Here is a 288,358-nt window from a genome sequence, read left to right as displayed (position 1 = left end):
ACAAGATTCTTTTCAAAATCAAGGATCTTAGATACAGATACTAGTATCTTATTAAAAATGTCAATAAGATACTGAGTACAAGATACAAAAGGATCTTGTATCTTGTATCTTAGATACAAGTATTTGCGGTACTGCCCAACTCTGCATATCTCCCAAGCTCAGCTAGGCCAAACTTAAAATTTTGCATATTTATTTAGTCCATATCTATTTATATAAAAAAAATTGAGTTGAAAAAATTGAATAATCATTTATAATTTTCTATTTCCGGTTTTTGACATTTATTTTTTATACAATCTACATTTTAAAGCTTTAAAGACCTACCATTAGGCTATATAAAGCACTATCTGGCTCTTCTAGCTCAATTATATCCAAAGATATCTAAATCTAAATGGAGAGCACAATGCCCTATTTTTTTGACCTATAGAAGCCCGTATATCAGCCGTTGTTTGGAGTTGGAGCTTAAAATTTTTATTTTATTTCTTAATTATAATGTATGTAAACTCTAGTAAACATTTTAGAAAACTTTAAGTGGGTCGGAAAATCGTGTTGATTTGTAGGGGAATTCACCCTATACTTAAATTCAAATTTTTATAATGGCCTAAAATTCAAATTTTACAAAAAAAGGTATCAACTTATATATTTTGTTATAAAGGGATTTTATTAAAGGGGGAGGGAATTTAGGTGGGGGTTTTCCTCATCAATTTTATTATATGTCTTTAAATCCACTTATTAGAGGCCTTTGGTTATGGTTATATGGATATAAAAAATTTAGTTATTATAAATAAAACTTAATTAAAAAAAGTATTTTATATTTATTGTTAAATTCCTTTTCGGTCGCGGTATTGCAAATATAAAACCACCTTTCAATCTTTATATCTTCTAAAGGAGTTGATCATATAAAATGAAACCACCATGAATATATTATTAAGGTACTTTTTTATGTGTGTATGGAAGTCGTATTTTTTAAAATTTTATTTTCACGCATTTATTTAAAATATGGTGTCATATTAATTTTATGAGAAAACCGAAAGGGTTTTAACTTCAAAATCAGTATAATTCCGTTAGATAGGACTTATTCGGGATATCATAATATCCTCAAGGAAAGGAAAATAAATACACTACATTTTATTTATTTATTTATGCCAGGCGTATATAAAAATTCCTTACGTTGGGACCCATCTTCGTATAGGAGTATGTACCAGGACTCAGCTATATTTTAATGTAACCCAACCAACAAAATTCGGCGCTTTTGACCTCATTCAAATTGTGATTTTTCCAATTATCATTATTTTTTATTTATCCTTTTTAAAATTATTCTATACGACTCTTGATAAGAAAACAATCTTTTTATTGGAGTAAAATAATTAGTGGTAAAAAAAATAGATAAAAAATTTTTTTTTTAAATTATGGAGGAGAAATAAAGAAATCTATATATTGTGATCTGCATCAGGCCTAATTTTTCAAACCCGGCCCGGCTAGAAATTTTTTAAAAATAATTTGTCCTGGCCGGCCCGATTTTGAACGAATTTTTTTTCTATATGTGCTTTCAAAGGATGACCCGAAATTTTAAATATTTGTCCTCCCGACCTGGTCTGAATTATAATTTAAATTTTTTTTTTTGATTAAGAAAAAAATATTCTACAAATAAAAAAATATTAACGCCTTGTTTCACACAAGATTTGACAAAATATCTTCTTCTTCTCCGTTTTATGGCGATTTCCAGGTTTACCCTGGTAGACCAGTTTTCTCTCTCATTTTTCCTTTCTATCTATGACCGTCCTGAGCATCAATGTTTGTAAGATTCATTTTTGTAATATCCACTGCTATCACATTTTTCCACGTCATCTTGGGCCTTCCTCTAGGTCTTGATCCTCTAACACCATAAGGTGCATAAGCCCAAACCATCTTAGTCCATCTATTCGTATTACCACTCCAATCATATCTATAACCAATCTTGCTCGCAATTTCTTGCTGCTAGTTTTTCTCTCTCTCAGAGACACCCCACACATTCATCTCTTCATCCTCATCTCTGATTCTTTCTAATTTGGCTTTTCGGGTCCACTTTCATTGCCCATGTTTTACCGCAATAAACTAAATAACTGCTCATACAGCTTACTTAAACTTTCCCCTTTCAGAGAGACTTTTTTATGTTAGAATAGACGACATCTCTCTGAACTTCTTCCATGCGTGTCTGTATCAAACAAAGGCAGAATCTACACCTCCATCTGTGTTTAGCATATCACCCAAATAACAAAATTTATTCACTTTTCCCAGGGTTAACCCATGGACAATATCCAGACAATCATTTTCTACGTTATCATTATTAGGTAATTTTTTATGCACTTTCTACAAATAAAGGTCATTCTTGTTAATATCAAACTTCGTTTTTTCACGCTACATCTATTATGCACCCATTTCTGGTATGACATCTGGTGCATTGGATTGAATTTCTAGCAACACCTTCCCCACAAGGCCACTTGCCGGATTCCTGCATCTTTAGATTTTCCCCACCAATCATCATCTTTGTCTTTGCTGCATTTATTTTGAAGTCCTTTGCTTCCATAGCCATCTGCCATCTATTAATTTTATCCCTCAATTCTTCCTCACAGCTTGCCATTTATTAATTTTATCCCTCAATTCTTCCTCACAGCTTGCCATTAACACAAAGTCATCTGCATATAATAGCTCCCAGGGAAGCCCTTCAAGAATTTCTCTAGCCACCATATCCATTACTAAGATAAATAATAATGGACTCAGCACGGATTCATGAAGAAGTCCTACCTTCATTTAAAGCTTTCACTATCTCCATCATCCGTCCATAACGCATTGTGCTCTCACATACAATGCCATCACCAACCATTCTTCCACGCCTGATTTTCTCAAGGCCCATCTAGTAACCTTGCACGGTACCCTATCAAATCTCCAAATCAACAAACGCATAATACAGTTTCTTTTTCATCGCAAGATACTTATCCTGTATTTGTCTCATCACAAAAATTGCACCTGTCGTGCCTTTCCCAGCTATAAAACCAAACTGCATTTCATCGATTTTATTTTACCCTTATCCGTTTCTATAAATCCCTTTCAAACTTCATTGAATGTTGCAAGAGTTTAATAGCTCTCTAAGACCCGCAATCTAAAGAATCACCTTTCCCCTTATATACTGGAATAATTATACTTCTTTGCCAATTCTCAGGGATAGTTCCTTCTGTAACAATTTATTTGACTAAATTCAATAACCATTCAATCCCTAAGTCATCAGAATCTTTAAACATCTCTGTTACCACCCTCGTTAAACCGCTGCTTCCCTTTTTCATCCTTTTCACTGCTCTCTTTATTTTGTCCTTGCCATATTTACACCCTGGACCTTCTATCTTTGCACAACCAAAATCGTCATCCCATTCATTTTCTTCGTTCAAAATCTTTTCCAGGTGGCTTTAATGCTACTACTATCAATAACCATTTTTCCTTCCATATTTTTCAAACATTTAACACCTATAACATCCTGCCTCCTTTTTGCCATCTGCTTTGACATTCGAACCACATCTCCCATTCCTTCCGCTCATTCCATTTCTTTAGCAAACTCTGCCCTTTTCTTATTGCACTTTCGCTATTAATTTCTTAGCCTTTCTTTTCGCATTTTGTAAATATCGTTATCACTATTTTCTTTACTATCATACCATTCTTTTTCTTTGAAGCACCTCCGCTGTTCATTCACAGCTTTAGCTACCTCCGAATTCCACCACCATGTCTCCTTGTCTTAGCGGCCCTTTTACTTCCTCAGTTGTCATCACCTAGGCCATCATGGCTTCCCACTTGTCATTTACCTCAAATGCTTGTGATATCTCCGTCTTCCTTATCTTCAATTTATATTAAATTGACAACTAGCACTCTCCTCCTTCAACTTCTAAACCTTCAGTAACTTTCTTTTAGTGATCCTAGCTTCATTAAAAGTGAGATCTCCTATAATTAGTTGAATCTGATTAATACATTCTTCTCCCGGTATCACTTTCACATTTTTACTATACATCTATCACATGTCCTTAATAACAAATAATCTTTTGCACTTACATCATCTCTGACTATTTCTTAAACATTTCATTACAGACAATCATATCCATGGCATCACTAAAATCTAAAATCCTCTTCCCTTCCAGATAAATCCTCCATGCACTCCTTCATAATCCTCACTACTTGCCCCCATATGGGCAATCTGATCACCCGCCAGGATAATCCTCTTTTCATTTGCCAGTCTCGATTTCACCCCCAATAGACAGTCCCAAAATATATCTCTCTCTTCATCACTTCTTCTAACCTGAGGAACATATGCCGAGATAAAATTATATAGCTTTCTAGCAAAAATCATCTTGATAATCATTATCTGGTCATCTAGCTTTCTCACTTCGACTACTTTGTCCACCAATTTTTTCGCAACCAATAACCCAAAGCTAGCCTCACCATCATTACTTCTTTACTAGAAGAATTTATACTTTTCATTTGTCTTGCCCATCGTTATCGCCATTACCTTTCCATCTGGTCTCTTGTAAACAACACACATCTATATACCTTATGCAATATATCGACCACTTCTCCCGCTCTCCCCGTCATATTCCCAACATTCCATATCATGACCCTTACACTATCTCCCGCTTTCTCCACTTACTATCAGATCTTTTATTCATAAGTTTCATTTTCACGAATCGTGGTTCCACCAGGTTTCCCATCCTTCTTTTGCCGTAGGTGATGAGAAGGCCTACGGGGTACTTTAGGCTGTACCCCGCCCACGGTTTGTTGTATCAATATGAAATTTTGTAGCAAGGTTTTTATATCAGATGCTATTTCTGACATCAACTTATTGAGGTGGTTTTTACACCTCGTCGATGAGATGATGATCCTATTCTAGATCCAGACCACAGGGAACCTTTTAGATCTACATTAGCCTACAAAAGACCTTGTCACTCCTCTATCACGATTATGGTGACGGTAGAATTTTGGGAGAGTTATTTTACAAAATATAATAAAATCATTTAACATTTTAAGCCCGACCAGGCCCGGTTCGAAATTTTTAAAAAAATATTAGGCCGACCAGGACCGGATTTTGTTCAGGCCGGGCCGATTGCAGATCCCTAGTATATATTCTTTTTATTAATTAAAGGATAAATATTTCACAGTCAAATAGTTTTGAAACATTATTTTAAAAAAATGGGGAGCGAAATATTATCATAATATACAAGGAAACATAAAATAAGCACTATTTTGGATGCAAGGCAAAGATTTAGTATAATAGTAAAATTTGGAATGAAATTAATGTTTAGATATTTAAATCTGTCGTCATCCAAATATTAAGAACAGAATGGAATGGGTTTAAGACATTGAAACAAATGAGAAAGTTGTGGCTAAAATTTTAGCCAATTTTTATATATGATGCTTTAAAAATCAAAATATTTAAAATAAGTATATTATCTAAAATTCTAGAATTTATTTACTCAAGGCATCAGAGGTTGGTTTAGGATCGAAAAAATCTTTCAAAACAAGGAAAACCCATCCATTAATTTTACTATAGTGGAATCAATTAAAATAGATTGTTCTCCTGATGGACTTGTGTTTATAGAGCCTCATTCTATTGATCAACTACATTACAGCTTGGTTCTAAAGGATATTATAAGTATATGACTATGTTTTATATTTATTATCCAGAGCCCTGCATCGGAATGGACCTTCATTTTTGGAGGTTGAGCTCACCAGGACCTTAAAAATTATATATTTTTATTGTCCATCTAGTCATCTGATCTATAAATATTTAGTCCAAGTGTAACTATCCCTATCCCGAGAATCATTGATCGAATATGTCCGATCACAATTCGATCATATGATTAGGTCGTTAATTATTCGGGTCAAATAGAAAATACAGTTGTAAAAAATCTAGCCCATACTAGGGGAGGCCAAGAAAAAAGATAAGTATTTTGCAATTTTTACTATAAAAAAAATTGAAAATAAAAGCAAAACAGAATAAATTATAGTCCAATCCATTATTCCAAATAAAAAAGTGTGACTCTCTACCTATGATTATTTAGGAGTTGTGATTAATTCTGTTAAGTGCCGCATTGGCCCCAGGGAAAAGTGATTAAAATATAATTTTTATAACAATTTTATCGATTCATTAAACTAAATGTTGCAATTTTAATATAAATTTAAATTAGTATGATCATTTGACCTCGAATAATTACTGCCTAGACTGATGATTTAATTATTTAAATGTGTATTAATGCAAAAGTGTTAACATGCCTTATTGATTTCCCGTATAAATAATTTAGATCAAAATTATATGTAAACTTTTTAATTTAAAAAAAAATTAAGAGTTTTATTTGTATATAATATATAAAATATGGGAAATCAAAATGGCGTATCTCCAGCTGATTTGAATTCAGTGACAAAAGGTATTTTAATAAATAAATCGTCAGTGGGTAAATTATTATTATATCCCTTTGTTGTAATTACAATATAATATTTTTCTGTAATTTAACAAAAAAAAAACAAGACATATCAAACTTTGCTGACAATGACCAACGCAAGAAACATGATGGAACAGGTATATTATGATAATAATCCAAAGCAAAATGTTTAAATTGGTTGAAATATATTTAAATTAAACAAGTATTGTGGGAGTAAAGGTTAGAGATATGGCTTAGGGTTAATTAGTGGTTTAGGAAATATGGGTTAGATTAAATATATATAACTAAATGGTTTTTAGTAAAATTTAATCATTTTTATCTAATAACTTGTCAAATCTGGCAGGTCATGTGATAGAAAATAATTCCCTTAAGTTGAACCATATGGAAAATATGATCGTTAAAAAGTATTTACACTTGCAAATCAGATTTCAAAATTTTTATCCTTACATATTGGCAATAAGTAACCATAAAATAGAATTAAAATATTTAAGGCAGATTTTTAAAAAAATATATATTTTATAAGGATATATAAATTTTTTTCTTGTTCAAAGAATGTTTTAGAGCTCAAAATTTAAATTGAGATTTCCACTCAAATTATTATATAGTAAAATTATAGCTAGTGACCTTAATACTGCCATAAACTACAACTCATATTAAAAGCGTGCACATATAATTAAGCTGTTAGTTAAATTGCCTTGTCTATAGTAGGAATTATAGAGGGAGTTCATCTAATTTAAAAGGCGATGAATTTCACCATTTTTTAATGCATTTTAATGAATGAATAGAAAGTTCTGTGTTCTTATTAATGTCATTGGTTAAAAACAATTATACTTTTTTATAAAATTTATTTACTTCTTAAAGACTTGTTATTAAATGATCCTTTTTTAAAAAAAATATTACTAATAATATTTTGTGAGCCTCTCAATCGTGAATGCAATGACAAATAAGCGGAATTAATTTTATTTATTAAAAAGAAATATAGTGATTAATACTATATTTTTCTCAAATATAATATTTATATCCTTACTAATATTTTTCTAAATAAATGAAACAGATTATTACGTAGAGTTACAATCAGCGTGCCGCATAATTAGACAGCTTGGTATCTACAATTTGATTTCGGGAAATATAAAATTTAAGTATAAAAAATGATGCCAATAATTAAAATACTTCTTTCTAAGGGTTGAAGGGGAAGGAGTAAATATATTTAATCAAATGCTTAATCAATTTCATGTGACCATTCAATTTTAATTTTATATAATGAAGGCTCATAAATATTTGGGCTAAAGATAAAAGTCAATCCAATCTTTCTTGCATTTTTAAATTCAGTAATACGACATTGAGGTTCTCAAACATTTTCCTTTTGACATAACTACTCTAAAATAAATTTAGACAAATGGGAAACTAAAGTCAATCAAAAGAGGAATAACATTTGTTATTACTACCAGCGTCTACATAACATAGTATTTACTGGAGGCTTACCCCTCCCCCTCAAAAACCTATAACTAACCCCCCCCCCCTCTCAATTCCATATTAACTATACGTTTTAAATTATAATCTTCAATATTTAAAATAAAAAAATTATCAATAATCTACTTCAAACTATAAAAAAAATTATGAATGTAAAAGAATTATTTTTTATAATATAACAACCTTTCAATCATTTACTATGTATTCATTAGAATTATGTTTGGCTTGCATATATGTTTACTAATAGAATGTCTGTCCCTTTTAATTTAGATTTAAAAAAATTTCAGAATTTTTTCTAGAATTTAGTTTTATTTGAAAATTAAGGATCTTTATCTACAATATATTTTTGATCGATGTTTAGCAAAATATGTATATTATAATAGGTTTATGATAAAAATATTAAATAAATTCTTACAGTAATATATCTTGCTATTTTTCTTCTAAAATTTAATTGATAACACCCCCTCCCCCACCTCCCGGATATTAACGTTCACCAAGAATTAAACAATAAACGTTTCCATGAATATATTATTTTATTGAAAGAAGAGAGAGAAAATAAAGTTAAATTATCAGTTTACATCTTGTATAAGTATACCTCTTAAACTGAAACAGAAACTTGATTAAACTAGAATGCGATTTTGAATATTTTGAAATAGGTTTCGGTTCTGGTTCAGATATACAGAGTCTTCTCTAGTCAAAATTTTTATTTGGTTTTCTTGCCACTATGCTACTATTTTATTTTAAACGATATTTCCGCTTATCTTATAATTTTTTTAAGATATTAATATTACATTTTTATAAAAAAGTATTCTCGTTAGATATTAATTTAAAATTATATCGTCAAATGTTATTATTAATTTATAATTAATTTGAGTTTAATATAAATTTGGCTAGGGGATTCTCTACTCAACTACTTACCAAATTAATTCCATAACAGTTATAACAAGCACTAATTAAAATTAATTGAGGTAAAATTAGAAAGTGCATTTATTAGGTCTAATGGCACTATAGCAAAAAAATATATATTTTCTAATTTTTTGAAAGGAATTTAAATATTAGCCCCAATGGGATAATTAGCAGTAATAAGGAGTTGTTATCAGTGAATTTCTTATCTATAGTATTTAACCTCACCAACGATAAATCAACCAGCACGCTCAAAATATTATACACATTGAAGGATCTACGATTGATTAAAAAATTGATAGCAGCTAATGGAAATATTTATAAAATGTCCTCCGAAAATATAGTTAGTCTTTGATAATATTTTAACACTAAATATATTTTTTTATTGATAATCGAATTAAATATTTGAAAGTAACGATATATAATTATATTTTCTAAATTATGGTGAGAAAGAATATTCGTTAAGACGTGGTTTGCATAACGAACTAGTTTCTAGCTAGTCCGCTTATGCCTATCTATTTTTAAGTGAGCATGGTAGGAAGGACGGATTAAAAACAATTAAATAAAGGAAATGTGAAATATAATTTTTTAAGGAGTTCAACCAGGCACGCTTATATTGATTAACAATAAATTCATAATAATTCTTTAAACATAGAGAGGGTGCGACCCATTGGTTTTAACGGGACAAATATTTTTTTTAAACATTGAGTATATGGGTTGTATATATATTGAATTAAAGAGTATTTGCTGGCTAATTTGTTGATTTTATATCGTAATCAAATTATTCAATATAATTTGCACAACATATTTATTAGTCCATATCAATGACTTTAAAACTAACTTAGAACCTTGACTAACGATTCATTCATAAGTATTTAAAATTGAACATGTATTAAAGTTTGCAACTGGTAGGCATTTAGACGGTAAGTGAATGACAAACAAAATGTCCTCAATGAAATCTAACCTCAGTCGACCTCAAAGTATGCATACTTTTAATAATTGAATCATCAATCTAAGTTAGTATCCATGAAGAATGGAAATATCTTTTATCGCATAACGTATATGATTAAAATTACAAGAAACTTAAAATTATATCATTATTTCCCAGATAAATATCGAATCCAGTGTACTGGAAATGAAAGATTATTACGTATCTGCAAACATAACAAATCTTAAGACCGGAGAATCAAGTGTCATAGAGATGAAAAATTTCATGAAGGTAAATATTGTATTAACCAATGCAATTTTTCAGAATCGATTATTATGTATTCCAAAGTTGATTTGGCCAATATCGAAAATGTCCTAAATTTGTAGGGTGGCTATTTTACACGTGCTTAAATATATTTCAAATAAAATTGGATTTTTTTTTCTTTAAATTTAAAGTTTAAAAAAACTACTATAACCATTTATTAAGCACTTGGTTTTTTAAATAAAAAAAAAATGATTGTGGTGGAAATGTTTAGTTAAATGTAGATTACTTCCTATCTTAATATTTCAATTTGCAGTGAATCTCTCAGACATTTTTAAATGATATATTGTCAAAACTCTGATCCACTAAGATAACGCAAGCATCGTTCAAGTAACATCTTAGGTGATAAATGAATCCACACACTCCCAGGTATACAATGTCCTCTGTAACCAGTTTATGAGGGAAAATATTTTGGAGAATACGTCTAGATTTACTCTTTCTCTTACTTACCCGATATATTTATTACTCCTTACAATCTTAGAAGAAAGATATAATAATAATTTCGAAGGTATGAACATTGCTTTTTCTAGATTCTTTGGGGATATACAGTTGAAACCGTTTAAATGCGAATTTATTTGATGCAATATTCTTAAATGCAAAAAAAATGCATCATTTTTATATACTAATAAGAAATGTTAAGTTATCTCTTATATATATAAATCGGTTATCTTAGAATTATCGGATAAATGTGGAGGTTTTAAAATCCTTCTATAATGGTATAATATTAATGTTAATTATTTATCGAGAGATTTATTTAATCCAACTTCCTAATTATTTATAATGTTTAATAGCTGAGAGATTTGTTATAAAGGCCTATAATTAAAAAGGAAAGATCAAAGAAGGAAATTTAAATATGAATATAATAAAGTATAAAAATTTTTTAAAAAAATGTGAAAATGATTTACCTGAATATATTATAGGTTTAACCATTAATAAATTTAAAATATCGCATAAATGCGGAAACAATTGAGCTTTATTCATAACGATTTGTATTTAATAGTTCTTAACTGTTTTAAGTTTCTGATTTATATATTCTTTTAGTTTTCTTCTCTATTAAAAAAAATATGCTCGTTATAATGTCAGAGTAACTAATGATTGAATAAAAACTTTATTAAATATACCTTCCAGGGATTTAACAAAGAATAATGTCAAACCAGAGATACAAGATGTTTCCATTACAGCATTTATAAAACCTTCTCTCTAAGTAGTTAATTCTGCCTTTCTGAACAGAGATTCTATTCACGATGCTTATAAACAATTGTATTCCCTAACGTTTATTATCAATTAAATATAATTGATTGCTGAAATAACCAAACTCAGTTACTGCTTAATATATATTTTTTAAATTTAATATAAAATAGTTTAAAGAATGTTATATAATACACAAATGTTCTTTTTTTAAATGTATGTCAAAAGCATCAAAAAATTTAATCCAATAACTTTCAAAACTAATATTCTTTTTAATATAAATGTATAAATATATACAAAAAATATTTATGCAACATATCTTTTAGGGTCAAATAATCTTCAATCAAACATTTTTGATAAACTACACTGATTACAAAGGCAATAATTATACGGAGGCTCTGCAACCATTTGACGTTATACAGAGTTTGAAGATAGACAAGTCTCTTATTCTCACGCAAACTGATCCAACATGTGAACTAATAAAACAATGCGAAAATTAAATAATTTTTTGTTTTAAATTTATAAATATATTAACAAATAATTAATATTTTTCATTTCATTTAAAATTACAATATTATATATGGGGTTTCCATGATTGCTCACTTTTCTCAACAAGGTTTTTAAAATATTTTTGGGTTTCATTATAATTCAATAAATTTGGTTTTTGATTAAGTTAACAGTTTTAATTTTTCTCTATCCTATACTATTTTTCTTATCCTTTTTATAAATATATTTATGTGACTTATTTTTATTAGAATTTTTAAGATATTTTGAAATCTTTGCGCATCCCAGCAATATCTCTTTTATATAATCTACAAATTTATAAAAAATTTGTTAATTATTGCCCATTTTTAAGTAACCTAATTAATATTTCTTTTATTCTATTAACTAAAATCAATTTTACAGAAAGAGATTTAAAAAAAAACACTATTTACTCTTTCACAAGACCCATAATTTATAGTTAGTCAATTTTATGTTAATAAAGGTTTCAGAAAAGGTTATCATTTATTCCATGGAATGGTTAGCTATGCGAAGAGGTCGTACTCGGTTTTATTGTTGTAAGTCTATTCGTCTGCACCAAAGATTTATTATAATTTGACCCTCCTAGACTCTCAGTTGCTAAGATCTTTTATAGGTATGAGATGACATTATTTATATTTATTATATTTCGAAGAAATGTAAAGCAAAATTGTTTTAGTTTACTCATCGGCGTAGTCAAGGGGAGTGCAAGGAGAAATTATTTTCCCTTTGAAAATTAGCTTGTTCTCACATTCCTTCTTACACCCCTTTCCCCTCCTCCACAAATGTAAACAATATATATAGAAAACAAGAATACAGAGAAAAAAATAAAATAATTTTTTTAAAATAATATATCCCTAATTTAAAATTTTTAGTAAATATAGAAAATAGAAGTGAAAAACCACAATTATTTTTATAAAATATAACATGGTCAAAGGCTTATGAAAGGTTTCAAAAAAAGAAAGATTATTTATTAAAATTTAAAATTTATAAAAAATATTATAAAACTTCAAATGAAGGATTGTATTGATCGAAAATAACATCAACAACAATAACATTCAATTAATATCTAAAATATCAAACAAAGTCATCACTAGCCTTTACAACAGGAGTATCAACTATAAAAAATTATTGGGCATTCGCCCCCTGTTTTTTTAGTTACAAATTCTTAACTAGTATTCAAAATTTCATATTTTGTCATTTATTAAGCATGCATACTGATACTAGCAAATAAATAATAAGTAAAACAATACAAGACATTTGGTAAATAATTATCTATTTATTCAGTATTAAATATTTGTAGTTGCAGAGATATTATAATTTATAATATCAAAGAGCATTAAATATTTGTGATTTTTAATATAAATTTTTTTTTGCAAGTACAGAATTCAAAAAGTGATTAAAAAAATACTTTTTTTTTCAGTATCCAATATACCCATCAGATTCCATGACTATATTTAATTTTATCAGAAATTAATACTATTACATACCTTCAGATTAAGTCTCACATAGAACTTATGTTTAATATCTTATATATAAATTTACCTATTTTCTTTCTCTTAATTATTTTATTTTCAATATTTTTATCTCTCAGAACAGAACTACAATTTATCTTCTTTATTATCTAAAGCATAGTTTAAAATTACCGTATTTTAAATGTACTTTGTCAACTCCTTTCACTGCCTAATCTACTTTTGTCTAACATATCAATAACATCAACATTACTTCCATTTTAATCATTTAAAGTCTCAAAATCAATATCTCTTGTTTATTCATTATCTAATAAATATAAAATGAATGAGTAAAAGATGTTTTAATTAAAGATATTTTATTTAACTCCAACTCTTTCATTGGCAACCCTTATTTTGTCTAAATATCATCAACATCAATATTGCTTCCATTTCCATTATTTAAAGCATTTAGCTCAAAATCAGTCATATCTTTCACCATTATCTAATAAATATAAAATAAATGAGTAAGAGATTTTTTTTATAAATATACTTAGAGTTTTAACAAAGAAATTTCGTAAGGTCCGTGAAGTTGGCCGAACAATTGGAAGCACTAACGATGAATTATATATCATTTTTTAGTGCTTCGTTAGTGCTTGTTAGTGCTTCAATCCGTTTAGTAGCCGAATTTAAGGAAAAAAAGTTATAACCAAAAATAAAAATTTGTGCCAACTTCACGCTTAAAAGTCGATTGGAAGCACTAACGATGAAATATATATCATTCTTTAGTGCTTCGTAAGTAGAGGTTAGTGCTTCAATCCGGATAGTAGCCGAATTTAAGGGAAAAGAGTTATTCGCGAAAAAATTAAAAATAAACAAATATTGGCGACTTGCCAAAACAAAAACTATAATAGTACAAAACATCCGGTTTTCGCCATTATTTAGTGCTTAATTAGTAAATTTTAATTCCGTAATTTTTATGGTTAACCGCCTTATAAAAAAAAAGATATTAGGTATATAAAAATTATGACGTCACAATTTAAGCGTGAAGTTGGCCGAACTTTTGGAAGCACTAACAATGAAACTTTTATCATTCTTTAGTGCTTCGTTAGTAGAGGTTAGTGCTTCAATCAGTTCCGTAGCCGAATTTAAGAATAAAAAGTAATTCACGAAAAAAACAAAAATAAACAAATAATGGCGACGTGCCAAAACAAAAACTATAGGAGTTCTAAACATCCGGTTTTCGCCATTATTTAGTGCTTAATTAGTATTTTTAAATTCCGTAATTTATTTTGTTAACCGTCATATGAAAAAATTGTAACACGCAAAAGAAATTTTTAGAGGTCAAATTTCGGCTGGAAAATTATGAAAGTATTAACGATGAAACTTATATCATTCTTTAGTGCTTCGTTAGTAGAGGTTAGTGCTTCAATCAGTTTTGTAGCCGAATTTAAGAATAAAAAGTTATTTGCGAAAAAAAGAAATAATGGTGACGTGCTTAAACAAAAACTATAATAGTACTAAACATCCGGGTTTCGCCATTATTTAGTGCTTAATTAGTGTATTTATATTCCGAAATTTATTTTGTTAACCGTCATATGAAAAAATTGTAACACGCTAAAGAAATTTTTAGAGGTCAAATTTCCGCTGGAAAATTATGAAAGCACTAACGATGAAAAATATATCATTCTTTAGTGCTTCGTTAGTAGAGGTTAGTGCTTTAATCAGTTCCGTAGCCGAATTTAAGAATAAAAAGTTATTAGCAAAATAAACAAAATACAAATTGTTCCTTTTACAAATTTTTATTTTATTCGAAAAAATTTTAATATTTTTATCAAAAATTTCAGTTATATTTAGATCTCATTATTCATAATATAATTATGCAGGAATTCAGTTACCCTGATTCAATATAGCAGTGCCATATCAATACTTAATAGCAACAACCCAATAAAAAAATTTAGTTTACAAATCCCAAACCAATTAATAAAGTTTTTTTTTTTTTAATTTAGAAAATATAAATTAAAAATTTTTTTTTCTTCAAATATAGTTGAATATTTTATTTTGTGTATATAATAATCTATAATGACAAGTAAAAACACAATACATATAATAATAATTATAACATACATAATGTTAATTTTGTGAGAAAATATTATATTTTAAAATTGTATTCTCGTTTTAGTTTTGAATATGTGTTCGGAAATTGGCATCTTTTATTTTTATATAAATAGAGAAAAGATAAAAATGTATTGAAATTAATAGGTATAAATTTATATTAATTTTAATTGATTGGTTGTCCCTGACAACCAAGTTCCAAAAAATCATGCATATGATTATAAAAGTTTGTAAAATTGTACGTATGTACCGATTTAATATCGAAGCAGTGGCGTATCAAGGATTTTCCTGTAGGGGGGGGGGGAATTTTTTCCTAATCTCTCTTAGCTGTACCTAGACCAGCTTTAACCCGGCCTTCGGCCGGGTCATATGTTTTAGCTATTTTATTAAATGATTTATAATTGTTTTACCTTTTTATTTATAATTTAAAGCCATGGGACAATTCCGTTGTCCCAAACACTCCTCGACCCTCCTCCTGTTTACAGAGAGACTGGGATACTCCACTCAATGAAGGCTCCGTCGCTTACCTAAAATCGAGCCTTCATGACGACGATCTCACAGTCTTTCACCAATTAAACCAAGGATCGGGTTACGAGTTTCTGGAAACTATCCTCGACTTGTTGCTGACCGCTGACGAGCTAAGATTTGCCATTGGATTACGGCTCAATTGCGAAATTGTTCTACCGTACCAATGCAAACATTGCGAAACCAGCGTCGATCGCAAGGGCAGACATTGCCTCCATTGCCGCTTTTGCCGAGGCCGTTTTCCACGGCACACCAATTGCAATGACATCATATTGCGCGCTCTCAAATCCGCAAGCATTCCATCAAGACTTGAACCGACCGGCATTTTTAGATCCGACGGAAAACGTCCTGATGGAATGTCCTTGATTCCTTGGTCAAGGGGCCAGCTACTAGTCTGGGACTTCACCTGCATTGACCCAAATGCACCATCCAACCACAACGTTGATGCCCTCGCTCTAGCAGAAACTCGTAAAACTATCAAATATAGTTCCATAGACCCCTCTTTCTTATTCATACCTATCGCCTGCTCTACTCTTACCACCTTCGGTAGCAAAGCTCTAAGTTTTTTTAAAGAATTAGGCAAACGGATTCGGGAAAAACCGATCAGCCTAAAGAGTCCCTTTTTTACGACAAAGACTTGCTACCGCCATCATTCGCTCTAACTACCTAAGTTTCATCTCTTCCATTGAATAATCTCCTATGTCTATGCTCTCTCTCTCCCTTCTCTTTCCTAGTTTCCATTCTTTTATCCCTTACCCTTTCGCAAATTATATTTTTATATTTTTTTACCTTTATTAATTTTACCATATAAAAAAATTTATTATTTGCTATAAACTTTTGATAACATATTATATCAGCAACTATTGAAATAAAGAGAGAATTTACCCGTCAAAAAAAAAAAAAAAAAAAAAATTAAGTTATTATTGTTAGATGAGAGTTTTTAATACCGACCTTATTTACCACATTAACTAATCACATTCACTCCCCATATTTATTACACATGTGTCAGAATATTTGAAGTATTGATATGGCACTGCTATATTGAATCAGGGTAACTGAATTACTGCATAATTATATTATGAATAATGAGATCTAAATATAACTAAATTTTTGATAAAAATATTAAAATTTTTTCGAATAAAATAAAAATTTGTAAAAGGAACAATTTGTAATTTGTTTATTTTGCTAATAACTTTTTATTCTTAAATTCGGCTACAAAACTGATTGAAGCACTAACCTCTACTAACGAAGCATAAAAGAATGATATAAGTTTCATCGTTAGTGCTTCCAAAAGTTCGGCCAACTTCACGCCTAAATCGTGACGTCATAGTTTTTATTTTGCTAATAACTTTTTATTCTTAAATTCGGCTTCAAAACTGATTAAAGCACTAACCTCTACTAACGAAGCACTAAAGAATGATATATTTTTCATCGTTAGTGCTTTCATAATTTTCCAGCCGAAATTTGACCTCTAAAAATTTCTTTAGCGTGTTACAATTTTTTCATATGACGGTTAACAAAATAAATTACGGAATTTAAATACACTAATTAAGCACTAAATAATGGCGAAAACCGGATGTTTTGTACTATTATAGTTTTTGTTTTGGCATGTCGCCATTATTTCTTTTTTTCGTAAATAACTTTTTATTCTTAAATTCGGCTACAAAACTGATTGAAGCACTAACCTCTACTAACGAAGCACTAAAGAATGATATATGTTTCATCGTTAGTGCTTTCATAAATTTCTAGCCGAAATTTGACCTCTTAAAATTTCTTTTGCGTGTTACAATTTTTTCATATGACGGTTAACAAAATAAATTACGGAATTTAAAAATACTAATTAAGCACTAAATAATGGCGAAAACCGGATGTTTAGAACTCCTATAGTTTTTGTTTTGGCACGTCGCCATTATTTGTTTATTTTTGTTTTTTTCGTGAATATCTTTTTATTCTTAAATTCGGCTACGGAACTGATTGAAGCACTAACCTCTACTAACGAAGCACTAAAGAATGATATAAGTTTCATCGTTAGTGCTTCCAAAAGTTCGGCCAACTTCACGCCTAAATCGTGACGTCTTAGTTTGTATTTTGCTAATAAATTTTTATTCTTAAATTCGGCTACACAACTGACAAAAAAGTGACAATTGTGATAATCGTTATTTTTAACTTATTTGATTTATTGTGTCGTAAATAGGTTATAATTTTTATTATTAAGATGTAAAAATAAAATTTCAATGAAAATGTACCGCTTCGCAGCTACATCCTTTCAACATTTTGCTATTGTCATAATCGTTATTTTTGAAAAAATTTTTAAAGCATAGATATTGTTAACATTTAAATTAAAATATCAGTGAAGATGTATCACAGGAAAGTGACAATTGTCATAATCGTTATTTTTGAACTTTTTTTGATTTTTTTAAGGCAAATGGGTAAAATAGATATTGTTTACCTGTTAGATTAAAATTTCAGTGAAGTTGTACCACAGGAAATGACAATTGTCATAATCGTTATTTTTAAACTTTTTTTGATTTTTTTAAGGCAAATGGATAAAAATAGTTATTATTGTTAACATGTTAAATTAAAATTTTAGTGAAGATGTACCACAGGAAAGTGACAATTATCGTTATGATTGAACTTTTTAAAATATTTTTAAAGCAAATGGTTAAAAATAGATATTGTTAATATGTTAAATTAAAATTTCAGTGAAGATGTACCACAGGAAAGACAATTGTCATAATCGTTATTTTTGAACTTTTTTGATTTTTTTTTATATATAACAGAAAACTGACATTGTTATATGTAATATTTTTAAACTTTTTTAAAATTTAAACAAGGATAAAATAAAGATATTTTGATAATTATTTTTTATTCAAAATTATTGAAAAAATATATTGTTAACCAAATTTGTTGCTAGACAGGTCCTACCCCATTTAATTTTAAAAAATAACCGTCCCCAATCTAAATTTTTTAATAAAAAATATTGGATCAGCATGTTTCTTAAATCTTTGATGGCTTTAGATTATATAATATAAAAAAGTGGTGCCTTCTAACTTCTATAATAAAAAGTTAGAAAATAACGATTATGACAATTGTCACTTTCCTGTGGTACATCTTCACTGAAATTTTAATTTAACATATTAACAATATATATTTTTACCCATTTTAAAAAATTCAAAAAAGTTCAATAATAACGATTATGACAATTGTCACTTTCCTTGGTACATCTTCACAGAAATTTTAAGTCAACATATTAACAATATCTATTTTAACCATTTGCTTTAAAAAAATTCAAAAAAGTAAAAAAATAACGATTATGACAATTGTCACATTCCTGTGGTACATCTTCACTAAAATTTTAATTTTAACATGTTAACAAAATCTATTTTTACCCATTTTCTTTAAAAAAATTCAAAAAAGTTCAATAATAACTATTTTGACAATTGTCACTTTCCAGTAGTAGATCTTCACTAAAATTTTAATTTAACATGTTAAAAATATTTATTTTTACCCTTTTGCTTTAAAAAAATTAAAAAAGTTCAAAAATAACGATTATGACAATTGCACTTTCCTGTTGTACATCTTCACTGAAGTTTTAATTTAACATATTAACAATATCTATTTTTATCCATTTGCCTTATAAATTCAAAAAAGTTCAAAAATAACGATTATGAACAATTGTCACTTTCCTGTGATACATCTTCACTGAAATTTTAATTTAACATATTAACAATATCTATGCTTAAAAAATAATTTTCAAAAATAAATATGACAATTGTCACTTTTCTATGGTATATCTTCGTTGAAATACATCTTAATAATAAAAATTATAACCTATGCGACACAATAAATCAAATAATTTAAAAATAACGATTATTACAATTGCCACTTTTTTGTGTTTTACTTACATTATATCTTCATTGAAATTTTAATATAAATTTTTTTTTACCCATATATGTTAAAAAAAGTTTTAAAAAAATAACGATTATGAAAATTGTCGGTACATCTTTATTGAATTTTTATTTTAATTTAACATGCTTACTAACCCATTTAATTCAAAAAATAATATCAAAAAAATAATAATTTATAACATTATAAAATAGGAAGATCTTTGAAGATCGTTGATCTAAAATATTTTTAAATAAAAGATCTAGATCTTTGAAGATCGCTGCTCAAAATTTTTTAAAAGTAAAAGATCTTCAAATTTTACGATCTTCAAAGATCTATCTTTTTATTTTGAGCAAATGTACAACTGATGGATGGATGAATAGATGGATGGATGGATAGATAAATGGATGGATGGATAGATGGATGGATGGATGGATGGATGGATGGATGGATGGATGGATGGATGGATGGATAGATGGATGGATGGATGGATGGATGGATGGATGGATGGATGGATGGATGGATGGATGGATGGATAGATGGATGGGTGGATGGATGGATGGATGGATGGATGGATGGATGGATGGATGGATGGATGGATGGATGGATGATGGAAGGAAGGAAGAAAGAAATTAAATTAAATACGAAAGTTGAAATGAAATATTTAAATAATTATTTTTTTTATAATCAAACATAGCTTTCATTAAGAATTAACAATCATATGATATCGTTGACATTAATGTATTGGAATTCCATAAGTTATTACACATACCACAATTATATATTGTACCGCTTATCATGGAACTTACCAAGAGGAAATTATTATCAATATCATTATACTGGCTCAGATATCAATATATCTTGCATTCTCAAAAACTGCATTTAAGTCTGTCAATCATTTCAATATATTTTTAAATTCGCATATTATATTTTATCGTTATTGGTTAAGGGTACACATATATATATATACCACTTCTTATATAACATTTTTAAAACAGTAGTTTTTATTTTAAATAATAATAAAAAGGAACTTTATATAGTTCAGACACTTTTCTAATGTCCCTAAAAAGCTCTCAAACATGGCGAATTGAGATCTAAAATGCAGTGTCTTATAGGTAATCTCACGAGTATATTATGAAATTATTTCGATGAAAACCACTATGCATAATATTTTTAGATATTCCAATAACAATCATTTTTGAATTTGTAAATAATTAAATTTTAATAATAATCACATAAAGTTTACTGGCGCATATATGCAATGATAACCATATTGAATATTAGCTAAAGGTCTTTTGAAAATAATTTTGAAAAAGATGTTTTGAGCCTCCTGAGATTAAGTCAGATATTTATTTTATGGTCAAATTATATGAAATTATTAGCAAATATTCGTTTCATAAATAATTTAAAATTATTCATAAATTAAAATTTTGTAACCTCTTCCTTGCTGAACATTTTATTTTATTTTCAAATTTATTTAATTTTGCCTTATTATGAACCTATTCATTCAAAATTATGAAAATAATAGATGACTAGTTAAAAAAATAAAAATTCCACTAAATTATTTAATTATTTAATTTTTAATTAAAATTTTTAAATTAATCGTATTCTAACAAGAACAAGTGCTAACTTTTTGAAGAGGAGCCAATTGAAGAAAGAGATATAGTTATAATTCCCCCAAACCCCTTTACAATTAGTAATTTAGAAGATTTCGACGAAAAAGATTTAATAGATGATATTTGTTTTGTCTTCAGATACCGCTGGTAAATTAAAGATTCATAATTTAATTGATTACGACACAGAACCATCTTCTACAAGAGGTTATTATGTAATTCTCGCAATTTAAAATGGAGAAAAAGAGGTGAATTATATTCTACAAGCCCATTCAATGGTGAAGATGAGGATATACTAAAACTTGAAAACGATGTGCATAGTAAAAGTCGATCAGATATATTTTCTTTAATTTTCAATGAAGATTTATATTCCCTAATTGTAGAACAAAATAATATTTATGCAAAACAAATGAATCGGCTTAATATACATAAACATCCAAGATATTATGAGATTTATTAATTTCTTTTATTTACTAGTATCATTCCCATAAGAAAAGATGTATATTGGTCTAATGATAGTTATATTTCTATTCCAATAATCCGAAATACAATGGCCCATTTGTAAAGTTAGGCCTTATATTAATATTGAATAATATTTCAACAATTGGAAATTTTCAAACATCATTTAACAATTGATGAACAGATAATATCATACCGAAGAAGACATTCTTGCAAAATTAAAGGAAAATCAATTAGATTCGGATGAACTTGGATACTGGCTACTTCCGACGGTTACGTATTTTTATTTGATATAATCAAGGAAAAAGAGATAATTAATATGAATATGGTTTAGGTGGAAATGTAATCATAAAATTATTAAAGGTTACAAAAAGCAAATTATCATAAAAAATCTGGTCTAGTAAAAAAAAAAAACCAATCGCCGAGCCGATAAAAAAAATTTTTATAATTATTTTTACCTCTTCTTGTATCTGAAAAAAATTTCATAATAAGATAAAATTGATACCACTATCAGAACTTCGATCTTTAGAAATGAATTGTATTAAAATATATATAACATAAATTAATCTTAATATTACTATAAATTATCATTAATATTGAATAAATTATGATCAATCAGAAACTTTATTATTACCTATAGTCATATAGTAATTGTCTATATTTTTATATTCACAACTATTATGGGAAAGCTGAAAATTTTTTATATAGTAGAAGAAATCTTTAAATACAATCTGCCAATATAAAATAATTTCCTCACCTTTAAAAAGGGGGGTTATCATAAGTTAATATTCATTTTTATTCTTCATGAAACCGGATGCAACAGCATATTTGCGTTCCTGTTGTATTTTGGATTTCAAAACATTCCTGAATGTTGCTAGAAAATAAATCAACGTACTTTATTCATCAATCTTTATCAACTATTAACATTAATAAATTATATCGAAGCACTAAGATAAATTTAGATTTTTATTCTTAAAAAAATTTTTTCCTTAATTTAACGGTAATTATAATTATTAAAGAATACTTAATAAAATAGTGAAATAAAAATTTATTCATTTTTATATTAAAACTTTAATATATTTTATGGAAAGTTCTGGACCATTCTTCTTTCTTTTTCTTTTTTTTCTTTCTTTCTTTCTTTCTTTCTTTCTTTCTTTCTTTCTTTCTTTCTTTCTTTCTTTCTTTCTTTCTTTCTTTCTTTCTTTCTTTCTTTCTTTCTTTCTTTCTTTCTTTCTTTCTTTCTTTCTTTCTTTCTTTCTTTCTTTCTTTCTTTCTTTCTTTCTTTCTTTCTTTCTTTCTTTCTTGTTATGTAATTAAGAAAAATGTTTAATTTATTTATGATAGTAGTAAAAGATAAGGGTGCACAGAAAATATTAAATTATAAGAATTTTATCAATAATATCTTTTAGATATGAAATTTAACCTTGAATAATGTAAAAAGTAATGATAAACAACCAATTTTGAAAGATATATGACACTTTTATCTTATATCGATCACTATGGATATTAACATAATTTAGTCTCATAGGAATAATATTTTTATATATTTATATATAATTAATGTTAAGCAATTTTCTGCTGGAATGGCTTTAAGATTTGCTAAGATTCATATGATATTTCATTTTCTTAAATATATCTCTATTTACTATTTAAATAGAACTCACTAATCTATTATTATTAAAAAGAGTTTAAATTTAAAATATTAATTTTAGTTTTTTAACCATATTAGATCAGAAACGGTTTTAAGATAAACCAAGATGCGTATGAATGATTCAAAACTTGGTCTGACCTACCTTTTTAAGAATTTTTCACAATTTTCTCGCAGTGTTAAAATTTTTACTCAATTCATTATAATTAAATTTTTTCGGCCTGGTTAAGCCAAACAAAATTTTAAAGAGAAATTAGGTTTTGCCCTAAAAAAATTGTAAAAAGTTTACCCCGCCCGTTAAATTTCTTTTTAATTTTTCGAATCACGTTTTTAATGTCTCTTTCTAATTTTTTTCCAAAAGTTTCCTTATCTATTTCTACAATAAACAATATACATTTGCTAAATCAATTCTGTAGATATCTTTATAATAAATAAATTGTTTAATTTATGATGAATTTACTATATTAATAATGTATTTAATTCTTTATTTAGAACCGCTTTTAAAATACAAATAAATAGGCATAATACAATTTATTTTCAAAATAGTTAAATCAAAACATACGCTATATAAATATATATCAAAATGCCCAGGATGGCCTATTATAATTTTTTTCAAAATATTAGAACTCGCGAATCTGCCTGATTTCTTATGTATAATTTTTCCAGTTATCACAAAATTTTACATTCTTGCCTGTTTAGTTAAATTTTTTAATCGGCGCATCACCATACAGTTTTTTATAAATTTTTCCACTGAGCAAGGCTTTGCGGATCTCTGGTATGAATATAATAAATATACTATTTTTGAAAATCTTTCTACTTAATCTTATGATAATAAATTAATAAACAAGCTTTTTATCACATTTTACAGACCTTAGACAATCATTAAATAATATTTTTGGACATTTCATTAATAGTTCTTTACCCGGAGTGTTAATTTGAATACACAGGGCAATTAAAACTAGAAAAGTTTATTATACAAATTATATTTTGTATATAAATGTATTTGAAAACTTTTAAAAAAATTATTAGAGAATGTTTAAATTAACCCACATGTCTCTAATCTCTAATCATATTCCTTAACCTTTAAGTTAGTTGTTAAAAATTTTAACACATAATATTTCTTATAATTAGAAAATTTCTTCAGATCAGCATTACTTGAGAACTATTATTTTATTATCAAGAATGAATAAGAATTGACGCATATATATAAAACAAAACATATTTACAATTTGCAATCAAGGAGAAAAATATTTTAGTAAAATATAAAAAAAATTATTATGATTTGATCAATCGCACATTATAAAAATTGTAAAAATTATAGGTCCCCTGTGTTAATCCTAGGACAAATAAAATATTTCAAATTTAAAAATTGCTTTTATAATTGTGAGATAATGAATTCATATCTCATTGCGAAACAATTGTACAATTATACTTGTTTTATTATACATAAAAATGATCATAAGCAGATTTAATTGCAAATTGTAATAATGCAAGATACCTTGATAATTCCACCTACAAAACTGTATTGATAAAAATTGTTTTTGGGTAAACTCCAAGATAAACTATATAAGATATAATTTAAATATTCTCCTGAACCTGTATTGCCCAATTGTTTCATTTGTACCGATACCAAGTTATTGGTAACATTAATTGTAATCTGTAGATGATATTTAAAATACATAATATTTTTTAAACAAATATTCATTCAATTTCTTATAATAACTTTTCTTCCCTCCCCTTCCCTACCTTCCAAATCTTGTGCCATAAAAATATTTGACTCACATTTGCGTTAGTAAATTCCAAACAATTGTAAGGCCTGTTGTATAACGGCAACAAACATATTTCAATCCATGAACCAATACTATTCAATTGAAACTCAACCTAAGATAAGTTAATACAAATATTGAGTAATAACTACTCACGTTAGCTTCAACTTTTAGTGTTCGACGTAAATTTTTTAACTCTATTATGTTCAACAAATCATTAGTTTCAAATATCCACAACTTTTTGTTAACCGTGTCATTTACTGAATCTGTACTTGGAGATCCATCACCCCCTTGGATATAAGATATTATTGAATTATTCTCGTTATGAAGATCCAGTTGAAAGAATCTTTTTTTAAATATGCATTCATAATAAAAATTTAAATTTTATAATTTTTGTCAAAATAATATTTAAAATATTGAAAAACAAATATAATGAAAAGAGAAAAAATATGATATTATAATTTTGGAATACTTTTAAGCAAGAAACAACTGGAAAAATGTTTGATTTAAGGAAAATAGCAAATTTGAGGGCAATGATAAAAATGTGGATCACAATTAGATATAATCCTGACATCTTTGAGGTTTTGCCATTATAGCTAGGGGGCAAACTATATAAAGTTTTTTTTCTAAAATTTTAATTTAGATCAGCCTAGATTATACATATTATATTTTAAAGAAAAATTTGTATTATTTTCAAAATATAAACATTATTAATCTATATTATAATTTATCTTAATGATATCAGGATGGTCAAAACATTTTTTCATTGTGGAAACATATTATAATTATTATGGATATTGCAAATAGTATAGGAAATGGGAAAGAAAATTTGATTGAGGCTGCAGTATAAAATGTAACAATAATAAAGAGGAAAGATATTAAACTGATATATAAAAGGATTTATAAGAGGATTCCATATGTTGTAAAGTTTTATCAAATATCTATTTATTTATATAATATTATGCTTTAAAGAAATCTTATTTAATTTGAGTGTAATTACATATATAAACAGTAATATAAAAAAGTCGTAATATTTGAGTATTAGGAATAGACAATATAGGAATGACCAAAGCTTGCGACTCGCAATTTGTCAAAAAATCTTAAGTCGAAATTAATTATCATTTCTGATATATAAAATAACATGAGATAACCAAAATTATACCTCGAATTACTTGTAAAAGTACAATTAAAACATAACAATTCCAATGGGGTTTATAAAGTCTCCTATAAATAATCAATGCATCCATTCCTTTATTTTAACAATGTTTTATTGTTACACTATCATTTACATATAAAAATTATAATCCTCACTTTTTTCTTTCCTCTGTAACATGTACATTGAATATATCTGGATAATCTGTCAATGAGCATAGCCCGCTATAATTGGCAACTAAAGCTATTAAATAATAAAATATCAATTTAGATTTTTTTTCATGGGTTTTAATATATCGTGATATTTTTTATAGATATTTACTTATGACTATAAATTTTATTTTTTTGTATTATATTTTATAAAATTGATTTTATATTACAATTCAATCTAATCTTAGCATTTTTTTATAAATTTTTATTTTGGTATTACAGATTTATTTGGTTTTTCTCAATGATTAAATTAAATATAAGCACTATAAAATGAAAAAATCTATATAAATAAATATACAAAAATATAATTTAGTTCCCAAAATGGAACTATAATTGTATCAAAATTTATTTTAAAATGGCCATGGAAATAACTATTGGATTGAATTTGAAGTTGTTATAATTTTTATATTGTTAATATTTTTAGTTTCTGCCTGTAGTCATAAATTATGTTTTAATTAAGTTTGAAAGTATGGTATATATAGTCCCATATTAGTAATTTTACGAGATATGGTTGTCATAGCGCGAGGTCTAAAGCTATCTACTTGAAATAAAGTGGAGAAATGTGGGCGGCTGTTAAACGTAGATTTATTATTTGGTTTTTTTTAGCTAGGTGTCCCCTTAACTAAATATACAATTAAGATCTTATCTACTCTTTGAATGAATATGTGATTTAAATTTGTTTCAAGCATGAGGCTTTACGATATTACAACCTAGACGTAAAAATATTTCATCATATTTTTTTATATATAGAAATATTTATATTTAGCAAAAAAACATTTATCGTTTTCTAAAATTATTGACATTATATGGTTATAAAAGATATCATTTCTTTAACTATTGTAAAATTAGTTTAAATACTAATATGCCTTTGGAGAAAATTTCTCCAACTGAAATGTAAAATTTATTAATTATTATTTTATATCCTATTTGCAAATTAAAGTTGTTAATTATTTCATGAATATAAATTCACATGTTTTTATATCTCCCGGATGTGAGTTAAGCCTCGATTTAAGTTATCGTCTAAGCGATGCCTATATCATCACTAAACTTGACCATAGCTTTATAATTTAACATAATGTATTTTGATTTATGAATCGTTTGAGCTATCATGATATAACAAGTTTACTATAAACGGGATACATTAGATATTGATATTAATTTTGAATTAATGCTATTATATTATTGTAATAAATGTTAAACCTGTTCTAGTAAGAATGGCTCTAATATAAGCTAAGTTGCATATGAATAAAATTATTTTCATTTTCTTAAAAATATTTTGATTACTATTTAAATTAAGTTATGATTACAAAAAGGGGACTATTAATTTAATAATTTCAAATCATATTAATATAATTTTTTTAAGCAAATGCTTGCAAAAATATCTTATTTAAATATAAAAGTACAAATAAACATTTTTATTCTTAACCCTACTCGGGTAAACATGCCTCATTATTAAATAAAATACATATTTTTAATTTTTTTTTATATTTTATAAAAATAACTCTAAATCATAAAAATATTTAAAATATATCTTATTTAAGTATATAAGGATAAATAAACATTTTTATTCTTAACCCTACTCGGGTAAATATGCCTGATTGTTAACTAAAATATATTCTTTTTTTTTTTCATAATTTTTAAAAATAGCATTATATCATAAAAATTTATTATTTACTACTAATTAGAATATATAAATAGGTATTTTTTTGTAAATATAGGGTAAGGCTACTAAATATTTTTTCTAAACAAGTATTAAAGCCATAAAATTTTGTTCATAAACAAAACCTATAAACTGAGACAATATTTTTCAGGCTAAAATATTGAGTTAGCCGACTTAAAGAGATGCCCATATCGAGATGTTTAACACACTCCTGAATAGAAGATGCGCATGAATCTCTTATTCAATATAATATTTCTACTATTATTTTAAAACTATAAATATAGAAATTTAATATGATTATTGATAAGATTTTAATAATTAATGCCCCTTTTTTTTGTAGGTGGGGTCACTCAGTAAATTTTTTTAAATATTATATTGTTCATACTATGAATATTAGTATATTTATATTCTATATATTGACTCTTACCTTATAATTCCATTAGTGCCCTTTTCCTTTTACGCATTACTTCTAAACCCTTTGTTCTTTTATCGTATGTATGTCCAATCCAAGTTAGTCTGTTCGCAATTATAATTGGGTAATAGTTAGTTTTTTAGCCAATTATTTATGGCTGAAGCTAAGCCTGTGCCGATTTATTATGGCTAGCTAGATAAAACCAATTACCCAATTATATTTTATATTTATTTTAGGTGTACAACCTTTGATTTCAAGTATATTCATACTTAGTATTGTTTTTTGGTTGGATACCCCAGCTCTCATCCTAAACCATTGCCTCCTTTATTGTAACGTTTGATTTTATCCAGAAAATTAATAGAGCTATTTAATAAAAATCTAGGGCGAAACGGCGGGGTTAAATACCAAATAAGCACAGCATCTTAATATAATTTTTAAAATGGTTAAAATAAGAAATTGGAATTGTTTAACGTATCAGCACATAGTAAAAAAAATACTCGAAGATTTGATAAAGGGTAGAATATATACAGAATGAGATGATCAAGTTGATGATATATTATGAGGGTACATATTGTGAAGATTATTTTTTTTAAATATAAATCATGTAAACAATATATGATCATTATAATAATTGTTATGTTTCTTTAATTTTATATTTGCTATTTTAACTCAATGGTCTTAAAATCTTTAATAAGGGTAATCGTTAAATAGCACAACTAATTATACCTTAATGATCTTAATACTATAATCCAATCTATTAGAATGGACAATATTGGATACCAGGACAGGTCGACGCAATTTATGTCAAAATCATTAAGTTCAAAAATAGGGGTCCTATCTGATTTTACAAATTACCATAGCGATATAGTTAAAAAAACTCATAATATATTATTCATTAATAAATAATAATTTAATTTAATGAAAAAGTAACTTATAAGATAATGAATAATTTTTATTTCCTTTTTTAAAAATTTAAATATTAGTATAAGTTTTGATAAACTTTCTCCCAATAATTTTAAAAAAATTAAAGTTTATAATAATTCGTTACAAATTTACATTTTTTTAATATCTCTAACAAATACTTCACACCTGGATGTCTCTACTCCTTAGTTGTAGGCTTATTGCTATTATATTAATCAATGAATAAACAATCTTTACCAGGAACAAATCTACTATAAAAATGCTTATAACTATAATTACTTTCATTTTCTTAGAAATATTTTGATTTACTATTAAATAGAAATACAAGCTATGATTATAAGAATGAGTTTAATAATTTGATAATTTAAAACATTCAACATATTAATATCTACTTTTTGCAAATACTTGCAAATTATATTATATTTAATTGTGTAAAAAATATCTAAATATCTAGTACATTTACCTATAACAAATAAAAAAAAAATTCTTAACCCATAGTACATTTACCTATAACAAATAAAAAAAAAATTCTTAACCCACCTTTCATTACAAATATTTTTATAAAAAATATGTTTTAAACTTTGACTTATAATTATTTACCTTCTTAAAAAGTATTAAAAATTTTATTATTAATCTACCAAGCAATGTAAATAAATATCATTTTTTTACATGCTATTTTATATTATTTAAATATAATCTACTTTGGAATTGTAATAGCAAATAATAGAAAGCCCTGACGAAGAGGACTTAATAAAAATAGATTGGGAAAACTTAGACCCCCAAACTAATTATTCTATATTTAAGAGAAAACCTTTTCTGTGATAGTAGCATTTGATGGTTTAATAATTAACAAAGAAAAGGATATTGTAAAGCCCAGAAGAGAGCGTGCAGAACAATATCATTGGTTAAGATAAAATGAGACTACATTGTATTTACTTTAAGAGAGCAAAGAATATATTTTATCAAAATTACTTGTTTGCGTCTTTTATCTGGCATTTTATTTCTTCTGCTAAAGGATCGAAATTTTAAGTTTATGAAATTTTTATATGTTTAATTATTGGATAATTTATTAATATGGGTATTTAGTTTATGATCAAATAATAATTTTCCTTATTGAATCAAATAAAGGTTTAATAGAATATTTAGCTCAAGTAAGATAGTTGCTTTTATTAATAAATAAATTTTCTTCTTATTATGCCGTTCTCTTTTTCCCAAGTATTGATCAACATTCCACCGTTTCTGATATTCAACTACAACCATAGGATATATAAATCGGTATTTTTCAAGTTTGCAAGTTAACTTAATAAATATTATTATAAAGATGGAATTTTTTTTTATAGGACCCGAAACATTTCTAATATAAATCAAGATGCGACTGAATAGAATCAAACTAATATTATTGAAATATTTCTACCAAATAATTTTTTGTAAAACTATAAAATTGTCATTCCTATAAAATATTTTTTTTAACAGACTATTAATCATAAACAATATTATGCTCAGCGAGTTCGGTAGGCAACTTTAATGAAACTATTGCATTTTTATCTCAGTTGTATTTCCTTAATAGTTGATAATAATGGTTTAGAGACATTTTTCAAGCGGCACTTTCTCATGAATATATATTTTCAATCGTTTATATTTAATATTTTAATTTTCATATGTATATATTTTTAAAATTAATTATCATCTTATCTAGGAAACAGAAAACCTAAGCAACAAGAATGACTCTTTATATTTGTAAGTAATCATAAATCAATATATCAAAAGTAAAAAAATATAAATTATATATAAAATATTCAATTGCAGAATTATGAACAACAGCTTTTTAAAATGTTTGAGAATCTGATGGTCCGTATTCTAAAGACATATATGAAAAATCTTTGAAAAACAATTAAGTTAAAAAAAATTAATAGATAAATACATTTTTTCAAGAATTTTAAGAAATTCTTTTTACTTTTAATAATAAAGATAATGAAAACATTACTTAAAAATTTATATTTAAAATTATCAAGGGTCGCATGATAAAGTGTCTATATTACTCATACATAATTATGTGACATGAGTGGGATTAACTTGAGTCCATAGAGGATCGGAAAAAATCGCTGGTGACTCTGGGAGAGCCGTCCCGGGAATAACATGCAGAAATGAGCAAATTTGGCTATCTTAAGCGGCTTCAATTACACCAGCTACCAAGAGTTGCTGGATAATTGGCAAATAACTTGCACCAGGGCTCACGTGCGTAGACGTAGCATAAGTATCTTCCTTCATTGTTACGAATTCGAAGATGGTTGAACCTGTGTCTCAACCCCCGTCTGCCGATCCCCTCAGTGAAGGGAGACATCAGAGAGGCTACCGCGAGCTTGGCATCCTCTATATTTAGACTGGACTCTCTGCTGAAGTTTCCATCTGCATGGAATCTATTATTATCAACATTGACAATACATTTGAGGATGTTGTTAATGGGTGGAATGACCGTGGATCCTGCTTGGGGCGCACCAAAATCATTGTCAACTCCAGAAAGCGAGCCTCTAGAGAATTTATGATAGACGTAACTCTTCTCCCAGACTGTTGATGTCCGAAGAAGCCCAAGATGGAGTGATGGTCAATTCTCTATTCCTGGATTTCCGAATCTATCACATCAGACGGAAATTTAGGTTGGTGATTGACTACGCTTAATTTTATGCTCCAGATCCATGAGAGTCATTGTGAGTGAACAACTGGGGCCTCAGTTCTCTTCTTCACTTTTCAAGGGAGATCCCGGGAAAATGGCTGTTGAGAAATTGGCCCTGAAGCCTTTGGTTATTAGGAGAAGGAGAAAAAATAGGCAAAGAAGTAGTAGGGAAGAAGGGAGTTAACATGCATCACATAAATATAGAGCTTATTATTGAATGAACAAAATGACTATTATTATATCATGATAGATTAAATATACTATTTAAAAAATGGTTCTTGAATTATTATTTTAATTAGATATATTAATAATATAATATAATAACCAATTTATTTAAAAATTACTTGTAAAATTTTTGATAAACAACTTTGTTTATAATCAAATAAAATGGTTTATATATTTTATTTGGCTGTAAAAATTTAAGGGGCATAAAAGTGGTTTAAAAGTGTAATATGGTTGGCGATCAGATATAAAATTTTAATTATTAAAAAACTTGTTATGAAATCTTCAGGGGAATGGTAATAATATAGTTAAAATTGAAAAAATGAAATCTTTAAGATAATTGAAATTTTAGAAATATTTTTAAAATAAAAATAATATAAGTTTTTATACTTTATTATTATGTATTGTTTTATAATTGAATTGTATGTTCAAATTTTATCCCTCATAACATGTATTTGAAATTAATATTAAAATAATTCAAAAAAGCATTTCTTAAATGAAATACTGGTTCTATAAATCATAATAAAAATCAAATTTTCATTCAATGGTTAATTTTATGATTGAATATCTCGAACTGTCATTGAAGAAGAGGAAATACCAAAAATAAAATTAATATTCGTATATTTTACATTGCACAATTATTGAAATATAAATACAATATCTAGCTCCGCTATGAATTAAAACAAATTAAGATTGATTAAAGTCCGTTTATCTTTATATGATAATAAAACTTTTTATATTATAAATATAAAATTAACTTCTCTATATAAACCAGACCAATCTTATTAATAGAACAAGTTAAAATAGTATGAAAAACTATCAATGATTCATCAAATTTTAGATGAAGGACACAAATGAAAATATGAATATGAAAGCTAGGGCGTTCCCTCCATGCGACGCGCAGGGTGTAGACCTCCATCCTGTGAAAAATAAAGTAAAGGTCAAAGCAAAGAAGACAAGACTGGCAAGTTTGAATATTGGGACGCTTAAAGGTAAGACGAGAGAATTGGCATCAATGTTGAACAAGAGAAAAGTTGATATAGCGTGTATACAAGAGACGAAATGGAAAGGACAGAAAACTTTGATGATTGGAGATGGGTATAAATTGTACTATAATGGACTTGTTAGCAATAGGAACGGTGTCGGCATCATCCTCAGCCAAGACCTAACCTCTTCAGTAGTAGAAGTCAACAGGATCTCTGATAGACTAATGAAGATAAAACTCTGCATTGGTCAATCAATACTACACATCCTATCAGTATATGCTCCTCAAACGGGTTGTAAGGAAGAAGAGAAAGATGACTTTAGAGCTATCCTTGATGAAGCTGTAATGGAAATCCCTAAGGATGACCTAGTCATAATTGGAGGTGACTTAAATGCGCATGTGGGGAAAGCAAGAGATAGCTATAAAAGGCATCATGGTGGTTTTGGATACGGAGAAAGAAATGATGAAGGAGAGCACGTACTGAAATTTGCCCAAGCCTTCGAAATTGCCTTAACTAACACCTACTATAGGAAAAAAGACAGTCATTTAATAACATATGAAAGTGGTACTAAGAAAACACAGATAGATTACATGCTAATCTCTCGCAGAAGATTAAAAGATGTAATAGACTGCAAAGTCATCCCAGGAGAAGATATCGCCGCACAACACAAGCTACTAATCATGGATTTACAAATCTCAAATATATCCACTCAAAATAAGATAAAACTGGAACCCTGCATCAAATGGGGCAAATTAAAAACAATGACAGATGCCTTTGCAATCAATGCAAACATTGAAACAATAAATTGCTCACAAGTCAGTGAAAAAATCTGGACAGACCTTTCACCCAGATTAATAGACACTGCAAAATCGACGCTAGGCTTGACAAGAAGAGGCAACAAATCACACAAAGAACTATGGTGGTGGAATCAAGAGGTACAAACCACTATACAGGAGAAAAAAGCCCTTTATAAAATATGGTACAAATCCAAAAATGCAGATGACAAGTCAAGATACAAAAAATCCAAGAGATTAGCTACAAAGGCGGTGGCTAGGGCCAAATCTATGGCATACGATGACATGTACGAAGATCTACATACCAAAGAAGGGCAAAATAAAATATACAGATTAGCCAAACAGCGAGAAAAGAACTCTAGGGATATAAACGGAGCTCCGAAAGTAATCAAAAATAAAGATGGGAAATTGATAATAAAGGAAAAAGAAATAATGAATAGATGGAAAGAATATTTTCAGGAGCTTCTCAACTTTAATTCCCACATATTGCATCTCGATGAACACTCCCCTTGTCAAAACCTTGTACAACCTATAACGGAACAAGAAATAATCACATGCCTCAAGCATATGAAAAACAACAAAGCTAGGGGTTCAGACGATATTCCAATAGAAAGCCTTAAGGCACTAGGAGATGATGGAATACATCTCCTCACAAATCTGTACAATAAAATACTTGAAAATGAAGAGGTTCCCCAAAAATGGAGGCAGAGCTATGTAGTTCCTATCTTCAAAAATAAAGGGGATCCACACAATTGTCAAAAAGGGGCATAAAACTAATGTCACACTGTCTAAAACTATACGAAAAAATAATAGAAAAAAGATTAAGAGATATAATCGAAATAAGAGAGACACAGTTTGGCTTTATGCCTGGAAGATCAACAACCGATGCTATCCATGCAATTAGGCAAATGAGTGAAAAATACAGAGAAAAGAACAAAAAGCTACACATGGTCTTTCTCGATCTAGAAAAGGCCTTCGATAGAATCACAAGAAAACTTATCTGGTGGGCGCTACGCCATAAAAAAGTTCCCGAAAAATATATAAGAATAATACAGGATATATATATGGGACATACAACAATGGTCCGTAGCACAACAGGTATTTCAGCAGGCTTCACAATAGCCGAAGGAGTTCATCAAGGGTCGGCTCTCAGCCCACTTCTCTTCATTACAGTAATAGATGTATTAGCACAGTCTATACCTCAAACAGTCCCGTGGAATATGATATTTGCAGATATTGTGATACTTGCCGAATCCAAGGATGAAATGAAAGAAAGGTTAGTGAATTGGATAAATATCCTAGAAACGCACGGATTAAAAGTAAATAGAGAAAATACGGAGTATATGGTGATAGGAGGAGATGAAACGGAGAGTATTGATATAAATGATTGGCAGATATCCGCAATTAAAAGCTGCAAATATTTGGGCTCCACTATACAAACAAACGGCACAATAGAAAAAGAGATAAAGAATAAGATTAATCAAGGGTGGTTAAAGTGGAGATCTTTATCTGGAATGCTATTTGACAAAAGAATCCCACACAAATTAAAGGGAAAAATCTACAGTTCCATAGTACAACCAACTATTCTATATAGTTCGGAAACATGGCCAACCAAAGAATCAGACGAGAGAAGTCTACAAACTATGGAGATGAGAATGCTGAAGATGATTGCTGGGGTAACAAGAAAGGATAAGGTGCGCAGTACAAGAATACTAAATAGTTTAAAGGTAGTGCCCATTAAGACTATGTTAATGGTAAACAGACTTAGGTGGTATGGGCACACAATGAGAAGGCCTATGAACTACATAGGAAATAAAGTTGAAAGTTTGGAAGTGATGGGCAAACGTAAAAGAGGAAGGCCAAAACTTCAATGGGGCCATAAAGTTAGAGCCAATATAAAGAAGTATAAAATAGATAAAAGAGATTGTATGAATAACATAAAGTGGAGAGAGATGTTGAAGGAGCTTACCACCAGAAAAGGTGAAAGCTAAAGAGAAAAAAAAAATATAATAATAATAATAATAAATAAACCTTTTTACTCTAATAAAAATAAAATTATTTCATCGATTTTTTTTACCAGGTTATAGTATTTAATTCTATTTCTAGTAGTCATTTGAGCTTGCTTAATGCTGGGAATTGGTGTAATTGAATAAGATTTGTTTAAGTAGTTTGTTATAAAACAAATAGTTATAATAAAGGAAGGCAACCCTCAAAAAAAATATAATATTTCATTTAATTAGTCTTAGACTTAAATTTTAAATTAAATTAACCTGCTTTTATTCAAATTTTATACATGGAAACCGATAATTTTTATCCTGGGAAAGTGTGAATCTACGCATTGGGGTTGTTGGAAACCAAAATTGATTATATTTATAAATAAAATCATACCCTTATTTTAGTCATATAATGCCATCTTTTAATATACCTTTGATTTGATTGCGAAAGGACACAAATTTATTTTAAAAAAAAATTATTATGGACAATATTAGACTAAAAAAAAACTTTATATTATTTATAAAATATTAATTTATTTTTAAAAAAAATCATAATTTCTGTTCAATATACAAATTTAAGAATTAGAGCATGGTTTGAAAATAATAGTTCTACATAAAAGCCAAAGTCAACATATTCTGAATTTACCTATTTTAGGTGAAATTAATATTCCACATAAAAGGGGGGATGTATTTACTTGGTATAAAATATTATTTGGGTCGTAAAAAGCAATTTAAAATAATTTTTATTTTTGAGAAATCATAAAAATTCCAAAAAGTTACTTGCGTAGATATTGTCCACTATAAGTAAAAATATAGCCTCCATATGCCTTTTAGTAGTTTTATAATTTTGGTTAAAAAAATTTGACCATTAGTAGAGTTTAGTTCCTGCGAAAAAATGCGCGCTTCCTCTAATTAGCATTTATTATTTTTCACAATAATTTTAGATTATAGATTAATAAATAGCCACCTTCAACATTATTATACATCATTAAAGGTTGTAATATTCACTCATTTGATTCGTTAATTTACGAATTTTCAAAAATTCAAATAGATGGGGGGGTGGGGAGGTGAAACGTAAAAATAATTTGGAGAAAATTTGAAACTCATGCATAAATTTTATATTTGTTCAAACAAAAAAAACAAAATTTTGCCAAAAAATAAAATTTCTCCCTTTTTTTTAACGTATATAAAAATCGTAAAAATATAAAAAATTTAAATTATTTTATTAGTAAAATTTCTTTAAAAAAAGTTAAAAAAAATAGTTAAAATAAACGAATTAATACATGTATATAAATAAAAAATAATTCCTTATGTTATAAACTGGGTAGAATAATTCGAACATCATTTAAATTCTTTAATTCAGAATTGGTAAAAATAAAAATCTTCTGATTTTCTTTCAATTGTTCTTGTTTCTCATCTGTTATATTGGTAAGTTAATATATACCATTTAATTCCATATAATTATTTATTTATTTGAATAAATATTACGAATATGTTGTATGCATTTTAAATAATAATAGGTTTTGTTAAACATTAGTTTAAACTGATTTTACAATTAAAATTGGATAATAGTTTAGCAATTAATAAAAGAAAACATTTTTTTGGTTAATTACGATAAATTTATGGTATATCCGCTCTTAACAACGGTAGATTTTTATCTAATAATTTTCTGAATATTTTAATCTGGTTTAACCAAGTTAAATGATAATAATTATATTATTTTTTTATTTTTTTTTAGACGCAAAATTATGAGTGTTAAAATTTTCAAATAGATATATGGTTAAATTTACTAAGGATATTTATTATCAATTCCAATATTTATAATATAAGAAATATATTTTTATTTGCATTCCGCGACGGTCAATAGTAAATATGTATAATTTAAACGTTTGTAAAGTTTATTTTGCAAATGACAACCAAATATGATTTATTACTGTTAAGACGGCTTTAAACAGTAAATTTGTTAATATAGATTACTTAAAGCACAACGTATGGGCATTTTATTTAATGCCACGTAATTTGAAGAGAAGATTTTAAACAAAGTGTTAAATAAATAACAGCATTGTCCACCCCAACCCCACCTCTCAAATACTTAAAAAAAAATAAAATAAAGTAAGGATCTTTTATTTAGACATTATTTTTTAATCGGATCGCCATACAGTCATTTTTAGCCAAACAAAGGGTCATAACTCCTAGACCCACATTAAACTCAGTCTAGTATTTTTACACAAATATAAAGCAGTCTACCGAAAGAAAAGTTTGAAAATTAAATAATTTTTTTTAGATGACCATTCCCGGTTTTTGGTATTAATCGGGTTTCTATCACATTTATTTCTATGTCATATTAAAGGTATATTCTTAAGAAATTAAAATTTTAATTATTGCTCTAACTTAATTTATTCTCGAGATATTTGAAAATTAATGAAGTGCATTTTGTCAAAAATGTACCGTTTTCCCTCTCTTTAAATATCCATGGATGTAAAATTTTATTTTTTTTCTTAGTTATAGTATATTTTTAATACACAAAATTTTTAAAAATTCTGAGAAGGTCGGGTTTAAAATCGGGTTATTTTGTTGATTTAAGATGGAAATCACATATATTATTTATTTCTTTTTAAAATATTGTTTTTTTTAAAATATATTTTATGTATTTTATAGAAATGATAGTTTAAATAAAATATTTACTTTTTTAAAAAATAAATATCTGTTTTTTAAATTAATTGATATTATTTCAAATTAATTTTCTTAAGTTGTTTGCTATATTCATCCACAATGTATTTGATGAAATTTGCTAACTAACGTATACCTCGTTCTTTTTCTTTGGAAATGATGATGACTATTCACCATTCTATTTTTTGTTCATGAATATCCAAAGTTTGGCGGAATTTTATAAATAGCCTTATATGCGGTGGATGGTAAATTACTATATAATAGAATCTATTGCATCAACCCTCTTAAAATTTATTTGATGAGGTCTAAATTTAAACTAGTGTTATTAGCGTAATATTTTTGAATATACGGTTTCGATCTACGAATTTTTAGATGGAGTTGTTGACGTATCTTTGCCCAGATTTATTTCATAGTTGTAACAAATTTCTATTTTTTTGGAAAATGCTAAAGTTTTTATGAGCCAATTTTTAAAAAAATGGTTAACTCAATATTTTATACAGAAAAATTTTACGCAAGTTTAAAGATTTTGGGATATTGAGTTAGCCGTTTTTAAAAATCGGCTCAAATCGACAACAGCATTATATCGAAATTTTCATATGTAGACCGTATTCTTACTACTTTTAAATCTAAAGTAGTTTAACATAAATTTTGATTCAATCTATTATAGATAGAAGACTTGCTAGAATCCCTGACATTAATTTTAGAGAGTGTTGCTAAAATTATTAATTTAAGGGGATGGGATATACAGAATTTAGAACATATTCTGGGCAATTTAATTTAAAATTTCATTTAAAATTCCTGGGTGTAACTTTTTCATCTGTTTTAGTATTAATGTATTAAGTATAAATGAACGCTTTTTTATATGCATTATCCTTATTAATTAAAAATTATATTATATTAATATAACCTTAGAAATATACATTTTCACGTCGTCAGTTCTATTTATACTTTTCTTAAAATATCATATTGGGACATTTTAAAATAATTTGTCACTATTATGACTCTCTTGGTAAAAGTTGTCATAAATTTCAGAATAAATAAATCCTTAATTAACACTTAAAGTCACTAATATGGAAGTTACAAGTAAATTTAATTCTAAGATATAGCAAATCTAAATTTAGGTACCAGGTAAATACACCTATATTCTCATGTTTTTTATCACCTGTGTTATGTAGGGTTAAATAGACAGAAAAATTTATTTTGATTATTGACAAATAAATGATATTTTACATTTGTAATTAATTAAAATTATGAATTTTCATTCGTTATGATCCATCAAATTGCCATTGATAATATCTTCAATGGTCTTGACTCTTGAATTCCAAGCCTTGAAAAAAAAATTAAACCTATTGAAAAAGATGATATCAACATGACTACCTTCGTAATCTCTCTTATGCGAGATCTCACTATTTAAAATACATAAGTAATTAATATTTTGATGTACATTTTTCTAGGAATTCCTGGCCTTAAACTTTAAATGTTCCTTGCACAAGTTACATAATTGAATTTATCACAAAAAAATTAAATTTTCTTAAAAATTTTAAACTATAAAATTTATCTAAATATATATTATTTAAATATTTATAGCAAGACGCACATATCCTAAAATCCCCCCCCCACCCCAAAAAATAGGTATTAAAAAAGCGATTAATTAACCCATTACCTTTTTTTTTAACTGGACAATCTTCTTTCCATATAACCCAATCAATTAAATCGGCAAAGGGGCAGTGTAATAAAAATAAGTTTATATATTAATGCTAAGGAACGTCTACGACTCCAGATTATTCGTGTACTGGTGCTCTTTAACCGCTATAATAATATTTTACATGACTAGCGTAATTATTATATGCGTATTAGAAAATAAACATCCTGAATCCAGTTTTTCGAATCTTAATCAAGAGGAAAAATTTACTGGCAATGGTTTCATGGCGATAGCACAAAAGATTTCCTACTACTATCCCTTATCTTTCTCCAAGCTACCTTGGCCTCAAAAACCGAATAATTTTGTTAAGAAACCGAATATCTCTCCTTCATATGAATTGTCATTGGCAAAGCTAGAAATGAAACGAATATCGAACACCGAACATTCCGATATGAACAACTACATCGAACTCTTAAATACTCTTATACATAGGAATAATTCTCCAAATCTTGAGAGATCATACATAAACCAGGATTCTGAGTATGATTCTCTTCCGCGTCGTGATAATATTGAAGTTAATGAATTAGATGATCTACCTGTGAATGAAAAACAGTTTATTGCACATGAAGATGATAACCAAAAATCTTCATTTAATTCCAGATTAAGACTGAATAAAAATTCATTCAAACCCAGCAAACACCCTATATCTTCCCAAGCTTCTAAAACTCGAATTATTACTTCATCTATAGAATATATGTCATCTACGACTTATCTAGAGGCTATAATTGATCAGCGTAAAAGTTTAGAAAATTTGATACAACGCTTTTCCGTATTATCAAAATTTTCAAGATTGTTAGAAACTTTAAAATATTCCTCGGAAGAGAATGCTTTGCATATATTATCAATATCAAACAAATTAGACAAAGCCACAACAATTAAAAATCGTATTAAACATAAAAACACGGCTAAACTGTTGCTCCCATTGTGGCCAGAAGATTCTAATACCACTGACAGAATCATGGAACAATTATCTCTGGCCCCCAAAATGTTAAACTTTAAATCATCTTCCAAACGATCTTGCCATCCTGATAATATTTTTCCCGATTTCTTCCACTATACACTAAACAATTCCACTTATAATGCTAGTACACACAAGAAATTGTCTACTAAAGTTATATACGTGGCTACTCATTTACATCCATCCTGGAATGACATTCCTTATGGCTGTAGGGGTCTGCATAAGTCTAAATGCGCTTTCACCAATTGTTACCTAACCGATTCCGCGGATCCTGCTGGTATACCACGTCAGAAAGCCCATGCGGTCTTATATAGAAACGCTTTCCCCACAAAATCGGAAAGAAACATAGAAAGAAATCCTGCTCAGATCTGGATATTTCACTCCTTGGAAAGCCCTATGAATATGCACACTGGGGGTAGGCTCTACTCCATGTTCAATTGGACTGCTACTTATAGACATGATTCGGATATAGTCACACCTTATGCTAAATATATAACAAGCCAGTATTCTCGATCAAGAGAATCCAAAGAGTCAAAAATAAATGCTAAACGTGTTAATGTGTCTCTCACATTAAATAAGACAGTTGAAAAATATTTAAAACTGACCATTGCTTTAAAGTCTCACCTTAAATCCCACGATACTCTCTTAGACGATGAAATAGTTAATCGTTTATTAATCCATTCTTACCACCCAAAGACTCCCAAAATTTCGTCGTTAAATCTTTCTCACCTTTACGACAATTTGAACTCTCTTCTATTTAACCTCCGGTCATTATCATTCCCGCCAAAATATTCCTTACCTCCCTCATTGATCTTATACTTGAAAAACTAAGTTGCGATCAAAACGAGTACCAAAAATTATGCATCCGGAAAGACCAAAATGATCGCTTGGTTTGTTTCCAATTGTGGAAGCCAATTGAGACTAGATTACGCCAATACACTGAATAAATATATGCCCGTGGATATATATGGAAATTGTGGGGATTCCCCGCTGAGTTGTGCGAGAGATGAAGGTACCAAATGCTTTGAAATGCTTGATAAGGATTACAAGTTTTATCTCTCTTTCGAAAACTCACGGTGCAAAGGCTACGTAACGGAGAAATTTTTCGAAAACGGATTAAAGTAATGTGTATAAACTTAATTTTTTAGTAATAAGTCTTCATTTAAGACATCCTCGTATAACATTTATTTGATTTATTTAATCGCTTTAATGTTTTTTTTTAAAAAAAACAGAAACTTTATTATAATGTGCACAAATTTAGCGTTTCCAAAACGCAAATAAGGTCTTTCAAATGGAATCTTGCAAATTGATAAAATTATCGATTGGCGTTAACAACCATCACGAAAAACGCAAACAGATTTGCCTTTTTTCAATACTTTTTAATTTAGCTTTTTGTTATATTATATAAAATATTTAAATATAGCTTACTCATCTTTTAAAATGGAAAAAGACAGTCGATAATATTATTTTCAAGAACAAACATTTTTTTTTTGATTTGGTTATAATTTTGAATCTACGATAATAATAAAAAGGCAACCTTAATTTAAATAAGGTATGCATTTCGTGTTTGTTTTATTAAAAAAGTATGACAAAACGCGAATGCTCAATTTGTGCGCATGTTAAATGATAACGACTGACTATACTATGTAAATGTAATATTAGCCCTTTATATCCATGACCTAAAAAAAAACTATCATATGAAACAAATTTTTACTCCTCTAGGAATTCCATAATTCCTATAGTAATGGGCCCATCTAAATCCGAATATATAAGGATAGCTCCTAGTCAATCTTTCATTCACGTAGACGATTTTCCTAGTCCTGCTCATCTTGCTCTTTACTTGTACATATTAGACTCGGACGATCAACTTTACAATTCGTACCTCGCTTGGAAAAATGAAGGGGGGAAATTTGTGGATACTAAGTTTTGGTGCCGAATCTGCGCTATGATAAATTATTCCCACCTAAATTTTGGTTTCTCGTCTAATTCAACATATAGTAACGAAAAAACAAGGACTTACAAAGATTTCAGTGGGTGGTGGGAAGGCGATGGTATTTGTAAACCTAGTCATACACTTAATTTTAAGATGGAATAAAAAGTTATTATATAATTTTGAAAAATAATTCTGGTTATAGTATTCTAATTTACATGCCAAAGCTAATATTGGTATATAAAAAAAATTTATTACGAGATACATTAACATTTGTACAAAATTTTATTAAATAGGTCGATAGAAAATATATATTGCCCATAGCTTATTTAAACCTACTATTATTTAAAAATTACTAGAAAAAATGTGTATTATAAACAAATGGCGTAGCCACAAGTAGATGAGGAGGTAGGGTTTGAATACCCTCTCCCCACCTCCCAGACCAAAAAGTGTAAATGGTACCTAAAATAGTGTCAAAAATTATTTTATGTTCAAATAAATACTTTAAAATTATAGTATTTTTAATTCTGAACATTAAAATTATCTTTTGTGGGATATTTTATTAACATAAAATTTATATCAATTATTCAGTATAAACATTCTGATGTTTATATTTTTGTACAATCACTATGGCCCTAGCCCCGATTTCGGCCGGAGGGGGGGATACTGGGAATTACAAATGGTGCGGAATCAGAAATGACCATGAATCACAAATACTGGTGAGTAACAAATCGCTATGGATCACAAAATCATGAGATATCAGAGTGTAAACAATAATATAATATAGGGAAAACCAGGGCTAGTCGGTACAATTTTTGTCAAATCATCATAGCTCCGAAAATAATGATCGCATAAGATCTTGCAAAATACCAATCGATAACTTAAACACTTAGCTATAAATACACTGTTATATTTATAAATATTTAATAATTTTTTCTCTAATAAAAGTAACCCCAAACCCTTTGTTAGTTGGAAGATCATTGATGGGGCTAGTCGAATCAAATGGTTTATTAGGATTCCTGAGACGCATAAAAATTTTGTTCCGATTTTCATATATGCTTTATTTATATATTATTATTTACAATTATAAAAAATATAATAGAAATCTTTTTTTGGCATAGGTCCTATGCACCCAACTTTTACATACTCTGCATTTAAACCAATCTTCAAAATGGAAATATATAGTACTGTTTATTGTGTTGTTAATCCACTAAGTAAAGTCGACTTAATCAAAAACTGAGCCAATATATAGGCTTAAGTTCACAACTCAAGTCGACTCGAGTGGTGAAATTAGGTTTATATACTTGAGTCATCTAGAGGACGAATATTTCAAATTAGTTATTATCAGGGTTGTGCATTTGACCGGTCAAATACAATTCGGTCAATTGACCGATATTTAACCGGTCAAATATGGTCAAATTCAAATAAATGTTTTTTACACCAATATTAACTTTATTTTGCATTTATATAATATTATAATAAATCTATGTATAATAATAAATATCATAATATTTTTTAATTCATTCTATAGTCAATGTTTCACCCTCCGTGGCAGAGTCTTGTTCCGATTCATATTCAATATCATTATTTTCTTTAATATTTTTAATCAACCTTAAATTATGATACACTCTTACTAATTTTCCTGCTGTAGAAGCCTTTAATCTATTTCTGTTTTTCGTGTGAATATAGCCCTAAACCGACCAATTTCTTTCAGAAGAAGAAGTCAAACTAGGAAATGTTAGTAAAATATTAGCCACTTCTCTTAATGGGCAAGGTGGGCAAAATGCATTCCACCAACTTGAGGCCGAAATTTGATTGTTTCTTATGGAAGTTACAACTTTCCACATATTATGGCTATTAAATATACCGCTTTTGCTTCGGAAATTTACTATATTACTCAAAATATTTTGATTATCACCACCTTGTAAAATACCCAATTCTTGTATTATATTACATGCTTCATCAAATTCAGTATTAGTAAGATGCTCCCCTTGATATTGGGGGTCCAATAAATAAGCAGCATTGTGAGCACATGTATTTAGATCAGTTTTTCTCTTTTCATACATAACCTTAATTTTTTTTTCTTGAGATGGAGAAAATATAGAATCATGGCATGATTGTATTATGTGTTTTTCCAAATTAAGCATCTCGTTTTTTACTTGGGCCAAAGTACATTTATCCCCTTGCACTTTCAACAATGAGGTTATAGCTAAAAATTTTAAATTTTTCGTCCAAAATTCTTCGTTTAATATATTATTGGTAATTTCTATGGGACAAATATCACAAACAGCTTCTTCAACAACTGATGCTTTTAGAGCTTTCTTGCATATTTGAATTTGCTCCATACATTTTATTGACGATGCCCATCTTGTTTGGCTAATTGTACTTAATGTAGATGGTATGCCATGAAGATTCTTATTACGGGAAAATACTGCAGCTGGTATGTGTTTATTCTTGAAAAATTTAACAATTTTTTTAATTATTGAAATATGGTCACTGAAGGCGTTCAATCGTTCAAAATCGTGAAAGAATAACTGCAATGTATGCGCTGCACAACCATAACATTGCATATGATTATAAATAGATTCAGATTTTAGAATTCTCCAGGCTGCTTTCATGTTAGCGGCATTATCAGTAACTAAAGAATATACTTTTACCGGATTCAATTCATGAATTACATTTTTAAATTCCTGGGCAATATAATCTGCCGTATGGCGATTTTCCTCAGTATTTAGAAATTTGTAGAACACTGGAACAGGCGTCATCACCATAAAATTAATAATACTCTCGTTTCTAATGGTTGCTCCAGCCATCTGATACAATTGATAAGTAAGGAGCTTTATCTATTATATCTGCAATTCTCACCTCCATATCACCTGATGCTTTGTCTAGAAGATATCCAGCCAGCTGCCTTCTCCTGGGTAATGTGTAAATAGGACGTATTTTTTTAAAAAATTCTTAGATGTAGGGATTTTCAGTGATGTGGAAAGGTAAATTTCTCGCATATACAGCCTTTGCAAACAATTGATCCAGCTCATTTTTTTCTTTGGGATTAATTCTATCTATGAAACCGGTTATACAAGATTGAGATTTATATTTAATCGCCTTCCTTGTAGATTGATTAGAAATAATGGAATCAAATTCTCCTGAGTCACAAGACAAAATATTGTTCATTTGATAATTGATAATCATTCTCACTAATTTCACCCAATTCTTCATTAGAGTTCTTAGAAGTATTACAAATTACATTTGTGATATTTTTTGTAGAGGTTGATATTTTGGAATTTGAATAAAATTTTTCCTTAATTATAACAGGGCACATAGTACAGCTGCTTAATAAATGTTTGACCATTCTATCAACGTGGGTGATATAGGACATCTTGCAAAACTTGCACACCGCTTTAACTGATTTACCATCGCGTACTTCTTGAAAATGTTTCCAAACATGATGCTTTGGTTTGACCATAATCCCTAATATATTAAAATTTAACAAAAAATGATTTTGATTATTGTAAAGTTAATCAATCTTAACTATTTTATAATTATCGACCAATTATTCCAATAATTTCTTAATATTATAAATATAATATAATATATATAACTTTTTACCAGAATTGAATAATATTCCGTAAATCTGACCAGAACAATTAAAATGAAAATTAATTTTAAAAACCAAATATAGCAAGTGTAAGTAAAACAAATGAGAGTTAATATAATTTATACTCGGCTAAATATTAAATAAAATTTAAATTTATTAAAAAATAAGAATGAAAAAATTATATTATGATTATAATAAATCGGGTATTTTTATTTTTTTTAAGAAAAATGAATTGAAAAAAATAAAGAAGGCGAGAAACGGTAATGATTAGGCAAAAAAATAACTAAAAATATTACTATATTTAGAAAAATTACATATTTATATTTTAACAATAAAAAAATTCTTTTGTTTTTAACAATTCATGATACAAATAATTTTTTAAATAATTGTAACCTAATAAGATTGATAAACATGCTTTTAATGCATACTAGTTAATTATATCAAAATATTTATTCGCCATTAATATTTTAGAGTATTTGACCGTATTTGACCGGTCAAATACTCCTCCGGTCAATTGACCGACATGCCAACCCTGGTTATTATTGATTAAAATATTTGATCTGTTTTTTACATTTTTTTACTTTAGACTTCCAACTTGAGTCGTGAATACGAATTATATGTTTAAGTCGACTAGAGGACAAATAATTCGATGAACTTGAGTCAACTAGAGGACGAATATTTCAAATTAATTATTCTTAATTAAGATATTTGTTCTGTTTTTTACAATTTTTTACTTTAGACTTCCAACTTGAGTCGTGAATACAAATTATATACTTGAGTCGACTATAGGACAAAAATTAATTATTATTAATTAAGATATTTGCTCTATTTTTTACATTTTTTACTTTAGACTAACTTGATCTGATGATTCATTATCATCTTAATGCATAGCGTGTAGTTTATGTCTCTTATAGTATTTTGCATAATGCTCTACCTTTTGGCAATTGTAACATGGTACCCTTGATGCAAAATATTGGAATGAGGTGTGAGTTACCACATTATGAACAGTCATTGTTCTTAAACATATCAATAGTGTTGTTAAACGGTTCGATTTGAGCCGATTTTTAAAAACGGCTAGTTCAATATATTAGCCAGAAAAATATTGTATAAGCCTCGAGATTTACCTAATAGATGTTCAAACCTTTGTGTCAATTATAAGTAAAATCTTTAGGTTTGCATAGTATTTTTCTAAATAAAACAATTAGTTAGCGTTTTTAAAATTCGGCTCCTTCAAGTCGTTTAAAAACACTATCAATCATTATTGTTCAATTTACTAATATCTCTGTACTTAAAATGTTATTATTATTATTGTAATAATTATAATTTTTCTTTAATATTATGTGGGTCATTTATTAAAAGGATTTCCTTAATTATTCTCTAATTTCTGCCTAGGTTTATTAACTTTTATCATCATATTTGAAACTTCATTCTCAGCTCTTTCCATTGCCAAAGCCATATTTAAAACTTGTTAAAAGCTAGTCCTTTTTACCAAGTCATTTATTTCATCTAGAAATCTGGTGCGATTATCTTTTTTAAAGCTGCCATTATTATTCCTGCCACCATTATTATTCCTGCCACCATTTGATTTCTTTATCTCTCATCCTGGTCTGATTCAAATTTACACTTTTGTGCCAATTTTTTTAAAAGCAATATTCCTCTTATCTGCAAAATCTATATATTTAATATAGTTTTAAAATTATTTTGTTTATCATAATTATCAAATTTTAATTGAGTTATACAGAGGCATCGCTAGCCTCGGGACTTCAGCCCCCTTTTATCAGGCCATATTATACTTTTTGAAATTTTGCTAACTCTAAAAAATTATTCTGAAATTAATATTTTGCCATTTATTATATTTTGCATACAAAATAAACTAACATATAAATAATTAAAACAATATAAGACATATCTAAAAATAATATTTTTTAATACAAAATCTATTTATTATAGCATAAAATATTTTCGATGGTTGATATAAAAAGATTTTGCGTCTAAAGAATTACAAGTGATAAAAAAAGATTAATTAATTCATACATATGCCTCAATAGATTTTAAAAACCACATAAGGCTATATAATTCTTAGCAACTTACATTTACAAAAGGTCATGTAACTAATATAAGTCTCTGTTACCATTTTAGACAATGTTTTATAGAATGGACTAATAAAAAAAAATTTATAGGCCTTACCAAATTAACAATTCTTGAAGAAGAGAATATAAATGATCAATCCAAATCATAAAATTATATGGTAGTTAGAGTTTCCTCTTAGATGACATGATGGAAGCTAGATAAGTAATCGAGAAAATTATTGTGAGATATTAAATTTCTAAAAGATTATCTTCCATTTTTAATGATATATAAACGACTACACAGTTGACCATTATTGCATATCTAAAATATGCAATCATATGATCTCAGCAGCTGTAGTAATAATCTTAAATTACATAACCACACAAATAATAGATGCTGGTTAATTTACAGTCATAGCCATGACACTCATGATGGTAACCCATATCAGAATTTATTATGTTAGATAAATTGATGAAACAAAACACTAAAAATCTTTAGAAGAAATTATGCAAATATAGAGGCCTTGAGTTATTTACACGGCAAGAATGACATATTAGAAATGAAACATTTTGTAACTATAAAATAAGAACCAGAGTAATATCATGAAAGCAATTAAAATTTTATATATTATTGTCGCACCATCTCTAGGTGGTATATTATATCTTAAAATAATATCAGTTTGTAATAATATCTAAAATATATTCGTATTAAAAATTTAACTCAAAACTGTTTTTCAAAGAAGAAAAAAATAGCTATTCTAAAAACACGTAAAAAAAAGAGAAGAAAAGATATCTAATTTATTACATCCATTGTGGGATGAATAATAAGATGTTTAATTATAATAATATTTTAAATAAATAGATGGCGTTAAATAGTTGCAAATTGTTACTTTATTAAAAGCATTAATTAGTAAAATTTTAAAAATATTAACTGTAATATATTATATAAACTGTCAAATACAGCGTCTACATGAGAAGATTTTAACTGGATGCAAACCCCCTTCAAAAACCTTTATTTACCCCCCTACAAAATTACAGCCGCCTTCGGCGGCGTTGTCTCTTTATTATTATTTTCATCTATTTATTTATTGATACTCTTATCAAAGAATTTATAAAGAATAACTTAAATTAATATATCTCTACTACCAATTATCGATATTTCGTGAATATAAAGAATTTATAAAGGATAACTTAAATTAATATATCTCTACTACCAACTATCGATATTTCGTGAATATAAAGAATTTATTTGTTAGATAATAAATTCAATTAAGACCTCCATTATATACAATGAATTAATTATTATGGCATTATGAGCTTGATAGAAATATCTAAACCTTTTAAATTACATTTAAAAGGATAGTTTATTTGGAAAACAATGTGTATAATTGTTTGCAATATATAGATTTGGTCGATGAATTGTATTATAATAATACTATAATAAAAGTATTAATTTTTACAGCATTAAATTTTGTCTTATTTCATCTCAAAATTTAATAGATAACCTGCCAAAAAATTTATCCTACCCCCATTAAAGCAGCCTACCCCCAACCCCCTTAAAAAAATAGGATTCAAACTGTTCCTATTCCTCCCGCTCATGTAGACGCTGGTCAAATACGTCTGCAAAGTGGCATTTTACATAATATTTTATAAATAATTATATATAATAGAGGATTATAAACTATATGTCTACTTACTTTTTATAAATAAATCTCTTATAATTATTTGAATTTGAACCTTGAAGATAATTTTAGAAAGGGACATGATAATTAAATTTAAAAATCAATAATATAGTTGATTAGTGATGTTAACTCGGCTAATTACAATTAAATTTGTTAATTTTCAATTAATAAATGATTATATTAATTTAATTAGGTATATTTAATAATTTAAATAATAAAAGTCAAATTAAGATTCAACTGTTAATGTTAAATTAATATTTAGTGAGTGATATTGATATTTTTTTAACATAGAACTTGATCGCAAGCTGATATAGTGAAAATATGATTTGTATGTATTAATCTAATCTAATAATTAAAATAGTATTCATTTAATAAAAATGATAATCTTATTAATTTTTAAATAATAAAATTAAATCTATATATTACTCAATAGAATTATAAAAGAAATTGTTCAGAGAGCAATTAAAAAAATTTATTTTTATTTCAAAGGGATATTAAGGAGTCATTAAAAAAAAATAATTTGCTTGAGGGGGCTATTCAAATTTTTCAGAGGGCTCAAGCCCCTTCGCTTCTCCCACCCAGCGACGCCACTGGAGTTGTATTTATTGCTTCAAATTTGTTTTTACTAGATTACCAATGTTTGTTTCTAACATATTAATATCACCATTCTTATTAATTGGAATGTTTGATTCATCACTTTTATCAACTACAGTAGTTGGGTTTTCCTCTTTATTCATAATAAGAGAATCCTATCTATCCTCGAAGACGCCAATATAACATAGACTAAAGCATAGTCACTTTATTTTTTGCATCATCACAAATAACATCATAAACATCAATCATATATATAATATTTATGATAATATGATCCAAATAAATTGTTATAATGTATGAAATAACACAATTTTCATACAATTTTATTGCATCTTCATAATTCTTAATGGTGAACACTTTCCTATTTCTAATTTTTATATATTTGAGTACAATAATAATATTATAAAAATTAATTGATTGATTACACCGACAAGACACGATTCCACTAACCCCTATGGTACTAATATTACTAATACGATCTTAACATATATTTAAGCCTTACATATAAATTTGAAACTTTCCTAAATATTAAAATAGAATGTTAATATATATTGTTCATTTGTTCATGTTTAAACTTTTAATTTTTTAATACAACTTAATAATGCAAATTTATATTATAGTTTTCATGTCAAAAAATATGTCATAACAAACAAAAATTTAAATAGCTAAATAATATAGATTATTTTCTTCCCCAAATATGGATATCATAGAATTCTATATTAGAACAAAATTTTACTTTATAATCATTACTAATAAAAATTATACAAATATATCTAATATTATGCAAAATAATAAGTGTATGAGATTGCTTGGAGATCTATTTTTGCTAAATTTCTATAATGTAGGATCTAGAATATTATTTAAATAATAAATATAGCATACCACGTATAGTCAATTTGGGATTAGTTGCGAAATAAAATAAAGGAGAATATTGTAAATAATTGTATAGGATAACAAATGATCTAGTGAAGATTTAAACCTAAAATATTGGCAATAAATTATATTTGATTCTACCATAAAAAATTTTTTTTGTAATATTTAGATTTTAAAAATGTAAAAGAAGTAATAGGAATGGGGAAAGGAATATAGAAAGACAAAGGAAAATGGAAAGAAAAAGTAAAAGGTATAGAAAGAAAGAAAAGAGAAAATGGAAAAGGGGGAAAGGAAAAAGGAGAACTTAAGGAGATAGGGGAAGGAAAAAAGAAAGGGGGGGGGTGGAAGAGAAAGAAAAGCTGGAAAGGGAAAGAAAATGTTAAAGATAAAGAGTAAAAAAAGTAAAATAAGAAGATAAGAGTAAATAAAAGGGGATAAGGAAAGGGAAAGAAAAAATAATAACATAAGAGAAAGAAAAAGAAATTGGGAAACGAAGGTAAAAAAAAAGATGAAAGAAGATATATATATATAATAGATGTTTTAAAAAATATTACCATAGATCTTTCATAAATCAATGTTTATTTTTCATATATATATTGTAAAACTTCATCATGTCAAATTTATATATGAACATCAATTTTGAATTTGATAATAATATTTGTGAGTATTTAATAATAACTTAAAAATATTAGCCTAGGTTTATTTTAAATTATCTTTATATAGATTTTTTGTTATATTTAATCTAGGTTTATTTAAAATTATATATAATAATATTAACTAATTTGTTTAGAGGGAAAATTGCTGAAGGGCGAAGTTAGAATATGAAGTAAAAGCTATGCTAGGGGAAGAATTATTGAGAGATATTCTGTAGTATTATTCCTCTTGTCTTAATAAAAAATTGTGTATATTATGATATATTTATAGAATATTTTAAAAATATTAACATAAATCTTTTCATAATACATTGTAGTTTTTTATTTATATTTGCGTAATACTTTATCAATAAATCTAAAAAAGAGTTAATAAATAATATAAAAATAATAAATACTTTTTTGGGTCCATATAATTTTGTAAAAATAAAAAGTGAGGACATGACTTAGCGAGGACTACCTTACTAATTTTAATTTAGTTATGATTATTGGATGTGATTATTAAAACTGATTATATTATTAATTTGAACCATTATTATTTATATATAATTTTTTTACAAGGTGTTGTAAATGTTGAATTAAAGAGAAAAATAAAAATGTTTATTTATTTTCAAGAGATGTCAATCAGATTATTATTCTTTTGAAATAATATGTTTTTATTGTAAAACTAAAAAGTAGTATTTTTTTTCAGTATATAATTTTTATATGAAAAGGGAGATTTTATTAAATGAATTGTATATTTATGAATTGGAATTTGAATTATTTGATATCGAATTTTATGATTATACTATTGGAATTTATTAGATAAAAAATAAAGTGAAGTTATTGAAATAAAATTATTTGTAATGTAAATTGAGAAATATTTTATTGGTACCGAACGACCAGGATTCGTGAACACTTATTAGGGAAAAATAAGCAAATTTAAAAAAATAGTGAATATTTTGTGAAGAGAATTTTAGATATTATAAAGGAAGAACAATTTCTAGGACCGGGTTCCTCAAAATAATAGTGGATTCTGGAAATATAAAAGTAAGAAATTTTTTTTTTGTATTATAAATTACACAACGCAATAGTAAGATTTTTTGGATTAAAATTAGAAATATATAAGATAAAATTTTAAATTTTGGGTAATTAATGAAAAAATGGCTTTTTATTTTAATGATAATTATAATAAGCATAATATTAATAAAATGTCAAATTTTAAGAGTAATTTTAATAAAATTTTTAATTCAAACTTTAATAAAGTGGATGTGACCAATAATGTCATTACTGCAATAATTTTTTTTGTGTTTTATGTAATCTTAATTATAATGAAACAAGTAATAAGGAAAATAAAAAGAAGATCTCTTAAAAATAAAGAAAATGATATAAAAAATACAAATACCGAAATTTTGATTCCTAAAGTTTTAGTGAAATCTCCAGATATTTCTGAAGATATCAAAAATAGTTTACATTTAATTTTGTTAGTATTAAAAAATTTAAATGGTAAAAAAAATGTTGAAGAAAAATATGAGAAAATATTAGATACGGGCGAAGTATTTAATTTTCATCAAAATATTGACATATCGGAGGATATAAATAAAAAATTAAATTCAATAGTGATAGAATTTAAAAAACAAATTTCTGAGGTTTTAATCGAGAAACCAGTAGAAATTTTGAAAAATAATAATACAAATAATACCAATAATACTTTGAGACAAAGTACAGAGGAATCTCTAATTTTAAGTGAAATTAGAGAAATGAAAGAAAATATGAAAAATTTGTCAAGAGATGTTTCCAACTTAAAAATTAAAAATAATAATAATATAATGGAAAGTTGTGAACTTTGTGGAAGAAAAGGACATATCGGTAAAAATTGTTATTCAAGAGACCGAAAAACTAATGAGAATGTGACTGCAAAACCAAGTGAAAAAAATGACATAGTGTGTCATAGATGTGGTTTTGTAGGACATATAAAAAGAAATTGCATGGTGAAAGAAGCCAATTTCAAAAGTGGATTTCCGCAACGAACATCGGTAGTGATAAATCCAGTGGTTCAAAGTATACAAAATCCTCAGATTATAAATGTGGATGAAATTAAAACTTATAATACAGACCATGATAGAATGTGTTTCAAATGTGAAGAAATGGGACACATTGCCATACATTGTATTCAATAGTGTGAGTGGGTCACAGTGACTATATGATTTGAAAGAGAATCATATAAAAATAGAAAAATCATATTTAGAGAATAATAAATATTTTGATATATATAGTTTAATTAAAAATTTTGTGGATATATATAATAAAATAGATAATCATTATGGGAATGATGATTAATCCATGGGAGATTTTTAATAAAAACATAAATGAGATTCAGAGACCTTTAAATTCTGAAATGAATTTAGGCGTGAATATTAATGATATTAATGGTGATTCAAATATAATGAATTGAAAATGAAAGTAATCAGTGTTCGTGTTTTCGTGTCAATATAAAATTGAGTAAAGCATAATTAAAAGTGATAATATATTGTAATAAAAGTTTTAATAAAAATAACATCTGGGAAGAAAAGTATTATTTATTTTAAGCAGTATAGAAGAATATTTTAATTTAAGAATAAAATTGTTATCAATAAAATAAAAACATTGACTTTAATAAATTCATGAATAATACCATGTGGCATGGTATTAGAAAGTTCAATGAAATACAAACTTTTGTGTAGAATTTTTTTAAAAAAATGTATTTTTTTTAATTTAAAGAGACATTGTTGTGAAACAATGTAAAATTAAAAAATTTTTTTAAATATTATGTGATAAAGAAAAAACTTTTAAATGAAAGTCGGTGGACAATAAAAGATTTTAAACTTGGACCTAGTGAAGAATTATGTAAAATAAAAGAGTTTTAAAAAAGGATGGAATGTGATGTGATGATATTGTTTATAGTTTTAATAGTTATAATTATAAATTAAAATTTTTTTTTATCTATCGGCACATCTTCATATTTTTTTTTGTTTTGTAACATAAAAAATATGATTGTAGTGGCATTATATATATATATTGTAGTTTTGTATTTTTGCTATATTACATGTCTTAATATTTTTTTTTGTGGTTCATATTATTTTCTTAATGTATATAACGAAAATCTATATATGTAATTTTAATAGTGATAATTATAAATTATCTTTTTTATCCCTATTCGTATTCTTTTATTTTGTTTGTGGTCAATTATTTGTTTTATAATTGAACATTAAGAAAAAGAAAATAATTGTAAAGGATTGTTGAATCCAAATTTAGATGTATTATAAAATAAACAAAATATATTAATTATTATAATCCGCATGTTGAAAAAAGACAATTCAATAGTTAAAAGTCGATGATGTTCAAAGATAAGATTCGATAAATGACGAGGAAATAATCAATGTCCTTAAAGAACGATAATTATATGGTATCTGGGCTTTTGAAGGGTGGGCGTGTTGTAAATGTTGAATTAAAGAGAAAAATAAAAATGTTTATTTATTTTCAAGAGATGTCAATCAGATTATTATTCTTTTGAAATGATATATTTTTATTGTAAAAAGTAATATTTTTTTTCAGTATGTAATTTTTATATGAAATAAAGGAGATTTTATTAAGTGAATTGTATATTTATGAATTGGAGTTTGAATTATTTGATATCGAATTTTATGATTATACTATTGGAATTTATTAGATAAAAAATAAAGTGAAGTTATTGAAATAAAATTATTTGTAGTGTAAATTGAGATATATTTTACAAGGGTTACCCCAATCATGCTTTTTACAATAATAAAATGAATCACCTAGTAATTTTTTTAATTCATTTTATAATTGTGGCACTCAATCAGGCAAAAAAAAAGGAAAGAAATATATTATTTTTTGGGCCACCTAGTCTGTGGTACAAGCTGGAGCCTATATTTTATAGTCTACAGGACTCTAATATGAATGAAATAATACATTTTAATGATAATTTATTAAATAATATATTAGGACTGTGCCGATATTAAATATCGGAACAAAGCAGATACCTATAAAAAATCCAATTGAATATTTTTTTTGTTTGTGGTTATTATATGATTGTATAATATAATTAAGTAATATTTTATACATAATAATAAATTAATAAAAGAAATCAAAATTCAATTTATTAGAAATGTAAAAAAAAATCAAGTTATTTAAAAATATAAGAGTATCTAAAAATTTGATATTATTTTTTCTTATATTATCTGGAGCAAGAAAAGATTTCAGGGTTTCGAACCGTTTAGTATAACGGTTCGGTTCATTCCGGTTATTATTTTAAAATTTTATAAAGGTTTTGTTCCATTTCGGTTTTTTAAAAAAAATCATATCGGTTCGGTTCGGTTTATAATTTATAACGGTTCTTTTCGGTTTGTTCCGGTTTTTATAAATTTAATTTTAAAAAAAATTAATCATTAACCATGTATTTATTAATTTTAGAGAAAAATCTTTTTTTATAATTTCTTATTTAATTTATCCATGATAATCTAATAGATATTTTTATTAAATTTAGGAAATATAAATTAGACAAATTAGTTTTTTTTATTTCATAAATAAATAAGATAAAAACAAACATGCATAAATACAATAATGAATAAAATAATATGTATACTATACTATTTAGTTAAAAAGAGAATTCGAACGGATAACTAAAATATTTTCTAATATTTCAGGATTTAATTTAGTTCTCTGCTCAGAGAGTATAAACTTAAAGCTTGAAAATGCTCTTTCTACGGAGACCTGCTTAGCTGGAACTGCTAGCACAGTTATAACTAACTTATAAAGTTCTGGCATACTATTCTTTACATTTTCCCAATAATTCAAAAGATTAGTATCTTTTTCTAATCTCTCTATCTTATCAAATGACCGAATTATATATTCTATTTCTATACATTTATTATAATTTTCGATGCCCTGAGAATTATTCTTATTAAGACTTTCATGCGACTTTAATAAATCTTCAAAATCATCATTTAAATTATCCTTCGAATACGAACACGTAGGCATAGTATCAGGAATTTCAATATTCTGATTATTTAGATTTTGTATCAAGTTCCAAGTTTTACAAAGATGTTTTCTGGCGATCTCTCTTTCTTCAAAAGTTAAAAATACATTATATCTAGGGTCGAGATAAATAGCAGAGCAAAAAACTTCATTTTTAAAATTTATTTCTCGTGCTTTCATCGTAGAAACTAAAAGTCTGGCAAATGGAGTGTCTACTTTACTCGTTTGCATGAGACATTTGATCCCCGCAGCATAAAAATCGCCCATTGTCAATTGTTCACTTTGTAAATATTTTGTCAAAACATAAGCTGGATATAAAGCTTTTAATATGTCACTAATTATTTTCCATTCATTCTCTGATAAACATTTTTCGCGATCGCTTTGGAGCGATATTTCTTGGCAAAAGCTTTTTAACTCTAGTAGTCTCTCCAACATTAAATAGATAGAGTTCCATCTTGTGAAACAATCTATTAGTGGTTTTTTCAAATTTAATTTTGACCATTGTTGTCTGATTTCTTATTTTTTTGCAGATGTTTCTTGCTTTATTTATTATGACAATTTCATTTGAATTTTTAATGCAATCATTAATTTCTAATTGAAATGTATGTGAAGCACATCTAATACCTATTAATATGGATCTGGAATTTGATGCAAGATTAATATTTTCAATATTAAAAGGTTCTTTATTTTCATCATGAATTATATCATTATTATTTAAATAATCATTATCTATATCATTATTATTTAAATCATCATTAATTAAATAATCGTTAAGGTCATCATCTTCTTCATCGTGTAGTATTAATAGCTTAATTAACTTAATCATATTTGCTGCATTATCGGTGGTTATTGTGTAAATCTGCTCAATTTTTATTTCATATTCTTTTAGAACATCTAGAATAATTTTTTTAAGATATTCTGATGTGTGTCGTTCTTTAATCACTTTCATGCATAGAGTCCTTAATTTTATTTTTCCGTTATTTATAAATTGAATATTGATCCCCAATATGGACCTATCATATCTAGTTGCTATATCTAATTTTAACGAAATAAGTTTTTGATATACTTCCTTTTTTATATTTTCCGAAAAATCTAACGCCATTTTTTTAATATTATTGCGTATATTTTCCGAATTGATAGTTAAATTTCCACCCAATCCTATAATTATTGGATCTATAATATTTCGAAATGCTTTGTCGTCAATTGATTTTATTGGCCTACCGTGAACTGTTATTAGCTCGGTGCAGGAGCGGATTAAAGTTTCTTTATTTATATTGATTTGTATTGTAGTAGTGTTGGACTTAAAAGCGTCTTGGATTGTATTATACTGGTTTGCAGTTTTCGTTATTTGATTTTTTTAATAGTCAAATTTTCTTTCTTTTTTCTTAATAATTTGAATTCCCTATTGTGGAATCTTTCTATATGTCGTTCAAGATTTGCAGCATGGTGCCAGTTAAGACCTTACCACAATCTTCTATTTTACAAATAGATTGATATGATATCTAATTTAAAATAGGAACGTATCAGAAAGACTGGCAAACGGAAAGTTTATAGGGGACAGGGGTTCGGAACGAAAACGATAAGCTTTATCTTATCAATTTAAATTTTCAATTTCTTTTTCTTTTGTACCTAACAAGATTAATCGAATCTTTTTCTTTTTTAAAATATACTTTTATCACAAGGAGAAAAACAAACTTTATTAAGTAATTAATTATATCTCTAAAATAAATTTATTTTCTATTACTAAAGAAAAATTAATTAAACAAAAAAAAAATCTCAATGATATTCAATAGATAATATATTTCTATTATTTTCAAAAAAAATGAATCAAAGATAATAGTCTATTATTTTTTTTTCTACACTATTTATATTATATTAAAAAAAAATAAACATTATTTTTTCTAAAAAAAATAACATTGCAAAATAATATTATAAAAAAAAATAATAACTATTCCTATATAAATAAACGACGGCGAGACACTAATATATTACAGAGATAACTATACTACTTATAAATAAACAATATATGCATCGCGTCAACATTCCCAGATAGGACAGCTATCCCCTTCAAAAACCTTACCCACCCTCCAGAATCCAGTCGCGCTCGGCGTCTGATATGGAACACTCCAACCAGTCCATGAACTCCGGAGTCAGGTAAGTTGCCTCAAGCTCTTCCATGGTATATTCCGACTCCGGCGCCTGCACTCCCTCCTCCGCGCTGTTCCTCCAACGGCTTCCTGCGTCCCCTGGTTCCTCCACTGGCCACGGGGCCAGCTCGATCTCTTGCTGTTGACTTCTCACTCCCCGGCTCTCCCTCCGCAGCCCCCTCTGTGGACATCGACTGCGCAGATGCCCAATCTGGTGACATAAACAGCGTCTTTGCTCTCCCCCAACTGGCCTCATCGTGAGATTCGGAACTCTCATCTGTCCCCACCAACCCGGGACCTGTCGCTGTATCATTATCCAATACAATTCGACGTCTTCAAAAATCCAACCTCTGCTAACATTCATCCTGGACTGGCGCTCTACAGGTACTCACAATCTATATACTCAATATATATATATATACATTTAAACTTATACACCTATCCACCCTTCCCAATTTTTATCCCCTTTATTTTATAAATCAATAAGAATAATTTGATTCCCAGGCGCTATAGAAACAAATTTTGAACGAAACAATTTGCAGAAACAAATGCTAAAAAAAAACCCTTTTCCTTTTAATAAATCATACGATCTCCACGGCACTAAGAAAACAAATTTTAAAAAAAAATTCCCTTTTACTTAACAATTCATCAAAACAATTACCAACGTAATAATTCACCAAAACCATTAAACCAACGATTCTACCCCAAAAATTTTTCTTACAAATTAATTTACAGAAACAAATTGTGGAAACAATTTTAAAAAAAAACAAACTCTTCCTTTTCCTTTCTAATAAATTAAACGATTAAAACAAAATTTCTTTCACTTACTAAGTCACAGAAACAATTTATTCTACTGTTTATTTCTTAACTAACACATATACATTTTTCTTTTCTTTAATTAATAATCCCCTTCTTCCCTCATCTAATTAATTTTTCTTTTAATGAAAAAAAAATGTAAACCTCCATTTCCTTTACGAATCCACGAAAACTCCCAACCCAAAAAAAACTTTACCTTTTCTTTCTCTTTTCTCTTTTAATTTAAACTTAATAATAAAATTTTTTTATTTACCTTCACAATGAATGACGAATATAACCACAAGAATTTTAAACAGAATTTCTATCAATTAAGAAGTGTGAAACAAATTAGTTTTTCTTCCCCCTTTTATACTCACGATCTAAATTTAACTTGTTAACTTATTATTTTCAGATTTATGATCCCCCTTTTTTTAAAAAAAATTTTTCTCACCAACTAAATCTTGACATAATATTCTCCCAATTCCTAATTTTGATTTATTATCTTCTAAACTTATCCCTTTTCCAAACCTCAAACTTCTGCCAAATCATTACATATATATTTTTTTAAATTTAATTTTATCTCATTTTATGCGTTACCCAAACTTTAATTCTCCCTTTCTTTCCCCAAAAATTAGGATGATTTATTGCCTTTCTTTTTTTTTAACTTTTTATTTTGACATTCCTTTTAAATCGAGAAGTTAGCTTGTCAACATTTTTATTTTTCAAACATTCTTATTTTACTTAACTCTCCCTCCTACACCTGTCGCGCACATATCCAACTTATTTAACTAAACCTAATTTCGTAAAAACATTTTAACAAAGAGAGAGGCAATTATTACCAATTAAATATTAACTTTATTAAACACTCATTTGGGTTCCTATTAAGCTAAACCTTTACGAAATCACATCGGCATCAATTACAATAATTGCTCCTTATTAAGAATATACCCGAGGTATTTGGGTCAAAAAGGTGCCCAAAACGCCCCGATAAAATATTAACTCCGAGCGCCATCAATTTAATTATTGCATTTTGCATACATGGCTAAATGGTTCATTCCAGATATTCGGTCCCATTTTTCCCTTCCTGCACACATTTCAGAATAATCTCCCCATTCGGACTGTACAATTTTCTTTTATTTATTTAGGGGTAATCGCTGACATCCGGAAGGACCTACCCCACTAATAATCTATATTTTTTTCTCTTTTTCGTACGTAGGGATAATCGCTGACATTCGGAAAAACAATACCTACCCCACTAATTATATATATATTTTATTCTTCTACAATCGCTGACATTCGGAAAAAACAATACCTACCCCACTAATTATATATATATTTTATTCTTCTACGCAACTGATCCCGATGACGCACCCCCTCTCTCCCATCCGCGAATCCCACTCTAGTCACTTTGTTTCCCATGTTTTCCAAAATTACTCCCGCCTCCCATTTTCTATTACTGTTGAATATTCTGGCCCATACTGCCTGTCCTACTATGAACTCCGAGGCCTTCCCAGTTTCGGTTAGCTCCTGCCTCTGCTCTGTCGGTCTTAGCGAATCCAGCCAAATCCTGGTCCTCCTCCCTAAAAATTTCTCCGCCGGCGACGGCTCCTCCCCTTTTCTGCTATTATTATAATACGCCACAGCCACCCACATTTCCCCTCCGCCATCCTTTGATTTTTTCAACCAATTCTTGACTATCGCCACCATCCTCTCCGCCTGTCCATTCGAACTTGGATGGTACGGCGGTGCTTAAATGTGTTTGGCTCCCGTTTCCCCACAAAATATTTTGAACTGCTTACTGATAAAAGCTGGCCCCCCATCCGATACTATTGTGGTGGCCACTCCAAACTTTGCCCATAGATTTTTCAACATTTTTATCACCACTTGAGTCGTTAATCCTTTGACCTCCTCATATTCAACCCACTCGGAAAATGCATCTACTACCAACATGTACATCTTGTTATCGAAGTCGAAGAATTCTAAGTGAACACGCTCCCATGGCTGAGTTGCTCGTGGCCACACACTTTCCCTATCTTTTCTAGGCATCGGAGCCCAAGAATTACATCTGACACAGGCTCGACTGATATTTTTAATGTCTTTGTTCATTCCCGGCCACCATACATACTCCCGTCCCCACTGTTTCATTCTCTCCATTCCTTGATGTCCCGCATGAATCATTGCCATCACGGCCTCCCTTAATTTGAAGGGTATAACACTCCGACTCCCTCGCACTAGACATTCATCTATAATTGCTAATTCTTTCTCTATATATTTGAACGTTTTGTCCCCATCTTGCCACGTTTTCCGTCCCTTGAGACACGCTTTGACTCGTCTCAATTCCCGATCCTTTAACGTTTCCCTTTTAATTGCCTCCCATGTCACTGGCCCACCCCTGGATATCCCAGCCATCGTTCTAATTAGTATTCGTTCCTCCTTCTCATCTTGTCCCTCCTGTTCCTTCCCCTCACAATCCTCTCCAGCTCCACATCGAGATAAAATGTCCGGTAGGTAGTTCTCTTTCCCTCTGCGATACCTCACTTGTACGTCAAAGCTACCCACGAGCAATAGCCACCTCTGCAACCTGGGCGACAGCATCAGCTCCTTGTTATCTTTCTTGAATAGATGCACAAGCGGCTTATGATCGGTGTAAATAACAAACCTGCGCCCAATTAAATACTCCCGGCATTTCGTCAATCCAAAAATAACGGCGAGTGCTTCTTGCTCAATCACGGAATACCTAGTCTCTGCCTCTCTAAATATCCTTGAGAAAAATAACACCGGTCTTTCCAACCCATCAATACAATGTAATAAAGCCCCTCCTGCCCCTTTATTCGACGCGTCTACTGCCACAAATACCTCCAATTCGCTGTTGAAGCACACCAATATAGGTTCCTTTCCAATTCTGCATTTTAGCTCTTTAAAGGCCACCTCTTGTTCTTCTGTCCATTCAAACTTTTCTCCTTTCCTTAGCAATTGATACAACGGCGCGGCTATCTGAGCAAATCCTTCCACGAAACGATGGTAATAATTGACCATTCCCAAAAAGGCCTGCACTTCTGCTTTATTATTTGGTCTCTTCATATTGCTAATTCTCTTCATATTGCTATTCCCGTCATGTTCTTATCCAAAGGTCTCACCTCCTTTCCTGTAATTTTGTGTCCTAGATATGTCACTTCCATGACCTCCAACACGCTTTTCTCCACACTGGCCCGCAATCTTTTTTCTTTTATTCTCCGAATACCTCTTCCAATCTCTGTTCATGTTGTTCAGGAGTTCTTCCTGTCACTAGCACATCATCCATATAGTAGTAAACTCCTTCCAATCCTTGAAAAACCGCTGCCATAGTCCGCTGAAAAATAGGAGCTGATACACTAAGTCCAAAGGGCAATCTACAAAACGCAAATAACCCTTTTGGGGTCGTAATCGTTAATAACCTTCTCACCTCCGGTTTCACCCGCAACTGTAGGTACGCATTAGAGAAATCAATCTTTGAAAAATATTTACTTCCCTTTAAACTGGCCAATATTTCTTCAATACGCGGAAATGGATATTTGACCTCCACGACCCACGGATTTAGCGTGACCCGGAAATCTGCACATAGACGAAGTTTTCCATTAGCTTTCTTCACTGGTACCAACGGGGTCGCCCATTCACTGTACTCTATGGGACATACAATATCCTTCTTTACCCATTGATTCAATTCCCTTTCTACTTCTCTCCGCCACTCAAAAGGTATCCTTCGCAACGCACAATACTTTGGAACGTAATCATCCTTTAACTTAATATCTACTTCATAATCTTTGAGACAACCTAAATCTTCATTAAAAATCACTTGATAATTTTGTACTAATCTTCGGGCTCCTTCTTGCACTTTGGCTATTCCCAATTTTCTTCCATCCTCATCAATTAGCAACGCCTCTTCATCGTACAAAGTCTTAGCCTCCATCACCTCCCAAATTCCTTGGGTGTGAGCATTCATCACTTCCCGACTTCCTTGAGTCTTAGCCCGATCTTCTTGTGTCTTAGCATTAATCACTTCCTGATGTGAGTTTGAGCATGAATCACTTCCCGGCTTCCTTGGGGTTGAGCATTATTCACATCTCGATTTTCTAAGGTTTGAGCATTATTCACATCTCGATTTTTTTTATGCAGCCCTATATCCCTTTTTCCCTTATTTCCTTCCTCCTCCCTATCCTTAATATCATCATATTCCTTAACAGCTCCTACGTGCCCCGGGTAAATTTTCCTAGATTTATCTATATAATTGTTTTCTCTTATTTCTTCCCTAGAAGTCTTCCCCCCTATTTCTCTCTTATAATTCACCTCTCCTACTCTGCCCCTAACCTCACTTCCCTTTGTTGCGCCCCTTGAATTACTTCTCCTGGTTTCGCTCCTTAGATTGGCTTCTCTCGTTACGCTCCCTGAGTTATCTCCCTTGGTTTCGCTCCACGCATCTTCTCTTGCTACGCTCCTTAGGTTGTTCCCCTTTGTTTCTCTCCTTGGATCCTCTTTTGTTACGCTCCTTGGGTTGTTCCCCTTTGTTTCGCACCTTGAATGGTCTCCCCTGGTCTCAGGCTTCAATATAGTCTCAACTCCCGACCTTCCATTTTCACCCTCAAATGTCATAACTGCATACTCCTCACTAGTATTTGGTACAAATACACCCCACCATGAAAATACCCCCCAAAAACCATACCAGGGACCAATCCTAGTGATCCAGTCCCACCCCAACACAGCTTCTATATTATGATTGATAATCCATAAATCTAATACTTCAACTCTTTCCGCCAATTTTGCTATTATCTCTACCCTACCCATTGCCGCCATCAATGTCCCATCAAACTGTCTTATCCTTAACCCCTCATTCTCTATCATTTCCCCTGGCCAAATACTTTGATATCTATTATATCCAATTACTGAAATAGCTGCCCCCGTATCAAATAACATGGGAATAATTTTCCCCCCTAAATTAATCATTACTCTCAGGCAAGGATCATTAATTATCCCATCTTGCAACATATTTAAAACCCCTCCCTATTAGTTATCTTCCGAAAAAATCCCTCCTCTGTTCTTCCTAACCGCCACACCCCGATCCGTAATGTCGATTTTTCGCCATCATATAGTCACACATTCTCACAGTCCCTCGCCACATGTCCCGCCCCTCGACACCTAAAACACTCCATATCCATCTCCCCCGTTTCCTTGACATTGATCGCACGAACCCCTTCCACTTTCTCTCGCTTAATAGTCCTTACATTTGAAGCATTTGGACCCATCCCCCTCTCCGTAAAACCATTCTTATTACTGTAACTGCTTACATTACAATCCTCTTCATTGTGTCCAAAGCGTCCACAACCCGCACATCTCAACCTTTCCTGTTTGCCAGGACAGTAAGGGGCTATATGACCAAATTTCCCACAACCAAAACACTTTGTATCACGACAATCTCTAAGCATATGACCTGGTTTACCACAATTATAACAATTCATTCCCCCTTTCCTTTGCGGCTCTAAACTCTGTCTTATTTCCATTCTCCTTCCCCTAGAGTACTCTTTTGGTTCTCTATAAGGTCTCAATGCCCGATTATCATTACAATCCTGCTTGTCAGCTATATATAAACTTCTGCTTATATCGCTATCCGTCCACCCCCTAATTAACTCTTGAACCGGCAACCATGTTACTCTGCCCATCATATCTTCCTCTCCATTATGCCCCTCAATGGTTAAAGTTTGTCCTTTGATTTTTACACTGCGACTTCTCTTCATTCTCCTGCCCCAAATTAAACTACAAATCCATATAATTAATATCACCAACGCCCCAAAAATATTATACTGGACCTCCCAATACTTAACAAATTTTAAGTTTTTCATCCGAACGTTATAAAAAATTTATTATTAATTTTAAAATGAAAATCTTGGTTATTTGTAAAGTTAATAGGTAAGATATTATTAATAACGTAAATAATCCAATAATGCACATATACATGCAACAATCTCAAACAAAATAATCAATATACCTATTACTGATAGGATGCTGTCTAAATTGCTCTCCGCGAATTTACCGTGTATTTTGATTTTTTTAATCTAAACTGGTAGTACCTCTGTGTAATTTATTTCTTCGAAAAATTTGGACAGCACTTCCGTACAATTATGGCTTAAGAAAATTTTGGGCAGCACTTCCGTATATTTAAGCTTCGCGAATAATTTGGGCAGCACTTCCGTGTATTTAAGCCTCGCGAATAATTTGGGAAGCACTTCCGTGTATTTAAGCTTCGCGAATAATTTGGGATTTTCTATTCTTAAACTTCCGCCGCACGGGTAACCTATTGGGATTTTCTATTCTTAAACTTCCGCCGCACGGGTAACCTAAATTCTCACCAAAGGATTTTATATTCTTAAACTTCCGCCGCACGGGTAACCTAAATTCTCACCAAAGGATTTTATATTCTTAAACTTCCGCCGCACGGGTAACCTAAATTCTCACCAAAGAATTTTATATTCTTAAATTAAAAGTTTTTTTACGATATGCTCGTCTTGGCCACCAATTTATCAGAAAGACTGACAAACGGAAAGTTTATAGGGGACAGGGGTTCGGAACGAAAACGACAAGCTTTATCTTATCAATTTAAATTTTCAATTTCTTTTTCTTTTGTACCTATCAAGATTAATCGAATCTTTTTCTTTTTTAAAATATACTTTTATCACAAGGAGAAAAACAAACTTTATTAAGTAATTAATTATTTTTTTAAAACAAATTTGTTTTTTCTTTTACTAAAGAAAAATCAATTAAACAAAAAAAAAATCTCAATAATATTCAATAAAATTTATTTCTTTTTTTTCAAAAAAAAAATGAATCAAATCTATTATTTTTTTTTCTACACTATTTATATTATATTAAAAAAAAATAAACATTATTTTTTCTAAAAAAAATAACATTGCAAAATAATATTATAAAAAAAATAATAACTATTCCTATATAAATAAACGACGGCGAGACACTAATATATTACAGAGATAACTATACTACATAAACAATATATGCATCGCGTCAACATTCCCAGATAGGACAGAACGCACAGGATTTGACTTTTCCCGAACCATTTAATAGATAACTAAAAAGCTATATGATGATAGATGAAAATCTTTTATTATATAAATAGAATAAATAAAAAAGCTTAATAGAAACAATTTTACCTTCATTTTAATTTTTTTAAATAACTTGGATTATAGAATTTAAATGACAATAAATAAAATGGTCAGCAATAAATATTTTAATGATAAAATAATTTTTTATTTATAAAAATCATATTTTTTTTAAATTCAGAATTCTAATATTTATTATTAAAATAATATGTTAGTTAGCATTTACCATTATCATATATGCAAAATAAAAAAAAATATGATTAAAGAATGGCATTTGTAATGAATATTTTTCTAAATCTGTATTTTTAAATAATAAAAATCTTACTATAAATCTTCAGTTTAAATAAGTTAACTAACATTGCATTAAATTATTTTATACTTTTATTTATTTGTGTTTTATATTAAATAGACTTACATTTAAAAATAGGAATTACATTTTGATGTTAAACTAAATATAACTAGTATAGTTTAATTCAAATTACCCACTCTGATATATTCTATATAAACTAAGATAAACTTTTTTTGAATATATCAATTAATAAGAAATTATTGTAAAACAATATTATATAAAAATTGGTCAGTACTTTATTTCTATTAGATGTTAATATAATATGACAGAATAGGTAATTTAAGTTAAACTATAATATTTATATTTAGTTTAACATCAAAATGTAATTCCTATTTTTAATTCACTGTAAGTTTATTTAAATAAATAAAAGTATAAAAATAATTTAATGCAATGTTAATTAACTTATTTAAACAGAAGATTTATAGTAAGATTTTTATTATTTAAAAATACAGATTTAGAAAAATATTCAATACAAATGCCATTCTTTAAGCATATTTTTTTATTTTGCATATATGATAATGGTAAATGCTAACTAACATATTATAGTAATAAATAATTTATAATATTAGAATTCTGAATTTAAAAAAACAATGATTATAAAATAATGAGATAAAAAATAAACCATATAATTTAAAAATGAATGTAAAAGGTACTTGATTTCTATTAGATGTTATTTATTAATAATAATTATATAATTTTTTCCTAATTATTAGCAGGTATTATTCTAAAAGCTTATTAATATCGTATATATAAATTTGTTAATTTAGCCAAGAATAATTATGTCTGATTTTAAGATATCTTATCTAATTAACAGATAAATTGTCTGATCTCTTATAAATTAAGTATTTAAAGAAAAAACAACAAACCTGGTATTATTTGATATATAATGTTGATAATATAAAAATATTTAATTTGATATATAATGTTGATAATATAGAAATATTTAATTTGAAAAGAAATCATCAATTTAAAAAATGCCCCCAAGGAAAATTAAAATTTAGGTTAATAATTTAAAATTAACTATTTTTAAAACCATAACCGGTTCAAAATATTTATAACGGTTCGGTTCGCTCTTTTAATATTTTCTTCATAACGGTTCGGTTAAGGTTCAGACAATCATAACGGTTCATTCCGGTTTTGCGGTTCGAACCCCTGACAGATTTAAACCAAGGTTATAATCCGAACCTGAATCGATATTTTTTATCAACCTGAATAGTTAAATGATTTTTTATCCGAACCTACATAGCCAAAATGCATGTGAATCTGTTTAAGCCTCATGATTTTGTGCTTATAAAAAAATGTGAAGGTTAATACTAGGATATTGCTAAAATTTTAATTTATATTCGAATTGTTTTAAAGATTATGAATCAATTTTCATTGTTAATAGTGCGCATAAATTGAACGTTTCAAGCGCAAATAATGCACTTCAAATGACCTCGTGCAAATTGGTAAAATTACAGTTTGGCGTTAGCAGCCATTTTAAGAAACGCAAATAGGTTTGCTTTTTCATTACTTTTTATTATTATTCGTTACTTATATCCTAAAAAGGAATATTTAGAAATAAAATTTAGTAAGTTGGCATAGAAGTGTTTAACCCGGTTTTTGTAGGTTCGAACTGATATTTTTCACAAACTGTACGATGTTGCATTATTTTTATCCAAACCTGAACCTATATTCGTTTCGGATCCCTGATTTAAACATCTAACAAGACAAATTCAGCTAGTGTTGTTAAACAGCTTGATTTAGTCCATTTTTAAAATGATTAACTCAAGTAATTATCTAAGCTTTAAAATTTTGCCCATAGTTAACAAACAGAAAGTAGTAATCTATTGGCAAAATTACAAAGTTTATATATATATTTTGCTAAAATCTTGATTTAACAATTTTAAATAATAAGCAGAATCGAACCATTTACCAAGAATAAATTCTCATAAACATTACTAATATTTTAAATAATTAATTTATGGAGAATAAAAAAACAAAATGTACTTAGTCATTTGTGAAGGTTAGATTTTTTAAATATAAAATTGTAAATAAATCAATAAATATCAGATTGTAGTAATATTGCACTGGTGGAATTTTTTTTAGATAGGTACAGCTCCATATTATGTCAAGTAGCCACATGGAAGAGGGAAAGTTAGAATGGTTGGGAACTGTTATATTTACTCTCCACATATATTTTTTTAAATTATTGGTAGAATATTTTCTGTTCTTTTGTTTATACAAAATAGTTTTATCCCTTTTGTATTTGTAAAAATATAATGAAGTATTGCTTGTCCTTTGTCCAGTATATATAAATAAATATGAAATATAAAGATAGTTGTTTTGATATTTTTTTATTGCTAATATGGATAATATAGGTTAACTCACTTAACAATAATACAATCAAAGTGAATTATTAGGTAATAAAATGAAATTAAGGACTATGATTTTTTCATAAATTATTTAACTTACCGAAAATTAATTGAATGTATATTTAGTTATTTATTTTTAAAAAAATGAATTGATATTTAACCTTATCTTGTATAAATCCATACTTTTACTTTGGTATGACCTTATACTGTCCCCTATAATAAAATAAAAGCCATACTTATACTGTGATGGGGAGAAATGTGTTGCTTATTTTATATTATAAATAGAGAGTTAGGGGTAGGGGGTATTTTAGTTTCTAGGTAAATGGCCAAAGGGCAATCTAAAATGGGTTCCTAAGTTGCCACCCAAAATTGTGATATATCAATTGCAATTAAATCCTCCCCCTAACCATTGTTTGTAGTGCCTATGTATCCAGTCACAAACATTTTAGCAGACATGAAAGTAAATGAAAATGATAAAATCCTTCATTTTTCATCAAAAAATTAAAGCCAGGGGTTTTTGACTTTAAATAAATTTTTTTTACCATAATATTGTCATTAGAAGGTTCTAATATTTCTGTTGAATTTGAAAAATAATATATACAAGATGTTAGTATGAAAGGGTTTTAATAAGGTTTAGTTCAATTCAAGTTATTTTTGAAAAAATTTATAAGTTAGTTATGGTTTCAAAGTATTTTTTTAAAAAAATTGATAAATAGTTCTGGTTTCAAAATATTTAAAAAAAAAATTGATAAGTACAAGAGATACAAAAAATTATAGGAAATAAAACAAGACAATATGAAATATTTATTTATGGACTAGATATAATAGATTAAATGATATACATAAAATATAAAAATTTTAGTTTAAAGAATGATATATTGAGCTAAACATTAATGTGAATATAAAACAATTGCTTGGTAACAGTTTTAGTCTTTTAATCCATATTTTTTAATAAGACTTTCAGCCAATTTTATATAAGCTTTCATAGCATTCTCCTTAGTCATACCTATTATGTAAATATAAGTAAATTAAAAATATACAAATAGTAGACCTTTTTTAGCATTCCAAGATTCCCATTTAGCTTTTTCTTTAATATCAAGTAAACCTGGTTTTTCTAAATTTATACTAAATAATTTATCTAAAATACATATACCTGTATTACAATCACCTACTGTGGCTTGCTTAAATAGACCATATAACTCTAATAATTCATTGTTATCTGGTTTCTTTTTTAGATTTTTGACATCTGATGCTGCTTTTTCAAATTTCTATTATAAAATTTTATATTGAATTGAAAATCAATTCTACCGCTAAATCTGCCATTGTAATAAACAAATTCAAATGTAAAAAATAATTTAAGCGACAGCTGTAAAAATATTATTTTTTATTTTGGTTCATGTAACTAATAAATTCCCTGGGGCTATTAAAATATTGCTATTTAAACTAGTATATTTTTCTAGTAAGAAAAATGAATTGTTCAATGGAATAGCAAGAGTAATGTTGTTAATTATTTATTTAATTAAATTAAATATGTCGTAGAGGATGGACAACGGTAGCGCTATTAGGAGAGGGCCGCAGTTAATCGAGCCTCCTAAAAAATTTGAATGTCCCCTAAAAATTAAAAATTTTTTTATATCAAATGTAATTTTGAAGTTAATAGAAAAGAAGAAAATGTTAACTAAAAAAAAGGTCATTTTTAATAAACTTTTTTTTGAGCTCCTGTGTAAAGAATGGTGATGTCATTGTTATGGGGGTAGGGAGAATAGGTGATTAAGTCCGATGAATGTTCTAGACTCTCTATAAATAAATTTTTTGCCAATTTTAGTTAGAATATACCATCTTTTTTTGCTATTATTATAAAAATCGATAAAAATAAAAGTATCTAATTATAAGAAAAAGTGATTGACATATATATTTCTAGGAAGTGCATTAGTACTTTTTTTTAAAATTACATATGGCCTTTTTGAATAAAAAAAGAAGGCTATCTGAAGATTCCGACGATGAAGAAGATTATGAAACAGCTAAAGGAAAATCTGGTTTATATAATAAATATAAAACTTTTTATACAAATAAATAAGTATTTATTATAGTTAATGTGTATCATGTAATATTGCTTGATACAAAATCATACATTATTAATATGACAAAATTTCTAGAATATTATTAGTATTGTAAAATGCTTTAAAAATAATATCTAATAACCCTTTGATATAGGGGCTTTAACCTTATTCTTAATGAATTAGGAATTTAATTTTTATATTTAAAAACAGGTCTAAATATTGGAAACAGTAGGAATCACTCCTTCCCCAATATAAATGGCCTATAGAATATCTTTTTTAAACACATTTCACTTACTTTTGATTTTTACCTATAATGAAAAACTTTCACATAATGATCAGAAGTTATCATGTCTTTAAAAAGAGAATCTAGATACACATGCAAGTATCTTATTTAAAATTTTTTAGATGCATAACCTAATTTTAGTATTATCTATTCCTTCTGCACAATAGCCATAAAGTTTATAAGGTCAATGTAATCTTGTGTTTTACAAAAATCAATATCACTTCTTTCCCACCCAACTGCTACAATGTTACTAAACAATAAGAGTAAAAATTGAAAGATATTTAACCCATACAATAGAAATAAATAGGGAAATACCATATATACAGAGTTGTTAACGCTCATTTTTACAAGTAGCTAGCTCCCGCTCCCACTCATACCTTCTAAAAAGGAGCTACCCCACCCGCTCCTGCTACTATATTTTTAAAAGGAGCTAGCTCCTGCTCCAAGTAATGGAGCGCCACTCCATAACTAAGTAATGGAGTGCCACTCCATAACTGCTCCTTTGATTTTCATTTTTTTAGAGGGTATACGAAATAAAATCTTATTTTTTTTAATCAAAAAGTTTATTTATATTAAATTATCTATCAAAATATTTATAACCTTTTATTAGCTTTTAAAAGTAATAAATTTTCTAAATTAGAATCTAACAAACATCCATGCCTCTCCTCTAAGACCTGTTTTGCAATACCAAATAGGCACTCCACAGGAGCACTAGAGGGAAGTGGGGTATTGTATTTTATAAAGATATTTAATTCAGGGAATTTATCAAAAATAGTAATTTTGGTATCATTATTTAAAAAATATTTGTTCAATATATTATCTTCCTGATGATCAATTCCATGGAATCCAAAAAAATCTTCCAAATCAATTTGTATTTAAAAGAAAGATTTTTTTAACTTTTAGATGCTTTTTTAGATTGAAGCTGCTCACTTTTGAAAATTAAATAGTTTTATTTAAACACAAAAGACATTTTGCCCATCATTTGTTTGATCATTTGGATCAACATCTTTTAGAAGTTCAAAATATTTTTTGTATGAAAATGGAAAATCGATTTCTTCATCTATGATCTCTAAATCCATAATATCTAAAACTATTTTTTATTATATATCCATAAAATGAATATTAATATGACTTACAAGATTTTCCAAAAAAATTTCAATATAAAAAGGAACTTGATGTTTAATATTTAAAATGATTAGATAAAAAACCAATATAAAACTCGGCTGAACATTTAATAATGGATAAATTTAAATTAAATAAAATTTCATTTTTATTGTATTTTAATTAATAAATATCAGAGACCTGCAGGCCCAGCCCTAGGCCTGGCCAGGCCGTATTTTAAATTTTTAAAATATACCCGGGCCGGGCCTGAAATTTTGAAATTTTTTTTAAAAAATATCTGGGCAGGGCCAGGCCGTATTTTTTTTTTAAATTTATACAATATGAATTATTATATTCGTCAATTAGATATGGTTATAATGATTATATATAGTTATGATTAATATAATGTTTGGTGAAAGTTAACACTAGCTAACACTCATAGTATCTATTACATAATAAAATTATAGTTTTCCTGCCATGGAATAAATACACAAAGGATTAAATACATTATTACATAATATATATGTTATATTTTTTATTAAAAATATCATTTTTATTTTTTTTATAAATACATAGTATTTGTAATATACTAAATATCTGTTTAGAATAAAAAAAAAATTTAGTGTAGTTAAATGGCTGGTTTTTAGCCGAATTTTAAAAACGGCTAGCTAAGTTTTTTATTCAGAAAAATATTATGCAAGCATGAAAATTTTGCTCATAGAAGGAGCTAAGGTCTAGACATATAGTATCGAAATTTCGAGGCTTGGTCAATATTTTGCTGGCGAAAATATTGAGTTAGCCGTTTTTAAAAATCGGCTCAAAACGAGCCGTTTAACAACATTAGCTAATATACTTGCTTATTAAATGATAATACTCGCCAAAAAATATGATAAAATACGAAATAATGAATTTTTTGAATATACCAGGTTGAATATAATTTTTAAAAATTCCTAGATGGGCCTAAAAAAAATTTTTTTTAAATCTAGGCAGGGCCGGATTCCAAAAATTTTTTTTTTAAATATTTGGGCCAGGCCTAAAATTTTTAAACCCGGGTCGTAAAAAATTTTTGAAAAAAAAATCTGGGCCAGGCCGAAAATTTTTTAATCTGGGCCGGGCCATACAAATGGTACCTCTGCAGGTCTCTGATAAATATTATTAATATTTAAAAAATAATTTAATTTATACATTAAATTTAAAGGAGCGGTGGAGTGGCGCTCCTCCACTCCAGCCCTAAAAGGAGCTAGCTCCCGCTCATGTAGCGCCACTCCTTAACAACTCTTCATATATATATATGGGCATGACTGAAAAATATGTACCCCCTATCAAAGTAGCTTAATTTAAATTATATTAGTACAGAATCGTATTTAGCTTCATAAGATGAGTTAGAAAATGTTTTTTTTATTTAAAAAAAAAACATAGTAAAATTTTTAAAAAAATTTAGTCAAAAAAGAAGAAATTAAGTGTTTTTTCACAATCTTAATAAGTTATAAACTTAGTATTAACATTTTTTGATTCCTTTTAATAAGTTATATATGATTCTCTGTTCATTTTTTTATATATTAAGCTTCTTTGATAGGGGACGTGTAGTTTAGTCATGTAAAAAATAATTTTTTAAAATTTTTACTATGTTGCCATTTTTTTTAAATAAAAAAAACATTTTCTAACTCATCTTATGAAGGTAAATACGATTCTGTAATAATATAATTTAAATTAAGCTTCTTTGATAGGGGGCACACAGTTTTTGAGAACCCATATTTTAGTCATGCCCTATATATATATGTTAATTGTTTCAACAAGAAAGAAATAAATGACATAAATTTTGTAGATTTTTCTTGCAAAAGAACTATCTAATTTTTATAAATCATCAGAAACCCCATGAAACATGATATTTTGAAGACTATAAAAAATATTCTTATGATATTTATATAAAAACCAACTATGATTTTTTTGTATATGCCTTTTTTAAAACACGTACTCAATTTTTTCAATAATATTGTCCTATCTAGATCTAATTATAAAAAGTATGCGTGACTAAAAAATCTATAATTTGTTGAAAAAATTAAACATGATGACTAGAGATCTGCAAATCAGAGCTGGGTTGAGCCTATTTTTAGAAAATAATTTTGGGTTGGCCTGATTTTTTTAAAAAAAATCTGAGCTGGGTTGGGTTTAAATTTTTAAATAGAATATCATTCAATTTTATGAAACAATTTGATATATTTTAATATTCTTGCAAGAAACAAGGTTAAATTTTTCAATATTTAAATAAATTCGAGCTTGACCGGGCTTGAAAAATTAGGCCAATGCAGATAACAAATGATGACATCAATAATCAAGAGAAATTTGCAAAAAAAAAGAGATTTATCTTAGGCCATTTTTTTGAAACAAATTATCAAAAAGGAGGGTTAAATTGTATATAATAAAAATGGGTAAAATTTTAAGATATGTTTTTAAAATTCATTAGATGGCTTATTTTCAGAAGCTTTTTTGAATGCTTCAAGGACTGGAAGAATTCGCAAAAAATCTGCAAAATTGATGGAGATGGAAAGCCTCGATCATATAGAAAATGATGAAAATGATAAGTATGTCATTTTTATTTCTTTAATTATATATATATGTTTTTTTAAGAGAAATAAATATTTTTTTTTACTTTCTCACAAGTATTTAGGGTGTGTCCTGTTTGACTTATCACTAAATCGCTGAATATAACCTCACCTTGAAAAAATATGGAAAATGACAATGCCACTAAATACTTAAAAGTTAAAACAAATCAAAATAGGGTGCACTATTTATTCTAGTACAACCCATAATAGGGTAGACTAGTCTAGTTCAAACCAAAATAGGGTGTATTAATTTAGTACAAACCAAAATAGAATGTACTAGTCTAATTCAAAAGCGTTCCTTATAGCCTAAACAGAATTATGTTTAAAAAATAGTTGAACCAGGACACAGCCTTAAAACCTGATTATCTTATCAGGATTTAATATTAACTACTTTTTTTGTAGTGAAAAAAGAAACCAAAACTCAAAAGGACCGAGAAACTTTATCATAAACAACAACCCCACTGGAAATTTAAACTTGGCAAATAACACAGGGAATGGCATGCTTTTTAAGGTTATGCCTTCGAGTGTTTTTAGCAATCCCAATATATCCAACATCAATTCCTTCTTGCAGAATAATAGCGTGAATCTCAATACCATGAACACTCCACCCAACATTATGAGTAGGAACGTTCATTCAAACAACGCCCTGAATATGAATAGCAATGCCCACTTGGCTATGTTGAAAAACCCTAATATAACACCTGGAAATGTCTTGAATTCTTATAGGATGCCATTGAGTGGCGGACAAATGATTCAAAATTCCTCTAATTTACGTTTCGTTAATTTGCAAAATCTTAACAATTCCAACAATCTTGCCAGAATTCAATGTAATAATTTTTTCCATTTTTAAAATATTATCAAATAAAATCTTTTGGTTATTATATAAAAATTGTTTCACCCCAGCCCCTAGCCGAAATTTTTTTCCTAATCGCCCTCAACATGAACTAATTAAACCTTGAGTATTACACAGAGACCTTGAGAAGTGAACCAAATCACTCAATGGATGTATTATGCCAGTATAGATAATTAACGCCCAGAAATTATTTTATGCCCGGAGCCGGCATAATTTTAATATATTACTATCTTGAACAGTATGAATTATTGGGTCTTTTTGCTCTATCTTGATGTACACTGAAAACCAGGAATGTTCATAAAGAGAAAAAATTGTTAATAATTATTATGCATAGGAGATAGGACCAAAAGTATTTTTAAGCATTAACTGATTATTTAACTTATGTTCTTGGTGACAAATCGTGATTCCTCACTATTGATAAGCTTATATTTTGATTACAAAATGATCCTTTGTATTATATAATATAAAAAAATATTATTCTTAATTTATATATTATATTAGCTGGTGGTTCTGCTAGATACCTTGTTGCCGCCGGAAATATTCCAAGACAATTATCGTCTGCTTCTAATCTAATTAACATATTATCGTCTTCTTTACCCATTTCTGGAACAACAACTAATTCTACCAAAACGGCGGCTCGTCAGAATCTCTTTGTGGTTCGTAGTAACGCTGGCACGGGAATAAACGTGGCCGGTTCTGCCATGTTAAAATCCGTGGTCGTGGACCCCTTTCTCAACGCGACGGCAGCCACTCGTTTCAAGGGAATGAACGATCCATCGCCATCTGCCAACTTCGTTTCTGGTCCCAGCGGTAATAGAATGATGACCTTCAATAATCGTGCAATGACATTTAATAATCAAATGAGTACTGGTGGAGGGAATGGTGGCCAAAAATATACCGAAGTGTTTGCCAGATTCCTTAAAAATCAAGGTACGGTATTATCGTATTACTATCTCATGTAACATATTAGCAACAGTAATCATTTTTTTGTCATGCTATATATTTTTTATTAATAAACTTATTCTCCTCAATGAATTAAAACCTCTAATATCACTTTTATACCTAAACGAGATATATTTTAAAAAAATGTGAAATTAAAGGGGCAATGAAATTTTGTCGGAAGTGAAATAAATAATTAGAGGTCAATTTGAGTGAGTTGCGTGGCGTTAGGTCTTTATGTTGACAAAAAAATGCGTGTTATTTTTAAACATTGCAGGGCAAAAAAAATGGCAGGTCTGGCCAATTTTTTTTTATAAAATTTAAATTATCAAGTAATCAGTCAGTATATCTTCGGGTATATTTAAAAACATATGATTACCGGCTCATGTACCCAGGGTCTCTGATAAAAATTCTACCATATTAGCCAATTTTTTTTATAAAAAATACGCACCAAAAAAAGTATATTACTCATTTCCTACGGCACTAAAACCATTCGAATTATTTTTATTTTATATATCGTATTCAGTTATAAATAAAAATCGCAATCCCTAACGCCTGTTATAAGACTGTTCGTTTTTTAACGCTCTAAAAATGAGTTTTATTGTGCTTTAATAAGATATTTAATTTTATATATATAAATTTTTTAAAAAACCAAACACGAATGAAGGAATGGGAAACGCGTTAAATGAAAGTCGCGGTGATATCAGAGCTACACCCATGGTAAAATTCTTTTCTCTATAATTATCATTCATTCGCTTATGGGCATGTCTTAATTTGAGCTAGATTTTTTTTTATATGATCCCTTCAATTACTATTAAAAAAAGGCAGATTTTTATTTTGTTTAGACCTTTAGTAAACAGAATCGATTCTTAAGTGGTCATCGACACTTTTTGTCATCGACAACATTATAACATTTATGATCTTATTAAATTAGTTTTCCTATTATTTAACTTAATCGGTGACACTTTTGAGAGTGAGAGAAAGAGAAAGAAAGAAAGATAAATTGATATCTTTTATAAAGGAATTCACAGACCAAGTATTTATATCATCTTGTAAAATAAAATATTCATTATTTCAGAAAATAATGTCAGAATACAACCAAAATACATCGAGGACAGGTGATTCTACTATGGACAGAGAAATATCTGACAGTGAAGCTAACGATAATTTCGATTCATCCCTAAATGATGATAACGGAGAACGAGTGGGAGAAAGCGGTTTACCTCCTACTAAAGTTTGTCCACTTTTTATTATTTCCTATTCGGTCATCCAACTCTGTTGCTTTCTTTACCCCTCAAAATGTTTTATCTTACCCCTGGTTTTCTTTCTTATCCATATTAAGATGCCTTATGGAGGTTGGCACATTTTACATGCCTTGCCTAAGTTGGCATAATTTGGTCTTGACATAGCGCCGGTTGGTATAGGACCAATCCGATCCTGACTTGCAGATTTCTATTTTATAATAGTCTAGCGAATCTCTAATATAAATTTAGAAATTATACAATCTAGTGTGAACCTTTTACTTATTTTTTTTGTTAATTGTTTTAATTTCCATGCGACATTTACAAGTTAATTTCAAAAATTTATATAAAAAAAAGGGGAATAGGAAACGCAAGAAAATTACTGCCTATACTTTGTGGTGCGCGAATCAAAGAAAAGGTCTCCAGCCGGGATTAGGTAAACGTACTTATACATATAAATGTATATTTTGAATATAAGTCAAAAATGAAAGAAAAAGGGAATTTAATTGTGCCGAAATTTAATTTAAACCGATTGATAATAGATAGCCCCCCTCCTTGATATTAATACATGCTTTTATTATTTAACTTTCTCGATAATTTTATTTGTGAAGAATGAATAAGTAAGGATCGAGGGATGAGAACTTGAGAAAGTTTTTAGGAGGATCGCGTTTCCACATCTTTTCATTTAAAGCTGCTTTGAGTAAAGCTGAGTTTACTCCGCACGCTTTTGTCATGCCCTCACTGACGCTTATGGTTTTAAATATAATCAATTCGAGAACGCTCTTCATAAATCCCAGTTCCCGCGTTTTTATTCCATGTCCTTGATAAAGATTATTAAGTCTTAAAATGCTAGTAATTTTTAATAATTCTCAATTATATTTCGCGTTTTTTTTTAAAATATAAATTATTTTAGATTTCGGGCAAATCAGCAGAATCTTAGGGGAAGCTTGGACGAAATTGGCTCACAAAGAAAAAATGGTTAAATTTTTTTTTTTTATTTCATAAATTATCAAAAAGTGATAGGCTCTTTATATTAACTAATTAAGTCCTATATATGGTAATCAAAACCGCTTATCAAGGGTTTTAAATTAATATATGTTATAAAACGCCGAAACAAATATTGCTAAAAAAATTGGGAATATTTTATTATATTATATCTTCCCTTCTTCTCCGTTTAATAGCGATTTCCAGGTTGGCCAGTTTTCTCTCTGGTTTAATCATTAGGAAATTTTGTAGCAAGGTTTTTACAATCGTATGCCCTTCCTGACATCAACCCCTTAATGTGGTTTTCACACCCCGTCGAGGAGACGGTGATCCTATTCTAGATCAATATTGATACTATTATTGATCGCATATTCCATTTTTCCTCTTAATTTTAGAGGATATATATATAGTCTTTTATTTTATCACATCTCTTTTTTCAAACATGTTATGTCCTAGGGCTAATTAGACGAGAGGAGAACACTACCTAAAAAGGGACAGCATTATATGACTAAAAAAAAGGTGATTTATAAGTGGGAACTTTTTTATTCGATCAAATAATTTCGTATTTGTACGAATGATAACATTTACAAGTTCTTATTTTACTGGCGTTTAAATTACAAGTAGTAGGACTGTTCAAACCTTTTAAAAAGGAACAATACCAATCAGAGACCTGCAGAGGTACCATTTGTATGGCCCAGCCCGGATTTTTTTTTCAAACATTATTTTCGGCCTGGTCCGTGCTGTTTTTGTTAAATATATTTTATTTATTTTTTTTAGCTAATAATGGCTATTTCAAATATTTGGTTTTAAAATATATGGCCCGGCCCAGATATTTTTTTTTAAATTTTCAGGCCCGTCTCTGCCCAGGTATATTTAAAAAAATATTAACACGGGCTGGGCCAGGCTGGGGTCTCAGATACCAATAATTAACTATTCCATTCGTTTTTGAAATAGGCCCAATGGAGACCCTCATTATTAAACGGAGTATATGTGGTTATTTTTATAAAAAATATCAAAATTAATTTAATCAACCGATTCTTATTAAAATTCAACCCAAAATTTACTCTTTTTAAAAAAAAAATTAGTCCTGGAAGCGTAGAGCGAAGAAAATGACGGAAAAGTTGATAGCGGAATATGGTGAAGACATCAGATCAGGATCCAAATCTTATAAAAGTTTGTACCGATTTATATAAAAAATTTTTATTTGTTGTATCCTTGCAATTTGATCCCTATTCAATATAAACGTGACTGCCTTTATGACGAAGCAATTAATTAAAAGAAGTCAGAGCCTGGAACTAGTATTGCTAAATTACTTAACTTTGGCCAAATGTATAACTGCATAGTCAAATTTTTATCCATCAAATATTCATTTTGATCTTCAAGTTGAGACCTTAACTTAAAGGTTTAAAATTTTTAAGACCAAAAGCTTGGCAAAGCTGCAATAGAGCTGGTCAAAGTTAGATGATATTTAACAACGTTACCTGAAATCGCTCTCATAAAATTTGTAAAAACCAGAACCCAGATACAACCAATGAAAATGTGCGATTCATTTTCGGAGGGTGTATTTATTACTTTTTAAAACAAAGTTCCAAATCAAAAACCCTGATTCCTCGGAATATTAACAAATTAAATCATATTTCGTTACAAAAATTAATATACATTTTTTTTTATTACAGAGCGAATCAACAAAAATAACAAGAGATATTCATCCATGGAATTCCCCATCGACAATGATCCCGATTACAATTTCAAAGTTTTAATATTTTTTTTTTATCATAAGCATTTTTAACAAAATAATATAATTGATATCAATTTACAATGGGTAGTAAAAAAAAAATTTTGAGGAACAAATGAAAATGTGTTAAGGAATAGGGGAGGGAAGGTAAGTAAAAATCGAGAAATGTAGGGAATATGGATAGCAAATTCAATCATTAAATTACGACTCTTTTCTTTGACATTTTCTTGTATAGCTCTAGTGGGACCCATAGGTATGGACAAACCCCTAAAATAAATTTTTGTCAGGGTACAGTTGGACCGGGTCAAAAATTTGAACTCGGGCAGACAGGGCCTGCAAATGTGCACCTATGTAGGTTCCCTAATTATGACATCTGATTTCTTAGGATACATTTATGACAGATATTTGAATATCTTATCTGAAATATTTCTTACATTTTTTTTTGTATTTTGTAGATGAATGGGACAGATGTGATAGACTCCGCTGCTTATTTAAAACTTTTAGGGGAGTGTTTATCTAATTTGGGCGATCGTCTAATGATGCACGTGGTACATGTTGAATTATAATAAATGATCGTTTAATATTATTACGGGACACTGAATATTTCTCGCGTTTTCCACTCCTTTTCCTGAAAAATTAAAAACGTTCCATTTTCAATGGTCATAAATTTTTCCGCAATAATTTTTATAAAAGGATAAAAAAAAATTTTATCTCTTAGGGTTTAATTAAAAAGTAATACATCAAACTCTAATAATATTATTGATAATATTTTCTTTATCCTAAATAATATTATTTTTTTTTACATATAATTATCCCGAGGTTATGTTCGTGGATAAAACCTACAAGTTAAATTATTGCTGGTTTCACTTTGCCTTGTTCAAAGTGGCGACAAGGCAGCAATATGCAATTTAAAAAACCACGTGTACCCGATTAGTGTGACTTTAAATTCTGCACCCTTTTCACTGACCAACGCATGCTTTAAAATAGTATCAATATTAAATAGATGGTTATGGAATGAGATTTCATTTAGAATGATTTTAAAGGCATATGGGGTTAAAAGAATAGAATACGAATTTTCTGGGGTATAAAATGCATAAGTGACTTCTGGTCTCAGCACATTATATTTGTTATTGTGGCTGATAAAGATATAGCTAATAGAAGTGCCTTCTATGATAGTTTCCCATGAGTGAGTATTCACATATTTATTTTTAGGATATTTAAAAGAGAGATTTACTTCATCCGAGGTTAAAATAGTGCTGCAAATACTGAAGAAAATGGTATATAGTAAGACTAAAGATATGTACAATTATCTTTATGGGAAACTTATTGATTTTGAATTGCCCTTAGTTTCATTGTGTTTTAATAAGCATTGTTACTTTATTATAAAAGAATGGGTGATAATTTTACTAAAAATCGCAATCTCTATCTCAAAAGATTAAAAGAGTTGTAAATAAATATTCTCCTTTAAATGACCTTTTTTCACATTTATCAACAGTAGTTTGTTCTCAGGTCTTTGAAAGGCGTCATAGAAATATATTTGTGTTGAGAGGCTACCAGTAGTCACTTATGCATTTTATCCCCCAGAAAATTCTTATTCTATTCTTTTAACCCCATATGCCTTTAAAATAATTCTAAATAAAATCTCACTTCATAATCAAATTCATCTATTTAATATTGATATTATTTTTTTCCATAAGTTGGCCAGTGAAAAGGGTGCAGAATTTAAAGTCACACTAAAATCGTGTGCATGTGATTTTTTAACTTGTATAAAGCTGCCTTGTCGCCACCTTGTAAAAGCCAAAGTGAAACTATTTGTGACTCACCCTTTTCATCAATTATTAGGGTAATGAACAGAAGCATCTCGTAATTATTTAACTTGTAGGTTGCATCCACTAACATAACCTAGGATTATCGTTTGAGATTATGCATCATATCATCTTGAAAGTAAAATCCTAGCATAATATCATTTTCTTCAGTCACCTAAAACAATTGATCTTTATTTCCTTTTAGCAGCTGAAAAATGCTGGCTAAATCATTACACTTGAACTTATTGATTTGTCTGTACATTGTGAATTTAAGGGTCATATTTTTTCCTTTTTTACATGGATTCTTTGATTTTTAGCTTGTTAGTCTTTATGCTTAAATACTTTTCTACTGATTCCCTCTCTTCAAGAGATAACACTCTTTGTTTAGGAAGAAATTCAAATGATTATAATGTATAATTTTACCTAAATCATGGTTTGTATGTTTATCAACCATTGTCACAATTTCTAGGAAATGTGTCTTGTGTTTAAGGCAAACTGTAAATTTAAATAAGCACACATTTTTCGGAATGTTGAGGTATTCCTTATATATTTTGAGTGATTTTTTTTGTAATGAGGAGCTTTTAACAAGGTAGACCTTGCAACATACAAATTATCTAAATTTGACTGCTCATTTATTTAATCCTGCTAGAAAGTGAAGCATACGACAAAAATAAAGCTCCAAAATGTATTTTCTATAAATAAAATTTGAAAAATTATTTCTTTAAAAGTATTTTGTAATGAGATATCTACTGGGTCTAACTCCTATACTTTGGCAAGTTGCTATTATTTAAAATTTAGATATAAAGTAAGTTAAAAATCCTGTTTGTTCTCATGGAAACATTAAAACATATTTTTAAATATAGCGAGTTATCATGTGAAAATGAATTTTCATATAATAAAATGTTATTATTAATCATGGGTGTTAGTTCTAGTATATTTTACTACATAGTGTTAGTTCTAGTATTTTACTAAATATCACGGCGTTCCTTCTCGTCTTAATTTTTTATTGCTAGGGGATTCAAAATTTTCTTTTTTAGTCTCAGTTATAAAAAAACTTCCTGAAGAGTACAAGTATGAATACTACATTCTCATTACATTTAGACCTTACCAGAAACGCTGGAATACTGCTTCATCGACTATTGGTAAGAGAATTACCACAATAAAAAATGTTATATGATGATATATCTTTATATTCTAAAGAATATTTTGAGTATATGGCTATAGCTTAAGCTTATTTATCTCGAATTCTGCATCTCACCTGACCTTAATTTTGGAGGTTGGGAAATCTTTTTTATCGAATATATGATGAAATAATAGTTTTTATGCCATTAGAAATATTTTTACTTTAAAAAAATGGGATATTTTATGTTGCCACTATTTGGTCAACGTTGCATACATGGTAATTATATGATAAATTCGAGTGAAAATAAAATGATGGACATAAACTAAATAGAATAGGTTAAGATATTTATAAGGAATAAATTTTTAACTCAAACATTAATATATAAAATGTGAAAAATCAATAAAAAGTAATTATACCATATATACAAACAACGTAGACCATTTATGGGTTAAAGGTATAAAATAAATAATATAGATATAGTACTATTAAAGCATTAAAAATAACAATTTTCAACAAGATATTTTAAATTGATAAATTTTTTTTGTAGTCTGACTTTTTTCTTAAAAAATTTATTTCCCCTATCTACATTCTACATATTAAAAATATATTAAAAGGCGTTTAATTTATTTGTATATCATCATTTTGCATGCAGGGACAAATTGCGGTTCAAGGAAGTCTCTCAGTTCTACTAGATTCTCTCATATGCGCCCTTGGACCACTTATGTGTTTAACTTCACAACTCCCACTTCAACCTATCGACGAAATGGAAATACCTACTGGTAAATAAGTTAATTTAATGCAAGCATATTTTCCCCCTCATAATAAAAATATTTTATGCGGTTGAAAAATGAGAAAATCGTAATATTGTTACCGCCACCCCCTCCCCCCTCCTCATTCAATTGAATAATTAACTTGGACTCTACCCTTCAAATGTTAAAAAAATGGAAAAAATATTTATAATAAAATCAGGGTAAATGAATAACTACTGATTTTAATGATAGCATGGGAACCATCATGCATATTATTATTGTTGACAAGCAGCCTCCATATGGCCTCACTAACGTGCACATCAGAGATTTTCATGGGCCTTTATTTTTTGACCAAGCCCAGGCCAGGCCCGCAGTAAAAAAAATATCCTAAGTCTGGCCCAAACCCATATCCAAAAATTTAATTTATTGTATTTAATAAAAAATAAACGATATTTAAGTGTATATAGGCAATCATTTTGTTTACAATACTGAAATTCATTATTATTAGAAGAAAAAAAAGGCAATATTTCTATAAGTTAGCAACTGTTTTAAATAAGCTAAATTTAAATATAATAATTTTAGGCCCAACCCCATTAAATAATTTTAAAGACCTAGGCCTGCTAGAAAATATGATATTAACGTGCAGGCCAACCCACCTCATGAAGATCTCACATGCAGGTGCACAATTATTTTCTACCACAACTCAGGAGGATATTGTTTGTTTTTAGAATTTTTTTATATATTTCAGAATAATTAATAATTTATTTGTAGTGTATTACCATAATATTTTAACAAACCCAATCTAATTATATTATTTGGGGAATGATTCCCGCTTGCACTACTTTAATATCATATTGAGAAGCATTTTTGTCTCTAAATTTACCATGCAATTCAGGGTTAATCATAATCTCGCTTTCTTTAGAAACTTTTGAGGTTTTTTTTAAATATCTGCTGTTATGCTTGTAACATGTATCCATAATTAATTAACTGTAAAATCCTAAAATATTCTCATTTCTTACCTTTTCAAACATTTAATATTTATTTTCTTTTGCATTTAAGGATATAATAAATTAATCTAGAATACTAACAGATATCATTTATAAAAAAAAAATAATGCTTGTGCGACCACTATATATGGAATGTCAGATAAATGTCTTGTCGTGTTTTGATCATGCTGCTATCACTCCACTCTTTTAGCTTTCTTTTATATACCCTGCATTTACAGTTAGCCCTATTTCGCGGAGAAATATACAAATAGATGAATATTAAATGATTATATTTAAATCAATGTGTACTTCGCCGCGAATATCGCCTGAACTGTAAACGCGGATAGGTATTTTGTAAGCAACGCGATGTCTCGCTATTTTTGAGCGAAATCGGGGTTACTATAAACGTCGCTGTCTTAGTTATAGTACTAAAATATTTAGAACATTTTCTTGGGTTGACATCATGCCATAGAGGGTTTAATCTTGCTGTATTTTTTTAATGTTATATAAGTAGAATAAATTATATTAATTTTGAAATTAAAACGATACATATTTAATGTAAGATATTTTATTTTTAAACATTTGCTATATCCAAATATGACGGGTCCCGTCTTGAGGTTGCATTAAGATAGGAATTAATTTTCACACTTATTTCCCATGATTATCCTAAGAATAAGAATAAAAGGATAAAAATTATAAACATTAAAACTTTCGCTATGGCGCTAACGAAAATATTTAGAACTTCTTCGCTATTTATTTAAATAATTTTTGGAAAGAATATATTGTTTATAATTATTTATATGGGAGATCACGTTTTAAATGTACAATCTGTTTTTTTAAAAAAGAAAAAGGTAATAAACCAGACGATAACTCCCTATCGAATGAAGGAATAGATGCTTTAAACCAAAAATTCGAAGATGACAAGAAGGGAAATAAGCAGACAACTTTGGTCCCTGTGGTTAAAAATATTTTTGACGAAAAACAAAGATTCATATTCTCTAAAATATTGGATAATATTGCTTTTATCATGCCTGGGCTATGAATAAATTCAATTTTATTGTTATTTTTTTACTTTTAAATTTATAATTTAAATTATAATAATGCATACAAATTATATTTATATATTATCCTTATCATTCATTATTATGTAATATATTATATTTCAAATATATCATTTTCCACATAACATGTTTTTATTTATGATATATTTGTAGATATTTAAATAATTTAAGTAATTCACAAGAAAATATGCTATTTAATATAATAGATTTCTAATAAATCAATAGTTATCGAATATTTTGAGTCTTTCATTTAAATTGAAATTGCTGAATAGACATTAATGAAATCATGAATGCTCATAATTATATATTTTTTAAATTGCCATTGAAACTTTTTAATTTTTTTAAAAACCCATTTTATAAATTGAACATATTTAGAAATTGTAAAAACTCCCTCATAAAATATTGAAAATGACAGTTTAAGGTTGCGATTGTCATCTTAAAATTGTAAGTTTTTTTTTTCATTAACTATTTAAACCATCTAACATTAATATATTGCCCATGACTGGATACCCCTAGAATTTTTTTTCGTCCTCAACTTTATAATTTGAAAAATTAAATGTCATACATAGATCAAAAAAATGATTAGAGACCTTAATTAAATAATAAATATCCCCCCGCCCAAGCCCAATAATTTATATGAGAAAAAATAGAGGTGGTATTTGGTAACGTACTATTTTGAATTATTAAATATATTTGCATCTTAGTTATCTCCGTTGAGGCTTAATGTTTGTCGTTTTATAATTTGTTATATTTATAAAGGAGGATTTATGATAGCATAATTTATTCAATAAGTGATTAAGATGAGAGGGTAGAAAAAATCACATTTTACAAGTTAGGTAAATATAATCAAGTATTACAGCCACTTTTAGATAGAAAAATTTTATATTTACCAAAAAATAAAAGTTTATAAAAAAATAATTTAAATGGTAGCTTTTCGATTCATTTGAATAAATGACTCTTTCTAATTATATTTCTTTTCATATTATTGCAGCTATCTTGTTTAAGTGCAGAAAATTTACTCGTCATTTATATTGTTTTAAATGTTTACAATTTCGATATTTTTTTTAAAAATTGACTTATTTACATCTTGTTCCGTTTCTCCCTCTTAAAATCTTCAGGATATTTAAAAGTGACTACTTTGTTTTTAAAATGTATTATATTACAGTGACGAAGCGTCAAGTTTACTACTAGGGAAGCAATCAAAAAAATATTTTTATTTTAGTCAAACTCAAACCATAAAAACATTAAGATTTATAAATAAATGGTCTTTGTTTTTGAGTAAAATGATCAAGTAGTGCGTTATAAAAGTTATCGCTAGATTTTAAATTTTTTAATAATTTTTTTTCAATAGAAATCAAAGATAGATTCGATAATCGATTTTGGCTCATCCTGTTTCTGCAATAAGATTTGATTCTTTTTAAAGATGAAAAACTCCATTCTGCACTTGCTGTTGTTGAAGCCAAAGTTAAGATGAATTTAAAAAACTCTTTAAAACTTTTCATCAAATCGGTGCATATTAAAAATTCAAGTATTTCTATAACAATCTTTTCTTTCTAAATTTAACATTTCGAAACACTACCTTTAATTCGGTTTCCAGTATGTGTAACTCAAAAAATTGAGAATAAGTGTCGTTTAAATTTTCTAATTAATATTTTGAGAAATTGATTATTTGTAATTTACTAATATCTAACATTTCGACGAATTTGATATTTTTTGGTGCAAGACATATGAAATAGAATTAATCAAATCATTGTGAATATTGCTTGATAGTACAATAAAAACTGCACTATTTCTAAATGATGTTTAAATAGTAAATTTTCTTCCGTGAGCAAATTAATTAATACAATATAATTTCCTCTATTCATCATTACCACGGAATACGCTGAATTTCAAGAAAACACATAGAGTTGATCTATATTTCTTTATTTGATTTGACTTTAGAATTATGCTGTTCGATTGATATTTTGCGCATCGAATCTATCATATTTTCAATACAATTTTGGCCAAATGTTTTTAATTGAATCATCGACTGCAAATGAGAGGTTGATTCTTTGCCGTTTAACTGCCTCAAAAAATTATTCATATCCGAAAATATTTATCATTCCAAACATATTTTTCCTTTGGGAATAATAGGAATGACCAACAATATAGAGAATTAGAAAATTCACATCTAGTGAGTCATTCATATTTTTCATATTTATCGATAGAAAAATTACGGATGCCAGTTTTGATTTTTTTTTTAAGTTTTGTAAAATTGGTTTTGGTCTTCCTTTTTCAATAATCAATTTTTTCGCATCAAAATTTTTTGAGCTAAATGATAATGTTAATAAATTTTCAATAATACAATTACAATTATTAAATATTAATTAAGGATTTTAAAAACGAAAATTTTTTTTATTTAAAAACAGTAAGGAAAAAAATATTATATAAAAAAATTTCTCTTTTATTTATTAAAAAAATAAGCATTTTTTTATTCGCTTCCCCAATCCTTATTTTTTAATGGTAAAATTACATACCATGGCATGATTTTCTCTTTATTTATTAAAAAAAATAAGCAATATTAAATTTGCTTCCCTCATGTATATTTTTTTTAACGTAGTAAAAATAATAGTAAATTTTTTAACGTAGTATAAATAATAATAACTTTTTTAACGTAGTAAAAATAATAGTATTTCTTAATATAGTAAAAATATTAATTTTTTAACGTTATAAAAATTATATTATTCTTTTTAACGTTATAAAAATTATATTATTCTTTTTTACTTTATAAAAATTATATTATTCTTTTTAACGTTATAAAATTATATAAATCTTTTTAACGTTATAAAAATTATATTAATCTTTTTATCGTTATAAAAATTATATTAATTTTATTAACGAAGTCAGTTTAGTTTATTTAGCATAGTACAAAGATTATATTAAGTTTATTTAAAAATTTTGTAAGAAAAATTTCAAGGGAAGCAATGCTTCCCTTGCTTCTATGGACGCTTCGCCACTGTTATATTATAATATCTTTAGAGTCCTTAGTATCGTCGAAGCTTTTTTTATTTTTAACAAATTTATAAACGTTGGCTTCTTTAAAATGTTAGTTATATAACCTTTTCTTAATTCTAATTTTATATATAATTGTTTAGTTATTTTTTATGTATAATTTTCTTTAGTAAAATTGTCTTGCAAGTTTTAAATATCATATAAAAATATTTAAAAGCTTATAAAAATTAATTTCAACCCATGGAAATAGTAAAATAAAAAGGAATACTATATAAATAATGAGTTTCAAAAAAAACCTTCTGAATGAAAGAAAATCCAACAAATACCTTTTATTTATAGAATTGTAAAACTGTAATTGAGATTCTTTATTTATTATTTTTGAAAATATAAATTGAAAGTTGTAAACCGGACAATATTTTGTTTATTTGATAAACAAATTTAATGTTCACTCATTAAGAATATGATTGAAAACGATTTTTCGGAATCAAGTGATGAAGATTATATACCACAGCGTAAATATTTCATTTTATTGTTCATAATTAATATATTTATAAAGCTGAAGATAATGATTTAAGCGAGGAGGCCGAAGATGACATTTTAGAGGATGAAACAGAAGATAATAAGTATATACTCTAAATTTGTCAAAAAATCAATTTTTTTTAAAGTTCTGTCTTAATCAATAAAACAAAAAGATGTAAAAGAAAACGTAACTCAAAGACAACTAAATCAAATATTTTAATCAATCGAAGTTTGAATCTTATAGAAGATAAAAATGATATTGATAAATTAAATAAAAATAAGCTACCCAATGAGTTATGGTCAAATTTTCTAAATTGTGTTAATAAAGAAGCATCCTATGTAAAGGTTAGCTACTATTATTATACATATATTTTATTTCAGAATATTTATATAGAAAAATGTTGAGTCAAATACCACATGTGATTTAAAGAAACTTGACAATGCCACAAAGTAAATCATAAATTTTTTTATTATTACTGATTACACAAATATTGTTAGCTACATTGCAAAACCTTATGACATTTTTCTGAAAAAATTGTTTTCTACATAAATAAGTTTTAACCTTTTATAATGGAAAATCAAAAATAATTATTTTTTTTAAATTTTCATTACAGTTTTATGAAGCAAATTTTTAAGTATTTTGACCCCAATTAGGACAATGAAACTTACTAGATATGTTTATTTGAAATATGCTTAGAGGTTTATGTAGGAATTAGAATGAAGAAATTTAAAATTATTTTGTTTTTCATAATTTTGTGAATGAAAACCATAAATATAGAGTGTATTATCTTTTTAATATTTTATAATGCATAATTATTGGGCAATATAATTTATACCTGTGGGATAGACATTTTAATCTTGATCTAGCTCAGATTTAATATTTTTTTATTATAAGCCTTGCATTTTTGACTATTTTTTATAATGTTCAAAAAATGAAGTTCAAATAAGAAAGTTTGTTTTATTTCAATGCCTATTTTTATCATATATGATAATTATTTCTAACAATAGCTTTTAAATGATAGATAATCATATATGTAATATATCAGTTATACACATATAAGTAGTGCTATAAACATTTCAAAAAAATCGAATGCGTTTAATGTTCATTGACAAAAATTGAACACCTTCAAGTTCATGTTCAAAAAAGGAACACGTTCACGTTCATAAAACCATTCAAAATTTTATGATAAATTTTTTTAAAATTTAAATAATTTTATCCATGTTAAAAAATAATATAGTTTTATTTTGATAATATAATTATAAATATAATATAATATAGTAAATAAAAAGATATTTTTATTTATAAAAATTTTTCTTATTAAATTTTAATAACAATTGTTTTCAAAATATTTATCTGATAGACAGGAACACTTGCCAGTTAATACGGCATTAGCCTAAAAACACACTCTAGAGGGGCAGATGAGGGGATTGCGGTACATAATAGACAGCTCGTTTAACGTGTAGAATTAATTTGCAAAAAATTGAGATAAGTTATCCTCTTCCAATCCATTCTCTACTCTCGACAAAAAAAGGATATCTCGAAATGAACGTTCTCTAGGGTTTTCAAAGCATTTTTTTCAATAAGCTATAAGTTTATTTTTAATAGGTTTGTTCTGTGAAAGTTTTATCTATGACCATTGAAGTTTGAATGCTGGATGTATAATTGCAGAAAGAACATATTGATCCTTATATATATATGTTCAAATCTTTAAAAAAATAAAATATATGTAATTAATTGAGAGTGATAGGTTTAATACCTTTTATTAATCCCATTTAATACGGCATCTATCAATGGTTGACCAGGCCACTAATTTTTCTAATTTTAAAATATCTATCGTTTTGGGGTCAAATATCCCAAATGCATTATTTGTTCAAATTTAATGATTTAACTTAGTTACATCATATAAAATCAAATAATTAATATTAAAATCAAATGTCGTTTTAAATTGGAACTTGGAGATTTTGACAATATAATACTTTTTGACCACATTTTACACTTGGTAAGCATTGGATTAGTTTTTTCAATATAGGATGTTAATGTAAAACATTTATCATATTTGGATATAGTAATGATAATTCATCTGATTTTGGATTTTTAGAATCAGGTGATGAGGATTAAATAATAATATCCATGCTTATTCTAATCTATTAAATTAAAATATAAACAAAAATATTCAAATTAATAAACTATTTGTTAAAAAATTAAGATGTGAAAAGGAAATACACAGCCGATTAAAAAATATAAATAATACATTTTTTTTAAAAAAATTCGGAAATAATAAATTTTTCAAATGAATAAAAATAAAAAGTATTTTTAAAATTGAACGAAGGTTAAATTCAAACGCGTTCGTCATAAAAAAGGAACGCGTTCACGTTCAAAGTTCGTCAAAAATAAAAGGAACGCCGTTCATCATTTTTTTCAAAAAAACGAACCGTTCACAAAAGCGTTCATTTTGAACGCGTTCGTTTACAACACTACATATAAGTATTAAATTTATACATTTGTACCAAATTTATCAAGTAATTTGACTTATAACTGAGATCCCAACTGGATTTGACTTTGAGAGCCATTCACGCTTCAATTTGGGCTAGAGCCTTAAAATTTTTACAATATCAACACCAAGTTGCGTTAATTTTTTTTTAAATAAGGGCTGGTCAAATCCTTGAATCGATTTTGACATGGAATAGTATTCATATCTTGTATTGGAATCCCAAATTTTAAATCATTTTCTGAAGCCGATATTTAAATTTAAACAATCTGATTATGTATACATAAAGGTTTATGGCTGAAATTCTGTAGGTTATTCTACACTGGTGTTACTCCTGATTTGTGTCGATTTTTTAAAAACAGCCCCACTAAAATTTTAGCGAAAATAATAATTTGTATAAGCCTGCATAAAGGTTTTGACCTCTTATTTGCCAAATCGCAAGGCATACATAATATTATTTTGGCTAAAATCTTCAACGTGCGTTTTTTTAAATGGGACCATTAAACAATACTACTCTACACATACCTGAATGCATTTTAGATTAAATCAGATTTTCAAATTTAAAAAATCTCTTGAGTAAATAATGTGAAATCTATATTCTAAATCATCATGAATTGCATATCCCATAACGTCACACACATATATATATAACAAATAAAGCTAAAGTAGTATTGTTTAAATGGCTAAATTTCGATAATTTTAGCAAAAATAATATCACACACGCCTCGAGATATCGTTAATAAATTGTCCAAACCTCTCTGTCATCTACGGGCAAAATCTCTATTTTTTGGATAAAAAATTGGGTTAGCAGTTTAACAATACTAAACTAAAGTAATTAATATTACCGGAAATTGTTATTACTTTTACTACTCATACAGTTATCTCGACAGTTTTAATATTTTTTTTTCTTTTAAAACGTAAAAAAGAGTGTGAGGGGTGAAAAATCTTTTTTAGAAAAACTGTATTACTTGCATGTATTTCAATAAAATTGATAAAAAAAACAATAAACACTAAAAAATTTCGTTCTTGTCAGAGGGCTGAGAAGAAAGTAGATTTTTTTTTTTATAATATTAATGTGTGAATAGATTGAAAAATGGAAAATAAGAAATAGAACTTAAAAAAAAATAATGTTAATTAAAATCATACTTTCATTTTTCCTGCGTTATCATAATACTATAAGTTTAAGATCTGCAATATTTATTTTTTCGTATCGACTTCTCCCACCCAGTTATTTTCTTTTACTTGGCCCGATTCCGTAGGGTATACCTGACCGCAAAAAGTGGATATAGAAGTGTTGTTAAACGGCTCAATTTGAGCCGATTTTTAAAAACGGCTAACTCGTTATTTTACCCAAAAAAATATTATGCAAGCCTAAAGATTTTGCTCATAAATGGCACATTGGATTGAACATCTATTGGCGAATGCTCGAAGCTTAGGCCATATTTTCCTGGCTATAATGTTGAGTTAGCCCTTTTTAAAAATCGGCCTAAATCTAGCCTTTTAACAACACTTTAGAACACTATAATCCTCACCCATTCGACGATGTATATATGTGACACATATTCCTTTTTTTTTGAATTTCCGGTGTATTCGAACCGGTGCTTTTAAATAGTAGCGGGGTTCAGCCTAAGAACTCGACTTATTTTGGAGGATTCGATTTATAAAAAAATTTATTCCCAATATCGACTAAATGTGCCCACTTATTTGGGTTGGGCCCGGATAATTAATAACACTAATGCGAATTCGTGAATATTCGTATTTTAGTCATACCCGAACATTTTTATAATAAATCAATTGTTTTACAAATTTAAGAATAATGGCTCCTTCAAGCACGTCAGTAAGTGAAAATCTTTCCGATCTACCCACAAATAACGCATCAAATTCGTCCACCACAACTCCCGCCATTCATAAGAGCCTTTTTAATGATCTCCCTCAAACGACCGAGAATAAACTTCGCACATCTTCTTCATCCATAATTCTCAAAAATGGTAGCAAAACCGGAAATAACATTAGTCTGGACAAATTGTCTCAATTCTCCGGTAACAAACGAAAATCCAAATCCAGTATCCTAAAAATGACTCAAAAAAGTTGGGAAGAGTTTCAAACGACAGCCGGCGGGCTTCATAAACCTGGTTCGACCGATAATTCGCAACTCGAAGATAATGTTGAATCAGAACTTTTCAGGAAAGATTTGGATAGTTTTGCCAAAGGCAAGGACAGTTACGTGGATAGAATGTCTTTCTTGAACCGCGCAGAAATAAGACAGTATGAAGCGCAAAAGAAACTGAGATACAAGCCATCATAAAAAAATTTAAATCTTCAAGTTTACGTTTCTCGCAAATAACATATGGTGGCCCAAGGACAACAGGGTCTTTTTAGCTTGTTTTCTAAACGCGACCTCTTAATACGAAAACCCACCTTTACAAATTAATTTTAAAATATTCATTTATTTTCGCATTATTTTGAAATGGATTAATATAATTGTTTTATTTTTTAATCATGTGATAGAAATATTTATTTTATTTTTTGTTCGCCATTTTAAAATAAATATTTAATTTGAATTATATTACAATCCCTTAAAACGATTTGAAATGCCATCTTTTCGTGAATATGAACGCAGATTGTTATGTTACAAAAAATGGAGAAAAAAATGGCAAAAAGACATCCGGTTACTGTAGAAAAAAATAAATACGAGTGGCACTCTAAAAATTTTCGAGCCTTTGGCCCCTTTAATTTTTGGGCCAGAACCCGCCCTAAAATATTTTTAAATTTCAGATCTTGAACAGGGATTTTGCAGGAATACTTTAAATTTTTGATTGATTTGACATTAAAAAATACTATAAGTTTACCCAAAAAAAATGACTGAAAGACGACACTTGATAATTTTTTTCTCCTTCAAACAAATGGACTAGACTAATTCATGTGTTGAATTATGTATGGAAGCTCGCCTGTTTTTCAAAAGTCTTACAAACGCTACTTTAAGTTTCATATTTAAATATTGCAAATACTAATCACTTAATATTACTTCATTTTTTTGAGGCATGGTTTAAAAATGTGGATCTAGGAGATTTTCTTAAATATTTAGATACAATATTAAGATCATTTTCAAAATGTTCTAACTGCAAGATTTCATAAAAAATATATATTTGTTAATAGTAACAAATTCAATTATAGCCAAATAAACAATACCTGGAAACTTTTGGAATAAATATGTATAATTTTATTTTTAAAGAGTTCCCTAAATTTAAATTAAATATCGTTATTTAGTCATTATTTTAAAAATTGGACACTTAAAATTGTTCTCAAAATGATTTATATTTTTTAATTTATTTTAAACTAATAAGATACTTATTTGTTATTTAATTGGGCATTTCAGATGGAGAAGTTGTCATTTGATAATATATGGAATCTTTTTTCATGTGGGGATTTTGTAGAATGGGAAAAGTCCACTCCGATATCAATCTTCGGCATTAATCCAACCTTCAAAATCAGTCAATATTTTATTTTTATATAGTAAATAATCTCTGCAGTCTAATATATTATTTGAAGAAAAAATTGCGCTATGACGCATTTTGTGATAGGCAACGACCGTCTTTAAGTTTAATTCACCTCAGTACCATCTAGTATTTGATTATTTATTTGTATGCGAAGAATGACTTTTCCGTGTGTATGACACCGACCTTAGCGAACGTCTTGGCTTACCTTCCATTTATATGATCCTACACATTTCAATATCGTTTTTTGACCTATAGTCCCCCCTTTTCCTGAAAATGCATAAGCTGTTTTGTCCATCTTTCACTTATAACATACTCTAAAGGCATATCTTAATGAAAAAAATAAGAATGGATATAAGTTATTTACCTTTTATTTTGGAATAATAAATTTATTTAAACATATAACTATGAAATGTAATTATAAATATTAAACTTTTTGCATATTTTAAAATGATCAAAGAGAGAAAATTTAAAAAAATTGTATTGAAATATTCTATTATTTTAACTTGATATTATTTTTCCTTTAAATATATTTTTATAAATATCATGTAAATTTATTTATTTTAATAATTAATAAAATTTGAACTAATATCACTTGTCATTTACTCACTTCTAGTTATTCATCCAGGAACTTACTTATCTTGGTTCTCTAATTGGCGGTGTCACTGATATTAAGATCTTTTTAGATAAACCCTATTCTAATCTAGTAGAAATACAGCCAATTTTAAATGAATCACTCCCATCAGGCGTTTTTTCTATTTAAAAATTATTTCAACATGATTCTATGAAATCATCACCAATCTTTCATTTTAAAGATCTGCTGTCCAGGCATGAGTTGCATATCCGCAAAATGCTGAAGGCTATTGTCAATATAAAATTTCAGACAAATCATGGCTCCAGGCGCTATCCATGTAAAAATGGCTGGATTTGTTTTTGTCTTCATACCTCCTCTCTGTTCTGCATTTATCTCTTCAATATTAAGCATTTCAAAGATCCTTACTGGTCATTATCGTGACCTAGAAAGCGCTATTTACACTTAGGTAAGCAATTGTCAACCTGGCGTTAGCAGACCCACATTTACCCTTCAGAAAGCATGGGATATTCCAGTATCTCACTCCGTTGATTATTTCTTATCGAGTGATTCATTAGAATAATGTCAGACAAGTTATTCTGAATTCTAAATCGGGCTACGAAGGGCTTTTTATACTTAGCAAAATCTCGCAACGAAAAACTTCGCATAACTATTTCGTATCTTAGCTGCGATTATATCACTTTCTTCTAAATGTATTAATTGTTCTTTATCATCTGATTCCAAAGACCTAACATGCATATCTAATCTCAAAAGCTCGCCAACATACCAAATGCCCTAGAGCACAATCATTTATGCTCAAGTATCAACAGAGTACCCGATGGTATTCCCCTAATGTCTTGGTCTTCCAGTAGCTTGGGATTACACATTCATCAATTTTTCGCGCGATCCAGCAGAAATGCCTCATCAATTAATTCGGCAGAAATCTTGAAAATGACTAAATATCCAGCATCGCTAACATAATTTATCCTACTTGTCTTGTCATCAATGCTATTGGTGTTTTTAGTGAAGAATTTCTTAAATTTATCACATTATTAGAGAGATAATTATGCCAAAAAAGATCGTAATGAAATATTCTTATCAAACATGCCATATGGCTGTTTTTCAAAGAAATTGCATTATTCATGATTCCATATTGCAATGCAGGCTCGAGTCGCGAACTCAAAATATTAATGAAATAATTAACATTGAATTCAAATAATTACCTTCTAGGACCGGGAATATAAATTTATTTAAGAATTTGTTTTAGTGATTTTTATTTCATATATCATCAAAAAATTGTGGGTCGTATATATTTATTTAATAAATAAATTTCACCGGGGTCTGTCCTAAAGGCGTAAAGATTGACTTAGGTTCAAGCCGACTAGATGAGTTGGTTCCCGTCGATTCAGAAATTGGCTTGTGTCAGTTCAGGAGTTGGCTCTGGTAAGCTCAATAGTTCACCTGTTTACTTTTGAGTCGAATTGCAGTAATTTGTTATACAAACCAAATTCGCCAAAAAATTAGTGTACTTATATGGTTATCAAAGATTTAGATTTTAATTATTTCCCATAACCCACATGGAACTATCTTTAATTATCATTTTTATTATTAAAAATAGATTTTAAAATTTTCTCAAAATTCATAGTTTTAAAAAAATAATATCTAGGTATATTTAGACCTGTGCGCCGCCGGCGTTTTTATTCACGCCGGAAAAGCCGCCGATTAAGATCAGTGGCGCGAGCCGGCTCGCCGCCGATTTTTATTATGGCGGCGGCGCGGCGTGTGTAATTTTTAGAAAGCATATTAATTATATTTATATATTAAATTATTATTATTTTAATTTGAATACTAACATTAAATCTAATTTATAATTTGTTTCATTCCAGCCCTTATTATTTTGTGTTTTGTAAATATCTTTTTAAAGTATTATTTAATATATAATTTTTTAAAACTTTATTAGAAAGGTTAAACTAAATCAAATTTATAATTTGTTTCATTCCAGCTCTAATTATTTTGTTTTAAAATATCTTTTAAAATATAAACTTAATATACAATTTATTAAATTAATTATGTAAAGCTTTATTTTGAAAGTTAATACTATATCTAATTTAATTTGTTTCATTCTAGCCCTAACTATTGTAATGTTTTTATATATCTTTCTAATGTTTAAAATAAATATGAAATCTAATAAGGCGAAATTATGTTTTGATGTCTGCTTAGATTTAATGCCATTTGATTCTATAAACAATAAAGGAATGACAGACTTTCTAAAGGTTTAAAATTTATATAAAATGATTATTAAAAAATAAATTGTTCAAAAATTAGAAATATAAGATAATTGATTCCTCGTCAGAATTTCCAAACAACCATTAGTCGGGATACACTAGACGATGTTTATTTATCTATGAAGGTGCATGTTTTAAATTTGATTGAATCTGGACCAAAATTTAGTTCTATCACTTTTGATTTGTGGACCGATCATTTCAAGCGTCGAAATTATATCACATTTAGTCTTCATCATTTAGATGAAAATTTTGAATTAAAATATTTTACCCTCAACTAGAAATGTGACTCAAAAGCATACTGGGGCAACAATATTATCTGATATTGATAGTATTGAAGAGGAGTTCTATTTAAAAGCAAAAATAATACAAATAGTAACTGATGCTGGGGCCAATGTCAAAAGAAGCGTCAGATTAGGGGATTATGAGCATCATTTATGCTTAGGGCATGGACTTTATAATTTGGTTACAGTTGTTGGCATTAAAAAAGTTACCAAGATTGATATTCTCACTAAAATAATTAGAGAAATTATTTCAGCCCTCAGATATCGAGTAGCTGATTTGGAATGTGAAATTGAGGCTGAACATGGTAAATGTCCTCAATTTATGAGACAGGTAATATCTTGGATATTGATGATTCTGATCTATACCTTACCATTTTGATATGTCTGATGAATCGGATAATAGAAATGGCATTGCACCAACCAATCCAATTAATGCAAAAACTTTAAAAATAAATTGCCCAACCCGCTAGCATAGCATATTAATTATGCTAGGAAGTATTTGCATTGTAAACAAAATTCCTATAAATAATGTTCTAAATAAAATAGGAAAACAATCTTTAAAACTCTTTAATAATGAATAGGATATGATAGATGAGCTTAAAGTAAATCCATTCCGAGAGTCGGTGGAATTTCTTTCCTCCCAAAAAGGATCTACAATAAACTCAGGGTTATCATTTAGCAGTGAAATAGAAGCTCATATACAAATTAATAAATCTGATTGCTCAGATATAATATGCTTAAAAGAAAATATGAAAAAAAAGCTTGACCATAGGTTTCCGATCACTGAACTTCAAGTTATTTTATATTTTTATTAATAAAATTATATTCTAAACATTAAATATTAGCAACTCTACTTGATCTAAGATTTCAAAATCCCAATATTGTTTCACAATATTTAAATTCAAATTCTACGAAATCATTGCAATTTCTAATACGACATTTAAAACTTTTAGAGCATGATAGAAATGCTCAGCGTGAAATTCAAGTCGAGGATGGTACATCATGCTCTTATATAGCGAAATTAGCTCGAAAACATTCCCTTCCTATTAACGATTATAAAAATATTACTAATCTTAAACAAGAATGCCATATTTTGCTCAGCCAAAATATTATTTCAGAAGAGGATGCATTGCTCTTGGAAGAAAAAGCGACTGGAACTTCCTATGCATGCTAATTTAGCTATGAAGGTTCTTTGCATACCTGCAACCAGTACACTCAGCAAAAGAATTTTTTCCATTGCTGGATTAATATTCAATGCTAAAAGGAGTTCTTTATGTCCTACAAATCTTGATAAAATACTGTTTATTCATGACAATTATAATTTTGCTAAATCTGAATTCTGACTTATCATATTTCATACTTTATATTTTGCCTGCATTCCAAATTTATTTTAATTATAATAAAAATCAATAGGATATTTCTTATATGTGTTGTTGATATGACTCTGATTGAGTAAAAATAAAAATACAATTCCTTAGTCTATTTCTGAGAATGAGAAAATACATAAATTTAAATTGGAGTGAGACGGAAAATAATTTTGGAGTGAGACGGAAAATAATTTAAGATCAATTAAACTATGTTAGCAATGTGTTAGAAAAGATCGCCTACATAAATTATAAAAAATGTAATACATTAATTTATAAATTAAATTCATTAAAAAATATATTGATTTATAAATTAAATTCATTAAAAAAAATTTTTAAATAAATATTGCGCCGCCGAACGCCGATAAAAAAATTTAAAAAACCGCCGCCGTTGATTGAGACATCGGCGCACAGGTCTAGGTATATTAGACCCGGTAATCGATCAGAAATATTTTGGACAAAATGACAGGGACAAAAATACCCAGGACACACACTGGATATATATATACCTGAAGATAAAAATATCCAATTTAATAAATATATTTAAATGTGAAGAAAAAGAGGAGATTTAAAATAAATTATTTATTTACATATGTTTTATTAAAAAAATATTTAACTAATGATAATGCACAGCCGCTTGATTTTTACACTAATTTTTATAAAAAAACTGTACATATGTGTAGTACTGGGTAAATTTTTAGATGTTGGCTAAATATATTACTAAGTTTTTGGCAAGGTCTGATGTAGACTAGGGTTAATCTAAGCATAATAATGATGTATCGTTATTACGAAAAAGTTATACTCATTTCTCCTTTGCATTTAGACTTATTTTGGAATATTCTGAAAAATCATATCATAAAAACGATTAATATCTATCGGTATTTTTAATATATTAATTAAATTACAAAATTATCAATTGATCGTTTTTGTTTTAAATTCATATTACATTTTATACATTTGTAAATAGAATTATTAAATAAAAATTTTGATTGGAAATACTCTAAAATTGCTTTAGTAATAATATTTCATTTATTTAAAAATCCATAAATTAGGGCAACATTTAAACAATTGAAAATGACATTTTTAACAATGGAGCCTTAAAATTTATTATCAATTTTTGGCTGTAAAGATCAACATAGCTGTAACATAATTTTGTAAATCTTTTTTAACAAAGATTCCTCTGATTGCAATTGCTTATAAGCAGCATTTAGTAGATTTACATAATGTAAAACCATGCCTAAATATGCTTCCGCCAATTCATTCGTGAAAATTTTATATTGTAATATTTCTCTCTTTTCTCCTTATTATTTTTATAAATTATAAAAAATATCATTAAAAAATAAAATAATATACTTTACTCTTGAAAGAGCAATAAATAACCTAATTTTATTTTTTGAAAATAATTTTAATTTTGTTGTTTTATTAAAAAATATTTTTTAAAAACAATAATTTTTCAACTCCGGTTAATTTATTCATTTATTTCTTCACACTCCCACCTAGTGTTTTAATTGGTCCAGTTTGGTCATCTGACTATTGGCGACGGAACGGTCTGATATGACAACACGGTCTGGTGGACCGGTTCGGTAAGACCCGAAGACCGACTAAAAAAGATAAATGTTTACTATGAATTATTTTTAATTAATGTACAATATTGGATAACCCTCTTCTAGAGTTGAAAGTAGATAATTTGGTGGGTATGGAATCTATATCGATTTCTGGCCCAAATAGAAATGGACTATCTCCCATAGCAGGCTAGATCAGTAGCATGTGAACTATCTTTTCTAAAGCTAATGATACCATAAAAAAACGAAATAGAATGAATCTAAAGATGGTTCAATCTCTAATGACACTTGAATCATGTATAAAAATTCAATAATTTTTTATTTTTTAGAAGATGATTAGAATATTTATATACAAATCAGTTTTCAAATATTTATCGCATTATATATATATCAAAACAAAAAAATGCAAATCAAAGTGATTTAAATTATATTCAATATTTTGTGTTTAATATTCTTTTGAAATATTAGGCATTTATTTGTATATAATAAAAATGATTTGATTATGACTCAATTAATTTCATTTTTTAGAGATATTTAATTTTATTTTCTTTATTTGTTATAATAAAATAACTGATATAAACTATCAATAAATTTATTTTTAATATAAATTAATAATCTTATTGGGTGGGATTTTTTTTTCATAGAATTTCATTACATTTTGAAATGAAAATTAATTTTTAATATGAATTAAGAATAGTATTGGGCGGGATTTTTTTTCATGGAATATCTAACTTATTACATTTTGAAAATTTTTTTTTTTTTGTAAAAATACAATTATTTTATTTTTAATTTAAAATATTTTTAATGCCTAATTTTACCTAAAACAGATATAGAATATAATTTATTTAAAACCATATTAAAACACCTAAATAAAAATCTATTTAAAATATACCATTAAAATTAAAAGTATTTTCATATTTATATTTAGATAGCGAATCTTTATTTTCTAAAAAAATAACTCCCATTATTATAATATAATATCCAATATTCAATCACAGGCGCATACGCAGAAATTTGGTCTGAGGGGGGGGGGGGGCAATAAAATATTTTAAGAAATATTTTTGTTTTTAAAAAATATTAGGCATAAATTTATTAGGACTAATAACTATTTCTAATACATAATTTTAAATTAATGTGAATTATAAAAAAATTATATGTAAAGAATCACTTAAATGACCCAAAATAGAAATTTGAATTTTTTGAGCCTTTAAAATTTATATATAAAGTATAAAAAATTTAAATGTTAGAAATATAAATTAATATACAAAAAGTTTCTTAGGATGAATTGTCATTTGTATGTTATATATTTACAATGTAAAATCCAATCTTCGTTGGGATTGAGCTAATTTATCAATTATCTCATCCATGCTTGTCGTCAAATGCCTATGAATATTCAAAAGTCCAAACCTTTCAATCTACTTTCAGAAGTTGTACTTCTTGGTATCCCCGGGCCTAACCTTATTTCTATTTATTTAAATATACCCGGGCCGGGCCCGAAATTTTTTTAAAAAAACACCCTTGGCTGAGCCTAAATTTTATTTAAAAAAAACCCGAGCTGGGCCGTAAAAATTTTAAAAAAAATCCGGGCTGTGCCCTGTAAATGGTCTCTGCTGGGTTCTGTTATTCTTCTTAAAAAAGAGAATGGTCATTAGTTTACTAATGGGAAGAGTTGCTACTATATATAAACCTTTTTAATACATTGGGAATATAATTTAAAATGTGTTTGAAATAATGCAGAGCATCCATAGCATTTTTGGGACTATATCAACCATTAATCTTATAAACATAGTTATTCAGCTAATACAGCATCATAAGATACTTTAACATCTTCATGATAAAAATCCAAATATATATTTTTTTCTATCACCATCTGAAAAAGGTTAGGAAGGTTTTTATGGAAGTAATATTTGCAGATTTTTAAGAGCTGCATGATGAATTACAAATCACTTATTTATTTGGGTTATAAATGTATCTGTATCTAAGATATAGTTTTCTACTGATCCTATATTAATGTTTTAACTATGACCTTGCCTTGCTGCAAGTCGAGAGAGACAAATATTAAACATGTATAGCTCTGCTTTTGACTTAACGATAACATATAAAATTCTTCATCAACATTAGCCATTATTTCCTTGAATTCTAATAAAATGATCTCCGCTCTCAACTTCTTAATCAAGTTTTCATGTTTTTGAAAAGTAATACATAAAATAGTTGTATAAATAATACATTCTAATGAGAAAAAAAATTTTAGTATTCTTGTACTGCGCACTTTATCCTTTCTTGTTACCCCAGCAATCATCCTCAGCATTCTCATCTCCATAGTTTGTAGACATCTCTCGTCTGATTCTTTGGCTGGCCATGTTTCCTATATAGAATAGTTGGTTGTACTATGGAACTGTAAATTTTTCTCTTTAATTTGTGTGGGATTCTTTTGTCAAATAGCACTCCAGATAAAGATCTCCACTTTAACCACCCTTGATTAATTTTATTCTTTATCTCTTTTTCTATTGTGCCGTTTATTTGTATAGTGGAGCCCAAATATTTGCAGCTTTTAATTGCGGATATCTGCCAATCATTTATATCAATACTCTCCGTTTCATCTCCTCCTATCACCATATACTCCGTCTTTTCTCTATTTACTTTTAATCCGTGCGTTTCTAGGATATTTATCCAACTCACTAATCTTTCTTTCATTTCATCCTTGGATTTGGCAAGTATCACAATATCATCTGCAAATATCATATTCCACGGGACTGTTTGAGGTATAGACTGTACTAATACATTTATTACTGTAATGAAGAGAAGTGGGCTGAGAGCCAACCCTTGATGAACTCCTTCGGCTATTGTGAAACCTGCTGAAGTACTTGTTGTGATACGGACCATTGCTGTATGGCCCATATACATATCCTGTATTAATTATATATTTTTCAGAAACATTTTTGTAGCTTAGCCAATGATATATATATCATTGAGCGTAGCGCCCACCAGATAAGTTTTCTTGAGATTCTATCGAAGGCCTTTTCTAGATCGAGTAAGACCATGTGTAGCTTTTTATTCTTTTCCCTATATTTTTCACTCATTTGAAATATTGCGGGGATAGCATCAGTTGATGATCTTCCAGGCATAAAGCCAAACTGAGTCTCTCCTATCTCGATTATGTCTCTTAATCTTTTTACTAATTTTTTTTCGTATAGTTTTAGACAGTGTGCCATTAATTTTATGCCCCTGTAATTTTGACAATTGTGTGGATCCCCTTTATTTTTGAAGATAGGAACTAGATAGCTCTGCCTCCATTTTTGGGGAATTTCTTCATTTCCAAGTATTTTATTGTACAGATTTGTGAGGAGATGTATTCCATCATCTCCTAATGCTTTTAGGCTTTCTATTGGAATATCGTCTCGACCCCTAGTATTTATTTTATATATAATAAAACACCGCAAGAGGGCTTATTTCCATAATTTTATTTGTGAATTTATATATTCCTAACTTTCATAAGGCTTAATATGGAGACGATTAGATAAACATTCATTAATATATATAATTATTTTGCAGGTAAACCTAAATGTTAAGCTAGGTTCAAAAACTATAACTATATTTGATAGCTGTCAATCACCGTATTATTTTATTTGGTAAGAAATATGAGTGAAAATAAAAAAAATTTGCTGGAGGATTTTAAAATAAAAGGTGGTGATTTTTTAAGAGAAACCTTGACTAATTGCACTGATCCCATCAAAGCTATCCAAGATTTTCAAAGAGAAAATGGAATCCATTTAGCCTCATTACAAAGTGCTCTTCCATTTCTAGATCTACACAATATTCCCAGGCTGGAATTCCATGAATCAATTTTGCATGAATTAAAAAATTTGTAAGTTGCAAAATTCTATGTTCAAATAAAAAAGTTTATTTATCTATGTTTATTAGAATGATCAATCGTATTAAAGAATTGACAAAAACCTTGGAAAGATCATCAATTCCTGTTCTTTCTCCTACGAAATTGCCCAAAAAACCTGTTGATAGTTCTTTAGAATTTCTGAAGACTATTGCTCTCTCTAAATCTTTGGAATTTAAAAATAAAAATCTAAATACCCATGATAATAATGAAACAAGACAAATTAAAAAAAAATTAACATTTATTGGTGGCAAAATGAAACTAATTACAGTCAAATCAAAAAAAATACAAAAAGGAATTACAAATGAAAAGATTGAAGAACCAATCAATGAAAATAAGTCAATTATTACATCTGGTACTATATATATTACAAATATAAACAAATTATTTATCACTTTTAAAATAGGTCTATACATTTTACTTATAGAAACTAATTATTTATCACTTTTAAAATATACATTTTATAGTTTCTTAATTATTTATTGCCCTTTTTTTCTTCAACAACACTATACAGATCTCAATTCACCTCACAAGAAACGTATTCTCAATACCTATGTTAAGTCATCTATGTTATCCATTTCCAAACCACCATCCTCACCAAACAAAACTAAACCAACTAATAGAGAAATTACAAAGTCTAAACTTAAACCTAATTCAAAACTCAAGATAGAATCTCTGGTTAAATCAGAAACTTCTGAAAAAGAGAGCTGTTTTGATGAAACAAAATTAAAGCTGCTAACTGACTTGCTTGAAAAATGTTTTCCAGCCATGAAAATTCCTCAAATGAGACAAATACCTATTACTCTTATGGAAGTCATTCCCTCAGTACCTAAAAAGTTTTTGAGTCAATTATTGATCCCAGAAATCCATCACATTACATCTTCACCAAATACTATACTTCAACAACCATATAATCAATCACAGGTTCAGCAAAAAATATTAAATGTTATTTAGCCATTATATATTTTGATGCAATTACCCTTAAAATATCAATCTATTTTAAATTTAGTGATTCATTTTTTTAAAGGGGATTTATATAAACGTTCTTTTTCATTGAGGAAATGAAATCCACAAAACTGGTAAGAATTAGAACCCTCTTTTTTAAAAAAAATAAAATTTTAGTAGGAAATTCTAATCTCCATTTAAAAAAAATTATTTGGCACAGGAACCATATTTGGCCTGGGTTTCAAACTCGGCTCTTGGTGCAAATAACAAAATTTATCGCCTTATTTTCTCGATATTTTATCACTGTGCACTCTCTAATTATGTCCAAGTCAACATTTATTTATCTATTATTTGATAAACAAATTAAAACAACTAGGTTACAAAAATAAAACTTAAAATTAGCAAAAGCAAAACTAAGGGTTATCGTTCAGAATCAGCAGCCAAACTAAAAGCAGAAATAGTCTCTGATTTACTAACATCCCCAAATAACAATCTTACTACTCCCTCCCCCGAATTGGACAAGGGGGAAAGTGTAAAATTATCCCCTACTTGTCTGTATCACCTATGCTCCCTTCCCGTCAAAAGGCATGTATGGCTCACTTACCCCAACATTTTCAACTCGGAACTCTCGCCTTTGTTGAGAAATTATGCAGAAGCTCGGACCAAATTAATCGCCCCTTTTCCTGATAGCTCTGCGTTGAATACCCCCAACACAAATCTGTCATCGTTTCATTCACAAAACAAGTCGATTTCTGTCATGCATCAATATTATTTAGCCCTGACTAACAAAGAGAGGCGTAGCACAATCCCTTACAACAACTACTTTCAACCCATATCTATGCTTCTATTAGGACCTCCTTCAACTTTACCCACCTCTTTGCCTTCCCTATTCACTTTATTCGTTAAAACCTGCCTTAAAACTCCTGACACTCATTTGGATCAGACGTCCAATGACCACCACGAGAATGCGTCCATCAATCGTGAGCATCACTTGAGCACGCTTTGCAGGGAAATGTTTGCTGCCCTTCGAGAAAACAAAATTACGGACGGGGGATGGTTCGAGACATTAGCCAAATTCTTGTGGATCTTTGAGGCTTGCGAAAGGGACAGACTGACTTCTTGCTCCAGCTCTCTCTCCAAAAACTTTGCCGTTACTGGCAGTGCTTTTTCGGGGAAAAATAACGTCCCTCCTCACCAATATCACAAGCTATACTATTACGTCAAATCCGTCAGCGTCGAAACATTCTTAAAAGGCGAATATGGTGGTGAAATGATCAAAAAAGAATTCGGGAACGACGAATCGGCCGGAAAAAAGTTTTTTATACAATATAAACTAATGTAATAGATAAAATTGCGCCGCACTAGTTGCATCTAAGCTTATATTTACGTGGCCGGTGCTTCAAAAATGTTGTCCGGCAAATTCGATTGATCCTTTTGTGTTAAAGAGCTTCCATTCACACTTTCATTTTTTTGAAATGGTTCTAAACCTGCCCCTATCCAAAATAAAATTGATGTTTTTTTCCTGAAAAGGACTTAGGATAGGATAACAAAAAAAATTTTCTAGATCCTCCAGGACTGATTGAAAGTGATAAAATCCTGTTCAACCGAGTCAGAAAAAAAATGTCCCAGTTTGCATAAGTCAGACTCCGATTTCTTTGCCCAATCATATTCCCTTTTTAAGCATAATATAATTTTAGTTTTTATTTCCTCAGGGCCGCAACTCCCAACAATTTACACCACCACAATAAATCCAAACTGAACATTCCAGAAAGCGCCTTAATTTCTCACAGCTTTAAGAAGCATATCGCGGCAGATAACAACGATAAGGATCCATTTTCTTATCACGAAAATTTTATTGGCAAATGCCAAGAACTATGGTCGATATTTACCACTTCTCTGGGCAGTACCGCGGTTAATACGAAATCGCGGGTAATAAATCCTGATAGCCCTCGTGGGATCGCCGATGATACCGCTACCAAGCTGTTTATTAGTGACACCTCCAAAGATAAAACTAAAAGCAAGGGTCGTCCCGTTGGAAAAAAAGGTTGTGCTTTTTTATATTTATTTTGGTTTCACATCATAAGGTAAAATGATTAGTTCGATCATACCAAACCGTGTTAATGAAAGAAAAAATGAATTAAATTATATATTTATTTAAAGCATTTAAAATTTTATTCATTTAACTTATTTATATTAATTAATTTTCTGAAACCCTAGTCAAAGTTGTGATAGCCTGCCCTATTCTTAAAGAACCAACTACGAATAGTAAGGCTAAACCTGATAAATCAAAAACTGGAACGGATAATAAGCGATTGCTCAACGGTGAAGCTTCATCGCTTGCCACCCCTAATTCTAAACACAAGCGCCTCAAAACGCAGCCCGACTCAATTTCTGCGACTCCTGCCGTCAAGAAGGATGCAAAAAAGATGAAAACGGAAAAGGATTTAGGTGTCGTGACTGACGTAAGACCTATCATAACGTTTCCCATGGACGTTATACAGTGAGTTTTTATATATATATTTTTCGGCTGTTACTATAGATCGGACCTATATTCTTATATAAAAAGAATATGAGACATTAAGTTAAGATACTATGATTCCTGGCCGAATTAAGGCCCTATCCCTTTGGAATATCTATATACGCCTACCACTGACTTTTGTAATTGAAGGGAGAGGGGGGTTATACACAAGATCGTCAATTGTTGTCATAACTCCTACCCTGCATTCACAGTTAGCGCCAATTCGCTCTAACTGTTGAATGCAGGGTTATGCAACCACAATTTAGTTTAATATAAAAAAAAGAATGCATTACACATTTATCTAATTATTTTCTTGTTTATATGCCAGAAAAAAACTTATTTCAAACTTCTTTTTTTTGCCCTTAAAAATACATATTTTTATGTCCTTTTTCTTTTTTTAGAATCATCGTTTTTATGCTCCAAGATCCATTCACGGTTGACTTCTTGTGCTCCACCATCCTTAAAACTCTTAGCCAAATCTTAGAGAGGAATAGTTTGCCACGAGTAAGTTTCTTAATTTTTTTTATTATTAACCCTTTTCCTAAGAAAAAAAAACCTCATTATATATTAGTTAAGCTCGGGGACATAATTTAGAAAGTAAAAAATTAGAGTAAAAGGTTAACAAATATTTCTGAATATCCTCTGCACTTTTCGTTAATTAAGCACAATACTGAGCGATTTAATATGGCGAGATAGGGTACGCTGCAATAGCGTCATTAAAATCTCAAGGCGGGGGAGGGGGGGGGGTGACATTAGTCAGCATCGGTAGTGGGACCCTCAGCGTCGTTTTTCGAGCAATAGTTTAATGTCACGGAGAACTGAATCAAAATAACATCTTCTTACTTACCCCTCATTCATAGTTAACGCGAATTCGCGACCAATTATACAAATAAGCTGTATTTTTTTATATGCTATTCACGCTTACTAATGTAGGGTTAGTGTTGTTAAACGACTCGACTTTCGGCAATTTTTATATTTATATTTTAGCAATAAATAATATTACGTTAGCCTCGACATTGTAATTCCTCCATCTATAACCAGCCTTACGTAATAATTTATGTCAGAAATATTTGGTTAGCCGTTTTTAAAAATGGCGCTGTTAAACAACACGGATCTTACTCGACTTGGAGAACAATAATTTTCTATAAATCTACATCCCAAAATTCGATTTTAATTCCATCAAACAAACTTGAACCAATCTAAAATTCACAAAATAAATTTCTCTTGTTCATAAAAAGATGTGTATATATATATATTTTTTTTTTAAATTATCAGGCCGACTCTCTGATCTAGGTTTGAGCAAAAAAAATTTTTAATTTAAAAGGCTCTATTAAGGTATCGGCGAAAAGCGAAAATCGGTGCATCTTTACCTTGGTGTTATAGAGATTTAAATTTTTTAAAAAAAAACTATTCGTTCTGAACCGTTTTTCATCTTCCGTTGGAATAATGAATAATATTCGAATAATGGAAATCGATGTTTATTTGTGAATTAACGTTATTTGAATAAATTTAATGTTGGTTAAAATGGGAGCTAATTGCCTTTCTTCCATCACGTTGTTTAGAACGAGCCCGTATTGACCATATGCCTCCATTTTTTATCTATCGCCCTTACCCCTGTCCAAAATTTGCTCAAATCTGACCAACCACATTACGCCTTATACGATGCCGACAATAATCACGACTTGGACCATTTGACCACCACATTTTTGCCCGCCCTCGTCGAAGTTATGGCGGACGACGACGTTTCGACGCTAGAAGAAGAGTACGTCTCGTTAACGGGGAAAGGTACTTGCGATGAAACAAGCAACACTAAAAAACTCGGAAACGCCTCAGGAATTTTGAGGAGATTCGTTCTCAAATACGTGAGTAATATGCTTTTAATTGATTTCTGGGTTCTTAAATAATTTCATTTTTTAAAAAATATCTTTTCTCTCTCATACTTTCTCTTATTACATAATAATTCTCACTTCTAATATATTAATAACAACGTTATCCTTACCCTATTTTTTTAAATTGGAAAATTTCGACTCATGTATTATAATAATATTGCTGCAGATATTGTTTTATTTGCTGAGTCCACTCAAACTCCTACTCATTTAGACACTTTATTGTAACAATTTTACCTCGAGTTAAATTCTTTGAAGTTTTTACTATTTATTATTCTCCAAATGAGGTCGTCTGCTTTTACTCTGATAATATTACTGGTCATCAGTATTATATTGATCTAACACTATGCTACGATTAATGTTACAGTGTAAACCAAATTAAAGACTCCATTTCATCTGATTAATAATAAATTGGTGGCCTTTTTATACGTGAAGAGAACTTCATGAGGATTAGATGTTGACTCCTTACCCAATTTTGACTTAAATTAGAATAATAATCATATATTATTTATTAGCCCTTTTCACTCTTGTTAATTAATATCCTAATTAATTTCAAAAAACTCTTTGGGGGAGGGGGTTGCATCTTAATTACCTTATTACCTACAAAAAGTAAAAGTCATACTATTTTTAAAAGGCCATTAATAATTATTTACTAGAGTATTATAATATAAATTTTTCTCCTTCTTTTAAATAATAAATAGGAAAACCCATTAGCCCAAAAATTGTGCTGTTATTACGTGATTCAATACTTTTCCACTCTTACCTATAATCTGTCTATACTAGATGATGCCAAGGATTTAGTGCCTCCCAAGACTCACAATCCTAAAGGGGAATCTAAGAATTTTATCAACTCGAAGTGTTCCGCCTTAAATATTCTTTCTCTCCTGGCCAAATGTGGCACTGTAATGGCCGATGATCTCATGTTTGCTCACACGCTTGTTGTTATATTGACAGAATTGTTCAATGCCATTCTCGCTAGACACATGCTCATGGTCGGGAGAAGGGATAGCATAACTAACACAACGACGGACGATCCTAATTCCAAAGTTCGTTAAGGGTGGGAGGATTAATATTTCCTATTTTTGTGTAAATTATTCGCCCCGGCTAAAAAAATTATTGGTTACGCCCATGGAGTGGGGCTGCATCAACCTAATAAGTGGTATACGACTAGTTCAAATTTTAAAAAAATCCTTTTTTTGGTTACCATTTTTTTCCGGAGTCTGTGTTTAACATCTCATATATAATTAGCGCAATTCTCGGCGAATTATACAAAAGGCGTTGTATTTTTATACTCCCCGCCGGGAATTAAAATGTTAATGAGGGGTTACTTTGCATACACAGTTAGCATGAATTCGTGGGGAAGTACACAAAATATGCTGTATTATTGTATATTTGATATAATTCGCGCTAACTATGATCACTGGGTAATCTAAATAATATTTTAAATTCAATAAGAATTTCTAACAAATCTGAAAGCGACCAATTACCAAATAAATCTTATTTTTTTGTAAAAATATATATAATATTTTTTTTTTACAAAATCGGTCTTAGAAAGAAGATGGCGGTATAACCATGATTCAAAGGATATTTGAAATCTACTTCGCGCCTAACCTCCATAACGAGACCGTTATATTGTAATAATCGATTGATAATTGATATTTTATTTTCTTCTGATATTATTATATGTAGAGCTCTGAAATGTTCTTCAAAGTAAGAAATCTTTGGAGATTTGAGAATGCTTAAAACATTTTGGATATGTTACCTTAAAATCAGATCTTTTTTGTTATAAGTATATCTTATATGATTTTGTTTTTTATGCGTAAAAAAGATTTTGTTCAAAATTTTGGGGAAATAAAATCTTTAAAATTCTAATTATATGTAAATATATAGATTGATTTTTTTTGAAATACCGCTATCGGTTGATTCCTATATTTGCCCAAATCGTGATTATATTCTAAAAAGCTCTGGGAAAATATTTTTTTATTATGTATATTTTGCATTAATTTTTTAAATTAAATATGTACTTATATTATAAATAGGGCAATGTACTCAATTTACGAACGTACATTTCTGTCTAACAACTTAACCAACTTACCCATATCGAAATTAATACACGAAGCCTTTACACCCACCGATCAGGTAAAATCCAATAATTGATCCTTTTAAGAGCCCATATTTATAATCTTTAGTGAAAACAAAAAATATATTATTTTGAAGATACAATGTATTTAATATATACCCCCACCCCCCTTAATCCAATTACTAGAATACCATAGGCAGATTAATCGATATTTTTTTTGCATTCCATGTTTTTTGAATAAAAAAGGATGATTCCAAAATTTAATTAACCAACATTTATCACTATTTTTTTTCGTAAGGAATCTTTGACTTGTATATTCGATTAAATTGGACGAGAAAATTTATTGCGAATATTTGTTGAGCTTAAAATAGGGTTTCAATAAATTGTGATCATTTAAAATGAATATAATCACTTATAGCACTTATAGCCAACATATTATTATGAATATTATAAAATTTTTGATTTTTTTTTTGAAACAAAAAAAACTTTATAGCATAGTTATAGAGTTTATCAAGCTTTTCAAACCCTGAATTCTTCTTTACTGGAAGAGAACGTTTAAAGCACGCTCATATTTTATCTTAAAAATATATTTATATTATATTGGAACTATTTATAGATTTTTTTAATAAAGATGATATTATTATTGGTATTAAAATTTATATACTTTATGAAAATAATGATAAAAGAAAAATATAGTGAAAATAAAATCAAAATGGTTTCTATTTAATTCGAAATTTATTAGATATATATATATGATATTTCTAGTCGAGCACTCTTAAATAACATAGACTTATATTATGCTTTAGACTGCTTAATCGTTATTGATTTTTTAAAAATGATGAAGATATTTAAAGCCCTCTATCTTTGAAATGATCAAGAATTACGCTTATTTAATAATATATGTGAGTTTAACATTGAAAATTATTATAGGTGTAATGTATTCAAATTATTTTTATACATAAGAGAAGCGGGTGATTTTTTTTTATCCTTTATGTAAAGAACACATTTTTATTGTATATGGATGACTGCTTGTAGTTCTATCTCATCTAAAAAAAATTTAAATTGCATGGATATAATCGAATTGAACGTCGGAATTTTACGTACATTATTAATTCAAACTTCCGATAGCTTTTGTTTAGAAAATATGTTCTAAAAATAAGAAAATTCTCTCCTTTAAGTCCCCAAACATAAATATTTAGTCAATTTTTTAACTTCGAGCTTTACTGCATTCCCAAAAATTTCTATATTTAGGAAGAGTTACTGCATATAATATAATAATTTTAAAAAATTAATTTTAAAATCTAAATCTTTAAAAGTAGTAGTTATATTAGTAAAAGAAATCATTATCAAAAAAAAAACAATCTAAAAATAAAGTTTTGCAAGAAATATTTTCTCCACCTTCACTTTATCAACAGTCATTTTAACATTTCTAACAAATTATTAAAAATAATTAATTATCTCCTGCTCCCATTTCTATCTCTATTGTTTTCTTTATTTATTAGGTAAGACCGTGACAAATCTATAACAATGTTAACGCAAATAATCTTTTAACCTTTGAGCATAAAGATCTTCAATTTGGTGTGAAGCTATTATTTTTATTTTTCTCAGATGAAAATATTGAACATTCCCTTATTATATTTAATCGTGAGGAATGAGAAGGTTTTTCACTCTCCCCAACTATCCTACTTGTATTAACTATATGGGGCTACTGCCAGTAGATTAAGTTGCAATTATTCAATTTATTATAAGAATAAGTCTATTCTGACATGATAAAATTGCCCATTTACAGACATACTGATTGCACATATTAAAATATACTTGTCTTACTTTTTCGTTAATAGTTTCAGTGATTATATGTAGAATTGGAAACATTTAGCACTAATATTAAATATAATCACACATTCATGATATGAAACACGCTGAATTTTATTCAATAATCATTCCAACATATAACGAGAGAGAAAACTTGCCTATATTGATTTGGTTGATAGAACATTATTTAAAAGAGATGTAGGTATTTGAATAAATATTTTTATATGTACATATAAACAAAAATAATGGATACTTTAAAATATTTTTGTAGAAATCATGAGATAATTATTATCGATGATGGTAGCCCAGATGGAACAGAATTAGTTGCCCTTGAGTTGGAGAAATTATATGGCAAAAATAAAATTGTAAATATATTTTTTAATTGCATAAACAATCATCTTTTAGATTTTTAAACAAAGAGGCAAGAAATTAGGGCTTGGTAATAATGTAATATTTATTATAAAATACTTCTGTTTAATAAAATAGGTACAGCATATATATATGCTTTAGGATTTGCTAAAGGTGATTTTGTTATTTTAATGGATGGTGACCTATCACATCATGTAAAAAATTATCTATTCAAAATTAAAATTACATCATATTCCTATAGCCAAAATTTATTCTTCAATTTATAAAGTAATCAGAATACTAATGTTATTATATTTGATATGATAATATAATTATTTTTTTTATATTTTTAGAAAACAAAAAGAAAGAAATTATGATATTATAACAGGTTCAAGATATATAGCACACGGGGGTGTCTATGGTTGGGACATGAAAAGAAAAATTATTAGGTTTATAGTTTGAAAATATTTTTATTCTATTATGTTTATAAAAAGAGTAAGAAAATTAATTCAAGAAAATAAAATGATATTTAACAAGCTAATTTTAATTAATTAATTTTCAGGAAATATAAGAATAAAAACTAGATAAAATATTAATTTTTGACAATTAGAACACTCCAATTATGACCACACATTGTGAACCTTTTTTAAATTTTATAAAATGATTGTTAAATATGCACAGAAGAAAGAAAAAAAGTTAATTTTGTCATAATTTTTTATTTAACCTAATCATTATTTCTATGAATAAATTAGAAAATAAAGATTGCATGTTTATATTATATAATTTGATGATTTATAATAATTATATCTATTTATATTGATTTTATTTAATAAATTCTCATAAGTAAAATTGAAGTGAATTTTGAACAAAAATAATTCACAAAGTGTTTATATTTAAAAGGTTATTTTATTACATAAAAGTTCTTTATAAATTTTAGATCTGAATTGTTTGGACTTGGTGGAAACACTGAGAATATTTTAACCCGGTGAAGAGGTTTATAAAACCAATCTATTTACTAACTTAAACAAAGCAAAAAAAACTTTAACTCACTAGATATAATTCCTGAGTAACTAAAATAATAGACAGACTAATAAATCTCTAACAGCCTACGCAGAAATTTGCAGAGCTTTGAAAAAAAGAAAAGTTTGAATAACAGCTGTGATAATAATCCATGAAGAAACCATAGAAACTGAAGCAGACATGACTATTAAAAGAAGAGACAGCAATTTTCTAAGTTGATAGTTCATATTTTTTATCACCAGACAAACAAAAATCAACGCTTTTTACAGCCACAATATCAAGTGCCTTATCCTAATACCAATTTCTTTGTATCAATCTCTTGTTTTTATTAACCAGTTATAAGTGAAAATTTTCTACAGATCTTAAATTATTTTGGATCAGTCGACCAGAGACGCTAAGTAAAATGAGATTAAAGCTATCATTCCAAGAAACTTGTTTAATTGATGTTTAAAAACTTTATTTAAAATTTAAAACCAATTATTTCGATCTGAAATTGAACTGAATATGCTGAGAGCAGTCGACATAGAATTACCACAAAATCGAATATAATAAAAAAATATTCATCGAGAAAATATACTTTCTTTTAAAGTTTTCTATCAATATTCTTTTTATTTATGTTTAAAATTTGTTGTATTTTATCAGTCGTGGCGCCAATTTATTAACGCAAATACTATTGGATCCCAAGGTGTCCGATCTCACTGGCAGTTTTAGGTTAAATTACATTATTACATGCATGCATATACAAGATCACTCATTTAATTGCTTAATGATTACCATATTTGCCCCGGTGTTTACTTTTAAAATATAAATGATCTTTTCACTATCAAGGACTGACAAATTTTTCTAAAAAAATGAGTACAAAAATTTTTTTAGTTTAAATTAAAACGTCTATTTTAAATGAGAATTTTAATGGTAGTTTCATTGATACCATCTTCAATTCGATTCTCTTATTCAAATTTTAAATATTCTAAATTACCTCTACAAAATTTATTTTGTTTAAAATAAAATGGAAGAGAGAAAGAACATAATTTTATTAAATAAAAGAAGAAGAAAAAAATTCATTGCACACGAATTAATAATATTTTTAAAAAATGGCGATTCTGCACTTGGTCTTCAATTCTTTACATGAACATTTAAGTGATTTTAGTAAAGATTTTCTAATTAATTTATCTCCACATATTCTAGTTTTACATTTCAAGAAAGAAAGAAAGTTGGGACTCCCACGTTTTTCTTTTCACGAAGGTTCTAATTCTAACAAGGTCCGCATCTTCTTACTTTCATCCCACATTAAGAAAATGAGATATTTTTATTTATCGCACATCGATCCATAAAACTTCTTAAATTTGAAAAACTAGGTTATACAAAAAAATCTGCTTAGAAAAATTGATACGCTCTTGTCACTCCAAAGGTTACGTTTTCCAGATGGAGATGATGGTTATGGCCAAAAAGTTTCAAATGACGATAGGAGAAGTTTATATATATATATATAATATACGTCGTCGTCGAATTTAATTTTTAGGAATTTTTATTTTGATAGTAAAAATTCGCGCATTCCTAGTTGAAAATAACACAAAATATAGTAAGGTAAGCTGAGATGAATGAAGAGACCAAATATTAATCATATAGAAAATTATTTCTTAATATTATTGTAGTAGAAGTTTTTTATATGCTATAAAATAACATATAGGAAGACAGCAATCGATTTAAATTCCTAAAAATAACTTTAAAACTAGCATTTGTCCGGTCTTCTTCAAAAAGAGTTTTTCAGTAAGTTAATTCTGTTCAGAAAGGGAAGAGCAAGGATTAATAAACCTATTTTGTTTTAAAATTTATAAATGTTTTTTAGGCCAAGGCCATACCAGAGCGTTGGCGAAATTAAACATTTTTGTGATATAAAAAAATTATATTTATGTGATTCAGAGATATACTAAAATCTTTATCATTCATATAATTTTATACCAGATATTTTTTAAAAAGATGTTATTTTTTTTACCGGAATTGTGTTCCCGCTATACGAAATTTTAAATCAATTAAAATTAATTTGCCGTAGATATAGAAAAGAAAACTCTTGTAGAATTCATCGACGAGCGATATTTATTTATGAATTTAGGAGTATCGCCGCTGATGGCCATATCCTTTAAATAATTTATAATTTGCTATATTATACTCTTTTTCTCTTTACAATATCTTAAAATAAATCATTTTATCAAATACAAAAATATGTTTTAAAAAAATAGATTTATTAAAATTAACCCCAATATTTCATGAAGATAAATTGTCTAATATTTATAGGATTATGTATGTTACTTATTGCACGTATGCTAGAATATTATACCGGTAAAATGGATCTTTTAAAGATTTTAAAAAAAAAATATGCCCTATTAAATTGATTTAATTGTAAAAGATTCCAATCTATTCCTAGTTCCAATATACCCTCCCCCCCCCCCTAAAACATATATTATATATACTTATTACATTACAGAGAGTAAAAAAAAAATTAATGCTTAAATAACTTAATATCCCGCTCAATTTTTGGCTTCCTATCTTTTTTACATTCTACGCTCAAATGTTAGGAACGCGCTGGTATGACATTAGCCTTAGATAATATATTATATATTTTTTTATGAATCCAAGGTACCTATAACTTTCGTAGACCGTTTTTACGGGGAATCAAAGTTGGGCGGGAACGAAATTCTACAGTTCATCAAGGGCCTTTACAAATTGGTCATATATTCCTGAATCAGCAATTTTATTCAGGGAATCACTGGGAATTCAGCCATTTTTGTTGTTATATGCGCGTAATTTTAAAATGGGTTTATATATTATTAGAGAAATAAAGCTTTTTTCCCTTTGTAATAGTAATGTGTTTTAATTGTAACATAATTTATGTTCTTTTACACTTATATTATATAACGAATATATAAATCCTTTTATTAGGATGAATACAGCTTTTTAACTAAATATTGAGACTGAGTACGCCAGAATCACTTATCTTTAGATTTTAAGCTGAAAATATTATTTACATATTCATATCCGTAAATTTTTTAAAGCTGCTAATTATGCTTAATTTGAGCTGATTAGTTAGAGGGTAGGCTACGGCCCATTTCTAAATCGTCGTTCTTTTTTTTATAAATCTATATATTATACCCAAAGTTGTTAACGCTCCTTTTTAACTCCCACGTTCTCAAAAGGAGCTAGCTCCTGCTTTCGCTACTACATTTTTAAAAGGAGTTAGCTCCCGCTCCACGTGATGGAGCGCCACTCTATTACCGCTCCTTTGATTTTCATATTTTTTAGAAGGTACACGAAACAAAATCAGATTTTTTATCAAAAGGTTTTATTTATATTAAATTATCTATCAAAATATTTATAATCTTTTATTAGCCTTTAAAAGTAATAAATTTTCTAAATTAGAATCTAACAAACATCCACGCCTCTCCCCTATGACCTGTTTTGCAATACTAAATAAGCGCTCCACAGGAACACTAGAGGGAAGGGGTATTGCGTTTTATAAAGATATTTTTTAATTCAGGTATAAAAAAGGAGGTTGAACAAGTAATGTGGATAAAATAAATATTAAAATATATTTAAAAAAAACATTATATCTAAACAACCCAGGCTCAACTATAATGAATTGCCCAAAAATATTTATAACCATTTAAAAAAAATTATTCCAAAATAAAAAAAATATATTATCATTTTGAATTTACTTTTTAATGTTTTTTTTTAGATTGAAGCTGCTCACTTTTGAAAATGAAATACTTTTACTTAAACACAAAAGGCATTTTGCTCTTAAATTTGTTTGTTCATTTGGATCAACATCTTTTAGAAGTTAAAAATATTTTTTGTATGATGGAAATGGAAATTCGATTTCTTCTTCTATGATCTCCAAATCCATAATATCTAAAACTATTTTTTATTATATGTCTATAAAATGAATATTAATATGACTTACAATATTTTCCAAAAAATTTTCAATATAAAAATGAAAAACTTGATATTTAATATTTAAAATTATTAGATGAAAAACCAATATAAAACTCGGCTCAACATTTATTAATGGATAAATTTAAATAAAATAATTTTAATTAGCAAACATTATTAATATTTAAAAAATAATTTAATTTAAACCTTAAATTTAAAGGAGCGGTGGAGCGGCGCTCCTCCACTCCAGCCCTAAAAGGAGCTAGCTACCGCTCCCGCTCTTCATTTTTAAAAAGGAGGGGCGCTCCAGGTGTTTTTGAAAAATGTAGCGGCGTTCCAGGAGCGCCGCTCCTGTATCACTGCTCCTTAACAACTCTAATTATACCGATTTGTGATTTAATTTGGGCCACATAATAGGCATTATTAAAAATCAGAATTAATTAGTCACCATCTTTGAGACTATGTTGTGTTCTATGCTTTGTTTCTTGTTGCTAATCATATCATTCTCTGATATTTCATTGTCATTTAAAGTTTCTTTTGATATTTCTTTCAAAATTAATTGGAATGACACATAAGTTGTTATTTGCTATATCATCTTCTATATTTTTTATGTTCCTATTTCTGGTAAGTGTGTTAAACGGCTTGTACTATATTATATTTACCACTCTATAACTAGGGAGATGCAGGGGCTCGAGTCCCCTGAAAAATTTGAAAAACCTTCTCAAAATTTTGATTTTTTTTACTATACCAAATGTAATTTTGATGATGTTAGTTAAAAAAAGGTAATTTTGGATAAAGGCTTTAAAAAATAGGTAAGGTAATTGATAATGTTAACCTAAAAAAAGGGGTAATTTTGAAAATAATTTTTGAGCCCCCTGAGATTGTAAGGCTTGTGACGACCCTGCTGTGTATCATTTGAAATTATGAGCTTCCTTGGCTTCCATTTCTATAATCTCGTGGACAAATGCATTATCTTTTAACCCCTTTGTAAAAATGTAGACTAATGGTAAATATTTTTATCGTAAAAATTATAGCAAATACTTTTCATTCAATATTAACATGGTATACTTCAGATTTTAATAAAAGCTTTAACCTATTTTTAATTTTTTTTAATTATGATATTAATTAAATATGGCGAAAATTTGTTAATTCTTCATCCAGAACGCATAATTGGCTTTGGCTGCCCGACTTCTCCTCATTTTAACTCGCATTTTTTTTGTCATTAATTTTTGCTGTCTTTTATTGACTGAGATTCAAGTTCTAGCGCCAACGTTATAATTGAGCTGAATTGCCTAAGCGTATTTCAAGCACATTATGTTAAATCTTGGCGTCTCGGTCATTAATAGTATAAAACTGAGATGATTGCATTTTATAATGTTTACAACCATCTGAAGTAAGTAGTACCCCTCTTTGGGATCCTCTCTCCTAGTAGAGATCCGGTGCCACAACTCTTTAAAAAAGGCTAGGGCGTGAAAGTCGAACGATTTTGAAGTCATGGCGATGTAATGTATAGTTGGCAGGTAGCCAGTGTTTACTAATTTATATTGTAATGGGCAAGAGGATCAATACATGAAAATCCTTGATTAGCAGCAGATTTTAAGGTCCTGGCTATAGTAACATTGCATTTTGAATGTCTAATCAATATACCTCTTCAACTCGTAGTTCAAAGAATAACAGTTGGAGTTTACCGTTTGACAGAGAATACAGTAATAAGGTATCGCGATTAAGTCTAAGACCAATGGCGTTACTCGTCGTTACTTAGGAGTTGAGATTTCGCGATGCTAAAGCCTAAAGAAATTCGTAGCTGCTATCTACAGAAATGAGAGAGACTCCTCCACTTAAAGTATACAATGGAGTTGCCAACTAGAGGCTTGTCCTAGTTCTTCTGATATGAGGGAGGAACAACTATATAGCATAATTGTATTTTTGATGCGTTCACAGCTATTTTATTTAAGTAATAGATTCAAATAACTTAGTGTGGTCTTTTATTCTTATTTTTCTTTGTCACCTATTTTATAAAATGGATTCGTTAAGCTTGCGAACTTAAAAATATTAATTATAATAACTTACACCATGCTCAAAAATGTGGAAAGTTATTTTGGTGTCTCCGTTTGGTTGTTCATCATTATAATCTATATCATATCTTAAAAATCTGAATATTTTCTTGCATAAATAATCCCTTTTTAAAATTTAGTCCTTTATCTAGTTTTTATTTCTTTTTTAAAAACTTACTTTTTTTAATATGTTATCTAAATGTTATATGTTCTTATTTTCCTCATTGTAATTCATCTATGTCAAATATAACATTTTTCAATATCATCATATATTTGATTCTTAATTTGTTGTAATAATTAAATATTAGTGGTATATCTTTTTTTTGTATTTATTCTCGAGTTTTTCATTTTTTTCCCCGTTTTTTTTTTAAAATTTTCTTTTGCCTTTTTGGCTATTTAGTCAATACAGCGGCTAAATTGCCTCCTATTAAGTGTTTAGCCTATAGGAATTGGTGGTTTAAAATACAAAAATAGAAGAAATTTGTCAAACTTTTACAAACGACCCAAGATTTATAAACTAGTGACTTTAGATATAACAATATAGGCCATCTTGCGGATTGAATATTAATAAATTATCTCTCTTCTTATTATTTAGAATATTACATCAAAAGATTTAAACCATAAATGTAATATAAATCTATCTTTAAATTACTTTATTATTATCTATAAGTGTTAAGGATAGTCCAGGTTCGGTTAAATGATTTGGAAAAAATTACTCTTCACTTTAATTATTTCCAACTATTTAAATCTGCATAACTCTCTGTATTTAATAATTCTTCACATAAATTAAAATATCATACATACAGATACAATAATTCTTTTTATCTTTTTTTTATTGTATAATTTTTATTATCAATATATCATTTTTTAAATTTACCTGGGCCGGGCCTGAAAATTTTTTTAGAAAAAATATCTGGACCGGTGTAACATGTGAAAGTGATTACCGTGAGATTTCGAATTCTCACACCATCAAAATCTCACGGCTGACACCGTGTGAAAGTGATTTCATGAGATTTTAATTTTTATCGCTTCAAATACATTGGGGGCCATTTAAATCATCAAAATCTCATAGATATTTTTAAAATCTCGCATTATTAATTTATATATACTTTTAAAACGTCAGATTTGAATGAGACTGTCAAATTAGAAATATTTCTATATAATACAATTTAATTTGAAATTCTTTTTCATTATGAAGTAAATTTTTAACAATATATTTTTTATTTTAGAAATATTTTAGCTCAAATTATAATTTATCGCCTTATATATATATTTTTTATAAAAGTTGTAGTTTATAAATGATATTCAATTACATTCTGATATGCAATATATGATAATAATTATATTTTTCCATGATGTTTTTATTAAATTTAAAAATATGTATAAATATTTATATCAATAAAGTTCCTCGTCTATTTTCTTATACCAAATAAAGTTTTATCTAATATTTGTGACCCAATTCAGTACAAAATAATATAGGGATGGATTATCTTTAAAACATTATATTAGGTAAACAAAATAAGCATTACGATTAAGCCATTTAGGCCAAGAATTTATCTTACTGTTTCTTTGCAGTGATTTTTAGAGGGTTGGGTAGAAAAGGCGGTTTGCCTCTAGTAAATTTTCTGTCATATATGAGCTTTGTCTAAATTAATGTCTATCGAGAAGATGTACTTTGTATAAGAAATATCATGGGATCAGAGTATTTGGTTATTTTATAAATTTCATGTTGTGTAAATTAGCATGTTAGTAAGGATCTCTTCCCTACCTAAATATTGCTAAACTTTAATTATGATATTGATTGGAGCCTCCTATCAATAATCTGAACTAGAGGTCTGGATTGGGTGGTTTTTTCGCCCGTACTTTAAAAAAAATATTTTCAACATTGGGCGAGAGGGTTAAAAAATTTGGGAGAATTTGATATTTTTCAGGCGAAATGAGCAGAACAGTAAATCGTTTTTCATAATATTCCATATTATATGTTTAATTAAAAATACATTAAAATAAATAAAGAGCCAAACCAGCCATAAAATAATTTTAAAACAAAATATATATAAAAAAAATTATAAGTGAGAGCGAGGGCAGGTTAAATAAATCTTTTCGCTAATAACCCGCCCATTACAGACCTCTAATCTGCATATCTTATCGCACACTATTTGGTATGATATGCAGACTAAAAATATAAATTTAAAACTATAGAGAGGCGGCGACTATTTAGATAAGATAGATAAAAAAAACAATTTAAATAAAAAATGTACGCTACATGGATTTAAACCCGCATTTTGAGGATAGATAATGTAAGTCTTACTAACTAGACTACCCACCACACCTTGTAATGCTTAATTTTATTTGTTATATATAATCTACTTTTTAATTAAATTTATATATATCAAAAAGAGAAATTTTATTATATTGTAAACTTTAATGATGTTAAAATAAAGATTAGCTCTTGAAATGAAACAATATATATTTTACAAAGCATTACTAAAATATTATTTTAAAACATAGATTATAATTAAATAGTTAGGTGTGATACCATTATTGTCTCTATATTATATTTTATATCCTTAACTATAATGATGGTCCTTGATTTTACAGCTCCCATTATTTAACTTAATGATCTTAAAAAAATAAAGATGAGTTCTTAAAATGAAACGATATATATCTTACAAAGCATTATTAAAATATAATTCTAAAACATAGATTATAATTTAACAGTTAGGTTTTATACCATTATTGTCTCTATATTAAATTATCATTTAAATTCATGTCATGAAAATTTTTGCTTTAGATTTATCGCTTCAAAAACATTGGGGGCCATTATCATCAAAATCTCACAACCCATCCGTGTGAAAGTGATTGCGTGAGATTTCGAAATCTCACAGATCACTTTCACACGTTACACCGGGCCGAAAAAATTTTAAAAAAGAATCCGAGCCGGACCTTACAAATGGAATCTCTGCAGGTCTCTGCTATATATAAATCTATTTTGTTATTAAATTAATTCTTATCCATCAACAAAGAATAGGATGTCGCTTCAATTAATTAAAATATAATTTTTTTTCATATATATACATACTTTTTCTTTCTTTAAATAATCATTTTATATATTTTAAAATAGGATATACACTAAATAATTAAAAATTTATGAATTAAAAAACAAATACACAAATATTAAAATTAATTTTAAAAAAAATTATATGTATAAAAATGTATTAAAAAAGGGTACATATCACCCTAGAGAAGAGGGAAAGCTTAAAAAATGTAAAATCTTCTTTGGGGTCCCCTGAGATCTGTCTCATTTTTATTCCTGTGATTTTAATGATTGAGCGCATCACTTTCAAACATGCCTAGGATATTGGTAACGATTGGTATGAACAAGGTGTTAGTGTAACTAGCATATTTGTTTTTTTAGGATTTCAGTCTTTTCTATGAGAGAAAAGGAGAGGTTGGACTTTGCTGCGAAATCGACACAGGTGTAGTCCCAAGCGAGAGGGAGACCATTAGTCCAGGGAATGAGAAATATCCCATCGAGGCATATGGCGTTTCCGTTTAAGAGACCCACTGGTTCGAGGGTGGATGGAATATTAACTTTTTTGAGGGTAGCTAGTATAATGTTGTTGATAGATTTATGACGCGGTTGTCATCCATGGGAGAATTTGCAGTGCAAGGGATGGTAAACTTTCGATTCAATGGGATGGCCACGAAATTACAGCATTCCAGCCAAAGCGGACTATGGAATGCGTAGCCGTTCTAGTCAAGAGGAGGCCAAAATTGGAACTGGGGATGGCTTCCAACCATTCATAACCTAAGTTTGCATATAATACTAAATTATTGGGAGTGTCCTCAAAGGGCCTGTTCGAAATAAGGTATTTAACTGAACGGGCGATCATAGGAGCCACTTTTTGAATGTTGTAGGCAGGACGACAAAGGGTGGATGGGCAATCGCTGTCCAAAAGGTAAGGGCGTGAGAAAGGTCAGTATCTAAAGAAGTGGATCCATTATGATAATAGATTGAGCAGCCAGACAAGAAGATATAAAGGCTGAGAGGAATAATTATATCGGGGATCGGATACCAATACCACCAGACTTGCAGGGAAGTGTGGTCTGAAGCCGGGATGAATTTGAAAATTTAAATTTAATATATTTTCAAGGAGGCCCTTGATTAGAGTTTCATAGGAAACGAGCAAGTCACTGCATTTGAAGATAGGAGAGGATTTCAAGGCGTAGAGGATTTTAGGTATATTAAAATAATCTTTTATTAAAAAAATGATTGATGGGCGGTGGGGTAATTAAATAATGTGTTTAATTTTGATAAATTGCTAAGGGATTTGTTTAAAAAAGTTATGGCCTTTTCACTCCCTATAGGTGATCCAAGATGTGTCATCTCATCTCTATTGATGACGTGTGGCATGTCTGAAGGAATGGATGTAGGATTTAGAAAGCAAATCTCATATTTAAGGAGACTGAGTGATAGTCCTGTAATATGAGAGAGATTCTCGATAATGTGGGGGGGGGCATGATTGTGGAAAGGTTACCTTAGACAATGTCATCATCTAAATAATTTATTAATATTAATAAAGTAAATAATATATAAATTGACCATCACTAAATTAATTATTTCGATCAAACTTATAATAAAACAATCGCTCAAAAAACAATTATAAAAATAAATAGTTAAATAACGATAATAACTCTGAAATACAAACAAATGAATTCCCAATATTAAGGAAATAAAATATAATATTTCTACAATTTTATTTTAATATGATACTAATTGAATATTTAACCTTGTTCTAACGAAATATATTCTCATTTGAAAAGCTTTTAAGTTTTAAAAGTACTTGTTTATTTTTATATATTTTTCCGTAATTAGAATATCATCATTATTCAAATAACATTTTAGGTATATTATTTTATATGTTTCAATTTATTATATTATATTTTTTTTTTATTATATATTTTTTTATATATAAGTAGTCAATGCCGTAGCGACAGGTATGGTTTTGGGGGTTGGTCTCTTCCCAGAGCAAATAAATGCAGATTAAACGTTCAAAAGCTTCAAATATTATTTTACATTCGAATAAATACCTCAATAAAATAAAATTTTAATATTAAGTTTTTTAAATATGAATAAAAGTTTTCTGATGTTTATATTTCTGGAAAGATATCGTTAATAAAATTTACATAAATTATTTAATATTATTATAATACCAAAAAAATGAAAATTAAGAATAGCGGCTGGCTTTCTTAAAACACTTGAGGCTATGGTTGGAGACTAATTGTAATTATATGCATTCATTTACTAAACTCCATTTATTATTAATCGCTTGAATAAATTATATATATTAATGTAGATATCTTGAACAAAATTTTAAATGTTTTTGAATGACAAATGGCTTTTTATATATTTGATTACGCTGAGGCAATCATATTCCAGGTCAACTTTAATAAATTTAAGTTTGAATGATAAACTAAATATAATTTAAACTTAAGCTTATCATCATACATGTTTGCCTTAGAATCAATAATGATCTTTAATTTTTTTAATTAAAATTTAGTCATCGCTGTTTAGGAATTATCTGTCAACAGACACCAATAATATTTTATGAACTTGTATAAAAAATTACTTTTTTTAGTGACTAATATGATGATCTAAGCTAGGGCTGAGCCGATTCACCTATTTTTCACCTATTCAATCCGATATTTGTTCAAAGCCGATCTGATACCGATCCGATATTTATATTGATTTTTCACCACCCCCTTTGAACCCAGCGTCTACATGACAGTATATTTACTGGATGCAAACCCCCCTCAAAAATATATATCTACCCCCCTATATCCATAGATAATTTAAAAATGTAATGAAAATTTTTCTAGATTATTATAGCCTACCCCCCAAAATGCCTACCACCTACCCCTTATCCCTTTATATATATTAGGATGCAAACTGTTCCTACCCCCCCCCCCCCCACCCCCGCTCATGTAGACGCTGTTTGAACCAAATGTAATTAAGATATCAATATTTTTTATATACAGATATTCGTAGTATTAAATAAATTTTTCATTATTCCTCCCCTTGAAATTAGAATTCCTCAGATAACACCCTTTGCAAAATTATCTTTGTCTTTTGTAAAATATTTGTATAATCTAGATACCATATTTAAAAAATATCTTTTATTTAAAGTAAATAATAAAATTAGCGTTATTATTTAAAAGATTTAAAATAAATAGAACTTTGGGTGTTTCTTCTATTTTTATAAAATTAACTTTTAAAATACTATAAATTTATTCAAAAAAATAAATAAAATTTAAGGGGTGTTGAGAATCTGTATTGTTTAAAAAAAATATTTAGAAAATATTATTAATGTAAAATAAATAAACATAAAATAACAAAAAAAAGAAAAGTAAAGATATCGGATCGGATGCAGGTATCGGCCCGATCCGAAATTTTTGGAAAATGCTAAATATCGGTGCCCTAATCTAAGCACTATCCCTCCATTTCAGCCTCCCAGAAATTTTATTGACGCATAAAGTGATTTAAACTTATATTAAAATTTCTACAATAATCTAAGAAGATTTTTTCTCAGCCAAAGCTAAGCCTAAGCCGATTTTTTTTTGATTAATATTAAGCCTAAGCCGATTTATTTTGGCTAAATCTGTGCCTATTTATTTTGTCTAATGGTTAAGGTATATCTATTTTTAATTGTCTAAGGTAGAGATTATGTTGATTTTGATTGGCTAACGTTTTAACTTACTATTTTATAATAATTTAATTCAGAATTAACAACTGTCATATTTGTTATTTTAAAACGTTTCCAATGTTTTTAATGAAATTAAGTAAAAATGAATCAAATGTATTTTAGTGAAAATAGATTATAATAAATATTTTAGTTAAAATTGAATAATAATATATTACAGATTGGTTACAATTGTCATATTCGACATTTTAAAACTTTCATAGCCAAAATAAATTGGCTCAAACTTAGCTAGGTTTGACTTCAGCCAAAAAAATTTAATATTAACCAAACTACTAATAAATCTTATAATAATACTAGACACCTTTCTTATACCTGTACAAATCAAAAATTATGTTCCTAATTTGATTCTGCGTGAAAGTTATTTGAAAATAACCTTGAGCCACTGTAATTTTTAATTATGTATATATAATAGAGAGATATCAATGCGATTCTAAAGGAACTCATAAAAGAAATGGATAAAGGGCAGGTTAAGATTAGATAAATATAAATAAAAAATAGGCACATTTTAATTGAATTAGAAAAAATATTTATCACCTAAGAAAATGTATTAATAGATTTATATCATCAACATTTATAAATTATTTTATTTTTATCAATAGCAAACATAATTTGTAATATGGATAGATATTTAAGAAAAATATTATAATCTCATTTCATATTTATTGTAATAAAATAATATCTTTATTGTAAAATTAGTGGGAATTATAAAAGTACCTATATATTTGATATATTCCTAGAACCAAGGAAATCTTTTACCTGTTTTTCTGATAATTAAAATAAGTCATTATTATTATGCAATAGTTAAAAAGTATATTAATTTTATAATATAGTAAAAATTATTTAATTTTGTGTAATTTAATATATAAAGAAAAATAGGAATAAATATGGTTTTAAGATAAACTCAGCCAAGGCCTGTCAAAAAAACTTAAGGCCCGTTAATGGAGGTATGAGGGCGAAGCCCGTAGGTGTTTATTAGTGTCGACATCCCCTAAGAACTGCTAGTAGCGAAGAATTGAAGATTAAAATATCATGCAATAGCTTTAATACAAATTAACTATGTCTTAAATAACTTTTTTGCTTAAACTTGCATATATTAATCAAACATAACCAATTATTTAATTTCAATAACTTGTTTGTAAAAAAATTATTTAAAATTACTATCCATTTTCTTCAAAAATTATAACATACAAAATTTGACTAAATATTGAATAAACATAATTAATAAAAAATATCAAGTTTGATATAAACATATGTACTATCACTTATCTTAAAGGTAAATTATGACATCTCATCTTCGTGAAACGTAATTTTTTAAATTTTTATTAACATAAAAATTTTTATGCTCAAGGTCAGGTTGATGCACACGGACTAAACCGGATATAATCTTCAAATAAAAGAAAGGACTAGACCGTGGTCCTAAATAAGATAGGTCTAGACCTTGATCCTAAATAAAAAAGGCCTGTTTAATTTTTTGTTTTTTTTATAAATGTTTTCGATTTTCCTAATTTAATTCTTGTTTAAATACTGTATGAATTGATCGGAAATATAATCTGCTGTATTAGCAGATAAAAAAAATGAATAGAGATTACAGAAGGTTATTGGATATTATTCAAAAATTATTTAAAATCCGTTCGATGGCCAATACTGTTATTAATGGTTATTTTGAAAATTTGGAATTGGTGTTGAAAGTAAGAAAAATACCTATTACCAGATATTCAAAAAATAATAATTTTATGTGTTATTAGAATAAAAATTATTTGGAAAGTAAAAAAATTTAATATATCCAAAAAATATCAAAGAATATTCTTTTGAAAAAAATTGCTATCCATTGTGAAAATACTTCAAAAAATGAAACGAAATATTTTGCTATTATGTATTATAGTTTAAACGAGCTTTTAGAAAGAAGGAGAAAATGTAATAAGTTATTTGCAAAGAATTATTTCACTGAGTATTCCTTGCAAATTTAAAAGCAATATAGAAGAGCAGATTATAAATCAATTTATTGCGGGAGTTAATTTATTAAGATTAAGATTAGGATTTCGAATTGGTTCTACCAATGAAGAATTTTCATTGAAACAAGTTTTAACTTATGCTCAGTCTATTGAAAGGCCGACGAAGAAATAAAATATGTTAATTCCTATAAAATTTATAAAATAAATAAAAATGAAATCGAGATTTATAATTATAATAAACAAACAAGACAATTTTGTACATTCTTTACACAGGGGCGTCGCTAGCCTTTACAATCTCAGGGGGCTCAACTAAAAAAATTTTATGTGAGGCTTCGCCATCCATATTTCCAATTTGCCGGCCTTCGGCCCGCTTTTACCCGGCCTTCGGCCGGGTTATATATTAATATATTATACTTTTTTAAAATTTGCTAGCTCTAAACTATTATTCAGAATTTCATATTTTGTCATTTATTATATTTTGTATACAAAATAAACTAACATATAAATAATTAAAACAATACAAGACATCTAAAAATAATATTATTTAATACAAAATCTATTTATTACAGTATAAAATATTTTCTATGGTTGATATAAAAAAATTTTGCGTCTAAATAATTACAGGTGATAAAAAAGGTTAATTAATTCATACATATGCCTCAATTGATAATGGTTTTAAAAAACCACATAAGGTTATGAATTCTTAGCAACTTACATTGACAAAAGGTCATGAAACTAATATAACTCTCTGTTACCATTTTAGACAATGTTTTATAGAATGGATTAATAAAAAAAAATTCATAGGCATTACCAAATTAACAATTATTAAAAAAAGAATATAAACGATCAATTCATATCATAAAACTATAAGGTAGTGTAGTTAGAGCTTCCTCTTAATGACATGATGGAAGCTAGATAAGTAATCGAGAAAATTATTGTGAGATATAATTTCTAAAAGATTATCTTCCATTTTTAATGATATATAAACGACCACATACTTGACCTTTATTGCATATCTAAAATATGCAACTATCAGCAGCTTTAGTAATAATCTTAAATTACATTAACCACACAAATAATAGATGCTGGTTAATTTACAGTCATAGCCATGACACTCATGATGGTAACCCATATCAGAATTTATTATGTTAGATAAATTGATGAAACAAAATCACTAAAAATCTTTAGAAGAAATTATGCAAATATATTGCAGGCCTTGAGTTATTTACATCGCAAGGATGACATATTAGAAATGAAACATTTTGTAACTATAAAATATGAACCAGAGTGATATCATGAAAGCAATTAAAATTTTATATATTATTGTCGCACCATCTCTAGTTGGTATATTATATCTTAAAATAATTATAGTTTGTAATAATAGCTTAAATATATTCGTATTAAAAATTTAACTCAAAACTGTTTTTCAAAGAAGAAAAAAATAGCTTACCTAAAAATATGTAAAAAAAAGAGAAGAAAAGATATCTAATTTGTTACATCCATTTTAAATTAAATAATAAGATGTTTAATTATAATAATATAGATGGCGTTAAATAATTGAATGCAAATTGTTACTTATATTTATTATCAAAAGTATTGATTAGTAAAATTTTAAAAATATTAACTGTAATATATTATAATACTGTCAAATACGTCTGCAAAAGTGGCATTTTACCTAATATTTTAAAATAATTATATATTGTCTACTTACTGTTTATAAATAAATCTCTTATACTTATTTGGATTTGAACCTTGAAAATAATTTTAGAAAGAGACATGATAATTAAATTTAAAAATCAATAATATAATATAGCTGATTAGTGATGTTAAAGTCGGCTAATTACAAATAAATTTGTTAATTTTCAATTAATAAATGATTATAATAATTTAATTAGGGTTATATAATAATTTAAATAATAAAAGTCAATTAATCAACTGTTAATGCTAAATTAATATTTTAGTGAGTCATATTAATATATTTTTATCATAGAATTTGATCGCAAGCTGACATAATGAAAATATAATTTATATGTATTAATCTAATCTAATAATTAAATAGTATACATTTAATAAAAATTTAGATAGTCTTATTAATTTTTAAATATTAAAATTAAATCCATATATTACTCAATAGAATTATAAAAGAAATTGTTCAGGGAGCAAATAAAAAATTATTTTTAGTTCAAGAGAATATTAAGGAATCATGAAAAAAAATATTTTGCTTCAGGGGGCTATTCAAATATTTCAGGTAGCTCGAGCCCCTGCTCACCCCCCCCCCCCCTCCTAGCGAAGCAACTATCTATCAAGGATGTAAAATAGATAATTCTTGTAAATTTAAACATAATAACTTTAAAAAAAGTCTTTATTTATCAACTTAATACCTTGTTGATCTTCTGTCTTCCAAATGCTAGGGATTACACACTATATCGATTTAGGTGCGATCCAACAGAAATGTCTCAGCAATTAATTCGGCATATATCTTGAAAATAAACAAGTATATTAGACATTGCTTCTGTAATTTTTTTCCCACTCGTATCCAACACTCGTGATGTCTCGTGAGACTTTCCTTAAACTTACATAATTTTTTGAGGGAAAATTAATCCAAATAGTGCAATGGTAATTAAGCCTTCTATTTTAAACACACCATTATGAGGGCTATTCATCAGTATATATTTATTGATATCCATGGTTCTATGTAGCAGTAACCTCACCACGATGAGAGCTGAGGATCGTATCCCCCTGAAAAATTTTAAGAGCCGCCTCAAAATTTTAATTTTTTTTTATACCACTAAAAAATAAAAATAAGTTATCTAAAGATAATTTTAGATAATGTTAGCAAAAAGAAGAGAAGGTAATTTTCATAATATTCAAAAAAAAATTTTGAGCCCCCTGAGATAGTATATTGACGCTTCATCTCTTAATAATTATAAATTTAATTTTTATTCAGCAAGTTATTTTTAAAACTTTTAATATTTGCAGGATAATTTTATAATCAATAATTCTTAATAACCTTTGTTTTAAATTAGCTTTTTTATAATATAATCAAATTTCATAAAGGTATTTATTTAGTTGAATTTTTTACGCTCCACTTATTATAGTACTGTTGTTAATATATTTGCAATTGCACACATGTTTTAAATTTTATCCGTTATAAAATCATCATTCCATTTGAGCTTTGTTCAAGCAAGTTGTGAAACATAAGTTTTATGAAAAAACACGAATTATATACATGTTAGATTGTATTATTTTATAATTATGCGGACAAAATTGAATCATTCCATATAATCAATACTCATGAAATTCTCATATTTGAACAACCTCTTGGCAATTAATATTATTAAAGTAAATATATTATATTGTTTTTTATATTTCTAATTTATGTTAATATCATCTTTTCATTGAAAAATATTTTAAAATTATTATATATATGTGGCATATAGATTAAGTGGATGTATGCATAAATATGTTAAAAGAGAATATAAATAAAATATTATACCCAATGATATATGTACAGGAGAGAAAATTTGATATTATTAAATAGTAAGTTAACTCCTAACTGGGGAGGAGTTATATTATAGATAAATTTTATTTTTCATTGAATAAAATCCTGGATAAATCTGATTATATCATATTGTTGGCAACACTTGATCTGATACTTTGAAGTTTTTAGTAGAGAATATGCTCAATTTTACTAAAAGTATTTATTAGTTATATAAAGACTTCGGTTAACTATATATAACTTCTTTATTATAATCTTGTAATTATGTCAAAATGATATAAATTATATTTATTGTTTATTTTTAATAATATAACAGTAATCATATTATCAAAGTTATGGTATCATTATAGTAAATTAAAAAAATTAATATTCACTGATAAATAACTACAGATATTATATTTTTTTAAAACATACTACTATTATCAACTTTCCTTTAAATAAATTTGTTATGTATTTACAAGAGAAGCACCAATACTCACACTATTGGTAAGTATTCATCACTTTCAATTATAATTGATGTAGTGATTGATACCAAAGATTAGGGGTGTACCGATACCACTTTTTGGAGGCCAATCCAATCCAATCCGATATTCTCGATATTGAATTGATATTGGCCTATTAACGATCCAATATCATATCTAATTTTGTATTCTCTAAAGATACCAATGGTTTTAATTTTTAATATACTTTTTATTAGTATAACATCTATAATTTAACTCTACCATAACTTATATCATTTGAATATATTATAATGATCAGTTATATTTTATATTCAATTTAATTGCAATTCTAAAAGTATATAAAATATTTTTATTGTTAAATCACTTTTATATAACATTAATCTATATAAATATTAAGTAATAAACAAATATATTATGAAATTTGAAATAAATAATTAAAATAATATTTAAAATTAATATATTGAAGATTTTTTTTTAGAAATACCAACAAATTTATCAAAGGTCAGCCTACAGGCGATAGTAACTGTCAATATCACCAGCTTCACTAAAAAGAGATTCTGAAAAGATTATAGCACACTTTTATAAACAGAGCAAAAAAATAACAATATGGCAGAATGTTAATTAATTAATTATTAAAAAAATATACATAAAAATGGATTTCGAATTTATTTATAAAAATAAATGATTTTAAATATAACTTAAAAAAAATTTTTATAACATTTTATTTTTGTTAAAGACGCCATTTTATATCGGATCGGAAAATTTTATAATATTGGCCGATAACCAATATTTTAAAATGGATGGAATATCGACCCGATCCGATCCGATATAAAATATCGGTACATCCCTACCAAAAATAATAATTAGCCCTTATAAAAAAATAGTCACAAATAATTTACAAGTTAAAAAAAGGATCTCCAAATTTCCAAACAGATGAAAAAGAAAACATTTGAAAGTAAATTATTAGGCTCGATCTTACTATTTATTGAATTTATAATATTTTACCTTTATATAATAACTAGCATAAAACATTATATTAATAATAAAGAAAGCTTTGTTAATTCTTTTTTTATATTTCTTTTTACTTTTTCAAATTTTTACCTAATTAACATTATCTTTGTCATAAAGAAAAGCTATTCCATGTTAAATTAATCACAATTCTCCTGACCCCTTAGGATTTGAATAAGTTATGTGTAACTAAAGCACCATTCAAATTTTAGCATCCTTGCTCTTATATTTTTTATTTCGAGGGTCAAAATATGAATAATGTTACTAAAGATTTATTAAAAACTTCAGATTTATAAATAACGATTCTATATCAAATTAAAGTATGGCTGTGTCCTTATTTACATATTTTTGGTTACTTATTTTGGTTTAGCCCAGGCTTAGCAGCTTTTGAACTAAGTCACCCATTTTGGTTTCTTAGCTTTCGGTGGCTTTATTCTTTAATTTCCTCTATTTTTTTGATTTATTTTTAAATTTTTTCTTTTATAGTTTAAAATAATTTTTTGATTTTTTGATTTGAAAAAACATTTTTTTAAAATTATTTTTCTATTCCTTAATATAATGTATTTTCTTTATTTGGAAATTCCTAAAAACTAAAATGCCTTTTACTTTTTAGGCTATTTAATCGAATCTAGATAGCTAGCTAAACAGCTTGTTTTGAGTCGATCCCAAGACGTGACCTATCTATTATTTAATCTTGCCACTTCATTTTAATCCTCATTTTGTCCTCGTAAGAAATAATATGTTTCTCCGATTTCTATAAAACTTTAAGCAATTGTCACTAAGACTGTATAAAGTTTCTATTTCTATGGAAAATCAATAAAAACACCCAAAAAAACATGGATATTTTTTTTTATTCAATAGAATTATATAATTATTAATGAATCTGCACTACAACCCACATATTTATCCAAAATTTTAAATTTTAGAAAAAAATTATGATCTACGATGAGATGATTTGAAATATTTTATATATATATATAATACAATTTATGTAATTTAGCTGTTTTTAAATATTTCCAACCAATAAAAATTAAAATTATTCATAAATTGCGTTCTTTATTATAATGAAAAATATTAAAATATTTTCACTAATATTTAGAACAATTAATTGCCATATTATGCCAAAAAAAATATTTGTTTTTTTAGTGTTTTTGTTAATTTTACCATGGAGGAAAAGCTGGTCATCCATTATTTTTTATTCAGAGTTGGTCTTAGTGATATTTGCTTAAAATTTTATCACAATTATAGAATTTTTTTACAAGGATTTTAAACTATGGCGTGGGGTTAAATGCATCAAAAATAAAAATAATAAAATTTATAAACTTTATTTCGGTATTAGAAAATTATTGCCTATAATTCCATAGTTTTTTTTTGGAAAAAATTTTGATTGAAGGACAATCAATAAGCCTAAAATTAGATAATATTTCTTATTTTGACCCCTTTAGCTACGTATACATTAGTTTATATATATACAAAATTTCATTCAAACCTCAAGGGGATCCTACGAAATAATATAATATATTTTTTATCGATTTGACATGAAGCTCTGAATACTCGTAAAATAAGATAAATTACTACTACAAGCTTTTAAAAATTCATAAGTATTTATCTTAAATTAAAAATCGAAATTCTTTTTTTTTGTGGAAATAGAAGACTGAGAGAAGGTAGAAAAACATATTAGTTTTTTTGGATAATTTTTTTAAAAAAACTAGGTGCCCGAATAGTGTTTTTTAAACGACTCGATTTTTGGGCAAAAAACTATTTGCCCAATATTTTAGGCAAGAAAATATTATTTGCAAGCCTTTGGATTTTACTCATAAATGGTAGAAAGGTTTGAAACATTTATTAAACAAAAATATCGGGGTATGCTTTATTTATTTATTTTTTGTCTAAAATCGTAAAATTAAAATAGGACATCTCTTAAAATTAAATAAAATTATGTTAAATCCGGCCCTTTTGAGATTGCGAAAAATTACCAAATGCTAGTTTGGTAAGAAAAATGGGAAAATAAAATTTATCGGGGATAATTTTTTTTTGTTATGTTTATTGCTATCGATTAGATTCCCACCTAATGGTTGACTATATTGGTTCCCTCTTTGTTTGACTTGAAAATATTACTTATTTATTCCCGAAAAATATTCTAAATTAATATCGATGTTAGAGAAAGTTATATACTTATATTTTCAATTTGAGTTTTTTAACAATAGATCGCTAAAAAAAAATGGAGGATATCTCTTAAATATGAAAAAGAAGAAAATCCATTGAAATATACAGTATAATACCCACTTCAATATTAATTTTTTAGAGATTTTAAAGGATACATAAAAAATAATAATCAATTTATTTAGCCATTTATTTAAACAATTTAGGACTTTTTGTAAAAGGATGGATTGTCAGAACCTGGCATTAAGCATTAGAGGTTGGCTTGGTCCTAAAGCCTGTCCCGCTGGCTGGATAAATTGGGCAAAGCATTTTATCGGTCGGTATCAACGTGGATATAAAGTAAAATTAATGTGGGGTGGGGGTGGTAGGTAGGGTAGCTTTTGGTGTATGTTGTGGACAATACATCAATGTAAGATTTTCAGTTTAGATCAATAGGTTTAACCTGGCAATGTAGTTTTCCCTTGAATCTGTATGATATGCTATTTAGTGCGATAAATCGGCAAATCAGCTTAGACGCTTAAAAAATTTAAAAATGTTGTTTAGGATAGGAGTCTATAAGCCCAAGTGGAAACGAGTAATTGAAGGAAATAAAAGAAAGAAAGAAAGAAAGAAAACCCCATTTATTCAGTTTAAATTGTGTATTTTTATTTTATGATATTATTATTCCATATATTGACATAATTTTTTAAACTCAACTTTTAAAATTTTTATTTAGTCAATTAATTCTATTCATTTCATGCGAATTGAACTTATATAAATTGTATATTATTATCAAATAATATATACATAATTATAGTATAGCTAAACATAATAGCTAGTAGATAATACAATAAAACAATAATATAATAATAATAAGAAATAAGTATTTTTAAGAAAAACTTAAACTTGCACAAAACTTTATTATTATGACAAATTAAAAATTTAACGTATAATGATTTAAAAAAAAATTTTTTTTTAAATAAAAAATTATACTATAATGTCCGTAAGGGTTTAGCCAATCATCGGCTTTTAACGAGTAAAAAATGTGTTGTCATTGGCTGAAATCATAAACCTGACCCCGTGAATATTTTGATAATAGCTCAACTAAAGGAAATTTTTTTTTAATTGGATGAGATATATATTGAAACTTAAACAAGAATCTTGAAGTATAAAGAAGTTGGATTAAAGTTTATAGAGATATGGGTTAATGTTTAATTAAAGATACGAGAGATATGGGATTAGGAGTAAAGATTTATTATTTGGTTTTAGTAATATTTAATCAGTTTTATTATGTAACCTGTCAAATCTGACAGATCACGTGATCATAAACAGAACAGAAATTAAAATAAATTAGCTGATGTAACGGCATTTCTCCTGAGTTGAACCATCTGAGAAAATCAGGCCTTTTAACATAAAAACGCGCGCTATAAATATAAAAGATTTAAATATTAGAAATGCTAGAATCCCAGTTCAAGAATAATGCTACATTTGCGGTAAGCGCGATTTGCACAAGCGATGCAAAATTAATCGCTAGCAAAATCACAGCTGATATGTCAAAGCTAGAATACTTTTTGAAATGCACTTAATCCTCCAAAAAAGGTTTTTTATTATGATTGGAATCTTCGGTAGCCTCATCAAATATATCTTAGAATTTATATTCCAAATTTCATATATTTTGGTGGAGTAGTTTTTTTAGATAAGCATTTTATGACTAATTTAGGGTTTGCGAGACTCCACCAGGGTAAATACGTAATTTATAATTTTTGCAGATTCTGAAAGTAAATATAATAAAATTATTTAAAGTGTAATATGAATATCATTATATATATATATATTTGAGTTTAATATGAAAAAATGACATTATCATCATATTCATATCCAAAGAAAGAAAAGGATGCCAATTTTTTTCACCGGAGAATTGAAGGGTTAAACAACAATTTTTTTACTCACTTATAAATTTAGCATGCTCAACTAACCAATTAGGATATTTCGTTTTTAAGATATAAATAAGATAATAGTAAATAAGAAAAGAATAACCGCACGATAAACGAATGAAGATTTTCCTTTTTTTCATTGGAATTTTCCTTGAATGAATAAAACGGGGAAACTTTTTTTTCTTCTTTATAATATATAACTATAATAATATCACACCTAAAATTCATTCCAGAATTTTTAAATTTTTATTTGTCGGCTTAAAAAAATATTAAATTTCTTCTAGTCGTATCTTTGATTTTAATTATTACCCCAAAATATAATTGATAGATTGATTTCCGTTTCCGCTCTATAAATTGACAGCTAAAGAGAACATATCTTTGTTTTTATCTGCATTAGGGATGTTAACCCAAATAGTCCAATTTATTTCCGAAGAAGTAGAACTAGGAATTGTTAGTAAAATGCCATATCTCTTTTGGTTGGTAGGCAAGACCAATTCCACTAGCATGTGGCTGCAATCTGATTGTTTCTTATGAAAGCTATTTGCTTTGCACATAATTTGCTATTAAGAATGCTGCTTTTACTTCTGAAATTTTATGATATCACATGAAATATTTTGATCATCGCTTTGTAAAATGCCTAATTCTTGTATTATATCACATCATTTAATTCACTACTAGTAAGATGCTTCCTTTGATATTGAGCACCCAATAAATAGGAGCATTGTGATTACATAATCATTTTTTCAAATATTTTTATTTATTTTTTTCTTCCGATTTTAAAAATTGACGGTATATACTCCTCCGGTCTATTGATGAATCTTGCCAACCCTGATTTTAAACATATCCTAGGTATTTTTTGATTACAAGTTTTACTGCATCGGATCCCGGTTTATTATCCTCGATAAGTTAGGTTTTTCTCTTTTATTGTTGGTAGTGACCTTTAGTATGGGTTGATTTTGCATCACATTTACTCCACTTACAGTTCTGATTGATCTAATTATCAACCCTATACCTTTGTTACATTCTCTTCCACCTATACAAATGTTTTGTACAGCCATGGATGGGTTTAAGTAGGGCATTACTCATCCACAAATTTTTTCCCCCTATTCGAATCCAATATTTATTAGAGTTATACAGCCCTAGATTAAAGAAAACCAAAATGATCGAAATTCCAACTCTACCGATCCTATCCCAGCCCACATATTCGATATTCATATAAAACCGACCTGATACTCTACGCCAACCCGTATTTAGCGATTTTTATTTGCCACGTGACTCGTTAAATCATATTTTTAATCCTTCTCGTCGCCAATAAAAATCGGCCCGATCCGATTATTTAATATCGGCTTCGTTTTAATTGAAGCGTCTTGTGTATGCCTTTTTTTTAAAAAAATATAAATAATTATCATATTATGTTTATTTATATATAAATAAATAAAATAATTGCACTGATTAGAAACTAATCGTATGTCGCTAAGATTTTTCGGGGTTCCCAGTGGCGTTTACAATGTTAGGGAAAACGAAAGCTTGAAGCAAGAGATTGATCACAAAGAACCAACTATATTATGCCGCGTATTTTTCTTGGACGATACTCAAGAGATGTTCGAAATCGATGTTAGATTTTTTTTGTTTTTTTATTTAAAAAAAAACTTTCTTCAATTTTATGTTGTTTTTTTTAAATATAAATCTTATCTTTATCGGTAAGCGATTAAATTAGAGGGACAGGTGACATTTATATTCCTAATTAATAACCATGGCTCATATATTATTATAGCCTTACCCTGCATTCACATTTATTGCGAATTGGCGGCGGAGAATACAAAAATACTGAGTATTTGGTATGATTGGCCGCGAATTCGCGCTAACTAGGAATCAGGGGCTAATCATTCGAGCGTTAAATTAATCCTAAACAAACCAAAAAGAGGCTCCACTTGCCTCCCTTCACTTTACCCTATTTATCATCTTTTTAAAAATTGATTTAACTTCCTTCCTGCCCGACACAGGGGGTTGGAAATAATCACAATTATCAGACATTTTTAAGAAGGAAATAAATTATTATTTAATAGATGTATGCGGAAGGATATTATTTTATAGTTATGATGGAATCAAGTCCCGTCATTTTTTTTACCCCTCAAACTAGTGAAAGACGACGTTTCACGGCCCAAAATTATTTTTTTCAAAAAATGTTGAATCGATTTATTTTATAATTCAGGTCACGTGTAACGGGCTTAACCTATCACGGGTGACGTTCACTAGGGAACGAACGTGATACGGAAAGTTCCTTTGCCTAGCAATATTTTTCGAACTTATAACTTAGGACTGCTCAGCATTTAAAAAAAAGGATTGAGATAACCTTTATCTTGAAGAACTCGAATCACAATAATGTGAGTTGCTAGCCCGATTTATTTTAAATGATTGACATATTTGTGCCTGATGACGTTTGCCTTTTTTTATTTCACGATTTATAAGCTATAAATTTTTTTTTGCCATTCGGCAGATAGAATCTATAGCTCAAAAAAACATATTTGGGGTCCATTTTTAGGGACAGAAAAATTGTTTTTTCTGGTGGAGAGGAACGAATCCCTTTTCAGCTACAGGGCTGCGGAAACTTTAATAATTTATATTTATACAAAAATTCCAGACTAAAGCCAAAGGCCAATTTTTGCTCGACAAAGTGACCGAACATTTGGAACTCGTGGAGAAGGGATACTTCGGATTGGAGTTTCTAGATTCCTTCATAGGATCTCAGGAATGGGTATATATAAAATAATTTATTCACCCCCCCCCCCCCTCCACCCTCCCCCCCCACCCCCCCGCATAAATTATTTTATAATATTTAATTAATTTTTTAGCCTCTACGTCCATATTTTATTATTATTATTTTATTTCTAACACCTAATGCATTTAAGGTACAGCTATCCTAACTCGATTATTATTTTTCAAAACTCCTATTTTTTTTTATAAAACAAAAGTTAACCGGAAACTAAATCAAATATTATTAAGATTGGTTATCGAAACCATTAAAAAATTGGAGTCCAATAGAAATTGGGAATACTTTCTTCTTTTTTTACACATTTTCTAACCATGTCCTTTTCTACGATAGAAATGGCGGAATAGGAAATATTTTTTATTGTCACCTAAAATTTAAAATTTAATGAAACGTATTATTTACAGAAATGGTTAGATCCTACAAAATCGGTGCGAAAACAAGCTCAAAACAGTTTGCATTTTAAAAAAATAAATAATAAAAATACTATTACATTCAGTTAAGTACCATGACAGATCAGCTGTTTATATGACTAATTTGTTATGAGGATAAATTATGAGAATAAATGGATGATAAGAAAGTTGCAATATTTAATCAAACATCAAAAAACCTTTTAAATTTCAACCCTTTATGTGCAGAATTTTATAACAAATTTTACCCTAACTAAGAGAGGAAATAAATAAGATTCGTATGATATAACTAAGGTCGGCCAATGAAGGTTGTGTTGTCAAACGGCTCGATTCAGCCATTTTTAAATTAAGATTTTAGCCAAAATAATATTACTCAAGCCTCGAGATTTAAGTTAATAGATGTTAATTACATTTCTACCGACTATAAGAAAAATCTATTATAGGGACCCTGAGCGAACCCCGTTACACCGGAAAGAACCTTTATAATTTTCTGAACCGTTACCGATCGCGCTAACCGAATCTATATATTTTTTTGAACCGGTTCAAAATCCTTTTGTTATATATATGTAGGCGTCAATGTGTTTCCGCCAAATATATTAATTTATACAACTTAAAATCATTTTTTTGAGCGCGTTTTTTTCAAAATTTAAAAAATTTGATTTTACCGGAAATATATTCTATCATGTTTGGAATACCTATCTTTTGATTCGTAGACAATTTTGCTGTTAACATTTGAGTCATTTATAAATTTATATAAAAAAATGGAAAATTTAATACAAATTATATTGCGTTTAAAAGTTCATGGAAAGTTTTTTTTTTGAAATTTATAGGGTAGGTAAGGTTCGGACCGAAACATAAATATCGATCTGGCTGAACCACGATCCTCGAAAAAATAGGAAAGCCAATCAATCCAGTCTTCGTTCTGCTTTTGACAGACGGGACATGACATTTTGCTTGCCTATATGTGTGTCTAAACACATCCATACACTATAAAATAAAAATATTTACCTTTAAAAAAACATTCTTTTAGATCCTTATCCTTACATTTTCTACTTCAAGGTCAAATTCTTCGCGGCCGATCCCGAAAAGTTATACGAAGAATATACGAGGTTAACATTTATAAAAAAAAACATAATCAAAATCTGCACTAAATTAAACGTCCTTCATCTTTTTTTAAACTTTTTTATTTTGTTTGTTTTTTTGCGAAGGAAGGGGAAGAAATAAAAAGAAGGATACTAATGATTATAATGATTTATTTAGTTTTTACTCTCTCTGCTCTGTCTTGCTTAGGATTGTTAAGAAGTCCGATAAGGGTCTATTTTTTTAAAAAAAGGATCCTATTAACATTTTAACCAAAATGGTATATTGAATGAAATTTGGAAAATTAGATTTTCAAAACTTTTCTGACATCTGTGAATAAAATCTCCAGGCTTACGTAATATTAAATCTTAACAGGGTCGTTTAGAAAAATTGACCCGTTTTGGGCTTTAACAAGACTAGCTTGCTTATGAGTGTTAATGTATTTTTGAATTGAATATTATTATTTTTTTCTCAGAACCTATTTAAAACCCACATCCTATGTTCAAAATCAATGTTGTTTTTAAGTTGATTAGAAATCTCTCAATTTTTTTTATTCAATGACTGTTGACCAGTTTTTTTAAAGCTAAATCGTTAACTGCTACGAGAAGGTCCAAGATTTTACATATAATTTCTAATTTACAAAATTAAAAACATACTTTTCCACAGGTACCACTTTTTCTTGCACCTAAAAAGGGATCTACGAATAGGCAAGTTGATAACCAATCACGCCGACCAATATAACGCCATCTTATTGGCTAGCTACGTCGTCCAATGTTAATATATTTTTTTTACTCCTTATTTACCCTTAACATTTCTTAAATATAAAGCAGGGAATTGAAAAAGATACAAATTTTTTTAAAATGTTAAGAATCACAATATACAAAATGGAAAAGAAAAAACAAAAGAAATTGTATCTTTATAATATAATATAAAAAAGGGAAGAGGCTTATAATTATTTTTTTTTCTATGACAAAATTAATAAGGGTCCAATAATATATTCCCTAATTATCTTTATATAACATTTAAAAGCCGAATTGGGCGATTACGATCAAAACGAATTCGTGCAAACGTCCAATCACAATGCCAGTGATTATATAGCAAGAATTGATTTGATACCCGACCAAACGCTCGAAGTCAACGCCAAAATAATGGATTTACACAAGAATCACAAGTCACATCTCCTTTTCTCTTTCTAGTTTTTGATGCTATTGCCATCTTTTTTTCCCGATGATCAATTTTTCTTTTTTTTCTTTCTATAATTTAACCTTAACATACGGTTCGGATCTATTTATCTCCAGAGTCTTACGAAATATACTATTATAATGTTGGTGACAAAAACCTCTCAAGATCTTTTGTGGCTATATTAATAAGAGGGGTATAGTAGAAACCTGCAAAATAGGTTTTTTTTATCGGACTTAGGCCCAGTTGCAATTTTTTTTAGTTAGATCTACAATAAGTCCATCGCGATCATTGGCCAAAATTTTTTTTTTAAAAAAAGCCTATAGAATTATTTCCTAACAACATGCTCTTTCGTCAAAACAGCCTTGAAAAAATTGCGAAAAATAACACGGGCACCATCCAAGTAGGGTGTTGCTAGTTCAAAAGCTGTCTAAGGCTAAACAAAAATAAATAGAACCAGGGTACACCCCATAGAGAAGAACTTCTTATACTCAAAAATATTCTTCTTTTTTTTTATCTTTAAATGCGTTTAAATTTAAATCAGCAGTTACCTTGAAAATTTAATGATGGATGTCCATATATTTTTATTCTAACTATTACAAAAATATGTGAATGAATAGCAAATAGATCCCAATTCCTGATTTTTTAAAAAAAAATTATGATTGTGATATTCAATCAAGCAAAAAAATAGGCAGAATCGTCGGGCTGACTTGCCAGCCCTGCAGGACTCTAGGTTAGAGTGATGGGAATAAACGAGATTATTAATTAATTTTGGGATAGATTTCATCGTTAAAAACGGGGGGTAGGGGTTTGTTTCACATTTTATTTTAACCATTTTTTCAAAAAATTTAATACGTACGTCTAATAAAGGGGCCATACTCCTGCAGATGCGGAATATAATTTCTTGTGTATAGCTAAGACGCTCGAAACATACGGTGTCCAAATGTACGAAGCTTTGGTGAGCGATTTAATTAATTCATTCACTCAATTATTATTTTTTTTATAATTCACAAAATAAATATTAGAATTATAATTGAAAATAAAAATATGAATAAATGATGCCTATGAAACGTGATCTAATTAGATTCAAATTCTAGATGCCCAGATCTTGTTTTATATAAATCGATAATAAAATGCAGTGTTAAATTTAGCATGATTTTTCACAAACATTCTGTATAAAGCCTTTATTTGAGAATTTTTTTTTATAGGTATTATGTACATTAGTGTATTTAAAGATGCACATTTCTGGGGATTGAACTTGCCCCCTAAAAAAATTTTTTAATTATATTTTAAATATATATTTTTTTTCGGCTCCCAAAATAGAATCATGTATATTATAGAAAAAAAGAATTTTCAAAAGCATATCCCATATAAATTAACTATTTTTTATACGTCCAAGGTGGATTCAGTAATTTTTTAAGATATAACTATCCACCACTTTGGATGCAGGGTTAAAATATTTTGTCTTAGCAGGGGTTGTTGGAAAGGTAAGCCTCTTTTTATATTAAGCGCCAAATACCACGATGTCGCTCATGCGATACGTAAATTAACAAATAATGTAAAATTATATGAATGATATCGTTTAGCGATGAATTACGCATCCGTAGGCGAGGCTAAACGAAACGCGTATCTTGTATCGATAAAAAGAATAAATGATTAATTATTGACTTAATCGCAATTTTTTTTATCTATATAAAAAGGATGAAAACAACGTCGCCATTCAATTGGCCGTTTCTTGTGCCGGTGTTTTAGCGTTCCAGAACATAATCAAGATCAATACATTTTCCTGGTAAAAAAATATATTATCATTGATGATTGGCATCAATACTGATGTGTATCGGGTAGTGTTGTTTTTTGAAAACGGCTAACCCAATATTTTGGCCAAAGATATTACGTAAACTTGGAGATATTGCTCATGGATGGGCAGAAAGATTTGGACATCTAATAACGAAATCTAGACGCATTATTTTTTTGACTAAAATATTGAACACTAGATCAGGCCAATACCATCTATGTTTATATAAAAATCTTACAAAACATTAATGGTTAAATATTCCTAAGTTTTCGCATTTGAGAAATTTGAATGCTTGGATGTGGTAATCAAAAATAGAAAGTCAAAAACTATAAATATGTACTTGTTTTTAGTATATAATATATAATACCTGGTACTAGGGTTGTTAAAACGTTTTCGCCTATTTTTTTAAAAAATGGCTAAACCAAAACTACTGTTATATTTTGAATACTTAATATAATTTTACCTTTTAAATTAGTATAAATTTACAATTATCATTTGGAATATCGGTTTTCATTACCTTAAAATGTGGTTATTATTTTAATAGATAGACGATACAATGTTTTAATATGCAAACGCTTAAAATATCCGAATTTTTGAAATGATATTTTACAAAGCTTGATTTTTAGCGTGCTACCTTTTAAACCGTACGCCCTCGAAACGCTAAATCGATCTTGTGGGCCTGAGCCCAAAATAGCTTAATTATATTATATTACAATACATTATTTTACAGGAATTTTATTTAATTATATTATATATAGAGGGGACGTAAAAAGTAAAACAATAAAAGTGACATATAGACCATTTTAATGGTGTAAATAGAATATATAATTTTTAAAAAAAATGCATACAAAGATTAGACCTGGTATTACAAATATTTTTAATAAGAATATTTTATTTTATTCCTTTAGGATTTTTAAAGTCTTCTTTAGAAAAAATTAAAAGTCTCGAATCCACAAACCAACAATTATACTGTGCTCTCAGTATAGATGAAATATTAAGCAAACGGCTACATTGGGACAAAACAAAATTCCATGTTATGTGGATTTAGGCAATGGAATTGCAATGTCGGAATCGCTTCTAATTGCAACAGGAGCATTATTTATAATGGCAACTTGTCTCACTGGGTCTTGGAAGATTCCACTTGAATATTTTCTAGTTTCTAATATTAATTTCCAGTTATTAATAGATTTAATTATGAATTCTCTCCATCATTTTCATCATGTGATACACATCTAGAAGCATATAGACCTTTTCATCTCTATTGATAGGGTGGAGGAAATATGGAACTGAATTTTCCGGATTTGGGCAAACACCAAGTTGTTCACCCATTCTTTTGTTTGCGACCAATCCATCACATATTAAGGCTTTACAGATAACTCGAGTTTCATGTATGTGATGGAGAGCATTCATAACTAAATTGAATTAATATTAGAAACTAGAAATATCAAGTGGAATCTTGCAAGACCCATTGAGGCAAGTTGCCATTATAAATAATGCTTCTGTTGCAATTGGAAGCGATTCCGACCTTGCAATTCCATTTCCTAAATCCACATAACCATGGAATTCTGTTTTACTCAAATGTATTTGCCGTCTGATTGATATTTCTTCTATACTGAGAGCACAGTATAATTGCTGGTTTGCGGATTCTGATTGGAGACTTTTATTTTTTTCTAACAAAGACTTTAAAAATCCTACAGGAATAATATAAAATATTTTTTATTAATGATATTAGTAAAAACAGGCTTAATCTGTGTATATCTGCAGGACAAGCCCTAAGGCTGGCCCGGGTACACAGGCTGGCCCATATTCTAATTTTTTCAAAATACCCGGGTCAGTGTACTGGGTGAGTGTAGGTCCTACTTATTATTTTTATAAACGATTACTTTCTTACGAATATGGAGATTTTAGTGGGTCAAGGTAAATGTTCATTAGATAAATATTATATACTAGCTGATAACCCGTCCAGCTAGTATTATATATTTATCAAATTTATTCGAAATCATTTAGAGGGATAAAACATGCTGCTATATTGTCCAAATATTAATTTGGAATAAATTAAAATTATTTGAGTATATAAATTCGTTTTCCAAAATATGATAATTTGTTGTGTTATTTCGATCATATTCATAAATATTACAAATCAAACGGTGTCCTCCTATTGATAAAAAGGCTGCGTTTCTAATAAAGACGATTCTAACTGCGTCCTCTTATGGGCATAAAGCTAAATTTATTATTACCCCAGGGTAAAGTCTAAAAGATCCAAGATAGACTTCATTAATCACCTTATGAGTCACTGTTTATATATCGGGGAAATGATGTTTAACAAAGCCGCTGGAAACAAGCTAATGTCTCATACTGTAGGGTAGGATACTATATTTACTTATATATTATACCAATGATCCAAGTCGCTGGGAAGCAACTAATTTCCCGAATATGATTTATCTTTAACAGATATATTAAATTCAAAAGACCCATCAATGGGTTTAATTCTTGAGATATAAAAATAAAAATGGTAAAAATTACTTTATCATTTCGTAAATTTTTTATGTTTTAATCTATTTTAAAAGAATAAATAGAGGACTTAAAGATATCATAGCAAATTAATTATAAGGTTTTGCTATCAGCTTTGATATTCCTAAATTTGAAATAAAAAGGTCTCGTTTCTTCGATTCATTTGACAGTTTAGCGTTTTCTTATATTAATTTTTTTACAATTATGAAAGTTAGTAAATCTACCCTTACAAAAATTTTTAAATAATAAAATAAATAATATAATGTCATTTTGGCAGAAGAATAAAATTCCACTAGATGGCGCAAGTTAATTACAATAATCCAAAAAATTTATTTTTTCACAATATAAGTCAATCTAAGCTTTTTAAAATTCCATATCCCGGACAAAGGGAACCTCACAAAAGTCATACACAAATCTACATTACATTAGCTTCATCGGAAGCCAATCTAAATATTGATCTTATTTGAAAATATATAATAGTTTGTTTTTGATGTCTTTTTTTTCTTACTTGTAATATTACATTTTATTTTGTTAAAGTATCTATTATATTAACGGTATAGATTGAAACATGAAAAGGGAAACTTTTTAAAATTATTTAATTGTAAATAAAGGAATCGCCTGAAATATCTCAACTGTATAAAAAATATTTAATATATTTAAAAAAGAAAATGTGAATTTTTTTTTGGGTGCATAATTGTATCAAAAAATTAATAAACTAACCTAACCTTTAGAAGACTTTTGTAACGACCGAGTTGATAATCTCGATACAATGAGTATAGGCACATCTCCAAAATACAACGAATAAAACATTCATTCATTCGTATTTTTGATTCCACCATTGTAAACGCTCTAAACTTGCCTTTTAACGAATGATTTTATAAATGAATACGATTGGTTTTAAAAAATAATTAAGACGATAAAATTGACCGTTTACGCATAAACTTGCGCAGATCTGCAAACTTGGTTCATTTTTTTTTCGTGTGTGAAGATATTGCTTACTCTTTTTTTTAAATGATGGAGGAGGAGAAATAAATTTTTATTTGACGGGGAATTTTTTTATTCAATTCCATAACATAATAATACTAAACTAAACAAGCCATTCATTCACTTAAATGTGTACCAATGCGAATCAGCTGGTAACACGCCATTTGCAAATGATTTATATTAAAATTTTGTCTAAACCCTAAAAAAAAGAGCTTTATTTATTTATAAAAAATATTCTTAATACGAGAATCCAAAATGGCGCATAACCAGCTGATTTGTATTCAACATCGCTTCAAAGTTTCTTTTAATAAATGAATGGCAAGTCTAAGTATCACGTCATTGATCCTATTTTATATATATATTTTTTTTTAATCGTACAGGAAATCCATATTGAGAATATCGTTCAAAAAGAAATTCTTCTATCTCCATATTCAAGAAAACACGGTGAGTATAGAATACAAAGATATAAATTGTTTTTCTTTTTTTCCCCTTCCAGAGAGCATTTGTTGAAAAAATCAATGCGTGAGCATTCTTGGGATTAATTCGGACCAAAATATTAAACTTCTGCATTACAACTAAATTTTTTTTCAAAACGATTGAAGGTACTCAAAAAGGAACGACGTTACATTTTGCGTTACTCGTCAAAAATAGTAACAAAAAGTAACGCCGTTAATTTGATTTTTTTCAAAAAATAACACTATTACTTTACTTTTTGAAAAGTACCACCTTTACCATGTAAAAAATTAATAAATTTGATGCATATTCTATTTTTGTTTGTACTTGAATTTGTAATAACCAAAGAATACTATTTTATTATAGAAAAATAAAACTATATATACATAAAAAAAAAATTTTCAATAGGCATTCAAATTATCAACATTAGAAAAATTCTCTTTTTCAATACTTCTCTTCTCTTCTCTTCTCTTCTCTTCTCTTCTCTTCTTCTTCTCTTCTTCTTCTCTTCTCTTCTCTTCTCTCTCTCTTCTCTTCTTCTTCTTCTTCTCTTCTCTTCTCTTCTCTTCTTCTTCTCTTCTCTTCTCTTCTCTTCTCTTCTCTTCTTCTTCTTCTTCTCTTCTCTTCTTCTTCTCTTCTCTTCTCTTCTCTTCTCTTCTTCTTCTCTTCTCTTCTCTTCTCTTCTCTTCTTCTTCTCTTCTTCTTCTCTTCTTCTTCTTCTTCTCTTCTCTTCTCTTCTCTTCTCTTCTCTTCACTTCTCTTCTCTTCGGAAATGTTTTTAAACCTAACCCGGCTCAAAAGTATTTTTAAATTTGTACGTTTGAACCAGGCTTCGGACCGATTTTCAAGGGCTCTATATATGATTTTTTAAATACCAACTTTCTAAATATATCAAGTCATCGATGGAAGCCGATTGCTCTCTCATCCTTAAATTTGACATGAACGATGGCAATTCCTGCAAAAATTTTTGGAAATCTTGCATAGAGCACCACACTTTTTTCCGTCTCCTCGACCCGCCCCCGCCCGTCAAGAAGAACATCTTCTTTTCTTTTGGTTCGAAGCAATACAGATACAGGTTTTTTTAATGAGTTGTTATTATTCTTAACCTCGAATCCATTAGCTATAGTACAAAATTATGTCCCCGTCAGTTTTTTTTATAAATAAATGTCGGGACTGTAGATTAAAATCGCTAAGGCTGCATTCATAGTGGAGACGAATCCGATTTCATGTCAAAACATCTAATTTGACGGCGTCCGACAAGGCTTTCATGGTGATTTTTTTTAACGTTTGGACTTAGATTAGACATTATTTTTTTTTAAAATGAACCAATATTCTTTAGTTAAATTATATATTATATATGATCTCAAAAATATAATTAATTATTTTAATAATATTGATATTTTGCCATGGCAAAATAATATTTTAAATTAATATTTATTTATTCAATATTTTGTATTATAAAATTTATATGTATTAAATTCCTCTATACTTTAATGGTATATATTTTATTTTAATAAAAAAAATATCATTAGTCATCCAAGAACTTGTTTATAAAATCATTATTTGGTACCAATTAACCATGTTTATGATTATATAAATAAATATTATCTGCTATTGTATTCAAATTAAATACTTGGTGAATGGGTTAATAATAAGATTTATTAGAAATTGATACTCTGATTTTTTAATGTGTCATTTATTAAACTGAAATGGTACTTAAAATAATATAATTATAAAGCAAATATAAAATTCATTTAGCAATTATAATAAATTTATTTAAAAATAAAAATATATTATTTTTTTATTTGACTTTTATATAAAGAAAAGCATTTGTATAATATTCATTTTGACCTTATCCTTGTGGTCTTCTGATAAAGTTGATATTTCATCATCTATAAATTTGGCAAAAATGGATGTCTCTTTTTTATCCTCCTCAATTTGTAGAATTTTCTCAAATATTTTTTCTTTATATTTTTTTCTTTTTTTATTTAATGTTGTTATATTTTCATCTATGCTGATATTTTCATCTTATGTAATATCATTGGGGTTGAATTAGATATAATTATATTTGATTGTTGTATCCGAGGTGTTAAACTTTTATTTAAAAATGATAATGTTTGATAATAAGGCCATGTTTATTTATATGGAGGCCCAGCTGAACCACTTGGACTATCTATTGATTTTTTGTATTCTTTATTAAGATTTACCTGATTGACCATATTTCGATCCTAAATTTTTTCAAAATTCGGTTTTTTATGTACATCTTTGTAATTTTCATCTGTTTTGTCGTAAATAAATCTTGAATCTTTTATAATATCAATAAAATATATTAATTTTTAAAAAATTATAAGTTATAACGCTTTATAATATTTGGCCGGATCAAAAAGTCGAAATGTTTTGACTTCAAAATTTGCCGGATCCCATTTAAAATCGGAAGGTATCGGAACGGACGCACTTTGAACATATATATCATTTTTAATGAGATTGACTTGTGACGGAACAGATGTAAAAAACGGATCCGCCTCCACTATGAATGCAGCCTTAAAATCGAATCCGACAAATTTTGAAATCAAAACATTTTGACTTTTTGATCCGGTTAATATTATAGAGCCATATAACGTTACTTATAATTTTTTAAAAAATGAATATGAATATATATCATTTTATTGATAATATTAAAGATTCAATATTTATTTACGACAAAACAGATGAAAATTACAAAGATGTACATTAAAAAACCGAATATTTAGAAAAATTTAGGATTGCAATTTGGTCAATCAGGTAAATCTTAATTTTTTAATTAAACTAACGTTTGAAATAATTATGTAGATAGATATTTAATCTATTATATATTTTTTAGGTGACGATTTAAAAGCTAAATGGAATAATTTAAAAGACTATCAGAATAAAGAATACGAAAAAACAGTAAATAGTCCAAGTGGTTCAGCTGGGCCACCATATAAATCAACGTGGCCTTATTATGAAACATTATCATTTTTAAATAAAACTTTAACACCTCGGATACAACAATCAAGTTTAACTATATCTAATTCAACTCCACTATATGATATTACCTCAGATGAAAATATAACAACATTGAATAAAAGAAGAAGAAAAATATTTGAAAAAATACTATTGAGAAGGATAAAAAGGAGAAATCATCTTTTGCTAAATTTATAGATGATGAAATATCATCTTTATCAGAAGACCACAAGGATAAGGTCAAAATGAATATTATACAAATGCTTTTTTATATAAAAGTCAAATAAAAAAATAATATATTTTTATTTGTAAATATTATTATAATTGCTAAATGAATTTTATATTTGCTTTATAATTATATTATTCTATCAAATCTTATTATTACCCATTCACCAAGTATTTAATTTGAATACAACAGACAATATTTATTTATATGTATAAATTTATTTTAAGAATTTCAGAGGCAAAAGCTTTTCTTATACAAACTAATTTTTAAAAAATGAAATCAGAATCAATTTCTAATAAATCTTCACAAAGTATTTAATTTGAATACAATTGCAGACAATATTTATTTATATAATCAAAAACATGGTTAATTGTTACCAAATAATGTTTTTATAAACAAGTTCTTGGATGACTAATGATATTTTTTATTAAAATAAAATATATACCATTAAAGTATAGAGGAATTTAATACATATAAATTTTATAATACAAAATATTGAATAAATAAATGTTAGTTTAAAATATTATTTTGCCATGGCAAAATATCAATTAATTATATTTTTGAGATCATATATAATATATAATTTAACTAAAGAATATTGGTTCATTTAAAAAAAAAATAAAATAATGTCTAATCTGTTTTAAGTCGAAACGTTAAAAAAAAATCACTATGAAAGCCTTGTCGGACGCCATCAAATTAGATGTTTTGACATGAAATCGGATCCATCTCCACGATATTTTATTTATAATTGTGAGCACCCCCCTCCCCCCCCCCCCTACCTCCCCAAATTCTTTCCCAAATCATGTCTTAGCAAATATCTCATTATTACTAACCTCGTTAACCTAGATTGATTAGGTATTGACATATATCAGTTATTCATGAACGTTTTGAAAGAGGTGGACAGTCAGTTTAATTTACAATTAATATCTCCCACAAGAGGTGGGCAGCCAGTTTAATTTACAATTAATATCTCCCACCCCCCTCCAATTTTTTTAAGTAAAGTTTGCATTACGGAATAAAAATATCCTTTAAAAACCCGTTTTTATTTCAACCTTCACTTTAGGCATTTAAAAAGATATATCTTTTGCTTTGAAATAAGGAATCGTGGATTTTCTATTTAAAAAAATCTAGTTGATTCGTCATTTAATTTAAAATCTAGTTGATACGACATTTAATTTTAAAATCTAGATGATACGTCAAATCTAGTAGATACGTCATTTAATTTAAAATCTAGTTGATACGTCAATTTCAAATTAGTTGATCGTCATTTAATTTAAAATCTAGTTTATACGTCCTTTAATTTAAAATCTAGTTGATACGATATTTAATTTTAAAATCTAGATGATACGTCAAATCTAGTAGATACGTCATTTAATTTAAAATCTAGTTGATACGTCAATTTCAAATTAGTTGATACGTCATTTAATTTAAAATCTAGTTGATACGACATTTAATTTTAAAATCTAGATGATACGTCAAATTTAGTTGATACGTCATTTAATTTAAAATCTAGTTGGTACGTCAATTTCAAATTAGTTGATACGTCATTTAATTTAAAATCTAGTTTATACGTCATTTAAGGAAAATATAAAAAAAAACAATGAAAATTCGTATTTAATATAGAATATATGACTTGATGTCCTCAAAAATTTTTAGAATTTGATTGTCTTTTAGAAAATTGAGATAATATTGCGCACAAATTGAGCGTTTACGTTTTGCCGTAATTTTTAAATAAAAAAAACGTAACGCGTCCTATGTTTAAGTGGAGGTTGTCTTTTTTTTTATTAATATCTGTCGATTCAAAATTTTAAATAAGTTTTTTTTAAAAAAAAGGATTTGTTTTTGAAAATTATATTATCTTCTGCGTTCTTATTTCTTTAATTTCTAAATATTCCTTTTTAGGATATAAGTTATAAGTTATTTATATTTACATTTTTTACCATTACTAAACGAATACAAAAAAAGTATTAAATAACGTTTTTTAAAATGGTTGCTACGCCAAACGGTAATTTTACCAATTTGCGCGAGGCCATTTGAAAGGCATTATTGGCGCTATTTGACAAAAAAAAAATAGGCCAAGGCCTATAATTATAATTTTTTTTTTTTCAAACATGGGCAAGTTAGGGTTTTCGTTATGATGGAACTTATAGCAAAAACGCTCTAATTCTTGTGGCAAAAATTTTTTTTGCTTCCTAAATCCCAACTTAAAATTACAAAACACGAAGCATACTTTGAGATCTTTTTTTTAAATAATTAAAGAATTATCGAAATATAATTAATAAAACATATGTAGGGTTCGTCATAAATCTTGCATATCACCTAACAATCTCATCTTCCACGAACGCTATGTTGATTTGTTTTTTCTCTTGCGAGATTAAGGGACATACTTTACTAATTCTTTCTCTCACGTTTATCTGTTAGCAATAACCAGGATTATGTAACCAGTCAATTTCGGTAAATTTACCGATATTTTACCGCTCAAATACGGTCAAATTCAAATAAATGTTTTTTTTTTAAAATCAAGATTAACTTTATTTTGTATAAAATGATATAATATTTTTACAATTCATTGTCATTCAATTACTAATTTCTATTGCTCTTGATTCATATTTAATATTATCATTTTCTATAATATTTTTTTAATCAACTTTTCGGTTGTCAAGATCTTCATTCGATTTCTGTTTCAGTAAGAATATTAACCCAAATCGACCAATTTCTTTCTAAATAAGGAGTAGAGCTAGAAATTATTAGTAAAATACCACCTGGTGGTCAAGCATTTCACTAACTTGAGACCGGAATCTCTTTGCTTCTTATGGAAGTTACCGCTTTCCACATAATTTGCCATAAAACATGGCGCATTTACTTCTGAACTTGAAATGTTTTGTTCATCGCGACCTTGTAAAATGCCTAATTCTTCTATTATCTCACATACTTCATTAAGTTCACTATTAGCTAGATGCTCCCCTTGATATTGGGGACCCAATAAATAAGCAGCATTGTGATCATATGTTTATATCGTTTTTTTCTTTTTTCAAACATATTTTTAATTTTTTTTCTTTGATTTCTTAGAGTATTTGACCTGCGGTCAATTGATCGACTTATCAACCCTGATTATAACTAACTATAAAGGCTATTTCAGTATAAACCTTTAAGCCATTACTGTTCAAAAAAATATTTAGTAATATATTGTGGTATACATTAATACTAATAAATATTGTTAAACTCTGATAAGAATATGTTTAATAAATCTATCTTAGCGAAAAATTATATATTGTAGAAAGAATATTTTTATGTTTATGTATTTTTAATATGATTCTAAATATTCTATTTTAAAAGATAAGTATTTACTTATTTATTACATTTGTATAATATAGAAGTAAATTTATATATAATTGAAACAATTATGAAGGGATTTTTAGTACCTTTTCCCCTTTATTACTTCTTATCTGGATAACAAAGTTTTGTCTGCTTTATCGAGAAAAAAAACGTTGCGATTATGCGAGGAAAGGCTAGGAACGGGTCCTAGACCAACATGCTAAATGAATGATTTTATAATATTAAAACATTAAATATTCCACAATTGGGGAACCAATTAAAATAGCAATGTTGTTAGCCCCATATGTTTTTGTTGTTGATGTAGAATATTTACTTAAAGAAAAAATTATGACCCCGTTTAGTGGACTAGGTCATGTTAATGTGACACTAGATATGAAAATATATAATAAAAGATTGCATGCAGTACGTTCTACAGTGGAAGGTCCCTTTTAGAATATTTGCATCAAAATTAACGATGGCTAACAACCCCTTGATTTTTCGAGAATATCCCATTTTTCTCTCATTATCTATCTTTATTTTTTGATACCTTTTGCGGTTCTATCTGGATAACAGATTGATAATGGGTTGGAATATCGGATTAATTTGAATGGGTTTGGATATCATTTACCATGTATAATGTCAGTTAATATGGAAAACACCATTCATTTAAAATTGAATATGTGATGCTACCTTATATCGAAGGGTGTAAAAATGTTACAAATTTGTCGTGAATATAAGGCCTTGATGATGCACTACCAGATTTTTTTTTTTAATATAGTTTTATATGCAAAAATTTACCCTTAGTTTTTTTCTTCTTCAAAATATAACTGTTGTACTTTCTAAAAAATTTTTAAACATTATTCGATAGAAATGATTTTATTTTAAAACAGATGTATTAATTTCGAATTGATTATATTTATTTGTTGTCTGCAATAAGAATTAATAACTTAGAAATAATTTTTTTTAAATTAAAATAAAATGGAAAAAATGAAGTAATTTTACATTACAATTCGCTCCCCTTTTAATAGGGATGCTCCTAATTGTAAATAAAAATAATATAAAAAAAATACATTTCTTTAAAATTATAAGCCCCAAAAATCATGCCGCACAAATCATATAATTATCATTAAAAATAAAATTGTGTAAAATAAAAATAACTCGAGAATCGCAATACATAATTGACTTCAACAAAGATCGAATTTTATAAATCTAAATATAAAATATAACTTAATAATTCCAACATAAGATGATTTTACAAATGTTTACATTCAATTATGATGATATTTATTACATCTTTAAACCCTCGTTTCCTCGATGAATTTAATAATGGGAGACGTTTTTTTTAAAAAAAATTTCTTTTAAATTTTTTCATCTATCATCCCATTCCAGACAGAATCAACTAATGATCTGCAAAACCCGGCTTGATCCCCCCCCCCCGGATCCAGAGGGTTTAAGGGCTATTTAGGCCCGATGCAGATTTCTGATATGAACCTTGTATATTTAATCTTTGTGATATGCATTTCTTGGAACCACATGATAAATTTTATGTCTTGCCATCATCGATAAATTAAATATTCATTTATAAATAGTCGAATAAAATATGATTCCGAAATTTAGTTTCACGAAAATTGGTTCTTAATTTTAGTTATGCAACTTGTACGCTTAATAGCATTAACGCAAAAATTCGTAAGTAATTTAGTCGAGGTATGACAATTTACCATTTGGGCCCACTTAATACATTTGTTTCACTAATGTAGAGGTAAATTTTGAAAACATATATAACCAAGGTTCTATTCTAATTACCCTTGAGGAACAATTTTGAAGCTACCTTCCGACCGTCGATCATGAGCACTGACGATAAATCAAGATCTATACCTGTCTTTAACTGTCAACGAGGAATTTTTATTTATAAGGAAACTCTAAAAAGGGTGTGCACTTTGTTATTAATACCAATTGCATAATGCAAATTTCTCTTAAATTAGTTACAAAATTAATCAACAAATTTTGACCATTTTATTAACGTACGTGTTTCGGATAGCATAATTAAAAAAAATATTTGTAACGAATTTTTCTTAGGATTAAGAATTCGGATTTTTTTTTTCCTACAACAAATTTTTGAATTGAATGTTCAATTTGTCGACAATGGTCAAATTCATAAGATTTATTATGCAATAATGCTAGGCATAAAATAAAATATACGAAGATGCTGCCTGGAAAGTAGAAGGTAATGATCTGCATAACGAAAGAAAGAAAGAATGAACGAAAGAAAGAAAGAAAATTTTCCTACCCAGCTCGATCTCGAACGAAATTTTATTTTTTTATTTGTCCATAAAAAACCCGACCCAAAAAAAAAATTATTTGTTGATCTCGAAATTATTATAGAAAAATATATTAGCGCCTTATCTTTCTTGCAACAAAAATTTAAAAAATATATCAATTTATTTGACAAAAATTGTAATTATATCATATTTAAAAAATTTAAACCCGGCCCGAACCTAAGTTATTTTTTTATAAAAATAGACCCGAGTCCGAACGCTAAGATTTGCAGATCTCCAGTGAGAGGCTCGAATAATTTAACAGGTTTTAAAAACTACATTTTAAACTGCATAACTTAATAATATATTATATTTAAGGTTATAAAAAATAAAGGCAATTTTTTTTCTTGCTCTATGATAACAATATTATTTTAAGCAATAATATCGAGGATTGTAGCGCGAGACCTTATATATTTGATAATAGTAAGATTAGTCTCATTTGGATGCTTTAATAGAAGAGAAGGCTCAGCAAAAGATGGTTCTGTCTCGTATACAGGGTTGCCAGGTCAAAATTTTCAAATTGTGGGAGAAATTCGGTATTTTGTGGGAGTAATATAAAAATTGTGGGAGAAATATGAAAATTGCTAAAAAACGACCCGCAAAGGACTGGTCTGCGGCCGGGATTTAGAATTGACTTAGTTATCCGCTTATTATTTTTTATAAATATAAAATCGAATCTATTTTCTAAAATAAAATATGTAATTATTTTTCAAAATAAAATAGCCAACTATTTTTCAAAATAAAATAGCCAACTATTTTTCAAAATAAAATAGCCAACTATTTTTCAAAATAAAATACGCAACTATTTTTCAAAATAGGTAATTATAGTACGACGCAAAATTTCTTAAATACTATCTTTATTATTAAAATAACATATTGATTTATTATAATATATTAATTTTGTTTAAAAATAATAACCAACGATCTTTTTTAAATACAAAAGAATGTAAACAAGATAATATTCTATAAAAAAATTGTAATTTTACAATGTAAAAAATATATTTTATGCTAATGTATAAATAAGATTTTATAAAAAACAAACAATTTTAAATTTACAATGTAAAAAATAATTATAATCAGTGCGGGGAAGTTGTTCTACAGTATTTAGTTAATACAATGGGGGAAGGGAATATGATATTTTGAGGCATCAAAAATCTTCAAAGCATAAATCAGTACAGGGCAGTTTATCAAAATCTATTGCAAAACAAAAATATTCTTCAAAAATAAGAAATAATACAGATGCAACTACAGTTGCGGAAATGGTAAATACCTATCATGCAGTACAACATTCAGAGAGCTACTTAACATCACAATGTTGGTAGAATCTTTCCCCATAATATTTAACGACTAATATAAATGAAAAGTATACTTTGTAGAACACAAATGAGCAAGGCTATCATCAATGTTTTAGGATATAAATCCAGAAGGTCAATTCTTGACGATTTGAAAGATGTCCAAACATATGCAATTCTAACATATACATCTAATAAGGAGATATCAAAACATTTCCCTTGATCCTCCCCTATTTCAGCAAAATAATGTCATTTCAATAAAACTATTAAAAAATTTTTCTCCAGATATGAAATATCCAAAGACATAGCTAACCATATATAATGGTAAATATGGCAGATTTGGCATTACCAATGAATTGCATTGCAGCTTTCTGATCTGATAATTCCTCAGTGAATTTGGCAAAAACCAGAGTGTATTTACAGAATTGAGTCAGCATAATGTTGGTTGACAGGTTCCTCCTAATACGCGCCATCGATAGAATTTTAAAATTTTACAAACCTTTAAAAAATAAATAGATTATAAAAGCTGTCCTAATATATTGAAAAAAAATTTCAAAAATAAATGGCAGAAGTATATTTAGGAATTTTACATATAGGAAATCTACTATATGCTGTTAATATGTAGTTGCAATCAGAAGAATATAATTTAATAAAGGTTCACTAAATTATGCTGCAGAAATACCAAAGTAAGAATATTATTACTATTATCGGATAATTATTAATAAGATTTAATATGATGTCATGTTTGAGGTGATTGTAATGCTTCTTTATTTTTATGATTTGCCAAAATATTCTCATTTGATTTTATGCAAATGTATAAATAAGATATTATAAAATATAGAAAGTCAAATAGTTATAGTTAATTATATTTTATTTGAGATTTAAATAATGGAACAAACGTTTACCGTCGTTATTAAGATATTTATAAAATTCCTGGCATGACATTTTATAATTTTGTTTAACCATTAACTCGGCCTCTAATGTTGTTAAAGCAATTCGATTTCTCTCCTTTCTCCAGGCAGTCCTCATCAGGCTAAAAATGCGCTCCGATGAGGCATTAGAATGAGATAAGGAGAAAACATACTCGCAAATTTTTTCCAAGCATGGGGATTTATTGTTATTACGAAAAAATTCCACCCATTTCTCCTCTGCTTTTAGACCATATAACTTTAAGTATTCTGGCGAATCATAAAAAATGGAAAAAATTACAATCTCTTCCAAGGCTTCAATGTCTATCGGTAATTTTAATATATTTATTAAATTACAAAAACCATCAAATGATGGTTTCTGTTCCAAGGTCATAATATTTATACACTTTTAAATAGAGTTATTAAATTCAAATCTTGATTGTAAATATTCCAAAATTGTCTTAATAAAAATATTTGCTTCATTTAAAAATACGTTAATTATAGTAATATTTTAACATTTTAATATGATATTTTTAGCAATAGCGCCATAAAATTATTATCTATTTTTAACTGTAGAGATGAACAGAGCTGTAGCATGATTTTGTGAATCTTTATCAATAAAGAATCTTCTGATTGCAATGAATATTAACTACATGAAGTAGATTTCCTACATGTGAAACTAATCCCAAATATGCTTCTGACATTTCATCCTCGAAAAAATTTTTCAAAATTTTAGGACAGCTTTTAAAATCTTTATTTAAGAAGTATTTCTTTAAGGGTTCGTAAAATTTTAAAATTCTCTCGATGGCAGGTATTAATGATAACCACCTGATAGCTACATATCGCAACAACTCACACCATTCCAAATCAGACCACTCCACCAATTCTTTTAATTCAGTGACTCTTTTAGTTGATGAACTATCGTTAAAACATTTCATCACAATTACTTCGACATCTACAGATAGTACATTCATTGCCTTCTTGCAAGAATTATGCAGTATATGGCATATACAGCCAATTGGTATTAATTCATTATTGTGCTGCCTCAATTCGGTAAATACACTTTGATTTTTGCCAAAATTAACAGAGGCATTATCAGCGCAGAAAGCTGACATGCAACTTAGATAACTATATAAAATATATTAGTAATTTAAAATATATTTATAATAATTATACATACTGTTCTAACTTCTATTCTTTCTAACACAAAAATTTTGAAAATGTCGAGTGGAGAATTGGAGAATTTTATAAAAAATATTTTTAGAGCAATAAAATAAAAGAACTAGACATATTTTTCGAATAAATATTTAAAATTTATTTTAAAAATATAAAAATAATCAAATACTGTCTCTCAAAATTATTATTTATATATTAAAAACATTAAAATGCTAAAAAAAAAATTGTGGGAGAAATTAAAAAATTGTGGGAGCTTTTTGTGGGAGATTTCTAATTGTGGGAGTGAGATGTATGTGGGTAAACTAAAAAATTGTGGGAGACTCCCACTAATGGGGGGGGGGGACATGGCAACCCTGCTCATATACAGTATTCGTGATTGATTTTATTTTTTCATACGAAATGATCAGGACAATTCAATTTATCAAAATTGTAATTATTTCATAATATTGCATATTATATATGTTTAATTGAAAATACATTATAATAAATAAAGAGCCAAGCCAGTCATTAGAATAATTTTTAAATATTATGAGGGCGGGCGGGTTAAACAAAATTTCAAAACAATGAGTAGACGGGCTTTTTGGCTAATCCTGCTTAATTGCAGACCTCTAGTTTAGACATCTGTTGGCCGAATCTAGAGGCTTAGGCAATATTTTTCTGGTTTTTAAAAATCGGCTCAAGTCGAGCTATTCAACAAAACTACTTTTAGGGGTATATTTTATTCTTGTTGAAGATGGAAATGTTCTTTTAGTGGGTAGAAAAATATATCATAATTTTTATACATTAGGAAAATGGTCTTTCTTAAATGTGTTTGAAATTATGAGAAGCATCTATAACATTTTTTTTGATAGATTATCAACCATATTTAACCTTTTATACCATAATTTGCATTCAGTTAGTAATAGTAATCTGCGGTAATAATGTTTGCAGATTTGTAAGTGCTGCCTGATTAATTAAGAACCTTTCATTCTTTTTAGTTTTAAAAGTATCTAAAAGAATAATAAAGAGATTTATTTTATGGTATTCTTCTACTGACCCTATATTAATATTTGAACGATAGGCTCGCCTTGCTGCAGTCGAGGTAAATTAAAGACTCAACAATGACACAATTTATGAAATTCGTCATCTACATTTGCCCTAATTTCCTTAAGTTTATAATGCTTTCAGCTATTCTCGTAGTCTCAATCATATCTATGTCATTTTTTGAAACATTTTACTTAAGTTTTGCTGTGAAAAAGTTTCAAATGATGTGTGAAATTATAACATGGTAGATAAATATAACGCCAAGGAAAATTTAAAATCGATCTTAATTACTGAAATAAATTTGTAGAATTTCTTTCTTTCTGTGAATGTGATAAATAAATGTAAATTGGAATATATATATGCAATAAGATTCAGTAATCAGTAATATCGAATTGTTTTTAAACTTTCAGAATATTTGAATAATTTTTTATAAATATTTCAAGTTATTCCTTAAATATTCCAAATTTATTTGTATATTTATTATATATATATTTTAAAATTATTCATAAATATTTGAGATTATTATTATAAAGTATTTTAACATTTTCTTTGCGGAATTTTTGTGAATTTTTTTTTTAAAACTTTTTTTCCGAAAATAACGAACTAAATTCAAATATTCGATTCGTATTGGAGGTAGTTCAAAGCGTGCCGATTTTTATATTTATTTTTACACAGCGCGTTCGCGTATAAATATATAAAATTTCATAATAAAATTAATTTTAATTTTTCTTTTCACAGTCTATTTATCGTAAGTAAAAAAAATAAATTATTTTATTAAATGTAAAATGTTTTTTTTTTCTTTATTTTTTAAATTACGGAATATTAAAAATATTAATTAAATATTATATTTATTTTTTTTCTTTACCTTTCAAAAATAAAAAAAACATTTAAAAATTATATTTAATGAAATTCTTTTATAAAATTTAAAAAAATTAATTTTTTTTAAATATTAAAATAATTTATTTGATCTTGAAAGGGGGACAGACAACCCTAATCTTCCTATAGACAATTTTTCGCTATGTTTTAGATAACGAAATCGGAGTTTTCTCTCCTCAATCAGTTTTTTTTCTATCAAATGAACTTGGCCCAGAAAAAAAAAATAGGAAGATAATTATTCTATCAAAATTATATTGGACCTTTCTTCGAATTTGTTAAATTTGGGGGCGAAAAATAACTAAATAACGATTTTTTACGCGAATGATTCTCTACCTGCGAAAATCATTCATGGAGGAGTCACCATTTTGGGGTTATCGTAGCGGGGTTTCTAACAATAACGGCCATAATGATCGTCGTCTCGATATCGAACATTTTTCTAGCGTCGCGGAAAATCGCGATGCCTTTGACCGTAAAGCGCGAGATTACCGAAGCGATAATTTTGTTTCGAGTGACGACAACAAGAGTAATAATAGGTTATTGAGAAGGATTCGAAACAAATTTAGGTATTATTAATAAAAAATAATAAAATTATTCGCCTAACAAAGATAAAAAAACGTAAATTTTAGGTTTTTCTTTTGACGTGAGATAGACCGGTTTTTTTGATGATCAAATATTTTATCATCAATATCTTACCACGAGGAACTTATACTTATACCATTATTGGAGGGAGAGGGGTTATGACGCAAGAACTGGGATGGGGGAGGTAGTATGAAATATGATTTAACCAAATTGGTAAGGAAGGTAATGTCGTCATTGGCTTAGGGAGAGGGGTTTGAACTGCCTGACTGATGCAATATTTATTTTATTTATTTTTTTTTAAAAACGATACATTCCTAATTAAGAGGATACATCTTATACGTGGGAATTTATATCCCTCCTTCCCTTCCCTCACAATAATAATATTTTACGCTATTTTTCCTTAAATTTTCGCCTTCGGATGAATTTTTTAACACTCGTTTAAGTTATTCGTAATTATATTAGTAATATAATAATATTATAATATTTTTTTATAAGTAAATGAAGAATAGCTTGATCCATCATAATTTGAACTCGTGAAAAATCAATTAATTTATTAGGTCATGTATATATTATATATATATCATTAATATACAATTTAATTAAATGCAATTTATGTAAAATGGGATTATTCCCTATTACCCCTCACCTATATTAAATTTCGAATTCTTATTTCTTCTTTCTTATGATCAACCAGCGTAAAATTTTATTTATTCGTATACAAAGAATAGGAATATGTTATTTCTCTTATTTTTCTTTTTTGATACAACTATTTTATTTTTTAAATGTAATTTAATTGATAATAAGTTTTAACGCGAGGAATGTTCAAACTGAAAAACATTAATTACTTCTTTTTTTTCTTATTGGATGAAATACATTTAAAATTTATCAAGTATCCGAAGCCTAGGAGTAGGAATTTTAGGTTAGAGATATGTAGGATGGGGTTTAGGTGTATTAAAAAATTGGTATTTTGGTACAATTTAATCATTTACATATTGGGTAACTTGTCAAATCTGACAGTTCATGTGATTACAAGCGGACGAATATAAATTTTAAATAAATCAACTGTTGTAACATAGCGTTCACTAAATAATCGTATTTACCCAATAACCTCACAGGGCATGACTGCCATCTTTATTTAGTGGTGTGACCTCTGATTTATTGAACCGGAATCGCCGGTTTATCCCGGTCGAATCAAATTTTTTTGCACCGTATTACTTACTTAGACCATGACGATTTAGTAAAAGATGGTATTTCGAAGCGTCGTTGAATACAAATCAGAGCTGGTGGCACGCCATTTTGGTTTCCCACATTTAGGAATATGAAAAGGAAATTATTTATACCAGAAGCCAAACGTGTCACTAGCTGATTTATATTGATAACAGAAACCTCCAAATCAAAAAAAATTTTGATCCGAGCCCGCCAGCGGCCCACAGGGAATATTTTTCATATTCTCTATTTTAAAAGTTATTTGTTATTATATTAAATTTTAATATTCATCAAAATAAACTTTGATAAATTAAATGATAATTATTTATTTTATTCTATTTATTACAAAATAATATGATATTGTGACTTTTCTTCTTCTTCTTATTATTTTTTTAAAAATTCATTTTATAATTTGTGATATTCAATTTAGGCAAAAAAAAAAGTGGAGGGGGGGGGTGGAGAGTAGGAAAATATATAACATCAATATTTCACTGATCGGGCCCATGTTTTGTTGATGTACTGCTCTAGGATCGGACCCGCACTGTCTGACTCTAATTAATAAGTTTTCAAATGAGCGGATCGCCCCTCTCAGCTCGATTTAGCCTATTTTCTATTGAGATATTTAGTTAGAAGAATATTACGCATGCCTCGAGATTTCGTTATAAAGATGTCTAAACCTTTATCTGCCATGTACGAAAATTTCCAGGTTTATATAACAATTTTTTTTTTTGGGGAGGGGGGGCTAAAATATTTGGTTAGCCGTTTTAACAACACCACAGTCTAGGTATAGTATTATTATGTGATTGCTAATAAATATGTGACATATTGTAATAAAGTATATTCTTATAAACTTTAAAGAAAAATAAAATTCAATATGTATACCCTTATTTATAATGTAAGTATACTTACTTCTAAATTAAATGGAACCTACATATACATACTATATATTTAGGTAAAATATATATTTTTTAAAAAAATTATGTGAACTTTAAAAAACTATCATTTCTTTTAAAAAAAAAAATTTTTTTTCTTGCCAATCTGGACATTTTCGCGAAATTTTTATTTTTCGGCAAAAATCAAAAGAAGTAATGCCGGATATATTTTTTAAAAATGAAATATAAGATAGGCAGAGTTATAATTTATTGGGTCCAGAAACCTCTAAAGCATAACATAGTGAAAAAAGAAAGAATGGAAAGGAGAAAGGATTTCCGCGTAATATTTTTCTGGATAAAATATTGAGTTCGCGCCATTTTTATCGGCCCTAAAATTAACCGTTTAACAACACTACTCATTGGTCATTCACGATAAAAAAAAATGAGGTCGATTGTTTAAAAATATTCCGTGGTCACTTTAAAAAAGCAGGAATTAACAAAAAAATAAAATATGGCACGCGAAAATTTTATTATTTATTTTGTGACAAAAATTATTTGAGCAAAAAAAATAATCTCTGAAGATCAACAAAATAAAACTGAAAGTTTTTTTTTTTTAGATATAAAAATTATAAAATATTTCACAAAATTGCTCGAACATTTTTTTAAGTCATCTTAAATTTTAAGCGATTCTTGAATCCTGAATTATTCTTCATCGGTGTAAAAATAAAAGTAACTCATATTTAGGGGCAAGGTGTTGAAAAAAGTATCTACCAGTGTCGGAAACAAAAATTAGGAATTTTCAATTTTATTATGAAAATAAAATCTAAAAGATATCATTTCGGCTCATACCACCCTTCCTTGTTAGCGGAGGTTAAAACTGCCAAACCAATATTTTCGCTAAAAAAAATATTACTCCAACCCCTCGAGATTTCGGTAATAGATGTCCAAACCTTTTTTGCCATCTAATGAGCGAAACCTTCTGGCTCTTGGCTAAAATATTGACCTTTTTAACTACACCAGTATATAGAGCCATTTATTGCACTTATTTTTTTTTTAAAGTGTGACCCAAATCGGAAATTTTTCTTTCTTTCAGAGATCTAAATCCCATTCCAAAAACTTTGTTTTTAGGAATAAATTTTTCCCCATTGGACTATTTTTTAAAAAAAAATACGAGATATCAACACGAAAGCGGTAAATTCTAAGCGCCGACAAAGGATGATGCATGATAGATCGGTGTCACTCTTATGAGAGTTTAAAAATATACAATTTTGAGTTTTTAAGGACTGGGCGAATATAGGCAGAATTTTTTTTTAATGACATGATGAAACTTCTTTGTTTTTTAAGGTGATAAATTTTTTTTAAAAAAAAAAGAATATTAGTAAGACAAAATAATTTGGATTTTTTTTATCGAGGGCCCGAATTTAATGGAGTCTGATAGAATGACAATCTCGTTCGGGCTTGAACCCATCAAAAAGTATGTTAAAAATTCTTAACAAATCGTGTTGTGACTCGAGTGATTTCAAAAATAATATAATTCCCAAGAAAAATTTATTAACTTACAAAAGAGAGTTTTTGTATGAAATTAATCGCATTTTATAATTTTATAAAATTTAAATAATTTTTTTTATATATTTTACTAGTGGAAGAACCGAACATCAGACGATTTTAGAATACAAAAAGAGAATCAAAATCGATCGTATATTTACCCGGTAATTTAAGATTTGAATTCGTTAACGTTAATATTTTCGTTCATATTTTTGCCAATGACAGATAATTTAATAATACCTAGACTGACGATGCATCCATTAAAAGTGTATACGTCAATGAAAAACAGCTGGAGACGCCATTTTGGTTACCCATATCATTATTGAAAAATTTTTAAACAAGAGGCCAATTTATTCCTGAGTCTGGCGCAAACTTTTTTTTAAAAAATTTGCCTGATCTATCGAGACAATAAGGAAGCGAGTTATCAATTTAAAAGTAGTTTTTATAATATGAGAATAATTTTTATACGGGTTACCAAAATGGTGGGTCCAGCTGATTTGCATTCAACGACCGCTATCAAATGCATCATTATGAAAGCATCTTCAGTCTAGGTATTATTATATGCCATTAATTTTTGCCCATTTTTTTTCCTTCTTTTTCTCAATTGATTGAAATCTTAGCCGGTTAAGTGTTAGAGATACGTGCCCTACCTCTATTAATTTTTTGTTAGGATAATATCATGGAAAAGTTGTTTTACCCAAAATTCCTATTTACATTTTATAAAAAAAAAATTACCATCCATTTTTCCAATTGTTTCAGAAGAACTTATAGGCAAAACTATACTCATTAACCTTATATTCCTTCACTATAAATATATTTTTATTCTTCTTACAAGCAATTCGGGTAAATCTTCATCAGTCCGTCCACCGCATTTCAACCATAACTCCCACTCCAACCAAACCAATCATAGGAACAGCGTTGGAAATCATCATTTTAATCTTTCCAGAATTCCTGCCACGGTATCCTCGTTGGTGGTACCTACCTCTCATCATCATAATCATCATCTTACTTCCGATCACCAAAACCATACTTTGCTGCTCCCTAACAATCACCATAATCATACTTCCCGAACTGAGAGCTTTAACTCCAGCAAAAATAAGGATCAAAGATTTAAATCCTCCAAAAATTCGTCTTCAAGATCTGGTACCGTTTCTCCAGAATTAATCAGCGATAATGGCACCCCCAATAATATTCATAATAAGCCTCCTCCCCCCAAGACTACGAACCCGTTCATGAGGAGGGCCAGCCTTATACCGGCCCTCCTATCTTCCCCTTTTATCTCATCGCGAATCAAGACGCATTACGACATAGCCAAGGTAGACGATAAGTCTTCCGCCGCCAATAAAGCTAAATACATTGTCACGAAGGATGAAATGCCGAAAGACAGTACGACAGGTAAAATGACTAAATACAACACTTTTGAATTATTTTTGTCTAACACCCGTTTTAAAAAATTGTTTTAAAATCATAGATCATAACCACCTATCCACCAATTCATCCCACACAAATTTGTCGACGTTGAACGACCATTCAAAACTCTCGGAAAATCAGGAAACAAGTTATTACATATTATGATAGCTCTATATTTAATTTTCAAAAAAATAATGAATATTTTGATCTCTCAGGAGATTTCTATCCACTTTTTAGTAGTAAGTTCCATGTATTTGTTTCCATTTTATATGCTCATACAAACTCCATTTTATTTTATTTAATTTATATTAATTACGATATTGTCTGTTACTTTTATGGGCCCCATTGAAGTTTTGGCCTGCCTTTCATTCATTACACTAACTAAGGGGAAAACCTAATTCGAGATGATCATATTATTCATTCTACCATTTAACGATCGAAATATAGATTATGAATAGTGGCATTCTAATGTGTCCAATTGTGCCATCTTTCAGAAACATATAAAGAATACAGCATCCATTTTCTATAGTAACCTCATCGAAAAAAATCACTATCTTTCAGAAACAAAGACATCTATATATTTTAATAAGAAGTTATAAATCCAATATTTAATTGAATTGGATTGATCATATATATACATAAATTATGAAATAATTTGTTTTATAATTGAACCTATCTACTCTACCCTTGAAAATCAAAGAAGCATATAAATTATATATATATATTAAAAAAAATAATAATATTTAATAAGTATAAATTTTCATTTTTTTAAAAAAACTTATTTTACATTTTTTTTTTAAATAAATAAATAAAATAAATATATTCAGAAATTGCGATCAAAAAATTATTGTCTAAAAATATCCCGGAAATGAAAAAGGTTAAAAACAGTAACAAGGAAAGACCTACCCACGGTCTCCTAAAATTCGCTACAACTCTTCCCTCCACTAACAACGGCGAACAACAACCACACAGCCCCAAAGCTGACGATAATGTATTATCTATTGGAATATTTAATAACATTGTACACGTTTTTGATATCTATAATTTTATTTCGTATATCGCGTGTAATGATTAAAATTAACTGTTTTAATGGTTTATACGTAGCGTTTAAACCCAAACATGGCACATTAATACAAAGCCAAAAAAATCATATAAAATTTACATTTCTTGCGAATTTCGCCCAAGTTTTGTAAATAGCTTTAATTAGTGATTGATAACAACTTAATCCCATGATTGGATTTTTTTTCCCCCTTTTGGGAGCATTTTTCACGAACCCCTTTAGATATTGGAGTCTTATAAATTTATTTTCCCTTCCTCTTATGAGATAGTGTACGAAATGGTAAATTCCATTCCAAATATAGCTTATCTAAGATAGGGATTAAATTGTAAGACTGGGGAGTTATGGTTAACCCATGTTGTATATATGCAACGCAACATATTTTTATCATATCTCAAACAATTTATAACATCAGTTTTCCAAATTGCGCCATAATGTAAAGAAAGAATGCTATACTATAAAATTTCGAGTACTGATATTAATCCCTTCTCGAGATATAACTAGAAAAAATTTTCAGATAAAGCTAAATTAATTTTTTTTTTTTAATTTTGAAAGGTAAAATTTTTTTTTTTTTAATAAGTAAAATAGTAATTATTTTTAATCTCTTTTAATTAAATATTCTCAAATTTTAATTTATATATCAAATTTTAGAAAATCGTTAATTTTGACATATTTGACTATGTTGCGTTAATATTACCGTCACCTATAATGTTCATATTTTTTTTGATAAATAACTGTAGCGAGTAAACGGGGAAATTCGGCTCACGGGAGCACTAAACTTTTCTGGACCAGGGACAATTGAAACGAATGACCGACCAAAATCTATGCGTTATGTAAGCAATGCCAAGGATAGGAGGTGGACAGATCGGAGAAGGTTTTATTCATTTTTTTTTACTTCTCTAAATTTCACGAATTTGTTAACACTTCTCTAAAAATACAAAAAATAAGTTTCAACTTATACGATAAGAAGAATGTCGAAAGTAATCGCGGAGTCAATGGGGACACCTCTAAAATTGATTGCGATTCCAGGTTTACAGTGGAATTTTATTTTATATTTTTTGTTTTTCAAAATTTAAAGGCGCCTTTTTTTAAAAAAAAATGGTACCTTAGGATTAATTACACAAAATATTGCGTCTCCAAATAAGCGGAGCGCGATTAATTTGGATTTTAGAGGCTGTTTATAATCATTGTAAAAAAATAGAATAGTTTTGATGATAATTCCGAAAGAAAGTTATTTAATTCCATTTGGTAAATAAAAAATAATCGATCCTTTACCGCAATAGCTCATGTTCTAGTTGAGTCATAATTGTTGTGAGATAATCGCGTTTTATATATTTTTAGATTTTAAAAAGTTGATTATTGTATAAAGTGATTATGAGGCGATAATTTATAATTATGACTGACAACGGGCTTACGTTGTCACAATCGTCATAATAATACGAATTCCGTTTGAAAGAAAATGTTTCTCTACACTAAATATAAATTCCGTTTGAAAGAAAATGTTTCTATATAATTTTTCTCTCTTTTTTTTTCTCTTAATTTATTAAAATTTTCATCATTTGTTTCCAAACTTTCTTATGCTACATATAAATCATTCAGCTTTCTACTCCTGCCAATTCTTTCAATTTTTACTCCGCTTATCACTTATTTTTCTTTTTTATATTACTCTATTGCCCAACTTTATTTCCCTGTTAATTCTCAATTATTTTTTTTCTTTTATAAAAACATAAAATAACTATTTTACTTAACCTTGTTTATTCGTTTTTTCTTTGAAACTTTTCTTTTAATATTTTTATTTTCCTTTTCATAAACCAACAACACTTTTAATAATAATAATAGATAACACAAATTAACAACAACTTTTACTCTTATAATTAAAAAAAAATATACTCTTCTTTTTTATAAATTAAAACTTTTATCAATGTTATAATTAAATGCCATATTAAAATTATTATTCCTTTTACAACATAACCCCCCCCCCCCCCCAGTTGTTCCCTTTTCTTTTATCCTCCAATACCGAATACAACACCAACATCCTTCATGTGCCTCCCTTTCAACTTCCACCATTGTTCGATCCTCGTCACCAGTATCCTGCATCCTTATAATATTCCTTCAACATTCTAATTATTCCATGTATCCTACTTGACAGCCGCTTCTTCTTTTATAATATCCCTTCAACATTTATATTATTCCATCGTTCATTCGATCCTCGCCATCAATATCCTGCCATTTCTTTAAACTACCCCCATTTGAAAATTTTTACTATTTACATCCGGCTTTTACCCTATTGCTGCTTTTGGTCTACCCCTCTACGTAATTGGTCTTGATGCCCCATTCCCACATTGCCTCCTTGAAAACGGACCCTACTCAACTTCTTCCCCACATTTTCAATCACTACTCCGGACTGCCATTTCTTCCTTTCCCCATATACTCTTGCCCACACTGTCTGTCCCACAGTGAACTTTACTAAGAATATTTTCACAACTGTCTTAATAAGAAACTAATAACAAAACTAATACAGAAATGACATAACACTGTTCCCCACTTTTTCACTTTACCTATAATACTTGACAGATTACTTGTTTTTAATTCCTTGCTACTACTTCCACTAATTGACGGTTTGGTCACGGGACAACGTAAAAGCGCCAGCGCACATTATAATAATAGGACGTATTTTAAAGATGTTTATCTCTTAATTTATCGAATCATATAAATTATGAATGGATACTTTTGAACATTGCTCACGCGCAAAGATACGCCATTTTAATATGGATTCTGTCACGTGGCTAATATTTACAAGGATATATTTCTATTTATGTAAAAGTGTCTTTTTAATCAAATCAGTTAGCTAGCTTTTTAGGCTAGACCAAAAAAAAACACGAAACTAATAATTGGGCCATTCGTAATAGATTTGATTCGAAAATTTAAATCGAATAATCCATTATTCATACCAGAGATTTTTGCAAGACCCGCCAGCGGGCAAATTTAAAAAATATATATTTTCTACCGAACCCGAAAACTTTTACAAAAATTCTTAATGGATTTGGCTTTGCATATATCTAATTGGCGACAATCTATTTATAAATTATGGATTTTTCCATTCCTAATTCTTTTTTTTAGTATATGGCAAAAGTTTCCATCTATATCTTTCAGAGTCTCCAAGGGTGTCCTATAGTCAATGATAAAGTCAACAATTAATATAGTTAACTAGCACTGATACCTAATATAACCCAAGGAACCCAGTACAAAAAAATATAACAGCATGATAAAGTCAACAATTAATATAGTTAACTAGCACTGATACCTAATATAACCTATGGAACCCAGTACAAAAAAATATAACAGCATGATAAAGTCAACAATTAATATAGTTAACTAGCACTGATACCTAATATAACCTATGGAACCCAGTACAAAAAAATATAACAGCATGATAAAGTCAACAATTAATATAGTTAACTAGCACTGATACCTAATATAACCTATGGAACCCAGTACAAAAAAATATAACAGCATGATAAAGTCAACAATTAATATAGTTAACTAGCACTGATACCTAATATAACCTAAGGAACCCAGTACAAAAAAATATAACAGCATGATAAAGTCAACAATTAATATAGTTACTAGCACTAATACCTAATATAACCCAAGGAACCCAGTACAAAAAAATACAACAACCCTGAAGGGGAGTTATTTGGGGAAAAGGGAAAGGGAACGAATTTACTTTGAAACGTGTCACTTAATAATTCGATTTAATAACGGATATAAAATTATTTTGACTATCAATTTTATTATTCCTAAATTGCGAGTCGAATAACGAATAAATTAGTATCTTTTTTTTTAGGTATATAAAACTAAAAGAATCATATTTTATATTTAAAAATGAATTTATCTTAAAAATTAATAGGATCACCCAAAACGGCGACATAGATTACTTCAAAATCGGTCGTAGCGAATATCCCACGCTAGAGAAAAAACGTTTCGATCAAAATCTTAGCCTGGAAAGACGAAAACCAAAAAAAATGACTGAGCAGGTATATAAATACCGCTAAAAAATAAATAAATTCGCGCGCCGCAACTTGAGAGGCTGTTTTTTTTACAAAAAGGCGCCATTTTTTTAATTTTAAAAACTATATTTTGTTTACGTTTCCATTTAAGATAGCCTTTTATAATTTGGGTTAAAATAATATCTCTTGATTTTGGTTAATTTCCAAATCACAGGAATAAGATACACATTGATATATAAAAATTTAGGATAATTTTGTAAATAAAAAAAATGATACAAAAATTCCATAATAATTTTAAAATTATTGGAATTTTTTTTTAAATTAATATTTTTACCAATCACGTTGCATCATCAACGTGACTGGCAGTCTTAATAAAAAATGTTTACGTAATAATTTACAAATCTGTCACACGCTCACTCCTTATAGGCCACGAGCATGCGCAACAGATTTCGATTTATTAATACATTTATATAAATAAATCTACAAAATTTGGTATAAAATGAATTTTGTATACGTTAGCGTCAATCTATTTTTTCAGCAATTTCTTATTTTTACAACCTTAAATCATTTTTTGAGCGCGTTTTTTTAAATTTAAAAATCGGATTTTACCGGAAATATATTCCATCATGTTTGGAAACCCCTATCTTATGAATTATTTACAATTTTGCTGGAGTTAAGTACGAAAGAGCGAAAAAAAATATGATAAAAATGTTCCCATAATTTATAACTCCACTAAAAAAGTTATGAATTCTATTAATAAATATTATTATTTTGATTGTTATATATGGTAAATATTAAGTATTTTTTAATGTTTAATATTCATTTTTTAAAATGTATAATAAAAATAATTTCTTAAAATTATTCTTAATATCATTTTGTTCCATATATTTTTAATCTAATCTATATCTTTTATCACTAGCCTAAACATTCAATAAAGCAAGTGTTGTTTTAGTTTTTTCAAATATTTCATTCTATTATGTTGAGAAAAATCTAGAATTAAAAAGGCAGTATTAAATATATCTCTACATTCACTTTTTTTGATATGTGTCCCTATCAAAATAATAGGCTCTCGATTTTTAATTTTTAATGTTAAGGCCTTCTATATATATTAATAAATTATTTATCTTAAGTATTTATACATTGCAAAGAAGGATTAATCATTTATATTTACACTGAATAATATATAATATTAATAACCCAATCATGATATAATATGCCATCATAAAATATAAAAATCGAATAGACATAATTCATATTGCATATTAAATTAAATATATATAAAATTATTCCAATAGTAATATAGCGATTATATATAATGTAATATAACAAAATAAATAATTTATTTAAAAAATCATATAAAAAATATATCTGTAAAATAAAAGCGAATGGAATATTTACATTAAAATTATATGCATAGATTTTGATTAATTTTTTAAATTTCATGTAATTATAATAAAAAATATTTAATTGGATAAATTGCGAAATACATATTTGTAAAGGAGCGATAATAACTGTGAAAATGTATCTAAATAAAATAAAAAATTAAGATTTTAATTTTATGATTTTGGAAGCCTCATCCAAAAATTTAAGAACATTTTCGATTTCTTCGTAAATATCTGTTAAATTTGAGATCATACGATCTTTTATCTCGTAGGAGTAATTAATGATATTAACCGTTGATCCATTATTTATTTGAATAAGTTTTAGATCATTACTATTTTGATAGTTTATTAAAAATTTTATTAATGTATAAATATTAGGATGAGCGTAAGATATTTTTCGGTTCAGGGCATGATGAAATCCCTCTAATTGATTATTGGTGCGGGGACCCAGTACTCTATACCTAAATTAACAATATATAAATTAGATATTATATAATTTAACATCTTTTATACCTTGACCATATTTTATAAGGAAATAGTGGTCTCTCCGAGCCAAGTTGTATCCATATATTGCATAAAACTTAGTAACAAAGTGTTGTTAGCAGCCATTTGATAGCAAGTATCACGTACTATTGCCACATGTTTTTCCCTACAGAATGGGAGTGTGCTCATTCTTCGGACTTATGTATATCCGAATGCCCCATGTACGATGCTGATAATCCCAATGTTTGGCATTTTCGCCATAAAGCTTTTGAAAAATGAAAATATTAACCTAAATATATGTATAAAATATATTAAACTACATGAACCTTTTATTGCCATTGTCGGAAATACGTCATTAAGAGCAGAAATGGTTGCGTTTTCAAAATCTGTCTGGGCCAATGATGGACTAAACCAATTATTGTTATCACCAAAATATTTTATAAGGACTCTTAATACCTTTGTATATGTCTCTTTATTTTTGTTTGGCAAAAGAGCATATACAATAGGTATCATTACCTTGTGATACAATATCTAATTTATATATTGTTAATTTAGGTATAGTACTGGGTCCCCGCACCAATAATCATTTAGAGGGATTTCACCATGCCCTGAACCGAAAAATATCTTTCGTTCATCTTAATATTTATAGCATTAATAAAATTTTTAATATATTATCAAAATAGTAATGATCCAAAACTTATTCAAATAAATAATGGATCAACGGTTAATCGCATTAATTACTCCTACGAGATAAAAGATCGTATGATCTCAAATTTAACAGATATTTACGAAGAAAGCGAAGATGTTCTTACATTTTTGGATGAGGTATCCAAAATCATTAAATTAAAATCTTAATTTTTTATTTTATTTATAAACATTTTCACAGTTATCGCTCCTTTACAAATATGTATTTCGCAATTTATCCAATTAAATTGTTAACCTTTGAGTCGTTTATAATTTTATATAAAAAAAATATATTAAAATTTTAATATAATTTTTATTAAATTTAAAAGTTCATGGGAAAATTGGCTGAAATTTATAAGGTAGGTATTCCAAACATGGCTCATACCTTTCCGGTAAAAATAAGATTTTTAAATTTAAAAAAAAAAGTGCTCGAAAAATTATTTAAAGTCGAAAAAATAATGCATTGCACATTTCTACGACGTTAAGATATACAAATATATACGTTATATTTAATTAATTACTTATTATTTTAAATGATTATAAAATTATTATGGAATTCTCGTATTTATTCTAAATTTTTATATATCAAATAAAATATGTCCTTCTTTTTTTAGAAAATTAATCTTAATAAATAGAATTACTTTAATTTTTTTTATCTTTTCAAATGCCTCTTCGAAAATGAGTATTGTTTGTATTTGGAAATGATTAGCTTCAATTATTATGGCATCCACTTTAAAAAAAAAATTAAAATATTCGTCATCTTGAAAAGGTTCAAAATTCATCTCCGGGCAACACCGTAAGCCGGTTATTGTACCACTCCAACAATGTCAAATCCACGCAGAGCTACAACGACTCTAATAATTGCGCCGCCAATTACGTCGATATCAATATGGTGGCCGATAAAACCGGCAAATACGGTTTCAATATCAAGGTTTTAAACTCGCATACCTCCCCCCCCACCCCTCCCAATCCAAAGGAAAAGGAGAAGGAAGAAGAAATTGAAAGATATTTTTTAAATGAACAAATGAAGAGCAAGAAAAGAATTATTTTTTTTTACAAAAAAAAAATTTCCCTTTAATTCGCAATCAAAATTCAAAAAAAAACTACAATAATAATAAAAAAAAATTCATAAAGGGTGGAAGCGATCAGGATCTACCGGTCATAGTATCCAAAATAGCTTTGGACACTCCTGCCGATAAGGCCTTTCCTAGGCTCAACGAGGGCGACCAAGTAATTAATATTTTATATCTTTTTTTTTGTCTTCTTCTTAACCTACCACAACATAACAGCTTGGCCTTAATATATGGGGTAGGTCACAAAATAACACCCACCCTAAACTTAATTATATCCCATCCATCCGCGAAAAGGTTTAACTGCAGTTTCCTTCCTATAACCTTAAACATAATTTTTTTTTTTTTAAAAATGAATGTCCAGGAAAATAAATACATCATTAATAATATTTCGTCTTAACACCTTTTTCAAGATCGTTTACATAAACCGGCAATCCGTTAATGGTCTGACACACGAACAAGTTATAAATCTCATCGTTAACTCCCCCAACCGGAGACTCAATATCGTGGTTATACCGAATGGTATGATTATATAATGAGTTTTTTTTATTTATGGTGAAAAAAGGCGAGTTGTCAGTAGTGTTGTTATACGGCTCGTTTTAAGTCAATTTTTAAAAACGGCACACTCATTATTTCATCCATAAAAATATTATGCAAGCCTGAAGATTTTGTTCATAGAAGGAACAAAGGTCTGATCATATATTATCGAAATCTCAGGCTTAGGCAATATTGTTCTTGCTAAAATATTGAGTTAACAACACGAGTTGTCAGCTATATAAACGCCTATTTTTTTTATTTCATCCAATTAACTTATATCATATGATTATAATCTATATTGCTTTCTTTCGATTTTAAATCTTCTGTTGAATATTAAAGTGTTCTATGTCCATTTTTAAAAGTTGTTTAGGAGCGCATTTGAAAAAAATAAATATATTTCTATCATTTTTAAATGAGAGATCACGGTGTAATGATTCAAATAAAAAACAAAGGATTATTCAAACTTGAAATAACCAAAATTTATTTTGAATCCTAATCAAATAAATTGAGCCCACCATCTACTTTGAAAAGTTGGTACATTGTTAATTTTTTCCTTCTTTTTTTTGTGTCATTTCATTTACATTTCGCCTATTTATGCAGCTTTAAATCTAGTGTTGTAAAACGGCTCATTTTGAGCCGATTTTTAAAAACGGCTAACTCAATATTTTAGCCAGAAAAATACTGCATAAGCTTCGAGGTTTTGTTAATAGATATCCAAACCTTTGTTTCTTCTATAGACAAAATCTTCAGGCTTGCGTAATATTATTCGGGATGAAATATTGAGTTAGCCGTTTTTAAAATTCAGCTCAAAATGAGCCATTTAACAACACTATTTAATTCTCATTCACAATTTGTATGATTACGTTTTAAAAAAAAATTACATCTAATATATCCGTTGAAATCTCTTAAAAGTTTACGTGGGTGACCTGGAAGACGATCTGGATATTTCGTGCCCTCCGAATGAAAATTCGGACAAATCATCCCTTAAACTTCTTAACGGTAATAACGTTGATCGAATAACTACCAGTTCCGAGATCAGAATCATCACCAAGAAAAACGGCAACCCTGAAAACGGGGTAATCGAAGAGAACGATATCAACCTATATTCGAAAGTTTCTGAGAATATTCCCGCCCGGTTCCGCCTAGGGGAATCTATGAAGCTCATGGAGTGCTCACTCGTTGACGGAGTCCTGATCAAACAGTTTCAGGTTTATGGAGGCTTTTCATAAATTATTTTTTCTTTAAAAATCTTCCATCGTCCATTTAAGAAAATAGTCAGGCATACATCCACAACCCTACACATTCATTTCTATTTTAATTGTCAGCACAATATCCTGTTTATTCCCTAATCAAATCTCGCTAAATTCCTACCTTCCTCTCATCTCTATCTAAGAAGAACTCTAAGTTTTTTAAAAAATCCCTGTGTTTTGGACAAAGAAAGGGAATGGACTAAGTTTATGTTAGTGTAATGGTTGAAAGATATAATGGTTTGGTTTTAATGTTAATTTTAAAATTTAGATTTGATTATATTTTTTTTAAAAAAAAGCAATTATATAGGAGAAAGCCAGGCTTGACTACCAAAATGGCTAAGCTGCCGCAGAACGCCCATTTAAATCGTTATAAAGACATCTCACCTTGTAAATATTATTCCATTTTTTAAAATATTAAATTAGAGTATTTGGAGAGTTGTTTAAACAACGACTACCTTACCCGCATCACCTATTATTACCCTTTAATTCTTACCCTAACCTTTTCGACAAGGAGGATTGATCAGAAGAAAAGGCTCTATCGAGCTGGGATCAAACCAACTTGGTGCAATTATCAGTCATAGGTGTCTAACCTATGAGCCACGCCACTTCAAAACAATTGCTTATTTTTGCATTATAGGAATAAATTATGACGTTATCAATATTTTATAATAAATACACTTTAAAAAAAAACTAACAACGTCCACCGCTATATATCTTTACCGTAAAGAATGTGATTATTGTTACAGAACACTATGTAGGCAAATAGTTCCATGCCTATGCTTAAAATAAGGGGAATTTATATATAGATCCAATGCCTAATGTAGGCTAGGGGTTGTTGGAAGGCCTGATATTTGACTCTAGTGGTTTGTTTTAAAGGTATAAATTATTTTTAAGATATAATTTATTTCGTTGATCTTGATTTCTATAAATCACATTTTAAAAAAAAATATATAGTGTATATATATTGAGCTTAAAATAAATTTTTGGTACGGGACTGTTTTACGTAGCGAAGTCCGATTCGGATCGATTTTAAAAAACGGCCAGATTAAGATTACAATCTAAATAACATTATGTAAGCCTAAAAATTGTGCTTTTCTATGCTTACATAATATTATTTTAGCTAAAATCTTAATCGGGAGCGCTAGTTTACTGACATCTGCCATCGGTAACAATACTCTCGAAAAGCGGAGGTGTGGGGGAGGGGGGTAGAAAAGTATTTTTTTTTTAAATGAAAACTTTATTTTATTCTATTTTTAGACGATCAGACTAGGGTCTTCATCAATGACACGTCCTGTGGTACATCCTACATCAACGCTAATTATATCAACGTTTGCCCGATTTTTTTTCCCTTCTATATTCCTATAATTTTTTTTTTTTCGCGTATAAGTATTTCTTTCTTTTTATTTATTTATTTTTGCCGATGAAAAGAATTTCTTTATTAGAATAGTTAGAAAAAGTTTTAATATTATGCCTTTTCTTTTTTTATATATAAGAATATACAATTTTTTTGTTTGTTTTATTCGAGTTTGGTTAGCAGAAGAATATGAATATGAAAGAAATAATTTTCATTTAAAATTTATAGATGGAAATATCGAATACCGGTATAATCAATAGGTACATAGCTGCCCAAGGTCCGCTGCCTCAAACTATAGCTCATTTTTGGCAGGTTTCTTTCTTCTTATTTCTATGTTTTGTTCGAATTATGTATTTCGGCGTTATTACGTTTATATTATGATTTAATTTTTTAAATCAATAGAAAAGTTTTTTTTTTAAAGTATTGAAATTGAAAAGAAAGGGAAAAAAATATTAAATAAAACATCGAATTTGGAATTCAGATGATATGGGAGCAACAAAGCAGTTTGATAATCATGTTGACGACTGAAGTCGAACAAGGACGCGTCAAGTGCAATAGATATTGGCCCGAGACCAAGGACGAAACAGGAAATGATGGGTTCTTATTTTCAAAATTTATGTAAATTTTATTTAAACCCAAACCCGTATGTGGGTCTTTGAGATTGATTATTAAAAAAAAATGTATTGTTCATTTAAAATGTAGCATTTTTTTAATAATATAAATTTATTTAATTTAAAATTGAAAGAGCTACGACCCTAAACTTAGCGGATATAAATTTGAAAATTAGTCAATCAGCTGCTTCGAAAGAAGGCGGGCACGAAAATATTTATTTTTCCCAAATGGACAATCGCCCTCTTTACATCGTAAGGACGTTCAGCATCCACAATACCGCGGTAAGAAAAAATAAACAAGAATCAAATTTTTAAATTATATTACACACGCCTCTCGCTTAAATGCCCTGCGTTTAGCGTAAATTCGCGTAGAAGTATACAAAAAATGAAAATAAAATTATATTTATATATTTTGTATACTTGCCGCGAATTTGCGCTAACTGTGAACGAAAGGTTGTTAGGGCTGCCTCATGTAATTATTATTTTTTTTTGTTAGTTAAATCTAAGCTTTCTTTTTATTTTATATCTAGAAGCATTGACGCCAATCATTATTGTTCTAAAATTATAGATTCGAAAATGTTGGCGCCATATGTCAAAAGATAATCTATAAATCTAATTTTATGCTAATTGAAATTACAATTTAAAAAAACTTACAATATATCACCTATCTCGTAAAAGTTGGGAGAAGAAAGAGAGGTAACCCAAATGCAATATTTGCAATGGCCCGATCACGGCACCCCCAAGGACCCGTCAGATTTTATCAGTTTCGTTAATCATTTTCGGAAACTCAAAATGGGCTCTAGCGAGCCCGCTGTCATTCATTGCAGGTTTTTAAATGAAATAAATGACTCATTTCATATATTTTTTTCATAGTGATTAAAAAAAAACCGTTTTTTTCAGTTTTTTTTACAATTTATTTTAAAAAAATTACTACTATGATCCTTATGGAATATATAATATACCATAACATATCCATTAAATTTAAATATGATGATATTTATGTTAAATTTTTATCATTTAAGTCATATAAAGGGGCACAATTCTTAGACCCACATTCAGCCCACTCTAGGATTTTATGCAAATAAGCAGTCTTGTATAGAGGTCTGCATTGGGCGTGTTTTTCGCCCTCCCATACTTTGAATGGGCATAGTCGGGTTGGGCGGGTAGCTGGTTAAAAAATTTGAAAGCAATGGGCAGGCGTGGGCGGGTGAATTTTTGATATTTTTCAGGCGAAATGAACAGAACAGACTTTCATTTATTAAAAATAATAGTTTTATATCATTATATTGCATATTATATTCAATTAAAAATATTTTCAAATAAATATATAGAGCCTAACCAGCCATTAAAATAATAGACGGGTTAAACAAAATTCATAGATAAATGGGCGGGCTGGTAAATTTTTTTAAAAAAAATTATAAGTGAGCGGCTGGGCGGGTTAAATAATTTTCAAAACAACGAGTAGGCGGACTTATTGGATAAAAACCGGCCTATTGCAGACCTCTAGTCTGGTATACATCTACAGGAAAAATATCTCCTTTTTTCTTAGGCCATTTCCGGTTTTGTACTTCTGGTTTTTGGTGTTAATCGGGTTTCTATCACATTTATATACCATATTAAAGATCTATTATTAGCTATATAATAAAATTTAAATTATTACTCTAAATTAATTATTTCTTGAGTTATTTTTAAATTAATTAAGTGTATTTTGTCAAAAATATAACATTTTCCCGCTCTTTAAACCCCCATATCTTAGCAAGCAAGTGGTGTAAGGAAGTAAAATTTTATTTTTTCTTATAGTATATACTACCATTATAGAAATTTTAAAAAAAATTGAGGGGGGTAGGGTTGAAAATCGACTTTTTTTTGTTGATTTGCTATGAAATTCACCATATTTATATTCGTCTTAACGGAATAGTGCCGGAATAGGTAGAACAGGTGTCCTTATCCTGATGGAAACTGGTATGAGTTTAATCGAAGCTTATCAACCGGTATATGCTTGGGAAATCGTGAAAGTTATGAGAGATCAAAGATGCATGCTTATACAAACCACGGTTATATAATAAATATTTTTTGAATTGTAATTTGTAAAATAAGAATACCCCCCCCCCCCTCCCACATCCCTTGATCTGTTTTTTAGAAAAATAGGCTTGGTTAAAAAAAATTTCACTCAATGACTCAATGAGATATTATTTGTTTTTAATGAAATAAAGAATCGTTTAGGCTGCAAATCCATTCCCCTTTTTTAATTCGCAATGGTTTTTAAAGACTATCTATGAATATGGACAATTACGAATAAAGAGAAAGTTTAAGGGGAAATTTAGGCTAAGGAATGTTTACTAAGATAGCATATTAGACACTTCGTAGAGTATACGTTATACATATAATTGATTATATGATTTTTTTAAAAATTTCGTAATTACAGTCACAATATAAATTCGTTTGCGAAGCTCTGCTGAAAGTTTGGAAAGGTAAAATAGATTTTTATATTTAACCAACTATCTTTAATATAAATTATTTATTTCTGAATATCTTTAATTACCATCGATAATGGATTAACATGGTTAATGATGCTTACTACCAAGTGAATCTAAATACCAACCAATTTGCTAAATACCGACCAAAATTTATTAAAATGTAATAAATAAGACCCTTATTATTTAATTATTTTAAAAATAAATAAATAATATAATTTGTTAAAATTTTTACAAATTAATAAAAATTTAATAAAAAATCAATTTATTTAAATACATACGAGTCCGGCCTTCTATATATCATTCCCCAAGGGATGGAACCACCAAGTTAGATTAAGAAAAAAAACATGACCATTCCCGGGATTCGAACCCGCGACCATCGGATCAGTAAGCAAAGCTCTTGTCTACTACATAGAGGCTTTCCAAAAATCACGATTTTTCAAATATATATTATAAATATATTTGGTAGTGCCTATCCAAATGAAAAATAACAAAACTCAAATTTGAGTGGTAGTACTAGTGTTGTTAAACAGCTCAATTTGAGTCAATTTTTAAAAACGGCTAACTCAATGTTCTATTAGAAAAAATATTATGCAAGTCTTAAGATTTTGCTCATAGATGGCACAAAGGTTTGAACATCTACTAACGAAATTTCGAGGCTTAGACAATATTTATTTGTCTAAATTATTGAGTTAGCCGTTTTTAAAAATAGGCTCAAATCGAGCCGTTTAACAACACTAGGTAGTACCTTAAGGTAGTAAGCATCATTAACCGATTAACATCAGAATCAGAAATTCTTCTCTATTTTATCGTTATATATAATATTTATTAACATGTAATTATATTGTTAATTTTTTTTAGAAGGCATAATACAGCCTAATCACGAACTGTTATCCCTCCCTAATTCAACCGCTCAGCATAATTTTCCATGTTCCTATAATAGTAGGAATAACGTAATTGATTCGAATTACACTTATTCTAGTAAATTTAAGATCATGAACATTAATCATAACCCCTACGAAACTACCATTGATTGACAGGACAAAATTTTAAAATTTTTCCTTTTTATTTGTAATAACTTCTTTCTTTTTGATCCAATTCTTTTCCTTAAAAAATAACAATTTCATTTGAACCATAAAAAAATGTCTAATAAAATTTATATCAATTTTTTTTCATCTTTTCAGATGATCCTAAATTCCTGATTTGAACTGAAATTTTTTATCTATCCTTTGCATTTATTCATTAATATTTATAAACAGTAAGATTTCGATTATTATTTTAATATTTTATAAGGCAAAATAAAAAAAACTTTTAAAAGTTTTTAAATTTTAATCAAAAATTATATGTTAATATTTTGAAATTTATAAAAATTTTTAGAACTATGTTTGGGAAACGTTTTTATATTATAAATCGCTTATTTTTTCTTCGTTATAGTTACGAAACCTTATTTAATTTAATATTTAAGCCACAGCCCTAATAAAGATCTCAAGAAGCTTTTATATTATTATATCTAACTATACTCTTAAAATCCATAAAAAAAATTCTAAAATTTATTATTATAATATATATATATTAAATATTGAACTTTTTTTGCCCTCCAAAAAACCCTTTTTATATTCTACTTAAATATTTGAGATATTAATAAAAATTAATAAAGCTGGCCCAGAATAGCAGCAATCACCTGGCTGCATGTTTTTTAAAAATGAAATAACCGTATTATTGTGTGATATAATATATATATTTTTTTAAAAAACTACAATATTATATATAAGCTTTAATATTTTTTTTGTATATAAAAAATTTGTTTTTAAAACCATGCAATTTTTATACAAACTTTTTTTTATAATATTTACTATTTTGATACAAGTATACTTTATAAATTATTTTACAATAATCAATTTTTTTTCAAATATAATTATTATATACAAAAAAAGTATTTTAATTATTGTATTTATTTTTTGACGTATGTTTAAAATAAATTATTACTGGTAAAATTATCATTTTTTTTCTCAGCTATCCTATACTGTACATCAAAGACTGGGTTCGGCTTTAAACCCGGGCACGCGGGTCTGGCCGAATTTTAAATATTTAAAAAAATATATTTTAAATCGCCATTAGCTAGTATTTTTAAAAAATCCGGGCCGGGCATGAAAATATAAAACCCGGACCGGGCTAAAAAAAATACGGGCATAAATTTTTTAAAAAATTTGGGACAGACTGCAAGAGATCCGCAAAGTTGGGGATTACTTACGTAAAAAATATTCTTTTAGAGCCGTGATTCATACAATTAAAAAAATCTAACGAATTTAATGCTTTTTAGAAAGAACAGATATATTATACGAATGATTTTGTATAATTTTACATATAAATAAATTACGTAATTAGTAAAGAATGTTTTTTTTTAAAATTATCTTTATTTATTTAAACTGACATTCTCATGGACTTAATTGTTTTTAAAAATTAGGATCGGAAGATGCGATGTAGTAAAATATTAAATAATTATATATTTTTAGGATATATGCACTATTGAATTAAAAATATATATTAAAGAACATGAGGGAGGATATATTAAAAAATTAGATTCAAAAAATATATGTATATATCTATGAAAAAAAAACGTAAAAAAGAACTAAGAGAAAAAAAATATTTTAAAAAAGGATATAATATTACACTAGAAAAGAGTGAATACTTAAAAAATGGGACCGGCAGATTTACAAGGAAATCTGCTAACGAAGGTAAAATCCTTTATTGAAGTCCCCTGAGATCTTTCCATTTTTTTCCTAGGATTTTTATGAAATTGAGGGCCTCACTTCCAAACAGAATATTGGTATGGACAGAGTGTTGGTGAGGCCAATGTATTTGTTTTTTTTTAAATTTCTGCTTCTTCGATGGCAGAAAATGAGAGGTTGTACTTTGCTGCAAAATTGACACAGGTATAGTCCCAAGCGAGCGGAAGATCATTAGTCCAGGGAATGAGGAATCATCGGGACTATGGCGTTTTCGTTTGAGAGGCCCACTAGTTTGAGAGTGGATGGAATATTAACTTTTAAGGACAGCTAGGGGAATGTTGAAAGATTTATGATGAGGTTGTCGTCTATGGGAGAACTTGCAGTGCAGGGGGGGGGGGGTAAGCTTTCGATTCAATGAGCTAACCATAGTCAATACAAATGGAGGGAACTACTGCATTACAGCCAAGGCGGAGGGCTATGGAAATCCGTAGCTGTTCGCCAGTCATGAAGGAAGATTGGAACTGGGAATGGCTTTCAATCATTCGTAACCTAAGTTTGTATGTAATACTAAGTTATTGGGATTGTCCTCAAAGTGCCTGTTCGAAAATAGGCATTCAACAGAAGGGGCGATCAGAGGAGCATCCCAGTTTTTTTAATGATGGAGGCAGGACGACAAAGAGTGGATGGGCTATTGCTGTCCCAAAAGGTAAGGGCCTGAGAAAAGTCAGGGTCTAAAGGAATGGATCCATTTTTGATAATAGATTGAGCAGCCAAATAAGGTGAGATAAAGACTGAGGGAAAGTTGTATCAGGGATCGGATAACAATACCATCAGACTTCTGTGGAGGGTGGTCTGAAGCCAGGATGAATTGAAAAATTTTAAGTAAAATATTTTCAAGGAGGCCCTTGATTTGGGTGTCATGAGAAACAAGGCATTTGAAGATCGAAGAGGATTTTAAATATATTGAAATAGTTTTTTATTAAAAAAAAGATTAATGGGCGGGGAGGTAATTAAATTGTTTAAAAAGTTTCGTTCGTCTTTCACCCCCTGTCGGTGATCCCAGATGTGTCATCTTGTCTTTGTTGATGACGTAGTATGTCATGTCTAAAGGAATGGATGTAGGATATAGGAACAAATCTCGCTCTTGGGAGATTGAGTGATAGTCCTGAAATATGTGAGAGATTCTCGATGATGGAGGGAATGGACAAGATTGTGGAAAGGTTGCCCGAGACAATGCCATCATCTAGATGAATTTAAGGTAAGGATAGATTTAGATTAAATTTCTAGATTATTTTGTGAATCCCAATAGCAATTAAGCGAATACCTCCATCCTTTTTTGAGGGTTATTAGACGGGCGCCAAAGAAGATAGAAAATAAAAATGATAGATGAAGGGGCCCATTAAGAATTCTATTTAATAACCTGGTAAGGTTCTGTAAAAGGGCTTTACATGGAATGTTGGGCTATGTCTTGGATGATGATGGCACGAATGCCATCAAGGTCTCCTGAAGAGTCTTTTTAAAAGATCTTACGGTTTTAATTGTCCCGTTAATGTTGATTTCAGGAGCTATGATTGTTTTTGCTTGAGTAAACGAATTCTAAATCACATATATTGTGTTTTAAAAAAGCTTCTAGAGTGGACTCGTTGGTAGCTAAGGAGTCTTCAGAAGTCATGGAAAGAAGGACTGAGTTTATGTTAAGGCTATTTATTTTATTTGAAACTATTATGGCCTTACGAGCAATAGGGAGTGGATTGGATTCAGGATTGAAGTGAGATATTGATGTTTTAATGATTAGATTTTATTATGGGGAATTTTGAGAGTGAAATTGGTGAAGCGTAGTAAATTTCTCCATTAGGTTTCCAGGATTATTTACAGTTGAATGTAATTTGTTGAAGGATTCCACAAGATTTACGTGCACCCCGTGGTATACTGGATATGGTGGGATGGTTGGGCAGTGATAAAAATTCACTATCCCATGATTGTAGGATGGGTTTGTTGACTTGGAGGTAAGTCGGAGGGTGTGCTTGCTAATTTAATAAACTGAATGGAGGATCAGTAGGTCTTATACTTGGTAGCCATGAATCTCGACATCTAGAGGATGGAGGACCATGAATTTGAAACTTCCTAGCTTTGGTTATGTTTGTAGATTTATTGCATATGGCATATATTTTATGCATTTGAATTTTTATTTGCCAACCCTCTTATCAAAACAGGAAGATATCTAGGTCATCAAAATGAAATAAAATTTGATATATATTTATAATTTGAAATTTAGAATAACTTATGCAGGATATATATTGTATAAGGAGAAGTGTCAAAGGTAGATAAATATATAAATTAAGTATGATGAAGGCAGGGTAAATCGTTTTAAAATTTGCTTTAGGAATCTGTGAAATTGTAGATCCAATATTGGAAGTTATTTGGGATAATTTAAATCTGGAATACTAAATTTTTAATGTAGATTAATAAATTGGAGGTATCATAATCTTATTGAGATGAAATGTAATCATTTAGAATTGAAATCAAAGGCGGTAAAGAGGTACTTAGTATAATGTTAAGATGTAATTGTTCCAATAAGGTAGCTAAAGGTTTATTTATACCTGGGCACATAGCATCTAAAACAGTATAAGAAGATTTTCCATTTGATAAGGGTTTTGTTGTTTTAAGAATATCATTGTAATTAGGAGTTATAAATTTTATGCATTTTGATCTCTAATTTTGGCTGGGCACATAGCATCTCTGGGACCATGTTTAATAATGAGATTATTATTTTTAGTATGTTTTTCCATTTGATATATTGTCTTAAGATTATCATTAATTGTATGTATTTTGATCTCCAATTAAGGGTTCATTTGATCTCCTATATAAATTATAAAAAACATTAAAACGCTATTAAATTTAAAAAAAACACATATAAAACGGGGATGAAATCAATAAAATTTTTTTTTAAAAAAAGGAAAAGAAGGCTCTCAATTCTATTGTTGTTACACGGCTCGTTAACAGCCTATTTTTTAAAACGGCTAACTCAATATTTTAGCTAGAAAAATATTACCTCCTGGAGATTTCGAAAATATATGTATAGACCTTTGGTCCTTCTATGAGCAAAATCTTCAGGCTTGCGTAATATTTTTCTGGATAAAATATTGAGTTAGTTTTTGTTAAAATCGGCTCAAAACGAGCTGTTTAACAACACTACTCACAGATCCGAGGTAACTAAGATAGACATCAATTGGGGTTGATTGAATTTTCAAAAAAGGAACCATAGTTATGTATGCCTAAATATTTTAAATATTTTTTTTGTCTAATATAACAAAAATTACACTAGTTGGAAAAGTATCCGACTCTGAGGCCCATGGTTTTTTTTAAGTAATAAATTTTAATAAAATAGGCGATAAATTACCGTTTGTTCTATTGGGCTAAAATAAAATCATTTAAATTTTCATATTTATTGATTTAGGATGGGAAGGCGGGGGGGGGGGATTACTTAATTTTAGATTCGTGATTTGCCTGCCACCACTTTTGGAAGTAGTAGTAGATTTTAAGTAAATACAGTTATAGTTAATAAAATAATTGTTCAATAAATTACGTGTATAATTAATAAACATTCGTACCGGTCTTTGAGTACTGTTGCGACCAAGATTTTTGCCCAAGACAGTTGCCCAATTTATCAAGACTATACCTTTTTTTTTAAAAAAAACCTTTTATCATTTGTTATATTCTAAAAAAGTGACACTATGTTGAAGCCATTTAAAAATTTTTAATTTTTATATTTTCTCAATGAATTTATAAACCTATACAAAATAACAATAATAAACTTATATATATTAAAATAGTTTCTTTAGTGCAATATGATTTATTTGCATGGCTGTTCTGTTTGATAATGCCTTCTTTATATTTGAGAATATTGTGAAAAGTTTTTCAAGAAAATAATAATTATATATTTTGGCAACTATACCCATTATTACCTTGAATAAATGAACATTTACTTTTTAAACAAGAATATAAAAATATACATAAGAAGTCATGTTGATGGCTTAATTTGCAACTTTAATAACTACTAGAATACTTTGGGAAACAATTTAATCAGCCCCTGCCCCCACCATCATAACAAATCTTGTGTAGGCATCTGCTCAATTTTAAGGAAAATTTATGTGTAAAAAGATTCCTGGTACCCTTAAGAGATATCTGAAAGTTTTTTAATCCAGAAAATCAAATAAATTAAAAGCATATAAAAAAAAATTTATGTGCAGTTTAGGATTCTACAGGATAGGAAAAACTTTATAAAAATAGCATGTTTAATCTATCTTTTATTATTAGCATGTACAATAAAATTAATTTAAAAAATCTTTAAATTAATAGTAAAATATTATCTTACATTTGATTAAAATAACAACTCAAAGCTTATCTATAAAATTGAGTTAGGAAAAATCTTATATTTAAGTTCAATGATAATGATAAATAACTTGTTCAATATTATATATTTATTGAAAAATTAGTGATATTAATATTTGGATTTAATATATATATAAATTATAAATTATTACAAAATAAATAAAAAAAAATTGATAAGAGTATTATTTCCTTTTATTTAATTTGTCCTTTTTGAGTTGTTCATTTTTACTGTTAATATATCCACTTTGTGATAGCAAATCTCTAGCTGCATTATTTATAAACTTAAATCTATCTGGGCCTAATTTAATGCCGCCAAACCACCGAGACACAATTACAGCTACATTAATAGCTTCCGTAAGCTGTAGTAAATGGAGTAGCCTGTGGCCAGCATTAGTTTCACCATCATCATCATAATCTTGAATAATGTAATTATTTAATGGTTTAGATTCTATGTTATCATCATTATCATTTTTTATTAGGGAGTTATTTTTTAATATCCTATAGGCTAGAATATTGTGAGTAGCTTGGTCTACCTTTTTATTAATAATTTTCAATTGCGTTACAAATTTTTGTACCTAATTTAAAATGACATGTAAACATTATATAATTTTTGATCATTACATCAGACAAACTAAACACTCTTGCAATATGAGCCTGAAATGTACTTTTCCTTTCCAGAATTGGAAGGCCAGTAATTATTTCTATATCAAATTTGTTTGACAATTTCAAATTGGAGATTTCAGCTTTATTTTGATTATCATCAGAATATTTCTTACATTTTAACATTTTGTCATTATCAATATTTGATAATACATGAGTAGATAAACCAGCATCATTGATGGGAACAGTTTTGAATGAACTTTTTAATAAGTGCAAATTTTCTCTTACCTTTTCAACCCATAAAAATATAATATTTTCACCTTTATTTTCACTAAAAACTATAATTTTTTAAAGTATTTTACAAACTTATATATGTTAATTAAATCTTTTTCAAATTTTTGGAAATCAAGCTCAATAATTTTGCAGCTAAATTATTAATTATCATCAAAATATTTCCAATTATATACTTGATTTGAAAAATTGGTGGAAGACTTTCAGGATATTCATCAATAAATTTAATCTAAAAAAATTAGGTAAAAAAAAAATAATTCATTTAATTACTTGTAAATCACATTCTATATCAGAATATTCATTTGAAATAATTTTTATCGAATATATCTTATTTGATTTATCAATAACATTAAGATCTTCACCATATATTAAAGTAAGGGCTTGTATTTCTTCTTCCTATTTATAATGTAGCAATACCTCATTTATCTATTAATTACTAACATATTTATGCAATTTTGAAGACATTACGAACAAACAGATGAATTAAGAATTGATGGTAAACTGAGAACACCTGATTCTTCATAGTGTTATGTAATTTTTTAAATATACATGGCCTTAGTAACAATGATCAATTAAATTTATTTTCAGTATAATTCTTAGAAAATGATGGAAACTCCGAATTTTTGCATTTTATAATTATTTTAGCTAAATTAGTTAAAAAATATTTTGCATCAAATGCAGTCACTTTGAGTTGTATTGAAACCCCTTATTATATTCTGAATTTTAAAAATGTATTTTTAAAAAAACATAAGCTATAAAATAATATGTTGTTTTTTGTAATAAATTTTATTTAATGTTATTTATATATATTTATAAAAAGGAATGGAACATTCTAAGTAATTAATAAATATGATGTGACAAGTGAGACTCATAGGGGTGTTTCCGTTACCGACGATTGTATTTTAAATTGGAAAGTATTCTAGAGATATATGGATGAGTTGCTAAAAGATTGCCAAATGGGTGACTACTTAGATGACGTAATTATTTCTAGTCGACAATGTTTAGCACATAAAAAATTTACAAATCGTTTTAGACAGATTTCAGACGGCTGGTCTTAAGGCGAATTTGGCGAAAGTAAGATTTTTACAAAAATCGTTTTTTTAGGTGATTATTGATAAATTTGGTAATATCCTAATCCAGAAAAGGTAAAGGCTATCCAAAATGCATCAAAATCTAAGAATATACAACAACTTAGATCTTTTCTAGGACTCGTAAATTATTATAAACGCTTTATTCGTAATTTACATTGTAAAGCGACGCTATTATATAGATTAACGAGTGTAAAAGTACCTTGGCGGTGGACTAAAAAACAAAATTCCTTTGATGAGGTTAAAATTATCTTCCGGGGAAACGTTAAATCCGTATATCGCGCAGTTGCCTATAGGATTAGGGGCTGTGTTGTTACATCAATTAGTAGACGGAAGGATAAAACCTATTTCGTACGCGTCACGTACATTATTAGAATCAGAGAAATACTACGCTTTGATTGATAAAGAAGCTCGAGGAATTTTATTTGGTATTGAAAATTTCATTTATTTATGGTAAAAAATTTTTACTTCGAACTGATCATAATCATTAGAGCGATTATATGGGGAGAAGCGCGATTTATCTAAAATTTCTAATCATCGTTTGACACGATGGTCCTGGGCTTCTTATGATTTTACAATAGATAGACCTGATACTAAAAATATAATGGCCGACGCATTATCAAGGCTTCCAATATTGGACACGGAAGAGAATCAAGATTCTAAACATGCATGCTTTGAATATTCCAAGAATTAATTTGGATGATATGCAATGCCAGAAAATATTATACGAAAAGAGTCGAAGCAAGGTGTAATATTTAAAAAAAATAGCAATACACATTCAGCAAAGTTGGCGAAACTTTGATCGTCATAAAGATAAAGAAATAATATTTTCTAAAATTGACGGTAAGAGCTTTCTGTCGATCGTGATATTATAGAATAGAATGGGAGATTGGTTATTTCTAATAAATTAAGAAATTTAGTGTTATGAATGATATACTGGTCCTGGGGAAAATGTAATAAAATGTAAATTTATATTGTATTGTTGGTGGCCTAGATGCGATATTGAAAAAATTATCAAAATCTTCTCTACATGCCAGAAAATAGACCTGGAATTCAAGAAGTAACTTGTATTCTTGGACTGTAGGTAAGTATTCTTGGGAGCGATTCCATATTGATTTTGCTGGACCAGTGGATTCGTGATATTGGCTTGGTGTCGATTCCTACTCCAAATGGTTAGAAAGTTGATTTAATGCAGAATACCTCTGTGGATGCTATGATTAAACGATTAAAAAAATAGATTGCTAGGTTTGGAATACCCAAGTACATTGTGTCATACAATGGACCTCAATTCTTACATAATATTACACACATGCTTTCTAAACCCATTAACAATGATCACACCTCAAAAAATGTCTTTTCAATATACATATTATGAAAATATTTAATCCCCTTTTTCGTATATTATTTAGTTCCTTTTACAATTATTTACTTAAATATTTATTCATTTTGGGGTATTTATTTAATATATAGTCGTTATTTTATATGCAATAAATAGTTATATCCATTCGAATGTTTGTACTAAATGTTCTTAACTAAATATATACAATAATACATTCTTATAAATTAATTCTATCAATTAATTATCATATTAATAAAAATTAAAATAAACAAATTTTGTACATAATTATGAAATTTTGTTTTGCAACAGACAATAAATTTTTTTTTATAGATAATTTTCTTATAAAAAATATACGTATTAATACGTGTCATAATTGGAGAAGTACGTTAACTTTTTAACATTTTTTATTTTTAGATATAATATTTTTGCTTTTTTTACTTATTTTTTTTTTTGATATTTTTTAGATTTTTTTAATAATTTGGATAGCATTGAATGGACTACACAATAATAAATAATCCTTAATTTTTAATATATGATATTAATTATTTTTAATTTAGCAATTATATATTTTTCAGGCTGCAAACCCTTCCTTCTAAACGTATTCTTCGTTACAAGCTTTTTCATCTTTACATAAATCTAAATTATGAGGAAAATGACCATATCAAGTATTACTTAATATTGAAGAAATTGAGGGTCCGTGACTATTATTCGGAGTATATAAATTTTTTTAAATAAAATGAATGGTGCAATATATCATTAAAATATTAATATAATTTGTATCATAATAAATTTAGTTAAATGCAGTGTGTAACAATGCAAGAAATATTTATAATTCCACCTGAAAATTGATATTGATAAAAATTCCCTGTTGGTAATCTCCATGATAATCGATTTAACAAATAATTTTGGTATGTGGTTAAACTTGCAGAGTTCCCACGTATTAATTTCAACAATACAATTTGATTCCTAACGGTTATTGTAAGCTACATAAATAAATTTAAATATAAACAAAAAATTATTAAACACCACTTTTCATTAAATTCCTTCCTTTCCTTACTTCATTCCTTCCTTTCCTTACTTCATTCCTTCCTTTCCTTACTTCATTCCTTCCTTTCCTTACTTCATTCCTTCCTTTCCTTACTTCATTCCTTCCTTCCTTCCTTCCTTCCTTCCTTCCTTCCTTCCTTCCTTCCTTCCTTCCTTCCTTCCTTCCTTCCTTCCTTCCTTCCTTCCTTCCTTCCTTCCTTCCTTCCTTCCTTCCTTCCTTCCTTCCTTCCTTCCTTCCTTCCTTCCTTCCTTCCTTCCTTCCTTCCTTCCTTCCTTCCTTCCTTCCTTCCTTCCTTCCTTCCTTCCTTCCTTCCTTCCTTCCTTCCTTCCTTCCTTCCTTCCTTCATTCCTTCCTTCCTTCATCAATCTCGAACTATATGTATAATAATTACTACTCACATTAGCTGTAATGTTTAATGTTAAATTGAGTTCGTTCAACCGCACTAGGTTTAATAATTGAAGCCCGTCAAATAAAATCAACGTTTTGTTGGTAATATTAATTGAATTATTATCTCCTCTACTAAAATATAAATCCAAAAACCTTAAATCTTGTGTCTATTATTTTTAGAAATAATATTTAATTTTTAAAGAAAGAAGATATAATTTTCAAACTAATTTAGATTTAAATAATATTCTTATATGGCACGCTTGTACATGATTTCATAAAATAATAAATTCTCACTCGAATACATCTCTAGTAATACGTATATCGAAAAAGTTAGGATAATTATCAATATGTTTCGCCCAACATAGTTTTTTGAACTCAGTCGTTATAACTAATAAAAATTGTTTAATTTACATTATAGTAAATTCAATATGTGATTTAGATATTATTTATAGTTCCAGGTGTTTGAATCATGTGACTATTTAATGTGACAAATTAAATATAAATGTCATTGTTATAAAGACTTTCTCCTTCTTTTCTATATTAATATTATAATGTCTATCATAAATATTCCCCTTAGCCAGCAATTCTACGGTTATTCAACACATGACCTAGAATATACCGATAATTACAGCACAAAGAAAATTTATTAATTTTATTACACTTAATTATACAAAAAGTGTGCATTAAGTATCAGTATTTTAAAGATAAAATCACCTCACTCAACCCATCGATATCGACATGGATTGTAAAAAATAATTCGAATATATTGACTATTTAAGTCTGCTAAATAAAATTTACGATGTTTATAGAAGTCATAAAATATTCCACGTTAATTTAAAAAAATTAATATCTTTGCTACAATATAAATTGCGATCCTAAAATGAAAAAATATAAATATTGACAAAAATAAGCTTTATTCGAATATTTTAAATGTCACAAACAAGTTGATAAGCTATTTTGAACAGACAAATTGACAAAATTTCTAATGATATGCTTTATGCAATTACTGAACATCATATAAATCACGTCGTTTATAAACCAAAAAGGAATTTATTTCGAAGGATATCATTCTACACTAATCGCAATGACTTTGTCTTACATACACTTCACCATAGATAAGGACAATAGGTTATTCCATCTTTCACCAACTGTATTTAGAGAATAATTAAAAACAAATATCCCACGGCATATTAGTTGGCAAGATTAGTTTAAAATATAGGAGATTCAAATTATTTTTCTCTATCTATTCTATTTCCGACCTATAAAAAAACTTCTTATTTTTTTCTACCTGATATTCTATTCCTTAAACCCAATATGAGATTATACGATCAAATACAATTTTATTACATATATAATTAAAAAATTACTTTAAACCTCTTGGAGTACGATTGGCTTTGATATAAACAAAGATGCATAGGAATAGAATTAATCTCATTTTTTTAAATCTAGTTATATAATTTTAAAAATAAAATTTTTATTTTTAATTTAATTTTTTTTAAAAAAAACGATTTATAATTACAATTTATTTATTGAAAATACTTAAATTTTATCTAAGTAAAATTAGATTTTTTTAAAAATTATATTGTGCAAATATTAGCATTTTCTTTATTTTAGAGTTGAAATACCTTGTATATATATAATTTCAATTAAAAATAATTCATTGATCTTAATAATAAGCGATAATGCGTACAGAAAGTATTAAAAAAATTTTAACCTGGGGTTAATCTTTGGTAATTAAATTATAGTGAAATTAGGTTTTATAATCTGAATTCCTATGCGTTGACGTAAGTAGACGCCTTCTTTTGGGTCTCCTGATTTTGTTCTTAAGGTTCTACCAATCTTTTTATTAGGCTAAGAGCCTGACTTCCAAGCGATTTGGTTGTCGTGACAACTGGTACGAATTTATACTCATTTGGAATATCCACATATTTATTTGTTTTAAAATCTTCGATGTATTTTAAAATGTCTTTATTGATGTTGGAGGGTGAGAGGTAGTATTGTAAAACGGCTCGTTTTGAGCCGTTTTTTAAAAACGGCTAACTCAATATTTTAGCCAGAAAAATATTGCCAACGAGATTTCTCTAATAGATGTCCAAAACCTTTGTTTCTTCTGCAAACAAAATCTTCTAGCTTGCGTGCTAGTATTCTGGCTGGAATATTGAGTTAGCTGTTTTTAAAATTCGGCTCAAAACGAGCCGTTTAACAACACTAGTGAGAGGGGGTCAACGCAGGAGAAATCCCATGCTAGAAATTGGCCATTCTCCCAAGGAATTTGTGTAATTCCATCGGGTCGTCTCCCATCCGTAAAAAGACCTGATTGTTCTAAAGTGGCAGGAAAGCCTGCTGACTGTAAAGCTCTTTTTATGAGAGCATTACACCTTTTATGCCGGATTGAGCGTCCACTGCTAAAAATGCATTGGAGACAATGACGACCAGTTTGACTTACTGGCCTTTTGCACTTGGCGCACTTATATGAAACTGAGGTTGTTACATTTAATCGAATGGCTACAGCAAAACGGAATTCTTGATTTGACAGTTATAGATCAAGTTTTTAAAGGGGATGGCATCCAAGTATTCATGTCCTGAACCTCGGTTGAGGGAAGCTAATAGGGCATGATCTTCAGATTGCAGTGTCGAAAAGAGTAATCAACGGACCTTGCAATCATCGGATTATCCCAATCCTTTTGTTTATGGGAGGCTGGTGGTCATTCATCTCCAACTGAGGCTTGCCATATGACATAAGCTTCGTCAAGCAATGCATCTGGCAAGGTCAGGTGATCAGTTATTATTTTGTAGCTTGCCAATCTTGACGAGATGAAACCACTAATTGATAAGGCTATCGATGATCGTAACCCTAAGCATCCTTTATTTCAGGGGAGAGTGGCTTGATGCCACGAATTGGAGTTAAATTTGAGGTTATTTGTTTATTCCATGATGTTTTATGGATTCATATGCTCTTAAGGGTTTGGGATGTTTAAAAACAGCAGTAGACTGTAGAGCATATAGGATCTTTGGTATATTGAAGAAATTTTTTATTAAGAAGAAAGATTTATGCGTGGGAAGTTGTATAAGTAGACCCTCCATGTTGTTTAAATTATTCGAAGTAGCCTGGAAAAAGGCTTCAACTGCTAAGCAACCCCCAACTGGTGAGCCAAGATGTGTTAGTTCTTTGGCCATAACCTCTTTAAAGGCGTGACAGTTGAGAGATTGAGAGGTGGGTTGACAGAATTCTTTTTTGTTGAGGCAACTACTTTTAATTTTTTTAATTAGATTGTCTCTTCCTAGACAAAATAATATCGAACCTAGGGGATCACCCTGTTGAATTCCTTCTGAAGAAGAAAGCTTATATTCACCATATTTTAAGATGGAGGGATTCGCATAGCAGCTTAAAATGTAGACTGGAGTAGCATGGGAAGCTATTGATAAAGGATTTTAGGAAGACAGATCGTTTTACTGTGTTGTAAGCATTGTTAAAGTCAATTTTAAATAGGTGTTTATTTAGAGGATTATTTTGAAGATAGATTCGGGTTATATGAGCGGCAGACTCGCAGCCGCCTTTGACACCGACCCCTAGTTGAGTTGAAGTGAGAATTGTGGAGACTTTCTCATTGATTCGAGCCAATTAATTTTGATACTAATCTCCTAAAGAGGGTGCCTATGGCAATGGGGCGTAAGTCTTTGTTGGATTTTGTAAGAGCTATTAGTTTTGCTCCAAACATAATTGGCTGGGAGAAGATAGGAACGTCACCCTGTAAGATCCTGTTACAAAGGAGAGTTATACTGTTGAGTAGGGTAGTTTGAGAATTTATAAGAGGGATTGTTAGGTCTTGAAGATATATCGGTCTCATGCTATCAAAACCATGTACAGAATCTTTTTGGAAATTTTAGATCTAATTTCACATGCTTCATAGGTTCATTACCCGAGCAGCCCGATTAATCTAGATTTTTTTCTTCTTTTCTAAATCATTTAAAATTACCTTCCTACCCCCGCCCTTCTTCCTCGTATTATCATTTGCACTAATTATATTTCCATTATTATACTTTGTATTATGAAGTCGTTGGTTGTTAAATTTCTTAAAATTTCTAGAATTGTTAAATTATATATTTAGCTTAAATTCCGTTATGTAAAAATTACTTATATTTGATTGTAATTATACAGGGATCCAAACCGAACCTGAACCGAACCGTTAAACCGTTAAAAGCCGGTATTTTTTATCGAACCTAAACCGAACCTAAACCTCTAAAAAAAATTTAGCCGAACCTGAACCGAACCGCTAAAATGCCTCTGAACCGGTTCGAGTCTCATAATTTTATGCTTATAAAATAATGTATAAGTTATTAGTAATAGTATATTGCAAAAATTTCAATTTTATTCAAATTGTTTTAAAAATTATTATCAATTACATTTGATTGATAAACGTCAGTCATAATTTTTATTTTTACAACATTTTTTAAATATTTTAAGCTTATAAAATATAATGCCTAAAAAAAATTAAATCTAATATATAAATTATTTACATATAGTATTATAAATGACACATCAAATCTGATATCATACTGGTCATGCCAGCTACCCAAGTTAGTGTGGAAAGATTTTTTCAACAATTAAATTTATATTATCTCCTTATAGATGTAATTTGAGGGCGACGAATTTTGAAAATATATTAATTGTGCGGGTTAATAAAAAAAATTTAAGTAATTGTTTATATTAAAATTAATCATTGATATATTTATTTGTTATATTTATAAATTAAATATTATTTTATAATGTTCAATTAATAAAAATGAAGGTTTTTATTTTAATTATGAAATAAAAAAAAAATTTTCCTTATGCATAATCCTAATGTAGGTTTGAATACAAAAGTGTTCAAACCGGTTATTAGAGGTTCGAACCGAACCGATATTTTTATTTTTTGCGAACCGAACCCACCTTGAACCGTTATTTTTATCCTAACCTGAACCTGAACCGAACCGATATTCGTTTCGGTTTGGATCCCTGTAATTAAATATATTTATTATTTTTATAAATACAGTAATTTTTTTTTAAAATGTATATTTTACGGGAAATTAAATATTTTAATATACTAGATTTAATATATTTTTAAGTTGTACATGTAAACTATCTATATATATAATAGCCGTATTCAAGAAATGAACGTTTTCCTATCTTTATAATGTTAATTTTTTTGGTATCAACTTTCATATCTTCATAACGTTAATTTTTATTTTTTCTATCAACTTTCCTATCTTCTTAATGTTAAATAAATCGAGGGCTTTTATTATCTCGGAAATGTTAAATTTAAAAAAAAAAAAAATTTTTCTTACTTGGGGATTCGAACTCGCGCTTTAATTTTAAAGGCAAACGTTTTTACCAGGCAAACGTTTTTACCATAAGGCAAACGTTTTTACCATAAGGCAAACGTTTTTACCATAAGGCAAACGCTCTTAACGTTCAGCCCCTTAAAGCTTTATATTTTGTTATAAAAATCTTTATTTATATTTGATTTTTAAAAATTAACTAAAATAATCAATATTTATTTTTTTTTCATTGGATTATTAAGCTCTATGAAATTATAATTTGTAATAAGAAAACGTTTTACAAATTTAATAAGTATTTTAAATGGCAATAAAAAATTTCTTCAATAGTTATATTAAATACTTAATACGAATATATTAATATCTATATGTGAAATTATAATAAATTTTAGTATACAATTAAAAATTATATTATTAAGAAAGCATTTTAGAAATTTAATAAATATTTTAAATGGCAATAAAACATCGTTATATTAAATACTTAATACAAATATATATCTTACAATTTATATTATTAAACAGACACTACAAATTTAGTTCAAATACTTAATTTTCTTATACTTAAGTAATTTATTTATGTTTTTTGCTACGGTTTGGACCTTCATTTTTTTAAATAAAACATTAATAGCCATTTTCCCTTTTTTGGATATTTATCGTTTAGCGATTTAGAACCCATACCGGCACGCGGCGTTAATTCCACGCTTATAGTATATGGTTGTAAATTATTACAAATTTTTTTTTACATTTTTGTCTCTTTTTCCTATATTTCTACCTTCCTTTATTCATTCATTGCTCATCCCTTTCTCCCCTAAAACCCATCTCCCACCTTCACGCGGTGGGGAGCGAACAGCAATGCTGACTAACGGGAGCTCTGGTGTTATTAGTTATTATTATGCCCTTTGAGAAGGGCGGGTAATAATATTTTTCCCAATATTTAAATCAGAAATTAAGAATATTTTATGAGGTACGATTTACAAATTTACCTCTTTTTTACTAAATTTTAATATAATATAAGATACAAGTTTAATATCCAATATTTAAGAACATTAATTCCCGTTATTCTTGACGGGCTATCAACTAGTTTGAATATATTGGATAAGTATTCTGTATTATTTACTTTTATATTTGTATGCCTAATAAATTATATTTTATAATTAAAAAATTTTTTTTAGTATACAACGAATTTTGAAAAACATATCTAACCTATTATCAATTAAATTTGTTTTCAATTCTCCAAATATTATTCAGTTTCTTTTCTAATGTAAATGTTCTATAAATAAATGTTGTTCGAACTGATTGGCACTTTCTTACCAATGTTTATTTGATTATAACTACATTATAGCCCAAACAATTTTACTTTACGACATTTTCGAAAGATGATCTTATCATAATAAAAACTTGTCAGGAAGAATAAAAGTGGAACTGACGTTACCAAGTTAAGTGGATGGAAGCGAAAAATTTCTATTCCTTAGAAAATTTGTTAGATTTAGCAAATATCAGTTTAAGCTAATAAAAAAAGTTCTAACTTTCCCTCATCCCAGTTTATTAATTCTCCTCAAAGAATGATATAATATGCTATTTAAAACCTAGTGGAAAATCCTGGGAATTTTCAATGCTGTTGCGAATTATGAGAATACAATTTATTTATACTATATTTTATTATATTCAAGTAACAAGAGATGGATTAGTTTTCTCATTACCATCTCAAATTATTAAAAAAAAATCTAGGGGCCTCTGGGAAGAAACCGTCTAATATTTTGCTGAGCAAGTCGCAGCTAATTATAGGCGCATTGCATTTAGCAACAAGACTAGCTTGCTGTTAAACGTTCCTAGAGAAATATTTAGAAGATAAGAAAATCTCATATCTTAAATAAAATTAGTTAATACGGAAGGGTTTGGTTAGAATTTTTTTTAAAATTTATAATTTCAGAATGGTTATGTTTAATTAATTTCATATAAACATTTTTAAATTAAAATCATATTCAATTTTGGGAATATTATTTATTTTAAATAAAAATAATACAGGAATATATAATAATAAAGATAATTTGCTTCATGTAAAATTTAATTACAGTGAGTTACAATGGAAGAAATATTTATAATTCCACCTAAATATTGATATTGAAAAAAATTCCCCGTTGGTAAGCTCCATGATAATCGATAGAATAAATAATTTGGATATGCGGCTAAACTTGTGAAGTTGTAATATATTAATTTTAACGATACATTTTGATTCCTAACTGTTATTGTAAGCTACATAAATAAATTTAAATATAAACAAAAATTATTTAACTTCATTATTATTAAACTTCACTTTTCATCCTTCCTTCCTTTCTACCTTCCATCCTTCCTTCCTTCTATCCTTCCATCCTTCCTTCTTTCCTTCCTTCTTTCCTTCCTTCTATCCTTCCATCCTTCCTTCCTTCCTTCCTTCCTTCCTTCCTTCCTTCCTTCCTTCCTTCCTTCCTTCCTTCCTTCCTTCCTTCCTTCCTTCCTTCCTTCCTTCCTTCCTTCCTTCCTTCCTTCCTTCCTTCCTTCCTTCCTTCCTTCCTTCCTTCCTTCCTTCCTTCCTTCCTTCCTTCCTTCCTTCCTTCCTTCCTTCCTTCCTTCCTTCCTTCCTTCCTTCCTTCCTTCCTTCCTTCCTTCCTTCCTTCCTTCCTTCCTTCCTTCCTTCCTTCCTTCCTTCCTTCCTTCCTTCCTTCATTCCTTCCTTCCTTCCTTCCTTCCTTCCTTCCTTCTTTCCTTCCTTCCTTCCCTCCTTCCTAACTCACATTTGTGTTCATGAATTCCATACACATGCTTGTCATAATATTCTTTAAAGGCAACATACAGAATATAATTGTTGCACCAATGCTTTTCAAATCAATCTCGAACTAAAAGAAAGTTACTAATATGTATAATAATGACTACTCACATTAGCTGTAATGTTTAATGTTAAATTGAGTTCGTTCAACCGCACTAAGTTTAATAATTGAAGCCCGTCAAATAAAATCAACGTTTTGTTGGTAATATTATTTGACGAATATTTATCTAGGTTCCTATCACCCCCTTGGATAATGGATACTATTGAATTATTATCTTCTCTACTAAGATATAAATCCAAAAACCTTTTTTCAAATATACATTCATATATAAATAAACTAAATCTTCTGTCTATTATTTTTAGAAATAATATTTAATTAAGAAAGCAGATATAATTTTCAAACTAATATAGATTTAAATAATATTTTTATATGGCACGCTTGTACATTATTTCATAAAATAATAATTTCTCACTCGAATACATCTCTAGTAATACGTATATTGAAAAAGTTAGGATAATCATCAATATGTTTCGCCCAACATAGTTTTTTGAACTCAGTCGTTATAACTAATAAAAATTGTTTAATTTAATTATAGTAAAGTCAATATGTGATTTTGATATTATTTATAGTTCCAGGTGTTTGAATCATGTGACTATAAATGTGACAAATTAAATATAAATGTAATTGTTATAAAAACTTTCTCCTTCTTTTCTATATTAATATTATACTGTCTATCATAGATATTACCCTCAGCCAGCAATTCTACTGTTATTCAACACATGACCTAGAATATACCGATAATTACAGATCAAAGAAAATTTAATGATTTTATTACACTTAAATAGACAACAGTGTGCATTAAGTATCAGTATTTCAAAGATAAAATCACCTCACTCAACCTATTGATATCGACATTTAGATTGTATAAAATAATTTGAATATATTGACTATTTAAGTCTGCTAATACAAGGAAAAAGTTAAGCTTATTTATTCATTACGATGTTTATAGAAGTCAAGAAAATATTCCACGTTAATTTAAAAAAATTAATATCTTTGCTACAATATAATTCCGATCCTAAAATGAAAAAAAAAAACTGACAAAAATAAGCTTTATTCGAATATTATAAATGTCACAAACAAGTTGATAAGCTATTTTGAATCTCAGACAAATTGACAAAATTTCAAATGATATGCTTTATGGAATTACTGAACGTCATATACATCACGTCGTTCATAACTTAAAAAGGTATTTATTTTAAAGGATATCATTCTACACTAATCGCGATGACTTTGTCTTACATACACTTCACCATAGATAAGGATAAGAGGTTATTCCATCTTTGACCAACTGTATTTAGAGAATAATTAAAAACAAATATCCCACATAATTAGTTGGCAAGATTAGTTTAAGATATAGGATAATCAAATTATTTTTCTCTATCTATTCTATTTCCGATCTATAAAATAACTTTTCTTATTTTTTTCTACCTCGTTAAATAATATTCTATTCCTTAAACCCAATTATTATGAGATTATACGATCTAATACAATTCTATTACATATATAATTTAAAAATTTCTTTTAACCTCTTGGAGTCCGATTGGCTTTGATATAGACAAAGATGCATAGGAATAGAATTAATCTCATTTTCTTGAAAATTCTAGTTATATAATTTTAAAAATAAAATTTTTATTTTTAATTTAATTTTTTAAAAAAAAATGATTTATAATTAAATTTATTTATTGAAAATAAAATTTTATTTAAGTAAAATTAGATTTTAAAAAAAATTATATTGTGCAAAGATTAGCATTTTATTTTATTTAGAGTTGAAATACCTTGTATATATATAATTTCAATTAAAAATAATTCATTGATCTTAATAATAAGCGATAAAGCGTACAGAAAGTATTAAAAATTTTTTAACCTGGGGTTAGTGTTGTTAAACGGCTCGTTTTGAGCCGATTTTTAAAAACGGCTAATTCAATATTTTAGCTAGGAAAATATTTTCTAAGCCTCGAGATTTCGCTAATAGATATACAAACCTTTGTTCCTTCTATAACAAAATCTTCAGGCTTGCGTAATACTATTCTGGACGAAATATTGAGTTAGCCGTTTTTAAAAATCGGCTCAAAACGAGCCGTTTAACAACACTACCTGGGGTTAATCTTTTGTAATAAAATTATAGTATACAACGAATTTTGAAAAACATATCTAACCTATTTTTAATTAAATTTGTTTTCATTTCTCCAAATATTATTCATTTTCTTTTCTAATGTAAATGTTCTATAAATAAATGTTGTTCGAATTGATTGGCACTTTCTTACCAATGTTTATTTGATTATAACTTTATAGCCCAAACAATTTTTCTATACGACATTTATCGAAAGATAATCTTATCATGATAAAAACTTGTCAGGAAGATTAAAAGTGGAATTGACGTTAACAAGTTAAGTAGATTGAAGCGAAAAATTTCCATTCCTTAGAAAATTTGTTAGTTTTAGCAATTATCAGTTTAAGCTAATAAAAAAAGTTCTAACTTTCCCTCACCCCAGTTTATTATTTCTCCTCAAAGTATGAGTATAAAATGCTATTTAAAACCTAGTGGAAAATCCTGGGAATTTTTAATGCTGTTGCGAATTATGAGAATTAATGATATTGTAACCAACAATTTATTTATACATTATATTCAAGTAACAAGAGATGGATTAGTTTTCTCAATACCATCTCAAACTGGTTAAAAAAATCTAGGGACCTCTGGAAAGAAACCGTCTCATATTTTGCTGAGCAAGTCGCAGCTAATTTTATGCGCATTGCATTTTGCAACAAGACTAGCTTGCTGTTAAACGTTCCGAGAGAAATATTTAGAAGATAAGAAAAGCTCATATAATAAATAAAATTAGGTAATACTAATACGAAAAGATTTGGTTAATATCATTTTTTAAAATTAATAATTTCAGAATGGTTATGTTTAATTAATTTCATATAAGCATTTTTAAATTAAAATCATATTCAATTTTGGGAATATTATTTATTTTAAATAAAAATAATACAGGAATATATATTATAAAAGATAATTTGCTTCATGTAAAATTTAATTACAGTGAGTTACAATGGAAGAAATATTTATAATTCCACCTAAATATTAATATTTATAAAAATTCCCCGTTGGTAAGCTCCATGATAATCGATAGAATAAATAATTTAGATATGCGGTTAAACTTGTGAAGTTGTAATATATAATTTTAACGATACATTTTGATTTCTAACTGTTATTGTAAGCTACATAAATATAAACAAAAATTATTTAACTTCTTTATTATTAAAGTTCACTTTTCATTCTTCCTTCCTTTCATCCTTCCTTCCTTCCATGATTCCTTCCTTCCATCCTTCCTTCCATCCTTCCTTCCATCCTTCCTCCCTTCCATCCTTCCTTACTTGCTTTCTTCTTTCCTAACTCACATTTGCTTTTAATAGTTCCTGCACATATTTGTCACAAAATTGTTTAAAGGCATCATACAAAGCATCGTAGCGCTAATGTTATTAAAACCAATTTCGAACTAAAAAAAAAGGTTGCTAATTTATATAAATAATGACTACTCATATCAGCTATAATATTTAATGTTAAATTGAGTTCGTTCAATCGCATTAGGTTTAATAATTGAGGCCTCTCAAATAAATTTATCGTTTTGTTGGTAATATTGTTTGATGAATATGTATCTAGGTTTCTATCACCCCCTTGGATAAAGGATATTATTGAATTATTTTCTCCTTTACTAAGATATAATTCCGAAAACCTTTATTTATTATCATTCATATATAATAAAAACTGAATTTTCTGTATATTATTATCGAAAAATATTTTAAAGAAAACAGATTTAATGGAAAAGAGGCATTTAGAGTGACTCCATAGTTAATATTTTATTTTTTTTAAAATTAATTCATTATTAAAATTATGGAATTCGAGGTTTAGACACATAGTGTATATATTCCAAAATAGTTTTTTTTGTTGAAAATTTTGACTTTGGAAGCAAGGGGGGGGAGTGTTTATGAGGAGCATAAGTAAAAATGTTACTATAAATTGAAGTAATTATCGAATAAATATAACGCTGAAATTGTTGAGATAGCCAGATTTAGCCTTAAACCCATTTAATCTTGGATCAAAATTTTATTAAATCCTTCTAAAATATAAATTTTTAACATAATGACTCTCTGGTAAAAGAAATACCAAACTCTAATACATATATTAATCTTAAGATGTGATTACTATTGTTTTTAAAATAATTTGGATCTCAATCTAGATGTTGACACTAGCATCATGTGAATCATCTGTCTTCAAATAAATTATATTAATTTTTTATAATTAAAATAAAATCATATTTGCCTTCTGCTTCAAGCCTTTACCTATGGAAACTTAAAAATAGATATTCTGTGATTTTGAAAAAGGATTAGAAAAAAAATTATTGTTTAATAATTCTCAATCTAATATGAAAAATATATTCTCATACACGCCTGTACGTTTTTTCATAAAATATTAATTTCTCACTCGTAATCATCTATAGTATTGAATAGGTTAGGATAATCATGCTTATGTTTCGTCCAACATAGTTGTCTGAGTTCAGTGGTTACAGCTATAATGTTTTATTACAGTGTAGTAAATTTTATATTTTTTGATATTTAGAACCCCGGGTGTTCTTTTGAATCATGATGCGACAAATTAAATATATTTGTCATTGATATAAAGACTCTTCCCATTTTTTCTAAATTAATTATAAGAACATAATGGAATAATTTTATCAAATTAAAAATTCTGAATTCATCTATCAAATATATTCCCTTTAGCAAATTATTCTATTGTTATTCCATTATACTTAAATAAACCAACAGTGTAACATTAAGTATCTAAATTTCAAAGAGATAATATACACAGTTCACCACATTCAAATTATCTTATCAAAAATAAACCCTTGGATTGTGTAAAACGATATTTATAAGAATAATTTTTTAAATTCTTTAAGGCCAAACCTTAATTCGTATATATTTGCATTTTATATCTGCTAAATACATAATTGTATTAATATAAGGAAAGGGTTTAGCTCATTCAATCACTGCTATAGAAAATCAAAAAAATGTTCCACGTTAATTTAAAAAAATTAATATCTTAACTACAATAAAAATTCCGATCCTGAAATAAAATATAATACTGTTATTCGAATATTGAACATGTAACAAACTAGTTGATAAGCTATTTTGAACCTCAGACAAATTGACAAAATTTCTAATGACATATTTTATCGAATTACTGGACATCAAATAAATCACGTTTTATATTCAAAAAGGTAGTTATTTCGAAGGATATCAATGGTGATTTTGTCTCCCATACATTTCATCTTAGACAAGGATAGGAGGGTATTCCATATTAAACTACTACACCGACTGTATATAGAACGGTGTATCAGTTACCAAGATTAGCTCAAAGTAGAGGAGAATCGAGCAATTAATTTTCCTTTATCTATTCTATTTCCTACTATAAAAATTTTTTCTCTTTTTTTCTACCTCGTTTTCTTTAAGCCAACGAAGGACATTTCTAATACATATATAATTATAAAAATTCTTTTAACCACTTGGAATTGGATTGGCTTTAAAAACAAAGATGCATAGGAATATAATGAATCGCATTTTCTTGAAAATTTTAGTTATATAATTTAAGGACGATTTATAATTACAATTTATTTAAATATTTAAGAATCTTGTATAAGAAAAATAATTTTTTTTTTCAATTATTATAAAAGAAAATATCTTTGATAAGAGATAATATTCTCAAAAAATATTAAAAATCATTTTAAAATATTTTAGACATTTAACCTTGAAAAATGGGTTATCTGTGGTATTATAATTTAAAAAATGTATTGATCTTAATAATAAGAGATAATGTGAGCAGAAAATATTAATATTTAAGAATTTTGTCGGTATTTTAACCTTGAATAATGGATAATCTATTATAATAAAATTATAGTATAAACTACAAATTTTGAAAATCATATCTAATATATTTTCTATTACATTTTTTTTTCAATTCTCCAAATATTAAGCTTTTTTCTAAGTAAGCGTTCTATAAATATATATTGTTCGAATTGATTGGCACTTTCTTAGCAATGTTTATTTGAGACTACATTATAGCCCAAACAATTTGTTTCTACTAAATTTATGAAAAGAATATCTAATCGTGATGAACACTTGTCAGAACAATGGAAATGACCGTACCAAATAGAGGATAAGGAAGCGGAAAATTTTCCCTCCCTAACAAATTTGGTTATTTAATAAAAATATTAATACCTCCGTTCCTCTCTTCTCCTCAAAAAATGAATATGAATTTAATATTATTTAATAAATAGGGTTAGAAAATTCCTTAGAATATTTTGTGAATTAATGATATTGTTTATATTGTAAACAATTTTAAATTATTATAACAAGTAATAACAGATAAATAATAATGCAAATAATAAGAATATAAATTAAATGTTTAGTAAAATAGGTTATCAAATATAGATTTCATTTTGACTATAATCAACCCTTTCAACACCAATAAATGTTTCTAATTTTTTTTAATTTCCGATGGCCTATTATCTTCCAGGAATCTATTATTTCTATTGTGTCATTATTTTTATTTTACTTCTAACTTAATTTACCACGTCGTTTATTAAATTAATAAAAGAATTTAAATATATTAATTAAGCACTAAATATTAGTGAAAACTAAAAGTTCATTGCTTTTATTTTGTTTTGGCATGTCGCCTTTATTTGCTTATTTTTGTATATTTCACAAATAATTTTGATTCTTAATTTCGGCTACTAAACTTATAGTAGCACTCTCTACTAACGAAACACTAAAGAATGATATATATTTTTTTGTTTATGCTTTTAATCGACCTTTTTGGCTACACAATGATTTGAAACACAAAAGCACTAAAAATGACTTATGATTCATTTCTAGTGCTTCTAATTGCTCGGCTAACTATTTGGAGCTTACACCACCCTAACGTGGTAGACTTGGCAATTGTATGGTTAATTATTACCTTATATCTTTTTTAGTTTTGCAATGACATTATTTATCCCCTTCAATTTCTATTGTTATGGTGTAAGTCCTTATATATTTTTCGCTGCATGGTAAATATATCTTTAAATTAAATTCCATGTGCAGCACATTCAATGCATTGCGATAACTTTTTTTAATGATTTTTAAAAATATTTTAAAAATTGGGAATTTTGGTAATATTTCTTTCAATAAATTCATTCCCGGTGTAATATGCCCGGATTTAACAACCATATTTATAAACTTAAATTTATTTAGTATTTTAATAATGCATTAGTTATTGGAAAATGAATAAAAAATCAGATCGGTTATGTTTAAATAATTTTATTTTTAAATTGATAATTGTAATAATAATATTACTATGGATAATATAACAGATATATGTGTACGGATAATTTAAAAAAAATTTTTTTTAGAGCAAGATTGAAAAAGCTAAATATCGAAAATTTAAGACTATGCTATCTAGGATTTTATAAATTTTTTAAAAACTTACATCATTTCCACGTATTATCAATCTTGAAAAACAAGATTTTGTGTGAATTGTATTCATGTATAAAGTAACTACCCTATGAATTTTAGAAAATTCGCCATAAATAACATTTTTTAACTTATGTGTAACATTCACGAATACTATTTCAACTAGACAAATGCTCTGGGGAAAAATTTTTTTATTTTACCTCCACCAAAATATTTTAATATATCTTCAAAATAGTTTAAATAATCTAATCCTGTTTCTATGCAGATGCGTTTAATTTAATTTTTTTTACCTGATATATTTTTTCGTTTTTAAAAATATTTAATCCCCTTTTTTAGTGTTTGCAACGGTCCGGTCCGGTCCGGTCCGGTCCGGTCCGGTCCGGTCCGGTCCGGTCCGGTCTTTTTTCTAAAATGTGACTGGACCGATGGACCGTTAAGTCAAATGAGACCGGACCGATGGACCGTTAAGTCAAATGAGACCGGACCGTGGGACCGTCGGTCCGGTCCGGTCCAGGCGGTCCGGTCCCACCTAAAAAATTTTTTTTTATAAAGCTACAAAAGTTTTATTCTGCATTTAAATTTATTAAAAATGAATAGTTAAATTACCCTATTAATATTTCAATTATATCATCAATTCATTTTTATTATATTATACACAAATGCCTAATCAAAGAAGAATATAAAAAGTAAACTGTGAATATTGAATTTAATGAAACGGAAGAATATAAAAAGTAAACGATGAATTAGATATTATATAGTGTTAGGCATTAAATAATCATATTTTATATGTTCATGTACATACACATTAACTATAAAGCAATTTATAGTAAACTTTTATATTCTTTAATCGGTCTTCGGTCGGACCGGACCGTGGGACCGTGTTGTTGGACGGGACCGTCCCATAGGACTGAAAAGTCTAATAAGACCGGACTGGACCGGACCGGACCGTTGCAAACACTACCCTTTTTCATATATTATTTAGTTCCTTTTACAATTATATACTTAAATATTTATTCATTTTGGGGGTATTTGTTTAATATATAGTCGTTATTTTATATGCAACAAATAGTTATATCCATTCGAATGCTTGTACTAAAGGTTCTTAACTAAATATATACAATAATACATTCTTATAAATTAATTCTAACAATTAATTATCATATTAATAAAAATTAATAAATATTTAAAGTATATAACTTGTTGTGATATTCAAATTTTGTACATAATTATGAAATTTTGTTTTGCAACAGACAAGAAATTTTTTTTATATAGATAATTTTCTTATAAAAAATATACTCATTAATACATGTTATAATTGGAGAAGTACGTTAACTTTTTAACATTTTTAAAATTTTAGATATAATATTTTTAATTTTTTTATTTAATTTATTTTTTGATATTTTTAGATTTATTTAATTTTCATTGAATTTGGATAGCGTTGAATGGACTACGCAATAATAAAATAATCCTTAATTTTTAATATATGATATTAATTATTTTTAATTTAGCAATTATATATTTTTCAGGCTGCAAACCCTTCCTTCTAAACGTCCGCTCCGTTACAAGTTTTTTCTTCTTTACATAAATCTAAATTATGAGGAAAATGGTGATATCAAGTATTACTTAATATTGAAGAAATTGAGGGTCTGTGACTGACTATTATTCGGAGTATATTAATTTTATTTTGCAATATATCATTTAAATATTAATATAATTTGTATCATAATAAATTTATTTAAATGCAATGTGTAACAATGCAAGAAATATTTATAATTCCACCTGAAAAATGATATTGATAAAAATTCCCTGTTGGTAATCTCCATGATAATCGATATAACAAATAATTTTGGTATGTGGTTAAACTTGTAGAGTTCCAACGTATTAAATTCAACAATACATTTTGATTACTAACGGTTATTGTAAGCTACATAAATAAATTTAAATATAAACAAAAAATTATTTGACACCACTTTTTATTAAATTCCTTCCTTCCTTCCTTCCTTCCTTCCTTCCTTCCTTCCTTCCTTCCTTCCTTCCTTCCTTCCTTCCTTCCTTCCTTCCTTCCTTCCTTCCTTCCTAACTCACATTTGTGTTCATGAATTCTATACACATGTTTGTCATAATATTGTTTAAAGGCAACATACAGAATATAATTGTTGCACCAATGCTATTCAAATCAATCTCGAACTAAAAGAAAGTTACTAATATGTATAATAATGAATACTCACATTAGCTCTAATGTTTAATGTTAAATTGAGTTCGTTCAACCGCACTAGGTTTAATAATTGAAGCCGGTCAAATAAAATCAACGTTTTTTTGGTAATATTATTTGACGAATATGTATCTAGGTTCCTATCACCCCCTTGGAAAATGGATATTATTGAATTATTATCTCCTCTACTAAGATATAAATCCAAAAACCTTTTTTCAAATATACATTCATATATAAATAAACTAAATCTTCTGTCTATTATTAGAAATAATATTTAATTTTTAAAGAAAGCAGATATAATTTTCAAACTAATATAGATTTAAATAATATTTTTATATGGCAAGCTTGTACATTATTTCGTAAAATAATAATTTCTCACTCGAATACATTTCTAGTAATACGTATATCGAAAAAGTTAGGATAATCATCAATATGTTTCGCCCAACATAGTTTTTTGAACTCAGTCGTTATAACTAATAAATATTGTTTAATTTACATTATAGTAAAGTCAAAATGTGATTTTGATATTATTTATAGTTCCTGGTGCTTGAATCATGTGACTATTTAAATATGACAAATTAAATATACATTTCATTGTTATAAAGACTTTCTCCTTCTTTTCTATATTAATATTATAAAGTCTATCATAGATATTACCCTTGGCCAGCAATTCTACTGTTATTCAACACATGACCTAGAATATACCGATAATTACAGCTCAAAGAAAATTTAATAATTTTTTTACAAATAGACAAACAGTGTGCATTAAGTATCAGTAATTCAAAGATAAAATCACCTCACTCAACCTATCGATATCGACATTTAGATTGTATAAAATAATTCGAATATATTGACAATTTAAGTCTGCTAATAGAAGGAAAAAGTTAATTCATTCTTTACGATGTTTATAGAAGTCAAGAAAATATTCCACGCTCATTTAAAAAAATTAATATCTTTGCTACAATATAATTCCGATCCTAATATGAAAAAATATAAATACTGACAAAAATAAGCTTTATTCGAATATTATAAATGTCACAAACAAGTTGATAAGCTATTTTGAATCTCAGACAAATTGACAAAATTTCTAATGATATGCTTTATGGAATTACTGAACGTCATATACATCACGTCGTTTATAACTTAAAAAGGTATTTATTTTGAAGGATATCATTCTACACTAATCGCGATGACTTTGTCTTACATACACTTCACCATAGATAAAGATAAGAGGTTATTCCATCTTTGACCAACTGTATTTAGAGAATAATTAAAAATAAATATCCCACGGCATATAGTTGGCAAGATTAGTTTAAAATATAGGAGAATCAAATTATTTTTCTCTATCTATTCTATTTCCGATCTATAAAATAACTTTTCTTATTTTTTTCTACCTCGTTAAAAAATAGATATTCTATTCCTTAAACCCAATTATTATGAGATTATACGATCTAATACAATTCTATTACATATATAATTAAAAAATTTCTTTTAACCTCTTTGAGTCCAATTGGCTTTGATATAGACAAAGATGTATAGGAATAGAATTAATCTCATTTTCTTGAAAATTCTAGTTATAAAAAAAACGATTCATAATTTCAATTTATTTATTGAAAATACTTAAAATTTTATCTAATTAAATTAGATTTTTTTTAAAATTATATTGTGCAAAGATTAGCATTTTATTTTATTTTAGAGTTGTAATACCTGGTATATATATAATTTAAATTAAAAATAATTCAATGATCTTAATAATAAGCGATAATGCATACAGAAAGTATTAAAATTTTTTTAACCTGGGGTTAATCTTTGGTAATAAAATTATAACAACGATTTTTGAAAAACATATCTAACCTATTTTTAATTAAATTTGTTTTCAATTCTTCAAATATTATTCATTTTCTTTTCTAATGTAAATGTTCTATATATAAATGTTTCGAATTGATTGGCACTTTCTTACCAATGTTTATTTGATTATAACTACATTATAGATCAAACAATTTTTCTTTACGACATTTATCGAAAGTTGATCTTATCATAATAAAAACTTGTCAGGAAGAATAAAAGTGGAACTGACGTTACCAAGTTAAGTGGATGGAAGCGAAAAATTTCCATTCTTTAGAAAATTTGTTAGATTTAGCAAATATCAGTTTAAGCTAATAAAAGTTTTAACTTTCCCTCACCCCAGTTTATTATTTCTCCTCAAAGAATGAGTATAATATGCTATTTAAAACCTAGTGGAAAATCCTGGGAATTTATAATGCTGTTGCGAATTATGAGAATTAATGATATTGTAACCAACAATTTATTTATACTATATCTTATTATATTCAAGTAACAAGAGATAGATTAGTTTTCTCATTACCATCTCAAACTGGTTAAAAAAAATCTAGGGGCCTCTGGGAAGAAACCGTCTCATATTTTGCTGAGCAAGTCGCAGCTAATTTTATGCGCATTGCATTTTGCAACAAGACTAGCTTGCTGTTAAACGTTCCGAGAGATTAGAAGATAAGAAAAGCTCATATAATAAATAAAATTAGGTAATACTAATACGAAAGGATTTGGTTAGGATTATTTTTTAAAATTAATAATTTCAGTATGGTTATGTTTAATTAATTTCATATAAGCATTTTTAAATTAAAATCATATTCAATTTTGGGAATATTATTTATTTTAAATAAAAATAATACAGGAATATATATTATAAAAGATAATTTGCTTCATGTAAAATTTAATTACAGTGAGTTACAATGGAAGAAATATTTATAATTCCAACTAAATATTAATATTGATAAAAATTTCCCTTTGGTAAGCTCCATGATAATCGATAGAATAAATATTTTGGATATGCGGTTAAACTTGTGAAGTTGTAATATATAATTTTAACGATACATTTTGATTTCTAACTGTTATTGTAAGCTACATAAATAAATTTAAATATAAACAAAAATTATTTAACTTCATTATTATTAAACTTCACTTTTCCTTCTTTCCTTCCATCCTTCCTTCCTTTCATCCTTCCTTCCTTTTATCCTTCCTTCCTTCCATCCTTCCTTCCATCCTTCCTCCCTTCCATCCTTCCTTACTTGCTTTCTTCTTTCCTAACTCACATTTGCGTTTAATAGTTCCCGCACATATTTGTCACAAAATTGTTTTAAGGCATCATACAAAGCATCGTAGCGCTAATGTTATTAAAACCAATTTCAAACTAAAAAAAAGGTTGCTAATTTATATAAATAATGACTACTCACATCAGCTATAATATTTAATGTTAAATTGAGTTCGTTCTATCGCATTAGGTTTAATAATTGAGTCCTCTCAAATAAATTTATCGTTTTGTTGGTAATATTGTTTGATGAATATGTATCTCTAGGTTTCTATCACCCCCTTGGATATAAGATATTATTAAATTATTTTCTCCTCTACTAAGATATAATTCCGAAAACCTTTATTTATTATCATTCATATACAATAAAAACTGAATTTTCTGTATATTATTATCGTCAAAAAATATTTTAAAGAAAACAGAATTAATGAAAAAGAGTCATTTAGAGTGCCTCAATAATTAATATTTAATTTTTTTTAATTAATTCATTATTAAAATTATGGAATTCGAGGTTTAGACACATAGTGTATATATGCCAAAATAGTTTTTTTTGTTGAAAATTTTGACTTTGGAAGGGTGGGGGGGGGGGGGTGTTTATGAGGAGCATAAGTAAAAATGTTACTATAAAATGAAGTAATTATCGAATAAATATAACGCTGAAATTGTTGAGATAGCCAGATTTAGCCCTAAACCTATTTGATGTTGGATCAGAATTTTATTAAATCCTTCTAGAATATAAATTTTTAACATAATGACTCTCTGGTTAAAGAAATACCAAACTCTAATACATATATTAATCTTAAGATGTGATCACTATTGTTTTTAAAATAATTTGGATCTCAATCCAGACGTTGACACTAGCATCCATGAATCATCTGTCTTCAAATAAATTAAATTAATTTTTTATAATTAAAATAAAATCATATTTGCCTTCTGCTTCAAGCCTTTACCTATGGAAACTTAAAAATAGATATTCTGTGATTTTGAAAAAGGATTAGAAAAAAAATTAATGTTTAATAATTCTCAATCTAATATGAAAAATACATTCTCATATGCCACGCACGCCTGTCGTTATTTCATAAAATATTAATTTCTCACTCGTAATCATCTATAGAATTGAATAGGTTAGAATAATGCTTATGTTTCGTCCAACATAGTTAACTGAGTTCAGTGGTTACAGCTATAAAGTTTTATTACAGTATAGTAAATTTAATATTTTTTGATATTATCCGGGTGTTCTTTTGAATCATGATGCGACAAATTAAATATAAATGCCATCGATATAAAGACTCTTCCCATTTTTTCTAAATTAATTATAAGAACATAATGGAATAATTTTATCAAATTTCAAATATATTCCTTTTAGCAAATAATTCTATTGTTATTCCATCTCAATTTTATTATACTTAAATAAACCAACAGTGTAACATTAAGTATCTAAATTTCAAAGAGAAAATATACACAGTAAAGTTACCTCATTCAAATTATCCTTATCGAAAAATAACCCTTATATTGTGTAAAACGATATTTATAAGAATAATTTTAAATCTTTAAGGCCAAACCTTAATTCGTATACATTTGAATTTTATATCTGCACCACTTGAAATTGGATTGGCTTTAAAAACAAAGATGCATAGGAATATAATGAATCGCTTTTTCTTGAAAATTCTAGTTATATAATTTAAGGACGATTTAAAATTACAATGTAGTTAAATATTTAAGAATCTTGTATAAGAAAAATTTTTTTTTTTTTCAATTATTATAAAAGAAAATATCTTTGATAAGAGCTAATGTTCTCAAAAAAATATTAAAAATCATTTTAAAATATTTTAGATTTGACATTTAACCTTGAAAAATGGGTTATCTATGGAATATAAATTTCAAAAATGTATCGATCTTAATAGTAAGAGATAAAGTGAACAGAAATAATTAATATTTAAGAATTTTGTCGGTATTTTTAACCTTGAATAATGGATATTCTATTATAATAAAATTATAGTATAAACATCAAATTTTGAAAATCATATCTAATATATTTTATATTATATTTTTTTTTCAATTCTCCAAATATTAAGCTTTTTATCTAATGTAAACGTTCTATAAATAAATATTGATTAAATTGATTGGCACTATCTTAGCAATGTTTATTTGAAACTACATTATAGCCCAAACAATTTGTCTCTACGATATATATGGAAAGATTATCTAATCGTGATGAACACTTATCAGAACAATAGAATTGACGGTACCAAATAGAGGATAGGGAAGCGGGAAATTTTCCCTCCCTAACAAATTTGGTTATTTTAATAAAAATATTAATACCTCCGTTTCTCACTTCTTCTCAAAAAGAATATGAATTTAATATTTTATTTAATAAATAAGGTTAGAAATTCCTAAGAATATTTTGTGAATTAATGATATTGTTTAAATTGTAAACAATTTTAAATATTATACTATATTTTATTATACTCAAGTAACAACAAATAAATAATAATGCAAATAATATGAATATAAATTAAATGTTTAGTGTTAAAGTTATGAAAAAAAAGTTTTTTTTATTTTATTATTTGAATATTAAAATGAGAGATGAATATTAAAATTATCCTTAACGAACTTGAATGTATGGAGAATATGATTGTTTATTTGCATATAAAATTTTTTTTTTGAGTATAAATTTTTGTTATTAACATATAAAAACCCGTTATCCTTAACGAACTCGAATGTACGGAGAATATTATTGTTTATTTTAATTTTGCATATAAAATTTTTTTTGAATATTAATTTTTGTTATTAACATATAAAAACTCGTATTTTGTAAATCGAAATATCATTATTATTTTTTTTACATAGTTTGGAGTAATAAAATTGGATTACTAAAGGTATTATTTATATTTAATATATTAATATTTATCTTTCTAATCATACCAAAAACATCCAAATTCAACACTGGTCCGAAGATTAAACATACTCAGGGACCGGAGATATTCAGTCTAATAAATAGACTACAATTAAATTTAGAAGAAATAAATTGTGATTAGAAGTCAATTTTTTGTATATATCACCGTATTTAAGGTAAAAAAAATAAATTATATTATATATATATATTTTCTGTTCTTTTATTTTTAATGCCGTTTTATGCTTTGATTTTAATCATAATATTAATTGCATTGTTGTATAATTTTGGCCGCAGCATTAAGTTACTTGTGATTAAAATTATTTTGAATTCTTTGTAATGTATCTAAATTATATTAAGGAATTTATTGTTGGAAAATATAATGGTAATAATATTTTCGGTAATAGTTTTAGCATTTTTATTAGGTTTAATTTTAGGTAGAAATACATTGTACATAAAAATAGAAAATAAGGAATTAGATAAGATAAAAAATATATTAAATGAGGAAAATAAGGAGAGAAACATAAACATTTCTAGAAGTACAAAGATTTTCAGACGAATTAATTGCTATAGCTGTGGTCAGCCAGGCCATATGTCGCGTGATTTTGATTTAACAAAGGATTTGAAATTCGCGAGATGTGGCAAGAATGGCCATGTAGCTATAAGATGCAGAGTAAAAAATTTGATTTTAAGGTGTAATAGTTGTGGCCAAGAGGGGGACACACATGAAAAGTGCAATAAATGACTAAGAGAGAGATATTTTAATTTTAATGACAAATTTTTAATAATAATAATTTTTCTAATGTTGATAATTTTAATTCAAAATTTGGTAATAATAATAATTTCTAATGTTGGTAATGTTAATTCAAGTAAGAATAGATATTTTAATTTTATTGATAAATTTTGTAATAATAATAATTTTTCTAATGGTGATAATTTTAGTTCAAGTAAGAATAATGATAATGAGTGTTTTAATGTTGATAATTATAATTTGAGTACTAATAATAGAAGTATAGGTAAAAGGAGATATATAGAAATAGAAAGTGGGAATTTTGAAATATATAGACGAAAGGATTCAACTTTAGACATACGAAAGATTAAATTAGAAGATTTTTTAATGAAAAATAAAGGTCCGAGAGTCAAGATAAAAGTTGAAGAAGCAGAGATATGTTTTTTATTAGATACAGGAGCTGAAATTATTAAGGATTTTATGAGATTTTGGCCAGAAGAAGAATTTGTTGTGAAAAAGATAAGAGCCAAACAATTAGATGGTAGTGTTGTGAAAATTTTATGTTATTATAGATTAAGGTTACCAGGAGTCAATAAATATATAAATTTATGGATAACTACGTTGAAGGTTGAGCCAATTTTAGGATGGTGCGATATAAGAACGATAGGTCGGGTTTATAATTGGTGGAATTTTTTCGAAACTATCCCTGTAGGTAATGATGAAAATAGTGAAATAATAAGGAGTGATTTCGATAGATTTAAGTTACCTATTATAGAGGATAAACAAGAATTAGTTCTCGATAAACTTAGAAATCGAACACCAGAGTTTTTGATTAAATATAGAGATAAAGAGAATAAGATTTCAAGAGATATAAAGTCTTTAAAGGTAACACCCGTTGAAATCAACAAACAGATAATTAAGAAAACAGTAGAACAGGAAGAGATTATTGAAAATATATACAGCCATGAAATAAGTATGATTGTAAATCAATACTTGGAGGTTTTTAAAGAAGAGTTAGGGACACTAAAAGATGTTGAAGTAAATATAAAATTATTAGAAAATTACCAGCCTAAATTTTGTGGAGTAAGGAGATTGCCCTTTTAAAAGAAGTCGATAAGGAATTAAATAAATGGTTAAAAGAAGGCATAATACGACCTATAGTGCATAGCGAGTGGGCGACACCGTTAGTCCCCATTAGAAAAGCAGATAATAGTTTAAGATTATGCATAGATTATAGAGTTTCGTTAAATCCATGGATTAGCACAGTTTATCCATTACCGAGGATATTAGCAAATCTAGAAGGAGCAACAATTTTTTCGAAGATTGATTTTTCTAACGCTTATTTATAGATTAAAGTGAACGAGAACACGAGTAAGATGTTTTCAATAGTTTTAAAAAATTGAAAATAAAGTTGGTAGAGAAACCTATGTTGATTTGCTTTAATGAGGAATTAGATATTGTTTTAGCAGTGGACGCATCTAATGAAGGTATAGGAGGAGCTTTATCACAAATAGTTGATAATGTAGAAAGGCCGATTTTATTTGTGTCAAGACAGTTTAATAAGGCTGAAAGAAATTATTCAACTATAGAAAGGGAAGCCTTAGCAGTCAAGTTTGGTTTAACCAAATGTAGAGAGTATTTGTTAAGCCGGAGATTTTTGTTATATACGGATCACAAATCGCTGGTAGGGCTTTTAAAAGAGATAATAAGGAGTTGATGATGTCACCAAGGTTACAGAAATGGCTTATGTTGTTAGGGAATTTTGATTTCGAAATAAGATTCAGAGCGGGTAAACAAAATTGTTTACCAGATATATTATCGAGATTATGTGATAAGGACTTAGAAGACAAGGAAATAGAGCCAATAATAAATAGTTTAGAATATAGTAAATAGTAATGTGATAAGAGCTTTAAAGATAACACAAGAGAAAGGCCGATAACTTTAGAGATAGTAGACAAGATTTCCCAGCAGGATGAAGAATTAATGAGAATTAGAGCCTGTTTGAAGGGAGATAAAGAATGGGAAGGTAGAGACCAGGCCTTTAAAAACAGTAAAGGTGAATTGAATATAGAAGACAATTGTTTAATGAGAGGATATCGTTTAGTGATACCAAGTAGGGAAAGACATGTTAGCTGCCGTACATACAGGACATCAGGGCATAGAAAGAATGAAGAATAAGACGAGGGAATACATTTGGTGGCCCAGAATGAATAATGAAATTGAAGAATTAGCTAAGAGTTATGAAACATGTAAAGTGTGCGAATGTACCTGCAAAAGTTAGGGGAGACAAATGGCCAGAAACAGATGTACCATGTGAAAGAATACACGTAAATTTTTTAGAATATGAAAGGAAGAAATATTTTATAATGGTAGATGCAGGTTCTAAATGGATAGATTGTCAACAGGTATCTGGTCTGTCGACGAAAGTAGCATTGAATAGGGTAGACTTCGTAAGTAAATATGGATTAATGAAGACCTTAATATCAGATGGTGGTCCGGCATTTATAGGCAGAGAATTTGACAAATTTTGTGATAGATGGAAGATTGAGCATTTATTAGCACCACCACATTACCCGAGAAGTAATGGACAAGAGGAGAGAATGGTAGCTCTAGTTAAGAGTTGGTTAAAAAAGGAAAAATATGGAGAAGGAAAATGGTGGTTATTACTATTAGCGTACAACAATACCAAGAGAAGCAAAGGATACTCACCAGCAGAGTTATTTTTAGGTAGAAAAACTAGAACTGAATTAGATTTTCTGAAAGAATAGAACAGAAAGAAGTTATAATTAATGATAAATTTAAGATCGGAAGCCTAGTTTGGATACTACTTTTTGATGGCTCAGTAAAATGGGGGAAAGGTATAATGAAGAAGGATAGGAAGAAAGAAGGTGATGGTAGAAATTGAAGGAAGAGTAGGATTGTTTCGAGGCATATTAAACAATTAAGACCTAGATGTCTAGGTTAGGAATAAAGGGCGGTAATTTGCTTTGATGTTGGGAATGCTGATAGACAAATTGATTTGTTTTTTAACAAGTCTGCGAGAGTTATGAGAATCATGATGTTGGGAATGCTGATAGACATAATTGATTTGTTTTTTAACAAGTCTGCGAGAGTTATGAGAATCAGATGTTGGGAATGCTGATAGACATAATTGATTTGTTTTTTAACAGTCTGCGAAAGTTATGAGAATCATGATGTTGGGAATGCTGATAGACATAATTGATTTGTTTTTTTTAATAAGTCTGAGAGAGTTATGAGAATCATGATGTTGAAAGCTGATACACATAATTGATTTGTTTTTTTTAACAAGGCTGTGAGAGTTATAATAATAACTGATTTGTTTTTGTAACAAGTCTGTGAGAGGTATGATAATCATAATGTTGACGTATTATGTACACAATTAGTGGGGTCGGCTGAAGGGATGGACAATTTGATATTACAGCTGACATAAGGTAAGAGAGAATGAGAGAGGTATAAGTTATTACGAGAATAATTATGAGCATTTAGAATTAGGAAGTAGGTGAATTATATGAGATAAATAAATGATAATATATAGCATATTTTTAGCTTAAGTCCGTTATAGATGGCTTCGTACGTTCGAGTGGGCAACTTAATTATTAAGATAGAAATTAAGGATGGTTGATGGATCGCCAGAATCTAGAAGATGGGTAGACGCAGCCAGAGAAGATGCGCAGACCAGGTATGGAGATATGACAGTAGACAGACCCGCAGGCTGGTCATACAATCGTAGAAGAGAACGGGATTGGGGATCTCGAAGAAGAATGTCGTGCTGGTATTGTGGGGGAGATCATATTTTACGGAGGTGTCCCACGATTAGCGCAGACAATTACATATTAGCAGTACAGGAATAAGAACCGATGGGAGGACAAGGTAGCAGTTTATGAGTGGTTGAATCAAGTCGAAGTGAAAAGGTATTAAAGTTATGAAAAAAAGTTTTTTTTAATTTAATTATTTGAATATTAAAATGAGAGATGAATATTAAAATTATCCTTAACGAACTTGAATGTACGGAGAATATGATTGTTTATTTTAATTTTGCATATAAATTTTTTTTTTTGAATATTTATTTTTGTTATTAACATATAAATAAAAACCCGTTATCCTTAACGAACTCGAATGTACGGAGAATATTATTGTTTATTTTAATTTTGCATATAAAATTTTTTTTGAATATTAATTTTTATTATTAACATATAAAAACCCATATTTTGTGAATCGATAGATAATTTATTATTTTTTTTAAATATTTTGGATTAATAAAATTGGAATAATAAAATTGGATTACTAAAGGTATTTTTTATATTTAATATATTAATATTTATCTTTCTAATCACACCAAAAACATCCAAATTCAACACTGATAAAATTAAAATAAACAATCATATTCTCCGTACATTCAAGTTCGTTAAGAATAATTTTAATATTCATCTCTCATTTTAATATTCAAATAATAAAATAAAAAAAACTTTTTTTCATAACTTAAACACCTTTTCACTTAGACTTGATTCTACCACTCATAAACTGCTACCTTGTCCTCCCATCGGTTCTTCCTCCTGTACTGCTAATATGTTATTGTCTGCGCTAATCGTTGGACACCTCCGTAAAATATGATCTCCCCCACAATACCAGCACGACATTCTTCTTCGAGATCCCCAATCCCGTTCTCTTCTACGATTGTATGACCAGCCTGGGGGTCTGTCTACCCTTATATCTCCATACCTGGTTTGCTCCTCTTCTATCGTTGCGTCTACCCATCTTCAAGATTCTGCCGATCCATCAAACATCCTAATTTCTATCTTAATAATAAAGTTGCCCACTCGAACGTACGAAGCCATCTATAACGGACTTAAGCTAAAAATATACTATATATTATCATTTATTTATCTCATATAATTCATTTAGTAAAATACATTATCAAATATAGATTTCTTTTCTACTATAATTAACTCTTTCAACACCAATAAATGTTTCTGATTTTTTTAATTTCCGATGGCCTATTATCTTCCCGTAATCTATTATTTATATTGAGTCATTATTTTTATTTAACTTCTAACTTAATTTACCACGTCGTTTATTAAATTAATAAAAGAATTTAAATATATTAATTAAGCACTAAATATTAGTGAAATCTAAAAGTTCATTGCTTTTATTTTGTTTTGGCATGTCGCCTTTATTTGCTTATTTTTGTATATTTCACAAATAACTTTTGATTCTTAATTTCGGCTACTAAACTTATTGTAGCTCTAACCTCTACTAACGAAACACTAAAGAATGATATATATTTTATTGTTTATGCTTTCAATCGATCTTTTTGGCTAGACAATGATTTGAAGCATCAAAAAGCACTTAAATTACTTATGATTCATTTTTAGTGCTAATTGCTCGGACAACTATTTGGAGCTTACACCACCCTAACGTGGTAGACTTGGCAATTGTACGGTTTATTATTACCTTATTTCTTTAGTTTTGCAGAAATGACATTATTTATTCCCTTTAATTTCTTTTGTTATGGTTTTAGTCCTTATATACATTTTTCGCTGCATGGTAAATATATCTTTAATTATTAAAATTCCATGTGCAGCAATGCATTTCGATAACTTTTTTTAATAATTTTTAAAAAATATTTTAAAAATTGGGAATTTTGGTAATATTTCTTTCAATAAATTCATTCCTGGTGTAATATGCCCGGATTTAACAACCATATTTATAAACTTAAATTTATTTAGTATTTTAATAATGCATTAGTTAATGGAAAATGAATATGATTGTTCAATAAAAAATAACTTCAGATCGGTTATGTTTAAATAATTTTATATAAGCATTTCTAAATTGATAATTGTTCCAATCAAATATATATTTACTACAATTAATATAATAGCCGATATATGTGTATTGATAATGTTATCTAAAAATAATGCAATTTTTAAAATAATTTTAACATTTTTTTAGAGCGAGATTGTAAAGGCTAGTGACGCCCCCTATGTTTTAATATCGAAAATTTAAGACTATGCACTCTAGGTTTATACCAAATTTTTAAAAACTTATATCATTCCCACGTTTTATCAATCTTGAAAAACATGATCTTGTTTGAATTTTATTCATATATAAAGTACCCCTATGAATTTCAGACAATTCGCCATAAATTATTGTCATTTTTTTAAACTTATGTGTTCAACGAATACTATAAACGTCTGGGGAAAAATAACCAGGAATTTTATTTTACCTCTAAAATATTTTAATAGTATATCTTCAAAATATTTTAAAGAATCTAATCCTGTTTCTATGCAGATACGTTTAATTATATTTTTTTTACCTGATATATTTTTCCGTTTTTAAAAATTTTTAATCCCCTTTTTCGTATATTATTTAGTTTCTTTTACAATTATTTACTTAAATATTTATTCATTTTGAGGTATTTATTTAATATATAGTCGTTATTTTATATGCAACAAATAGTTATATCCATTCAAATGCTTGTACTAAAGGTCCTTAACTTAATATATACAATAATACATTCTTATAAATAATTCTATCAAATCATATGAATAAAAATTAAAATAAATATTTTAAGTATATAACTTGTTGTGACATTCAAATTTGGTTTTGCAACAGACAATAAATTTTTTTTATATAGATAATTTTCTTATAAAAAATATTATACGTATTAATACGTGTTATAATTGGAGAAGTAACTTTTTAACATTTTTTAAATTTTAGATATAATATTTTTGCTTTAATTTTTATTTAATTTTTTTTTTGATATTTTTTAGATTTTTTTAATTTTCATTGAATTTGGATAGGGTTAAATGGACTACGCAATAATAAATAATCCTTAATTATTAATATATGATATTAATTATTTTTAATTTAGCTATTATATATTTTATAGGCTGCATACCCTTCCTTCTAAACTTCCTCTTCGTTACAAGCTTTTTCATCTTTTCATAAATCTAAATTATGAGGAAAATGGCCATATCAAGTATTACTTAATATTGAGGAAATTGAGGGCCAGTGACTCATATTCGGTGTATATTAATTTTTTTAAAATAAAATGAATGATGCAATATATCATTAAAATATAAATATAATTTGTATCATAATAAATTTATTTATATGCAGTGTGTAACAATGCAAGAAATATTTATAATTCCACCTGAAAAATAATATTGATAAAAATTCTATCTTGGAAATCTCAATGATAATCGATATAACAAATAATTTTGGTATGTGGTTGAACTTACAGAGTTCCAACGTATTAAATTCAACAGTACATTTTGATTCCTAACGGTTATTGTAATCTACATAATAAATTTAAATATAAACAAAAAATTATTTAACAACACTTTTCATTAAATTCCTTCCTTCCTTCCTTCCTAACTCACATTTGTGTTCATGAATTCCATACACACGTTTGTCATAAAATTGTTTAAAGGCAACATACATAATATAATTGATGCACCAATGCTTTTCAAATCAATCTCGAACTAAAAGAAAGTTACTAATATGTATAATAATGACTACTCACATCAGCTGTAATGTTTAATGTTAAATTGAGTTCGTTCAACCTCACAAGGTTTAATAATTGAAGCTGGTCAAATAAAATCAACGTTTTTATGGTAATATTATTTGACGAATATGTATCTATGTTATTATCACCCCCTTGGATAATGGATATTATTGAATTAAGATCTCCTCTACTAAGATATAAATTCAATAAACTTTTTTCAAATATAGATTCATATATAAATAAACTAAATATTCTATCTAATATTTTTAGAAATAATATTTATTTTTTAATGAAAGTAGATATAATTTTCAAACTAATATAGATTTAAATAATATTCTAATATGGCACGCTTGTACATTATTTCATAAAATAATAATTTCTCACTCGAATACATCTCTAGTAATACGTATATCGAAAAGGTTAGGATAATCATCAATATGTTTCGGCCAACATAGTTTTTTGAACTCAGTCGTTATAACTAATAAAAATTGTTTAATTTACATTATAGTAAAGTCAATATGTGATTTTGATATTATTTTTAGTTCCAGGTGTTTGAATTATGTGACTATTTAAATGTGACAAATTAAATATAAATGTCATTGCTTCTTTTCTATATTAATATTATAATGTCTATCATAGATATTACCCTCAGCCAGCAATTCTACTGTTATTCAACACATGACCTAGAATATACCGATAATTACTAAAATTTAATAATTTTATTACAAATAGACAAACAGTGTGCATTAAGTATCAGTATTTCAAAGATAAAATCACCTCACTCAACCTATCGATATCGACATTTAGATTGTATAAAATAATTCGAATATATTGACTATTTAAATCTACTAATACAAGGAAAAAGTTAAGTTTATTCATTCATGACGATGTTTATAGAAGTCAAGAAAATATTCCACGTTAATTTAAAAAAATTATATCTTTGCTACAATATAAATTCCGATCCTAAATTGAAAAAATATAAATACTGACAAAATATGCTTTATTCGAATATTATAAATGTTACAAACAAGTTGATAAGCTATTTTGAATCTCAGACAAATTGACAAAATTTATAATGATATGCTTTATGGTATTACTGAACGTCATATAAATCACGTCGTTTATAACCCAAAAAAGTATTTATATAAAGAATATCATTCTACACTAATCGCGATGACTTTGTCTTACATACACTTCACCATAGATAAGGACAAGAGGTTATTCCATCTTTGACCAACTGTATTTAGAGAATAATTAAAAACAAATATCCCACGCATATTAGTTGGCAAAATTAGTTTAAAATATAGGAGAATCAAATTATTTTTCTCTATCTATTCTATTTCCGATCTATGAAATAACTTTTTTTATTTTTTTCTACCTCGTTAAAAAATAGATATTCTATTCCTTAAACCCAATATTATGAGATTATAACATCTAATACAATTCTATTACATATATAATTAAAAAATTTCTTTTAACCACTTGGAGTCCGACTGGCTTTGATATAAACAAAGATGCATAGGAATAGAATTAATCTCATTTTCTTGACTAGTTATATAATTTTAAAAATAAAAAATTTTTTAAAAAAAAAATGATTTAAAATTACAATTTATTTATAATACTTAAAAATTTTATCTAAGTAAAATTAGATTTTTTTTAAAATTATATTGTGCAAAGATTAGCATTTTATTTTATTTTAGAGTTGAAATACCTTGTATATATATAATTTTAATTAAAAATAATTCATTGATCTTAATAATAAGCGATAATGGGTACAGAAAGTATTAAAAAAATTTTAACCTGGGGTTAATCTTTGGTAATAAAATTATAGTATACAACTAACTTTGAAAAACATATCTAACCTATTTTCAATTAAATTTGTTTTCAATTCTCCAATTATTATTCATTTTCTTTTCTAAGGTATGTTCTATAAAAATAAATCAATGTTGTTCTAATCGATTGACACTTTCTTACCAATGTTTATTTGATTATAACTACAATATAGCCCAAACAATATTTCTTTACGACATTGGCGTACGCAGTGGGGGGGGGGGGGAGCAGGGGGCCCCCCCCCCCAAAGCCAAAAAATGCAGATGATGGATTATATTTTTCAAAAATATTATTGTTAATATTAATTTATATTTGTTAATATTTATTCCTATCTCATATATATATATATAATTACATTTATTTATCACATTCATCTACTAAGTTATTTTATCAATTAATTTTGATTTCAAGTTTTCCTTGGCGTAATTTACCTATTATTTTCAAATTTTAGTGGCCTAATATTTATCAAAATTTCTAGTCAAATAATAATTATCTCTGAAACTCCTTGTCCAACAGAGAGAAATAAATTGCAAGCTTGCCCAACGAGATAGAGTCTCCGCCATCAAGCAGTAACAGCTTTTGTGGAGTTAGTAGAGCCGATTATTAATGCTATTACTGAAATATCACAATGGCTTGAAAGAGATATTTCCTCAGAAGCAAGAAAATTATTGGATTCAATACTTATTCCAATTTTTTTTTCTCATTAGAATGTATTATTTAATTATAGGACTATTATATGTAATACTTTTCAAAAACATAACATTGACTTGATTAAGAAGATGAGAATAGCGGAGATAATTTTATTAGAACTCAAGGAAATCAGAGCTAATGTTGATGAAGAATTTCATATTTTATATGTTATTGTTGAGTCAAAAGCAGAGCTATACGTGTTTAATATTTGCCCCTCCCCCCCTCGACATGCAGCAAATAAGCTCATCGTCAGAACATTAATATAGGATCAGTAGAAGAGTATTATAAAACAAATGTCCCCTCTACCAACCTTTTTCATATAGTGATAGAAAAAAAATATAAATATTTGTTAGATTTTATGAAGATGTTAAAATATCTTATGATACCTTATTAGCTGAATAACTAGGATTAAAAGATTAACTATGGTTACAACAGTCCCAAAAAATGCTATGATGCTTTGCATTATTTCAAACACATTTTAGATTATACTCCCAATGTATTAAAATGGTTATATATATTAGCAGCTCTTTAGTAAACTAATGAGAGAACATTATCTTTTTTAAGAAGAATAACAGAGCCTTGCAGAGGTACCATTTGAAGGACACGGCCCAGATTTTTTTCTAAAATTTTTTCCGGCCCGGGTTTTTTTTTTAAAAAAATTAAGGCCCGGCCCGGCTTTTTTGAAAATCAAAATTTTCAGGCCCGGCCCTTATTTTTTAAACTATATTTATTTTTGATTTTTATAGCAAATAATGGCGATTTCATTTGATTTTAAAATATATAGCTCGGCCCGGATATTTTTTCTAAAAAAATTTTCAGGCCGCCCGGGTGTTTTTTTAAAAAAAAATTACGGGCCCGGCGCGGTTATATTCAAAAAAATTAAAATATGATCAGGCTCGGGGGCCGGGCCTGCATGTCTGTGAAAAACATACCTACGAAATACAACATCTGTAAGTAGATTGAATTATTTGGATCTTTTGAATATTCATAGGCATTTAACGTCAAGCAAGGGTAGATAATTGAAAAATTAGCTCAAAACATACAAAATACAATTATTCCTAAGAAACCTTTTGTGTATTAATTTATATTTCCATTAAAATTTTTTATACTTTATATATTTTAAAAGCTTAAAAAATTCAAATTTCAATTTTTGGTCATTTAAGTGATTCATATCGTGGGTTATATTCACTTTGGATTTTATAATTCACATTTATTTTATAGTTTTTCAATGCCGGTTTATATATATAATTTTTTTAATTCACATTAGTTTAAAATTGTATATTAGAAAAGTTATTAGTCCTAATAAATTTATGCTTAGTATTTATAATTAACAATAATATTTCTTAAAAAATTTTATTATCCCCCCCCCCCCCCAAACCAAATTCCTGCGTACTCGCCTGCTTTACGACATTTATCGAAAGATGATCTTATCATAATAAAAACTTGTCAGGAAGAATAAAAGTGGAACTAACGTTACCAAGTTAAGTGGATGGAAGCGAAAAATTTCCATTCTTTTGAAAATTTGTTAGATTTAGCAAATATCAGTTTAAGCTAATATAAAAAGTTCTAACTTACCCCAGTTTATTATTTCTCCTCAAAGAATGAGTATAATATACTATTTAAAACCTAGTGGAAAATCCTGGGAATTTATAATGCTGTTGCGAATTATGAGAATTAATGATATTGTAACCAGCAATTTATTTAAACTATGTTTTATTATATTCAAGTAACAAGAGATGGATTAATTTTCTCATACCATCTCAAACTGTTAAAAAAATCTAGGGGCCTCTGGGAAGAAAACGTCTCATATTTTGCTGAGCAAATCGCAGCTAATTTTATGCGCATTGCATTTTGCAATAAGACTAGCTTGCTGCTAAACGTTTCGAGAGAAATATTTAGAAGATAAGAAAATCTCATATCCTAATATATAAAATTAGTTAATACGGAAGGTGGTTAGGATTATTTTTTAAAATTATTAATTTCAGAATGGTTATGTTTAACTAATTTCATATAAGCATTTCTAAATTATAATTTTATTCAATTTTGGGAATATTATTTATTTTAAATAAAAATATGCAGGAATATATATTATAAAAGATAATTTGCTTCATGAAAAATTTAATTACAGTGTGTGACAATGGAATAAATATTTATAATTCCACCTAAATATTGATATTGATAAAAATTCCCCGGTATGATGATCAATAGAATAAATAATTTGGATATGCGGTTAAACTTGTGAAGTTGTAATATATTAATTTTAACGATACATTTTGATTCCTAACTGTTTTTGTAAGCTACATAAATAAATTTAAAACAAAAATTATTTAACTTCATTATTATTAAACTTCACTTTTCATCCTTCCTTTCTTCCTTCCTTCCTTCCTTCCTTCCTTCCTTCCTTCCTTCCTTCCTTCCTTCCTTCCTTCCTTCCTTCCTTCCTTCCTTCCTTCCTTCCTTCCTTCCTTCCTTCCTTCCTTCCTTCCTTCCTTCCTTCCTTCCTTCCTTCCTTCCTTCCTTCCTTCCTTCCTTCCTTCCTTCCATCCTTCCTTCCTTCCTTCCTTCCTTCCTTCCTTCCTCCCTTCCTTCCTTCCTTCCATCCATCCTTCCTTCCTTCCATCCTTGATTTCTTCCTTCCTATCTCACATTTGCGTTTAATAGTTCCACGCACATATTTGTCACAAAATTGTTTAAAGGCATCATACATAGCATAATCGTAGCGCTAATGTTATTAAAACCAATTTCGAACTAAAAAAAAAGGTTGCTAATTTATATAAATAATGACTACTCACATCAGCTATAATATTTAATGTTAAATTGAGTTCGTTCAATCGCATTAGGTATAATAATTGAGGCCACTCAATTAAATTTATCGTTTTGTTGGTAATATTGTTGATGAATATGTATCTAGGTTTCTATCACCCCCTTGGATAAAGGATATTCTTGAATTATTTTCTCCTCTACTAAGATATAATTGAAAACCTTTATTTATTATAATTATCATTCATATATAATAAAAACTGAATTTTCTGTATATTATTATCGTCAATAAATATTTTAAAGAAAACAGATTTAATGGAAAAGTTTATTTTTTTTAAAAATTATTTTATTATTAAAATTATGGAATCGAGTTTTAGACACATAATGTATATATGCCAAAATAGTTTTTTTGTTGAAAATTTTGACTTTGGAAACAAGGGGGGGGGGGTGTTTATGAGGAGCATAAGTAAAAATATTACTATAAAATGAAGTAGTTATCGAATAAATATAACTCTGAAATTGTTGAGATAGCCAGATTTAGCCTTAAACCTATTTAATGTTGGATCGGAATTTTATTAAATCCTTCTAAAATATAAATTTTTAACATAAAGACTCTCAGGTTAAAGAAATACCAAACTATAATACATATATTAATCTTAAGATGTGATCACCATTGTTTTTAAAATAATTTGGATCTCAAACCAGATGTTCACACTAGCATCATGTGAATCATCTGTCTTCAAATAAATTACATTAATTTTTTATAAATAAAATAAAATCATATTTGCCTTCTGCTTCAAGCCTTTATATATGGAAACTCAAAAATAGATATTCTGTGATTTTGGAAAAGGATTAGAAAAAAAAATTTGTTTAATAATTCTCAATCTAATATGATTTAAAATATATTCTCATATGCCACGCCTGTACGTTATTTCATAAAATATTAATTTCTCACTCGTAATCATCTATAGTATTGAATAGGTTAGGATAATCATGCTTATGTTTCGTCCAACATAGTTGTCTGAGTTCAGTGGTTAAAGCTATAATGTTTTATTACAGTATAGTAAATTTAATATTTTTTGATATTATTTAGAACCCCGGGTGTTTTTTTGAATCATAATGCGACAAATTAAATATAATTGTCATTGATATATAGACTCTTCCCATTTTTGCTAAATTAATTATTAGATCATAATGGAATAATTTTATCTAATTAAAAATTCTGAATTCATCTATCAAATATATTCCCTTTAGCAAATAATTCTATTGTTATTCCATCTCAATTTTATTATACTTAAATAAACGAACAGTGTAACATTAAGCATCTATATTTCAAAGAGAAAATATACATAGTATAGTCACCTCATTCAAATTATCCTTATCGAAAATAACTTGGATTATGCAAAACGATATTTATAAGGATAATTTTTTAAATTCTTTAAGGCCAAACCTTAATTCGTATATATTTGCATTTTATATCTGCTAAATACATAATTGTATAAATATAAGGAAAGGGTTCATTCATTCACTGCGATGATATGGAAAATCAAAAAAATGTTCCACGTTAATTTAAAAAAATTAATATCTTTACTACAATAAAAATTCCGATCCTGAAATAAAATATAAATACTGTTATTCAAATATTGGACATGTCATAAACTAGTTGATAAGCTATTTTGAACCTCAGACAAAATGACAAAATTTCTAATGACATGCTTTATCGAATTACTGGACATCAAATAAATCACGTCGTTTATATTCAAAAAGGTAGTTATTTCGAAGGATATCATTGGTGATTTTGTCTCGCATACATTTCATCTTAGACAAGGATAGGAGGGTATTCCATATTAAACTACTACACCGACTGTATATAGAACGGTGTATCAGTTAGCAAGATTAGCTCAAAGTAGAGGAGAATCGAGCAATTAATTTTCCTTTACCTATTCTATTTCCTATTACAAAATTTTTTTTTATTTTTTTCTACCTTCTTTAAGCCAACGAAGGACATTTCTTATACATATATAATTATAAAAATTGTTTTAACCACTTGGAATTGGATTGGCTTTAAAAACAAAGATGCATAGGAATATAATGAATCGCATTTTCTTGAAAATTCGAGTTATATAATTTAAGGACGATTTATAATTACAATTTATTTAAATATTTAAGAATCTTGTATAAGAAAAATAATTTTTTTTTTCAATTATTATAAAAGAAAATATCTTTGATAAGAGGTAATGTTCTCAAAAAAATATTAAAAATCATTTTAAAATATTTTAGATTTGACATTTAACCTTGAAAAATGGGTTATCTATGGAATATAAATTTCAAAAATGTATTGATTTTAATAATAAGAGATAATGTGAGCAGAAAATATTAATATTTAAGATTTTATCGGTGTTTTTAACCTTGAATAATGGATAATCTATTATAATAAAACTAGAAGATAGCCCCTCAAAAATAACGGGGAATGAGAATTTTTTTCTTACTTTTATGATAGTTGTTACCTCTTATTTGAAAATAATATCCAATTATTATGCTTTTAATCCCTCCCCCCCTCTTCATGCCAGGTTTAATCCATTAAAACTACGTGTAAATACTATGGTTTGGTAAAATTAAATCGAAAGCTTTTACTAATACCAATATTATTTGATAGATATTATGATCATTTATACCTAATATTTAATATTAAAAAAATTGGCAAAGTACAAAATCATAATAATTTTGAAAAATTCTTCCAAGCCCAGTGAATATAATAATTTTGGTAGCTGAGAACTGAATAAAATATTTAAATAATCATAATGTTAAAAATACAATCAAAATCAGATTTTCATGGGCCTAGGTTTTTTGATCAGGCCGAGCCCAGGCCTGCATAAAATTTTTTTTAGGCCAATGTCTGACTAGTTAATAAAAAAATTCTCAAGCATTCTAGCTCATAATATTTTTGAAAAATTTTCCCCAAGCCCAGCTTAATATAATTATTAAAAATATTTTTCAAACCCAGCCCAACCTATAAAAATTTTATAAAAAGAATTTTCCCAAGCCTGGCCAACCCTTAGTAATTTACAAAAATTTTTCCCAACCTGGGAGATAGGTAAATCTCTTAAAACCATATCTATTTTTTATTCTATTTTAACCCAGCTCACCCCTACTTCAGACAAAGGCCAACCCATTAAGACTGAGAATGTATACTATTTTTATAAAAATATATTTAAATTAGGTTTTACCTGAGGGCCATATATTCTGTGTTAAATATTACACCTATACAAAAAAAATCACAAGCCAGGTCCACACACTTGAGAAATTTTTTTCAAAAAGACCATAATAATTTTGATAGTTGAGAACTGAAATAATATAAAAAGTCACAATGCATTTAAAAATACAATCAGAATATGAAAGTTGCATGGGCCTTGGTATTTGATCAGGCCTGGCCATGTCTCCAAAAGAAATTTTCAGGCCAATTTCTAACCCATATTTAAAATATTAGGAATCTAAGACTATATTAAATTTAAATAATGTTTCCCAGCTACTTCCAAGTCCATATTAATTGTGAAAAATATTTCCCAAACCCAGGAAAACCCGGAATAATTTACTTGAATATAGAAAATTAGGTGGGATGTAGGGGTTTATAAGAATTAAATCTGTCTAATATGTATATAATTTTTTTGCAATTTATATTATTGGGAAAATTTTTCAAAATTAAGATCAAATGAAGGGGAAATATCTGATTTTCCTATCATTCTACTGGTTAGCTCCTGCCTGGTATTTATATGAAAATCATGAATACATATTAAAATACCATGCTAATAATATGTTCATTCTAATTTAAATTTTAAACAAACCACCACCCTTCCAAATGATTTATTACTTAGTTACAAAATATCAATTTAAGACTTTGTTATTAAATTACAATAGAAAAAATAAAAAGATATTCTAATGAAACAAATAATAGGAGAACTTTAATCATAGTCAAATTATATATAAGTTAAACAAAAAAGTTATACATTTAATCAAAAATGTTATAAGTTATGAAAATATACATTCTAAAATTAAATTATGAATTTATGAGAAAATAAAAAAACTATGGGATGCATGTAGAAAGGCCAATTTCAGAAAAGATAAGAGAGATGCAAATATTTACTTATGCATAAAAATTACCTTATTAAGAGATATAAAGTTGTATAAAATTTAATGTGGAATGAATCCTTCTTAAGGGTTTTAATATAAAACTCTCATCTGCAAGAATAAATTTTTAGATTATAAAATACAAATGAATAAAAATTTATTTTAAAAGACTTTTTAATTGTACACATAAATATTTTATAAAAATAATGGAAAATTTTAGAATAACCCTATATAAATATAAATTTTTAAATAACACCTCATAAGATAGGAAAATTTCTGATTCATCCCTCATCAAATAAAAGAGAAAATTTTGATTCCCCACATAATGGTTTAAATTTTAAATTATACATAAATTCAAGAATTAAAAAAATCTCGTACTCTTTGTATCGTATCTATTTGATTAAATTTGTCAGATTAAGAAAAAAAAATATTTTACCAGATTAAAAAAAATAAAAATTTGCCGAGATTAGAACCCAAGTCCAATAACCCATCTAGATTTGTAAGCGAAGTTCTTGCCCGATTGGGCCAAAGGTTTTAAAAATTAACGATTTTTTGAATATATAATAAAGTGGGACACGAAAAGTGTGACATGAGAGCGTAACGCTATTTTTAATAATTCGAATATGTGCAAAATATTACCTACAGGTCTCTGTAATTAATTAGCTTTACCAACTAAGTTTGTAAATATATTACAATAAAATAATTTAACAGCAAAATGTTTACCACAATTTGAATATTTTCTTATAATTCCAATCTGTGCAAAATTTTACCTACAGGTCTCTGTAATAAATGTCTTTGTTTTACAAACTATATTAGTAAGTAGATTACAATAAAATAATTGGACAATAAATTTATACTTACCATAATTTGAAAATTTTCTTATCCAATAATAAATGAAAATTAACGGCAAAATTTAAAAAATAAAAAATGATTGTTAATTTAAATTAAATATATATGAAGAATTATCATAAAATAAAAGTTGAGGGTTGCTGCATTGATATAAAGTTTGCCTTCAAATCGTGAAGTCGCAAGTTCGAATCCCGATGATGGCAAAAAAAAAATTTAAAAAAAATTAACATTACACTATATAATCTCCTTAAATTTTAAATACATTACGGAGATACGAAAACGATCATCATGTGATTATGGACATTATATATATTAGATTATAGTATAAACAACAAATTTTGAAAATCATATCTAATATATTTTCTATTACATTTTTTTTTCAATTCTCCAAATATTAAGCTTTTTTCTAATTTAAACGTTCTATAAATAAATATTGTTCGAATTGATTGGCACTTTCTTAGCAATGTTTATTTGAAACTACATTATAGCCCAAACAATTCGTACGACATTTATGAAAAGATTATCTAATCGTGATGAACACTTGTCAGAACAATGGAATTGACCGTACCAAATAGAGGATAGGGAAGCGGAAAATTTTCCCTCCCTAACAAATTTGGTTGTTTTAATAAAAAATATTAATACCTCCGTTCCTCACTTCTCCTCAAAAAATGAATATGAATTTAATATGTTATTTAATAAATAGGGTTAAAAAATTTGTTAGAATATTTTGTGAATTAATGATATTGTTCAAATTGTAAACAATTTTAAATTATTATACTATATTTTATTATACTAAAGTAACAACAGATAAGTAATAATGCAAATAATAAGAATATAAATTAAAAGTTTAGTAAAATACATTATCAAATATAGATTTCATTTCTAATATAATCAACCCTTTCAACACCAATAAATGTTTCTATTTTTTTAATTTCCGATGGCTGTATTATCTTCCAGGAATCTATTATCTTCCAGGAATCTATTATTTCTATTGTGTCATTATTTTTATTTAACTTCTAACTTGATTTACCACGTCGTTTATTATATTAATAAAATATTTTAAATATATTAATTAAGCACAAAATATTAGTGAAAACTAAAAGTTCATTGCTTTTATTTTGTTTTGGCATATCGCCTTTATTTGCTTATTTTTGTATATTTCACAAAAACTTTTGATTCTTAATTTCGGCTACTAAACTTATTGTAGCACTAACCTCTACTAACGAAACACTAAAGAATGATATATATTTTATTGTTTATGCTTTCAATCGACCTTTTTGGCTGTACAATGATTTGAAGCACAAAAGCACTAAAAATGACTTATGATTTATTTTTAGTGCTTCTAATTGCTCAGCCAACTTCTTGGAGCTTACACCAACCTAACGTGGTAGACTTGGTATTTGTACGGTTAATTATTACCTTATTTCTCTTTTAGTTTTGCAGAAATGACGATATTTATTCCCTTTAATTTCTTTTGTTATGGTTTTAGTCCTTATATACATTTTTCGCTGCATGGTAAATATATCTTTAATTATTAAAATTCCATGTGCAGCACATTCAATGCATTGCGATAACTTTTTTTTAAGATTTTTAAAAAATATTTTAAAAATTGAGAATTTTGGTAATATTTCTTTCAATAAATACATTCCCGGTGTAATATGCCCGGATTTAACAACCATATTTATAAACTGTATTTTAATAATGCATTAGTTATTGGAAAATGAATAAAAATAACTTCAGATCGGTTATGTTTAAGTAATTTTATATAAGCATTTCTAAATTGATAATTGTTCCAATCAAAAATATATATTACTACGGATAATATAACAGATATATGTGTACGGATAATGTTTGCTAAAAAAAATGTAATTTACAAAATAATTAAAAAAAATTTTTTTATAGCGAGATTGAAAAAGCTATTGACGTCCCTATGCATAAATATCCAAAATTTAAGACTATTCTATCTAGGGTTTTATAAATTTTTTGAAAACTAAATAATTCCCACGTTTTATCAATCTTGAAAAACATGAATTTGTATGAATTGTATTCATGTTAAGTAACTACCCTATGAATTTTAGAAAATTCGCCATAAATAACATTTTTTAAACTTATGTGTATCATTCACGAATAATATTTCAACTAGTCAAATGCTCTGTAAAAAAATTTTTATTTTACCTCCACCAAAATATTTTAATATATCTTCAAAATATTTTAAAGAATCTAATCCTGTTTCTATGCAAACGTTTAATTTAATTTTTTATACCTGATATATTTTTCCGTTTTTAAAAATATTTAATCCCCTTTTTCGTTTATTATTTAGTTCCTTATTTTTTCTTTTTAACAACATTCAACCTTTTAACTTTCATAATCACAACTCTCTTTTTACATGCATAATTTTTTTTTTCTTTGTACACATTTATTCTTCACAATTGAACCAAAATCTTTTTTTTTTACTTTCTTATATATATATTCTTCAAGACTCAAATTCTCTTACATTCCTTGTAATATCCCCATTAATACAATATAATTTTTCTTTTCCATTTCATAAACATACCCAAAATAATTTTCTTTTTTTCCCCCTCTTATATATGTTCCTCAGTCTTTCAATCTTTTATTTACTTTAACTATTACATTTATTAAAACAAATAACCAACCTCTATCAAACACCAACCAACCCCAACAACCTTTATGCCCATTCTTTCCTCTCATATTTAATAACCTTATCTTTACAACATCATTATTCTCTGGAGATTATTTCTTCTTAGTCTCTGTCACATCCCCATTCTCAACACAATTATTCACAACCTTTCTTTATCCACATAATGGTACACTGTCCTGCATGCTCTAAAAACATAAAAATCACCTTACCTGGCCTTTTCACCAAACACAAAACCAACGGCATCGTTTGTTCTGAGTCCGGGAAGCGTCCTTCTCCTCCCTTCCTAAATTCCCTTTCCATTTTTTCTACTCACAGCCACTCCTCTACCTCACAATTTCCTAAAATCCGACAAACCTATCATTATCTCTAGAATTCCTAAAGGCTTTAGAATTCCTAAAGGCTCTAGAGTACAAGTAGCCAAAGCCCTCTCCACATGCCTTCAATCATTATTAAATAACTTCTCCTCCCTCGATTATTGGCTAAAACTCTTCACATTTTCCTTCACGACTCTCCAACCTCCCAATCCAGAGATTCAGAAATCTCTAACCAACAAATTAAAGACGCAACCTTACATCCCCTCACCCTCACAACCACAACATCTTCTCATGTACCCAAAAAACTTTCCAGCCTACAATTCAAGGCAATGTTAATATCCAACAAAATTAACAACCTAAACATCAAATCCGCTCTTCGTTTAGTAGCCTCTGGTGATTTATTTGCCACTAGTAACGAAGAAAGTTTCAACAAACTCAAACTAAAGCACCCCTCCGGAGTTGATTTCATACCTCCACCTCCTCCCAATATTTTCCCTTCTGATTTCACCCCCGCCGAGGTGCGCAAATCTATTCTATCCTTTCATCACGACTCTTCTCCCGGTTATGATGGGCTTCGTCCCATTTTCCTCCAGGATCTCACATCCCCCCTCATAGTCAGCCAGGTCCCAATTTAACAAAATTTAACAACATTTTGTAATAAAATAGCACACGGCTTCGTTCCTGAGTCTATCAGACCACTCTTTTTCGGCGCTAAACTAATCGCACTCGAAAAACCTAATAAGGATATCCGTTCAATTGCAATCGGAACCGTATTTCGCCGTCTTGTCGCTAAGCTAATATCTTCCAAAATTAAGGACAACGCAGCCTTAATTCTAGCACCTCATCAACTTGGAATCGGCATCCAAGGAGGCTGCGAAATAGCCACACACGCTACTCGTATCCATCTCCAAACCAACCCAAGTAATGAAATCCTCGTTTTCGCCGCTCTCACTTTCTCCCACAAATATACCACTCATTCCCCACCTTTTCCCAATTCTTCCATTCTTGCTACTCCAAGCCATCTAATCTCCAATTCAATAACTATTTACTTTCATTATCTGAAGGGATCCAACAAGGCGATCCTTTGGGGTCGATACTTTTCTGCATTGGAATCAACGAAATGGTCAAAAACATTTCCTCCAACTGCAATCTCCCACTGCATACTTGGGACATTGACGACGGAATACTCTTCGGTCCCCCTAACGAGGTTGCTAAGGCACTCACCATCATTAAAACACATTCCCACGCTATCGGTCTCTCACTCAATGAACAAAAAACTGAGATCTGCCCATTTCATTGCTCCATCACATTCAACCACAACTTCCACACAACCGAACTCTCATCCCTCAGTCATCTCGGCTCTCCAGTCGATGGCCTGGAATCCATCAATCACTTCTTCACTAACGCATCATCCAGCTTACTTCATTTCAAAAACATCTCTAAGTTTCTCCCGCCACATCAAGCTTTTTTTCTCCTCAAAAACTTTTATTACATTCCTAAAATTCTCTACGCCCTTCGATCCACCTCAATTTTCAAATTCCCCGACTCATTAAAATCTTTTGAAATCTCCGTCAAATCTCTTGCCGAAGAGATCCTTAATCTCCGCTTTAACCATAATTCATGGTTACAAGCATCACTTCCATGCAAGCTCGGGGGTATCGGCTTACGCTCACCTTTTACTCTTTCCATCAGTGGTTTCATCGCCTCTCGTCTTTCATGCGATTCACACATTAGCCAGCTTTCCAATTTCCCTGACCCCCTATTAGCGGAAGCCCAGACCATTTGGGACAACTACCCTCCTCATGTTCACAGAGAGACTGGGATATTCCACTCAATGAAGGCTCCGTCGCTTACCTAAAATCGAGCCTTCATGACGACGATCTCACAGTTTTTCACCAACTAAACCAAGGATCTGGTCACGAGTTTTTGGAAACCATACCCTCCAACAACCTCGATTTGTAGCTCACTGCTGACGAGCTAAGATTTGCTATTGGACTACGGCTCAATTGCGAAATTGTTCTTCCGTACCAATGCAAACATTGCGAAACCAGCGTCGACAGCAAGGGTAGGCACTGCCTCCATTGTCGCTTTTGTCGTGGCCGCTTTTCACGGCACACCAAATGCAATGACATCATTTTACGTGCCCTCAAATCAGGAGGCATTCCATCTAGACTAGAACCAACCGGAATTTTCAGAACCGACGGAAAACGTCCTGATGGAATGTCCTTGATTCCCTGGTCAAGGGGTCAGCTCCTGGTTTGGGACTTCACCTACATTGACCCAAATACACCTTCTAACCATAACGTCGATGCCTCGCCGTCGCTGAATCCCGCAAAACCATAAAGTACAGTTCCTTAGACCCTTCTTTCTTATTCATACCCATCGCCTGCACCATTCTCACCACCTTCGGTATCAAAGCTCAACGTTTTTTCAAAGATTTAGGCAAACGGAACCGCGAAAAAACTGACCAGCCTAAGGAATCCCTCTTCTTACGCCAAAGACTTGCTACCGCCATCATTCGTTCCAACTATCTAAGCTTCATCTCTTCATTGAATAACCTTCCATTTTCCAAGCTTCATTTTTTTTATCCCCTATCCTTTCCTGTAAATTATATTTCTACAATTTTTCACCTTTACTTATTTTTCCTTTTTAAAAAATTAATTATTTGCTAATATATTTTGACAACATATCATATCAGTAAATATTCAAATAAAGTAACCCATGACCGAAAAAAAAAATTATTTACTTAAATATTTTTTCATTTTGAGGATATTTATTTAATATATAGTCGTTATTTATATGCAACAAATAGTTATATCCATTCGAATTCTTGTATTAAAGGTTCTTAACTTAATATATACAATAATACATTCTTATAAATTAATTCTATCAATTAATTATCATATTAATATTAAAATAAATATTTAAAGTATATAACTTGTTGTGATATTCAAATTTTGTATTTAATTATGAAAATTTGTTTTGCAAGACAATAAATTTTTTTTATATAGATAATTTTCTTATAAAAAATATACGTATTAATACGTGTTATAATTGGAGAAGTATGTTAACTTTTTAACATTTTTTAAATTTTAGATATAATATTTTTGCTTTTTTAATTAATTTTTTTTTTGATATTTTTTAGATTTTTTTTCATAGTTTGGATAGCGTTGAATGGACTACGCAATAATAAATAATCCTTAATTTTTAATATATGATATTAATTATTTTTAATTCAATTATATATTTTACAGGCTGCAAACCCTTCCATCTAAACGTCCTCTTCGTTACAAGCTTTTTCATCTTTACATAAATCTAAATTATGAGGAAAATGGCCATATCAAGTATTACTTAATATTGAAGAAATTGCGGGTCTGTGATTATTATTCGGAGTATATTAATTTTTTTAAATAAAATGAATGATGCAATATATCATTAAAATATTAATATAATTTGTATCATAATAAAATTATTTAAATGTAGTGTGAAACAATGCAAGAAATATTTATAATTCCACCTGAAAAATGATATTGATAAAAATTCCCTGTTGGTAATTACCATGATAATCGATATAACAAATAATTTTGGTATGTGGTTAAACTTGCAGAGTTCCAACGTATTAATTTCAACAATACATTTTAATTCCTAACGGTTATTGTAAGTTACATAAATAAATTTAAATTTAATTAAAAAATTATTTAACACCACTTTTCATTAAATTCCTTCCTTCCTTCCTTCCTTACTTACTTCCTTCCTTCCTTCCTTCCTTCCTTCCTTCCTTCCTTCCTTCCTTCCTTCCTTCCTTCCTTCCTTCCTTCCTTCCTTCCTTCCTTCCTTCCTTCCTTCCTTCCTTCCTTCCTTCCTTCCTTCCTTCCTTCCTTCCTTCCTTCCTTCCTTCCTTCCTTCCTTCCTTCCTTCCTTCCTTCCTTCCTTCCTTCCTATCTTCCTTCCTTCCTTCCTTCCTACCTTCCTTCCTTCCTTCCTAACTCACATTTGTGTTCATGAATTCTATACACCTGTTTGTCATAATATTGTTTAAAGGCAACATACAGAATATAATTGTTGCACCAATGCTTTTCAAATCAATCTCGAACTAAAAGAAAGTTACTAATATGTATAATAATGAATACTCACATTAGCTGTAATGTTTAATGTAAAATTGAGTTCGTTCAACCGCACTAGGTTTAATAATTGAAGCCCGTCAAATAAAATCAACGTTTTGTTGGTAATATTATTTGACGAATATGTATCTAGGTTCCTATCACCCCCTTGGATAATGGATATTATTGAATTATTATCTCCTCTACTTAGATATAAATTCCAAAACCTTTTTTCAAATATACATTCATATATAAAATAAACTAAATCTTCTATCTAATATTTTTAGAAATAATATTTAATTTTTAAAAAAAGCTTATATAATTTTCAAACTTAAATAGATTTAAAATATATTCTTATATATCACGCTTGTACATTATTTCATAAAATAATAATTTCTCACTCGAATACATGTCTAGTAATACGTATATCGAAATAGTTAGGATTATCACCAATATGTTTCGTCCAACATAGTTTTTTAAACTCAGTCGTTATAACTAATAAAAATTGTTTAATTTACATTATAGTAAATTTAATATGTGTATTTATAGTTCCAGGTGTTTGAATCATGTGACTATTTAATGGGACAAATTAAATATAAATGTCATTGTTATAAAAACTTTTTCCTTCTTTTCTATATTAATATTATAATGTCTATCATAAATATTCCCCTTAGCCAGCACATCTATTGTTATTCAACACATGACCTAGAATATACCGATAATAACAGCTCAAAGAAAATTTATTAATTTTATTACACTTAAATATACAGTGTGAATTAAGTATCAGTATTTTAAAGATAAAATCACCTCACTCAACCCATTAATATCGACATTTGTTAAATAAAATTTACGATGTTTATAGAAGTCAAGAATATATTCCACGTTAATTTAATAATATTAGTATATTTGCTACAATATAAATTGCGATCCTAAAATGAAAAAATATAAATACTGACCAAAATAAGCTTTATTCGAATATTATAAATGTCACAAACAAGTTGATAAGCTTAGAATCTCAGACAAATTAAGAACATTTCTAATGATATACTTTATGGAATTACTGAACGTCATATAAATCACGTTGTTTATAACCCTAAAAGTATTTATTTCGAAGGATATCATTCTAAACTAATCGCGATGACTTTGTCTTACATACACTTCATCATAGATAAGGACAAGAGGTTATTCTATCTTTCACCAACTGTATTTAGAACGGCGGTATATTAGTTGCCAAGTTTAAAATATAGGAGAATCAAATTATTTTTCTCTATCTATTCTATTTCCGATCTACAAAAAAACTTTTCCTATTTTTTTTCTACCTCGTTAAAAAATAGATATTCTATTCGTTAAACCCAATTATTATGAGATTATACGATCTAATACAATTCTATAACATATATAATTAAAAAATTTCTTTTAACCTCTTGGAGTCCAATTGGCTTTGATATAGACAAAAAAGATGCATAGGAGTTATATAATTTTAAAAATAAAATTTTTATTTTTAATTTTTTTAAAAAAAAACGATTTATAATTACAATTTATTTATTGAAAATACTTAAAAATTTTATCTAAGTAAAATTAGATTTTTTTAAAAATTATATTGTGCAAAGATTAGCATTTTATTTTATTTTAGAGTTGAAATACCTTGTATATATATAATTTCATTTAAAAATAATTCATTGATCTTAATAATGAGCGATAATGCGTACAGAAAGTATTAAACCTAGGGTTAATCTTTGGTAATATAATTATAGTATACAACGAACTTTGAAAAACATATCTAACCTATTTTCAATTAAATTTGTTTTCAATTCTGCAAATATTATTCATTTTCTTTTCTAATGTAAATGTTCTATTCTATAAATAAATGTTGTTCGAATTGATTGGCACTTTCTTACCAATGTTTATTTGATTATAACTACATTATACCCCAAACAATTTTTCTATACGACATTTATCGAAAGATGATCTTATAATAATAAAAACTTGTCAGGAAGAATAAAAGTGGAACTACGTTACCAAGGTAAGTGGATGGAAGCGAAAAATTTCCATTCCTTAGAAAATTTGTAGATTTAGCAAATATCAATTTAAGCTAATAAAAAAATTCTAACTTTCCCTCACCCCACTTTATTATTTCTCCTCAACGAATGAGTATAATATGCTATTTAAAACCTAGTAGAAAATCCTGGGAATTTTTAATGCTGTTGCGAATTATGAGAATTAATGATATTGTAACCAACAATTTATTTGTACTATATTTTATTATATTCAAGTAACAAGAGATGGATTAGTTTTCTCATTACCATCTCAAACTGGTTTAAAAAAATCTAGGGGCCTCTGGGAAGAAACCGTCTCATATTTTGCTGAGCAAATCTCAGTTAATTTTATGCGTGTTGCATTTTGCAACAAGACTAGCTTGCTGTTAAACATTCCGAGAGAAATATTTAGAAGATAAGAAAAACTCATATCCTAATAAATAAAATTAGGTAAAACGGAAGGGTTTGGTTAGGATTATTTTTTAAAATTAATAATTTCAGAATGGTTATGTTTAACTAATTTCATATAAGCATTTTTTTAAATCATATTCAATTTTGGGAATATTATTTATTTTAAATAAAAATAATTCAGGAATATATATTATAAAAGATAATTTGCTTCATGAAATATTTAATTACAGTGTGTGACAATGGAAGAAATATTTATAATTCCACCTAAATTTGATATGATAAATATTCCCCGTTTGTAAGCTCCATGATAATCGATAAAATAAATAATTTGGATATGCGGTTAAACTTGTGAAGTTGTAATATATTAATTTTAACGTTATATTTTGATTCCTAACTGTTATTGTAAACTACATAAATAAATTTAAATATAAACAAAAATTATTTAACTTTATTATTATTAAACTTCACTTTTCATCCTTCCTTCCTTCCATCTTTCCTTCCTTGCTTTCTTCCTTCCTAACTCACATTTGAGTTTAATAGTTCCACGCACATATTTGTGACAAAATTGTTTAAAGTCATCATACATAGCATAATCGTAGCGCTAATGTTATTAAAACCAATTATGAACTAAAAAAAGGTTGCTAATTTATATAAATAATGACTACTCACATCCGCTATAATATTTAATGTTAAATTGAGTTCGTTCAATCGCATTAGGTTTAATAATTGAGGCCTCTCAAATAAATTTATCGTTTTGTTGGTAATATTGTTTGATGAATATGTATCTAGGTTTCTATCACCCCCCTTGGATAAAGGATATTATTGAATTATTTTCTCCTCTACTAAGATGTAATTGAAAAACTTTATTTATTATCATTCATATATAATAAAAACTGAATTTTCTGTATATTATTATCGTCAAAAAATATTTTAAAGAAAACAGATTTAATGGAAAAGAGACATTTAGAGTGCCTCCATAGTTAATATTATTTTTTTTAAAAAATTAATTTATTATTAAAATTATGGAATTCGATTTTGTTGAAAATTTTGACTTTGGAAGCAAGGGGGGGGGGGAGGGTGTTTATGAGGAGCATAAATAAAAATGTTACTATAAAATGAAGTAATTATCGAATAAATCTAACGCTGAAATTGTTGATAGCCAGATTTCGCCTTAAACCTATTTAATGTTGGATCAGAATTTTTAAATCCTTCTAAAATATAAATTTTTAACATAATGACTCTCTGGTTAAAGAAATACCAAACTCTAATACATATATTAATCTTAAGATGTGATCACTATTGTTTTTAAAATAATTTGGATCTCAATCCAGATGTTGACACTAGCATCATGTGAATCATCTGTCTTCAAATAAATTACATTAATTTTTTATAATTAAAATAAAATCATATTTGCCTTCTGCTTCAAGCCTTTACCTATGGAAACTTAAAAATAGATATTCTGTGATTTTGGAAAAAGATTAGAAAAAAAAATTATTGTTTAATAATTCTCAATCTAATATGATCTAAAATATATTCTCATATACCACGCTTCTACGTTATTTCATAAAATATTAATTTCTCACTCGTAATCATCTATAGTATTGAATAGGTTAGGATAATCATGCTTATGTTTCGTCCAACATAGTTGTCTGAGTTCAGTGGTTACAGCTATAATGTTTTATTACAGTATAGTAAATTTAATATTTTTTGATATTATTTAGAACCCCGGGTGTTTTTTTTGAATCATGATGCGACAAATTAAATATAATTCTCATTGATATATAGACTATTCCCATTTTTGCTAAATTAATTATAAGAACCTAATGGAATAATTATATCAAATTAAAAATTCTTCATCTATCAAATATATTCCCTTTAGCAAATAATTCTATAGTTATTCCATTTCAATTTTATTATACTTAAATAAACCAACAGTTTAACATTAAGTATCTAAATTTCAAAGAGAAAATATACACAGAAAAGTCACCTCATTCAAATTATCCTTATCGAAAATAAACCCTTGGATTGTGTAAAACGATATTTATAAGAATAATTTTTTAAATTCTTTAAGGCCAAACCTTAATTCGTATATATTTGCAATTTATATCTGCTAAATACATAATTGTATTAATATAAGGAAAGTGTTTAGCTCATTCATTCACTGCGATGATATGGAAAATCAAAAAAATGTTCCACGTTAATTTAAAATAATTAATATCTTTACTACAATAAAAATTCCGATCCTGAAATAAAATATAAATACTTATATTCTAATATTGGACATGTCACAAGCTAGTTGATAAGCTATTTTGAACCTCAAATAAATTGACAAAATTCTAATGACATGCTTTATCAAATTACTGTACATCAAATAAATCACGTCGTTTATATTCAAAAAGGTAGATATTTCCAAGGATATCATTGTTTATTTTGTCTCGCATACATTTCATCTTAGACAAGGATAGGAGGGTATTCCATATTAAACTACTACACCTATATAGAACGGTGTATCAGTTAGCAAGATTAGCTCAAAGTATAGGAGAATCGAGCAATTAAATTCCTTTATCTATTCTATTTCCTACTACAAAGATTTTTTCTCTTTTTTTCTACCTCGTTTTCTTTAAGCCAACGAATGACATTTCTAATACATATATAATTATAAAAATTCTTTTAACCACTTGGAATTGGATTGGCTTTAAAAACAAAGATGCATAGGAATATAATGAATCGCATGATCTTGAAAATTCTAGTTATATAATTTAAGGACGATTTATAATTACAATGTAGTTAAATATATAAGAATCTTGTATAAGAAAAATAATTTTTTTTTTACAATTATTATAAAAGAAAATATCTTTGATAAGAAATAATGTTCTCAAAAAAATATTAAAAATCATTTTAAAATATTTTAGATTTGACATTTAACCTTGAAAAATGGGTTATCTATGGAATATAAATTTCAAAAATGTATCGATCTTAATAATAAGAGATAATGTGAGCAGAAGATATTAATATTTAATAATTTTGTCGGTATTTTTAACCTTGAATAATGGATAAGCGGGAAATCCCTCCCTAACAAATTTGTTTATTTTAATAAAAATGACTTCTCCTCAAAAAATGAATATGAATTTGTTATTTAATAAATAGGGTTGGAAAATTCCTTAGAATATTTTGTGAATTAAATAATATGCAAATAATAAGAATATAAATTAAATGTTTAGTAAAATCGTTATGAAATATAGATTTCATTTCTATTATAATCAACCCTTTCAACACCAATAAATGTTTCTGATTTTTTTAATTTCCGATGGCCTATTATCTTCCAGTAATCTGTGTCATTATTTTTATTTAACTTCTAACTTAATTTACCACGTCGTTTATTAAGTTAATAAAAGAATTTAAATACATTAATTAAGCACTAAATATTAGTGAAAAGTAAAAGTTCATTGCTTTTATTTTGTTTTGGCATGTCGCCTTTATTTGCTTATTTTTGTATATTTCACAAATAACTTTTGATTCTTAATTTAGGCTACTAAACTTATTGTAGCACTAACCTCTACTAACGAAACACTAAAGAATGATATATATTTTATTGTTTATGCTTTCAATCGACCTTTTTGGCTATACTATGATATGAAGCACAAAAGCACTAAAAATGACTTATGATTCATTTCTAGTGCTTCTAATTGCTCGGCTAACTATTTGGAGCTTACACCATCCTAACGTGGTAGACTTGGCAATTGTACGGTTAATTATTACCTTATTTCTTTTTTAGTTTTGCAGAAATGACATTATTTATTTCCAATTAATTTCTATAGTTATGGTGTAAGTCCTTATATATATTTTTCGCTGCATGGTAAATATATCTTTAATTATTAAAATTCCATGTGCAGCACATTCAATGCATTGCGATAACTTTTTTTAATGATTTTTAAAAAATATTTAAAAAATTGGGAATTTTGGTAATATTTCCTTCAATATATTCATTCCCGGTGTAATATGCCCGGAACAACCATATATAAACTTAAATTTATTTAGTATTTTAATAATGCATTAGTTATTGGAAAATGAATGATTATTCAATAAAAAATAACTTCAGATCGGTTATGTGTAAATAATTTTATATAAGCATTTCTAAATTGATATTTGTTCCAATCAAATATATAAATACTACGGATAATATAACAACCGATATATGTGTATGGATAATGTTAGCTAAATGCAATTTTTAAAATAATTTTAACATTTTTTTTAGAGCGAGATTGACCCCTATGTTTTAATATCGAAACTTTAAGACTATGCACTCTAGGTTTACATCAAATTTTTAAAAACTTATATCATTCCCACGTTTTATCAATCTTGAAAAACATGATCTTGTTTGAATTTTATTCATGTATACCCTATGAATTTCAGACAGTTCGCCATAAATTATTGTCATTTTTTTAAACTTATGTGTTCAACGAATACTATAAACGTCTAAGGAAAAATAACCAGGAATTTTATTTTACCTCCACCAAAATATTTTAATAGTATATCTTCAAAATATTTTAAAGAATCTAATCCTGTTTCTATGCAGATGCGTTTAATTTAATTTTTTTTTACCTGATATATTTTTCTGTTTTTAAAAATATTTAATCCCCTTTTTCGTATATTATTTATTTCTACAATTATTTACTTAAATATTTATTCATTATGGGGGTATTTATTTAATATGGTATCGCGTCATTACAGAGAAACTATTAAAGAGAAAACAATTATAGAGAAACTTTTACAGAGAAAACCATTATAGAGAATGTCGTTTACAGATAATGATTTTACAGAGAATGATTTTACAGAGAATGATTTTACAGAGAATGATTTTACAGAGATTTTACAGAGAATGATTTTATAGAGAAAGTTTTTATAGAGAATGATTTTATAGAGAATGTATTTTATAGAGAATTATTTTATAAAAAAAATTTATAAAAATTTTTTTTAAATATGATTATTTTATAAAAAAAATTTTTAAATATGATTATTTTATAAAAAAAATTTTTAAATATGATTATTTTATAAAAAATGTTATTAATTTTTTGCAAATTTGTGTGCTCTGCATAGTTAAAGTGGGAAAAAAATTATATGAAATATTAAAATTACCTTATATAAGCTAATTATTGGGCAGTTTTTATTGTAAGAAAATTATTACAATCTGCAAAATATTAAGAGTTAGTTGTGAAACACGGATAATTCTTTCTTTAGTTAAAATATATTTGTCACCTTAATCGTACAATCAGTGTGCTATATCAAAATATTTTTATGGCATAATTGTTTATCAATTTAAAACAATCTATGTTATTTTATATACGGCTCTCTATCATTGTTTTTTCTATAAATTTTTTTCTATATAATTGTCTTTTTCTGTAAATTTTTTCACATTTTTTTTAAAATTATGGCTGAATTTATTTTAAGTAGTCGAAACAATCAATTACTACTTCTTGATTCCTCTTTCAAAAGGAAAAAACATCAAATCAAGCAACCTATTGGAGATGTATTCAATTCCATGTGGATGAATGCAGTGGGCGCGCCCGAACTAAGAACGGAATACCTATATTCCACAATAAAAACATAATCATGTACCAGACATTGCTGATATTGAAGCAAGAAAAGAGATGAATAAAATCAAACAAGAGGCTTCTAGTACCCAATCTCTGCCCAATAATATAATGGCCGATATATCTAGCAATATATCTATAGCCGCCATTGTGAAAATGCCTAGTTGTTCCTTAATTAAAGGGACAATTCAAAGAAGAAGACGCCAAGTAGGAAAAGCGCCTGCCGTTCCCTTAAGCCTGATTGACTTGGTCATACCTATTGAATATCAATTATTCAATAATGATGAACAAATTTTGTTATATGATAGTGGTCATCATGATCACCGATGCCTCATATTTTCAACCATAAAAAATTTAAAATTTTTATCAACATGTGATAAATGGTATGCAGATGGCACATTCAAGACATGTCCTCCTCTCTTCCAGCAAATATACACCATCCACGGGATGAAACATAAAACCATTTTCCAGCTATTTATGTCCTGATGACATCACGTCGCCAACAAGATTAACTTAATATTTTCAATCAAATAAAAAATTTCCAAATTTTTTTAAATCCTAAATTCATCATAATCGACTTTAAATTAGCAGCCTTATCTGCTTTTAAACAGTCGTTTCCACTAACTGCGATCCGCGGGTGCCTGTTTCATATGTCGCAATGCATATGGCGCACTGTTCAAATAAATTCATTAATTTGCAATGCATATAAAACGCAAACAAATTTTGCTATGTACATAAAAATGTTAATGTCACTGGCATATGTACCAGTTGGAGGATGTAATTCATGGATTTCAAGAATTATGTGCCTCTGAATTCTATCAGGAAAATAGGGATACTCGCCCCCTGGATAGAATACTTGAGTAGGTCGCCAATATTTAGCATTTCTCTATAGAATTGCTACGAATCAACACTAGCTGGTGAACCGAATACTAATATTAAATAATTTTTTTTATAAAATAATCATATTCTTTAAATAAAATTTTTATAAAATAATTCTCTAAAATACATTCTCAATAAAATCATTCTCTGTAAAATCATTCTCTGTAAAATCATTCTCTATAAAATCATTCTCTATAAAAGCATTCTCTGTAAAATCATTCTCTATAAAATCATTCTCTGTAAACGACATTCTCTATAATTATTTTCTCTATAAAATAATTATCTATAAACGACTTTCTCTATAATCGTTTTCTCTACAAGTGCATTCTCTATTATTGTTTTGTCTATAAAGGTTTCTCTGTAAAATACATTTTCTGTAATGGTTTCTCTGTAATGACGTGGAACCATTTAATATATCATCGTTATTTTATATGCAACAAATAGTTATATCCATTCGAATGCTTGTACTAAAGGTCCTTAACTTAATATATACAATAATACATTCTTATAAATAATTCTATCAATTAATTATCATATGAATAAAAATTAAAATAAATATTTTAAGTTAACTTGTTGTGACATTCAAATTTTGTTTTACAACAGACAATAAATTTTTTTTATATAGATAATTTTCTTATAATATTATACGTAATAATACGTGTTATAATTGGAGAAGTACGTTAACTTTTTAACATTTTTTAAATTTTAGATATAATATTTTTGCTTTAATTTTTATTTAATTTTTTTTTTGATATTTTTTAGATTTTTTTAATTTTCATTGAATTTGGATAGGGTTGAATGGACTATGCAATAATAAATAATCCTTAATATTTAATATATGATATTAATTATTTTTAATTTAGCAATTATATATTTTATAGGCTGCATACTCTTTTGATATTTTTTAGATTTTTTTAATTTTCATTGAATTTGGATAGGGTTGAATGGACTATGCAATAATAAATAATCCTTAATATTTAATATATGATATTAATTATTTTTAATTTAGCAATTATATATTTTATAGGCTGCATACCCTTCCTTCTAAACTTCCTCTTCTTTAAAAGCTTTTTCATCTTTTCATAAATCTAAATTATGAGGAAAATGGTCATATCAAGTATTACTTAATATTTAAGAAATTGAGGGCCAGTGACTATTATTCGGTGTATATTAATTTTTTTTAAATAAAATGAATGATGCAATATATCATTAAAATATTAATATAATTTGTATCATAATAAATTTATTTATATGCAGTGTGTAACAATGCAAGAAATATTTATAATTCCACCTGAAAAATGATATTGATAAAAATTCCCTGTTGGAAATCTCCATGATAATCGATATAACAAATAATTTTGGTATGTGGTTAAACTTGCAGAGTTCCAACGTATTAAATTCAACAGTACATTTTGATTCGTAACGGTTATTGTAAGCTACATAAATAAATTTAAATATAAACAAAAAATTATTTAACAACACTTTTCATTAAATTCCTCCTTCCTTCCTTACTTCCTTCCATCCTTCCTTCCTTCCTTCCTTCCTTCCTTTCTAACTCACATTTGTGTTCATGAATTCCATACACACGTTTGTCATAAAATTGTTTAAAGGCAACATACAGAATATAATTGATGCACCAATGCTTTGCAAATCAATCTCGAACTAAAAGAAAGTTACTAATATGTATAATAATGGCTACTTACATTAGCTGTAATGTTGCATTAGGTTTAATAATTGAAGCCGGTCAAATAAAATCAACGTTTTTAAGGTAATATTATTTGACGAATATGTATCTAGGTTATTATCACCCCCTTGGATAATGGATATTATTGAATTATTATCTCCTCTACTAAGATATAAATCCTTAAACCTTTTTTCAAATATAGATTCATATATAAATTAATTAAATCTTCTGTCTATTATTTTTAGAAATAATATTTAATTTTAAAAGAAAGCAGATATAATTTTCAAACTAATATAGATTTAAATAATATTCTTATATGGCACGCTTGTACATTATTTCATAAAATAATAATTTCTCACTCGACTACATCTGTAGTATTACGTATATCGAAAAAGTTAGGATAATCATCAATATGTTTCGGCCAACATAGTTTTTTGAACTCAGTCGTTATAACTAATAAAAATTGTTTAATTTACATTATAGTAAAGTCAATATGTGATTTTAATATTATTTATAGTTCCAGGTGTTTGAATCATGTGACTATTTAAATGTGACAAATTAAATATAAATTTCATTGTTATAAAGACTTTCTCCTTCTTTTCTATATTAATATTATAATGTCTATCATAGATATTACCCTCAGCCAGCAATTCTACCAACACATGACCTAGAATATACCGATAATTATAGCTTAAAGAAAATTTAATAATTTTATTACACTTAAATAGACAACAAAGATAAAATAACCTCACTTAACCTATCGATATCGACATTTAGATTGTATAAAATAATTCGTATATATTGACTATTTAAGTCTGCTAATACAAGGAAAAAGTTAAGCTCATTCATTCATGACGATGTTTATAGAAGTCAAGAAAATATTCCACGTTAATTTAAAAAAATTAATATCTTTGCTACAATATAAATTCCGATCCTAAATTGAAAAAATATAAATAATGACAAAAATAAGCTTTCGAATATTTTAAATGTCACAAACAAGTTGGTAAGCTATTTTGAATCTCAGACAAATTGACAAAATTTCTAATGATATGCTTTATGGAATTACTGAACGTCATATAAATCACGTCGTTTATAACCCAAAAAGGTATTTATTTTAAAGGATATCATTCTACACTAATCGCGATGACTTTGTCTTACATACACTTCACCATAGATAAGGACAAGAGGTTATTCCATATTTGACCAACTGTATTAGAGAATAATTAAAAACAAATATCCCACGGGATATTAGTTGGCAAGATTAGTTTAAAATATAGGAGAATCATATATTTTTCTCTATCTATTTTATTTCCGATCTATAAAATAACTTTTCTTATTTTTTTCTACCTCGTTAAAAAATAGATATTCTATTACTTAAACCCAATATTATGACATTATACGATCTAATACAATTCTATTACATAATTAAAAAATTTTTTTTAACCTCTTGGAGTCCGACTGGCTTTGATATAAACAAAGATGCATAGGAATAGAATTAATCTCATTTTCTTGACTAGTTATATAATTTTAAAAATTAAATTTTTATTTTATTTAAAAAAACGATTTAAAATTACAATTTATTTATTGAAAATACTTAAAAATTTTATCTAAGTAAAATTAGATTTTTTTTAAAATTATATTGTGCAAAGATTAGCATTTTATTTTATTTTAGAGTTGAAATACTTTGTATATATATACTATGAATTAAAAATAATTCATTGATCTTAATAATAAGCGATAATGCGTACAGAAAGTATTAAAAAATTTTTAACCTGGGGTTAATCTTTGGTAATAAAATTATAGTATACAACGAATTTTGAAAAACATATCTAACCTATTTTCAATTAAATTTGTTTTCAATTCTCCAAATATTATACATTTTCTTTTCTAATGTAAATGTTCTATAAATAAATGCTGTTCGAATTAATATCACTTTCTTACCAATGTTTATTTGATTATAACTACATTATAGCCCAACAATTTTTCTTTACGACATTTATCGAAAGATGATCTTATCATAATAAAAACTTGTCAGAAAGAATAAAAGTGGAACTGACGTTACCGAGGTAAGTGGATGGAAGCGAAAAATTTTCATTCCTTAGAAAATTTGTTAGATTTAGCAAATATCAGTTTAAGCTAATAAAAAAGTTCTAACTTTACCTCACCCCAGTTTATTATTTCTCCTCAAACAAAGAGTATAATGCTATTTAAACCCTAGTGGAAAATGGAATTTTTAATGCTGTTGCGAATTATGAGAATTAATGATATTGTAATCAACAATTTATTTATACTATATTTTATTATATTCAAGTAAAACAAGAGATGGATTATAATGTAATTAATAAGAATATACATTAAATGTTTAGTAAAAATAAATTATAACTAGTAATAGGTATTGAAAAATTTATTTGGGCAATTTAAGATGATGATTAGGTTGTATCTTATTCCATCTCATATTCCAGAGTCATCTTTGGCTCGATATTCGCCTAAATTCCCAATAATTAAACAACATCTAAATTTAAAAATCAGAAAAAGATTTTATTATTACAGTCCCATGACCAATCTCAAAATCATCATGGTATCCTCCAGAAAATTGTGATAAATATAGTTAACATCCGGTTTTCGCCATTATTTAATGCTTAATAATAAATTCTAATTTCTTTATTAATTTGGTAAATCTCCATTTGACAAAATAGTTATATGCTGAATAAATGTTTTAGGGTTATCCAGCAAAACTATGAAACCCTTAATGATAAAATATATATCATTATTTAGCGCTTCGTTGTAGAGGTTAGTGCTTTAATCTGTTTTGTAGCCCCTGTTAAAATAAATAAGTTAATAATCAAATAAACAAAATGGTGGAGGCGCAGAACAAAAACTAGAGCAGGTGGAAACATCTTATTTTCGCTATAAGTTGTAATGTATTTAATAAATTAATTTTTATTTGCTTAAAGCTACAATTTATTACAATTTAGAAAAATAGAAAAAACATATATATATATTTTATTATATGAAGTAAATCACTTTATATTATTGTTCTGAATACATTTCATTTGGCGACGATTTATTTAAAGTCATTTTTGACGACGACGAATTATTTTAAATAAAAAGATTAAAATTATAACATGCCTCTGAAGAAGATTGAAGAACATACTCAATTTCATATTCTTGAATTCAGAAAAGAAAAAGATTATACAGGATTACCTATATAATATAGAACTCATTTTCAAGGTAAAAAATATTTTCGATCAAAATTAAAAAAAAGATTTATTATTGGCCTATATAGGCAATGATATTTTAATTAAAATTAAAAATTTATATTTTTCTAATAATTTAGATAATATAAATTATTTAACTTTACTCGAGAATTTAGAAAAAATATTTAAGGATGTCTCGAGTATTTTTCTACATAGACAATTTTTATATCTTAAAAAGAAATAACAAAACTATAATTGATTTTTCAATTAAAAGCATTTGCGCTTTATATTATTTTAAATCGCCCATTGGTGAACTCTTAAGAGATATTTTCATCTTAGGAGTAGGGTTACCTGAGCTGGACAAACAACTTTGGTCAAATTATGCCGATGAAAATATTATTTTTGAAGATACTGTGCGTCTAGCTATCGCTCTGTCTTCATTGGAGAAGGAAACCTTGACAGAAGTTAATAAAATAGTTAAATTTAAACCTATGCAAGGTTCCAAAAATACTTATTTTAGGAATAATTATAACAACGTAAACAAATTCAATAATAATAATAATTATAATGCTAACAAATTCAACCATAATTTTTATAAACCAAGTTTTAAACCTAATTTCATGCAAAAAAAAGTAATATGCTTTAGGTGCGGAAAAGCAAACCACATAGCGAAAGAGTGTAGAACGCATGCTATACAAATGATTTTACCACGGACACCTCGCCATCGATGCAAAGATAAATGGGCTGTAGCTTACTATGAAATTTGATACTGTCGCGGCGTGTAGTGTGATAGATGAGGTTACCTACCATTATCACCTGCTTATAAACTAGTAAGATATAACCATATCAAAATCGAAGTATTGGGTAAATGTTTAGTGGAAGTCGAAGTAAAAAATATTTAAAAATTTTACCTATTTGGGTAGTTAAGGGTGAAAATTCCCTTATTTTTGGAATGCCATTTCTTAAAGAATTTGATATAAAACTTCCTGAAGAAGTTCGTATTAATAATATAAATATGAAAGATTCCAGTTCATACTATTGTTTCAAAATTTCCACAAATTTTTAAAAAAAAATTAGGACAAATAAAATTACAAGAAGCCGTCATCAAAATACAACCAAATACAGTGCCAATTGCGCTGCCATCTAGAAGAATTCCATTTCCATTGTGTCGAACCGTTGATGCTGAGTTGGACAGATTTTAGATGAAGGCGTTATCGAGAAGGTGGATCCAACAAAGACTCCAATTACTTGGGCACGTCAACGGTTAATATTTTAAAGAAATCCGGTGCCGTGCGGATATACAGAGATTTTCGTTTAACAATCATCAAATATTTAGCGATAGATAACAAAGAAAAAAAGAAAGAAAGAAAGAAAGAAAGAGAAAGAAAGAAAGAAAGAAAGAAAGAAAGAAAGAAAGAAAGAAAGAAAGAAAGAAAGAAAGAAAGAAAGAAAGAAAGAAAGAAAAAGAAAGAAAGAAAAAAAGAAAGATCTTCTCTTCTCTTCTCTTCTCTTCTCTTCTCTTCTCTTCTCTTCTCTTCTCTTCTCTTCTCTTCTCTTCTCTTCTCTTCTCTTCTCTTCTCTTCTCTTCTCTTCTCTTCTCTTCTCTTCTCTTCTCTTCTCTTCTCTTCTCTTCTCTTCTCTTCTCTTCTCTTCTCTTCTCTTCTCTTCTCTTCTCTTCTCTTCTCTTCTCTTCTCTTCTCTTCTCTTCTCTTCTCTTCTCTTCTCTTCTCTTCTCTTCTCCTCACTTCTCTTCTACCAACTTTCGTCGACTTGACAAATAGGATCGCGGGTGGTAAAATATTTTCAACGATAGATTTAAGAGATGCATTTTTACAATTCGAGTTAGTTCAGAATGTAGAGACCTTAGTAATTTCGACTCTAGTAATTTCGACTCATGTCGGTTATTACCGGTACCAAATAATTTCTTTTGGGTTGACTAGCGCTCCGATAATATTTTCAACGTTTTATGCAAAACCTATTAAAGGGAATTCTTATGGTTAGTGTATTTTTAGATGATGTAATTATTGCAGGCAAGAATAATTTTGATCATATAGTTGATCTAGAAGAAGTATTAAGAAGATTTGATAAGGCTATACTGACAACGTTGACCGATAAAATTAAAAAAGTGAGTTACTTATTTAGGTCATGTTATTGATGAATTCGGGATTCACCCGAACGAAGATAAGATTAATGCTATAAAAAATTATAAAACACCGTCTAATGTTAAAGAATTACGTTCGTTTTTGGAAATGGTAAATTATCATGAATCGTTCATTAAAAATTTACATTCTATTTGTGCGCCTTTACACCGACTAACGAGTAAAAATGTGAGTTGGTTTTGGTTAGCTAAAGAAGATGAAATATAATAGAGTAAAAAAATATTATCAAAATTTTTTTCTACTTTAAATAGAAATAGTTCTGATAAAATGGTTCGGTTGCACTTATTATATTTTTATTTTAATCTTTACAAACAAATATATTTATTGTTATTTTTGTATTACTTGAAATTCTTCTTCTTTTTTTTTAAAACACACTCCAATTTTCCTTTTTTTTTTAATAACTAAATTTCTCCAAAACAACAAAAATTAACAACAAATTTTCTTCCAAAAACCAACAACGAAACCCGATAACTAACTTTTTATTATTTTTTTTCTTTCTTTATATTCACTACACAAAATTTAAAAAATTAATAATAAATAACAATAATAATAATATGCCATCAAAGTCTAATAATAATCTATTCGCGAAATAATATAATATCTAAATTAAAAGAATAATAACAACAATCATATATTAAATTATACTAATCCTATTTTAAAATCACCAACTATAATAACTCCTTCTAATGATCACATTATAACTTAATATGGCCCCACATCACAAAAAGAAGATACAATAATTCCTTATTCAGCCGATATTCCTGTCGTGATTTCTTGTGACGAGTTCGAAGATGGTTTAGGAGCTGTTATTGCATACCAATTTCTTACTGGCCAGGAGAAACTGATTGCTTACGCATCGAGGACACTTTCGGCGGCTGAAAAGAATTAAGCCACTATTGATCGGGAGGTTTCGGCGATCATGTTCGCTATCGAGAAGTTTCATCAATATATTTATGGAAGACATTTTATTTTGGTTACAGATCATAAAACTTTATATATATCTTAGGTGATAAAAGAGACCTAAATAAAATAACGAATAACCGTTTAATACGGTAGGCCACTAAGCTTTTAAATTACGACTATGAGATAATTCATAGGCCGGATAATCAAAACAGATGCGCCGACGCTCTGTCCCATTTGGGGGTAGAGAGAGAAAAAATTAATGAAGTTAAAAAAAAATTTGAAAATGAAATTAGAGAATTAAAGATCAATTTAATAGAAGATTTATCGTTCACTCGAAGTAAAGTTATAAGTTAAACTATCAATGATATAAATCTAAAAGAGATCATTAAATTAATAAAAAATCATTGGCATATTGATAATATGAATAATTATTTGGAAAGTTTAAAAAGATTGATCTTAATTAAAGATAATATTTCTTTAGAAGAAGGGCTATTATTTTATAATGATGGAATCATCATTTCTGATAACCTAAAAAATTAGGTTTTGAATGTTATCCATCAAGGACATCCGGGGATAGTGGGGATGAAATCCTTATGCAGATACTATGTCTTCTGGACAAATCTTGATCGAGATGTTGAAGAATTCGTCAAAAACTGCAAGTGTAGTCAGGAAGGAAGACCAGGAGCCAGAGATGTACCATTATATAATTGGAATATTCCTACCCGACCTTGAGAAAGAATACCCATTGATTTGACAGGCCCCGCGTCTGGAAAGTACTAATTAATTTGCGTAGACGCTTTCACCAAATAGGTTGAAGTTGCAATTTTAACACATATTAATTCGACGAGTGTAATAATTAATCTGCGTAATTATTTCGTTAGATTTGGTTTACCTCGTTACATTGTCTCAGATAACGGTACTCAGTTTACTGGATCGTCTTTTTAAAAATAATATAAAACATTTTAGATCGGCCCCTTATAGCCCCAAATCGAATGGTGGCTGAGAGTTATATACTACGATAAAGACGTGTTGACCAGTTGAATTTAGCGAATGTTTTAATTACACACCGAAATACTCCAAACGCAACTACCGGTAAACCCCCTGTCAAAATGATGTTTGGAAGGCCGCTCAGGACGACGTTAAATCAATGAAAATTATCTACGAGGGTAAGGACTGAAAACGCGTTATGGAAACAAAAAAATTATAATGATAGGAACGTTGAACTCCGTGAATTCGAAGAGAAGCAAAAGGTTTGGGTAAAAAACGAAAGGACTGCGTGATGGCATGAAGGGACAGTGGTTCAACGGAAAAGTGCAATATTGTATGATGTTGAGTCTGAGGGTATTGTAAAAAAACAAGCATGCCGACCAACTGAGGGAAGCTCATGTACAAGTTACAGAAACACCCATAACAATGACTGAGATTTGGACATTGCAGAACATAATGGAAATACAACTCTAGAAAAAAGAGTTTTTACCATTAGGTTATTATCATGAATTCAATTTATAGTGGGGAGAACTGTATGTATTTAAATAAATTGATTTTTATATTTGCTTAAAGCTACAATTTAGAAAAATAGAAAAAGCATATATATATTTAATTATATGAAATAAATCACTTTATATTATTGTTCTGAATACATTTCATTTAAATTGAGATTTCGTAAACATCGGGTTTAAGCTATTATTTAGTACTTAGTTAGTAAATTCATATTATTAAATAAAACAAAAACAATATATGGCGGCACAACAAAACAAAAACTATCGTAGTAATGAACATCCGGTTTGCGCTCTTATTTAGTGCAATTAGTAATTATTTTGCAACTAATTTGGTTAACTGCTTTATAGAAAAAGTTATGATGTTATGATTTAAACGTAAAGTTGGCCGAACGATTGTAAGCAGTAAATGAAACTTATATCATCTTTAGTGCTTCTTAGTTACGGTAAGGGCTTCAATTAGTTTAATATTATTATATATTTCAGAATGTTAGATATATATATATATATATATTAAGGTGTCCAAAATACATCAATGAATAGCTATAACATAGTTAAAAAAATATTTCCACTACTCCATGGGTCCTTTGAACCCTATTCTTTTAGGTGTAATATTTATATAATTTTTATCGGTTTTTATTATTTGTGTGGAATAACTTCCATTTTAGGTGTTACTGAATGATATAGTTGAATTAAAAACATTCTCTGAAATTTTTTATTCCAATTCAAATTGTTCCTTTTAACATAGTTTTATTTTATTTGAAAATATTTATCATAAATTTTAGTTATATTTAGATCTAATTATTATCAATATAATTATGCAGAAATTATGATAGTTATAGTGATGGTAGCGTCATATCCATCCTTCAAAATTTCTAACACCTCTCTACTTAAGAATTTTAGAGAACCCATATCAAAATGATTATTACGTTTCTATAGACAGAAATTAACAATTATATCCAAGCACCTCTCTAGAAATTGTCAAAACCTAAAAAAGTTATTAATAAAAATACAAATCCATCTCCATTTGTGTTACTAAATATAAATATATTAATAGTGATATATTTTTCTTCGAATATTATAACTAAAATATTTAAATAGAAGAATAAAGAAGGAAAATTTATGAAATAAATTTCAACGAATAAAACAGAAATTGGGGAATATAATCGATACATTCTATAATAACAAATTATAAACAAATACTAATTTAATAGGATTATAGTTTGTAACACCGTTAAGGCTGAATTATTGATATTATATAATTCTTTAATACATACAATGCAATATAATGCAATATAAAATTCACAATTTCTGTTGTCACAAATGCCATATTTTATAGGGGTCAATGCAAAACCATTTGATTTGATAAGCCCCCAAGATAAAAACATTCTTCAACCCTAAAATCATATATATTATCTATTTGATAATTTAAAATATACCTTATAGCATGGGAATAGGAAACGTCAGCAAACTATAATATATTAGATTGGTATAAATATTGAATATTTTTTCTAATGATAGGGATGTTAGTCTGATAATTCCAATACAACATTGAACTTCCGTGACAAATGAAATTGTTGAATAATATAATCCTTTATTTTACTTTTACAAATTGTAACCTTTAATTTAGTCGTAACTTATATTTTAGTGTATTTTAAAAGATTATATTTTCATTTTAGTTTTATTTATTCAAATATTACTTTTGTAAAAAAGATATAAATACGTTGTAAAAATTATAATAAAACAGATAATAAAAATATATTTTCATCTTCTCTACATGGTGCCCCTGGTGAGGTTGGCAAAAAAGACTCGCCACCATGTAATTTTTTTTAATTTAAAAAAAATTTTTTTTTCTCTTCCATATATTTTTATGGTGAGATGTTATATGTAAAAATATTAATAATAAAAAAATAAAAGAAACAAATAAATTCTATAAAAGAAGGAAAAAAAAAGGTAAAAATTATTCTCACTATGTTTTCCTTAACATAATAATATACCTTTCGATGTATCAATTTATAATATACTTTATGAATTTACTTATGATTGTGATATACAATATTCAAGAGAACCCAATAGTGATGATTTTATCTTTGAATTTTTTAGTCTCAAGGAAATGATTAAATATTTTGAACAACTTAACGGAAAATTTTATGTTTATAATGATTTGGAGTTTATTCAACTCTAATGTATATTTATAAAAATATAACGCATCATTTTTATTTTAAATGCTTATATGAAATGTTATAAAATTTAACAATATATGGACACTGATAATTACATCGAAGGCAGGAGAGGCAAGACTGATATTATTTAAAATTTATTTTATTTTTATAACTACTAAAAACTAACAATTTTACAATTATATATATATATACTATTTTTTAATTTACACTTTTTACATAAGTTTTTTAAAAGGTTAAATTTTAACAAATTCGTCCTTAAAAAGTAAAAGAAAATTTACGAAACTTTCATTAAGAAAATATATAGTTTAAAGGTCATTAAATTACAAAAGTAAAAAATATATAAAGTTTATGCAAAATTTATTAATAGACACTAAACCAGATTTCATATTTTATAAATTTCCAAAACTTATTGGACCACTTACTGAGATTTATTTAAATAGGATATTAAGTTATTTTTCGACCAGCACATTACCGGACTCTATTAAAATAAATACTTTACTTAATAATTTATCAGATGATGTGTTTGATAATATTAAATTAATTTGCTCAGATACCGATATATTAGATCTTAAGATAGTGATTAAGAAAGTAGCTTACCTTTTACCTGTACAAGACAAAAATATTTTAATAAACAAATTCAACTTATTACAGCAGAATTCGAGTGAGAATTTTATGCAATGGTACATAAGATTATCAAAACTGCATAAAAAATGTAACTTTTCAGACGACAATAGATTAAAAGAAAAATTACGTACGTCTACCTTAAATGACAAAATAAAATATATATTTTGTAAAAATATTAATATAACCTTAAATAAAATGGTGGAGTTAGGAACTAGATTAGATAGTATTAATGATAAACCAGATATTGATAATATAATTTCTGTAAATAACGATAAAAAGTCTGATAAAGATATTTAACAATAGAAATAGAAATGACACTAATAAATATTTTAGACCTGATAATAATTTTAGAAGTAATTTTAGAAATAATTATGATAATAGAGTTAATAATAGGAATAGAGATAGGAATTATGACAATAATAATAATTTTAGATACAATGATAGGAATTACGATAATAATAATTCTAGATACCAAGATAATTATAATAACTATAACTACAATAACTATCGCTACAACAATAATAAATCTAATTATGGTAGAAATAATACGTGGCATGTTATTAATCAAAGAAAACAGATCCAATACGGTGACGGATCGTAACAATTACCAATCTTATAACAACAATTCAAATAATTATAGAGGTAGCGACAACAGTCAGAGAAAGTAAATACAATACAACAACAATTCAAATAAATATAGTGGTAGCGATAACAATAATAGAAAGAAAATACAATACAACAACAACGATTACAATATGAATATTGAAGAGAAAGTCGACTTTACAAAGAACAAAGATGATAACGATTTTAATGTAACAACTTATCTGGGGACATGCTTAATGATAAAGATAATGCATTTATGACTACTTTAAAAGTGAACGTTATTGTTACAAGTATGCAAGTCGACACAGGCTCCGAATATACTATTATACCTCATGATCTGGCTAAAAAACTTGGTATTAGAGATGTTAAGAAGTCCGAGTTACAACTTACCGCTTATGACGGAAATTTAATCATCATCGGCATTATTCAAGTTAAAGTGACTTATGAAGGTATCTCAAAATATTTACAAGCGGTGGTCGTTGAATCAAGAAAAAATGCCTTGTTGGGACGTATATGGATCAACGCTTTCAAAAATATTTTAAATAAATTTATAGCAAATGTTGACACTAATTATGAAGATGAAAAAAATTGATTAAAGAGTGTGAATTTAAATTGACTTATGAGCCAATCAACAAAGCAAGTGTCAAGCTACATTTAAAAAGAGATGCCCAACCTAAATTTATAACGCCTAGACGTATTCCTTATTCAAAAATTGATCTTGTGAGCAATGAACTTAAAAAATGGATACACAATAAAATTATTGAGCCGGTGAATGATGTACTACAGTCATTACATGAAGGTCACTTTGGAGCAGAATCCTTAGCCAAAGATTACATGTGGTGTCGTCTGATATAAAAAATGAAATAGATATGGAAGTGAAAAGTTGTGACTATTGTATATTTTTTCATATAGTTTTAGACAGTGTGACATTAGTTTTATGCCCCTGTAATTTTAATAATTGTGTGGATCCCCTTTATTTTTGAAGATAGGAACTATATAGCTCTGCCTCCATTTTTGAGGGATCGCTTCATTTCCCAGTATTTTATTGTATAGATTTGTGAGGAGATGTATTCCATCATCTCCTAGTGCTTTAAGGCTTTATTGGAATATCATCTGGACCCCCTAGATTTGTTGCTTTTAATATGCTTGAGGCATATGATAATTTCTTGTTCTGTTATTGGTTGTACAAGGTTTTGACATGGGGAGTGTTCATCTAGATGTAGTATGTGGGGATTAATGTTGTCAAGCCTAGTGTCAATTTGGCAATGTCTATTAGATGAAAGGCCTGTCCACATTTTTTCACTGACTTGTGAGGAATCTATTGTTAATGTTTGCATTGATTGCAAAGGCATCTCATTGTTTTTAATTTAGCCCATTTGATGCATGGTTCAAGTTTTATCTGTTTTTAATTTACCCCATTTGATACATGGTTCAAATTTTGAGTGGATTTATTTGAGATATGTAAATTCATGACTAGTAGCTTGTGTTGCGTTGCTATATCTTCTCCTGGGATGACTTTGCAGTCTATTACATCTTTTAATCTTATGCGAGAAATTAGCATGTAATCTATCTGTGTTTTCCTTGTACCACTTTCATATGTTATTAAATGACTGTCTTATTTCCTATAGTAGGTTTTGGTTAAGGCAAGGTCGAAGGCTTGTGCAAATTTCAGTACATGCTCTCCTTCATCATTTCTTTCTCCGTATCCAAAACCACCATGATGTCTTTTGTAGTTATCTCTTGCTTTTCCCACTTGCGCATTTAAGTCACCACTTATTATGGTCATCCTTACGAATTTCCATTACCTTTATCAAGGATAGCTTTAAAGTCATCTTTCTCCCCTTCTTTCCCGTTTGAGGGGCATATACTAAAAGGATGTGTAGTATTGATTGACCAATGCAGAGTTTTATCTTCATTAGTCAATCAGATTCAACTACTGAGGAGGTTAGATCTTGACTGAGGATAATGCCAACACCGTTCCTATTGCTAACAATTCCATTATAGTACAATTTATACCCATCTCCATTTTTGTTAAAAGCTCTTTTTAGAGCCATCGATATTTTTAAAATATACATTCACTTTTAATATTATATATATATATTCATTTTTATTTTTATATTTTATTTCCATGTTTTAAAGATAAATTATTAAAGTCTTCTGACCTTTCCATTTCGTCTCTTGTATGCACGCTATATCAACTTTTCTCTTATTGATGCCAATTATCTCGTCTTACCTTTAAGTGTCCCAATATTTAAACTTGCTAAACTTGTCTTCTTTGCTTTGACTTTTATTTTACTTTTCGCAGGATGGAGGTCTATACCCTGCGCGTCGCTTGGAGGGAACGCCCTAGATTTCATATTCATATTTTCTTTGTGTCCTTCATTTTGGTTAATTGGACAAGTAACCTTAGCACTCGGCTGTCCAAGCCTGTCGGTGACAGGGGTGTCATCTCTAAGCTCCTAAATTCATCCTACCATATGTCTTTACACATCAGTCATCAAAGAAAACCCGGAAAGTTTATACGTTCCTTACCAGGATCGAACCTGGGACCTTCTGTTTTTAAGCCTACATCATAACCCATTAAGCCACCCTGGCGATCTAGGCCATAATTTAGGAAAAAAATATTGCAAAAAATTGTTTTAATTATTTTTATTTTAAATTAAATTTAAAAAAAATGTTCTATTACTTATTAAATCAACTCAAGATTCAATCCGATCCTCTACGAAGTTTTTGGGACTTTTATGATAGCAAACCTGCTAAAACATATTTTAATATTACCGATTATATCTTTAAAATTGGTAAATATTTCTCCTATAATACATGAAACAAATCTCTTTGCATTTGGTCCCTTTTTCTATTAACTTTAATTTATATAAAATTATTCCTTATGATATAAGTCTGCTATTTTTATCAAAATTATAAAATTCTATTACTTAATTTGCAACGACATCCTGAATTATTTTACAAAGTTACCCGGACGGCTATTTAAAACTTGATAGCACAAAAATAAATATAATTGAAATAAAAATCCCCAATTGGGACACCACCTTTGGTCATAAATATTTTCCTAGTTACCCTTACTAGATAATTTACTACTCTATACAGTACATTATACTTTTAGAAAACGACAATGTAATAATAATATGCAACTGTTCTAAATTTTATGTTGGACGGTTCTATCCCCTGATATAAAATACTACCTAGACCGATCATTTATTTACTTATGTATAAATAAAAATCAACTAGTGAGTCGTCATTTTTTTCATATAATTATATCAAAAAGCTTCAAAATGCATTTTAATGAATGAATTATCAGTCTAGATAGATAATATATGTCACTGGTTCTATCATAATTCATCATGGGATTACAAAATCTAAAATCAGTTTAAAATTTTTTTTTACTATCTATATAATAGAAACTCTTTTAATCTAGAAAAAAATATTTATCAAAATAGGTGTTTTATATATTTTTTATATTTGCTTTAATTATTTAAATAATATAATATTATTTTAAATTAAAATAAATAATTTTTCTTAATGACCGTTAATGTTATGAAATAGATTATCTATTATATTTTTTTTTAAATTTTAGATAAACTATCAAGAATATTGTGTTTTAAAACATTAATATAATGTTTTAAGTTCATAATAATACTCTCTATACTTAATTTATTTTATAGATACATCTTGATTAACCCTCTCCTCAAAATACCTTAAATACTTTACCTAGAATATTATCCATATCAAAGCATATATAGAATCAAATAGCTGCTATTATTCACTTTAACGTCTCTGATTTAATAACTTTTAAATAATATATTTTTAGACAATAAATTTTTTGGAGATAGAATTTTTTTATTTAACAATATTGATAATAATTATCAATCATATCTTGTGAAATAGAATTTGTTTCCTTTTAAATTCATTTGCTTTTGTAACATTGATATTTAACTAGTTGCGACTTTTTATTTCAACAATTGGAATAATTATTTTTAATATTATCATTATCCTTTTTAGATATCAAAAACTATATCGACAAAAATATAAATTGTAAAAATATATATATATAAGTACAAATCACCAATACTGATCCTATTTAATATCACGCTAACGCTATCGTTATTTCCCAGAATGATACGTAGTACTGAGCTCATCACAAAAAATTATATATAAATTTAATATTATTTTTTTTCTGTCATTTTAGATTAAAATTCTCATGATAATGTTTGAAAGTATTAATAATAATTAAGATAAGCTTTTTCATGAGGAATTTTTAAAAAGATCACACGTCCTGATTTACCCCTTTTCTCAAAATATATTAACACATAACACCTCTAGGAATTTTATCCATATTACTTTAGAGATATATAAAATCAAATAGCTCGTACCTTCATTTTTGTTTATTTAGATACTGCTCCTTGATATTTCACCTGTTTTCTCTAATTTATTTAATTGACATCTTAATAAAAATATATCTCCGACATAATAAAATTTTTATATAATTTTTTCATTTCTCTCACAATTAATACTAATTATCATTTAGGTGAAATGCGACACTATTTATTTTAAAAATTCATTCGCATTTGAATCATGGATCTTTAACTATTTTTAACTTTTTATTTAAATAAATATAATATTTATATTATATTAATGTTATCATTATCCTTTTTAGATATCAAAGAATATCAACATTAATATAAATGGTAAAAACATATAAATATAAGAATAAATTATCATTATTAATCCCTACTTAATAACACGCTATCGCTATCGTTATTTGCCCGAACTTTGTTACTGAATTTATCAAAGAATAAATAATGAACTTGGCTACCATTATTAAAAAGTAGCTTGACAAGAAATAAATTAACTTTATTTTTTGTTTATAATTTAAAAAAACATTTATAATATTTAAAAAATAATATATTTATAAATTTTAAAAGTAATTTATAAAATTAAAGTATAAATATTTTTTTGATTTTGCTGATAAAAAATCTTTGTACCAAAAGATAAAGGTTTAATTATAATGATAAACGATGAATTTTCAATTAAAGCATTGCCTGAACTCTAGCAATTATTAAATAGACAATGAATTTTTTCAATTTTGAGAAATATCCTAATGTGTACTAACTAGGATAGGATCAATCGATATGTTTTAAATATACTTTTTTTGGGATGTTGTCACCTTTGGAGATTCTTTAAATATTTACTAAAGTTTCTATAATAATATAAATATCTTCTCTTCTCTGTGTTTGTTAAAAGACACGACAACTACTCGGACATCTGTTTAAACCTTCAAACCACATAATAATTCATATAAATAGCTATAAAAAATTCCTAATTGAGATATAAACTTTGGTCAGGAAAACTGACTTAGTTTTATATTGCCCCTGCGAGGTATTTTATTATTCTTTAAAAAAAAACTTTACACTTTTCGAAGGTAATAATGTTGTAAGATGAGTCTATTATAATTCGATTATATCTATTAATATATAAAACTATCTAGACTGACCATTTATTAATCTATATTTTATCAATAAAAATTAACTAATTACACGCTATTGGTTGCTTTTATGAATATATTAAAATTTCACCGAAATAACTGATTTGAATTTAGAAGCTTCAAAGTCATTTAAATGAATAATTAAATAATCAGTGTAGGTTGGTATTATATGTAATTGTTTCTACATTAATTTATCATGGGTTACTAAATGTTATATCAGTTTTGAAAGTAGCTTTGAATTTTTTTTTACAATATTATATAATACTATTATAATTTAGAATAAAATAATAATTTGTTTTTTATATATTTTCTATAATAATTTAAAATTATTTAAAATTAAATATCAATAAAATATTATTCATTTAAATTACCATATAATGTTCTATATTAAATGAATGTCTATTTTAAATTTTTTCATGTAATTTTAGATTAAAATTTCCAACAAATTAATGTTTGAAACCTTACTTATAATTAAGATTAGCTTCTTAATTAGGGAATATTTTTAAAAACATTATATCTTGATATACCCATCTTCTTAAAATATATTATATCTTGATTTACCCATCTTCCTAAAATATATTAAATCCTAGAACCACTAGGATCTACATCATCTAAGAGATATATAAAATAAATTAGCCCGTACCCTCATTTCCGTTTATTTAGATACTGTTCCTGATCTTTCACCTGTACTCTTATTTATTTTATTGACTTCTTAATAAATATATCTTCAGCACAACATATATTTTAGATAATTTTTTCCTTTCTATCAAGGTTATATTAATTATAATTCAGGTCTTGAGAAATGCAATATTGTACTTTTGTATCATAGATGATTAACTATTTCAAACTTTTTATTTCAATAAATATAATCATTTTATTTTATTAATATTACCATTTATTTTAGAAATACAAAAAAATTATCAAAATATAATATCAGGTAAAATTCTTTAAATATAAGTACAAACCATTGTTGTTAAACCTTACTAAGTGGCACGCTAAAATTTTTGCTATTTGGCAAAAAGGTAACGCGTTACTGCTACTTATCAGAAATTAAATATCTCACTATTAGCTATATTTATTTTAAATGTAGCTTGTCTACTTTTAAGCTAATTTATAAAAAATAATTTATAATTATATTTTATCAATATAATCATTATATTTTATCAATAAAATCAATATATTTTATCAATATTATCATTTTCTTTTTTAGAAATCAAAAATATATTAAAAGGTAAAGCATTTTAAATATAAATAGTACAAATACTTAAAGTAACACATTAACAATATCGCTATTTGCCTAAAAAGTAACGTGACACTGAACTTATCAAAAATAAATAGCGCGCATATTTGCTACCATTTTTAAAAAGTAGCTTGACTAAAATAAAATACTGAGAAATTAATTTTAGTTTCTTGTTTATAATTTAATAATCAACATTTATAAATATTTAAATATAAAATTACGAATAAAAAATTATTTTCCATTAATATCTGCAGACAAAAGCACACGATATTTTTATGAGAAATACCTTAATGTGTAGTATCTAGACCAGGTTTAATTGATGTGGTTTGAATTAAATTTTATTTTTGGTCTCGTCACCTTTAGGGATTATTTAAATATGTACCTAATTTCCTATGATATTATAATTAACTTATTTAATCATTTAAATAATATAATATTATTTTAAAAATTAAAATAAATATAAATATAAATAAAGTATTATTTTTTAAATGATATAATGTTATAAAATAATTGTTGAATGTCTATTTTAAATTTTTAAAGTCATTTTAGATAAAAACTCTCTAAAAAATAAAATTTAAAAAGTTAAATCAGATTTTTAAAATATAAAAATCACTCCCAGTGAATGATCATGACAATCCTAAAAAGATACAAAAACCATTGGTTTCGGCAACCAAACCGTTTGAAAGGATACACATAGATTATGCGGGTCCGTTCTTCACAATAAATTGGTTGATAATAGTCGATGCCTACAGAAAATTTCCAATTATTGTTCCTGTTAAAAATATTACAACTGATGTTACTTTAAAAGAAATTTTTAAAACTATTTCGCTATATGGAATATCTGATATAGTTACAGACAGTGGCGTAGCTAGGAATTCTCCTTAGAGGGGGTCCATACATATAAAAGCTGAAGAACTTCGCCCCCCAGACCCCCTTTAACGGGCCTTCGGCCCTTTTGCCCGGCTTTCGACCGGGTTTATCTTACAAATCATAACCATATCTTCGATAATATATAATAAATATATTTTTTAAATGCATCAATAATATGTTATTATAATTTAGTAGATTATTCTCAATGACTTTATAATAATACTATCCAGAATAATTTCAATAGTAATATAATTGATATAAAATCACTTTTAGGTCTTTTGAACGTATAATCTAAAAAAAATTGCTCTGGGAGGGGTCCAAACCCGAAAACCACCCCCGTAGCTACGCCACTGGTTACAGATAACGGCACTAACTTTACGAGTAACGATTTTGAAAAATTTTGTAGCAATTATGGTATCAAACATGTGCTCACATCTGCTTATCACCAGCAATCCAATGGCCAGGTTGAACGCATGGTGAGAACGTTCAAAACACATATGAAAAGGAATATTAAAATTGACTTAGACATCGCACTTGACAAATTTTTAATTAATTACAGAAATACGCATAATGATACTACAGGAGTTACACCATCTCAGAGAATGTTCAATCGAGATATTAGAGTTAAATGGGACTTATTAAAACCGTAGGAGAAGGAGAATATAATGAACGTTACTTTACCTCAAAATAGAACCTTTAACGTAGGAGATTTTGTTTGGTACAAAATACAAGGTGATGACAAATGGGGTAAAGGCATGATCACACACAAAGAAAGTGACATAATGTTCCAAGTTAAGACAGATAAAGGTATTTTGAGGAGACATTTTGATCAATTAAGAATTAGAAACTGTTTTAACACACTTATTAACTATGACTCTAAGGATTCTTTTAAGGAGGGAAGTGTGGACAAAAATATAAAAATTACTGATAAAAATGATATAACAACGATTTCTAGACCAATGCGAATTAAACAAAAACCTACTTATTTAAAAGACTATATAACTTAAAACATAAAAATAAAGTAAAGCAAATATTAAAAAGCATAAAGTAAATTAAAACGCTTATACTAAAACGCAAAATATGAAAACGCTGAAAATATTATATAACAATCTTATTGATTTATCATTCTTCATTTATTCTAATATCCAACTTGATGAACTATTATTTCTCATTATTCGTAACTTACTGATGATAATAATAATTTTGAAAATTGATAAAAATAACTACTGAGCATTACAAGCAAGCTATATGACAAATTCACGATTTATAAAGACAACTTACGATAAGGTATCAAACTTACGATTTAAACAAACCAACGTGCCAAATCGATTTAAACAAATCAACGATTGGGACAAGCCAGCGAATACTATGACTTATGAAACAACTTGATGGTCAAAACGTTAAAACATTTGGACAACAAACTAACTATGACAGCACAATTAAACTTATGTGAAGGCTTCTTTAGAAGAAGGAGAATGTTGAATAATATATTTTTAGTTTTACAAATTGTCACATTTATTTTAGTTTGACAAATTGTAACCTTTATTTTGAAAATTCTAGTTATATAATTTAAGGACGATTTATAATTACAATTTATTTAAATATTTAAGAATCTTGTATAAGAAAATTAATTTTTTTTTTCAATTATTATAAAAGAAAATATCTTTGATAATGTTCTCAAAAAATATTAAAAATCATTTTAAAATATTTTAGATTTGACATTTAACCTTGATAAAATGGGTTATCTATGGTAATATAAATTTCAAAAATGTATTGATCTTAATAATAAGAGATAATGTGAGCAGAAAATATTAATAATTAAGAATTTTGTTGGTATTTTTAACCTTGAATAATGGATAATCTATTATAATAAAATTATAGTATAAACAACAAATTTTGAAAATCATATCTAATTTATTTTCTATTACATTTTTTTTTTCATTTCTCCAAATATTAAGCTTTTTTTCTAATGTAAACGTTCTATAAATAAATATTGTTCGAATTGATTGGCACTTTCTTAGCAATGTTTATTTGAAACTACATTATAGCCCAAACAATTCCTCTCTACGACATTTATGGAAAGATTATCTAATCGTGATGAACACTTGTCAGAACAATGGAATTGACGGTAACAAATAGAGGATAGGGAAGCGGAAAATTTTCCTTCCCTAACAAATTTGGTTGTTTTAATAAAATTATCTAATACCTCCGTTCCTCACTTCTCCTCAAAAAATGAATATGAATTTAATATGTTATTTAATAAATAGGGTTAGAAAATTTCCTATAATATTTTGTGAATTAATGATATTGTTAAAATTGTAAACAATTTTAAATTATTATACTATATTTTATTATACTCAAGTAACAACAGATAAATAATAATGCAAATAATAAGAATATAAATTAAATGTTTAGTAAAATATATTATCAAATATAGATTTCATTTCTACTATAATCAACCCTTTCATCACCAATAAATGTTTCTGATTTTTTTAATTTCCGATGACCTATTATCTTTCAGGAATCTACTATTTCTATTGTGTCATTATTTTTATTTAACTTCTAACTTGATTTATCACGTCGTTTATTAAATTAATAAAAGAATTTAAATATATTAATTAAGCACTAAATTGAAAACTAAAAGTTCATTGCTTTTATTTTGTTTTGGCCTGTCGCCTTTATTTGCTTATTTTTGTATATTTCACAAATAACTTTTGATTCTTAATTTCGGCTACTAAACTTATTGTAGCACTAACCTCTACTAACGAAACACTAAAGAATGATATATATTTTATTATTTATGCTTTCAATCGACCTTTAAACTTTGGCTACACAATGATTTGAGCACCAAAATTCACTAAAAATGACTTATGATTCATTTTTAGTGCTTCTAATTACTCGGCCAACTTCTTGGAGCTTACACCACCCTAACGTGGTAGACTTGGCAATTGTAGGGTTAATTATTACCTTATTTCTCTTTTAGTTTTCCCACGAAACATGATCTTGTTTGAATTGTATTCATGTATAAAGTACTCCTATGAATTTCAGACAATTCGCCATAAATTATTGTCATTTTTTTAAACTTATGTGTTCAACGAATACTATAAACGTCTGGGGAAAAAATAACCAGGAATTTTATTTTACCTCTAAAACATTTTAATAGTATATCTTCAAAATATTTTAAAGAATCTAATCCTGTTTCTATGCAGATGCGTTTAATTTAAATTTTTTTTACCTGATATATTCTGTTTTTAAAAATATTTAATCCCCTTTTTCGTATATTATTTAGTTCCTTTTACAATTATTTACTTAAATATTTATTCATTTTGGGGGTATTTATTTAATATATAGTCGTTATTTTATATGCAACAAATAGTTATATCCATTCGAATGCTTGTACTAAAGGTCTTTAACTTAATATATACAATCATACAATCTTATAAATAATTCTATCAATTAATTATCAATATGAATAAAAATTAAAATAAATATTTAAAGTATATAACTTGTTGTGACATTCAAATTTTTTACCTAATTATGAAATTTTGTTTTGCAAAAGACAATAAATTTTTTTTATATAGATAATTTTCTTATAAAAAATATACGTATTAATACGTTATAATTGGAGAAGTACTTAACATTTTAACATTTTAGATAAATATTTTTGCTTTTTTACTTAATTTTTTTAATTTTCATTGATTTGGATATTGTTGAATGGACTATGCAATAATAAATAATCCTTAATTTTTAATATATGATTTTAATTATTTTTAATTTAGCAATTATATATTTTACAGGCTGCAAACCCTTCTTTCTAAACGTCCTCTTCGTTACAAGCTTTTTCATCTTTACATAAATCTAAATTATGAGGAAAATGGCCATATCAAGTATTACTTAATATTGAAGAAATTGAGGGTCTAGGACTATTATTCGGAGTATATTAATTTTTTTAAAAAAAATGAATGATGGAATATATCATTAAAAAATTAATATAATTTGTATCATAATAAATTTATTTAAATGCAGTGTGTAACAATGGAAGAAATATTTATAATTCCACCTAAAAATCGATATTGATAAAAATTCTCTGTTGGTAATCTCCATGATAATCGATATAACAAATAATTTTGGTATGTGGTTAAACTTGCAGAGTTCCAACGTATTAAATTCAACAATACCTTTTGATTCCTAACGGTAATTGTAAGCTACAATAAATTTAAATATAAACAAAAAATTATTTAACACCACTTTTCATTAAATTCCTTTCTTCCTTCCTTCTTCCTTCCTTCCTTCCTTCCTTCCTTCCTTCCTTCCTTCCTTCCTTCCTTCCTTCCTTCCTTCCTTCCTTCCTTCCTTCCTTCCTTCCTTCCTTCCTTCCTTCCTTCCTTCCTTCCTTCCTTCCTTCCTTCCTTCCTTCCTTCCTTCCTTCCTTCCTTCCTTCCTTCCTTCCTTCCTTCCTTCCTTCCTTCCTTCCTTCCTTCCTAACTCACATTTGTGTTGATGAATTCTATACACATGTTTGTCATAATATTGTTTAAAGGCAACATACAGAATATAATTGTTGCACCAATGCTTTTCAAATCAATCTCGAACTAAAAGAAAGTTACTAATATGTATAATAATGGCTACTTACATTAGCTGTAATGTTTAATGTTTTATTGAGTTGGTTCAACCGCAGTAGGTTTAATAATTGAAGCCCGTCAAATAAATTCAACGTTTTGCTGGTATTATTATTTGACGAATATGTATCTAGGTTCCTATCACCCCCTTGGATAATGGATATTATTGAATTATTATCTCCTCTACTAAGATATAAATTCAAAAACCTTTTTTCAAAATACATTCATATATAAAATAAACTAAATCTTCTGTCTATTATTTTTAGATATAATATTTAATTTTTAAAGAAAGCAGATATAATTTTCAAATAAAATATAGATTTAAAATATATTCTTATATGGCACGCTTGTACATTATTTCATAAAATAATAATTTCTCACTCGAATACACCTCTAGTAATACGTATATCGAAAAGGTTAGGATAATCATCAATATGTTTCGCCCAACATAGTTTTTCGAACTCAGTCGTTATAACTAATAAAAATTGTTTAATTTACATTATAGTAAATTGAATATGAGATTTTGATATTATTTATAGTTCGAGGTGTTTAATCATGTGACTATTAAAATGTGACAAATTAAATATAAATGTCATTGTTATAAAGACTTTCTCCTTCTTTTCTATATTAATATTATAATGTCTATAAAAGATATTCCCCTCAGCCAGCAATTCTACTGTTATTCATACATACATGACCTAGAATATACCGATAATTACAGCTCAAAGAAAATTTATTAATTTTATTACACTTATATAGACAAACAGTGTGCATTAAGTATCAGTATTTCAAAGATAAAATCACCTCACTCAACCTATCGATATCGACATTTGGATTGTATAAAATAATTCGAATATATTGACTATTTAAGTCTGCTAATACAAGGAAAAAGTTAAACTTATTCATTCATTACGATGTTTAGAGAAGTCAAGAAAATATTTCACGTTAATTTTAAAAAATTAATATCTTTGCTACAATATAAATTCCGATACTAAAATAGAAAAATAATATGCATTATTCGAATATTATAAATGTCACAAACAAGTTGATAAGCTATTTTGAATCTCAGACAAATTGACAAAATTTCTAATGATATGCTTTATGGAATTACTGAACGTCATATAAATCACGTCGTTTATAACCCAAAAAGGTATTTATTTCGAAGGATATCATTCTACACTAATCGCGATGACTTTGTCTTACATATACTTCACCATAGATAAGGACAAGAAGTTATTCCATCTTTCACCAACTGTATTTAGAGAATAATTAAAAACAAATATCCCACGGCGGTATATTAGTTGGCAAGATTAGTTTAAAATATACGAGAATAAAATTATTTTTCTCTATCTATTCTATTTCCGATCTATAAAAAAACTTTTCTTATTTTTTTCTACCTCGTTAAAAAATAGATATTCTATTCCTTAAACACAATTATTATGAGATTATACGATCTAATACAATTCTATTACATATATAATTAAAAAATTTCTTTTAACCTCTTGGAGTCTGATTGGCTTTGATATAAACAAAGATGCATAGGAATAGAATTAATCTCATTTTCTTGACTAGTTATATAATTTTAAAAATAAAATTTTTATTTTTAATTTAATTTTTTTTAAAAAAAATAATAATTACAATTTATTTATTGAACTTAAAAATTTTATCTAAGTAAAATTAGATTTTTTTTAAAATTTTATTGTGCAAAGATTAGCATTTTATTTTATTTTAGAGTTTAAATACCTTGTATATATTATAATTTCAATTAAAATAATTCATTGATCTTAAATAATAAGCGATAATGCGTACAGAAAGTATTAAAAAATTTTTTAACCTGGGGTTAATCTTTGGTGATAAAATTATAGTATACAACGAATTTTGAAAAACATATCTAACCTATTTTCAATTAAATTTATTATCCAAATATTATTCATTTTTTTTTCTAATATAAATGTTGTTCGAATTGATTGCTACTTTCTTACCAATGTTTATTTGATTATAACTAAATTATGTCCCAAACAATTTTACTACATTTATCGAAAGATGATCTTATATAAAAACTTGTCAGGAAGAATAAAAGTGGAATTGACGTTACCAAGTCAAGTGGATGGAAGCGAAAAATTTCCATTCCTTAGAAAATTTGTTAGTTTTAGCAAATATCAGTTTAAGCTAATAAAAAAAGTTCTAACTTTCTCTCACCCCAGTTTATTATTTCTCCTCAAAGGAGTATAATATGCTATTTAAAACCTAGTGGAAAATCCTGGGAATTTTTAATGCTGTTACGAATTATGAGAATTAATGATATTGTAACCAACAATTTATTATACTATATTTTATTATATTCAAGTAACAAGAGATGGATTATAATGCAAATAATAAGAATATACATTAAATGTTCAGTAAAAATAAATTATCAAGTATCGATTTCATTTGTACTATCATCAACACTTTCAACACCAATAAATGATTCTGATATTTTGATTTCCGATGACCTATGTTCTTTCAAAAATCTATTGTTTCTACACTGAGTATTTGAAGACGATTGATGATTTATTAAGTATAAGCTTTGCTGAATTGATTCCAACATTTTAAACAACTCGCAACCTATTTCTTAGTATAGAGTTGTTTCCATAAAATAATCGTAGTTTTGCAGCACTAGTAATAGGTATTGAAAAATTTATTTGGGAAATTGAAGATTATGATTAGGTTGTATCTTACTCCATCTCATATTCCAGAGTCATCTTTGCCAATAATTAAACAGCATCTAAATTTAAAAATCAGAAAAAGATTTTATGATTAGAGCCCCATGATCAATCTCAAAATCATCATGGTATCCTCCAGAAAATTATGATAAATATAGTTAACATCCGGTTTTCGCCATTATTTAATGCTTAATAATAAATTCTAATTTCTTTATTAATTTGGTAAATCTTTGACAAAATAGTTATATGCTGAATAAATGTTTTAGGGTTATCCATCAAAACTATGAAAGCATTAATGATAAAATTTATATCATTATTTAGCGCTTCGTTGTACAGGTTAGTGCTTTAATCTGTTTTGCCCCTGTTAAAATAAATAAATTAATAACCAAAAAAACAAAAAAAAACTAGAGCGGGTGGAAACATCTTATTTTCGCTATAAGTTGTAATGTATTTAAATAAATTGATTTTTATATTTGCAAGCTACAATTTACAATTTAGAAAATTAGAAAAAACATATATATTTTTTATTATATGAAATAAATCACTTATTATTGTTCTGAATACATTTCATTTGGCGACGATTTATTTTAAGTCATTTTTGACGACGACAAATTATTTTAAATAAAAAGATTAAAATTATTACATGCCTCTGAAGAAGATTGAAGAACATACTCAATTTCATATTCCTGAATTCATAAAGAAAAAGTTAATATACAGGCTTACCTATATAATATAGAACTCATTTTCAAGGTAAAAAATATTTTCGATCAAAATAAAAAAAAAGATTTCTTCATAGACAATTTTTATTCCTTATAAAGAAATAACGAAACTATCATTTATTTTTCAATTAAATTAAAAAGCATTTGCGCTTTATATAATTTTAAATCGTGGTGAACTATTAAGAGATATTTTCATCTTAGGAGTAGGGTTACCTGAGCTGGACAAACAACTTCGGTCAAAATATGCCGAAGGAAATATAACTTTTGAAGATACTGTGAGTCTAGCTATCGTGCTGTCTTCATTGGAAAAGGAAACCCTGACAGAAGTTAATAAAATAATTAAATATAAGCCTATGCGGAATAATTATAACAACGTAAACAAATTCAATAATAATAATTATAATGCTAATAAATTCAACCATAATTTTTATAAACCAAGTTTTAAACCTAATTTCAGTCAAAAAAGAGTAATATGCTTTAGGTGCGGAAAAGCAAACCACATAGCGAATGAGTGTAGAACGCATGCTATTGGATTTTACCACGGACACCTCGCCTGTCTTTTGCTAATAAAGCTACAATCGATGCGAAGATAAATGGGCTGCAGCTTACTATAGAATTTGATACTGGCGCGGCGTGTAGTGTGATAGATGAGGTTACCAGGAGTCGCATAGGCACCACCATTATCACCCATTTATAAACTAGAGGATATAACCATATCAAAATCGAAGTATTGGGTAAATGTTTAGTGGAAGTCAAAATAAGAAATATTTCAATAATTTTACCTATTTGGGTAGTTAAGGGTTAGAATTCCCTTATTTTTGGAATGCCCTTTCTTAAAGAATTTGATATAAAACATCATGAAGAAGTTCGTATTAATAAAATAAATATGAAAGATTCCAGTTTAAATACTATTGTTTCAAAATTTCCGAAAGTTTTAAAAAAGAAATTAGGACAAATAAAATTACAGGAAGCCGTCATCAAGATACAACCAAATACAGTGCTAATTGCCTTGCCATCTAGAAGAATATTTCCATTGCGTCGAACCGTTGAAGCTGAGTTCAGGCTTTTAGATGAAGACGTTAGAGAAGGTGGATCCAACAAAGACTCCAATTACTTGGACTACGCCAACGGTTAATATTTTAAAGAAATCCGGTGCCGTGCGGATATACGGAGATTTTCGTTTAACAATAACAAATATTTAGCGATAGATAACGATTTACTACTAACTTTCGTCGACCTGACAAATAGGATCGCGGGTGGTAAAATATTTTCAACGATAGATTTAAGAGATGCATTTTTACTTTTTGGAGTTAGTCCAGAATATAGAGACCTTAGTAATTTCGACTCATGTCGATTATTACCGATACCAAAGAATTCCATTTGGGTTGACTAGAGCTCCGATAATATTTCAACGCCTTATGCAAAACATTAAAGGGAATTCCTATGGTTAGTGTATTTATGTAATTATTGCAGGCGAGAATAATTTTGATCATATAGTTAATCTAGAAGAAGTATTAAGAAGATTTGATAAGGCTGGAATTGGAGAAAAGTGAGTTACTTATTTAGGTCATGTTATTGATGAATTCGAAATTCACCCAACCGAAGATAAGATTAATGCTATAAAAAATTGTAAAACACCGTCTAATGTTAAAGGATTACGTTCGTTT

The 288,358-nt window shown here is 27.8% G+C and overlaps 12 protein-coding genes and 4 long non-coding RNA genes across 21 annotated transcripts; 8 read left to right on the top strand and 8 right to left on the bottom strand.

The window, feature by feature from the left end:
* Positions 1-24,942: 24,942 nt before the first annotated feature.
* On the bottom strand, positions 24,943-37,166 carry LOC135924501 (uncharacterized). Its single transcript, XM_065459558.1, has 5 exons — positions 37,043-37,166; positions 26,552-26,636; positions 25,397-25,586; positions 25,257-25,355; positions 24,943-25,131 (listed from the first exon to the last, which is right to left on the bottom strand). Exons 1-5 carry the CDS (start codon positions 37,083-37,085, stop codon positions 24,943-24,945), a joined length of 606 nt encoding a protein of 201 aa, XP_065315630.1. The 5' UTR covers positions 37,086-37,166.
* A 3,520-nt stretch (positions 37,167-40,686) lies between these two features.
* LOC135925416 (glycoprotein 3-alpha-L-fucosyltransferase A-like) lies at positions 40,687-43,887 on the top strand. The gene is made up of 3 exons (XM_065460722.1): positions 40,687-42,259; positions 42,425-42,713; positions 43,315-43,887. Exons 1-3 carry the CDS (start codon positions 40,687-40,689, stop codon positions 43,685-43,687), a joined length of 2,235 nt encoding a protein of 744 aa, XP_065316794.1. The 3' UTR covers positions 43,688-43,887.
* A 16,196-nt stretch (positions 43,888-60,083) lies between these two features.
* On the top strand, positions 60,084-88,367 carry LOC135923500 (hybrid signal transduction histidine kinase A-like). 2 transcript variants are annotated; one of them, XM_065458291.1, is made up of 13 exons: positions 60,084-60,535; positions 76,700-76,817; positions 77,241-77,665; positions 78,193-78,621; positions 79,298-79,350; positions 79,709-79,864; positions 80,229-80,307; positions 80,785-80,849; positions 81,941-82,028; positions 82,532-82,608; positions 83,046-83,138; positions 86,171-86,297; positions 88,099-88,367. In XM_065458291.1, the coding sequence occupies exons 2-13, from the start codon at positions 76,771-76,773 to the stop codon at positions 88,293-88,295; spliced, it is 1,836 nt and encodes a 611-aa protein (XP_065314363.1). In that variant the 5' UTR covers positions 60,084-60,535; positions 76,700-76,770; the 3' UTR covers positions 88,296-88,367. The 2 variants fall into 2 exon arrangements, with proteins under 2 accessions (XP_065314363.1, XP_065314362.1); XM_065458290.1 differs by lacking the exon at positions 60,084-60,535 and adding an exon at positions 72,726-72,827.
* On the bottom strand, positions 66,070-66,711 carry LOC135924500 (uncharacterized). The gene has a single exon (XM_065459557.1). The coding sequence runs from the start codon at positions 66,709-66,711 to the stop codon at positions 66,070-66,072; it is 642 nt and encodes a 213-aa protein (XP_065315629.1).
* LOC135923960 (acyl-CoA-binding protein homolog) lies at positions 71,581-72,207 on the bottom strand. The gene is made up of 4 exons (XM_065458991.1): positions 72,100-72,207; positions 71,945-72,059; positions 71,843-71,905; positions 71,581-71,797 (listed from the first exon to the last, which is right to left on the bottom strand). The coding sequence occupies exons 1-4, from the start codon at positions 72,112-72,114 to the stop codon at positions 71,718-71,720; spliced, it is 273 nt and encodes a 90-aa protein (XP_065315063.1). The 5' UTR covers positions 72,115-72,207; the 3' UTR covers positions 71,581-71,717.
* Positions 88,368-91,738: 3,371 nt separating the features above from the next.
* LOC135923946 (uncharacterized) lies at positions 91,739-96,827 on the top strand. Its single transcript, XM_065458973.1, has 5 exons — positions 91,739-91,817; positions 91,862-91,928; positions 91,971-92,169; positions 92,219-92,274; positions 96,126-96,827. The coding sequence occupies exons 1-5, from the start codon at positions 91,766-91,768 to the stop codon at positions 96,616-96,618; spliced, it is 867 nt and encodes a 288-aa protein (XP_065315045.1). The 5' UTR covers positions 91,739-91,765; the 3' UTR covers positions 96,619-96,827.
* Positions 96,828-107,508: 10,681 nt separating this feature from the next.
* On the top strand, positions 107,509-115,798 carry LOC135924499 (uncharacterized). Its single transcript, XM_065459556.1, has 12 exons — positions 107,509-107,735; positions 107,792-108,114; positions 108,274-108,683; positions 109,081-110,018; positions 110,417-110,748; positions 110,922-111,204; positions 111,624-111,726; positions 112,785-113,084; positions 113,810-114,154; positions 114,660-114,742; positions 115,148-115,247; positions 115,682-115,798. The coding sequence occupies exons 1-12, from the start codon at positions 107,509-107,511 to the stop codon at positions 115,745-115,747; spliced, it is 3,510 nt and encodes a 1,169-aa protein (XP_065315628.1). The 3' UTR covers positions 115,748-115,798.
* Positions 115,799-117,082: 1,284 nt separating this feature from the next.
* LOC135923191 (dolichol-phosphate mannosyltransferase subunit 1-like) lies at positions 117,083-121,188 on the top strand. The gene is made up of 9 exons (XM_065457806.1): positions 117,083-117,198; positions 117,272-117,365; positions 117,406-117,439; positions 117,487-117,563; positions 117,611-117,636; positions 117,702-117,797; positions 119,011-119,079; positions 119,724-119,838; positions 121,003-121,188. The coding sequence occupies exons 1-9, from the start codon at positions 117,098-117,100 to the stop codon at positions 121,105-121,107; spliced, it is 717 nt and encodes a 238-aa protein (XP_065313878.1). The 5' UTR covers positions 117,083-117,097; the 3' UTR covers positions 121,108-121,188.
* Positions 121,189-136,253: 15,065 nt separating this feature from the next.
* Positions 136,254-189,907, top strand: LOC135924747 (tyrosine-protein phosphatase non-receptor type 4-like). Of its 4 annotated transcripts, none has more exons than XM_065459850.1 (31): positions 136,254-136,401; positions 143,560-143,717; positions 144,745-144,858; positions 145,278-145,323; positions 146,311-146,389; positions 147,027-147,133; positions 147,390-147,531; positions 148,410-148,497; positions 149,240-149,328; positions 153,210-153,273; positions 154,179-154,357; positions 171,693-171,761; positions 172,433-172,992; positions 173,069-173,155; positions 173,835-174,028; positions 174,805-174,938; positions 175,013-175,093; positions 177,975-178,101; positions 181,393-181,554; positions 181,758-181,853; positions 182,107-182,215; positions 183,143-183,438; positions 183,777-183,867; positions 184,738-184,808; positions 185,063-185,146; positions 185,316-185,431; positions 185,580-185,727; positions 186,124-186,272; positions 187,364-187,499; positions 187,871-187,916; positions 188,781-189,907. In XM_065459850.1, the coding sequence occupies exons 2-31, from the start codon at positions 143,571-143,573 to the stop codon at positions 188,954-188,956; spliced, it is 3,987 nt and encodes a 1,328-aa protein (XP_065315922.1). In that variant the 5' UTR covers positions 136,254-136,401; positions 143,560-143,570; the 3' UTR covers positions 188,957-189,907. The 4 variants fall into 4 exon arrangements, with proteins under 4 accessions (XP_065315922.1, XP_065315923.1, XP_065315924.1 ...); XM_065459851.1 differs by having other exon boundaries at positions 173,835-173,998; positions 188,781-189,905; XM_065459852.1 differs by lacking the exons at positions 136,254-136,401; positions 146,311-146,389 and having other exon boundaries at positions 143,701-143,717; positions 188,781-189,906.
* On the top strand, positions 155,942-156,437 carry LOC135924748 (uncharacterized). Its single transcript, XR_010571388.1, has 3 exons — positions 155,942-156,063; positions 156,143-156,316; positions 156,362-156,437. It is a non-coding gene; the product is annotated as an uncharacterized LOC135924748 (long non-coding RNA).
* A 2,048-nt stretch (positions 189,908-191,955) lies between the features above and the next one.
* On the bottom strand, positions 191,956-196,396 carry LOC135924498 (protein IMPACT-B-like). Its single transcript, XM_065459555.1, has 9 exons — positions 196,373-196,396; positions 196,202-196,327; positions 196,108-196,160; positions 196,007-196,066; positions 195,662-195,971; positions 195,193-195,615; positions 194,260-194,327; positions 193,249-193,508; positions 191,956-192,869 (listed from the first exon to the last, which is right to left on the bottom strand). Exons 1-6 carry the CDS (start codon positions 196,394-196,396, stop codon positions 195,223-195,225), a joined length of 966 nt encoding a protein of 321 aa, XP_065315627.1. The 3' UTR covers positions 191,956-192,869; positions 193,249-193,508; positions 194,260-194,327; positions 195,193-195,222.
* Positions 196,397-207,139: 10,743 nt separating this feature from the next.
* LOC135924933 (uncharacterized) lies at positions 207,140-213,663 on the bottom strand. Of its 2 annotated transcripts, none has more exons than XM_065460075.1 (6): positions 213,532-213,663; positions 209,500-209,573; positions 208,386-208,479; positions 208,024-208,216; positions 207,881-207,982; positions 207,140-207,362 (listed from the first exon to the last, which is right to left on the bottom strand). In XM_065460075.1, exons 2-6 carry the CDS (start codon positions 209,558-209,560, stop codon positions 207,174-207,176), a joined length of 639 nt encoding a protein of 212 aa, XP_065316147.1. In that variant the 5' UTR covers positions 209,561-209,573; positions 213,532-213,663; the 3' UTR covers positions 207,140-207,173. The 2 variants fall into 2 exon arrangements, with proteins under 2 accessions (XP_065316147.1, XP_065316148.1); XM_065460076.1 differs by having other exon boundaries at positions 213,535-213,630.
* LOC135924497 (uncharacterized) lies at positions 212,453-219,280 on the bottom strand. The gene is made up of 6 exons (XM_065459553.1): positions 219,188-219,280; positions 218,071-218,164; positions 217,708-217,900; positions 217,565-217,666; positions 217,259-217,403; positions 212,453-212,541 (listed from the first exon to the last, which is right to left on the bottom strand). The coding sequence occupies exons 1-6, from the start codon at positions 219,246-219,248 to the stop codon at positions 212,453-212,455; spliced, it is 684 nt and encodes a 227-aa protein (XP_065315625.1). The 5' UTR covers positions 219,249-219,280.
* Positions 219,281-220,386: 1,106 nt separating this feature from the next.
* On the bottom strand, positions 220,387-222,387 carry LOC135924744 (uncharacterized). The gene is made up of 3 exons (XR_010571386.1): positions 222,360-222,387; positions 221,896-222,101; positions 220,387-220,610 (listed from the first exon to the last, which is right to left on the bottom strand). It is a non-coding gene; the product is annotated as an uncharacterized LOC135924744 (long non-coding RNA).
* Positions 222,388-223,728: 1,341 nt separating this feature from the next.
* LOC135925033 (uncharacterized) lies at positions 223,729-231,594 on the top strand. The gene is made up of 4 exons (XR_010571500.1): positions 223,729-223,869; positions 229,761-229,880; positions 231,331-231,466; positions 231,561-231,594. It is a non-coding gene; the product is annotated as an uncharacterized LOC135925033 (long non-coding RNA).
* A 5,563-nt stretch (positions 231,595-237,157) lies between these two features.
* Positions 237,158-239,395, bottom strand: LOC135925203 (uncharacterized). Its single transcript, XR_010571576.1, has 3 exons — positions 239,273-239,395; positions 238,184-238,268; positions 237,158-237,431 (listed from the first exon to the last, which is right to left on the bottom strand). It is a non-coding gene; the product is annotated as an uncharacterized LOC135925203 (long non-coding RNA).
* Positions 239,396-288,358: the final 48,963 nt, after the last annotated feature.

This window comes from Gordionus sp. m RMFG-2023, chromosome 2, assembly GCF_954871325.1.
Source record: "Gordionus sp. m RMFG-2023 chromosome 2, tfGorSpeb1-WG-v2, whole genome shotgun sequence".
Classification (NCBI taxonomy): domain Eukaryota; kingdom Metazoa; phylum Nematomorpha; class Gordioida; order Chordodea; family Parachordodidae; genus Gordionus; species Gordionus sp. m RMFG-2023.
Note: the sequence above shows the minus strand (reverse complement) of the source record. Positions and strands in the feature narration are given on the sequence as shown.

What these genes read in the sequence shown, in the direction of transcription:
- LOC135924501 (XM_065459558.1), bottom strand. Translation starts at nt 37,085, where the DNA reads ATGGAGGCTATATTTTTACTTATAGTGGACAATATCTACGCAA. An exon ending in AGTGGACAATATCTACGCAA is followed by an intron (nt 26,637 to 37,042) that starts GTAACTTTTTGG and finishes ATTATTTAATAG; the next exon opens with CTTTAGTTGCCAATTATAGC. An exon ending in CACTAAAAGTTGAAGCTAAC is followed by an intron (nt 25,356 to 25,396) that starts GTGAGTAGTTAT and finishes AACTTATCTTAG; the next exon opens with GTTGAGTTTCAATTGAATAG.
- LOC135925416 (XM_065460722.1), top strand. Translation starts at nt 40,687, where the DNA reads ATGCTAAGGAACGTCTACGACTCCAGATTATTCGTGTACTGGTGCTCT. An exon ending in AGACGATGAAATAGTTAATC is followed by an intron (nt 42,260 to 42,424) that starts GTTTATTAATCC and finishes TGAAAAACTAAG; the next exon opens with TTGCGATCAAAACGAGTACC. An exon ending in TTTTTCGAAAACGGATTAAA is followed by an intron (nt 42,714 to 43,314) that starts GTAATGTGTATA and finishes TTACTCCTCTAG; the next exon opens with GAATTCCATAATTCCTATAG.
- LOC135924500 (XM_065459557.1), bottom strand. Translation starts at nt 66,711, where the DNA reads ATGAAGAGAAGTCGCAGTGTAAAAATCAAAGGACAAACTTTAACCATT.
- LOC135923960 (XM_065458991.1), bottom strand. An exon ending in AGTAGGTGATTGTAATACAG is followed by an intron (nt 71,906 to 71,944) that starts GTATATGTATTT and finishes GTATAAATTTAG; the next exon opens with AAAAACCAGGTTTACTTGAT. An exon ending in ATCTTGGAATGCTAAAAAAG is followed by an intron (nt 71,798 to 71,842) that starts GTCTACTATTTG and finishes TTTACATAATAG; the next exon opens with GTATGACTAAGGAGAATGCT.
- LOC135923500 (XM_065458290.1), top strand. Translation starts at nt 72,746, where the DNA reads ATGGCCTTTTTGAATAAAAAAAGAAGGCTATCTGAAGATTCCGACGAT. An exon ending in GAAAATGATGAAAATGATAA is followed by an intron (nt 76,818 to 77,240) that starts GTATGTCATTTT and finishes CTTTTTTTGTAG; the next exon opens with TGAAAAAAGAAACCAAAACT. An exon ending in ATATCAGAGCTACACCCATG is followed by an intron (nt 79,351 to 79,708) that starts GTAAAATTCTTT and finishes TCATTATTTCAG; the next exon opens with AAAATAATGTCAGAATACAA.
- LOC135923946 (XM_065458973.1), top strand. Translation starts at nt 91,766, where the DNA reads ATGATTGAAAACGATTTTTCGGAATCAAGTGATGAAGATTATATACCA. An exon ending in TGAAGATTATATACCACAGC is followed by an intron (nt 91,818 to 91,861) that starts GTAAATATTTCA and finishes ATATTTATAAAG; the next exon opens with CTGAAGATAATGATTTAAGC. An exon ending in GATGAAACAGAAGATAATAA is followed by an intron (nt 91,929 to 91,970) that starts GTATATACTCTA and finishes TTTTTTTTAAAG; the next exon opens with TTCTGTCTTAATCAATAAAA.
- LOC135924499 (XM_065459556.1), top strand. Translation starts at nt 107,509, where the DNA reads ATGAGTGAAAATAAAAAAAATTTGCTGGAGGATTTTAAAATAAAAGGT. An exon ending in GGAGATTCGTTCTCAAATAC is followed by an intron (nt 113,085 to 113,809) that starts GTGAGTAATATG and finishes AATAATAAATAG; the next exon opens with GAAAACCCATTAGCCCAAAA. An exon ending in CCTTTACACCCACCGATCAG is followed by an intron (nt 115,248 to 115,681) that starts GTAAAATCCAAT and finishes AAAACTTTATAG; the next exon opens with CATAGTTATAGAGTTTATCA.
- LOC135923191 (XM_065457806.1), top strand. Translation starts at nt 117,098, where the DNA reads ATGAAACACGCTGAATTTTATTCAATAATCATTCCAACATATAACGAG. An exon ending in TATATGGCAAAAATAAAATT is followed by an intron (nt 117,366 to 117,405) that starts GTAAATATATTT and finishes ATCATCTTTTAG; the next exon opens with ATTTTTAAACAAAGAGGCAA. An exon ending in ATGAAAAGAAAAATTATTAG is followed by an intron (nt 117,798 to 119,010) that starts GTTTATAGTTTG and finishes GTATTTTATCAG; the next exon opens with TCGTGGCGCCAATTTATTAA.
- LOC135924747 (XM_065459850.1), top strand. Translation starts at nt 143,571, where the DNA reads ATGTCGCTAAGATTTTTCGGGGTTCCCAGTGGCGTTTACAATGTTAGG. An exon ending in GCGAAAACAAGCTCAAAACA is followed by an intron (nt 145,324 to 146,310) that starts GTTTGCATTTTA and finishes ACATTCTTTTAG; the next exon opens with ATCCTTATCCTTACATTTTC. An exon ending in CTCGGAAAATCAGGAAACAA is followed by an intron (nt 173,156 to 173,834) that starts GTTATTACATAT and finishes AAATATATTCAG; the next exon opens with AAATTGCGATCAAAAAATTA.
- LOC135924498 (XM_065459555.1), bottom strand. Translation starts at nt 196,396, where the DNA reads ATGTCTTCAAAATTGCATAAATAT. An exon ending in CTTCAAAATTGCATAAATAT is followed by an intron (nt 196,328 to 196,372) that starts GTTAGTAATTAA and finishes CATTATAAATAG; the next exon opens with GAAGAAGAAATACAAGCCCT. An exon ending in ATATAGAATGTGATTTACAA is followed by an intron (nt 196,161 to 196,201) that starts GTAATTAAATGA and finishes TAATTTTTTTAG; the next exon opens with ATTAAATTTATTGATGAATA.
- LOC135924933 (XM_065460075.1), bottom strand. Translation starts at nt 209,560, where the DNA reads ATGAGATTAATTCTATTCCTATGCATCTTTGTCTATATCAAAGCCAAT. An exon ending in ATTACTAGAGATGTATTCGA is followed by an intron (nt 208,217 to 208,385) that starts GTGAGAAATTAT and finishes ATTTGAAAAAAG; the next exon opens with GTTTTTGGATTTATATCTTA. An exon ending in TGGAATTCATGAACACAAAT is followed by an intron (nt 207,363 to 207,880) that starts GTGAGTTAGGAA and finishes TTATTTATGTAG; the next exon opens with CTTACAATAACAGTTAGGAA.
- LOC135924497 (XM_065459553.1), bottom strand. Translation starts at nt 219,248, where the DNA reads ATGAGATTAATTCTATTCCTATACATCTTTGTCTATATCAAAGCCAAT. An exon ending in AGCCAATTGGACTCAAAGAG is followed by an intron (nt 218,165 to 219,187) that starts GTTAAAAGAAAT and finishes AATATTTATTAG; the next exon opens with TTATAACGACTGAGTTCAAA. An exon ending in TTATCAATATCATTTTTCAG is followed by an intron (nt 212,542 to 217,258) that starts GTGGAATTATAA and finishes AAAACATTATAG; the next exon opens with CTGTAACCACTGAACTCAGA.